The following is a 286,835-nucleotide window of genomic DNA, read 5'->3' on the forward strand; positions in this document are numbered from 1 at the left end:
CTTCCGGCTAATTGCTCTGCCTATATGCTGCATAATTCAACAAAGCGCGCTCTAAATAAGTTATCGTTTGATCCTGAAGACTGTGCAACAAAACTTTCCAATCGCCTTTTCTCATCATCACAAGAATTTCACAATTACAGAGATGTCATTTTTTCAGCTTCGACCGCAGGGGAAGGCAGCGGCGCGCCCTGGCAAGCCAGTTAGCTTCGCGCTTTGCCCTCTGAGGTGAGCGTTGGATGTTTCCCGGCTCCAAGACATGTCCTCGCGCTATGCAAAGGCTGTCCGGCTGCGCCCATCGGGATCGAGCAGACAGGAACACAGCGGAGATTCGCCCCGGCCGGATGCTCAGCGCCGGTGCAGCGGGAGCGCCACCGGCTGCCACCATGGCCGGTACCACACTGCAGATGTGCGCGGGGCGCGAATTAAAGCACCCTTCAGTGACGCTCAGCCAAGGGACCCCACGCAGGGGCGGGAGGGGAACACAGACCTGAAGAAAAGAAGCCATACATGGTTTTCCACACTTTTGCTCACAGTGGCTCCTGCAGGGGCCTATCAGCATCTCCAGGTGACGTTACTGACTGTGCCAAAATCAGCTGGGCGTATCATTGCTTAAGCATTAGGCATGCCGCCATGGGAATTATCTGCCAATCCCAGAAATCACTAATTCATCATTTTCAGCCCGATTTATCATTTCAGCATAACTGCTGTCTCGTGTGCTGTCCCAGCTCTGGCCGTACCGGCGTCCCACGCCGAGCACGGCGGTGCTGCTCTCCGGGCAGGTGGGATTGCTGCCCCATGGCGCCGTGGCCTGTGTCCCTCACCCCTCCAGCCCCTGGCTTCGTGGCTGGGCCTGTGAGCACTTTCACGATGCACCATGCGGCTTTTCTGAGGCACGTTTAAAAACAACACAGTTTGATCCTCTGTAGGAGAAAGACTGTGACATCTGTTCTCCAAAGGGGAAATTAGGAAAAAGCAAATGGACTCAGCTCTGTACGGAAAGCACACTGCAGTGGGGCAGAGCGCTCTGGACTGTGATCTCTCTTAATAATATATCGGAGCTCTCAGATACCCAGCTCCAGCAGGGGATCGTGAGCACCATCGTGTCGGTGCACCTGCACCCTGCTCTCCGTCATGCTGGCCCCAGCACTGCTAACTGCCCAGGTGCCCACGCGGCCGGCAGCTGTGGAGCGGGCACCGCTCTGCAAATCCTCCCCGGGCAGGTGGAGGGCAGCCAAAAATGCCCTCTCGTTCAGCCTTCTCCCTGCTGCTGGCCTAAGCATGGATTTATCTTTGGTTTGACTCATGCATGCTCTTGCATCACCAAGAGGTCGTATTTCACTAGCAACTATACAGGGCTCAGAGGGTATCAATTATGGTTTTCAAACAACTGATCCACAAAGAGCAAAGTTATTTTGAGAAGGATAAATGTAGCCGAGACCATTATAATTCCTGTCCACCCACAGCATTCCTGCTCTGCTGATTCGGGAGCCCAAAGGCAGCTCAACGTCCCTGCGTGCTTCACCCTGTCCCCAAGCGACCCTGGGTTGGGGCTCTCCCTGCCACCCGCTCCCCAGGGGACCGCGGATGCAGGCAGCCCACAGAGCCCCGCGCGGCTGCCCGCCCGCCCGCACCCCCTGCCGCAGCTTTTCGCAAACCGCTCCCCATCTCTCTCCCCATCGCACGCTCTCTGGAGCCAGCCAGCTGCTTTAACGGCTCCAGAAGCACTGGGAAATGGTCTCTGGGCGGGGGGCTGGTTTTCTGCTTGCTGCATAATTAAACGATGGGCTGTTGGGCCAGGCAGCTGGGGAAAAGCAGCTCCGAAAGCCGTATTTGCACCGCAGCAGAGCGGACAGCTGGCTGCTCTGCCCTGCATCCCGTGGCTCTGCTGCCATGCTCGGCCGTGGCGCCCGGCCGGGCAGCTGCCGTGGGCACCAGGCATCAGGGCAACCTCCGTTGGGCGGCAGCAAAACTGCCCAGAAACAGATGCTAAAGAAAACTGTGTGCAGCAAAGCCCATGACGGACAAATGCAGGTTTGTCTGCTCTCTGCAAACTCCCAAGGGCCGCAAAGTCACGCCAAGGACGATGTCTCTCCCAGCTCGCATGTGATGCTACTGAAACATCTCCTCCCTCCAGAAGGGGTTGGCATCACTCATCCAGCGATGGATGTGACGACCAAAGCACAGAAGCGAGGCCACCCCAGTCACACCAGTTACTTGTTACTTGGGACCAGAGTAATTGGCAGGTCTGTGCACGACAGGAGAGCGTGCTGCAGGCCCGCGCTTGGCCCTGCCGAGTCTCCTGCCCCAGCGCAGCTGGCACCTTGACTCATGAGCAACCTGGTACTTAGTTTTTATGACAGGTGCATGACCGCCTTGGCCCTCCCTACTCCGCCCAACATTACTGAGATGTTTCCCGTATTATTATTTGATAATGCAGCCTATTACATGTAGCTCTGGAGGGAAGAAGGAGACATTCTGTGCGTTTTAAATTACCCTTGTTTCTTGCTGGAAAAAACTTCACCGGAGCAACGTCTGGCGAAAGAAATTTAGTGGCATCTGCTGGAAGATTTTTGAGGTTTAGAAGTGACTCATGAGGGTGTATTTCCTGATGCGTGGGGCTATAGTGCTGACTTCTTTTATTTCCTATTTGTACAAAGTCTGCTGCTCTGAAAATGCGAAACGCTCCTGTGTCAGCATGGGCACAGCAGCGCGGGCCTTGGGTTTCTGTTTCACTGTGTGGCATTTTCTTCCAGACCAGTTACTCCTCTGACACAGAAAGTGCTGCTGCTTGCCGCCGGCAGCCCCCGTCCACAGAAAGCCCAGGAATTTCCCACATTAGAGCCCATTTTCTCCCCGGCAGAGTCGACGCCGCAGCCAGGTGCGCCCCCAGCTCCTGTTTTTCTAGCAATTTTTCCTTTCCTGGTGTTTTCCCCGTCTCTCTGGCCACGGGGCCGGCGTTCGCAGAGCGCTCCCCGGCGGTGCTCCCACCGCCGCAGCCTCCGCCGCCCGCGCAGGGCGACGGCAGCCCCACGTGCGTCCCGCTGCCTCTGCCAACACTGAATTTTGCTCCCCTTTCGCCACCTAACCGCTCCATATGGTCAACACGTTCTGTGGTTCTCCACACCGGGGTCAGATCTCACCCTTCTAAATAAATGCCTTAGCATCAGCAGCAGATTCTGCCACATCCCCATCCTACCCCATTTTCCAGATGATTTTTGGCGGGTTTTGCCCTGGGACTGTAGGGACAGTGGGTCCAGCTGGGTTTCCTCTACCCAGACAGCCCGCTGCGCCCCCAGCCCCAGAGGCAAGGGACTCAGTCTTGGATGCCCCTGTGTTTTCCCATGGTGTTTCCAGTATTTTTAAGCCCTCCGAGAAAGACTTCCTTCTCTTTTAAGCATGGCAGATCTTCCTTGAAGGATATGTCTTTGCTGTGTCCCCCAGGTAGCCATAAAAGTTCTCCAGCATAGAAAAGAGATGAGATGTAATGCAAAAAGCACGCAGAAAAAGCCCCAGGTGTCAGCAGCCATCTGCAGGCATTTTCCTCCCTCGTCCAACACCGTCCATAACACTCCAAGTCTCTGTTTATCCTGGCCAGCCCCACAGAGGGGGGAGGCTATACCAAAGCCCAGACCTTGCTGTACCTGCAAAATGCACTTAAAGCAGCCGGTAGGGAATAAATGGAGAGAGTTCATGCAGTGCCTTTGGCGAATGCGGCTCTGCACACGGTCCCTGCCTGGCGCCGCTCGAGCATTGCCACCAGCGGGGTCACAAGTTAGCTTGGCGCTTCCAAATGGGTCTGCAGAGGCCGGCAGCCGGGCAAAGCGCCCCACGGGGGGGCCGCAGAGTGCAAAACGCGGTGGGGGCAAGCCAGGGGAGTGAGCGGGCCCCCAGGGCGGGATTTTCTGCCTCTCCCCGCTTGGGCACCTTGGGGGCTCCCTCCTCCAGGCGGAGGAAGACGCACGGCTGCCTGCAGCATGTTGGTGTTTCCTCCTACCTCCAACCTCCACGTCGTTGCAGTTCCCTTCAGACTAGGTTAACTTTGAAATTTTAGGTTCAGCACAGCTAATTCCTGTGAAACATGTCGGTACTGGGATTTGCTCAAGCTGCTTGCCTGGAGCAGCTGGTTAGCAGAATAACCAAGTTTTAGAGGCAGCGAGTTTCAGAGACTTAGACCCAACATTGCTGAGAACAGCAGGATGGGGCAGCAGCTTCTCCGCAATCGGGCATTAAGCCACACGGGCTCACGAAGGCTGATCGGAGATGCAGCTACCGAAATCCTCGCCAAAATACCTGCCCCCGAGAGGCCGGGCAGCGTGCCCCTCTGCAGCCTCGCACAGCTGAGGAGGAGCTCGCAAAGCACGGCAGAAACCTGACGACTACGTCTATTTTAAAAGGAAAAACTGGCAGCCTCCAGCCCGTATCCCATCTTTGTGCCCCAGATGGGCTCTTTCCCCCCTCTCTGCTTTCCCTCAGGGCAGATACAACGCTGCTGCCCTGAAGGCAGAGGGGCGGTTTGGGAACCTCCCGCTCTCTTGGGACGCCGTATTTCTTAAGAGAGAAGACGACGACGCTGCCTTTTTTTTTTGGTTTTCAGAGTCAGGAGCTACATCTGGACGCACAAGCATGGTGTGACTCCCGGCACACTGACCCCAGTGTGTCTCCTCTGGGAGCAAAGCCGACCAGGGAGGCTGGGGAGAGCGGTTGCTTGACATGCAGTGCGGCACTCAGGGCTGGCGCAGAAGCGGGGGCGAGGGTGGCCCCGGTGCTGCCGCCCCTGGCTGACTGCAGAGCCCCCCGGCACCCACCCAGCCGGTGTCTCTGCCATGCACTGCTGCAACCCGCCACCAGCCCTTTGCCTTCACACCATGACTCATCTCCAGCCTCGGGACCTCCAGAAATCCTCCCCCCACCCAGGCCAGCCCCCTATCCCAGCCCCAGCGCGCTCCCTGCTCCCCAAGCGGCAGCGGCTATGAACCAGCCGATGTGCCGAGTGCAGCCAGGGAAGTCCTTCAGCAGAGTGGCGGAGCAGCCGCCGCTGGGGCCCCCCCCAGGCTCCTGCAGCACCCCCAGGAGCGCAGCCCCAAGCCATGAGGGAAGTCCTCTGCCAGTCCCCAACTCGAGACACTCATCACACCCTGCCACAGGGCCCTTTGGCATGACCAGCACTGCAGCAGCCAGGCAGGAGCCTTGGACAGGGGACACGGGCAGCCCCATGCATGGCACCGCCTCCAGCTCAGCAGGACAGCCTGGGAAAGGTGGGCTGTGCAGCCAGCTCACAGAGCACCCTCTCCCCAGTGCCACAGGGGCCAATGCACTGCAGCTATCCACCACCTTGGTGAGCTTCATCTCGGCAGTTAATGAGAAGAGCAAAGCTTAATCAAATTGCATTCAGCTGGGCACCACCTGAACGAAAGCAGAGAGATGCCACAGCAAGAGGGAGCACTGGGAACTCAGTAATTCAGCAGGAGCGCCAGGCCTGCCTCCCCCCCAACCAGTGCATTTACGGAGGTGTTTCTTAAGGTGCAGCGAGGGGACAGCCGGTGCTGCCCCCAGCTCAGGGCGTGGCTGTGCACCACAGCTGTCGGCATTTCCAAGTCGGCAGCAGCCTCGCTGCAAACTACCGGGAGGTCCCAGCGGCTCCCACGTCCCTGGCCCCTTCCTTGTGCGCTTGAAGGGCCGTTGGCCGTGCGGGCAGCGGCCTGGGCTCATGTGCGAGGCGGGGGGAGGAGGAGGAGCAGCAAGCCCCTCTGGCACGTGCCACATCTGCCCCGCTCCCCACAACCACCCCGCGCCAGTGGCTCACCTGCCTGGCGGGGTCAGCAGTCCCTGAGCCCTGCTTCCGAGGCTGCAGGGAGATGCAAAACTGCGGCTATGGCAGGAGTCACTTCAAGAGAGAAGAACTACTTTTTAGGCAGCGGCGAGCCCCAAGCCCCTCTGTCTTGCAGCAATTTGTGGGGGTGGAGGAAGCTGGGCGCTTGCACAGGGCCAAGGAGGAGAGCGAGCGCCGTGCTCTTGCAGGGGTCGGGCGGTCGGGGCTGCCTCAGTGCGGGGGCTGGATGTGGCCTGTCCCAACTTCGGCGCGGAGGCTCAGCCCCGGCTCCGTCGGGCGAACACCTGGAGCAGCATCCCGCAGGGCTGGCACCGGGGCTCTGCTGCCTTGGATGAGCTCGTTAGTGCCTGCAATCAGCAGGGCACCGAGGGGAGATTGTTAGAGAAAAAACACTGCGAGTTTCCTGGTGGGATGCCATTTTGAACAAAAAGGCCTTTCCGTTGGAAAATACCTAGCCGAAGGGTTAGGCCAGGCTGTCAAGGGTGCAGACGGGCTCCTGGGGCCCCTGAGGCCAGCGCAGCTCCTCACTGCAGCGCTGGCTGGGCGCCCACTGCCCCGCCGTCTTCCCTGAGCGCCGGTCCCCAGCGGAGGCGTGCTCCCATGCTGCGCGGTGCCCCAGCCAGTCTCGCCTGCCCGAAACCGCCGCTGGGCGCACAGCTCTCCGGGGGACACCGCCCGGCGCAGGAAAGGGGCCGTCCCCAGGGAAGCTGCTCCAGTGAATCGCCCCAGCTCTAAAATCTGCCTCCTGTGCTGGTCCAAACCCGCCTGGCGCCAGATGCTGAGCAGGCTCATCCCGCCCGTCTGCTCCCCAGCAGCGCCTCTGTGCAGCCTCTCTGCTGCGCACCAAGGGTCCTGGCGCCGCTGCGAGGACTGGAAGTGGCAGCGTTGGGGGGACGTCACCCCTCAGCCCGGCCGGGGCAGTGATTCGCGCCCTGAGGCTTGGGCAGAGTTTGCAAGGGGGCAAACCTGGGGAGCAGCGGTGCAAGGCGACCTGGCAGCTGAACAGCGGGAGCAGGAGGGGATACGGTAACGGGGTGCGGGAACCGGGTGCTCCTGCTGCCTTCGGCTCTGTGCGCAGCAGTGGCGGCAGCTTCCCGGCACCCTGGCTCCTCACCTGGCACTGCACGCTGATGCACCATCACCTCTTTTCGCTGTTAAAATGTTGGTATTATAAAGCAGGCCATTGCTGGTTTCATTTGTTCTTAATCACTTCTTAGCAGTTTCTTCCCTGGGGACATGAAAAAACGTGAAGACGGGCTGGTGTGTCAATCGGAAATGGATCAATTCAGCAAATCAAATAAATCCAGCAAAGTCAGACGGCTAGAGCTGTGGCCTGCATCTCTGAGCCTTGTGTTCCTGTCAGGTCCATTAGAGAGCCCCTTCTTTAAAAATGAGCATTTATTCATTCATGGAAACCTGTGATGGAGCCCAGGAAACCCCTGCCACACACCGAGTATGCCTTCATTAGGTTAAGCCATAATTAAGTCCTTCTCTCTCTCTCGCACATGCACACCAAACATGCACACACATATATGCACGTGCACACACACACACGCACACACCAGCCTGACTTAAATAAAGCAGTTCAGAAAGTGGGTTAACGCACTTGTGCCATCCCCTCTTACAAAAACGCACGCAATAGTTTGCAACCTCCTATCAAGACAGCACAGAAGATTTTTTTTAAGGAGCAGAGATGCAGCATCCACGGCACAGATGGCTCCTTCTAAACAAGCCTCGACTATGGCGATAGATGATTTTCTTTTTAAATCCAGGTGCTACCTGAAAGTCTCTCACTTTGTGTTATGGGCCTGATTAGACTTCAAGGCCATCAGCATAAACAGTCCCACCAAGCTCCAGCTAAAGCTTTGTGCCAACACTCTGCTAAATGCAGAGTATAGCGAGGCAGCAAACACCTCTTAAACACAAAAGCGGTAGATACAGTGAGGATGAGTTATTGGCTGCATGGAGGTATAGGAGGCATGGTAAAATTGCACACATGTGCACACACCTGCACACTGAACGTGTCTGAACTGACTTGAATTGCTTGAGTGGCCTTGCCATAAAAACCCCAAGCCAATCAAAACCTTTCTCAACAGAACCAGGAGGAGAGGAGGGTCCTTCCTCCTCCTCCTCCTCATTGGAAACTACTGCCCTGGCTTACAGGATGCCAAGCCCATGAGATGGGAATTGATTTCTCTGAGCTGGTCCCGCAGGGGCCTCCCCGACACCATCCAAGCAAGAGAGCGCATGCAGCCTGCTCTCCTGGGCATGACCATCCCTCCAACACACAGACCAGGGGATCGACGTGTTTCCACCCAGACAAGGCTTGGACACACGCAGGTCTACGTGTGCAAAGGCACCGCACAGTCACCATCATCGCTGCCAGGAGCTATCCCTCTCTCACACGTGCAATACGTGAACTGAGTAATTTTATTGCATCACTCACAGACGTTTGATTAAACACAGTGGTAAGCTACGCAGGACACCATTTGCATCTGCCCAACAGATGTATATCAACTACTTTTTAATCATGATAAAAAGAACACAAAAACTTCTATGACACATGACTTTAGTTGTGCTGCAGAAAACCAGCCAAGTGTGTTTTACATCTGCAGCTTTATTACAGTACAAAAGGTTAAAGGCAAAGCTACAAAAATGAACCTATTTGTACACGCTCACCGAATGCTTTTAAGACAAGATACGGCAGTAAAGCTTTTATTGCTAAGAAGAACCAATGGAAGGCTTTAAAGCTCATCTAGCATTCAATTTTTGTTCGCAGGTAACCCAATTTAAAGCAGCTTTGTCAGTCTTTAAAACCCTTCTGCCTATCTGGAATGCTTCAAAAGGAAGATGACCTGAGGACAGTGTCTGCTCTTGAGACGGTCCAGACGGATGCTCTGCATGAGGTGCAGAAATGGGCCACCAAGGAATGCTAAAATGAAACCCCAACGGCCTAGCTGCAAACTCCTGTTAACCGTTAGATAACGCAGTGCTGCATAGCACCCACGGCGCCAGCACCCTCGGCAAGTGTGCAAAAGCAGCGACCACCTCAAAGCCCCTCAGCTGTCTCTAGCACTGCCATGTGCAGCCCCCAGGCCTGGGGGGGGGGGGGGGGGGGGAGTCAATGCTGGCAAGAGACTGTAGCAGAGATGGCACCACGGAACTGCCCAAAGTCACACGGTGAGCCAGTGTCAGAGTTAGGAATGGAGCCCAGGCAGGTCGACTGCAAGTGTCCCGCTCTAGCCACTAAACTGCACTTTCTCCTAGAGCGATGAGGCTATAGGTAGTGGGATAGTGAGCTCCTGGGGTCTCCAGGGATCAGGAATCCCTCTGAAATGCAGATCCCCCAGAGATGCAATGGATCAGGCTGGCCACCCTTCCAGAAGGACTGCTGGTGCAGCCACGATGGCTTTCTATGGCTCTTATACAGCTTTGTAGGAATTGTTGCAGTCACCAGCCAAAGGCAGGCAGATCTGCTTCCAGAGGAGGCAGGTGCCCTAGTCTTCAGGGATCGGGGTGTTGCAGTTCCCATGATAAATTTTGACCTCACCCTCACACTGGAAGTACTGGTCAAACACATCGCTGTAGCCATGGTCCTTCCACCATGTGCAAAGCTGCCGGTTCCATGTGCAGTCGAGCACGTGGAACAGTTCTGGGTGCTCCATCCCAATCATGGTGAAGAAATCCTGGTCCCCAAGGTGGCCCTTGAAATGGTACTTCTCTGTGAGCTTCTGCACCATGGCAGGCTCCAACAGCTGGTTGTAGAGCTTGGACTGCCTCATAGCTTCCAAGTTCAGGAGCAGGACACCGCTGTTGAAGCCAGGCAGCCCATCGGGAGGGGGCTCCCCCACTTTGGTTTGGGGGTTCTCACGGCGATACTGCCAGAACGTGTGCCTGGAGGAGGAAATAGAGTAACACTGGTGTCAGTGATCGCAGGGGAAAGAGCAGCCAGCTACAGTCTGTGCAGAGCTGGAAATTACTACCTAATGCACTCTGTGCACAACGCAGTCTCCTGCTCGTAGCATCCCCGAGAGCCCCCAAAACTAAAACCTCATGCTGGCACTTTAAATTTTTCACAACCAGGAAGGCATGCCAGGTACAAAACTGATGCCCATGAACCACTTCAAAAGGGGGGGCTGTTGGACCGTGTGGCTGCATCATACAGCCCAGACACCCTCAACCATGGCCTCGTGTGTCACGTGGGTCACATGGGAAGAGATATCTTGTCTTCTCTAAAACCCTCAGGTGACAGAAAGTTTTTCATTCCCAGGGCCATGACTCCATAGCCAGTTACCTTGCTCGCTAGAGCACTGAACTTACCATCCACCTGAGGGACCTCACAGTGCTCTCTTCTGCTAGCTGAAGTTATCTAATCTCCCAGTGCTCCACAGGCTGCTTTTTCTCTGTCTCCTTGCACAGGATATTGCCCAGACCTCAAATCATTCATGTTGCTGTCTTCTAAAGCCTCTTTTGTTTTTATCAACACCATTCTGATGAGTACACTGCACACAGGACCCTGTGACTGCTCACATGGCTGTGTAGAGAGATGAAACTGCATCCCTCATTCTTAAGTCAAATGACAAGACGTGCCTCTCAGCCAATAAATGCCAGGTCCTTACAGTCCTTTCCAGAGCCGTTGTCTTCCAGGATACATGCTACAAATGCAGGGCAAGGCACCCATTCGCTGGTCCTGGCAGTAGAAGCTAGCTTTTTGTTTTGCTGAAATGCACATTGTTTCAGTGAGCCTTATAAAGTAGGTCTAGTCTGTCTGCAGGACAGACTCATCCATTAGTGTGCAGCCTGCAAATGCTATTGGCACTTTTTGTTTCTCCCCAGATCACTGGTAAAAATATTGAGCAACAGTGGGCTGAACAGAATAAAAAAAAGTCTACCACACCAAGAAAGCTGTTCTTTTAACCACTAAACCTGTGATCTGCTTACAGTCCTTAGGACTTCTAGACAAGACCTGTTCTCCTTAGAGCCCTTGCTGACTCACATTGGCACTGCTGACCCCATGCCAGCCACATCGCCTGCCTTGTGATGGTCAGGTTAATGGACCGTGACTCTATGTCAGCCACGCACCCACGCAAGGATTTCCAAGCGCCTCACAAATGTCAAAGCAGTCCTGGTTCCTCAGCATCTCTCTTCAGTGAAACCAGCAGATGGAAAATGTCAGGGACAGAGCTAAGTTACTCTTAAAACCAAATATTAAGCCAAGGGTTTTCAGTGTCTGTTAGATACGGACACAGTACACATTTTCCAAATTCTCTGGCCCCTACACAGTACAGATCAGCCTTCCAACAACAGTCTTTCTTATCTTTGTTGCCCATTACGGACCCTTGGAAGGAGCCCATGAACAGGCTGAAACTCTGTTGGACAAGCTAATTGAAATGAAAATAGTAAAGGGGAACTGGCCACACTTTGCTCTCGGTACCTGCTGTCTCTCCGTGTCGCTCCAGCCTAGGACGCTGCCCCAAGCGAGACCCATGCTAAGGTGCTGGAATCTCTTCTGTTTGTTTAAGACGACAAGAAGTCATTAAAACTGACCCTCTAGCTCCAGCAGGAACTACAGCTATAGGAGCTCCCTCCAGAACAAGCTAAATCCCTTCTTGTTCCTGCCAAAAATTATCTCTGAGGCCCCACTAACACTGTTCCCATAGAGACCTTCAAAGCAGCATCCCATTAACGCAGCCAGTGGCCCTGTCGGCCCCAGCAGCCAGCTTTGAAGGTGGGCAGCGGCTCAGGGCCGCGATTAGCCCAGCCTGACTCCTGCGGCTTCCTGCAGGCACATTGTTTCACCCAGATACAATGCAGAGCTTTGCCGCGCGGCGATAGCACGGATTTGGTTAAACAAAGAGTCTGCTAAAGATAAACACTCGGCGAGCTCCAGCCGGAGAGGCGGGGGACAGCCAGCTCCCACTCAGCCGCAGCGCGCACGGGGACGCCACCCTGCGTGCCTGCACCGCCGGTCCCCTCCTGCCCGTGTGCCCCGCGGAGATAACCAGCGACGGAGCCATCCCGGAGGCCTCAGGGACCGCGCTCCTGCTTCAGCCACAGCGCGACCACTGCCCCGGCTGCCTGTGAGGGCCACGGCGTAATGCTGCCCGCAGCTCTCCGGGCAGGGGAAGGGACGGGAAGGAGGTCTGAAAGCAGGAGAAAAGATTAAATGACCGCTTTCCGCCCCGTGGCAGTCCTGCAATGGCACAAATCCAGCCGGAGCAGCTGAGGCAGTGCCAAAGCTTGCACATCCCATTTCCAGTGTGTGGGGCCGCCCGTCCCGCTGCCCGGCCGGCGGGCACTGCCCTCACCTCCCCTCCCGCGGCCAGGCGCCCGCAGCCCCACCAGCAGCGTGGGGCACGCATCCTGGCCCAGGACCTAGGACATGGCAGCCAGCAGGTCCCCTCCTAACAACGCGTGACTGCGGGACAGAGCATGGCATTTTCTTTGGACTCCATCTGGGACACCGCAGCTCTGGGGTTGCTTTTCGGGAGCCTTGGGTTAACCTGCTCTGCCACTCCACATTTTTATCAATGTTGTGCAGGAGCTATACGGCAGGGCAGCTGGGAAAACACGGCTTAGAAAATATCTTGCAGTGAACAGGATCTCAGCAGCACAGCGCACAGCATCGTTATCACTATTTGGTTACGGGGAAGTTCCAGCTCAAAGGTGGGCCCCAGTTCAAGGCTGTGCAAAAAGAAGCCTTGAAATAAATCTCTCAGATCAGCAGAAATATTTCTGAAAAATAATAAGAAAAAGGAATCCAGTGGCAACATTTCATTACCTAAATAAGCACTGCCTTCAGCATTTGCAGCCCTAGGAAGGCTTAGACGTAGCAGCTCTGGCAGACGCGATCCTGACTAGCTAATTTCCAGCTGCCAAGGAGAACAAAGTGGTGCAAGTCTAGAAATACACAAAAACTCAAGAAGGTGATTCAAATGGGAAAAATTCAGACTACCTAGGTAAGCAGCACAAAAATGTCTTTGGCTCCTTACTTCACCCTGGGGCAGCGAGCACACCCCACCATACCCACACAAGCCGTTCCCACTTGCAGAGACTGGGTTCACCCCATGCTCTTACCCAGGAGCTCTGGCTGGGGCCAAATCCACCCCCACAAATCATTTCTGTTCAGACGGAAAGCCTTCTGCCCCCGAGCAGCATCCTCTGCTAAAGGCCAGGCAGTCCGCAGAGCTTGCAATGCAGACGCCAGGCCAGAGGGTACCCGGAACCAGCCACGCCGACCTTGGAGGCAGCGCAGGGCTGCCAGCATCGCTCTCTCACCCCAGCCCAGACACTTAAGGCAAAGCTGTGCCATTTCTTTCTGCCTTGCTGTGAAAATGTCAGGGAGAGACAGTGCTTTGGTTAAAAAGAATAAACCAAGCATGTCTCTGGGTCTTGTCTGAATTTATCAGACACTGATCAAAGTCTATGTACGTACACGGAAACAGAGACTTGTTGGTGGATGTCTTCTATTTAACATACAAAGTTTTAATACAGTCGCATGTTTGAAAGGTGAAGCTGGAGTAATTCAGACATAAGAAGATGAAAAATTAGCCACTGGAACAACCTAGAGTCATATGGTGGATACTCCCCTGCTGGAAACTTTTAAATTAAAACTTTTCTTCTGAAAAGCTGTGTTCAATTCTAACAGGCATTAGCTCAGGGAGTCCGATGGCTTGTGCAGAGATCAGACAATTAAATCCAGCCCCCTGGTTTTTCCTCCAAATGCGCTGGGTCTTGAGAGGAGCCCTGCACCGGCGAGTCACCAGAGGGCTGCGTGACTGGCCAAGAGGAGAGCCAGGATCCAGCCACCACCAGGAGAACTACCCCAGCAGAGAACGGGGATCTATCAGTAACGCCCGTTGGGAGTACACTTCTTATTTCCTGATCAGGAGAACCAGAACCGTAACGCAGCATCACTTCCTTACAATTTTCCATTTAGATACTTTGGATTCGAAACTCTGAAATTCCTCATTTCCTTAAGGGTTTTATACTCCCCGCTTTTGTCTCATTCAGGATGGAAAGGGATTGTGAAAGTGCCAATTTCCCATGGAAGTAAGGCCCAATTTTGAACAGCTGCCTCCACGCCTGCCGGAGAAGGAAAGACGGAGGGCGGAGGAGCCACGGGCTCCCCACCTCCTCGAGCCTGAGGGCAGCAATGGTCACTTGATCTAAAGCACAGGGAAGAGATAAAAGGGCTCTGCCAGTGCAAAGAGCAGCTATGTCTTCAGGACAGACACCAGGGCACCACAAAGAAGACTTGTGGATGCCCACGGGAAACGGGAAACAAAGCCCGCCTAACGTGGCCTTAGACTGAAGCTCAACGTGCAAAGGCTGCATCCAGCCTCACACTCATCAGCCTCAGGGGCTGGTCCAGACACAGGGCTGAGCGCAACTGTGCAGCTCCAGCGGCTCAGCAGAGACTGGCTCAAGCCCATCTCTACATTTTCTGCTCTCTACATATTTCTAGCAATGCCGGAAAGCAATCCTTCTGCTCAAAAAATGATGAAAAAATCTGGCAGACGGGAGATGGTGAGAGCGGAGGGAGGTGCCTTTCAAACTCCAGAGCAGTGGGACTGACTATTTGTTTCACATTCCTATTTTCAAAAACATATGCTGTCCAAGCTGCTGCCAGGTTGCCTGGCAAGGGACTAAATTACAACTGCTGCAATCAGCTTGCTATAATAGGAAAAATGACACCGCCTCAGCTCTCGGCACCACCCAGCTGCTGGCCGTGTCTCCTGCCGCCAGCCGCAGGTCTCGGCCAGGCCTCCGAGAGGGCGAAAGCAGATCTGTATCGGATGACTCAATCAAGCTTTGAGCAGTGTCTCTTCCCAGCAGGTTATTCCATGACGGCTAATGCAGGTAAATACAGGAGCACTAACGAGGGGGAACAACATGCTGGGTTTTTGCAGGGAGAGGAGACAAACAAGCAGCAATTGTTTCGCAGCTTCCTCCCTGCCGGGCCAGGGCTGACACGAAGCCGTTCCCCACTTGCAGCGTTCTCTCCTTCTCCAGGACCCAGGGGAGAGCAGAGCTGGCCAAGCCTGCGCCCTCCGGGAAGGCAGAGTGGAAGAAGGAGTGGTGGTGCAAGAGCGTTTTCTCTAGAGGAGACGAGGCCCAGGGAAAGCAAACCAACTAGCCAAGCAATTATTCCGGCCTGTACCTCCCCTCCGCGCTGTCCTGCCTGGAATCTCCCCTCTGCTCCTGGTTCAAATTTTGACAAAATGTGGGAAGAAAATCCCAGGGGGCTGGTAAAGCTCTGCACGAGCTGCCAGGATCCAGGGAGTGGGCTGCCAGAAGCTATTGGGAACACGGCACACACGAGGCGACAGCTTTCCAAAAAGGAACTGAACCCCTGATTTGAGTCAATGGAAACGTCTCCCAGTCCCAAACTCCTGCAGGCCCCTAGCCACAGCAAGGAGACCTGAGAGGAGCTCTGGAGCAGCCTGGTCCCAGGTCAAGACAGTCCCTTAAGAGGGATGGTCAAGGTAGTGTCTGTGCTGCTAGCACGGAGGGGCAAAGGCCTCTGGGTACCTTCTGCCCTCCCCAGTGGATGTCACTGACCATTATAATCAACCTACCGACTGCTTTGGGGACAACCTGCTATTTTTCTTCTGTAATCGAACTGCCAAGTGCACAATTTTAGCCTGTGCTCTGTATCATGTTCTGCATGGGAAACAGAGCTTCAGGTGCTTTTCAATAGGGAAAGCACACATGGAAACATCTTGCAGTTCTGGAAAAATCACAGTTAGCAGGTGCTCCACAACAATGGGACAAGCCATGCAAAACACAGTTCCTCCAAACCACAGTAAAAGCAGAAATCAGTGACTCACGACATCCACACGGCAAGATGATTCCTCCATAGGCCAGATCTGGGCACTGCCTGAGAAGGGAGGATGATGCAGGAGGGACCGGACCTCTGTGCCCAGCACACGTGGGCTCTGCAGGCTGCACCCAGGGATGGAGGCTTCAGCATCCCAACTCTACCGGTGCTGTGCAGGCCGTCCCTCTGCACCGTGCTCCCTCCGGCTGCCACAGGGAGCTTCTGTCCAGAGCAGACAGCCCAGGAGGAATGGGAGATGCTGCCTTGGGACACTCTGGCAAGGGCCAGCAGCCTGCGTTTCTGCCCCCAGCACTCCAAAGCAAACCTGTTCGCCTGCAGGACTCAGTAGAGCACGCAGCACCCCTGGCCTGAACGGGAGAACAAGCAGCAGGCAGTACCCACGCTCCTGGGCTGCTGACACCAACGTCCCACGAAAAGCCTCCTCCTCCTCCACCCATCACCAGCTCGAAGCATGGCACAGGTTTGCCAGCTCAGCACCAAACCCGCCACAGAGGCTTTCAGGGCAGCGCTGCCTGCAGGGAGCCTGGCTGAGAACTGAACGCAGACCTGACTCACAACACCAGTAAGCTGCATTGCACAGTAAGGCTCAAGGGTAAGGTGGTTTCGAGCATCCTGTACCCGTGGAGGTGAGGCTTGTCCACGCAGATCAGCATGTCCACACAGGCCTCCGAGCGCCCGGGAGACGGGGGGCCATGGGTGCCGCAGCAGAGCACCGGCTAGCGCAAAGCTACGAGTGGGGCCACAGCAGCCCCGGCTGAGGCTCTGGGGGTCCTTTCCGCAAGGCCGCCAGCCCCAGCTGCAGAAAGCAGATCAGAAAGAGCCAGCTCCCGCTCGCCCGGCAGCGAAAGGCCTCCAGCAAAGGCAGGAAGGCGGCCGGAGATCCCTGCTATCGCAAGGACGAAAAGCAGCAGGAAACTGCTGGCTGGGAGGAGGGGAGAGAAAGGAAGAGAAGGCATTTCAGACCTTCGCTAAGCAGCACGCCAACTGTGGCCTCCCTTCAAGGGAAGGGAAAAAATGTTCCCAAATGTGACCCGGGGCCCCTGACACCGCGACAAAACACTGGGGAGTTTTGCCGGGCGGTCAGCGCGAGCGCCTGCCGGCAGCCTGACGTCCTGCAGTGGAGGGCTACCCCGCGCCGAGGGGCTTTGCTTTGAGGAGCTGTTTATAAACAGAGCCTGCATGTGCTAGGAAACATCTGGAGAGCAGCATTTCCAAGCATTCAAACGCAGGGTCCAGGCAGCCCAGATTAAAAAAAAAAAAGTATTCCACAAGGACTTCCCTTGCCGACCAAGCACACAGCCCTCCGGCCCGGCTTCCTCCCGCGCAGCCAGCGCCTGCCAAGCCATCGTCCCGCGCAGCCTCCATGCGCCGCGCCGCCCTCTCCGCCTCCGAAATACCCAGCCCCTTGCCGCCTTGCACGCTGGCAGCCACGAGGCCTGATGACACGGCGCTCAAAGCCAGGCTTCGAGGCAGAACTGTAATGCCGTGTTTTAAAATACCTTCTCGTAACGTCACTGAGAAGAGCTTCTGCGGAGAGACAAAATCGTTCCATGTATTACCCATTTTTGGCAGGTCTCTCTCCCCTTCTCGCACGGTGACGTGCAAAAGCCCGGCAAGGCTCCCGGGGAGCGCGGTGGGGCTGCTGGGAGCACCCCGCTCACCCACGGGATTAACTACGGCGCTAGGCACCTCCTGCCCTCGAGCCAACAGGAGGTTTGTTGTCAGCTACAAAAGGAGAAGCACCAGCGTTGAAGGGAAACCTGGTGGTGAAAAGGCCAGCAACGAGGCCTCCCAGGCTCTGTTCGGGTTGGGGGCACAGCCTCACTGGGAGATAGCAGCAAGCCCGTAAGCACGCTGGGCTCCAATCCCAGCAGAAACGTTAGCGTGGAAGAACTAGTGACCAGGAGGGCCAGTTACACGGGAACACCAGCTGCTGCAGGATCCCAACAGCAAGCACCCAGCACTGCTCTTGGGCAGAGCTAATGCAATCGTGCACCACGCATGTGCACCGCACACGCCTGACCAGTGCACACCGCTGATGCAATCCCTCTCCCCTTCAAAAGGAGGGAAGGGAAGGCCAGTAGCCATGCAATAAAATGATGAAAATTAAGAGACCTGGGCACAATAAACATTTATGGGCTACTAAACTTCTTGCTGGAGTTCACTGGTTTGACTAGAGCTCTTGCCTGTCCTGGCAGAGCTTGGGCCACCTGCAGACTGCCTGGCAGGGCAGGACACGTAGCAGCCGCAGCCCAGCGCCTCAAGGACATGCTTTGTCACTGGGGCCTCTCCTGTTGAGACCAGCGGCTCCAGGTCACGGGCTGCGGGTGCTTCGGGGACCAAGCCCTTCGCACGAGCCAGCCAAGCACGCTGTTCCTCACGCAGACGGGAAACGCGGGCTGTCTTCACTTTCTGTGCCCAGGTCAACAGCAGCCTTGCCAGCCTAAACAAACTAAAATAACAAGTGCACACTCTTGCTACTTCAAAATATGTTTTTAAATTACTGAGCCAGAAAATAAATGGATGGAGGCATTATCCCAACCTGTAGCTGCTGGCAAACATAGTCATTCCCATACAATGAGCAACGAAATACAAGTGCACCACACTCCTCTGCTCTGTGCCACTGCCAAAGCACCTCTGAAGCTGGTAGGAGGCTTCCCTGCAAGGCTGTGCTCACTCCGCACCTTGAACTTTTCCCAAGCAAGGTGCAAAGAGCTGAGCTGGCTTCTTGCTCCAGCCCTTCAGCCCCTCGCACCTGACTGCGGAGAGCAGCGTATCTCGGGGTGGCCAGGCTGCTCAAGGCCCCTGGAAAGCTGGCTGAGCATGCTACCGGGAGCCCTTAGCCCTAAGCTGACTCTGGGAACCACGTTCCTCTTTTCCCTTCCTCCATGGCCCATCACGCACAGCTTCCCCAAGCATGTTACAGCACAGGGAGGCTTGGGGCCAGGCAGCAGGTCGGACGCAGGAGTGCTCACGCCCTCACCGTAACAAGGGAACCACAGCCCACACTAACGCAGCACTGGGAGAAGGCTTGACCCACAAAGAGGTCAAAACTGGACAGAATCAGACAAAATTAAAGCATAAATGCTTCTGAGCTTAAGTGCTTAGTGGGGGCCTGTAAGCCAACTCAGGAGGATTACACGGATGGGGGGCAGCTCCAGCCAGTCTGCACCACTTTTCTGCTGATACTGGAGAGTTTTCAGGGGAACTGTAAAAAACATTCTTCTTCTCCCTGCTGTTAATAGAGTTGACATAAGGAGGGTGCATCCAGAAGGCTGTTTGCACCAGTTCAGGCAGGCTCGCATGGCTCTCGGGAGCTCTCATGAAGCAGGGAGGAGCGACAAGGACCCAGCTGCCATGTGCACCACAGCCTGGGGACCCGCGCCGAGCAGAGCTCTTTCCTCTCCCCATCCGTGAAAGAAGGACAATATAATCCTTTGTGAGTTTGACTCCTTCCAAGGTGGCCGGTGATGTCCTGGCAAGGCACATGCATGCCTCACATTGCTTTGATTCCTGACTCCGGACCCCAACAGCATCTAGTGGCAGCAAGATCGGCAGGTTCACTAGGCAGCGTGACAAAATTATTCTTTTTTTTCCTCTTTGAACATGCTGCCTTTTGCATTCACTGGTCTATGTCAGCAGGAGACATACCACTGCCGCAAGTGCAGGTGTAATGAGGTACAGCACTGCTCACAGCACGGCTATTTACTCTGCTCCTTCCTGGTCATACCAGCATGCTCCAGGGACCAGAGAGAGCTGTTGTGCTCCAGAGGTCCCCTATGGTGAGGGCAGCAGTTTGCCTGCTGATGCACTCATTAATTCAGCAGTACGGCTGCATCGTTCAAGTCATTTCCACCACCAGGCATCATTCTGCAAGCACCTGCATGTCCACTAGCTTCAGCTCTCCTTCCCTGGTCTCATCTCATGAAGGAGAATGCCATTAATGCGAATGCAGTCCTCACACCATGGGTTACAGTGGCCTGTACTGGCCACAATGGCTTTCATTCAAATGAGAGCCATAATCTGAAGTGGGTGCTGCCCTTATGGGGAAAGAAGATAAGTATTTTAAATGGAGAGGGAGACATAAAGATGCTGATCTGTGTATTAGAAATAGACACCAGAGGCACACAGCAAGGCTGGTGTGCTCAGCTGCTGGTTCTCATTTGCAAGAGACTGGTTTCGCAGTGAGCACAAGCACGGTGTCCTTGCCAAGCACTCTTTCTCTTCCATGGGGAGCAGCCCACATGCCTAAGAACATGAAATGTGGAAGAGTCTGAAGAGATGCAGAAGCCCCTGATTGGAATCAAACATGAAGTGCCTCAAAGCAAGATGGCTACACATACTGAATATCAAACTTTTTAAGCGGAGCCCAACACAGAAGTATTTTTGCCATTTCGCCTGCAAACTGGGCAATGCGATGTGCAAACATTCAAGCCTAGCTGGCCCTTTAAACCTGTTCGTATCCTAGCAGAAAGATGTGCATTTAACTCATCACTGCTTTCTGTAAAGAAATAAGTTCTCCCTTTTGGCTGGATAGACGTATAGGAGCTGTGACCATTCCTTGTTGCCAAACTGACGGTGGATTTCCCACCTTATCCTCAGTGAGATGTGAGAGTGTGGTCAAGAAACCTCCCTGGGGCCTTCTCCTCTCCTTTGCTAAATGCAGCTTGCAGCCAGCAGCTCCTGTCCCCTTACCTACACTTAGTTTCACTGACATTATCTCCTGGAAAATGGCCATTTCCCCTTCCTCTACCTCACCACCACTGAAAAGCAAATGCTGCAGCCAGAATAGGCTCTTCCAAGTTTCTACTGCAGAAGGACGGCACAGCTGACCTTCTCCAGTGCAGAGCACGGCCTCCGAGCCAGCGCTGGGCAGGCAGAGCTCTCGAACGGGGCACAGACGGTACCGGCACTCCACCTCCAGGAGCGGAGACCTGGCTTGGGTAATAAAAGCAAAACTCAGCCACGGGGAAAGGCCTGGGATGTCTGTCCATCTGGGCTAAGGAACGAGTCAAATGCAACTTTAAACATACGCTGGTGTAAGTGTGGCATGAACTCCTGGCACAACAGAGACTTGGTCTCCTGCAGATCTGCTCCAAAGTCCCTTGCGAAGACAAGATCTTCCCAGCTCTGCCTGCCAGGGCCTCTTCCAGCCTAATCCTGGCTGCAGGAAGGGCTGACAACAGGCGGGTATTTTGATTACAAGTAGGAACCCTCGGGGGCTGTGCACAGAGCAGTCACCGTAGCCATTACTGCCATCACACATACGCTTCCCCATCCCTCCAGGGCACCTGCCAGACCTAGGCCAGGCAAGAGCAGTCCTTATTCTGGAGAAGGAGCTTTTGTAACAAAGTCGCCCTTGTTGCTAACTGCTTATTTCCCTTGTGCAAATGTTAAACCCTTTAAGGAGCTGAGGGGGTAGGTTCAGTACCAGCCTGGTCCAGAGCGTCTTAGCCAAAGCTGAGCAGCTTGTGTAACCCAGGAAATCCTAGCTTCACTTTTCCAGGGAACATGATTCACCCAGGGATGTGCAACAGCCTCATCAACACAGTCGTACTCAGCCCCCCCTCTCCAGAAAGAAAAATGTCACCACGAGGCAAAGCAACCCTAATTCCCAGGTACCAGCAAGGGAAGGAAGAAATACAGTTAATCTGCACACTGTCATGGCCTCAATGTCTCTCTGACACATCGTTTTCTCACAGACGACAGGGTTTAGGATCGGGGGCCAATCCAGACGTGAAGGGTCCCCACCAACACCTTGCTCTTACCTGGGAACAGCTGAGAGATGGATCTGCTGGGGCTGGAGACAACACAGATCCCTGCTTTGGGATACCAACCTCTCTTGCCTTACTTGAGAGAGGGACAAAAGTCGGGGGATGTCGAAGAAGGCAGACAGGACAAGATTGTGGATTTGCAAGGATGCCTGGGGCATGCTCCCCGCCGCCCCAAGACTGAACTGAACATGTTTCTCGCTGAGCTTTGTGTGCCGCAGCCACAAAACTAGTATATATAGCTGCAATCTCCAAATGACACCCACCAACTGCACAGGAAAGCCCTTGCCTCAAGCCACTGAAGGTGCTTCAGAAGGCCATGCCGGGTAGTCAGGCTGCAAATCCAAAGCATCCCCAGGCTGACACTGCTCGCAGCAAGGCCAGTGACCAGCGGAGGAGGTGGCTCGGAGAGGTTTGGGGTGCAGCCGAACTGCAGGCAGCAAGCCTGCTGGGACACATGGCTCCACCAACACACACCATGCGCCTCCACGCCCCAGGCGCTGGAGCCCAGAGGTCAGTGTCCAAAGGAGTTTCGGAGAAGGGGTCAACGGCAGGAGGAGATGGCAGCTACACTCAAGCACCAAGCCAGCAGGCAAGGCAGCAGCCACAAACAGCACGCGGTAGCAAAGCAGTGGCAGGATACACCTGCCCCATGCTGGCAGGGCTGGGGTCAAGACACGTGAGCCCTGCTGCCCCAGAAGACCACAGCTCCGCACCAACACGCTCAGCACAACCCTGTTTTCAGCAGGGAGAGAACACAGGCATTTTGAGAAGGAAGGAGCAAAGGGCTCTCCAGTGAGCCTGGCTGAGTGAGCTCAGTGAACTGGCCTCCAGTGAGCCTGGCATGAGGCAAGCGCCAGGAGAGCTGCCCCAGCTTGGGCTTCCAGCCACACCCAGCAGCTTCCACCACACAGGCGTCCGCGCGGCACAGATGCCACTAGCCCAAGGGGCTGCAAGGCTCAACCACTGCCCTGCTGAACCAAATTGATTCTTCCAGCCTGGACAAACTCTCCCACCTCCAATCCGCTCCCGTGGAAAACACTAAGGAATTAAAGGATTAAGATACTCAATGAGACATCAATAACTCCCTGATAAATGCCTCATGTAATGCACAAATTATGTATGGCAATGGTCTCTACCAGAAGACAGTCAACATGCCAAACCTTTAAAAGGCCTGTACTTGTGAGTAGGAAATTGGCTCTTGGTGATTACATTTCTGCATGGACTTAACGATCCAAAAATGGACGCACTTTAATGGCTGATTAGTAACAACAAGTGCAGCTCATTATTCAGTGATTAATAAAACTGAGTGCAGTGTTCTCTTCTATCAAATATGCAAAGCACATGCTGTCCTGCTCAGGGTGGTGCTGGCTAGGAACGTGCTGTCCTCGCTCCTCTCCCCGACCCGGGAATAGCACACTCGGGCAGCTGTGCTGGAGGGCCTGCAGCCCCGTGCAAGGCCGGCCGACCCGTGCCCGCTCCTTAGCATGATCCCACTGTCCCTGTGCTGCATCTGCCGTTTGCCCTGGCCCCTTCGTGTCATGCTGTTCCAGCATTGGTCCCTGCAGTCAGGAGCCCTCACAGAAGGCATCTGGACAGCAGGGCATTTGCCATAGAGGAGAGGTTTTACAGTTCTGCGGTGCTCAGCAAAACCTGCCTCATTGCCGCGGGCACTGCCTAGGTGATGTGCAAGAGGAGCTGTGGTGTTTGCTGGAGGTGCTGGGATTGCTTCCACCAAAACAGCGTGCAGCGCAGTTGTGCCAACATGAGGCAAGGGCTCAGCTCTTCTGCCTCCCAAGCTCTCAGTCTCACCTAGGAAGGTAAAACCTTTGCTGTGGACACCAAGCTCTGCCAGTGCATGCCGCCCTGCGAGCACCGTGCCTGTGGCACCCAGCAGCAGCAAAGAGGATCTTCATGCTGAGTTTGGGAGCAGGTCAAGTCCCTACCCCACAGCAGGGCAGAGGCCTGGAGGAAACCGCTGGCAGCCTCGGGCCTGCTCTCTTGGAGAGCAGGGAGTGCCTCAGCCCAGCGGCAGGACGCACTGGAGCATCCCTGGAGCCTGAGCAGTCTCCAAATCCCAAACCCGACCTGGCTGCCATACCCCAGAGGCGGTCTGCCTCCATGGACAGGCAGAACCTGCAGCCTTCATGTGTGCAACTCCTCCGAGGCCACACGATGCCAACACAGAGGAGACCTATGCAAGAGACATAGGAGCTGTGTGATCTAAGGGATGATTCCTCAACAACCCTCAGGCAACCTGTTGGGTAAAATCTACCAGCTGCATAGACCCAAATTCTCCTTTAAGACTGCACAAGCTGAGCCAGCAAAGCCTTTTCTGAATCAGCCAGCTCCTGCAGAAGCCTGCTGCATGTGATGCTGGCCTGGCAGGACTGCGTCTGGGGGACACATGCCAACCTCTGAGAAAGGGGTAAAGCGTGTGCTGCCATGCAGCGCTGGCTGGTGGCCCTCCGTGAGAAGGGGGGGATTCAGCAGTGCAGAGCCATCACACGGCAGGCAGCAAAGGAGGCTTTAAGGAAGTGGCGGCAGCAGCAGCAACGATGCTGTCATGGCTCGGGGTGGAGGCTCACCCATGCTCATGTTCAGCATGAGGCACCTGCCTGGCTGGGACCTACAGTCGCAGAGACACAGGTGCTCACAACAGGCAGTCACAACCAGCTTCTCGTTTTTTGTACACAGACTGAAACACAGGCTCTTCCCCGCAACCTTTTAGTGCTCAGTTACAAATTGAATCCACTCACAAGGCAGAAACAATTCACCACTGGATTTAACAGCTGCAGTGCACCAAAGTATGAAAACCTTTCCTTGGGACCCAATATGGGTCTTCGAGGCCAGTGACCCTTATCACCCTCAACGTTTGCATCCCACTCCTGTGCTAAAATCACCCTAATAGGCCTGGGACCATAAATCACACTGTCTGGGTTAAATTGGTTTCCTTCCTTTTTTAGATCAAATGCCATTGGAACAAACGGCAGCGCAGCGAGCTCAGCCACGTGAGTCAGACTGTCCGCTCATCCGGCACTGCAGAAGGATGGAGTGCTGCTCATTCACCGGGGCACTCTAAAATACTGCAGGCCTAATTATTTTCAAAATGACAGATTTCTGTAACAACATGGAAAGGACACTGCTCAGGGAGTGCTATCCTGCCTGCCTAGTGACTTGGGAGCATTAGCAGCCTCTGTGTCAGGAGGGATCTCCTGGGCCCACCTGTGCCTGCAAGCAGGATTCACAGGAACAGGGGAGATATTCGCACTTCGGAGATGCTCAATGGTTGCTGCAGGAAAGGCCTCCATCCCGGCAGGAGGCCCTTGCTCCAGAGCACAGCTGTCTTTGCTCACACAGCAGGCCACGTCCTGAAGCCTGGCTGCAAAAGCAGGCGGCAGAACCTACTCCCATACCGCGTTTTCAGCCTCAGCCCAGCAAGGCTGTGCTATGAACCTTGTGTGGTGCCTCTCAGCCCAGTCTTGCTCAGCCAGCAAGGGCCCTGGCCACACTCCCATGCCAGGAAGGGGCCCTGCCTGTACCGCTCAGCATAGCCTACCGCAAAGTACAAAAGGAGGCGTCTCACCAGCTGGTTCTGCTTGTGGACAGGTCACCGGACCAGAGCTCGGGAGCTGCTGTAGTGGAGCCTCACCACCGAGAAGAGCTGCCACAGAGCTTCAGAGAGCAGACACGTGTTCAGGGAATCTCTGGAAATGGTGCTGCCATGGCAGCATTGCCTGGAGCTTCCCCTTTAAGAGCTGAGCACACCAATGCACGGCTTCAGAAAACATCCCAACTATGCAGCAAAGCCTATTTCCTGCTGTTTGTTTGTTTGTTCCTCCATCAAAGGGTTTCAGCTCTTGGAAATTACTTCTCCACCAACCGCTGGTGAGGAAGCCTTTGCTGTGAGCAGCAGTCAGCTGCCCTTCGGCATCAGGTCCTGCCAGCCAGAGCATCCCCATCTCCTCCATGAGAAATGCCTGAGGAGCAAATGGAGTTTGGTTGCAAAGGGCAGGCCAGAGGCTATTCGAGGCTGCCCCAAGATCCCTCACACAACTCCTTTGTCTTCTGGGCCAGCCATGGCTCTGGGGGGCTCTGGGTGTGGCCCAAACAGAAATTAGGGTTAGGGTTAGGAGAGAGAGAAATCCTTGAGGGGCAAGCAGAGTGGGGTTGCAAAGGGCATGTCAAAGGAGATGCAAGGCTGCACCAAGATCCCTCCCATGACTCCTTTTTCTTCTGGGCCAGCCATGGCTCTGGTGGGCTCTGGGTGTGGCCCCAATAAAAATTAGGGTTAGGGTTAGGGTTAGGGTTAGGATTAGGAGAGAGAGAAATCCTTGAGGGGCAAGCAGAGTGGGGTTGCAAAGGGCATGCCAAAGGAGATGCGAGGCTGCATCAAGATCCCTCCCACGACTCCTGTTTCTTCTGGGCCAGCCATGGCTCTGGTGGGCTCCGGGTGTGGCCATGCCAGATATTAGGCCTAGGGCTGGGCTCAGGGTTACAACATAGAGAAATCCTTGAGGGGTAAGCAGAGTGGGGTTGCAAGGGACATGCCAAAGGGGATTCGAGGCTGCACCAAGATGCCTCCCACAACTCCTTTGTCTTCTGGGCCAGCCATGGCTCTGGGGGGCTCTGGGTGTGGCCAGCCATATATTAGGATTAGGGGTAGGGGTAGGGGTAGGGGTAGGGGTAGGGGTAGGAGAGAGAGAAATCCTTGAGGGGCAAGCAGAGTGGGGTTGCAAAGGGCATGCCAAAGGAGATGCGAGGCTGCACCAATATGCCTCCCATGAGGCACGTCTGGATGCAGATGCCAACTGCGTGACACCATCCTCTAGGCACTGGAATTGAGAAGTTCAGAAGGTCAGGACAAGCTGTATTGGTAAAGTAACAGATAGGTGCTCACCTGACATGCACTGGACTTGCATGGTATGATCAACAATAAAAACCCACAGCAAAACCTTGCAGGATCTTGCAAAGGAGGACCACCATCCCATGAATGCTCTTTGCAGAATAGTGTCTGAGTCCTTAGATGGAAAGCTTGAACCCTATCTTGGAGAATCCCAATTGCCTTACCCAAACACACAAGAGAGTCTTGACTGTTGAAAAAATCATGTTTGTAATGCCCAAAATCTCAAAAGGGACAGTAATAGTATTAATATCATTAATAGTACTAATGCTAATCAGTATGCATTTGTGGGTATTAGATCTTGTCAAATTTATCCATTGCTTTTAAGATATATTCCAAGTTTGGTTGGTAATGGGAATATAAGCACAACAGATCCTATATTAGTGATGTACATGGATGTAGACAACGAAACAGCTTTACCTTCCAAGATAATTTTTTCTCAGAAAGTAATGCTAACTTTCTGAAATTGATTCTGCTGCCAATTCCTAAAGGTTCGGCTTGTTCTGTAATTTTGGCTTTTTCTCGGTAGCAATTGCCAAAGATTCCTTAGACCCATCCTCTCCCTCACATCAAGCAGGAGCACTCACTGCAAATCAACTCAAAGACTCAAAATGACTTATAACCTGGTGTGCAAAGGCGATGTGCTCGGCTCTGGCTTGCCAGGATGGTGTGCGGGCTGCTGCGAAACATCACTGCTCAGGGCAGCAGCAGCATCACCACACCTGGTGGGACACAGCAAAGGCCAATTCTCCTGCAGAGAGTCTTGAGAGAGACAGAGCCCATCATGGCAGGCAGCTTCCTGCTCTTCCAGGATAAAAGCAGTTGGAAAAGAACAAAGCTGTCAAATCAGGGCAACCTGCCTGTGTAAGGACTCCATAAAAACAGAGGAGACACGGGGTAGGAGGACAGGTCCTCTGAGGATGGTTATCTCTACCTTCAGAGCTTGATCCCAGACAAGCAGTCTGCTAAAGCTTATCTGCTGCTTCTCTCTAGTTTTACTCAGTGACTGTTTTCAGGCAACTGTCACAAAATGTGTAAATCTTAAAAACACCACCACTGTCTTAACTGAGACCCGGGGAATTCAGCAACTCCACCTTGCTGGCAGCTCTCTCGATTTTTTTTTTTCATCTAGAGAGAAGGTACAGGATGTACTGTGTTGGCCCAGACAGGCTAAAAGCCCAGTCTGGCTGAGGATTCAGCAATAGTCTGCTCCGTGCCCAAACTAATTCTTTCCCTCGTTTAAATGTCTGACAAACTGACTTAATACAGTTGCCACTTAGCTTCCAGCAAACATTAAACACTCAAAGTGACAGGCCTCAAGGTAAGAAGGTTGTACAAAGTTGCTTCCCTTCACTAATGGACTGCTGCGAGGTATTTTACCAGCTCTCATGGCTTCTGTCTGAGTCCTGGTCAGGCTTCTGGCTTATCGCAGGAGCCCTAAACCCAGCTCTTCCTCCTCAACGTGTCAAAATATCCAAGTTCCAGCAGGTCAACACAGACTTAACCAGCTCCAAATAAAAAGAGCAGACACCCACAAACTACTTTGCAGAGCAGGAGTGCCAGTAGCAGTGACGGATCTGCCTCACCCCAGGGGCAGCTGGGCTGGGGAGGAAGGGGGGCTGCAGCCCAAGCCCTGGTACGGGTGAGCACAGGCAGAAGGGCATGAACAAAACCCGTATCACTCGGTACACAACACACCTACTGCATCTCCTAGACAATCACTGCTTAAAACAAAGCTTCTACTCCTTTCCCTTTCCATGAGAAAATGTCCTATTCAAGCTCTTCCTAGATTTCAGTTTAGGCAGAAGCAAAGACCAACTGCTTTGTAGCCATAAAAGGATCCAAGTGTTGGTCCTTTGTAGTCTGTAGCTGTCCCTTTGATGTAGCTATCCCTTCCTGCAGGACAGACTGTTATAATTTCCAGCACTGTGGATTTCCAAGATGCCTCAGGCTTTAATTAGTTTCTTCTCATCAGGTACAGCAGTAACAATCTCACCTGACAGCAGAAACGAAGACAGCAACCACCTGCGCAGGCCCAGCTATGGCCCGGGACTGGAGGAGGACTGAGACCACTGGTGGGGTCCACCACCACGGGAAGCCTGCAGGTACCAGTCAGGCAGCTCTCCTGGGGCACCTGACCATGCTAGCTTGAGCCTGGGAGCAAAAGCACCTCTGCGAGGTCCTGCGGGTTAGGGTGGGCAGAGCATTAAGTTCCTAATCCCACAGCTCAGAGCAGAGCCAGAAGCCAAGAGCCCTGAGGACCCAGCTGCAACCCCATGTCACTGTGCACCCCAGTGCTCCTCGGCCCGTGCCACTTAGATGCAGAGAGGATCTACCAGCTCCCCTTTGCCAGCAGGACACTCTTCTCTAATGAGACCACCAAAGTGAGAGAGGTGTGGGGCAACACTCATGGGTCCCAAGCGGTGAAGGTGCAGGCTGCCAGACTGCACAGCCCAGCCCAGGTGCCTCTGGGCTGAATAGCCACTGTCTTTTCCCGGCGTTCTCCTGCTGCCTTCCCCTCCAGCCCCTCCAACAGGCTCTTTGCTGCAGCCTGGCCAGGCTGTGCAGGCAGCAGTACCAGCTTCTCCTGCAAAGAGCCTCTGAACAGGATCAGATGCTTCTGCAGAGGCTTCAGGAGACACTGCCTCTGCTAGCCCCCAGGAAACCCTGTTGTCTGCACCAAGTGCATGAACAATATAGGCTGATATGGTCAAACTCATCAGTCAAGGCTAACACAACACACGCTACTGTCCAGAAGAAGTGAGTTACTCTGGGACACATCCTGCCGCAGGCACAACACGCTTGTAGCCAGATCTGAGCTTCCTTACACCGTCTTTTGCAAACCACCAGCACAACCAGCAAACTTCACTCCTAGGCAAAGAGATGGCTATAGGATCGGCTTCCAGGTCCCTCCCCTGCAATCTCCCCATGGCACATTGTGCTCTGTACAGCAGTGCAGCACTCCACGCAGCCCTGGGATGTCCTCCCCAGCTGTGGAAGACGGTGCGCTTCCCCCAAGGCTCCACTGAAGGATACCTCTGTTCCTCCCAGTGCCAACGGCAGCATGGCAATGTCAGCAACGACACAGAAACCACATCTCTGCTGGATGAAGCAAAGAGGCTGGGTAGCTGTCAGGATGGGAGGGGGGAATGTAGTGCAGCACGCTAATGTGATGTCAGTCTGTGGCTGCTGAGAGCAGCTGTGTAATCAATACCACCCCCCTGCCCAGCCTCACACGCCATCAGTGTGACCAGAGGGATCTTTTACCAGGAAAGTTGCTAAGAATCAGGTTTAAGCTCTGCCTTCTGTAATCAGAGTTTTCAGAACATTTTTGGGAGCGCTGCAATGTTTCCCCATTCCATCCATCTGCAGCTCTCAGCTATGGGGCTGCTTCAAAACTGGGAGGTTTCTCGCTTTGGCTCCTGCTAGTGCTCAGCTGCGGTGCCTGGGGACAAGCACTCCCCAGAGGAGAGCTGGCAAGGATCCCCTCAGGGCAGGCCTAAGCAGCAGGTTCTTCACGTGGATGTCCTCTCCATGTCTTGATGGAGACCAGTGGCGTGCCTGTATTCATGTGAAGTGCACCCAGTCCTAGCCTCATGTATGATCACGACTGGCAGCAGGCTGATCCACATAAGCCATGGTTTACCTTGGTCCCATTCGATCCCACCCAGGCAAGCACAGCAGCTTTGCTCTTGGCACTGGAGCTCAGAAGGGAGCATGGTCCCTTCTGGCCCTCAGCACTGGCTGTCGTGCCCATGCACTTCCTTGCATGGAAAGCTGTTTGGATTTGGAAATCAGAATTGCTCCCACTGAAGCATGAATACCTGGCCTTGGCTTTGATCCCAGGCAGCAAGTCCTGCTGCTCCTAGACCAAGCAGTACCAGGAATACCAGCCTTGTCCTGGCCACTCAGTGCCTAGCTACACCTTAAGAGAGATGTCATTTTGGTTACCCCTGAGTATGTGTTCCTTCTTCCACAGAGCAGTCACAGTTATGTCAAGTATCCATGGAGACTCTGACACCGACAGACAGTCAAAGCTCCTTGGGGGTCTAATGTGCCCTGCTAAGCTGCTCCCCAGACCAAACCTACATCAAGTGCACTCCCTGGAGACAGTGAGTTTACCTGGCCCTCTGATAACCTGCTTTGAATCTGCATTTGCGACATTTGCCTGCATGTTTCTTAGCTGGCTTGCTGTCTCCAGAGCACAGGAGGATCTGGATTTCTGAATTTGTTCAGGATCTGGCACAGAAGCCCTGGTGCAACATAAATATTTATTAAGAGCATCATCATCAGCCCTTTGTAGTCTGGTGAACAGGACACTGGCAGCACCTTTGACTAGCTGAAATGCTACAGGAAAGTCACTGAAGGGGACAAAAGGATTTTTAATTAAGATTATGACTTTGCAGAAGCACTTCCTCGCATGGAAAGCTTTTTGGATCTAACAAACTTCAGATGCAGATTTTAATCTTTCCATCAGAATTGCTCCCATTGAAGCACGAGTACCTGGCCTTGGCCTTGATCCTACGCAGGCAGACATATGAGCAGACATATGTCAGTGCTGTGAAGAAGCTCTGTCTGCAGGCCAGCATGCACACTTCATCCTGGCAAGAGGCACTCTGTGAGGGAGCAAAGGTTTGCAATATGAGGTGGTAGTGCTGCCACAGAAAGCCCACAAGCGTGTAAGAGCCTAGGGCACAACCCTGGGTGTCCTCAACTCTCTTGGAAGTGGAGGGCAATGGAGGGTGCTCAGCCCCTTGCAGGATGAAGCTCTGCCTGTTGCCTGTTCCACCAAGATGTTGACAATCCTGTATCACCCGTAACACGTATCACCCGTAACACGTATCACCCGTAACACGTATCACCCGTAACACGTTTGACCCATGGACTGAATACCAGTTTGTCTGCTGCAGCTGGAAGAAAAACAAACATGACACAAACAGCTTCGGATCTTAGTCTGATGTCCACACGAGATGTGGACTCCAGCAACCTCTCCCTCAGCACCCAGGATCACTGCATCTTGGCCTCTGCCAGCCGGTCCACAGCCAAATGCTGTCTGTGAGGGCAAGGCTGAAGGATGATCGACGTGCAGCTTCAACACATCACCAGCTACAGGCTTTTAGCCCCTATGTGGAAGCTACCACTATATAAAGGCCACTCAAACCGATCCTAACAGACCTGAAGAAACAGACCAGCCCCAGACTGTGCAACAATTAAGCCCCAGCATTTGTGTTGCAAGAGGGTCAGGAGACCTTTTTACTCACAGAAATACATTCATCCAAGAAAAACAGCACCCGGGCATTGTTTCAGCATGAGTCAATGAATGGAAACAGTCCAGTGCCATCCTGTTTTGCTGTCCGGAGGTTTCCCCCTACCTTCAGGATGTGCAAGCAGGCTCTGGGACATTTCCTATTTGCTGTTCTTTTACTATTCCATTTCCCGAAAGCATTTGTACCCAGTGCTGTTCAGCGCACCAGCCCAGAAGCTGAGCATTATCCAGTCCCAGCCTATGCCTGAAAAGTATAGCCTACAAAAAAACAGCAAAAAGGCAGCTGGTGGGAACAGAACTGCCTTCTAGAAAACGGTGTAACACTTATAAAATACGCCTGCGTGCACACATACACTTCCTCTGACGGGCCACGTAGGTAACAAGCATTAAGACTGAGCATCTAACACAGGGAACTGGGTTGATCTAGATCCATCATCCCCATCACTGTGGAGACAACGGAAAAAGGCACATAGACCTTTCACAGGTAGTGACCAGCCTGCCTTGCCCACTGAGGATGCCAGTCCAGAGCTCTGTAAGCACAAAGGCCCAGGAAAGCTCTGAGCTTCTTCCTGATTTGCTCTGCACTTTGCCCCACATTGGCCAGTCTGCTTTTAAGGCCTCTGTGTTAAATGTGCTCCAGTACAGCCCTGGTTCACAGCCACAAGACTGCTAGCAAGAGTGCACCTCCCTTTCCGCAGAGTAAAAACATTAGGGCACAACCCTGGTCACAATTTACTGCTTGGGAAACACCTCCTGATTTTTTTGGGGGAGCAGATTCCAGGACACTGGCATCTCTTAAAACTGCAAATCTGACCACATCATACTGCTGGCTCTGCTGGAAACTTTTTCACCCCAGTGAAGATGCAAACACTGGGATAAAATTCCCCTGGGCAGAGTTGGTATCTGAAGGCACTGCGCAAAGTGGGAAGGAAAGCACAAGTGGCAATCAAGGGACCCACAAGCCACCCCGCAGCCCACCAGTGCGCCGCAAACCTGTAACACTCCTCCACCCCCACAATCACTTTTTCCAATTGAGGCTTCAAACCTGTGTATGTGGTGAAACACATGGCTGGAGCTGGCACCTCTACTTCACACATAAAACACATTTTTATGTTGCTTAGGGTATAAAAATAGCAAAGATTTTTACAAAGACACTCACGCTTTGTCAGCTTGTGTTTTTGTCTTGAAACCTTGTTAAAAGAGAGGTGCAAGTCTAACAACATGGAAGGTTCTGCAGGAGGGAGAAGCTGCGCTCTCACAAGGCTCCTTCCACACTGGGTGATTTGATGACAAGAAACAGTAGGCATTTGCTTTTAAATAAAGATAAAAAACAGCACAACAAGATAACACAACATAGCCCAAACTGACTGAGAAAATCAAAACTGCAACAACAAAAAGTTCAACCAAGAAACGAAGCATGTAAGGACTGTTATTACTCGGCTTGTTTGTACCCACCATCTGCAGCAGGAGGTTGGGGAGGACGGGTTCAGTTCAGGTTACAGATATTCACTGGACGACAATGTTCAGCCCTGCGATCCCATGCCTTGGCCCCTGGCAGGCTGGAGATCTCTTCCTTTAACTGAACACCCCAAAGCTTATTTCACTAACCTCCAGCCATGCCCTGTTCCACTAACCACATCCAGAGAGCTGGCCACCGTCTCCCCTCTCTAGCTATGCACAGAAGTAATGCAAAGCTGATCCCTTCAGAGACAGAAACATGGAGCCAGTCCACCTTGGACTAATTTAGGCAACCAGACGTTTAATTTATCCTGCTCACTTAACTCTTGCAGGCTGCACTGCTAACAAAAGGGATCTGCCTTGTTGGGCAACACTGATTTAACCTCACATTTGGACCCAGCCAGGCCACTGTGCTTAGAAGTAGCCATTCCCTGTATTTCGCTTTAAGCTCTAACAATTGGACATGATTAAGTGGGGCTGGATTTACCATTCTGGGCACTGAAATCCTGCCAGGACACCCAAAGCGGATATATCAGCACTTCATGCTCTGAACACAGTGTCAACCTACAGAGAAGAGAAGTCAGCATCTTTGCTCCTTTGATGCTAGCTCATCCTGCCAAGACCAAAAATCAGGAGGAGAGAATGACACTTTTACCACAGCCACAGAGATGTCTCTTTCCAGCCCAGGAACAGAGGTGATTTCTGCAGTATGCACAACCAGAAATGCTCTCGTGAGCATGGTCGCATTTGGCTCAGGCTTCTAGGAAATAATCAGTGGTGATTAATGACAGCATGGGACGCAGCAGCTGAGCTAAGCTCTCAGACTAGAGACGCTAGGACGAGGCTCATATTCAAAAAACAGTGCTATATGATTTGCTCTAAAGCCACAGCTCTAAAAGGAGAGATGCCATGCAAACTTGAGCTCCATTTATAAATCGCATAAAAAACAGTCATATTTGTGAGTGAACCTGTTATCACCGAAATATCACTGAAACCTTGATGGAGGGTGAAGAAAAAGACATGATCTGGCAAGTTTTGTCCTCCTCCATTGACAATTTGTGTTTTTGTATGTGTAACTATAAAGAAAAGCGGAAATTCCAAAATCCTTTTCTCTGGGAAGTATGATTCATTATCCCTCATCCTGCCTGGGATGTGACACTGCTGGAGGTCAGCCCCATGTCACTGCTGTGACTGGCAGGGCTAACTTCCTTCCTGGGGCAGCAGTGTGCTGACCGTGCAGGCAGGCCTGCTCGGTTTGGATTAAGGATCAGCCCTACCAGGGTATTCAGGGCACTGCCAGCCAGGCGAAGCAGAGCACAGCCTGGCCAAAACACAGAACAAAGATGCATGGGGCATGGGGATGAGGTGCTGCCGCACATCAAGACCAGTAGGGACCATGGACGCCCTGGGGCCAGGGCAGGACATAGGTGCCATTGGAGCATTGACCATGCACCTTTGCTACCTCAGACTACACTGCAGACACCTCTGTGCTCTGCTCTGGTAACCGCTAACAGCTTCCCGTGCGAAGGCTGTCTGTGCTGAACCAAGACCACTCGGGTTCTAACGTGGCATTCATGATTTCAAGGTCACTACCGAAATAGTGCTCAAAATCAGGGATGGTGAAGCCATGGCACACTTACAAAGCAGTGACAGCCTCCCACTGAAAGGGCAGCCTCCCAGAGGGTCTGCCAATAAGCCACGACACACTCACCCACCCAAACTCTCCCAGCAGCTCTGGGTCCTACCCTACAAACAGACCCAATGCAACAAGTCTCTGGAGGGGTAGAAGGAACTGATTCTCCATGGCTGCAGCCAGAGCCAAAACAAAACCAATACCACGCTGACCCAGAGAGGACAAACAGGAGGATGCGTACTTGCTCAAATTTCAAGACAGACATGTTGTCTAGAATTTAGCAACTCATCTTGGCAGTTTAGACAGGTTATTTCTGGCCTGTATCCAGACACCAGGAACAAATATCCACAGGAGGCAGCTGGAGAACAGCTCACATAGGATGGGACAAGCCTTCAGAGTGCCACCACTGCCCGCCCATGGCAGGGAGGAGGGGGCACCTTGCTCACGTAGCCATGCATGCATGGAAGACATTACTGATGCTTCCCCACACTTGCTCTCGTGGCTAAGTGAGGAGTGAGAATTAGCCAGCATCAATTTCCCTGCTGTGTTAGTGGTCCCTGTAACACCCTGATGACCTGGTCTCCCAGAGGTGCTGCCTTCTGCAGGTAGCACAGAATGGTGTCGCTTGTGTGCCTGTCACAGCCGTGTTCTCCAGGTGTGCGGGACGCATGCCCTTCCCTGCAAGGACCTGTGTGACTAGCTGCACTGGGTCCCTGCCTCACCCCACTCTCCACAGGTCAGCCCAGAGCTGATCATCCTCCCTGCTCTCTGCCTCTTCATTCCTGGCTTCTAGTCAACTCTGCTGGTTGCAGACAACCCTCTGGAGAGCTGCCTGTATGGCTGCTTTTCTACCAACGCTCTGCTGGAGAACTCCCCTCGGCGACCACCCTCACATCATGTGGGCACTCACAGCAGAAACGGGCACTCCCCGTCCCCGCAGGCAGGCTGCCCTACAGCAGGCGTACGCTGCACTCACTGTGCTCTGCTAAATCACATTTGCTCCAAGCTCAGCCTTTGCCCAACGGTACTGCTGGACTGGGGCTCCAGCATGCACCAGCCTGTGGCACCAGTCAGCACTGCACTTGCACTGACTGGGTACGTATTAGGAGGTCCAGCTATCGATACCATTACTAAAGCTTCCAGGAGGAAAAGACAAGACCTATAGAGTTATTAAGCTTTTTTAATCTTTCCCTGAGAACATTTCCACCAGGATTAGCAAATCTACCCAAGCTATTTCAGACGCTCAAACCCAGCTCAGCTGAGAACTCCTTAGGGCCTGAGTTGGTGATCTGACTCACCAATAATTAAAACGAAAATTGAGGTTCATCCTTTATACAAGACAGGATAAATTAAATCAGTTTCTGTAAGTACTGATCTGGAAATATCTGATCCCACTCAACACAGCACCTGCTCAAATATGAACCTATTCCCAGTCCACTGGCCAAGGGGCTAGAACCTCTTGTGGTATCTGGACTCTGCATTCACCCACTCCTCTAATTTAGTCCAACTGTGTTGCACACAGGCATGTGGCACGTGGGGAACAAAAAGGGGGACAGGAGATAGGGTTAATGAGAACCCCCTTTGTAGACCAGTGGAGCACTGGGCCTATTACCATCACTCAGGGCAGAAAGCTCTGGCTGACTTTTATTGGAGACACGTGTGCTGCTGCTGAATGCAGAGCTGAGTTATGGCTCCCCAGCAGAACAGCACGCATGCATGCAGTCAGACAGCCCCCACCTCCTGTCACCCACACGCCTGCCCCAGCCACAAAGACACCCATCTCCTGCACCTTGCGGCTGGCCTGGTACCTGATCTGCAGCCTTTGCTCTGCAAGAGGGAAATGGCCTCCTCCCATCCTTGCAGAACCTAGGAATGGTGCCAAAGCCAGGCACCACCCAGCCTCATCACCAGAAACCCACCAACCTGCGACTCCAGACTACTGAGACTGTGCTGCTGTCAGGAACTGACACAACTCACATCTGAATCAAAGGGGATGGTGGATTTTCCCAAATGGCATCACCAGCTTGGCAAAGCTCCAGAGCAGTAACATGAAACAAGCCTTGTTTTCATTACCAAAGAGTGCATTAAAACAATGTTTGGGAGTGAAGCTGTTTGGCTATTGCAGCTACAGAGTGAGTGGTGCCCCACTTCTGGAGAAGAACTGGAGAAACAACAACTTCTCACTGACCACCTCTGTTTTTCCTTTGGGCATGAGAGCTCCAGACACAGCTCAGCCTAGTGACATTACCTGGGCTGAAGTCACTGCTAGTCCCAACACAGCATGCCAAACACCCAGTCCTGGCTGCCCTTGTTGCTAAGCAGGAACACAGTGGCTCTGCTATGCTTTACTTCATCTTGTCCCTGACCCACAACCCAGGAGGCCAGCAAGACCTTTTCCATAGTCAGGACTATGCTTCCTGAATGCAAAGCTCTGGCTGCCAGGCTTGGTCAGCCTGTATCACTTTATTTTGCAGGGCTCCACATGAACAAGTGCACACCTTCGAAAGACTGGTGCAGCAACTACACAGAGGGACGTCCTTGGGCTGCCTCCTTTGGACCCAGCTTAGACCTGAGGAACCTGGAGCTGCTCCTCCCTGAAGCCCACTGGTGGCCTGTGAGTGGGAAGAGCTTGGCAAGCCCTCCCTGTGTGGCTCCCATCGCTAGCTACTACCACAGTCAGTGCTGGCTGATGAACCAAGGGTTCAAAGAGCAAGTTACAGTGGAGTTATCTTGTCTTCTCCACTGTTTGGCCAAATCAGAGCCGGAGCCCACTTCACAGCTACCTCTAACACTGAGATTGGTCCTGTGGCAGAACGCTACACAAGAAATAGGGAGCCACATGGGTCCATGCAGGATATCAGTGGTACCAGAAGCCGTAAGAGAGACCCTTTACCTCTCACTGACTCTGCCAAAAGTCTTTGACCATGAACAGAAAATTTCCCTCTAGACTGCCCAGCTGGCATTTTCTCTAGAGCACGTTTCACACCAGACATAGAAAGCACTAAATAAACCCTTAAGCACAGCTGGAATGAATCCACTGTGAGCACATTCAAAAATGTCAGTCAGCCCTGCTTCTGCCAGACAGTTATAGCACGACTCGCGAATGACAGAGCAGCACTTTGCAGCTTCAGAGCACTAGGAACCCTGGAAATAACTCTGCCAGATTTGGCTGCTGCTTCTGAGAGGCTGAGGCTCTTCTCTGCAAGTGATGAAGTCTCAAAGCCTCCATCAGCTTTGGAAGAGATCAGAACATCTGCACAGCAGATCATGGGACTATCTGCATGCTTGCAAGCCCAGGTCATCAAGAGTTTTACCCATTTAGACTTCTCTGTATAAGTACCTCTTCAGCAAAGGGTCCATTGCAACTGAAAACAGCATCCACTCATTAGTAACCTGCTGACAGAAGCAGGGAATCAAATACTGAAGGACCTAGAGCACCACCGGCCCACCTGTGTGAGGGGACACCCTAAGTGCACACTCCATGCTTCTGTGAGATGCCTCCAGGGATCCAGAACCTCATTATCACCCAAACTCAACACGTATTCTCTGCTTAATGGAAACAGAGAAACCACCAAATGCCACCAACAAAAGAGCTTCTCTCTTTCAATCGTGGCATTCCCCAAAAGATCTTGCATTAGCACAGGATGTGGTTCAAACTCCCTGCAAATAAGCTAATGACTGGAGAAAGCAGACTGATCTGCTTAAATCTCTTGACAGTGGGATTCCCCAATACTGAGTCAGTTCTTCTCTGGAAAACACAGAGGAAAGCAAAACAAAGAGAAAAGCTAAATAGCAGGATGTAAGGCGACTGCACTGCTCAGAGCTAGTCCTCAGGCTGCGACTGCTGCCTGTCTGCACTTTGATCTCTGTCAGTCTAACAGAATGCACAAGCACATCTGAAATGCACTGGTCCCAGGTTCACCTGGAATGAGGAAATATTGCCACATGTTGGACAGAGCAGCAATATTCATGGCCAAAAAATCTAGACCTTGATGTACAAAGTAGCAGTCCAAAATTCACTTAGAGCATCTAAACAGAAATGGCTGGGGAAACACTCCTCTAACAGGTATTCTGTGAGCCTAAATGGATTTAGGCACTGATTATCAGGAACTCAGTTCTGAAAGCCTTGACATGATGTGTGAAATCAAGGAAATGATGGTGATACTGTACACTTTGTTCATATCTGCCTGGGAGTTTCCAATTAAATTCTTCTGCTGGGATTAAAACGGGGAGACTCTTTCTCCATAGATTTTGCTCCAAAGACTGAATTGAGTTTGACAGAAAACATAAAAGCCAACTACTGCCCATCCTCTTTTCTCCACGCTCATGCTCTGGGCATGCTGCTGTACCTGTATACTGGTTGCATTTCCCTGGCAATCCCAATGACAGCTCCTTCCTGGAAGTTGTCAAACTCCTCAAACAGGTCTCGGATGTTGGTCTTGTATTTCAGGTCCAAGTCTACCTGGATGATTCGCGTTATTTCTGAAAGCACAAAGAGGAAAAATCAGCTACAAAAGAAAAAAACCTTAACTCAGTGAATACCAACAGAGATGTGATGACTTACACCCAATGAGGATTTGGTCCAACCAGCCCAGTGGTCAAGATTCTGAGCCAATCTAGGGCAAAAACATTCCTGTTGCAACCCCTACATAAAGCTACCACCCTTCAACCATCATGACAGCATTTATCACTCTACATTTTAGGCATGATTTACATCAGAAACCATTTCTGGTGACCTTTTGGTTCTATCAAACCCCTCTACCACTCAGAAGACTGGCTTTCTATACCACTGCAAAAAGCAAGAAATAGCTCCAGCTCAGCTCCACAACAGGTATTTTTCCCCCTTCTGCAGCAAGAGCTATACAAAATCCCACATTCATCTTCTGCTATGCACTTCTTGGAAAAGCTACTTACTCAACAAGTGCTTCCCAGCTCCAGCCCATGCTACCATCGCTGGATCTAAGTATCAAATAAAGTAATTCAAATTGCAGACAACAGTAATTCAGTAAGCCACATTACACCCTCAGTAACACCTGCACAAGCTCATTAGCTTCCAGTGGCCTGATGCAGGCTTCCCCGAGGGCAGAGATTACAGCACTGCATGCACAAAACTGCTGGCAGTCTAGGGCAGCCTGAAAACTTTATTATTACTGACAATATTCTGTTGGAGACAAGCAGGGTCGTGCAGACATGGAAGCATCTTCCACTTGCAGTGGGAAAATCAGAGTGCGAAGAGGCTGCAGGATGCCATTTTTAAGGCCAGCCCTGCGCTCCTGTGCAGGCTCAGGACCGTTGCACAGCATGCTCCTCCAGAAATAACACTCATATCCTGTGCTTGGGCAGTGCCTCTAGCAACACACGCTGTGAACCCGTTAGACCCGCGGAGTGACATCACTGCTGGTAAGGGAACCAAGCCGCCAGCTGGGCAGTGCTCTGCCCCTCTGTTCAGCTACAAAATGAGGCAAGACACGTGTCTTCCTCCCGGTCTTGGGAGTCAGGAAGAAGTGCAACTCCATGGCCTTTCCGGCCCTAGCTCCCTCTGCCAGTGTCGCCACTCAAAGCCCTGTGGAACTGGTACGAGCGTGCCTAATTCCTCCCCCTTCCTCACCGCTGACATGGCCCCCTGGTCAGAAGCACAGTGACGGTGAACGAGAGCGGCTCCCTAATCTGTCTGCGACTGCAAAACAGCCAGCTCCTTCTCACATCAAGGAGAAAAGGAGACTGGCAACTCTTTATAGCAGGAGAAAGCAGAGCAAGAGCCGGCCACGGCCATACAGCCCCTGCCGGCTTTTGTCATAGTCTCCTCTGCAGCACGAGACCAATTTATGGAGATACTGTTTGGTAAAAGCTGCGAGAGACATGCCTTTCCAAGACTGCTTGTCTTGGGTGGATTCAGGAATGCTGTACAGATTGCAGCAGGCTAAGTGAAACGCAGCAAACACAAATACCGAGCCTGAGAGAGATCAGACTGTCTGCTTGGTTCCCTCAGCCTGGGCAGAGCCGTGGCCACCATCTGATCAGCAAAACTCAGCCCTGCTCAGGAGCCACGAACAGGTGTGCTCACGCACTAGCAGCTAAGTCAGGCGGCCTCCAGTGGCCACTGCCTTATGTAATGCCAGAGCTATTTGTGTGTGTTATAAAAGCCAAGAGCAAATTGGCTGGGATGCTTAGCACTTGGCACTAATTGGATTAAAAAGACTGTGTTGACCTGTTTCAGTCCCCACTTACCACGTACAGGTGCCGTTACAGCTTTCTGCAGGCTAGATGTGCATTTTAGTGTCCCTCTACCACTGTTTTCATAGTTATTAGCAAATAAGGCTCTCATCTGTCCTACCGCCAGGTATTTCCAGATAGGGGGACGAATCCATCCTCCCGTCACCCTGTGTTGCATGCATCCTCCCCCAGCCAGAGGGGACTTCACAGGGGGACTAGTTTTCATATCACCACGTGTTCTGCGCCTCCTGGCCTCATGGTGTTTGGCATATGCTGCTTGCTATCACCGTTATGCTGAAAGCAGGAAAAAGTGGGGGTTTTTTGTTTTTTTGTTTTTTTCCGAACTCAAAAGCAACTGTCAGGACTAGGGACCCAGAGATGATGAGAGCAACCAGGCACACACAGCTCTCTTTCAGCACAGGAATGTAACTTTTCCATTTCAAATGCATTTATCACTTCAAGTTTGTGTTTCAGCCAAACACAGGGCTGCACAGCAGCTCTGAATTTTTTGCAAATCCTGCACTAATCCAGGGCTCTCAGCAATTGGTCATATCTAATATATTGTCCTCATTTAAGACGGAAAAAAGCCCTATGAGGTTTAGCAAGAAATACACCGCTTAGCCTGTGAAGTTTCTAAGCAGAAATACAAATCAAGGAGAAATATTATCTGAGCTATAACCCAAGCTATATCTCAATTTATTTTTTTAGCATCCATCATTCTCTATCTACTAAAGGGAAAGCTGTATTCACTCCATCCTGCAGTAAGGCAATCCTCAGGCCTACCTAGTATTTACCACCACCATAATCCTCTGTTTGCAAAGATTTAAAACTCAGGCGTAGTAATTCACTACAGGCTAAAGCAGGTCTTGACCTGAAAGCAATTTCCCTCAGCCTTCCTAACTGCCTTAGAAATTGCTAGCACAATTCAAGCAGATGAATAGGCAGAGCAAAGGATTTCTGCAACGGGGAATGAGACAGGCATCCCAAATACCCCAAATCTAATTCCCCCTTGAAGCTATTCCTCAGCTAACCCCAGACTTCCCGCGTGGTCCATGGTCCAGCATGGTTTCACGGTGTGAAGCACCAAATCCTTTACCCTACTGCCTAGGGACTATTCAGGCCCGGTCACAAAACCACCTTCTGCAGCTTGGTCCCCAGGCCAGGGGGGCATCTGCACACGCTGTCCTCCTGCCATGCACTGCCCCATGCCAGGTCTGCCCAGGGGAGCACCCATCTGTGGGCACGGGCACACACGGCAGCGGTGGCCTTCACCGCGTGGACGTGGAGCCGGGGCAGCCCAGAGCACAGCAGCCCACCCTGCGCCCCTCTGTTAAGCACTAACATTTCCATTCGGCAGCTAGTGGCTTCGCGGCCATTGCGGCGAGGCACATCGCAGCGAGGCACTTTGCGGCAGTGGCAGACACAGCTGCTGGCCACTCCTGCTCCCATAAAGCCCCAGCCACCGACCTGCCTCATGGGTCCCCCCAGGAGGAGCCCAGCCCCAGGATCCCCCGTGGCAACAGGCAGTTTCTGCTGGCGCCTCCATGGCAAGCCAAGGCTTTTTTTCTCTCTTTTTTTTTTTTTTTTGACTCTGCTACAAACTGCATTTTGGACCCACCAAACCTGTGGTAAAGGACCAGGATGGTCTTCCAAAGGAGGAAGGAAATCTGTCTCCAGCATGAGGAGACGCAGTAAAGTGTCCTCCAGCACAACCTCCGCCAGGGAGAAACAGGGAGGGGGCCTGAAACGCCCCACGCGCTGGAAAGCAGGGGGAAGGAGGTGGCTTCCCCACACGGGCTCCGGGAAGCGTTCCCAGCCCTTGCAACAGCAGGGGACAACTCCAGCACAGTTCACCCTAGTGCAAAGCAGGCTTGAGACGGCTCATCGGGTTTCAATTAAATCAACCACAAGGCACGTCATCTGATTGTTCTCTAAAATTACAGATGAGCACTAGCTGCAATTAATTACAACTGAGAACGAAGGCTAAGCTTGGGGGGAAACTCTAATCCCCTGCCTCCTCCATTCTTCCCATCCCTGGCTGCTCTGGCACCATCGCCCTGTGCTGGTCTCTGTGCTGTGCTGGCAGAAAAGCCCCAGGAAAATGTAGCCAACAAATCAGACAAGAAAAAAAAATCTTTTTCTTCTTCTTTCCTTTTTTTTAAGCAAGCATTAACTGTGACACCGAGACAAAAATGAGTGTGGGTAACACTAAATGCTGTTTTGCCAGATGTTCCTTGCATAGATAGATTAATGGCTAAGATGATTTCTCTGTGATCACTGTCTGTGACTGGCAAAGGAGTCAGGCACTAATATTTATGATTTATCATGGTATTTTGTCCTTTTATCACGCACTTTGCCCGGACTACTATGTGGGGGTGGAACTATCACATGATCTCCTCGCAGGCACAAACTGCTTGGAGGGGTCCAGCTGGAAATGTGGGAAAACACGGAGTGTTTTGCTCAGAAAGAGAGTTTTCTAACTTTGCCATAATATATTTTATGCTCTTCTCCATTCAGCTCTGGCTCTTCCAGCCATTGTGCGTAGAGGGGAGCTAAGCTGCTCAAACCAGAGATCTCCATTAGCAGTGACAGTTTTATGACAGGCTGGCCCCACTTGAAGCTCGTAATTTTTTACTGCAGCCTCCTAACAGCAGCCATGGGGGGGATGCTATCTGGGCTCGGCTCTGCTAACGGCTCACTCAGGCTCACCCCAAGCGATGGCCGCGCAGACTCGGACACGTCCTCACCACAAAGCAGGGACCGACGCAGTGCCGACCGCGGCATCCAACACCTGGAGCCCGGCTTCACCACGCTGCCTCAAATCTTCCCTCCGGCTGTTATAGCCCTGCTGCGATCCCGAGGTGAAAAACTGGCTGAAAGAACACGTGATCCAAACAAACCCAGAGCAGGATCTGCCATGCTGGAAACTGTGGGCGAGAAAGCCAGCGCCAGCGCCCAGGCCATCTTGTCCTGGGGCTTGGTGGCCAGAAGAGGGGGGAACCAATCTGCTATCCCAAGGCAGGATGCAGAAGTCGCTGGCACAGACCGTCTCTCCTGCAGGCCCTCTCTCTTCCCCCATGAGACTCAGCTCAGCAAGGGCTGCTGGCAGATGGAGGTCGCTTCCATGCCTCCTGGCACCCAGGGCCCTCTCCTGGGGTCTGGCCGAGCTGGACAGGCCGGAGAACAGGCACTCCGGAGGGGAGTGTGCCGAGGGGCCCAGTGAGCTGTTCGGCTGCTGAGGCAGAGCCAGAGCCCATCACTGAACAGCGCACAGCCACGCCTCCGGCAGGGGGCTGCTGGCCCTTCACGGAAGGAGCTGGATGCACGCTCTGCCCTCACAGCACAGCAGAGGCTGTGCGCTTCGAGCGCAGCCGCTGAGGAACAGGAGCAGGCTGACCTGCAGCGAGTCAGACCATCCTACCGATAACAATTTGTGGACACGCAACGTGACCTTTCCGAGCAAATTACTCTCCTCAAGAAAAGGTGACTTACCCTGAATAACTGAGTGAGTGTGACTTGCAGAAGGGGTGCGCAGAGGAGGCACGCCGCCTTGGCCAAACCAACCAGAGCACGAAGGATGCTCAGCAGCTGCCCAAGAGGCAGCTACAGAGCTGGTGAGAGGAAGCAGGTCCAGGACCTTGAAGCGAGGGCAGACATCTGCTGGCTTTGAGAGCTGGTTCTGCCAGCCCAGCAACACACACTACACCCCATTCAAGCTTCCCGCCCAGCTCCACAGAGCAATTCCGTAGCAGCTTTTACTAACTGAGCCTTTCTTGACCACTGCACATGCCTTCACTGTTCAGAGCACAAATACGCACAGCCCAGGAGCTGACAGCAGCCTTGGGCTCCATGGCCCTGTGTTTGCCCTTAGGCTAGAGGACGGCCTAGCAAGAGACAGCCAATAGTGGACGTAATAAGAGAAAAGGGGATGGAAGATCAGGACAACAGGAGGAGATGCAGAAGCAGGAGCCTGCACAGAGCTTGGGGGCAGCTGCTACGTGCATAAGCCTGGGGGCACAATTCCCTCAGCTGCTCTGGGAACTCCAGCTACAAGCTGCAAACCTGACGGGTACAAAGGACATCCCCTTCAGTGGCTATCACCTTTCCCTGCTCTGGCTCCTTGGCTCTCAGTGAGTCACTGCCTCCCCCAGGCTGCAGGCAGACAGGTCAGATCCAGGCCGAAATACTGTGTGTACCAAGAGTACTGTGGGTAACTTTCCCCCTCTACACGAGGTCAAGGTGTCTGCTCCCAGGTGCATGGAGGTCATCTGGTTGGGGCCACAACTATTATCTGGATTATGACATGCAATTTGAGAGCTTCCTATCCAAACTAAAAACCTCCTGGACACCCGGCACCTCTGGATGTAGGTGTGGGGAGCCCAAGAAGTTGCATCAGTGGTGCATCTGACTCTAATATTTAGACAAGGCACAGAAGCAAGAACATGCTAGTGATGAGAAGCACTATACCCAAGCATCCCAGCCTTTCTAGGTAGCAGAGATGTATTTCTATCATGTAGGCAAATTCTTTTAAACCAGTCCTGATAACCTTCTGTATGAGAGCTGTACCCAAGCCCTGGCAAAAAGAAAGCCCAGACCACAGGCGTAGGAGTGGGGGCACAAACACTAACCTCTACTCCAAACCCTCTTCTTCCATATAAAATAAGCTAAATCTCGGTCAAAAGCATACCGCCACCTGCAGTCATGCTAATCATGTCAATCTGCAAAGACGGGAAATGAGTAAAAATAATAACAACTTGTGTCAAACAACAAATAATGAAATGGAAAGTTGCCATCAACAATGCACAGCCCAAAAGCTGTCCAGTGAACGCCATGGTCTTAACTACTGTTAATTTAGTAGTGGTTTAAACACCTTTAGACTGGAAGAAACCAGAAGAATTGTAACATCTTCGAGATTGGTGGGCTCTTGCTTGCACAAGCTCAGCTCCCAGGTCAGAGGGGGAAATCGTGCCTGCAGCAGGCCTGACTCCAGAGCTGCTGCTCCTGCTGCTGCTCTGACCAAGCTGCCCCAGGAAGGCACCGGAGCCGTTCACAGAGCAAAGCCACTGGGACACAAGCCCTGCAGACAACTGCCACTCTTCCGCCAGCACCGCACCCCTCCTGTGCTACAGACCCTCCCAGGGTCTTCCTCTCCTCTGTCCAGTGGGGCTGTACTGGGGAAGATGCTGAGAGGGCAGCAGGGGTACAGCCCATTGCCCCACGACGGTTATGCGGTGCCCAAGTCTCGCACGCACTGTTTGGTAGGTGTCTGTCACTGAAGCTGGCAGTGATTTGGTTCTGCTCCCACCACCTTGCACAGCAGGGTCTCCACCTCTCTGAACAAGCTTGTTCTTAGGACACTGGACCTAACTGCTCCAGTCCACCATGCCAACAAGGAGAAATTCCTCCTGCATGTATCAGAGGGGGTCCTGCTCCTCCCAGGGGCAAACACTCTCTGTACGCAGTTGGAGCTGAGTGCCTGAGCAGGACCTGATCTCTAAAGAGCCTATTTTCCCTGAAAAATCTGTTTGGGCTTGACTTGGGTATTATTATTCCTAACCCAATCTGCTCACAGACAAGACCTGTTCCACCAGACTGCTGGTGGTGATTTTCAGTGATTCACTGGCCAGGCTCATAAGGGGGCTACCCCTTACCTTATTTCCGTGCAGTCATGGCATGGTGAGATGTCTCATGGTGATGATGCAGGTACAGGACTCACTGTGCGAGGAGAGGGCGCTCCCCAGAACACACCAGTCACCACCAGCACTGAGTGTACAATCAGATTTGGGGGCTTCCCATGGAGAGCCTGGACCACAGGCTTGTTCTTGATAAACCTAATCAGAGCTCCCCAAGTCTGTCCAAGCCTCCATATGCAGGGAGCCTGCCAGCATCTTTCAACCTCCCTTTTGACACCTCCAGCATCCCTGATAGCATACTGCACTGTCTGGCAGCCCCAGTTGGTCTCAGCTAACCCCTTGCCAGATCGTGGGGATGGAGACCTCTCCCTGCCTACATACATACACTCTTCACATTAAGATGCTGCAGGACCTAAGACTTGCTAACCACAGAAACACAATTCAGGGTTAAGTGCGCAGCTAGGGACATGCAGCAGGATAGCTGCCTTGCTACAGACAAGCACAGCATGCAGTTCTCTAGGGCACCCCAACCTCTCCACACCTTTTTTTGCAACGTGGCAGCAGCGTATGCGGCCAGACACTGGTGCCCTTGGCCCACTGCCAGGCATGACCTTTGAGGAAGAACAGTAGAGCTGAGATCAAGGAGGACACCACTGGGATTCCTGTCAATGCCTTGCTGATAAGCCCTGACTTGGTGCATAACCCAGGCCTGCTGCTTCGCCCTTCCGTGTAGAGCCAGCAGGAGCGATTCCTGCAATACAGGATTCGGTAGTTCCCTCTCCCCTCTCAGGCCCTGCACCTTTCCGGAGCCCACGCAGTGGGGAAACGGATAAGGGCATGGTGATGGGCAAGGACATACAGCTGCTGGATTCAAAGCGGCTCAGACCCTTCTGCAGGGACTGCAAGCAGCTGCAGCCAGCATGAGTGACACTGCACAGAAGGGACAGGAGTGTCCCCTGCTGGCTGCATGGGCTCTGTGGTAAGCGCCTGCAGAGCTGCCTTCAGGGGTCTCAGGAAACAGCACAGAACAAATGTGGGTTTTGCCACTTAATTTGAACCATCAGGAGGAGTAAGTCCAAGCCAAACCAACCTCTGCACAGGTTAGTGAGGCTGGAGGGCTCAGATCTGCTTTTCTGCGAATGCTGGGCACATCTGGACAGCTTCCCCTGCCACCTCTGTCCATTGCTTGGAGTTTGGCTCTGACTCCTCTGATGATTTTTGTCACCCAGAAGTCACTCTTGCAACAGCTGAGAGCTCTCTACTTCTGTGCTGCTGCCCCAAGGCCCAGCGTGCTAGGCATCACCAGCAGGCATGAGACCGTGTCTGCATGCTTGATCCAGGCACCACATCCCTCAGACACGGAGAGGTGAGACCTGGCTCTGCATGGGGTGGATGATCCTGTCACCCGAGGAAGGCCCAACCCAGGCCTCTGGCACGACCAAGCACAAGTACTGACCCAGTCCTGCCCCATACTGCTGCCTGCAGTCAGCCTCCTCTGCCAGCTGTGTCTTGGGACAGAAAGGCTCTTGTGCTTTCAGGAGTCACCACTCCTCGCATACCTGCCTGCCGCATACTTGGGGCACCTGACCAGCCTACCCTGGCCTGTACGTCCACAGCCTCCTCTCCATAACTACTGACAGTGTTCACACAATAAAAAGGATTCTCACATCTTATGGAAATCAGCAGCGGTGGAAGACCAGCAGCAGCTTTCAGATTGCTGCCTGAGGCAATAAACCGCCTGGGCCAGCACTGAGCAGCCTCTGCTCCAACGGGCAGCATGCCGCCGACAGAAACACGTGAGGCTTTGACCTCACGTGCACCGCAGGGCTTGCAAAGCTGCTCACGCTGGCTGTGAAACCAGCATCCTGTGCTCTTGGTGGCTTAGAGAGACGTGCGGCCAAAAAATATATCACACCAGTGACCAGTGCCAAGGCCGGGCACAGGCGTGGTGTAGGTGTCACGCTCTCGAGGGGAATATGCAATGTCGAGGGTGCTACCTACTGCACTACCAGCATCAGCCAACCGTTTCTTAAAGCCTCCTGCTGCGGCTGCAGCAGGGAGCAGAGCACGAGCGCTGCCACAGTGCCAGGCAGAGATGCCAGAGCCACGATAAGCCAAACATGGATACGCACAGTTTATTTATACAAACATACTCTGTTCTTTTGTCTGTCCTTTGTTAGAGGCTTCCTTTGTTTTGCTAACCCCAGTGTTCCTGGCTGCTCCCCGGCAGTTTTCCCTTCTGCTGTCATGAGAGTTGTGAGCAGCTTCCTGTTTTGTTGTGTGTTCCCCTTTTCAGGTCTTATTTTCTCGACAGATAGTCTCCCTTTCTGCTTCCAGGATTAATCACTCCTGCCCGCCCGCCTGCCTGCCGCAGGGCTGACCCTGACGAAACGGGCGAGCCTCACCCCGAGGAAGCCGGCGGGCTGCAGCCGGCGGCGGGAGCGCGCGCTGCAAACGTGACACGCTCCACACAGCCCGCTGCCAGCCAGCAGGCGCGAGCGGGGCGGCCCGCCATCCCGGGGGAGGCCAGCACACGCACGCGGCCCAGGAGGCAGATCCGCCTCGAGCAGAGATGTCGACGCCTCCCTTCCGCTGCAGAGCTTGTGCTTTGGAAAAACGGTTCCTCTCCCATGGAAGCGGGTCAGGAGATGTTTTGTAAGCCCCCTCCCCACAAACAGCCACACGGCAGCTGCACCAACGCTACACGGTATGGCCTCTGGCAAAGCGGCTCGGCTGGGAGAGGCTGTAAGGAGGGAGCTCTCTCCCAGGACCTGATACTGCTCTGGAGCTCATCTTCCCTGGAGAAGAAAAAATCCTTTAAAACCATACCTCAGAGGGGCTTATCAAGGTGTGATAGCTTAACCTCCAAGCCTGCAGTTAAATGCAGCTCCTCAATCCCTGCTGAGGATCACCTCTATTCCTGTGGCCATCCTAACGGGCAGCTCGGCCCTCTTTGTCATCGGAGGTCTCTGCTGCCGCCTAGACTGAGGTGGCACCTCTGCAGAAAGCACTGGTTAGAGCAGTACAGCAGTCACCTCCCCTCTTCGTATTCCTGCCACTGAGAGGCCTGGAAATCAGTGTTCTGGCCGTTTGTCCATGTGTCCCTTTCCCCCTTACCATGCTCAGAACAAGAGCGTCAAGACAGAAATTACATAAAACACTGGAGCAACTCTGACTGGGGATGAGGACCACACTCCCCACTCTGAGTTTGGCTGGTAGTCCAAGTGCCTCTTTGCCAGCCACAGAAAGATCCTGGAAAGAGATGAGCCCCATGAGATGTCCCCTAGAGTGCTGGTCATGGGGTTACACCATGACCCAACCTCTCCAGCCACATCCTGTGGTTCCCTTTAGAGCTCCTGTATTTGACTTCTCTTGGCAGCTAGGATACGGTACTAGCAAAACTCCCAGCTCTCACCCCTGCACAACAGCAGGGAGGCCCAGGCTTTTCCCACAAGCTGCCTGGGATTAAACTGAAAAAAAGTGGCTACGTTGCCTGACTGTTCTGCACCCACGGCCTGAACCAGCTGGAGAAAAAGGGCTGACCAGTGAACCCACCTCCCAGCTGGCTGGCTTCCTGAGGAATGCTCTCCTCATGAAGTCAGCCAGCCCTACCAAAGGCATCCATCACTCCCAGAGAGGCTGCCTACCTGCGAATGTGAAGTCAAGAGGGTGTCCAGGATGGAGAAGGACATACCCAAGAAACCAGAGCAGCCCTGGCTGGCTAACAATGTCATTAAGCAGATTTCTACACCTCCATGGACCCAGTGGAGAAGAAAAGCAGCTTCTTCATAGCAATTCCAGCCTATCAGCTAGTTAAAAAATTAAGCTGTCTTCCAGGTACCGATGACAAATCATTGCAACAACCCATGCACAGCAGCTCCTGCACAGCACCATTACTTATCAGTTCCACAATGCAGCTCTGCCACCATCTGCCCCAGCTGCCCTGGGGCAGACCCAGACACACACAGACAGCACTCTCTGGAGGGCACAATGCACAAGGGGTGCAGCCACACTGCTCGGTAGGCCACTCTTTCTGCAGAGCCCCTGTACTCCCCCAGTTGCTTGCAGGCCCTGGAGAATTAGACCCTGGAGAACGTGGAGTGTCACCTTTGAGCACACTGACACGGGGGAAGGAGAGTTTTCAACATCAGCTCTGGAGACTAAGTGGTTTGGCTCAGAGAGGCTTTCAGCACATCTGTAAAAGCCCTGGAGGAACTATCTACACAAGCTAAAGGATCTGGAACAACTTTGGGGACCCCCAGTGTGTTTGCTGCAGCAGCCTGACTGTTGCCTAGTCCAGGCATCTCTGTCTCCACTCCTATTTCCATGCCCTGCTCCTGACTCAAGAGATACCCTATGAACAAGGGGAAGGGCCTGTTTCATCCCATCTCCTGCTGCCTCTGCACTGGCCTAGCCACAAGCAAATGGGGTATTTGTGTCTCACTACCTCCTGCGAGCAGTAGGGTTGCTCCATACTATGCAGTCACTATGAGGAAGAGGGAAAGAGAAAACTTAGGAAAAGAATACAATTTGTCCCAGAGAATTAATTTTCCCTGTACATCTGATTGTCTCCTCATAATCCATTAAGGTCCAAAACATCAATATTTAATGGTGCTAAGGCCCCTGGACCTTGCCGGGACTCTGTACCACAGACAATGTTGAGCACTCAGCAGCTTTCAGGATGAAGCTGTAAGTGCTGCTTGCTACGTATTTCATATGCAGTGTCACTGGGGGAGGAGGAGTGTGAAGACACTTTTTGTAGCTGGAGTTAGAGCAGCAGGAAACCTTACCATCAGACAAAGTAAAGTTTAATTCCAGGCTGTCATAAATTACAAAGCAGTGAGGATGGAAAACTGTAAAGCAATGAACAGGTGAGATGGAAAGGGAAACCAAAAAGAGATCCAGGAAAATAAATGCATTAAGGTAAATGATCTCATGTCTTGATTAACTACAAACTGTGCAGCGGAAGAGGCAGCAGGGCTGCAGGCACATGTTGTTCCTGTTTCATCTTGCTAAACTCTAAAAAGCTAAGGCAGAGCTGCCAGCAAGACCTTGGGGGACAGCAGTCCCCGCAAACCCAGCTGGGCCAGGCTTTGAGCAGGCCCAGGATTTTAATGCAGAATGACTTGAAGTAGCTTCCGTGCTGCTAACCTTTACACGAAGGGAGAGAGGGGCTAGCTACAAAAGAAAAAGGTATCCCCTCCCTTAAAAACAATGTATGTTACTAGGAGGACTAGCAGAAAGCTTCCTGCTGCCCAACACCACCAGGGTGTTTATTTAAACAACTGCCCCAGCAGGGCAAATGCCAAGACCCTGTCACTCTGCAGGAGGTGAAATAACAGCACACGCCTGCCTCAGTCTGACAGATCTAGGACATCCAAAATAATCGACGCCGGCACTACAGCGAGGGGCAGCCAATGGAAATAATGAAAAGTGACACCACCCCAAGGGGCTGCGGGTCACGTTGGACCAAAACGGTGATCCTGCTGTGGGAAACAGGCCTCCTCGGTGATGGAGCATCCAGGGGACTGTCCTGAACCCGACTCTCCTGTTAAACAGCAACTACATCACTGGCACCAAAGCAGCCTGCCTGCGCACACGCCGCACAGCACAGTGGGGCCCGGCTGCTCACAAGCTCGCAGCGGGCGTGGACTGGGGACACAGTGCACGCCGGCAGCATGGGTACGCCAGTGTGCTCAGGAAAGCGGCCAGGCTGAGAGCCCAGGAGGGTAACATCTGGGCTGACCCCTGGAACAGCTGGGGCAGCTCAAGCAGTGAAAAACGCCCAATGCACCTTGGGGCAGAGAGGCTCCCTCTGCCAGGAGCCACATGCAGACTGGGTGAACGCTTTACTTCTGGTAGGAAGCCTCCTACAAAGCCACAGCCTCCTGCGTTTATCTGCGAGGAGGTTTATTTGGAGGCACTCTGTTGCCTGCTCTCCAAAACGACACAATAGCTTTACCCCCTCGAGGAACAATGGCTGGCACTGCTGTCCCTTTGCTGGCAAACCTATTATTTCAGCCTGCCTTCTGTTCTCCTCACTGGCTTTAACATGTGTAAGCTCAGCCCAGAAACAGGCTGGGGAAGGAATCTGGCTCTTTTTCACATGGATAAGACATGAAGCAGAGAGCGCGGTTATGAGAGCCCATCAGAAACTATTAATACTCCCTCCATCCTTGTAAAAATGGGAACATCCTGCCAGAAAAGAAAGCCTTCTGATTCTGCAACATCTCATGGAAACTGCATTTGCAAGCATGTGGCTCTGGGGGCATCTCCCATGACCGCACCACTGACCCAGACTGTCTGTCCCTTCTCACAACATCCCCACTTTGAGGAAGCGGAGCCAGGCCTGGAACGTCTGGGACACAGGCGCTCTCTTCCCAGCGCTCTCCAAACTCGCTTCATCTCCGCTACCCCGACATGCTGTAGCTCAGTGAAGGTGGCAATGCTCAGCCAGCAGTAAAGCGTCAGGATGGCACACTTTGAAAATGCTCACTTCAAATTTAATATTCACCAAATTATATGGCTAACTTCACTGTGTACAAGGAATTACCCAGCAACTGAAAAAAAGGAAGAAAAGGGGGCCATGCTTGCTCGTGTCACTCTGCAGGGTGCCACATAAACCTCGGATGCACGTTTCTGCCTTCAGCGTGTGACACGGGATTAGCACATCGCAGGAGCAATGCACCAGTGCAGACTGGTGCCACAGAGAGGAAACAGCACACGCGTGAAGTGCTGACCCCAGAAGCCATCCTGGGAAGGGCAGAGAGGACTAGAGGCCTGTCTCCAGCAGGCACTGTGCCTGGCAGCTCTCCAGCCTCCCTGGGAGCAATGGTGCTCAGGACATCCAGACAGACAGCCCAACTTCAGGCTCTCAGGACAGAAAATCTTGGCCTGTGTTTCCCTACGATGAAACCGCATAATACACAGGCCAATGGCAGCACAGGTATCTGGCTCTGGCAACTCTTAGGCAAACAGAGATTTCTAGAACAAGCTGGGCAATCTTGCACAAAGAATTCAAATGTTCCAGCTGCAACAGCAAACTCTCACACAGCGGCATACACAAACTCATGCTTTTTAACAGCAATCTATAATGTTTTCAGCATATTGCATGCCTGCTTTTACAGAAGCACATCAGCAGAAGACAGTCTGCTTGTGACGATGCTGTTCCAGCTAACAGACTACTTTCCTGATACCTCTACTCAAAACATTCCTTCTAGCTCCTACGTTTTCCATGGTTGGAACTAAATGTAAAGCTTGCTTGAAGCATAGACTAACACCTCATGCAAACCACAGGGAGTGCTCTCAGTGTCAGGCCAGGCTTGCGCGTTACCTCTAGGAACTGAAACACAACCCGAGGGACCACTCAAACGTGGAAATCTTGTTACCGGCCCATCCTTTCCTATAGGAACCGGCAGGTCACCCTCTGCTGTCAGAAGGCAGAGCTGCTCCGTGTGCGCGGTGGAAGGGAAGATGCTGTGAAAAGACGCAGGGCAGCTCAGAGCTCTGCAGCATTTCTCCAGCCTGGCCTTTGCCCTCCCTGTGGCTTGGCTTTGTGGGAAAAGCACAAGTCATTGCTCACAAAGGCTGTTTGCTGTGTCCAGGCTGAGACTCCCAGAGCACTTGCAATGCAGATATCAATTTCATGAGAGATCATCTCCTAAATCAAGTTGTAGCCAGCAGCTGGAGCCAATTTCAAGCAGTATTAATTCCCAAGCAGCCTGCGGCTTTGTGATTAACAGGCAGCTCAGACAAACATCCCTACACACTGGTCAACACTTAATAACCAGCACAGTCACAGATAATGAGCCAGAGAAGTCGCCAAGCTCAGAGTTTGAGGCCAGGGAGACTACTGGATCATCCAGTTTGATCCCACTGTGTCATGGGCCACTATCCTGGACATCTGTTGTGAAGCCAATGGCACAGCTCTCTGCTGGTGGCCTTTTCCCCATACACGGTGTTGCCTGTTCTGTTGCAACAGCCTTTGCCTCTCCACTGAATTACCCAGTCATACAGCCCTACTGCACGCTCCCACACAGCCTGCAGCTCGAGCAGGTCCTGAGACAGAAGTGGCATCTATCACATTACAGCTTTCAATAACTTTCTCTTTTGTGAGCTAGTCCGGCGTCTCCTCGAGCCTGGATAAATTTTAGCATCTACAAAATCCTGTGGATCAATTACATAAAATCCATGGATCAGTTACATCTATATGAATAACACCTTGTTTTGTCTGTTTTGAATCTGCCTCTAGCTGAATTTATTTGACACCCCCGAGTTTTAGTACAAGCAGAGGTGGTGAAATAATGCCTGCCTCATAAACTGTGGCTTTCCAGACTCAGTTGTAACCCCCTCACCCAGCTCTTTTCCAGGCTGGAGAGCCCCAGTCAGTCAGGTTCTTCTTGTATGAAAGCCATTGCCCTTCTCTGAATGTTTTCCAGGTTTCTTCCTAACACACCATGATGGTATACCAGAAATTAAACAGTACATAATGCACTTTGTTCTCCTTTCCTATTGTTTCCTAATGTTTATCTAGCCATATGAAAACTTATCCACTTATCCCACTGCTGCTTAGTTCCCTTAAAAACGTTTGATTAACAACCTTGTCAAATGCATCTGGAAATCAAGTTTCTCAGTTATCAGTCAACAAGTCTCTAGCTGCGTCTTTGCTGTAGAGCAGCACCCAGCTTCCACCTCTCTTATCCACCATGTTTCTTAAGTAAGCACTGCAGACAGTGATTTTAATAATTTAGTATATATATCATCCCACCAATTTCAGTAGTGATAATTATGTCAAGCATTTTCTCACCAGTGAAGTTTCCCAATTGATCCAGTTTCTTTCCCAGATTCCTAGCACTGAAATAAACCAGTTGAGGAATTTGCTCTCTTCCCATTTTTGGTCCCATGCTTTCAAAGTATTTAAAACAGGCTCAGTGTGAGAGTTCAACTGCATTTGCCTCTTTCCTGTGTTGTTAGCTAGATACCCTTCTGATGCCTCTTACCGTCTGCCCTTAAAGCCTTCCGCACGTCCACACAGTCATATCTAGGATGCAGCAGGAGGCACCGAAAGCAGCAGAGAGGCTGGGCACAAAGAACAGGGAACTATCCTGTTAAGCATGTTTCCTGGGGGTTGCCAAGCCTGATTCTGTAGAGATCCTGCTAACTGAATCAAACCTGGCATTTGTATTTATTCTGCTCTGCCCCCTTGCAGACACTGAACGGCCTCGATAGCGTGAGAAGGGATCCAGTCCCTACGCACCCTCCCTCACCGACCAGAAACACCACGTTCTCCCGACCTAGCTCTGCTCCGCTGCATCCTGCCGGGTTCGGAGAGGCAGTACTGTATTCCTCTCCCTGGCTACCCGGAATGACGTCAGGATTAATTAGTTAGCGTTTCACCAGTGCCTGCGAGGTGCAGCATGCCACACAACAGCTAACCGCTCGCACTGCAGGAATCGTAAGGCCCAGGGGCCCTCTGCGCTCATCTCTCACCCTTTGGCAGGGCTTCTGCCTTCATGGTGGATTGTTCAATGGGAGAGAAACCCTGTGCGCTTCCCCACGCACTGCCAGGAGAGGGGAGGAGGAGAAGTACATTCAGGGATGATGGAAAGCCCCTCAGGAAGACTGCCAACTGCTCTTACCGCCAAGAAAACCCTGCTGTCCACAATTTGTCAAATGCCACTTTCAATCAAGTTCTACTAGCACCCTAACTCCACATGACACACACTTCCTCCGAGCAAAGTTTCAGAGATTCCCTTGCAGCTCATAAACTCATCTCCTCTGGCTCAGTCAGCAGAGATGAGCCATGAAGCAGTTTCGTTGAGAATATCTGTGTCAGACGGCTACAGAATTTTCAGACAAAAGTCACCTGAATTTTGAGTTTCCGGTCCATCTTGTTTCTCAAGGCCTTTCCCTCTGTCCCATCTCCCCTTGTCCGACACCATGGTCCTGCTGCAGCATACAGTCAGCATAACCAATAGAGTCAAACACAAAAAGGGAGTTTTCAAAGCTTTGCACAAGCTCTTGGATGATGAAGATGATGATGTCTTTCCCTGGGCTACCCAGCAGCTGCTCATGACACCCAGTTGAGCCTTTCTGGCTCTGGCCAAGCTGGAGATAACCATAAAGCATTACCTTCTATTTAACTAAGTCTGGTGCTTCAACCAGCTCCTGCTGCACAAGCACTGCACAGCCAAAATTAGTACCCACTGGCACCAGCCATGACAGTGGTAAAGAATGAACGGGACTGGGCTGGGAAACGTCCCAGCGCTGCCCCTCTCTCTGCCCCCACAGTACTCGTCCCTCTTCTCATATCGGGGGTGTTCTGCGTGGTGCCCATGGAGAGATGAGGACAGCCCTGGGAGGGAGGATGCCTCTTCAGTAAAGAGACAGCCTGACAGACCACAGCCATCCTGAATAATTAAAATTACAGACAGAAGACAAGAGGCAGCGCCACAAGCATCTCTCCACCTGAACAAACACCTTTCTACTAGACAGTCACCTAACCCCACACACAGCTGAAACCCCACAGTAAGAAATGAGACCAGACCTAACACGCTAGAAAACTGATGGCACCTGTAGCAGGATGCCTTCTGTGCCCAGAAACAACTGCCTACCACTATTCACCATTATCCTTTCTTGCTGAACCACTTTTCAACCTCACGTTGCAGTCACAGCTGCAGACTCTGAACACAGATACCTGCATACTTGTTTGCTCTTTGTGGTTACCTGCTTGGTGCCATTTTGTTTCTCTGATGTAGAGGCTACAAAGATAGCCCAGCTTGTCCCTGGGGAACCAGGACATCTCTAGCAATGTACCAAGTAGTATCAGATACATAAGGCTCATTCTTCTTTCCAGCCCTCCACAGCAGGTAATTATGGGCACTACACAGCATTTGGTTCAGAAAGGTATTCTCTATCTTGACTTAATGCTGTGAGCTAAAATAAAGGCAACAAGTAGAAAGCTAGGACATTGTGGTGGTCCTTGGTTCCCCATGGATTCCTCTCTACAGTGTGCAGACTGCCCTGGAATGGCTCCATCTCCCAAACTAGCAATACACTCTCTCTTGCCAGAGGAACACAGCTGCTGCCCGCAGTCCCCAACTCCTACTTGGACATCCTAGTCACGTGGTGGAGTGCTTGCAGCACCATGAAGAAGGCCTTGAATAGGATCAATATTCTGTGGGAAAACCGTTTGGGGACCAGCATTTACTGCGCTAGTAATGGCCAGTTCTGCCATGGAGAAACACTGCATTTTTTTGAGGTGGCGTGGTATCAAGCACCTGTGCCTGAAAACAGCCACGAGGCATTGCTATAGCCAAGGCAAGAGGTAACGGCCCTGAAAAGCAGGCCCTAGGCAACCATCCAGGAAGGAAAGCCTCTTCCTTCCAATAGGAGAGAAAGGAGAGGAAGACTCCTGGATGCCACTATGAAAGAATGAAACAAAGACAAAGAATCCAGTACCAAAGGAAAGCATCTTCCAGTGGCTGTGTGCCTACAAGAACTGCAGAGCACACAGGTTGCACACGCTCTGAATGCTTTCCCTAGGCACTATGAGGCATCACCCCCACAACTGTGGTGTCTCCTTAAGCCATATGGCCCTTATCCACGGAATGATCTAATCCAACACCATAAAAAACTTGCAGTGGAAATGCAGTGAAACAGAGCAAAATGGAAGGAGCAATGTCTGTTTCGCAGGCTGCTGGGATGTGATGCCACCTAAACATGGCCAAGCTGGAGAGGGGCTGCAAAGGGGCTAACAAAGGAAGCTGCAGGCTGCTAAAATAATTCTCCTTTGAGAAACTCGTCACTGGGGCCAAGGATGGGGGCTTGGTCTAAGGATCAGCAAAGACCAAGCCCTAAGTTTATGAACAGAGATGGGGTTAAGGCAGAGACAAAGCCTAGAGTCCCTGATGGAACAGGGCTGCAAAGCGGCTGCCAGAATTAACCTCTAGTGACTTTCTCACCTGTGCCATGGTTGGGGCAGTCTAAGGCTCCACCACAACCAAATACTCAGGTTAAGGTCAGGATAGAAACCAACCCTAGATCTTCAGCTTCAGTGGGGCTACAAAGGGGCTGTTAAAGGAAGCTGGGAACCACTAAAATAATTCTCCCCAAGAACTACCTTAGCTAGGCCAAGCCCTAGCGTCAGGGTTGAGAGATGAAGCCTAGAGCTTAAGCTTCAGTGGGGCTGCCAAAGGAAGCTGTGAGCTGCCATAATAATTCTTCATGGTAAAATTAGACCAGGACACCAAGAGGAGTAAATTCTCACAGGAAAAAAAAAAAAAAAAAAAGCTTTTGACAGCCCTGACTTTCCTTTGGCAGCCCCTTCTCAGCCCTGGTCCAACTGAAGCTATAGGCTTTCTCACTCCTCACCCAATACGTTACCTGAACCCTAGCCCAGGGTTGCCACCACCCCAGGGTGAGCCTTAGCCCAGCACCCCCTGCCTTGGCCCAGGTGAGCAAGTTCTCAGGGGAGAACTCTTTCAGCAGCCCACAGCTTCCCTTGGCTGCCCCTCTGCCACCCCCTCTCACAGGGAGCACTACCCTTTTTCTCCTCTCTTAACCCTAACCTTAGACATCAGGAGTCTGTCTTGTGTGCTTTGACGTGGCCATGTTATTTCTGCCATCTGCTCAGTGTGGTCTTGCCTTCCAGACAGACCAGCCAAAACATTTGTGTGTCCATAAGAAAGGTTATAAAAAGTTTGCCAGATCCTCTAAGTTATGATACTAAAATGACAAGTGATTAGCAGGATTAAAGCTATCAGCAAGTGAAAAGCCACCTCTGAACGTGGATATTGAAAAGGAAAATAGAAAGTTCTGAGTCTCTGTCCTCCTAACTCCTTTTGGCCTGAATCTCTGCAGATCTCAAGATCATTTCATTCTGGTATCATTTTCATTTTGGCAACTCCTTCCAAGTCTGAACTCTGCTTGTCTGCTCTCTGTCTGTGTAACTTTCTCATCACTTCTCCCTTGCAAAATCATTGAAATGCATCAACTCCTCCTCTAGCTTGTCAGGCCTGGTCATACCACATTAAAACAGGATTTATAGGTCTCAAGCACAAACAACACCTATGTAGTCTCCACTTCTGCACACTGCATACCAACTCCCCAGCTGGTTTAAATCAGATTAACTCCACTGATGTAAGACATTTAAGACAAGAGAGTTACATGATTTACACCAGCTGAGGAGCTGTTATATTATAGTTTGGCAGCTCCAGGTTTTGGCTTCAAAGTTTTTTTGGACAAAGATTCCAAGCAGCAGTGAAAAATCAGAACAGCTGAGTGGCAAAAAGTACATATTCTCAGGGCAATATGCACACAGGCATGCACATGTTCCACAAAAATCTTTTTCTAAACAGTGCTGTTCAGGTTTCAGTGCCATCAGTCTGCAAAGTTAGTGCACACCATCACAACCCCAAAACTATTCTTCAAGGAAATCATTAAGTCATGATACTATGAATATGCCAGAGCTCTTCAAAAATCGATAGATTTGGAAAACTAAAGCCATACAACCTTAGCACAAAGGTCTAGCCCTCAAAAAAAGTACAGACAGACTGATACACACGTATACAAACACACGAGAGGGAACTTAATGTTCAAATCATGGCCTTCATTTGTGCTGGAGCATTTTTAAACCTGCAATTAAATCCAGCTGCCACATAAAACAGGTACTAAAACTATGGAGCCAGACAGGACTACAAAGATGCACAACCGCAGAGTTCATGGCAGGTGAAATGGCACAGAAATACACTAGGAAGAATGCTGGTGCTCTGGGAAAATCAAGCTTTAATACTTTCTCCTCCAATTTAGTAAAGAGGCTTTTTCAAGCCAACAGAGATTGGGTTCTCAGAGAAATAGAGGCACAGTCAAGAAAGAGAAAAGGAGCATGGTTTGATGCCTGTACCATCCACAGATTTGCAGGGGGACAGAGAAGAATAGTTTGTAGTCCTCGATTTCCCCAAGGAGAAAGATCTTTCATTTGCACTTAAAAACTAGGTGAGCAAAAACACAGATCACACAGCGGAGAAGTCAGAAACACCAACCTTCACGCACTTCATGTCCAAGGCAGTTGAGCTACAAAGGGAACCAAGAACCAAGTGTGATGGAGAATTAGTATCACAGACTAGCAGGAGCAGCCATCCTTGGTCGGAGGGCATGCCATGTCCCCACTGCAGAAGCTGATTATGCTATTTGATGCTCAAGCCTGTGGCTTTGCATCAGGTCCTGGCTGTGCAACTGGAAAGCAGTGAAGAGGCCTGGAAGCCTTGCCAGACCCATAAATCACCACAGACACTGCAGGCACCCGGCACAGTAAATCTGGCCTCACTTGCAAGGGAAGTATAAAACCAGCTTTACTAGCAGCTTCTGAAACAAAAACTAAACTCACAAAACCATAAAATGACTCTTAAATATCCCATGCAGCCAACAGGCCATTGCAAGCCCCTGTCGGACTGACAGACAACAAGCAAGCTTTTCAAGAGACAGGACTACCCACAGGCTGATAAACTGAAAAAAGACATTTCAGACTGAACATCTTCTTGCTGGCAAGCAATACAATATGGATATCTTCAGTACACAGTAAAGATATGGTAGAGAAACACGGACAAGGGAATTAGCATTAATACTGCCATTTGTATTCAGCATACTCCAAAGTATGCTGCATTCACAATGCAGACATCAATGGACAAAAAAAAAAAAAATTACCAAAGTCTAATAAAGACCTAACTACAGCACACTCACCGAGAATCACGGAATAGTTGAGGTTGCACGGCACCTCTGGAGATCATCCAGTCCAAATCTCTGCTCAAAGCAGGGTCCACTAGAGTAGGGCTTTGAGTATCACCAAGGTTGGAGACTCCCAAAGCTCTCTGGGCAGCCTGTCACAGTGTTTGATCACCCTTACAGTAAAAAAGCTTTTTCTTATGTATAAGCGGAATTTCCTGTGTTTACAATTTGTGCCCATTGCATCTTCTCCTTTCACTGGATACCACAAGTCTGGCTCCATCTTTTATACTCCCTACCACCAGACATCTGTAAACATTGATAAGATTCCCCCCCACCAAACCTTCTCTTCTCCAGGCTAAATAATCGTAGCTCTCTCAGCCTCTCCTCATACATCCGCACTCACACCAGTATGTCCACATCTCTCTTGTACTGGGCAGCCCAGCACCAACCCTGCACCCTCAAACAGTGTCCCTGCATTCCTCCTGGGTCACTTCCTCCCACTTCCACCTCCTGTAGGCTTCCTTTTTATATCTGAGTTTTGTCAGGAGCTCCCCGTTCATCCATGCAGGCCTTTGGCCACCTTGATTTTATGCTCATCGGGATGGACCAATCTTGAGTGTGGAGGGGGTGATCCTTGAAAACCAACCAGTTCTCCGGGACCCCTCTTCCTTCTAAGGCCCTATCCCATGGGATTCTTCCAAGAAGGTCCCTGAAGAGCCCAAAGCTTGCTGTCCTGAAGACGAGGGATGTGATCCTACTTTTTGCCCTGCTTCTTCCTCGTAAGATCCCGAACTCCACCATCTTATGACCACTGTAGCCAAAGCTGCTCCCAACCTTCATACCCTAGACCAATCCTTCCTTGTTCATAAGTATGAGGTCCCAGCAGAGTACCTCTCCTCATCAGATGCTCAATCACCAGTGTCAGGAAGTTACCATCAATGCACTCCAGAAGCCTTCTGGATTGCCCTGCTGTGTTGTCCCTCCAGCAAATATCCATGTGGTTAAAGTCCTCCATGAGGACCAGAGCCTGCAAATGTGAGGCTTCTTCATGTTGTCTGAAGAAGGCCTCATCTACTACTTCTTCCTGATCAGGCAGTCTGTAGGAGGCACCCACAAAAGCTCTCAGCTGGCTCATAATCTGTCCCCAGACATAGCTCCATGCCTTCCCACAGTGCTCGCACAAAAGGGCAATTCTCCCTCCTCGCTGGCCCAGCCTGTCCTTCCTAAAGGACCTGCATCCATCCATTGCAACACACTAGTCATGTGAGGTATCCCACCACATCTCCATGATCCCAGTGAGATCACAGCTCTGCAACTGCATGCACATCTCTAATTCCTCCTGCTCATTCCCCATGCTGTGTGCATTACTGTACAAACACTTCAAAGAAGCATCCCGTCATGCTGATTTCCCAGGAAAGGCATGAAAGCTTTCCCCATAATGCTGTCCTGTAGGCACTTCCTTACCTTATGCATATATGCTTGAAGTAGGCCCACTTCCCTGCCTGTTCTTCACAGACAACTCATCCATTCCAGTCACTTGCCAACGTAAGTTAAATGATACTCCTCCACTGCTTTACAAATGTATGCACACCAGCGTTACAGTCACAATGCATAAATGCCATCTACCATGGGAAGAGCTGTGCCAGGCAGGACAGGACCATGCCCCAGAGGAAGCCTCATGAACCAGTATATTGAACTAATTGTTGATGTGAACTTGAGGCCTACTTCCTTTTTTAGGCCTGATGGTGGCAGGAATTGCTGGGCAGAGCAGGGAATTCCAAACTCTGTGACTGGGGGTTAGCAGTAACACAACGGTGAGGGGATTCCCTGTTTAATGAGCCCCATTCTCATATGCTCCCCAGTGCTCTTTGCTTCCAGACCTACTACTTATTTCAGTCCTGCTCTTTGATCCCAGGCACATTACTTATTTCAGTCTCTTTCCTCTTCACTTCTGATAGCACAAGATTAGATCTGGCCATGGTCCACAAGCTCCTCATGCCTCTCCGCCATTCCTGTTCCTGCCCCTTCACACACTCACCCTTGCACAGTCCCCTTCAGCTCATCAGGGTATCTCTCAGGCTGTGACTCCTGACAGTTCAGCTTCCTGTACGGGATATGTTATGCTGTGTGCCTCTTTCTGCCTTGGCGTCTATCTGACAAAAATGTGCTATTAAGATAAACAGTGATGTTGTTAGGTTTTACAGTACCATCTCCTCAGGACTTCCTGGCACAGCGGGGGCAGGCAAGCCTTATAGGAAAAGCAGACATTCTCTATGCACTCCGTAAGACATGAGGTGCATCCCCTACTTAAAGACTCCTGCCTTTCTCTATCATGCACTGTTCTTCGCTCTCACTTTCTGTGCAACAACCTTGCACTTCAGATCCCAAAGCTGAGACAAACTTTAAGCCAGCATCTTCAGACGCAGCTTCTAAGGCCATGGCTTTCCACCAGTCTGGACTTCCTTTTTCTTTTTATCCAGAGCATGTGACAAGTCTACCACTGGCTGCACCAAAGTCTGCAGGAAGGAGGCTCAGGCTCCAGGAATGTGATGACTGACTGACATGTGGCCACAAAGTCGATGCCCTCTGCATTTAGCTCACATCTCAGCAGAACAAGACTGTACCTGAAATTTGCGGCAGAAAAATTTCAGGAAATATTATGACTGAGCAGGGGCCAGCATAAGCTTCTACTCCAGCTGAAGAGGAAGTTAGTGATGCCAGCTGTGTTAGCCAAGGGAACAGCTACATCAGCAACACACATCAGCAGGAGCAGGCCACTGCCACATGCCCTGCTGCACTGAGTGCCCCGTTCACAAGTAGTTTGAAGAGCCTACAATGTAACATAGCAAACACAGTGAGGGCCTGGGGTAAAGAACATCCTGGTGACTGTAACTGCAGGGCTCATCCCCAGAGAGTAAGGCATAGGATGAGGAGTTTGCCATGCCGCTACTCTGCACCAGGAAAACTCCTGGCAAGCATCCCGGGCTCTGCGAGAGGCATGGAGCCAGGTCAGCTGTGAGAGAACATAGACTTGGTAAGTCAGCCAGACAAGATCTGCTGACTTCAACAAATGCTCAGCAGCTGTTTGCTTCCAGATCCTGAAGAAATAGGACACAGCTGCTCAGAGGGAATCCTTCCTGGCCTTCTAGGTCTCCAGCAGAGAAGGGCAGCTGTGCACTCCTTGGATGGTGGGCAATACAATTTGGGAGGGAAGGTGATGAAGGAGGAGTACAACAGCAGAAAAGAAAGAGAACTTTACTTCCCTTCTTCCATAACATTTACCACCAACAAACTTCTGAATTCAGCAGCTATCCCATTCCTAAATGGTATCACTGCGGTGTCTTTATCTGAGCAGTGAACAGGCCAATGCAGTTGCTTTAACAGCTGGGAGTCCTGGAGAGTTTAGATAACAAAAAATCTACCTGCAAATACACTCTCCCTGCCTGTTTCTCCCAGCTGATCTTTCCCCAGGCAACAGAAATACTTATGGGCTGGGTATTTCATAGCAGGACCAATCCAGACCTCTGCTAGCATGTCTGAAGTTCACTCCGTGTGCGGCACTGTGACCTTCCCCAGAAGGATGGCCTGGGAACGCAGGAAGGAAAGCAGTGTCTGCTTCACTTCCTCCTTGTCTGGCAAGCAAACACGGTGAAACCACTGTGGCTACAGGACGCGCCCGGGCCCCAAACAGGCCGCTATGTTTTTAACTCTCTTTGCAGGGTTTCACACATCTCCCCATCTCAGACAAGACCTTGCCCACAGGCCTCTCGGGGCACCTGCTGAGAGTTCAAGTACAGTCAGCCCAAGTCAAGTGACCTGCAGAGCAGAGCAGCCCCACAGCCATCCCTGGCATGAGGTTGCCAGGACAAATTCCAGCCTTGTAAGTCATTGCTGCCTGCCCCTCCATGCAAGACACAGCCAATAGACCAGTGCTTTCCTCCCAGAGAAGGTGTGTGGCCAAGCAGTCTGATCTCAAGCCTGAAAACCAGGACACTGGGGCCCACTGCTATCTGCCACCACTGTCTGGAAAAGCGGCAATGAGAGGGACACATGGCTGCTGAGATGAGAGAGGAGAATAGGGTCACTACTGATGCTACTGTTACGGCTGAGTCCGGCCAACAGAACAGAACTGGCAGGGGAGTCCACAAACCTCCACTAGGATGAGAATTGCTCCTAACAGGCAGGATTGGGCAAGATCTAGGAGAGGGGTTTGGAGCCCAGGTGTGCAACAACCTCCTGTCAAGCATGGGAGACAGAGAGAGCCTCTGCCCATACCTCATGCTGTATCCCAGAGAATCTGGTGGTCTTATTTGCAGCACCTGTTGGACTGATACGTGGACTCAAGGACCAGTGCAGCTGTCCACCTCAAAAGAGCCTGGTGACAGCAGGAGCTTTCTGAGGACAGCCCTCTCACTGTCCAGTGCCCGTTATCAGAGACCCTGCAACGGGCTGTACCAGGAACCAGAAACAACATCCCTGCAGGTGGGAGCCTCAGGAGCTCCAGGTCTCCTCACTTGCTAAGCTGCAGCATGACCTCTAAGGCAGATTGAAGAGCGCAAGCACCTGTGACTGGTGACCCTCTGTGTCCATGCACACATCTGACTGCACAGCCTCCATACTAGCGCTGCAGCTCTGCACACGCTATGTGGGACCAGGCACTTAAAACCCTGCAGCAGCTTTGGAACAAGACTTCTCCTGCACGGATGTGACATTACAGGCTGGAATGAGAGAAAACACCCTGTCCTGCAGAGAGATGTAGGACTGACTACAGACAGTCAACACACCCTTTCCATCACAGAGAAACCCCTGCATCATCTCGCACCAGCCTACTATTCTCCCCTCCACCATGTAAACAGCAGCCCAGCTCCACCAGTTTAAAGAACACTTTGGGCTGGCAGGAAATAAATAACTCCAGAAAATGAGATGCTGTTGCTCCCATTTTACCCTTTATTTATAAGGGACTAAACACCACCACCAAGAGTAATGTGATCCATGGCCATCAGCCTTACGGAAATGCCTCCAACCTTTCTGCCAGCCCTGACCTCAGTGCAAGATAAGCAAGCCTGACCTAAAGAATTCAGGGACGGAGAGCACAGCAGGGACTACTGACTGTGGTCCAAGGCTACAGAGCACGCAAGCCCTAAGAGAAATACCAACACACAGCTGGGGAAGGAAAACATGGCATCAGCTGAGCCAAGTCCCTTTTACCAGCTGCCTTTGTTTTCTTGTAGATTTACTGTTGTTCCCTCACTTCATAAAAGCAGAGCAAAGGCACAACAGAGTGATCAGTGGCTGCTAATAACCAAAGCTTTCCAAGAGCTCAGAGCCAAAAGGAAAGGAAGGTGTGATCAATAACCACACTGCTGACACCTGCTAGCATACCCATAGGGGACACCCTCAGTTACTGTGCTGCAAATATGTTGCATCTCTTTCTGCTGACACACTAAGGGAAAGGGAAGTTGTAAAAACACATGACAAGTAAACAGCAGCTGAATTTGGGGCACTGTTAGAAGGAAAACAGGTCTGAACCTCAGATGACCAGACCAGCTTCACTCTTGTCTTTCCCAGGAGCTCAGAGTGCGAGAGCAGAACCAGCTTGCGGCGTAGATACCTTCTCAGTCACTCATGCCAGCAGACTTGGACATGAGCACCACCACATCCTAACAGTGTGAACTGAGCCTAGGGACAAGCCAGGGCTGACAAACTCTCGAGCTCAGCCAGCCTGCAGGCTGCTCAGAGCTCTGCTGAGAACAGCTTTCTCTCTATACTTCTTTTCAAACCCAGCTTTTCAGCTGACTGCAGAAATCCCCACTGGTCTGTCCCACCCTGGAGCTTGTCTGAAACCACTGCAGTTGAAGGAAAGACTTGCATTTGGGGTCAGACCCATTAAAAGCAGGCTCCACTGCTATTGGATGGGAAAGACAAGCCACAGTTTCTAGGAGCTCACGTGGCCCTTGCCCACACTGTCACCTCAAGCTCCATGGAAAGGTCTGTCATTCTGCAGGGATGAGCAGAAACCAGGCTTTGCCCAAGAAGCTCATTCCAAGTCCTAAAGAGAGGACACATCATGTAACAATGCACCAGGATAGTCCTACAGTTGATCAGTCTCTGCCATCTCCCAGAACCATCAAGAAATGGCAGACACAACATCAGTGCTAGAAGCTTTGGCTCTGTCCAAGCATGCCACTGCCACTGCCTCTGCTCTGCAGTACTCCAACACTGGCAGCTGTGATCATGCCAGTGATGGGAAATGGGCTACCAGTATTCTGCCTCTCACCAGAGAGAGGGAGAGAGAGCACGTGTGCTCCGTAGTCAGAGTGCAACAGATCACATCCCATCAAGATCAACTCACTTTGTCAAGTTAATGAGCCCCCTGCTTCAATTACAGCAACTTTTTTGTTAACTTTCTTTGCGTTTCAAATAGCAGTGGATAATATTTGCATGCCTAAGACAAAGAACACCTGTGTTCCCGGAGGCAGCTGCTGCCACAGCTCGAGCGGAGGGCTTACCTTTGGGCATGATACGATGCATCGCAACCGACAAGAAGAAGATTGAATCACTGTAGTAGGTCCCCGATCCAGCACTGAAGTGTTTTTGCATGGCTTCGACTATCGGAAACAGCTTTTCGGTCAATACATTCACATCGTGGAATATTACCTAGGAGAGACACCAGAAACAACTACTGAGCCACTACGTCCAACAGACTTCCCCAGCTTTAGCAGCCTTTTCTCAGCCCGTACCGACACGCAGGAATGAGGTTATTAAACTGTAGATATCGCTTGCTGGCATTCCCACTGCGCAGAGGGATCCAACAGTCCTAGGCCCCACACACCTCCATGCTGTGGGAGGCAGTTAAGTGTAGTAGGGAAAGGAGGAAAGTATTTTTATGCGTGTTCCATAAATGAGAGACAGGTGCATAGAGACACTGGAATCCACTTATACAATCAAGTTTGTTCAATGCATGCTTTCTGCAGGTCTCTGGGCCCTGCTGTTCCCACTGCCTATACATAATCACATACCTGGTCTCCAATACAGAGTGATCAGAAGAGGTGACTGTTCACTCCAGGTTCTGCATCCTGCAGACAGTTTTGAGGCAAGCCACTCCACATCATTTAGTATGAGCCCCAAGACTTGCTCCCTGCTATAAAGGCAGGCTGTGATGGGGCTAGGAACTGAGCCCAAATCTCAGCCCAGCACATAAGCAAGGTCTTCAGCATGCCCCCACCAGAGCTGCAACAGGAAAGGCAGGACACAGCAAGCCAATGAAAATCCAAACATCGGCAGTTACAACAGGGCTGAGCATCTTTTCTAGCTGGAGTTCAGCCCTTCTGCACTGGAGCTTTCCAACACTGTCGCAGCAGGGAGACCATGCCAAGGCCTCTGGCCTGGGCTTGCTCTCACTCGGCAGCGCAATGCTGTGTGCCCGACCCACCACCGCCAGGGCCAAGGGGCAGCACTGCCGGCTTGCCCTCTCTTACAGCCTTTCCTAAGTAACCGATACTGGACAGAAATAGGATCCCAGGAAAGACTGATCTTTGACACAAACAGGTACAGCCCTTTTCATGTTCTTACTCTTTAACAAAATAAATTAAAAAAATTTAAAAACAAAACAAAGAACCCCATTTGCTCAGGCTACAAATTACCAAACAAAAACACTCACCAGCCTACCTACTGTACCTAGTTTTCACGAGCGACTTGAAAATTGAGCAATGAGGCAAACCACAGCTGTTCCAAAAAACAGGAGCCACCACAAACATACCTTGTCAGCCACTGAAATTTTACAAGCTCATAATTCATTTCAGTCAAAGTCCAAACAAGGGGAACTTTCATGCAGCCTGATGCTCATTAGACACACAGAATGATGTAGGTCACTGAATTGAGCCAGATATCTGAAGGAACTGTCAGTGTAATTAACAGGCACAAGGGACACAACCCCAGTGCAGATAAGGGAGAGCTCAAGAACTCCAGGTTTGGGGACTCACGGTCATGCTGCTTTTCCGTGCAAGAGAAAGCACGACAGATTGCAGTAGGAACCCAACACTGGTGAGGACACGACCTAGCAGCAGCACTTGAGTCGCAGAAAGGAAAGCCTCTGCTGCTGCTTTGAGGAATACTGTGATACTGCTCTAAGCTGGCCCTGCTTTGAGCAGGGGACTGGACCACGTGATCTCTATAGGTCCCTTTCAAACTGAATTATTCACTTCTTTCCCCTACTAAAACTTCATCTACTTAAGAGCCACACTATACACCTAAACACACAGGACAGCAGTAAATCTTTTTTTTTTTTTTTTTTTTTAGATAAGCTGAACAAAGTCAAATATTTAAGAGGAAAGAACTCCTGTGGTGCCTGAGCTAGTGCAATGCACCAGGGGATGCTTTAACACCAAGTGAGGCTGGCAAAACATGTCAGAGACACAGAAGCAGTGAGTGGTCTGGAGCTTTTTCCACACTTCCTCGCTGAAGACCTTGCCCAGATCAAAGATCCCTCATGTCGAGAGCAGGCAGGAGCCAGGAGGCTGCTCGTGAGGCCAGCGGGACGCCAGGCAAGGCACGGCGTGAAGCGACACGTCCATCCTGGCAGGAAGCACTGACAACCCCAGCCGTGCACGGCAACCGAGCCGCCGCGGGCGCCGCTGGCCCCTGCCCGCCCAGCCCCCCCGGCCGCAGGCAGCCACGCTCCCCACCAGCACAGGAGCACGGCACCTCCCAGCAGCTCCCCGCCGGCATGGGAGCACGGCAGCTCTCCGCGCAGCCTCTCAGGGTCCTGCTGGCTGCCAAGGGACGAGAGTAAAAGCTTTTTGCACCACGGCAGCCCAACAGCATTTTGCAGGTGGACGGGCTCCCAGGAGCCAAGGCCAGCACGGTCAGCCCTGCTGGCACCACGTGCCACAGACGGGAACCAGCACCTCGAGGGCTGGCTGAGGACCACGGGCATCTCAGCACTGGCGCAACATGGTGTGCCGGTACATGGCTGTCCTGTCGTGAGAGGGAGGCGGCACAGGCAGGGGCGGCATGGCCGGGCAGGCCTGTCCTCCCGACCCCTCTGCTGCGCGAGGGCAGCTCCCTCTCACAGCAGCACTGCCATACAGGTAACTCACAGCAGAGTCAGCATCAACCCCCCCCCCCCCCCCGATACCTGGACTGAGCTCAGGGCTGGGGCAGCAAGAGGCCCACAGAGCCCAGCTGTGCACCACAGCACCGCTAGCGAGGCACCAGCACCGCTGCTTTCCAAGAAGCACGTCCCCTCGGGCCAGACGAGAGGGCAGGAGGAGGCAGGATATTCCCTCTGCAAAGCAGAAGGGACGTTTGGCACATGGCAAAACCCAAGGTTCTGAAGGGATCCAGGTCAGGGCATTTACATGTATTATACGACAGATCTAATGCGCATTCACTTGACACTTACGGACTGTCTGTCACATTAACCTGACTGTGCTGAGAAGACCTTAAAATAGCTTGAAGCTGTTCACAGGCACAAACCATTGTACAGAATGTGCAGAAATACAGAAGAAAACCCAGGAGCCTTGAGACCTAGTAAAGACACTGTATGTCTTGGAGGCTTTTAAAAATTCATCTTATTTTAAGATTAAACAGCAGTATTCTGGCATCCGACTGATCCAAAGTCACCCATAGCCTGGACTGATTTGACCCCCTTAGGTTTCAAAGGCAACACTAGACAGTGTTGAAGCCACAACAGTCCTACCTTGCCTCTCGCTCAGAGCAGAAGGCTGGGAAGGAGGAGTCAGGATGCTCTGTGAATTACACTGTGAACAGCAACAGATTAATCAGGGCGGCCAAAGACTCAAGTCATTTGGGAGAGGAGCCCAGGAACAACCAGCAGCTGCACCTCAATAGCAAGGAGAGGGAAGCGAGCACAGCTGAACCACGCACAACACCTCTTTCCACCTACTTTCCGCAGAGCAGCACATGAACAACAGCTCTGCTCAGTCCAAAAGTGCCAGTGTGCATACGTGCACGGGTGCCACAACCCCCTGACTTTGACTCTACCTGCGCTTAGTTTTCCAGCACCAAGCCTTGCCCCAACGCACAGAGCTCTCCTGCCGTTTGCTTTCTCTCCTAGCCCTCTGGAGCTCACAAAGACCATGAGCAAAACCAGAAAAACACTCAAGAGCCTGCAGAGGGGTCTGAGAGAAAGGAACAACCCCCCCAGTGCCTATGCTCTGTCCCTGTAGTCTGCATGTGCCCAGACTTCCCCCATGAGCTGCAGGGCAGCTCAGCCTCCTCCTGCCAAGCAGGGGGATCGTGGAGTGGTCAGCACAGAGACTTCAGTGCGAGCTGGGGACAGGGGGAGGCCACCCTCACCCACACAGGCTGCCAGGTCACCAGTGCAGCTCAGCAGGAGGCACCAAGTCAGCTCAGCTCCTGGCACAGACAGGGCTCCTCATGGGTCCTGCCTGCAGTCTAGCCCTTTCCTCCCCTCTGGCAGCTGCTGGCCTGTCTCCAGAGCAGGGTAAAACTCCTGCTTTTCTGGACAGCAGAGCAGATCTGGATGCCAAGCACACCCTCTGTGCCTCTTCTCCATACCTGAGCGGAGAACCCAGCCATGAAGTCAAGAAGGCAGCAAGCAGTTGACCTCACCAACATGGTCAGGTCCATGAGTGCAAGGAAACCGCCTACAGCCCACCAGCCCTGGTGCAGCCCCAGGCAGGGATCTGGCACCCCGATCTCCTGGCTCTGCCGCTCCAGGCATCCCTACTTCCCTGCAAGCCCTCCTCCCCAGGGATCGGGGTGAGATGGTGACCCCGGCAGGCATCTCCGTGGTGGCTGCGTCTCCTTTCTGACCCCAGCTAACAAGGAAGTGCAAACAGGCAGGATTTGGAGCAAGGCCAACGACCTCAGCCCTTTTCTATAGCGAAGGACCGCACGTGCTAAGGTGAAGAGACCAAGGCATGCACAGCGAACGCAAACTGCCAGGCCAAAACTCCACCATTTACCAGCTTTCCCACACAGGGACAAGACACCCTCCCTGTGAGCTGCTGCCATCCACCCAAAGAGCACCCGGGGCAGAACAGCACAGCACCCTCACGGGGAAGGAAGAGAGGTTTCCATCAGGGCTGCAACTGCAGGGCAGGTGCCCGAAACATCTGCTCTTGGCCAAGGATGTGGCCCAAGAGCGCGATGCTTTGCCTTGCTGGCAGATGTAGAGCTGCAGGAGAGCCCTCACACGGCGTGCTCAGAGCCCCCGGGACCTGCCTGCGAAGGCCCAGCAGCCAGTGCGTTTCCTTCAGCGGAGGGGACAGCGCAGCTCACTTCACCGCAGTTGGGCTCAACGCCAAGCATCTTCCAGAGGAAGGCAGGAAAAACGCACGGAACAGACCATACCAGGAAAGTATATTGAGAGAGCTCATCATGAGCCACACGTGGTTTGGGATAAGACAACATGCATAAAAATGCTTCCCCGAGACGCTGCAGGGGAGGGAACGCTATCCGAATGTCATGACCCCAGCTCTATAAAACATACGGAGGATGCACCGACGCGGGACAGCCACATGAAGCTGCATGCTCACCCCAGAGCTCTGCACAGAGCGCTCTACGAGACCTGCTCTGCCCGCGCTGGGCACCAGGACGGCTGCAGAGGTACGCGGGAGAGGGAGCAGAGCTGTAGCGCCAAGAACGCTGGTGCCAGCCGGGATCCCAGCTGATAAAACACAGAACAAAACACTGCTGTCTAGGTGCAAAAGGCACGGATCATCTGTGAGCATGGAGCCAAGCCCCACCAGCAGCACCAACCCTCCCCACGTGGTCCCGGTAATGCAGGGCCAAGACACCACCGCTGCAGAGACTCACAGCGCTCTGCTCGGGGCCGCGGTGCCCACCAGCAGGCTCAACTTCTAGACTTCTCCTGCTCACTCCTGGGGTGGCCAGAAGCCACATAAAGGCAGGCCGAGGTGGTCGTCTGTCTGCTGGGAGTTGGACAGCTGGCATCTAGAGCTGCCACTGGAGAGACCAGGTTCAGACAGGAACAAGAAAGCAGGACAGAAAAAGCAAGTGAAAGAGTAACTAGGGGTGCTGACACAAGGCTGGAGGGCAGCTCCCAGCCACCCCACCACGAGCACAATCCCTGCTGTCTCCTGCCTGGACACCAACGCAGTGTGACTCCTGCAGGTGCCTCCCCCTGGAAAATCCCTGCCCTGCCATAGCTTTGGTGGGAGCAGGTCCCCTGTGGGAAGCAGCCAGGCTTAGATCTCCTCCTAATTTAGGAGATGGTGAGCAGCACAGCAAGGAAAAGGGAAAAGGAAAAAAAATCAATTCCAGCCACCTGTAAAAGGAGCAGAGGAGTGCAGTGTTTGCCAAGCACCAATGGTCGAAAATCATGGGAAAAATACTGCTGAAACTCCAGACACAGTATCAGCTGTCTTCCCTCCCCTTCCAAAAAGAAACCAGAGGAAAATTTTATCTTTTGCCCATCCTTTGGTCAGGCACTTCTGCAAAGCAAACTCCTGACAAGAGGAATCTTTTTTCCGTGACCACAGCATAGATATCCTCTCCAGTACTGCAGGAGCTTTTCTTCTCCCCAGTACAGACTTCAGCAGAGCATGTTTATCTGCTGCTAATTTTGTACTGCATTATTTATTTGTGTAGCAGCTTTCAGTAAATCCCTGGAGCTAAATCTGACCAAGTTCACTGAGGACTTAAGAAAAGTAAATTCTAGGGGTTTCCTGTGCAAGCACATTTTGTAAACACATATCCCACACTGAGTAAAGACCCTTTCAATGGATTCACTAAAAAAAACAACCCACACTGTTTCTCTTTTACTTTCCCTCCTTTTCTTGCCAGATAGCAAGTACACGGTCGCAGCAGCCCGGTCATATTCGCTCCAACACGTCCTCATGACACTATCGGATTCGCAGGGCAGAACAAGGATAGCTCGGCCTTTGCTCGTGACTTCGCTGCGGTTCCCGAAGCACCTCACTCCGACGGCTGTTAATCACTTTTTACAGAGGGAGGAGTCGAGATTTGCAAGTAGCTGAACTGCCCAAGTGAGCAGCACTGATTTCCAGAAGCCCAGCTGGGGTTTTCTGAAAGCTATAGCCCTTCGGACAACACTGCTCAGGCGCAAGTGCTCAAGCCCCTGGGTGGAGGAAAGCATCTCCTGACTCCAGGATGTGGTTGCCCTGACGGCAAAATCACAGGCAACAACAAACACTGTGGCAGGCACGTCTGCCCCACTGGGGAGGGGAGGCGCAAACACACGCTGCTACAGCTTTTGCTTCAGCTCTTTGCCACCGAATCGCCCCTGCCTGGGCAGAAAAAGCCAGCAATGCCGAGGGAGGCGCAGACAACGGCTCCCAGGAGTGACCAAAAAGAATGAAATGACCAGAAATATTTTTAAGTCAGCATCTGGCATTATCAGTGGAATGACCTATCTAGGCAAACCAACAGGAAAAGCAACGGACAGAGGATGGGATCAATTTTATTCCAGAAGGGGAACAAAATAAATGAGTGACATTAATCACTACAAAGAACCAGGACTGTGCAGCGCACAGTCGTAGGAACTTGGGCAAGCAGGGCCTCTGCGCAAGCACAACGTCGGCCACCAAGATGGGTCCAGCCTGCTCCCAGGGCACCTGCCCCTCACGCAGCGACGCGGAGAGGCTGCGCTGCAACACAGAGGGACGGGACACCTGCTCTCAGCAACTTCCAGTATACAAGCCTGAGTAAAAGCCAGCACAACCTGCGTGCACAGGCACTGATGCGGGGTAGGAGGATAAAGCAGGGTCAGGAAGGCTTGGCCCCACCAGTGAGTCCTGTGAGGCCGGATCTGGGCACGCTGTGAGTCCTCCCCTCCGCCAGCCCCTCGCAGGGTGCTTCCCTACAAGCTTCCTCCTGGGCCGTCCCTCTCCACGCACGCCACGCGAAGCTGTGCAGCAGCGCGGTGCAGTGCAGCAGCTCCATCTGCCGCTCGCCGTCCGCACGGCACGCGCCCAGCCCCGCGGCCTGTCCCTGTCCAGGCGCGGTCACACAGGCGAGGTGCCACAGCACCCAGGCGCTGGGGTGCCCAGCTCAGCCCGGGCACCGGGGCAAATCCACACCTCCTGCACGGTGACCTCCAGCCCTCAGTGCTGCAGGTGTGCACAGGGACACCCGGGACCGAGCATCACCCCGGCTGGTGACTGCACGTCACGGCTGTCCCCTGCCTCGGGACAGCCAAACTCTGCCCTGCTCCACACAGCACCCGGTGAAGGGTCCTGTGCCGAGGCTGCTGTCCCACATGCTGCTGCCATGCCTCCACGAGCACCCCGCTCTCAGCTGGCATGCTGCCTTTGGTCTCTAAAGGGAGGTTTTGGAAGCACCTGAATTTGTAAGTATGCTTAGGGAGAGACCAGAGGCGGCCCATCACCTTCTCCAAGGGTCAGGACCCAGATGTTTTCATTCCCTGGCTGCACTCTGGCAGAGGACCCTTCTGATCACAGCTCTGCTGGGAAGGCAAGGACAGCTCTACAAACAGAGCCTGAATCGTATCCTCATGGAAAAAGAGAAAAGTATAGGGTTATCATCGGTTCTGCCCCAGCAGCTCACACTGGCTTCTAGGCACTTCATCAGGCTTTGTCTCTGCGCCTGCCCTGGGGAAATGGCGTAAGGACCGGAGTGGTGTGCTATGAAGAAGAGACACCAGGAAAGGAGAGGTCTACCAGTCTACCATACCTGGGGACCGGGGTGAGGATCAACCGTCTTCAAAATGTTAACAGCACACAAATTCCAAATTCTGACATTTTCTGCTGATAAAGAGGAGGAATGAGACAGTCTACAGCAAAAATGAAGACACGCTGTCACCTGCTAGCATACAAGAAACTCTCACAGTATTAAAGAAAAGGTTATACAAAAGCTTCTACTCTATCCTAGGAATTCTCTACCGAAAACCAGGGTAACTGGCAAAGTCTGAAGCATACTGCCACTCACAGGCTGACAAAAACAAAAACCACCAGGGTGTTATCAGGCTCTTCTGGGAGAGAGAGAGAGAGAGAGAAGAAATCGCCCCACTGAAATCTCACTTCAACCCTCCAAGCGATGCTGCTTGCTCTTGCCCCAGAGAGATGAGTTCTGGTGAAAGAGCTGCTCCCCAGGATGCAAGCCGTGTTTCACTACAAGTCTGTGACCACCTACGAACACACAGTCAGGGATTCGCCGTTCAACAGCAGCTCCACTGTACGCCCCAGCCTCACGCAACACCTAACTCAGCAAGCTCCTCAAGCCCATGCCCTCCTGGTGGAGCAACGCTAGAAAGTGTATTTGCAGAGGAGCTTGGTTTCTGAGAGCAGCACCCGTAAGAAGACGGCTGCTTGCAGGCAGGGGGGTCCATGGGGGATCGAGACCTCCTGGTGGCCCAGCAGCTGAAGAGCGCCCAGGTTACACTAATACCACACACCCGAGCTAGGCTGCTGCACCACACATTTGACACCAGCCTTACTCCGATGCTGAGAAGAAACCACGCACCCACTGCTACCTGGTGGCATGGTCGTGGGGAGGGCAGACCGCAGTGTCCCACACGACGCTGACCCACACAGCCACCGCAGAAAGGAAACCATCTGCAGTGCTCACTACATATGCCGCGTCCAGCGAGCTGAGAACGGTCTGGCGCAGGACAGCTGATCCACCGCGGGATGCAACCAAGCGCCAGCACCAGTGAAGCCAGCAGCAAGGTGAAAGCTGGGGTTATTTACCAACAAATACTTGTGCGCACAACGGGCAGCTACGTCTCAGCTCTGCCAGCGGGGTTCAGCTAACACCGGTATCTCAAACGAGAGGGGTTTCGGGTGAAGGAAGCCCAACCGCGCGCTCACGTGCTGGCTGATCGCGCCTTGGCGGCGGGGCTGTTGCCCCAGCAGGTGAGCCCCCAGGCGCGGCGGCTCCCCCGCCCCTGCAGCCCCCCGCCCCCCCGCACCTCGTGGCGGAAGGCGGCGCCGCGCAGCAGCTCCCGCAGCAGGCCCTCGCCGATGTCCCTGCTGGCGCCCTCGGTGACGAGGTGGAGGCGCAGCGCGTCGCCGCGCCGGAGGCGGCCGTGGCGCAGCAGGGAGCGCAGCGCCGCCTGGCCCTTGGCGCGCAGCGCGGGGCTCCGCTCCGCCTTGGTGAACATCATGAGCAGGTGCAGGTCGCGGGCCGCGACGGGGACAGGGACGGCGCCCGGGCCCGGCGGCGTGGCGGGCGGCGTGGCGGCGCGCGTGGCCCGCAGGCGGCGCGTGGCGCTGGAGAAGGTCTCGCGGCCGGCGCCCAGGTAGTAGAAGGCGCAGACAGCGAGCGCGGCCGCCAGCGCCAGCGCGCAGGGCTGCGAGCGCACCCAGCCCGCCCGCGCCATGGGCCGCGCCGCTGCCGCCGCTACCGCCACCGCCCGCCGCCGGCCGCCATGCTGCGGGCGGGGCACGGCCAGGCCCCGCCCCCGCCCCTCCGCCGGCCACGGCCCCGCCCGCGACCGCCCCTTCCCCCGCCTCGGCCCCGCCCCCCGCGCAGAAGCGCCCCTCCCGGCCCCGCCCCCTCCATTGGCCCCGCCCCGCCCCTGCTCCTACTACCCCCGCGCGTCCCTTGCGCCTGAGGAGGAGCTTTAACAGAAGCACGCGGCGCGCAGCCCTGTCACAGCATACAAAGTTTTAATCAAGTAGAGTATTTACAGTCCTTACAGAATGTACATTGAGTAACTACAAAGATAATTTTTTTTTCCTCATTTACAATAACAAACTACAGAAAGCTACATTCAAGTTGTAGGTACAAAGTCTACAGACCCATTAAATGCAAACTAGGGCTGGTTATATGTTCTTTACAGGTACGCCTTAAGGGGGGGAATTCACAAGAACATAAGCATTTAGCGAGGGAATGTTTAAAAAACAGCAAGTATAGATGGACAGATAGGTAAGTAAAAAAAAGTTTATTTTTCAAACAGACTAACGCTCCAGCTTGAGGAAACAATGTCGTCTCAGTGATTTCTATCACAACATGGGAAATTGGGGATTTTAACAGAAAAGTGAGCAGGCTTTTTCCTCCTCTATCATCTCCTTCCATGGGAAGAGAAACAAGTAAACACTGTCTATAGAAAGATAAGGGAAGCACGAGAAAGGGCATATCCCAAAGTGGTAATTTCATCCTTTTCCCCAGTTTTACCCTTGTGGAGCCGTCTGCCCCCATTTTAAAAAAGTGCATTTTGCAAGCTCACAGGGAGCGCGACGGTGGGCTGTACAAACAAGGGGTACAAACCAAAGCACACTTTAGTTTAGGAAAAAAAAGTGTCCATCTGTAGGAGCAGACAGAAGGGTAGTTTTCAAAACTGACTTTTAAAATATTCAGTATATTTAAGAATTAGTGTAATCATTTTAACAGTGTAAAAAAATATTACTCCCTTTGGTTCTTAGAGTGTTTACATGTTATTTTAAATTCTATCAGATGGCCCTTTTATACTTATTGTGCCCTTTAGAGATTTTTTATTATTATTAAAATGCAGAGTTAACATGCATTCTTTAAAACGGGATTTTGCTGCTTCTCCGCAGCCATCTGAAACAGCCAGTCTTCTGCTGACCCTCGTTTCTCACTTTTTTTCCCTTAGTGCTGCAAAACTTTTGCTCTATCAAAGAACTCTAATAATTGGGACAACATGCTGTGTACTGACAGCCCAATGCAAAACAGGAGAAACTGCCTTTTATATGCGGGTGGGGGGGATTTGCTGACAGCAGCTGGAAAGTCTGGTTCCTTTTCTAAAGCTATTTCAGCTCTGAACACAAACAGGTTAAATACAGAACCCCAGGGAGTGAAAAATGCAATATCAGCACAGGATCCTTTAACACACTACGGTTATAAGCCAGTAAGGGGACAATCCAAAGCCTCAGGAACCAGCGGAAAGGCTGCCACTGATTTCAGTGAGTTGCTGGATTTTGTCCCAATTGGTAAAGAATAGGTAAAGAGGCTAAGGTCTACAACATACTAATGAACAACAGAAACGTATGTTCAAGCTGCAGTATGTGCAGCTTGCGGAAGCACAGTGAGACTCTTACCCGCTGCTGTGTCACCCAAACGCAGAGTGGGAACTAGCTTCCATACGTCGAATACAATGCAGTGGCATTACTCAGTGAGATAGTTCAGAAATACCTAAGTTTATATGCACAGTACCGATACAAAGTAGGAAAACGTTCCATAAAATAGGAAACCTAATCGAACGATCAAAACTGTACAGACCACTGTAATGAGACAACACAGCTGCCATCTTAATCAACATGCAACATAAGTAAAATATACCTCTGAAATCAGGATGTTAAAATATATGTTGAGCTTTTACACATTTGTCTTTCTAAGACACTTTTGGAACACGTGATCTAACCCTGACGAGGAGGAATACAATAAAATCCTTTTGTGGCTTATATAGTAAGTTACTGAAAATCCCTATGAATGCTCATTATTTTAAGTTCTGTTAAGAATATACTGCTTTGTACCCCACCGACTGTGACCTATTGTATTTCACACCTACAGACAAACCTGAACTGGAACTGAAGCTTCCCATTATCTGGTACATGGTACGAGATGTTGCTAACACACAGCAGAGCCTTACTACCTAGAATTCAAGTTATATTCAGATTCATACTGTAATAAAACCAGAAGTTTCCTAATACTGCTCAGCAGAACAGTAGTACTTGATCCAGAACTTGACAGGCAAATCCCAGTCTTCAACGCATTGGACTCGGACATGCTCTGTATTACTGAGGGCTGAATCCTGCAGAGCACAGAGGCCCTGGAGCACCGAACCTGCCAGTGTCTGACAGGAGTAAACCCTCAATACATTTCACACAACTTAATGGCATATTTGTATTTGCTGATGAGTAACATCATAACACATGCATTACACCTGATCTGAAAAATGCTTTATCCAGATGCATTTTATACTGGATATCTCAGCATACCTAAAAGGATCAGGGAATGAGGCTGCAGGCTCAAAGGTGTCACACCTGCTGCTTGAATCATTGCAACTCCAAAGCTCCTGAAAAGAGTAATACAACCCGCAGCTCAAGTGTTAGTCATTTAGCATTAACGGACCAACGCTGCTTCCCACACACACGAGAGCTGGGAACGATCTGCAGAGCTACAACAGAGACATTTTTAAGCTGCAGGAAGCCATCGTGCAAAAATTTTCAAGGGGATCCGAGGGGCTAGGACAGCAAACACTGCCCGTGGTCTCTGACATGAAAGTCGGAAATAAATGTCTCAGATGTTTTCCCATGAGCATGGAGAGAGAAAATGATTATGCCATTGAAGCTTTACATTACGGCCAATTGCATTATACATTGCCTGTCACATAGGCTGCAAAAGACACAAATCTTTAGAAAATATATCTAAAGTGTATACTATACATAGCCATATCTTACATTGTCCCATCTGTACACTGGGAATTTTGTTTTCTAAGATCTACTGACTAAAGATCTACTGCTGTTAAGTACTACAGATCAGGAACTACTCTATCATTTCATAGACAGCTATTTAAGAAAACAGCTTATTAGAAGTTACTGCTTGCAGATGAGATTAAGTTTTTTACTATTCAGAATAAATGCATTTTCTAAATGGGCAGAAACTGCTTTTCTTAGCATCATTAGACCATAGACAAAGCAAAGACTGTTTTGTAAGATTCTTCTACTTGGATAAAGGATTTATCAAAATACTTCTAAAATGCTATTAACTCAGCATCAAGAATCATCCATATTTGATGCGTTATTACACATTTGCTGCAAAATGATAAATATTTAAAATACTGTTAAAAATTAACATGCCAGAAAGTTTAATTTTACCATAATTTACAGAAATTCTTTACCCATTTTTGCTTAGCCAGCTTGAAAAAAAAGCTAACTCATTTCCCAAATACACTTAAACAGCAGGCTAGCATACTGCCGTGGTTAATAAGATTATAAAAAAAATTCACATTGATTTTACATTACCCAAAATTTTCCTTAATTTCTCAAAACAAATAGAGCATAAGGAGTTGCATCTGCTGGCATGTAGCTTCAGGAGATTGTTATCTAGATACTAAGTGTTCTCATGCATGAACATGTATCTACAGACATCATTTATGCACGCACATCTGCAGAGTGGAGCTTACTGAGAAAAGCTTAGGTTGCTGCCCTGAGCGTACCGCTGGGGACTATGCTCATCTGTTACTTTGCAAAAAGCGTAGAGTGAAATTCCCAGATTTTCTTCTGCACGCCTTAGTTCAGAGAACATGTATCTATATACAGCTTTGCACATTATATTACAGCATGCTGTGATGTAAAGGACTGGCCTAAATTTAAGATGACTGCATTACATGTGTGCTTTTATACGTAGCTGGCTTTGGGCTAATACCGAGAACAGCAAAGGGAAAAGGTGACACACAGCCGTCACACGACAATTCTAGACTAAACCCCTTTGGGCTCAATATTTACTTTTATGTCTCAAGTTTCAAATGTTGGTGTCAAGATACTGGAGGAGGAGGGGGGAAAAAAAAAAAAGAAAGAAAACCCCCACATCATAGCCAGTAGGATCAAATTTATTTTTTTCATGAAAGGCTCCACATGCTCATCTAAAAGAAAACTTTCTTCACAGCAAGAAATTAAAAAAGGAAGATAGACTGCTCTTAGAAATTTGGTCCTTCCAGATATATACCTATTGTGACTGACCCGCAGTCACTAGCGTAAAGGCCAGCCTGGTGTCAAAGGTTCCACTAAAAAAAAGAGCTTGCAAAAGAGCTTAAGTTACTATGTCCTGTTATTAACAGCCTACTCCTAACCAGAATCAGTGTAGGAACAAGAGGATCTTATAAGTAACGGGCTCACAAATCAAAGGACGATTCAGTAAGTTATCCAATTTCCCTTTCAAACAGACTGAGAAAAAACAAGCTAGACTTTCTGGTCAGAAGCATGTTTTTTATGGCAACAGGGAGACTGATGATGGTAGCAGATACTCATTAGCAAAGCTGACCTGATCATTCTGTCATGCAGGGCCTGCAACCCATACAGTTATGTTCTGCTAACTTCATGTATGAGCCACAGACCAACTTACTAGCATGTATTCCTTTTTTTTTAAGCATTTTCAACTGCTGAGGTATATGTACTGTAGAACAACCTTTATACATTTCCCCAGCTACCACAGTCTAAAGCTACATCAGAGTGGTCAATTTATCCAAACTATTAAATATCTAGCAAAATGCATATAATTCATTCTGTTAAAGTTTAAAAAAAAAACCTTGCACTATAAGAGAAGGATCAGGTTTGGTTCTTTTCCTTCTTGACACTTAGGACTTCGGTGAATCTGACTGCTGGAAACGGTTTAGCTTCTCTGGATTATTTGATGCCATTTGAGAAAAGTCACGAAAAATGTCCTGATAAATTTCATCTCCTAGGTAGAAAGAAAAAGGGAAACAGTTTCAAACATCTCTGATCATTAACAATCACACATCATTGCACAAATGCCCTAATGAGCTACCAATTACTTAATAACATTTGTATTCAAATATAAAGATTTCTTATAGATGGAATGATGCTGATGTGAACTCTGAGACTGTTTAATTGCATGCACGTTCTGTAGAAGCAAATTAAACGAAGCCAAACTATACCTGACCCAGTACCTCAAAGGCAGCCACACAGAGGAAAGTTCAAAGTTAGAAAGGAAAATGCAAGCATTTTAAAGCAATGTAAAAGAAAAATGTTTATTAGCTATTAAAGAATAAAATATTTGTTTTTGAAAGGAAGTGCTGACCAGGGTTCTCTTCATGAAAGTAGAATTACGGCATAAATAAAGATTTACTTGGGGCATGGGGCAGAAGTCTTACAACACAGCTCTCCACAAAAGGAACATTTAGCAAACAATAGCATAAAAAAAGCAATCCTATGTAACTGGGGAAATTAATGTTCATAAATGCTTTTTGTCTACTACTTTAGCAAGTATAAGTTATTTTTTACACACATTCCTGGACATTCATTACCTCTCCTAGGTTTCTCTATAACACAGTGACAATCTTTTCCTTAAACATTTTCATGTTTCTTGTCTTCACCCTTCACTTGGTGTTTAAACACAGTCTGACCACTAGTATGGATCTATCCCAAAATGAGAGAAAGCAACACATTCCCCTGGGTCTCCTTCCCTCCCTCTGACCTTTCTACACAGAGAAACATTCAAGAATGATTAGTTTTTGAATCATTGTCAAGGCATTCTTCTACCACTCTAAAAGGGACACTAGCATCTGATTCAACTCAGCTGCACTTTTTCTTTTCTTTTCTTTTTTTTTTTTTTTAAATCTGCATTTTGAGCCTTGAGTTCAAGTTTCATTTTAAAACATTAATTATACTGTACTGACTTCAAGGGGAATTAAATACATATTTTGTCCAATTAGGAAAAATGCAGCTGTCCAAATTTGAATGTCTTGTTCCCAACAAGACTAAAGTTGCACAGGACACAGGAGCCCAGCACTCCTGCTCTTTGCTGACAGCTTGATTAATGCCATGACAAAGCAACCAACACCAAGATCTCTCCCATCACATATGTTGAGCATGATAAAGGATGTTAGAGAAACTAAAAGTAATATTGCACTGCTTATTTCCAGTGAACATTTTTTAAAAAGGACTTTATAAAATAATTTAAAAAACTGTACTGCAATGAAAAGCTGTTGTTTTGTTTTTCCAAAACACTATTTCATTTTTCCAGCTTTTTTAGTGTACATTTCCAGTACCAGAACCATTATCTTTTTAAGGTATTTGAGATAAGACTGCATTCATCTGAAAACACTTTCAGAAATGATAACTGACCTTCCAAAAGTATTTAATGTAGCATCATGTTTTATATAAAAATGTAACAACACAGAATTCTTCCCAGTCATTAAAGGATAAACAAATTCAATACTACACTACTCGGAAGTTTGCTCTACTGAAATTCCCTTTTGGTTCTCAGGTTCAGCTTCAAGTACGTTCTTGAGATGAAACAGGCACACACAACACTTTTTATCATTACAGCTTCTGATAATTGCTTGCGCTGGGAGATAAGCACAGAATGAAAAGTTGTGAATGTTCACCAAAGTAGCTATGTAAAGCACAAACCAGAATCAAACCTGTATAATGCAAGCAATTATGCTTTTAATACAGAAATGGGTTCCATTGGTGAACTAATACTGTAGTTCAAGTTGCCATATTTGGCTCTTTCAAATAAACTTGATAGAAAAAAAAAAAGCTATTTTTGCAAGATACATTTGAGGCTCATTTTTGGCTATATAGATGACAACAAAAATATTACATACAAAAATATTAAATAAAGTGCCCCTTGCCTGTAATGCTGTCTTAAAATATTTAATACTGTAAACGTTATTTTAAAATCTTATTTTAAAGTTTAATTCTGGAAATTTGCTTTCCAAGCAAGATTTTCCCTAAAGTGCAGTTTTTATATACAAAAATACTATAGCACTACTTTACCATTTAACACCAGAGTAACTTAAAAGGCACACGTTATACATTCAAGAAAAGATAGGAAGAAAGAGTAGCAATAGTAATATCAAAGTTAGCAGACATACTGTAGCACCAGAAGGTGAGCACTCAAGTTTTACACAAAAAAATAGTACCATGGTGCATATGGCTTCTACCACCAGAAATGCACATCTTGTGGAACAAGCTAGTTTCAGCTAATTCCCATTTTTCTGAGAATATGTTGGAAGACACACTGTAGCTGGCAAAGCAATATATACAATCCCTCAATAGCTCCAACCAACAGGGTATCTTTAAACCAGAAATGTTAATGCCATTAACTACACTAGTAATTGTTCATCAACAGCATACTGAAGTAGGTAAGTATGCAGGTCACTTTACTCCAATGACAGCAAACTTGCATCAATATTTACCCTTATACAACTTCCACCTAGCATATAATTGTCTTCAAAAATCCTTATTTTCTTCTAAAATTGTAATTTCGGAAAAGGAGAGTGATAAATAAGGGTAGTGCAGATATTTTGACAGGTATCTGCAGTGAAAAAGACCTGCCTCCTCTATGACCAACTAAAGATATTATATGTTATGACAGCAAAGAGGTTTTGTGCTTACACTTGCAAGTTTAAACAACTATTCTAGCAGCCTCGCAAACATTAACACACAAACTTCTAAAGAAACTTCAAGTCAAGAATCGAGGAGAGCAGATACAGACCACCAGAAGATGCAGCAAGATCTCCTGGCTGGAGCACTGTGTTACACTTTGTGGTTTAATAATTATTCTAATGATACCCTCCCTTTGATTTGGGGAAGCTCTGTCCCTTGAGGAGGCTCTGCTCTCTGTCGACTCTCGCCCATTAAAATGGACCAGAGATTCTCTCAGTGTATGTCTGTATAATATCCAGAATAATCAGATCCTCGTGTCAATTACAGTCTCTAGAGTCTAACGTACTACAAACACACCAAGATATTTTAAAATTAAAGCCTTAGCTAGCTTTTTTTTTTTTTTTTTTTTTTTTTTTTAAATCTACCTATCTGAAAAATCTGTCTAAAAATCTTTTAAACAAGATGTCAGGGAAAATATTCTTCCCTCCACATCCGAACAACTCCAGTTTAAACAGACATTTGTGTTTTCATGTATATAAGTGCCTGTATTGTTATGAATGAAAACTAAGGTAAGACTTGTAATATTCAATAACAAATTTAGGCTTTTTGTACATATTATACAAACAATTTCTGGTTTCAAATACTTTTATATTTGTGACATGTCAATTAAATGATCCAAGATACTCATTTATGATTTTAGCACAGAGCTTTTGAATTAAAATACCTCCCTCCCTCAAAACAAATGCATTTTACTATTTGAAACTGATAGTTATCTTTTTAAAATGAAAGTGAGGAGAAGCAAATAATACATTGATATTTGTAACCTTTAGCCTGTCAGTGATGCAGAATGCATTATAATCAGGTAACAGCCTTACATTCAAAATGGTCATTCAAATAGGCAATAGACATTAAGATCTGTGGCGTGCAGCATTTTCTGAGGAGGGAATTCTTCTTTTAAGCTCATAACCCAGTGTTTACTTGTAAGTTATCTGTTGCTTCTCCAGAGAAATTACTCAAATGGTTGAGTGTCTACAGTACTTTTGTTTTAATTTGAATCTCCTAAGAGTTTTGTCTAAAGATCAATTTGAAGATCTCTCCTTGGGGAGAATCTTTGACATGCATAAATTGGGTTTATTTTATAGACTTCATCTGGGATATTGGTATGAGACTCAACCTTGCTGCTTGTGGACATCCCAGTTCCAACCTGGTAAAAGATGTAAGCGCAAACAGTCTTTATGAATCAATGGCAAACACGTAAGGGCTTCACAGGAGTGACCTAAGAGTACTCAGCACCATAAAATATTAAGCCTTGAAAATGGAAGGTTTTACTTTCACTACTGTCAGTTATTACATGCTTTTAGCTGACACTAACTTAACAATCAATTGTCTTCATTATTGATATCTGCATGAGTTGAAATCAGTCCTATGGAAGTATATCATAATAGAAGAAATGGCTTGCATAAATACCACATCAGAACACAATGTAAGTTCATACCAAGTGCCCGAGAATAAGTTGTACTTATATTCATTAAATGTAATTTGTTACTTTCTTGTAACAGTTGGGTCAAGTGTCTGCCAACTTTTTTCATCAAATGTTAAAGTATTTTATGTACAAAAATATGTACTTGAGTATTTTGTTTGATGTTCTTTGTATCACAAATAAAATATTTAAAAATAAATAATCCACTTCTATTTCTGCCTGGAGTTATTTTTAAATAGATGCACATTTTTACATCAGTGTGCAAGTTTGGGGGTTGTTTGATTAAAAAAAGTCCACAGGAAAAAGAATGATACCCTGTAATAAGAAACTCCTTGAGTGTTGCTGAGCAACCCAGGTTAAAAGGCTGCTATCAAACAACATCAGGTAAATCCTAACACTGCATGAATTTCAGGGGAATGTCAATAGAAGAAAACTGTAAAGAGCTAACAGCAGAACAGATCGGTAATGGATGCACTAACATACACAATTAAAATTATATATTTTAAACACTCCTTTTAGGTACTCTGAATAATCAGAGACAGTATAACAGTGAATTTCAATGATGCTTTAACATGTACATGTTGTTTATAAAAAACACTTTGTATGAAGCTACTTTAAATTTTGCTCAAAAACTAAGAATCTAATTGTAAACTGATAAATTCCTGAATACATTTCCTATACTGCATCTCAGTATGGTTATTAGTAGAGTATTGACCTGGCTGTCCATACAGTCCTTCTGATTCACGCATTTCTTCATTCATCCTTGCTAAACGCAACCTGTGGTTTAGAAAACAAAAGAAGAATGTCATCTTTAAAGCACAGGAAAAGACTGAAATCCTAGAACTACAGTTTGTTTCTGAATCTCCTCAGTGATGTTATCTATTGAAACGGCACCCTCTCTTCAATTATTTCTTTTTGCTCTCCCCATTTCTGTGCAAAGGAATTTTGACAGTCTTACATATTAAACTTCAAAGCAGAGTAGGAAAACCTACTACCTAGTTAAAAACAAAACAAGCGACTTACAATGTTACAATATCTGCATTTGCAGCTTCTACAGCTATACTCAATGGATCTTTCCCATCTTCATCAGTAGCATGCTGGTTTGCTCCTCGTTTTAGGAATAAACACACTTGTCTGTTTAGAAAAAGCATTTAAGAATAATTTCCACAACAACAAAAGATAAAAGCAAGTGAACAAATAGGCTGGATCCAATACGTTTGGCTTAAACCACTGAAAGTCTCTTGAACATGTCAGAACATCACTATTTTTTTTAAAATGATTCTAGGATGTTAGCACAGTATTAAGAAAAACCTTTAGATATTTAATCCACACTAAAGAATAGGTCAGTTGTCAAATCATGCCAGGGCAGCAAGGAGTTGAACCATTTAACAGCAGGTCTCTACTTTTCTGTGTCATCTTAGGTTGCAGAACCAGAAGACCTCATCCATTTTACCCATTACGGAAGAGAACCACTGAGCAGGATAAATCAATGCAGTAAAGACTCCTGAGACACAGATGCCTCTACCCAATGGAGACTGATTTCATATTTTTCTATGCTACTGTCATTCTTCATCTACATGAAGAGGGCATACTAACAGAGCTTACTTCTTCACAACTCTCAAGCTGTCAACTAGCACCCTTGAGAATCCATGTATGCAAAGAGCCTTGGCACCACAAATCATTATTACATCCTCATTTGTATTAAGTTGGCACACAAGAGTTTCAGTTAGAATTCACAATTCCAGTAGTCAAAATGTGATACAGTACAATTTGAAATGAGATACATTATCTGGGCAAGAGACAGGAGGGGTAAACCAGAAACAGCCCTGGCTCTCATTCACCATATATTTCTCCTACCTGCTTCTTGTTTTTTAAGAACTAGAATGCATGCCACAGATCTTCACTAGAAGTTCATCATATTTCAAAGCATTATTAAATACATGTTTTTACAAAATGGACCTAAGTGTTTATAGGAGTGTTTTGATAAAGCTACTAACTTAAAATGTTATTTCCTTGTTCAACACAAAAGGTTAAGAAAAATCTAGATTATCTGAAATATATTAGGGTGCCAGAGTATCTGGGGATTTGAAGAAACTTCAAATTAACCAACAGAACAAAGGGTGACCATTTACAAGTTCTGGAACAGTGAATTACCCAGTGTGCCCCAGAACCGTGGCATGGTGCAGGGGTCCTCTTCCTTTCACATCTCTGTTGTTCACATTGGCACCATTCTGCAGTAAGAATTCACAAGTAACCAACGAGCCCTATGGAGTAAAAGCAGAGAAACAACTCAGCACCAAATCTCTAGTATTAGAGCCAAATCCTGTTCTACCTTCTCACCACAGAGCCATGTGGTGAGGGAAACAAGAGGGATTTGCCTCTATGCTAAATTTAAACACTACTAGGTTATATAACCCTGAACAAAACATGAACAAGAAAAAGTAGTTCAGGAACAATTTTGAGAGCGCTTTGTAAAGATAGCTTCACTATCCTATGAACATTCACTAGCAGGGCAAGTTCAAAAGGAACAACAGAAATATCCCTATTATTCCCCTTCCCCTCTCCCTGCATTCATCAAGATGCTGTAGATCACGTACCCCCCGTACAGCCTGAATGAGTGGTGTTGCTTTGTTTTCTTCTGTATTAACCCAGTTTACTTCAGCTCCATGGGCCAATGCTTCTGCCATATCGGGAAGATTCTTCTCAAAGGCAGCTCGATAAAGCTGTAATCCTGGATTAAACTGTTTGGAGTCACAGAACACAGAAGACTCTTGCTTGTCTCCCTCTGAAAGAAAAAAACAAACAAACATACATACATACATATCTATATATGTATATACACACACATACAGCTTATCTAATTCTTGCTTTTGTTAAGTATCCTCCTAGAATTCCGACTGAGATTATCACACCTCTGGCATAAGGTAGCTCAGACTCTGCAGAACGCAACGTTCTGCACTGCTGCCCTGGCCTGCCAAAAGAAGTCAAAGATGCCTTCAGCTGTATTCCAGCAATCAGGCACGCATACTTCACAAAATTATTACTGCCCAACAAGGCCACCCTCTTCATGTTACTGCTACCCATGAATATCCTTCACCTAAGCTCTAATCACTTCTCAGAAATGATATAGGTAAGTAGTATGTTTTATCCTATACCATAAGCTATGAAGAAAACTCATTACCCACCAAGATAGCCATACAAATGTATCTTTATCTGCAACAGCTTCAAACACCTGAATATAATTAAGCTAATAGTGTTCTGAAATGCCATTTTCGTTAAATGATACTATCATCCCAACGATTATATTCCTAAGAAGTAATCAGTATGTGACCAAAACATGATCTTTCTTTTCAGCGCAACAAGTTATATAGAGTGAAGTCTGAGAGGTAAAGACTTTTTTATATAAGCTTTCCTGAATTGCAGCATCCTAAAAGTGTTTCTATAACACACTCAAAGGATCTGGGCCACATGCTACTTGCCTAGAAACCACAGCTGCGAACTACTGGATTTAAGATGTACCTCAGAAGAGGTATAAAAGAATATGTTTGCTTTATAAATTAGTGTTTTGGATATTTTGATAGCAGTGAACAAGCCATGCTTAATACATCCATCAGCCCAGGATGTCAACACTAGATATCAAATTATTCCATCAGTTTGTAGGAATTTGGGTGAAAATGAATAATGTTTAAAGATGTGGTCAATTGCACATATACGTAGAAATGAGAAAAAAATTAAGCAAGATTGCTCAAGTATCACAAAGCCTATTATCTGTAACTTAACAGGAATCCCATCTCCAAGGAATCAACTATTCATAAAGGGTTATGTATTTCTATGGAGACTTGTCTGTGTCAAAATGCAGCATTGCTCTAAAAAATAAAGTTATAGCTCAGTACCATCTGACAGGAAAAAAAATATATTCTTTGGACTTATTTAGTTCAATCATTTATTCAACATTCTATCAAGCTTGAAAAAGCTTGCTCAAGCAACTATCACGCTTGTTAAAATGATGTTTCAGCTGGCCAGGATGAGATGAGACATGAGTTGTACCACCAAGTTGTAATCTATTTGCTAGCAAAAAGAAGTGATTAAACCTTCACGTTAAGTGAAGGCAAAGCCTAACACACCTGGTTCATACAAACTGTTAGCTGATATAGTAGAGGCAAGGTGTTCTCTGCTGTCATCAGCACTCTGATGGATCCCACTGTCACTGCTTCTTACTGTTTGAGGGAGAAATGGCAATTACTATGCAGACTAAGTTATCTGCCCTTCACAGACACCATGATAATAAAGCAAGCTCTTATACTTGGTCCTGAATTTATCATAGTTTATTTTTCAATGACTAGTAATTACTCAATATTCTTAACTTATTCATAGAAGATCTGAAACCACACATTCAGCCATAACATTTATAACAACAATAAATGTTACAAAGATTATTAAAAAGGTAAGAGATCAGGATAAGTAGAAAAGCTTAAGTTATTTCATGAAAACGCTAAGCAATGCAGTAGCCTGGAGACAATGGATTAAAAGCAGGGAGATGGCCACAACACACGATGGATCACCAGTGCAAACACTGAACACGCCATAGCTGTAGTACTTACTACTACGTAGTTTTGAAGAAGTATCAAAGTAGGAGAAGAGTGAATCTAGTTCATCAGGACAGAACAGAGACTCCCGCCTCGCCTCGTCGCTACTTACAGCAACCGCTGGGACATGCAAGTTAGCAAAGCACAAAGCAGGCAGTAAGGAAGGGATAGGGCAGGAAAGAACGTTATTGGAAAAATTAAAAGGATGAAAATACGGAGGAAAGAAGGTGGTTAATATGTTTCTGAATGATAAGCATCCCCACTACACAAACTCTTCCCACCTTAAATAATACATATCCCTGAACAAGTCAAAAACTGCTATTTTTTCCCCCTACACTTCTGAACTAGGCTATGACCCAGTAAGAAAGGGCTTTTGGTTTATCTACATGAGGCAGCAAATCAGTAAATACAAAAAGTCATTTTAAAGAGAACATGCTTAATAAATCTAACAAGAGAAGTGTGTAAATACCTTTTTGGGATGTCGAACCTTGTTCACCTGCCAAAAGGGATTTTTCAGGGCTACTGTGCCTTTTCTCTTCCTGACTTTGAGGTAAAACTTTTGTTCCAGATTCAAGCACAGGTACTGCTGCAAGCTGCTTCTCTACAAACTTTCTTTCCACATATTTTGCTCTGATGTACGCCTCTTTCTCCTGCCTGTCGTACACAAAATCCCTGGAGTTAGTAAGCTAGTATTTTATTATATTCACTATTACAAGCACAGCCATTTCATACTAAAGCCAGTAACCAAAACTCCGTAGTTTGGCATTGCACATAAGACACTCTTACAGCACATTTTCAGAAAAATGAAGAGTACGTTGTCTGACTTCTTGGATTCTTGATCAAGTTTTGCATAAGCCTCAAAAGAAGATTATTTTGTTAAGTTTATATGCAGTATATTCCCTCTCAACTGGAGAACTTCTGAAAGTAATGTGAAAGAAATATGCATTAGTTATTGTCAATCACTGTAAACACAATCACCACAGTCACAGGCTCCTCCCAGGAACACCTCATAGACCAGGCAGAGCTGGGTGAGATGGTACAAAGCAGATGGGAAAGTAGAAATCAGCATGTCCCCATTGAGGAGACACAGCAGGATGCCATAGAAAGGAGTATCTTTTCATTGAAAGGAGGGAATGAGATCTGAAAAAGAAGGAGTGAATGAGAGAAGCAGAAAGGGACAGAGGTAATACGAACCCAATAAAAGTTAACAAGAGAAGACAGAGAGAGAGACTGGTGATCAGGGGCACAGAAGAATAAATCAAAGGAGTGTTAAACATAGTTGAGTGGCAGCACCTTTTAAAGCTGGAGGCTGAAGGAGGCAACAAGAAAAAGGTAGTATGAATTATGGCTAGATTACTATTAAAATTGAAATCACTCAGATTAAGAGTCATGGTCTGAAACTGCCACAATCAAAATCCAAGGATATGGTAGATTGTGGACCCTGGTATGTGTCAAGAGGGAACCTGGAAAGCAAAAGAAGTTAGTGTGGAACGCACTGATAGAGCCACGTTCTTGGCATCAGATAACAATGCAGAGAGAGAACTCACACAGGCTTTGCTCAAGGGACCAGATACACTTCAGCAAGAGTAAGAGAAAGGAGAAGAGAGACAAGAGGTAATAGGAGCACTGGCAGAAAACAAGTGAAATTTCAGAATCGGAAAGAAAAAAAACGGATGGACATGGGAAAACAGCAAGTGAAAAAGGCTAGTGGGAGATGTGACGTAAGCCAAGGGAGGACAGTTATAAACGATACCACCAGCTGGAGAGCACTGGAGAGATGAAGCTGGAGTGAAAAAATTACATATATGTGAATACGTCAAGGTAAAGCTAAAGTGGACTACAAAAAATATGTGAGAAGAAAGGCACATTTTAGAGAAACAGATAAGGTAAGGATAAAGCTGGAACAGAAGGAGACAGAGTCAGATCACACAGGCTGCCATAAGAACAGTGCTGGCTTATATGAGCAAAGAGCTTTTAATCACCAGATGAATGCATTGGTCCACAAGATAATCATACAGTATTTGAAAGTCATGAGATATATAACCCAGAAGGATAGTGGTACAGAACAAGAGAACGATCAGTTATTAAAAAGGGACAAATTCAGTTGTATTTGTATTAAATTATGATGTAAACTGCTTAAATTAATATTTTTAACTTAATGAAAAGTTGAACAAATGAAATCAAAGTAAATTCTACCTTTGGCTTCCAGATTGCGGCTTCTTTACTCCCACTTTTTCCAACTTCGCTTCATATATTCTATTTATAACATCATTTCCCAATTCACACATAAGCTATGAAACAAAAATAAATAAATAAATAAATAAATAAATTCAAATAATTATAAACAGTTGTTTGTTTATACCTCACTCAGCCTATTTTTACACTTCAGTATTTTTCGCTGGTAAGAGTTCACTGACAAAAATCAAGCATGGGTTTATTGCATGATAATAAAACAAATAGTGAATAAAGGGAACAAATTCTGAATAAGATAGAAAAACCACCCACAGGCACAGTTTTAAAGTAGTGTTATTGCCTTCTGAAAAAGGATTGCAATTATGATGACCTGTGACTCAAGAACGTCGTGCAATCAGAATGACATTTGCAGACCTCATTAACAAGCATATGCTTTTCCACTAGGCTTTGCTAATAGTGGTTCTTATCCCATCTAGCAAGTGACAGTTCACTGAATTCTATCCCCATCTTGTCAAACAGCAGATTTGTTTGCTAAACCACGACCTGTTCTGTCTATAAAAAATGATCAGAAGGAAACACAGTCTGTGTATACTACTTTAAGGGGAATTCAGCCCAAGTAGTCCAATTTACTGCTGGTAATGAACGGAGTTCCTGCTTCTAATATCCAGGTATAATGTTTAGCCCTAGTGTTTGCATAAGCTAGACAGGGCAGGTTTTTATTTGCAACATGCGCACATTGATATAAAAATAATTTAAGCTCAAAGCCACAAGAAATAAACACCCCTACTTACATCATCTTTTTATTGTTCAAAATAGAGAAGTAATGCATAATCACTGGAACACAGCTAGAAACAAATGCTTTGCATGAACTATTCAATTGCACAAATGCACATAGGCACAAGTTCCTATTTCTGTATTTCACAGTATCACGTGATTTTCATAACCATGTTTCCAGCTAACATTTTTGCAAGTAGCACACAACAGCAATTGCAAAAAAAAAAAAAAAAAAAAAAAAAAAAAAGCCAATAGGCCTGCAAGATCAAGATCCCACTCTAAGACTTGTCATCCAAATTTTCAAGTATGATCATTATTTACTTTGACATAGCGCTTTCAAGTTTTTTCAGCCTACTACATTTTTGGTCTATAAACAAGATTTCCCTTTTTAAATGTTAAAAATATCAGCTGAAACTTACTGCTTCAGGTTCACAAACACACTTTAAATGTCATAAATAGTTCCAACAACTTCACATTAAGAAACACTACTGCTGCTTCAATAACCACAGCATGGTTGTGTAAGAGTATGAATTAAAAAAAATAAATAAACAAACATTTTCTACTCACAAGTGCTAAACATACACTAGGTACGATACAAGTTTTTCTGCACTGAGGTTTCTGATGCCCTTGCTGTAGACCAACAATATAAATACCAAATAAACTCCTGTTTCAAAAGGTATTATCATACCTTTAGAAGTTCAGGTTCCCATGAATCCAGCGTTAAAGATCTTACTTTTGAAAAGTGGACTCCTAGGCTCCTAAACAGCATAAGAAGAAATATTAGTTCATAACTGCATGCGATGTCATACTTCAGACAGCTTTATTATTAGTTTATGCAAATAGAGCATTTACCTTAATTCTGCTTACAAACAGGTGTCTCTAATCTTGCTTCTATGTACATTTAAAGAGGCAAACAATGCACTTCCTAATTAAGGCAATGCATAAATCATACATTTCTGAAGAGTTCACCAACCTGTGTATACCAGAGCACTCAATGCACAGCGTGATTCCTAGGTTGATACTGGCCCAGCGAGGATCTGCCAAACCACAATCACAGCAGGCAGCATTACCAGGAATACACTGAACCCGTTGTAGAGCACTTTCTCCCTTTAACAACTTCTCTTTTGTCTCACTGCCAGATTCTAGGCTTCCAGTAGAAGGGGATGATTTCTTTTCCTGTTTCTAAACAAAAAATACAAAGAGAGAGAGCGCGCGCGCAAGATTGACTAAATTAAAGAAGCAAATATCCAACAGATACTGACTGTGCACTAGAACCCTAGAAAAGAAACTTTTGCTTTAAAGTCTAGGAAAACCCTAGAACTGGAAAATCTTTAGCTTTCTGTTAGAACTGAACATAAGAGTATCCACTGATCTTATGAATTTTAACTGCACTGCAGAAAAATCACATCAAATCATACAGGCTAAAGTAAAATGAAGTGAGAAAAAGATAAAAATCATAGCCTTTAAGATTTCACTGCATTTACAACAGAAGACATGCAATGGATTCTTTTTTCACCCCCACCTCATAAAATAGGAGTTCTCTATTTTTTCTTTCCAGGATTTTTTGTTTGTTTGTTTTAAACTTACCTCAGATTCATCCCCTTTCTCTCTATATGCTGTAGCAATACTGGTCTGAACAGCCTTAATCCATGCCTGCCGCAGCTTTTCTGAGTCAGCCTGAAGCATGCAGCTTCTGTGACAAATCATACATGTACTCAGATTCAGAGAAACTGACCAACGAGCTCACATCCAAATATACATTGTTCACTAAAATTCAGACTCTTGAGAAAGTTTCTACCTATCAACTTCATTATATTATCTGGTAAACGTTACGTAATAGTTAAATCCATTTATTTTGAGATAACAATACAGCTGACCCTTTATAAAAAAAAATTCCTTGTTTCGAAACTATTTACAGGTAACACAAACATATAGATAAGACGAGTAACCCAGAGAATGGTTTAACTATTTCTTTTATTATCCTGAATTTTTCATTTTTATATCCTTACCTGCAATTTACCTCCATGACTATCTATATAAGATGTAGATATCAGTCCTTGAGAACACAGTTAATTCATCAATTTCAAAAGAAGTGATTTTGCAGCTTTCCATTAAGAGAAAGAACTACTTTGTACACCAACAGTCAAAGGAAGTCATGAAGTATATAACTGTTCCAACACTTATGGGCTTAATAAGCACAGGCAGGCAGGAACAAAATGCATGTTAAAATGAACCACAGATGGGGATGCAAACACTAAGACAGCTATCTACTAAGAGGAAAATAAATAAGTAAGAGCAGGGAGTGTAGATAACATCCTAACCTAGAAGGAGGTTGACCTTATATCAAAAAGTTAAATATGGCTGATGTCATAAATCATTAATGCGAAATCAGTGTCCCACTCTCTCTGTCAGGGCTGCCATATTTCTCCAAATACAACCAATAGACTGTGCTGACAGAGCTGAAACAACTATTTTTATTTGGTAGTTTCATTTACTGTGTTCTGAAGTGTACTTTAACACTACTGAAACGTTGCCTTGTTCTATGTTTGTATCTCATTGTGCCAATTACAAATTATCTGGAGTAACTGAGAGCTATTTTCTATATTACTAAGCAGCTTGATAGTGTCAGCTACTACTAAGCTGTAGCACCTCAACAACCACCAAATATACATAAAGCACAAGAATGCATATTTATTTCTATGTCAAAAGTACACTAAATACTAGGAACACTTCTCACAGCATCACTTACTCTTGACCCAAAGTTTCAGAGAACAAAATTGTTCACATATTTTTCCTGTTTTGATCTATCCCAAGAGACACATTCATCTTGTATTTCAAGACGGCTGAATGTAACTTTTTTTTTTTTTTTTTTTTTTTTTAAAAACGAGCAAACTCCCTCACTTCTCCTTACTTTGTTGGTGAAACCACCTCAAAACAGAAACGTCTTTCTATGTCTTCACAGTGTTTAACTGTGCAAAGCCGCAAATCTTCAACAACTACCGTGGGATTGTCCTGAAGAAAAAAAAAAAAAAAGACAAAATGACTAAAATAAGTCACATATAGAAGGAAAAGAAAAAAAGAGTTGCTCATCGTCTCAAATTACTTCACAGTTAATTTTATTTCTGTAGAAAAACTTGTCCTAAGTTAATAAGTAAACAGATAAGATGAAATTAAGTAAATAGTATCAGATATACTTAGTAAGAAATATTTAGTTATGTTTTCTTGTTTAGTTATATTTTATGAAAATTTAAATAGAGCCTTTGGAGAATGCCTTTTTACCGCCAATCAAATTGACTAAATAATCAACAGCTTAAATGTAACCAGCAGTATTCAAAGGAATTCCAAGATCATGTCTGAAAAGAGATGCAGCTAACTTGCAAATCAATCAGAAAGATCACAGCTGACTTCACAACATTGCAAGCACCACATACAAAAAACAGAAGCTGGGATGTGTGGGCTTTGAAAATTTGATTCAAAACATTTATTATGGGCTAACAGCATTTTTAGAAGAATAGTATTTCTAAAAGTGGCTTCTGTCATATAATATTAAGAAAAAATGCAACTGGAACTCACAAACACATAACCTGCCTGATTCAAATGTGCTAATGCAGACTTAACAGTTTGCTTTTCTTTACAACCAGAAAGGCCATAGCCCATGATCTGATCATGCCAGACAACAATCAGTAGATTCTGAACCTGGTCCGTTAGTATTGAAAAGAAATGAATTGTCACAAAATTGTCTTTATCAGCCTTCTGCATACAGTTTTATACTCTTTTTTCCAGCACTACAAACAGTTATGGCTATTCAGTGCAAAAGCTGCTTCTAGACCAGCAAAATAAAGGAACTCCCGCCCAAACGCTGATTAAAAAGTTGGCTTCTTTTGTTTGGGGGTAGAGCTGCATTTGCAGCTGTACTAAACAGCAGCTGTGATCATAAGATCTGTACTCTTCCACTGACAAAAACACTGACATCTACCACTGAATTGCCATACATTTGCAGTATCAGATACATGTATGTATTATCCATAACTGTTTCACAACAAAGATTTGTCATGCATTCATTTCCTGGATACATATATATTTTAAAGCGTTTATATTGGGTGAGGGAGTTTGGTAATCGGAGAGTGCAAGTCTTTAAGGAGTTAAACACAACTATTCAAAGAACAGCACAGAATATTTAGCCTGCCAGCAAGCGTGTACAAGCCTTTTGGGACCAACAGCTTGTAACAACTCTTCATACCTCTTCTCTGCAAGAAGGTAAAAAACAGTAAGAAATAAAGGATGTGCTTACAGGTCACCATGCAGGAATTTCAAAATCTGTAGGTATCGCTCTCGTTTTAAAAAAGGAAAAACTAATTTAGAAAAGGAAGTGGGTTGCTCAAGAGCACCCAAGACATCAGTGTGAGGACTCGTTGCTGCCCCTCAACTGCTGAGGGAACCATCACCTCCCCCCCCCCCCCCCCCCCCAAACCAGCCCAAGCCCCTTCTACATACCCACCTTAAATTTCTTCTGGTACACAAGTTGGTTATTTTGTATTGAAAACCAGCGCCTATTTAAATAAAAAGACATCCAAACAACACATAATTGATTTTACAGTGCTTATTTGACAGCAACATGCTAACATAGAGTCTACAGAGAAACGCTGCAGGAAAGGATTCACACGTGTAACGCCGCGACCAGTGTGGACAAGGATTCCATGAGAATAATGAAACAAGGAGAAAGCGAAGACAAAACAGAAAAGATAAAGCCAGGTTTAAATAATTTGAGTCCTAAACAAATACATTCGTGTTATCACAATATTAGTTAAGCTATCAAACAAAATGTTTTCATCTCAAAAGAACATACAATTAAGTATTTTAACAGCAAGCTAAAGTTTTAAATGATTATTTGATTTACAATTCAAATACTTTGACAAACAAGAATACTTAAACTATGTAAACTGCGCACTCACTCCTGAAATATTTTCAAGAGTAGAACTAGAAAATAATTTACTAAGGCACAATGTTGCCATCCCATATGAGTATTTAACATTTCACTGTATTCGACATTTCTTAAAATTTCAGATGATGAAATAAAAAGATTGTGCAAAAAAAAAAAAAAAGCAGACGAAAAGTGTTATAAGTAAGATCCTAATTTAAGCCTCAACTTCATGGAGAACTACTTCAAAGAGATTAAATTAAGGCATCCTATAAAAATCAAGAAAAAGATAACACGTAAAAACCCTGAATCGTATCTCTCATTATCAAACTCAGTGTTCAAATAGGATGCAATTCATGGTGTTGCCACACTTGAGAACCAAAAGTTACTCATATTCAGGAAAAATTACGAGTATTTCAGACCTTCAACAACTATGTTCAACAGGCCATCAAATATTTAAAAAGCACAACACTACCATATACAACCAACCCTTTCTAGCTCTTCTGGGGAGGCACAAAATAAGAAAACCTAACTGATCACCTGTTTTTGAACTGGAAAAAGTCAGAGAATGTAAAAAACAATTCAGTATCGCAGCAAAACTTAGACTTACTTGCTTTGTTCAGGCTTATAATATGACCCTATGTTTATCGTGTCATATTAAAGCCATCACCTCCAATACCTCGCTCATACAGCGCACCTGTATGCTACCTGCACTGCTAATTGGCTTGAATGCTAACAGTACATAAAAGATGCTATTGAAACTTATCTTGTAATTCTCCATAAATTGTTGAATATCAAGCTATAGCTCACTAGGTTAGTAACAAGAGGGCTCCATATATCCCAACCACCACAAGGCATTCAGGAAAAGCAGCACAAAAAATTGTTAAGGGCAAAAACAACAGTGAAAGATAAACAAGAGATACAAAAAAGTTAGATCCATATCAGAAAATCTAGTATTTGTTAAACTCTGTTAAAGTTAGTACTTAGTAGACAGATGAGATTCTACCTTTTATCAATTATTCTTTTCAAATGTTGTGCAGATATATTCAATTAAAAAAAGTAACAATAGGATCTCCTTTAATACCGGATTTCAAATGTAATAATGGTCATCTCTTTAGGCTAATTAAATAGTATAATAAAAAAGTTAACTACTTTTTCAATTTATTCACAAGAGTTGTTTTGGTCACTACTATTTAAAAGGTATCACCTTTACCATCTATTTAAAAAAAAAAAAAAAAAAAAAAAAAAAAAAAAAAAAAAAAGGAAAGAAAACAACCAGATGCAACAACTAAGCCTCTAATCCAAGCATAAGGGAGGTTATTGCTAATATTTAAACAGATAGTTCAGCTAAAAAGCAGACCAGAAAGGGAAAATAAACCCAGGCTTATTCTTTGCTTTTGAACATACACCAATTTGAAACATGAAAAGCAGTGCCTAAAGAGACAAAGGAAAAATGCAGCACTGCCCCAAGATAACATGCAATGGAGCAAATCCCTAATAATAACCACTGAGTAGTATGACTAACTTCATTAATACAACGCTTCATTTGTTGTACATTTACATATTTAGCGAGTCATTAGAGTAAGTAAGTTCCAATCTGATAAACTGGATACAAATGAGTATACAAGTCGTACAACAAAATTGTGTCATCTTCAAAGTCTAGTCTAAAAGTTTTCAAAGTATCCCACGATCTCCCCCACCCAGTAGACAAGTGAAATCGGTTTAAGGAAAATTTTTCAGCCCAGCCCCCCAAAAACAGTTTAAAGAAACATTGGGAGGAGTGGGAGAAGGAGAAATAAACAGCCGTTTAGAGTACAGTAAAACTTGTTGTTGGCACTTGTCAACTGGCCTCAGTTAAGGTTTTGTCGATGGAAAAAAAAATTTACTTCATTATATGCTTTGAAATCTAAATGATCTCATCAATAAACATCACTCACTACTGTACAAAACAGACTGGTAGCGCACTGCCACAGGCAGTGACAACCAGGAACTTTCGAGGCATAATATATATGGACTGAAGGTGTTGTAAGGATATACCTTATCTACTCCCTCTGAAGAATTAAAACTTTATGGCAACATGTGCTGTAAGTACTGAGTGTTATCAAAGTTTCTTTAAATGTGTCATTTTGTCACTGAAACAGTAGGAGAAGAGCATGGTGAAGGAGGAAACATACTTAGGGAAGTCTTAAAGCAATTCATGTTGACCCGCTGTATTTATGCTGGTACTTAAATGAAGCTGTTTGGGTTTAGAAACTTAACTGTTTTCTTCTTATGCATACCTACACATTTAAAATAAAATGAATCAATTCATTAAATAGAAAAGATATAAAAACCAATGAACAGTATTTCAAATTTCTGAGAATGGAGAATTAAGACCAGGAAGAAAAAATGACTCAAATTTTATATAAAATTTGAATAATTTTTATTGTTTTTCAAAGGGGAATAATTTTGTTTGCAATCAGCATGCAAATAAAACAGAATGATTAAGAGTGCACAACATTTAAAAGTGCCATTTCTAATTTCAATGCAGTTGATGAGAAAATTCTCACCAACTTAAGTTAGAAAAAGGCAAAACACTGAGTTACTTTTAGCTATAAAGGAATTAAAGTGATCATAAACTTAGTTTCTGCAATCAAGGTTCTGAGCACGTGATCAACCTTTCTAATTCTTTTAAAGGTGTTGAGCAGCAGGTGCACTGTCATCCCAGGCAGAATCCTTCTGTTATTTTTCTTAGACTAAGCCACTTTACATCCATTGCAAGTAATCAAAATTAAATGCAGGGTTAATTAAGAGCTTTTTTGCGTGCCAAAGAAACATTGGGAAGGTATAAAAGAAGCTGGTTGGTACCTGATGTGATCTGGCTTTTTCCTGTCATGTGAAAAAATGGGGTAGGATTAAAACATAAGGGAAAGGAGGAAAAGGAATGAAAATGCAAAATGAGCAAAATAAGCAAAGAATTAGCATGATCTGAAAATACAGAATTAAAGGAAAATGTTTAATGCATCCAACCTAAAAAAAATTACTCAGAATATACTAGTATTTGCTAAAGGCTTTTCTCCCCACACACATTTATTCACACATACCTTTATCCATAACACGGACTTGTTTATTTATTTTTAAATATGGGACAAAACAGTTTTCCACCTACCGCTCCACACTAATAAATGCAACTGATTTTAGTTCCTGACCCTTGTACTATGAGATATATATACACATCATTTACTAAAAGATAAACATACATTCAAACAGTAGGTCTCCAAACCTGCTGCTGTGAGACTCTCCATTAGAAATATATCATTTTGTTTCCACTAAACTATTATCTGAAACACCCAAATACATTATAAACAATCCATTTAGCCACGCTATAAAGAGCTTCCAAAATCTTCAGCTCTTACAGACAGCCATGAACAGAAGCCAAAAAAGCAGCAGTGTCACACCGTAAGTAGTTCCCATGGCAGCCTGCTCACAAACTATTTGTTTCTTAAAGCAGCGTCATACAGAGCTACCCCAAGACTAGGGAATTAACTAAGTCTTCGGACAACTGTACCCAAGCTGCCAGCTGCCCCAGGCAGAAACTACATTGTACTAGGAAGAAGTTAGCTTGGATTAAAATAAAACGAGTTTTCCCCCACTGGAACAGATTTGTCACTCTTCAAATTTTTTTGCAGCAACTGGACTTTCCCCAGGGTAATCCGCTCTTGTGCCCATGCATTCATATACCAAGACATGCACAGGGAAGCATCACAGAATGATCTCTATTTTGTTAGCTAGAATCACACTGATGTGTCTCACATCCAGTCAAAATTCATAGTATCATCTCCTTTCCTCTTATGCTTTTAATGCTGTGAAGTATAAACTAGTACTTGTAACTGCAATGATTTTTTTTTTTTTTAACTTGATTGCTTTAAGGAGTACTTTAAAATATCTGGAGACATCAAAATACCAACCAATACTAACAGAGTGGAAAGAGGAACTACCATACTAAATACAAATTACAACTAGCATTGCAACCAGCAGTTGGCAAGGAAGGTCAGCGCTCTTGCCTGAGGTTCAGCGTATCAGGAAATTCCAGTGCTCCTTTCCAGGCAAACTCTTCCGCTTTTGTCTCAGTTGGTTGATTCCACCACCCACCGCTAAAGTAAGAAAAAGCAGTCTACCTACCTAAGAACAACTTTGAAAATATCTTGTCCTTCTTGGGTTCTCTGATTTCAGCCCTAAATTTCCTCAAACAACATGTTCTCTAAATGTTTCCTGCTTCAGGATTTCATTATATATTTTCATGCACAAAAACCATTTAAAGCAATGATACAGTCTTTTGTATTTATCTAGGCATTGGAAATACCCTGTAGCTCTTAATACATGGTGAACTTCAAAAATTCTCTGTGTAGGTGAAACTACATCACTATGTCAATAAAGCATCCCACCATCAGTCTTAGGCAATGAAAACAGGCAGTCACCACTGCAGTATCTAACAGATAGCAATCTGAGTTACGAATGTATTTGGAGATAAAAATGTTAAAAATACCTCTCCATTTCAGTAAAAAACAAAGGAAGTGGGGCTAGATTCAGAAGCTAATTAAAAGCTATCTTCATTAAGAAGAACTTTTAATGTTTTTTCTATGTAGGATATTTCAGTAGAGTTTCACAACAATTAGTAATGGTTTGTAAACACATTAAGAACAAAGCTAACATATGATTGATTCCATTTCTAAACACCGATGGTTTATATCTATCGTGTCCAATGTTACTCACTGTGTAATTCTGCAACATCCAACAAGCCTATCACTAACGCCAAGAAAAATTATAGAGAATCTAAGATAAAAAGGCTGAAGGGTTAGATTTATTGTACACTCATGATAGAAGAAAAAAACATAAGCAAATATAAAGTATATCTTAAAAGTAGGTACCCCTGGCTCATTCATGAGTTATCTTGGCTCTCTTACTTTTTTTCCTCTGTTTTGATAGCATATGTTCAAATCTATAAGCTTATTCCCAAAAAATGTCATTGTATATCCTGATTAAATTAAGACTTCCCTAAATTTATTTCATCTCAGTCTTAAATTTTCAAGAGACTGAAATTAGCTTTAATCCAATCCTACTCTTTATCATCTTAAGGAAAGATATGCATATCGTATTAATAGGTATGAAGCCAAGTGGAAAGAGAGTATTTCTCAGCTATCTTCCAACACTAAAAGTGCTGCCCTGCTTCCTTCTGTTCCCTCCCCACAGATCGAGGTCTTTATGACACCCAGAAGACGACCCAAAGAGGGAGTCTCAGGTTTGTCTTCAGACATCGTCAAGAGACTACAGTCAACCCTACACAAGACCTTGCAAAAAGGACTCTTCCAGCCTGCTGAGGATTTGGCTAAGGACAATCTCCTACCCTGCTACTGTGGAGATTTCTAAAAGCATGCTTACACTAGTATCTGAGTTCAAATTGGGATGTGCTGTTGAAACACACCTCCCAACTTTCTCCCTTTACAATTTTTTTGGAGTTGTCTTGAAGAACTCTGAATTCTATTTGGATAAAACTTAGATATTATTACAATTGCAAGTGCATATTCGGACTACAGGATCAGACTAGAGATAGTCCAGAGCAAACAGTCCCTCAGAAACACATGCAAATGTGGACACTGGGACTGCAGCACCAAACGTGTGTTCTACAAACGTACTTTCATAGTTCCACACTGCTTACTAATATAGATACAGGCTTATCGACTCCAGTAGCCCTTGTATCAGTCTGTAGAGGTCTAAGTGAGGTAATCCCTATTTGCTATAGCTTGCGATGTTCCAAGATGTAAGACATCAGGGTCCTCTACCAGGTTCAGAGAATCACAGAATAATTAAGTCTGGAAAGGATCCAAGGGCGTCTCTAGTCCACCTTCCTTCTCAAAGCAGGGTGACTTGTGAGATCAGACCAGGTTGAAAACCCACCTCCAAGGATGGAGGCTGTGCAACTACTCTCAGAAGCTTCTTCCAATGCTTAACTGTCCTCAAGGTGAAAAGATTTTTCTTATTACCAGTTAGGTCCTCCCATTTCAATTTATGCCCACTGTCTCTTGTCCCATGCACTTCTGTGAAGAACCTGGCTCCATCTTACTGATGACCACCTCATAGATGTTGGACAGCTGCTACTACGTTTCCCCGAGCCTCCTCTTCTCCGAGCTACACAACCCCAGTTCCCTCTGCCTCTCCTCAAAGGGCAAGTACTCCAGCCCTGACCCTCTTGGTGGCCCTCTGCTAAACCTGCTTCAGTTTGTCCATGTGCTTCTTGTACTACGGGGTGAAAAGCTGGACGTGGTGTTTTAGATGCAGCCTGGCAACGGCCAAGTAAAGGGGAATATATTCACTTCCCTCGATCTAACGACTGGGGGTCCTGTTAACCCACAAAGCTGCCAGCCACTTCGCTGCCAGGCCCCACTGCTGAGTGTTGCTCAGTTTGCTGCCTCTGAGACCCACAGGTCCCCCTTCAGCAGAGCTGCTCCTCAGTCCACTAGCCAGACCCTGGCTTTATTCAGAGTGGAACGAAGCCAAGCCCTTCTTAGAAGTTTACTGTTTCAAATTAACATGATTTGAATTAATAGATCTAGGAAACATTAGGTCTTAACAAATCTGTTACCAACTTTGTGGTCAAGGCTGCAGCAGACTATATCTACTTCAAAATATATTTTACAGGAGAAATAATAATAATTGTTATTCTTCAGGCCCAAGACAAGAAGCACCATGAATTAGCTATGGCAGGACTAGTTATAAGAGGCCCTGCTACAATAAATGCTCTTCCAAATACAGAGAAAATGTTAAGTAATGTTTAACTTCTTAAATACTTGAAGAAAAAAGTTCTACCAACTCCAGTCTTATGTGTCAGTAAAATGACCTCTCTGCAGCAACAACAGATGCATCTATTAGTATTACTGACAGAGTGTATCAGCAACACCAAAAATGCAGGCTGACCAGAAACTGTCCATTTGATTGACAAAGATATATTTTTTTAATGAAAGTCTTTTTTTTTGTTCAGCTTAATATTTTCATAATAAAGCACCTTGCCAACAACCCAGCATATGTAAAAGAAATCCAGCTAATGCTATTTAATGCTTATAAGTGCTTCTGTATTAACAAAAGGTTCACTAGCAAGCCACTGAAAAACAGATGAAATACACATTTCCAACAACATATCCAAATACACATTCTGGCCTTTGAAACACAAAAATACTTTAATAAAAGCGTTACTGCAAATAGGGGAGTATGAGATGGTAAGAGCAGCACTATATCAAAACAAATTTACTTCAGAATTCAAGAACTGCATCCATCTATAGAGTAAGTGCTCCAGCATACATAATGTTTCCTTACAGAAATGTATACCATTGAAAAGTCAAAAGAAATCCTGTTCAATGAGGAAAAACCTTTAAATAATCATAAAATATACACTGTTGAAGAGATAAGACTCAGAGTATATTTTAAATTGCCAACAGGACCACCAAAACTACTAAGAGGAATTCATTGCACAGCACAGGAACTGTAAAGGTTAACAACTACTCGTTTATTTTTCAGGAAAAATAATAGTGCTTGAGTCCTTCACTGTGTTTCCCTGCTTCCACTGGCTACAGGACTTTCATTTAATTTTGAGTCTTCTAACACTTATTTTCCCAGTGCTTGCGTTTATGATTGTATACAATACGTGATACAAAAATTGCTCTGTGTCAACCTGAAAGCAAGGCAAAAATGCAATTACAGAGTCAGATTGTGGCCACAAAGTGAGCCTTCCACACACAGGACTTCTCTAGACTTTAAGACACATTCTTAGAGAAAGGCTTGCAAACAACTAGACACAGAACAAAATAACAGGAAATAAGGAGCAATAGCTTTCAAGTGTGTGTCATCTCTACTGTAATTAACAGAGCAATCTAAATGTTTTGACAAAACTCAACATCTTGGGCAAATCTGTGGAATCGGTGGGTTACATGGGTTGCAAGTCAGACCAGAATTTAGCTTAATAAATAGTATCATTATAAACTATTAAAGAGAGGTTCTGAAGAATTACCTGTTCCAAGTCTTGAAGGCATTGCTGGCTCGCTTAAATAGATAACCTTCCATAACAATACCATTGGCTGCATCTACATTGTATTCTAATTTAGTATCATCACTGGAGTAATCCTAGTACAGAGAAACAAAACAAGAAAGATGCATTGTAGTCTCAAATGAAGCTTCAAACATTAGCAGCATTAGTGTCAAAAAGAGTAAACATTTAGGAATAATGTTTTGCTTGCAACATTCACTAGTCTCTGCTTCTGCCACTTTGTAAAATACTATTTTTAGAAGATCAAGATGCTGAAGACTATTTTTACTTTATAAGATCCAGAACAGTAAGACTGCATTATTTATTTTACCAAACATCTTTTCAAAGACTGCAGGGGAAGAGGAGGAGGGAAGACAGAAAAAGTCTCTGGATCAGAAAAGCTGCATTCCAGAACTAGGAAAGGTACAAGGAAAAAAAAAAAAAAAGAAAAAACCAAGAAACTGGATATCATATAATGAAGAAGGAAATGCAGAACTGCTATGATTTCATAAAGAGAGCATTCAGGCGTCTACACCGTGAAGAGGGGTACAGTATTATCTAAAATCTAGAGATTAAGTTTAAAATATTTTCTAGGAGAAACTGCAAAAAAAAAAAAAAGTGTTAATAGATTAGCACATACCATATATTAACATATAAAAAGGCTGACCGTTATTAAAAATTATGCCATCTGCTTTATAGTTAATTCCCACATTAAAAATACTAAACCCTTTTCCTTGTATCTTTCCTGAGCTTTGAACATGAGTGGCATTTCTCTAACATGGTGAGATTTTTCAAAGAGGTCTAAGCCATCTGGTCATCTCATTCCTATTAGGACAGAGAGTAAGCGGACATTCAAATGCATTAATCCTTCATAATCTACCTAAGTCACATGTTAACAGAAGTTATTAAATACATTTATGGGAGAAGGAACAGGGATCAGTGCTGACCAAAGATGCACAGTATGAGACTATCGAGTCCACTAGAACCTTTTTACTTCCCAGAAATATATATTTAAAAAAAAAGAAGAGCCTTTGAATCCAAGGTCTCTCATATATTCCAAAGAAAAAGGAGAGGGGGGGGGGGGGGGGGGAGATGAAGTGACAGGAGTCAAAGCCGCACAGAAGCGGCAGCAGCCCGTGGCTGAGGACTGTACGGAGCCAGCAGGGCTGCCACCTTCAGCTCTGTCGTCCAGACAAGGGAGCTGGGTCAGAGCTTGGAGGACAGGCAGCAGGAAAGATGATGCTATCAATTAGCAATCAAAATGCTAGTAAAGATGATGAGAACTTAGTAGTAATTTTTTTCTTTGTAATCTTGGACAAGAATATGAAGCTAAGAGTAGGACAAGATAATATTGGTTGGGGGGGGTTGTTTTTTGCTTTTTTTAGTCTAATAACAGCTCTTTTCAAGTACACCACTATGTTTTTTAGAAAGGTTAGCTGCTTCATGTTTCTAGAGAAGGTAGAGCAGACTAAGTAGTAATGCAGGTGGTGATCATCTGCTTTTGTATCCTGTTTTAAACAGCATGGACAATAGATAGGGGTTCAGGTATTCAATAAGCGGGAGGCTAACAGCTACTAGAGACGCATGAAAAAGTGCACACGAAGTGACATAATTTAATATCATAAGCCATTTCCAGAGAACAAAATAACATGCAACTAGCTCAAATTTCAGTTGACTAGCAACACATGGAGATTTCTTCCTCCCCTTAACAAAGGCAGAAGAAACTCATCACTGGAAATTAAGTTTCATAATGGAGGGGAGACCTAAATTTCAATAACTAAGAGACAGGACAGTGCATAAGACTGTCACTCTTGCATACCATCAGAAGATACTTCTGACGAAGAACAAAAACACCCTCCCCCCAAACAAATCCCAAAACACAAACAAAATAAGACCTGATATTTGCAGTTCATAAAGAGTACTTCTGTAAATCTCTGGTTTGCACTATGCTCCTTTTCTATATTGGGAGGGGGAAGGCTATACAAAAAACTAAATCAGTTTCAAAGAAGTACTATCAATCCTATGTAATATTCCAGCCTTCACACAGTTTTTTTGGTGTACAACTTATTTATTCTTATATAGGCAACTACTTAAGCTACAAAGGATGAGGCACCTTTAAATCCAGCATAGTTATATCCAAGCTAAACAACTTTATCCTATAGTTATTTTAGTCTAGGGAAAAATATATAAATAAATGAAATCCCATCCTAACTGAACATTAAGAAGTCAAAAAGAAGCATAACCAGAACCGACTGAAAGGAAAAAGTAGATAGAGTCTGTATAATTTTTTTCTCACTGGTAAGTCTTCTCTGCGTAGCATTAACAGGTTACTGAAAAGACTGAAGAGACAACACTGTTCTGCCATACACTAAGGGTGTGGGAAAAAAGCAGTTATGGCTCAATCAAGGGTTAGTTTATCAAGACAGTGAAGTGGTTACAAATGTCAAAAAGGGCCTTTCATGCCCCCGGCCAGCAGAGCACCAAACTCTGTAAGATGACCTACACTTCCAGCTATTACCAATCTTCATAGATTAAAAATTATGTCCAAAATGTTAGCCTAGACTTTCTTCACTAGCAGATAATCATTGCAAAAGTGAGAATTTCAAGAATTTTATCACTATCATATAGTCTTCTGAATATAGTTAATTACAAATAAAAGCTTCTTAAAAATCCCAAATTCAGTCATTTACTATTCAAAATTTCATAACCTTAATATTCTGCCTGTTTTCATAATTCAAAACATACTGAACATTAAAGGCCTCAAATAAGCACAAACATTCAAATATCAGTGTAGTTTTAACAGTGTTAGACAGCTTTATTACACAGCCATTCTCAAAAAGCGTTGAGTAGTCTCCAGTTTATCTTATCATGCCACCCAAAAAAAACACCACACCTATACAAGTGCAGTCTTACACATGCTGAGCTCACCTTTTTGTCCAAAAAACTTGATAAATTACTCTAACTTACCAGCTCCCAAACATAATGAAACCTGCTAAAGATTTGCATCTTCCTGCCTCAGCGATGCCTGCAGCTCCTTGCCTAAGGGAAGGCCGGCACACAGTTCCTCAGCCCTCTGCCCAGACTACCCAGCAGTCACATTTTCCTCCCAGATCAGACAGCTGGTTCAGATACTGCGGTTGTGTTTTTCCAGTGAAACTAGATTTAAGCTGCTTTTGTAGACATACAAACATAAACAACCCAAAGTGTCATCGTGCTGTTGTGAAACTGTTATCTTGCTGTTACTCTCAGCCCAAGTTGCCTAAAATACTGTCTACCTCATGAAGTGCATAGTGTCATTTTAATGGATTTCATGAGATGACTTGCACGCTTATAGGGCAGATTAAGGCACAAGAGCACACGGAAGAAGTTTAATGTTTACCTAGCTATGCATAGAAGACTACTAATTGAAATTAAAAGATTTTAAAAAAGTAAAGCTTCTATATGCTTTTATCCAAAAAGCTTCACTGCTAAAGCTGTGGTCAGGAAAAAAAAAAAAACAACCCTTTATTTCCACTAAAAGGGTAACAGTGGAAAAAGAACTAGATAGCTGTGTCTGACTTGATAGTCTATTTTTTTTTCAGGATTAAAGAATTAGGGGGAAAGCAGTCCCATTATAACTTTTTTTTATCATGGCTCACGGAAAAGTTTAACATATTATGAAAAAATAATCGGGGGTGGGGAGAAATACATCCATATCTTTCCAGCATCCTGCATAAGAGAATCACATGTTAACAAATCCAGTCACTTCATGTGATTCAGAATTTTACATTCCTTAAGCAAACATACAGTTGGAAAAGCCTGCACTGGCTTAAACAGCATTTATTTGCTAATTAGGTGTCAGCTACGACTGTAGCACAAAAGAAAATTAAACCAGCATTATGAAAGTCACACTGAAGTGCTACATTACATGTTTTGTTCAGTTTTAAAGTAGTGGCTTCTATTCTAATACTCATTTTTAAATGTTTGCCAGCTACTGGAAAAAAAACATGTAGGTGAAGCAGCCTATGTAGGTGAGATGCACAATGTGCTCTTCTTCCCTTTTTTAATCTGTAAGTGACAGAAAACCAGTAGGTAACGGCATGACAACTTTCATTTCTGCATTCAATACTAATTTAGTGGGTCACAGAATACTTATCTTGACACGTTTCAGTGACTGCATTCATATGTGAATTTATCAGTTTATCACACAGACTGGATTTATTTCATAGTTCGCATGTTTTTTGTCATTTCCCCTACATAATTTTCTTGGGATCAAAGCAAAAGAATCCTATTCTTCAGCAGCAGAGTTTTTAGATTTATTTCCAATACAAAGATCACTAAAAGGTCAAAAGCTTGAATTCAAGCCATTTTACCAGTCCATCACAGGGAGTGTGAGTATCAGCACTCTAACACTGAATTTGTATTTAAAGACAATGTTTATCCCTATTTTAAAGCAGCAGAATTTTAAAGGCTGTTTAAGAGGGAGTAAATGGGGAAGACTGCGTGAAGAATCAGGCACAGACAACCCCCCTCCCAAAAGAATAAACCAAGAAGTTACTGCAGTACATATCATGAAGAAAAAATGCATTTTGCAACCCCTCTGCATTTTAGGAACTTGCTTCCATTCCCATCTCATAGCATGGGCAAAGCCAAAGAGATGTTTGTTATACTGCAGTTTAAACTTTCCTGAGGAAAAGCTCAAAACGACAACAACAAACCCACAAGAAGAAACAAAGTCTACAGTCCAAGGCAAAGTGCAAGAAGTCAGATAGTTACTACACACAGAAGTCATTTGAAATACTGGCACATCTTTATTTTTGTGACAGGAATTAGTTTGCATTACTTCCCAACAGCAGTTCTGGTTTACGCCCGCTTCGTGACTGTGGTAGCATCTGGTTTCCTATCAGCTCATTTAGTCAAGACGTTACAATTTGCAAATCATTCTCACTCCAGCTGTTTCCTGAACAGTTGTTTAGAAACAGATTTTTTTTCCTCTATTTTTTTGCAAGAAAGAAGTGTTTGAATACAATGAAAACTGTACTTTAAATATAATAAAATGTTTTTTTCCCATATCATTTCCCTGCGTTTATTAGCTAGGTCACAAAACCAACAAAACCATTAGGCTGTTGACAGGTCTAAGTGATTTTCAAGTTATTTCATAATTCAACTCATTACTACAATGATGGGCTGCACAAAACCGCTCAGGGGAGAAGAGTTACAAACAGCCCCCCATGACACTGACAACACTGTTCCACCATCCTTCTGATGTGCATCTTTCCCTACAAAAAATACATTGTAGATGTTTCCAGGTTAATCCATAGTGTGTGTTGCTCCAGAGTAATGAGTAAAAATCCGTATTTTACAAACTGTTTCTTGCAGAGTAGGTACGTAAATAGAGCACAGCCACAAGTTAAAACAAAAACCAGACACCAGCTCTCTTAAGAGAAATCAAAGATGCCATCAGCCAAGCCCTGCCAGGACTTTTACATCAGCCTCTCTGACAATAGCCCAATTAAAGGGGATGCTGATGACAAGGAAAAAGAAGTCTGATGGGTTATTTAATTAGTGCAATTATTCCACATGAATATATAAACACATATGCAAACACAGGTAGAGGAGTAGTACAGAGGCAATAGGTGTATGCACATACACACTTCTACCTATAAATTTCAGAACAGGGACTGCTCTTTATCTACACAATGAGGAAAAGAAAAGGCATCATTCCAAGGCATCAGACTAAAACTTTTAGGTATATTATTAAGCACACACATACTTCATGGAATATACAACTCCAGAAGCAGAAGTTTCAGTAGTTGCAAGAACTGGAAGGATTGGGCACTGGAAGATTTGGGAACATATGTCTAAGAGGCAGCATAGTACAAAGCAGTATGATGGGACACAAGAAGAAAAGAATGGAAAGCTGGACTGCCATCCTGGTGAGGTTGACTGGATGATGAACAACACTCTAAGGAACAAGATCCAAGGTCTAAGCCAGTTGAAGATTATGAAGTCCTGATGAGCTGGAAACATACTCAGGTGCAAAATTTGGGAAAAGCATGGAGGTGCTGTCAAAAACGGACAACATGATTTGAACGAGAAACCAGGAAGATGATTTTAGCAGGTACAGCTAAGAAGAGGACTTTCTGCTAAAGCGGGTCTTCTTCCAAATGCTAGACACAAATCTAGGCATTATCATCACAAAAATACATGGATGATTTGACTAAGGGCAGGAGACACCCCAAACATGTTTGACCTGAAACACAGAAATTGAGGACAATATACAACACCATCCAAATGTTCTGATTTTATTTTGGAGGTGGTGTAAAGTTATCATTCAGTTAAAATAAGATTATGAATTGATCCGTTTGTTCTTTCTTTGCATCAGAAACAATAAAAAATGTTTATATATACAGGCATAGTTGATCAAGTTTCAAGTTTTACTAGAGTTTCAATAACTGTTGGTATTATTAGAAATAGTTTACCTGCAAAGCAGCCTTAAGCAGCATTAAAGAGAAAAACAAAACAAAAAAAACCAAATGTAAACATCATTGGCAACAGCAATGACCATAAATCATGGTAACAAGTTATTATCTCTATGGCCAATTAGAGATACATTGCCCATAACCTACATCTTTCACCAAGCACTACTTTTCTCCAACAGCAACCCACAACTACTACCCACACCTAAAACTGAATTTATTTGGGCTCAGTAAGACTAAATTTGAACATATAAATTTAATTCTTAATTCTGTCTTTTTCCCCATACCCCCTTCTTTGTCTATAGTTATCTTCTATCTGCCGCCACATGCAGCACAACAGCACTGCCCTGAAACCAACTGTCATGTCTGCCCAATTACACTGTTAAGGCAATCCTAATACTTCCGACCAACTACTGGAGAGATGAAATGAGAAAAGTATCTGGCAAACAACAGTGGCAGCCAGAAGTGTTACCTTTTTCCACTAAAATAAATATCGACTCCTACTAAGGTTACCTAAATCACTCTATTCTTAGCACGTTCTCACTACTGAATTTATTTATTCATCAGATTTCAGCTACATTACAGTTTTTTTGAGTTTGTGACACCTGAACAGATCACATAAAAACGTATTTGAATGAGAGTAAGAAGTGTTGCATTACCTTTAAACTGGTATCTAATCCCTTTCAAAAGTACCTGAAGTATTAGCTCACTATCGGAGAGTTCAGTGGAAATATTTTTAACTTCTAGCATTATACCTGCAAAATTAATACTGATCTAGAGCTTCTGAAATATCCAAGCAACAGAAGTCATTCCCCTCCCACCAACAGTCTGAAGTATCTACATTTTTCCCCCAACAAAAAAAAGAATTACCGCACATATGAATCTGCCCAAAATAGCAATTTAATGTTATCACTTAGCTTTCACATTCGCATACAATTGAACATTACATATTAGACAGTCTTTACAGAAGTTTACTTCTGCTCTTTATACACAATAGCAGCTGCCACTTTCTACATCAAAGCACCATACTCTTTTTTGGCATAGTCTAGGAAGAAAGTAATACATATGCCCGTAGGACTATGCAGCATATATACCTCTTCTACAGATATATAGGAGGAAATGATGACAACTTTTACAACTACACTGAATCCAAGATGTCACTGAAATTAGAGTTCTAATGAAATGTTTAGATGTCCCAGCTTTCAAGTAAAACTGAACATAAGTAGTAGAACGGCAGAATTTGACAGAAGCACAGTATTTTGTTCTGTAACACAAAAGGAGTATCTGCAATCCAGCCCTATGCTTAATGATCTATAAGGCTATTTCTCTGCACTTCAAAGGTACTATCCCTTGCAGTTCCAATGCAGAGATAAACTGTTGAAGAGAGATGCCAAAAAGATATATGCAAATGTGTGTGCACTCTGTTTTACATTCTGTCAAGTACCTTTTGTTGAATAGTGGAGTGTTTTTGCTCCATATCTCTCTTCTCCTTTGCAGCATCTACAGCCAACTGATCCAGCTGTAAAGAGAAACAGAAAATTGGATCTTTAGATTTCAAGAGAAATTTGGCTCTGTAGATTTCATAATGCTGACAAAAAGAACACATTATGTCTAGACACTGCATGACTTTTGTTTTATTTGCATTCTAAAAAAATCACTTCTGCAATCACAAAGCTTTTACCTTTAATAACCACTGACGCCCCGTTTAAAGCACTGCACTACCATCCTGAATTAACCTCTACGAAAGGTGTACATTGCTTGTAAGCCTTAGGAGAAATGTTTCAAAGAACAGCATGGTGCCAAGCATATGCGACTGGTATACCGCATTGGTGCTCAGTCTCCGAAGAGAATGACTCATGCTTTAGCACTTCTTGCTGGCTGACTGGCCTATGCAGCAGCACTGGCACTAGCAGCAAAAACTAGAAAGAGTAGATGCTAGTGATGTTATCCTCCTCGGAGCAGGGAATTGCCCCAATTAGGCTTTTATATCGATAATTCCCAAGAGCTCCCTAGCTGTATTTGAGCAAGATTCCTTAGACTCTTAGACAGAACCATTCAAACTATTTCTAGTTTCAGAAATACAACACCAATTTTGCAAAGAGTAAAGGACAGACTGTTACAACTGAGATTTGATTAAATTATACATCCTTAAGAAGTCCGTGACAGTAAGATGAACACTGCCAAACACTTCCTACAAATGTGTCTAAAAAAAAATACCATTTAATTTTTTTTCCCTTGTGAGACTGGAGGGGACAAGGAGGGTAAAAAAATTCATGATATCCTGTAACACAGTAAATTCTTTTGTACAGACTTTGATGTAAGAGCATGTCTAAACAAACAGCAAAGCAGAGGAGCAGAAGCTGCCTGAAAGGCTAGCTAGTTTGGTAGTTATGTGACAAGGTATGCTAGAAAAACTGGTGAATTCTTCCCTTATCCAAACTGTAATACACAACTTCCATTAAGCCCAGTCCTGGCATCTTGCTGAGTAATAATGCAGATGCAGCAGAGATGATTACTTGACTGAACCTAAGGGCACAGCCCACAGCTTTACACCTGTGGGGCAGACCTTGCTCTACTCCAGAGCTAGAGCTGGGAGGCTATAAACAGTGCGTGACTCCAGTTTTCCAGCGTCAGTCAGTCATGTGGCAAAGGGCACAACATGACTAATAGAATCCACAATTTATACACAAAAAGGAGAGCCTCCACCCACTCTCCTAACCACAAGTGAGAAGCTCTGCCAACTCTGTTCATTTTCCCCAATGTCACATTTTCCCTGTTTGCAATGATGCCAATGAGAGAAAACAGGGACAGTAAGTAGCTCTTACACTGTCATGTTGGACAGACCAATAATTAAGGAACTATCAGACAGTTGGGACATCTGGATCCAATTCCATGCTCTGCTTATTTTGCTAAGTCTCCTCTCTCTGTTTTGTTGTCTGGCTTAAACAACTACGTTACCATATTCATGTCTTACAGGTATTTTGTGAGCATGAACATGTGAAAGACTGAGATGTCCAGACATCATACATGCAGAGCTACATGAAGTCGGAAAAAGATAAGATCCTCTGAAACAGAGATAGGGCTGTCATGGCGCTCAAGAACCCCGAGAATCCTGTTGTTTTACGACTAAGATGAAAACCAGCCCAAGGTCTGCACAAGACGTTCTAGGAATCAAGATTCTCACTGAACCAACCTCAGATTCAGAAACCCAGACATGGCCTCAGATTTCATGGCCTCCTCCTACCCTGCTAGATGCAACAGAAGGCTATATTCAGATTAGGGCTATCAGCTCTAATTTATCTTGGCATAAAAGTATTTGAGGATGTATTTACCAGTAATAGCCATAAGTACAATAATTAGATATGAAAGCACAACAGTACAACAGACACATGTATTCTTCAAAAATGAGATTTATTTTTCAAAACACTGCATTTAGTGGTAAATGTATTGTATATACATTTGGCGTTCTATAAACAGTATTCTATACGCAACTAAACTGGACTAAAATGTGTGGCTTTTTGAATCTACATTGCGGAATGAAAAAAGCCTACTTGAATTCAAGTAATATCATATTTCATGTGAAAGGCAAATCCCAAAATCTCCATGCAAAAGCAGATTTTACACTTCTATGTCATTAAAGATTCCCCTGCAGCGAATGATCTGATTCACGACTAATCCTAAACAAGCCTGTGACATCCAGAAAGTGAAACTGCTCAAACCTATTCCAGCATATAAACCAAACAGTATTTTGAAAGTGCAGAACAAAAGAATTCAAGATTATACAATCATATCACTTCAGAATGCTTTGATTTTAATACTTCAGGTGCTATTAAACCTTGTATTTAAGGTCATATACAAATCAGTTTAGTTGGGAATGAAAATTCACTTGCCAACAGAAAGAATCTGATAGTATTTTCAGAAAATAAATAAATAATAAAACTCTATTTTGTTATGTCAAGACATATCTTCTCTCTTTTAAAGGCAGAAACTTGAATCAATACAAATTGTAAAAATAGGTTAACTTAATTTTTCATTATATATTTACAAGTCTGCTTCTCCAGTGAAAAATATCCACTACTTAAATGCTAAGGGAAAATCATAAGGAAAAAACTCAGCAAGTTGTACAACTTTAGGGTCTTCTCTCTAAGTTTGCTCCATTTGCAATGTGTTTTAAACATTCTCAGCTTGGGATTTTCTAAATTTAACTCCTTTGGTTGCTATGATACCAGCACCAAACTGAAAACGTTACGCAACACTCCTTTACAGATCAAGCAAAAGGATGACCAGCCATTCAAAAACAACCTTACATTCCTAACTCGAGTCTCACAGAAATGGAAACATTAAAGCCTAGCTGGTAGCATACACCACCACTAATGACATAGTTTTAGTCTTCTTTTCCCACTACCTCTTCTAAATAGGAAGTAAAGAACACACATTCCATATCAAAACACTGCAGTTCAACAGTTACAGTTTAAAATGGAAGGATGTGGAAAAAAATTAAAAGAAACAACATCAACTAAGGAAAGGGTCATGTGTACCTGAAGCTAAGTGCTACTATTACACAAAACTCTGGGGGCTCTAGGTGCACAGGTACTTCTTGATAACAACAGCAGCTCCCACACATGTGCGCGCGCGCGCGCACACACACACACACACACACACACACACACACACACACACACACACCCCCACCCCCACCCTGACACGTGGCTCCACAAGTATTTATGAAGACACACTGTGAACCAGATTAGGGAGCTAACCTAGCAGAAAAATAACCCACAAAATTAGATGGCTAAACAGGTATTTTCTGCAGTTCCCAATCTGTGTCACTGCACAGCCACACAAACACGTTGAGGAGCACAGGTGACAACAGCCCAGCAGCAGGATCCAGCAGCCAGGAGCAGGAACCATTTAAAATCAGCTCCAAATAAACAAGGTAATTTCACAGATGTTGAGACACATCTGAGGCAAATACAAGTACATGTTTGCTGTCACCTATTTGCTTCTGCATACAGACATTTAGGATTTGTGAGGAGTGACTTTGCTTAGTAGCTTAGGTGGGGAAGTGGGAAGAACAAAGGGTTTTGTATCAGTGCAGCTGTTCCAAATCCTTGGATAGAGGCAAAAAACATTTGTACAAGTATTTCTGGACCCATTCAACTTCTGTAGAAAACAAGTCAAGTTACACTGCTTTAACTCTTTTTCCTGCACCACAGACAAATCTTCAGTTGCATACCATATGCTCTTAATCCATTTTGTACAACTATTTTCCATACTTAAGTGCAGTTGGCTGTGGTCAGTCTAACCTTTTCATGAGCCTCTCATCAAGGACCCAAAAGTTACAATTTTGTGTTCTTAAACTTGAAAAGGAAAGCTGAGCAAGAAGGATTCAATATACAAAGTCAGTTCTGCACTACTTATTAAACTTCAGTTTTATTGTCTCACTAAGTTGCTAAGACTAGTTTTAGTTCTGGCACACTGCATAATTTATATAGTATACAACATTTTCAAAAGAACTGGCAACTTTTAATTTCCAACAGTTTTATATCAAAATGTTTAAAATGTATTTTTATGCTTTGCCTCTACCTTTGTCATGCTGTAGAGTTCCCTCTTTTGTCAAATAAGTCTATAGTGTACCTGATATGTACATACACATCAAGTTTTCTTTCATTCCAGTGTATATTTATGAGCTTATAAAATAACTCGTTACCTGTGCACCAAGATCTTTCATGTAGGGCCCAAGCTCACTGAAGAGATCATAGCCTTGATGGAAAAAAGCCAGATGAGCATACATAAATGATAACATCTAGAAGGAAGAAAAAAAGTATTTATATAAAAGTTTAAATATTTATCAGATATCACATAAGTATCTCCCTTAACTAATTCACATGCTCAAACTTAAAAAAAAAAAAAAAAAAACAGAGTAAGATTTCTACTTTATCTGCCCTTGCAACTTTACATCAGTTCCTTGTACAGCTCCCAGTGGAATAAATAAGTATGCAAGTTTAAGGCAGCAAAAAGCAGAGTCAAAAATCTCAGAAGTTAGTTAATAGGATTAACCCTATCAACTGAAATAAAATTTTATTAAGGGAAGAAAATAGCTTCTAATTCCTGTTATTTGAAACTTTTATTAACTCCTGTTTAACTAGGACAGGTAAAATAGAGAGGGTACAGAATTTGTTTACTAATGACTCAAAACCATGACCTCTGTGGACACAGCCAAGACATAAGAATTGACAGTCTTAGAAAACAAAACAAGTTGGGATGGTACAGAGCACAAAGGTAAACAGCTGTGATCCAAAGTTTTTACTATTTAAAGGAATTAAGGAAATTATGGAAGCAGAACTAGCCCTTTTAAAGAGAGGCATCATTTAATTTGGCAGTCTCTACATCAGTAAACCTTCTACAGAAATGATATGAAGAAGCAGAAAGAGGAATATGATCAGAAGAAAATAAGCATGCAGCTGTAGCTGTATATTAATTCAGCACATACAGCTAAAAGCATACTGCATATTAGCCAACTCTAAGCTGTTTACATAAAATAAGAATACCATTTTTTGAAGAAAGGGCTGAATCCATCTTAGAAATAGATTGTAAGAAGTGCTCATTGTTTATAAATTAATATAGCAGTCCCAAAGAAAAGATTATTTAGTGAACAAAGTCTTCAGTTTTAATCACAAAACACATACCAAAGAGGCAACAGCAATGAAAGCCTTAGCAAAGCATTCACATTCGAACCAAAAGGATTGCTAAAAATAGTTTAGTATATATGCCCAGTTATCATAAATGCCAAGGTGACCATCAGCAAGGTGCCAATTGTCCTGGTAATACTATGATGAAGAAAAGGACAAATTCATTTTGCGTATATTGCTTTGCAGTCACATTTTTAAATTTTGTTTCAGATTTAATAAGTTGTCTATATAGAAATTAAAATATACCTTACCGATTTTAAGATTTCTGATCTCCTTTTAGACTGAAGAACATTGATCTAGAAAAAAAAAAAAAAGCAACTTATTTTATTCACTTAGCAAATTTTCCCTCAGAGGTAAACTGCGGATTACTTCCAAATAAGCATATCAAAGCTTAAAACGCCAGAAGAACATAACTCAGTGTCTGACTACAAAAAGCTTTTTTTTACAATAGCACAAAACACATGCTAAATCTGTCATTGAGACAAGTGATTCATTTCAGAAAAAAAGCTTGCAAAGGTTTAATTTTACAGTGACAGTCACGAAGTTTTATAATAGAGGGGAAAACAATTAAAGATACAACATGTCATCCAGAAGTAACATAATACACGTAGGTTCCAGATTTTCTTGCTTGCCATCTTCAGGAAAGCAAATTCAATGCTTATTTCAAATACTCTTTTTGACCATGTGGGGCCAACCCAGCCCCCCCAGCTTCCCCTTAAAGGAGCTGCAAGCAGCACCCTGCCTCCCCCCCTAGGAAAGGGGATAAGACTGTTATATATGGTCCCCCACCAGGTTGATACTGTCCAAAAAGTCCCAGAACTGGGATATAGCCCCAGCCATAAAATGAACAAGATCGCAGTATCTTCAATGAGGAGCATTTCACATACACTTGCTCTTTTAAGCTGGCTGAGGTCACTGACCCTAAAACTTGAAACCTTTCACATTAAATAGGATAGAAGAATTAGGTGAATGTGAAAAGTCAGCTATGTTCCTTTTTCTGTCTTCACTATCATCCTCCTATCTCTAGTCTGTAATTTAAAGCTGTCATGCAGAACTAGAGCTTTTACTTAAAAGCCCCATTTAACAGAAATACCCATAATTCCAGAATTTAATGCCTCCGTATGTCTGTTTAAGGAGTCCAGCAAATGAAAACCAGATTGTAGTTCGCTATCTAAGTAGTCAGTATTTTGGAAAACCTTCTGTAACAAAAATAATTAAGATTTCTTTATATAGAGCACACACTCAACTTGTGAGGAAAACAAAAGGGGGGGAAGCAAAGGTATTGAAATACAGTTTAAAGCCAGTATGGCTACAAAGAGACTATAGTTGTGAAGTCACTTTTCCAGCAGAAGGGAGTCACCCAAGTCTCCTACAGCTTCACTTTTTTACCTGTATTAAGTTAAGCAGCGTTGAAACTTTTTCTTTGTCATTATTAATGTACCTTTATTATGGGAATTGTTAACATTTTAAAACATACAAGTTCCCAACAGCAAGCGAGCTGCAGTTCAATAAATGCACAACAAACTGGCGTGCAGCCGCGATTTCCAACCTTTCCTCCCCTGTCCAAGACAGGCCTCACTGTCACCATTTTCCCTTAAACAGCACAGATTTTTCCATCTTTCCCCAACGAGGGCTCCAAGAGCCGCTGGGCTCTCCCAGCACCACGGGGACACCAAAAAGCCACACACAGGGCCCAGGGGCACACACGGGGCAGCAGCAGCCCCCAGCTCTGTGCCCGGTACAGGCTCTGCCGCCGGCCGGTCCCACAGAGCAGCCCGGCACCGGCCTCACAGGACGCGCTGCAGGAGCCGAGCGCTAGTGATGGGGGCACCAAGAGCAAAAACGCTCCCTCGCAGGGTAATAAAAGCCGAGTGTCTTCCGCCAGCTCAGGTGAGAGGCGCTAACTTCAGATTTCAGTCGAGTCCATCTCCAGTGTACCACTCAAACCCGCTTGGTTTCAAAATTTAACTACGAGCAGAGGATTTGGAGGAAAGGCAATGGTGCACTAGGTCAAATCCAACCTCTTCCGACCACACTCATCCAAATCACATCACGGTTTTAGGCAGCTGGCGCGCTGTGACTAGCTCCCTGTAAACACACTAACAAACAGGGAAAGTCACATGCTGCAGTGATCTGCTCTCCCAAAACTTGAGCTGGGATTGTAGGAGTGGGCACGATAACGTTCGGCTGTGTAGCATGACAGATCCCCGATTAGGCCCACGGAAACAACATTAGTACAAATAATGAAGTGGTACGTAAGTCACATGACTTGCTAAACAGAGAAACACATTTTGTGCCTAGTGCTTACAAGATGAAACTCAGTACTGACCACAACATCTGCGTGCATGCCTTGGTTGACCAGAGCTATGATAGCTCTAGTACAAGTTTTGCAATTTCCATTTGATTTTGCAAGTAATGCATGCAATTTAAAGAACAGTTATGTTAGCTAAGCTTCAGATAATCTACTGGACTGTCATAATCAAGATAAGAATTTCTCATATAAAAATGATATAATTTTAAAGGGCTGTTTTGTGTTTGTATGAACACATGAGAACCCTAGGCACGCTAAAAAATAGTAGGAGGTACAGGAAGTTACCTGTAACTCAGGCATTAGAAGGTAACTACAGCAAGACAGAATTATGCAACCATGAAACACATGCATTAAAAGAGTCCACAGAAAATTTATTTCACAGGCTTCAAAATAGTAGAACACAAAACACCTCAACACCCTATAGCAGTTCTGCATTATAAAGCAAAACCGTAACTACATGCCATGGGAGAATTCAGTAACAGTGCCAAACTCCCAGCCTCCTAGACAAGTAGGATATTTGTTAAACAAAACACGAATCAGAAAACTGAAGTCATAGTAGTGGTAAGCATCCTAGATCCAAGTATTCAGGTTATTTGTAATTGCTAGGCTACATACAGTTTATTTCAAATACATAATGAACTACAGCATAGCTAACAAAATACATTTAAATGTGTATTAGATCAATGTATTTTGAAAAAAAACAGTATTAGTAGTGTTTAAATTGAAAATTAATCTGTGCTATTGCAGGAAAAGCACAGAATAGCATAGCATTAAGCAATAAGGATGCATCAAGTAAATTAACTGCTCAGATTTCATTTAAAGAAAAAAAACCCCCCACAAACACACCACCTGCAGACTTCTAAACCATTTCTTATACATTGGTAATTTCCACAGCTTCTGAGAACCTTACAGTAAGAACATCTGAAAGACCTTTCCCTAATTATATGTAAAAGATGGTTTTGAAAGACAGCGTTTATTGCTGCACTTACCTGAAGAACATAATCCAGAGCTATGTGCCGAAAACATTTCCGTGTTGCAGTCAAAATATTGGTCGCCTCCTCTACCTCGTGCTGCTTATTTCTTTGCACTTGGGCATTTTTCACTAGAGCATTCTCTTTTTCTTCACTAACTTTCTCAAACTGTTTCTTTGCATCTTTAAATTTCCTAATATCTCTAAAGACAATAAAAAAAGGGATGACAAATGAATTCCAAAGTGTGGGAGAAAAAGATGTACTGAACAGAATACTTATGACTGTTATAGCTAGCTTCATTGTTTTTTCTTTAATAAATGTTCAGATGAGATGCAAATCACAAGCAGCAGGATGGAAGCCTCACTTTCCTCTTCTTCTGAGGAAAGGTAAAACTCATATTTAGAAAAGCATATCTCATGACACTAGGAAAAACTTCAGTAAGCACTTTATTTCTTTTTTTCACTTGGACAAAGACAACATGCAATTTAAGATCAATAACATATACTGTTTCAATTTTAGCATGTCTTCAGCTGGATCTAAAGCCTCCCTGGTGTGGGGTGATTTTTATTTATTTATTTATTTTTTTTTACAAGGCTTTAATACACACCTTTCAGTTTATGGCTGATGATTTTCAAAAGTGTTTCACCAATCCACTCAGAAATTAGATTTTTTTTTAAACCAATTTTAGCAGTAATTTTTCTAAGTAAATAACTTACTCTTTAACAAAACTCTGAAGTTGTGCTTTAATTGATCTTTGGGTTTGGTCAAACAGGATCTGAAAAAAAGCATTAAGATTTAGTTCAATAACTTGGTGTTACTCATAGCTTTTCATTTTCAACATATGCATAGATAGTAATTAGGAGCCACCAAATGCTTTATGTCTTTCTAAACCTTTCCCTCACCTTTTTGAAAGCTCTTGACCTCACACAGTAGTTTCTGAATTTATTCTGTGTGTTGGACTGAATACTTTTTTCACATTAAATGTCACTTCTGGGATTAAAAACATCTTGCTTGAAAAATCTTTGCCAGAAATCCACTGTGCAGCAAAACAAAAAACAAAAGAGAACTAAGAGTAGCCTTGGACTAAAACCAGGCTGGTAATCTTGCTCCATGTTCACATAGATACGTATACAAGAAAGCATGAAGTAGAAAAATGAGGAAAGCATGATACAAGTTATTTTACTTGATCCTGTACCAAAAATAACAGTTATCTGAGTTCACCTGAGAGAGAGGCAGCACTCTCCACAACAGTGTGTTTTGAGGAATAGGGCAACACACTTCCAGCACTAAATCACTGGAGAAAGTCCTTTGCAGAACATCTTTGAGAAGGACAGGTTTGCACCAGTGTGCTGAAACCAATGTTGTCGCAGGTCTATTTCCAGCACCACACTGCTGGCACAGCACAGGCTGCATGCTGCCATATATGCTGAAGACTCTCAACACAAAGTCACAAAAAAGTAGCCTGGACCCTCCTTCACCAAAGTAACTCTGAACTGAGCAAGTGATGTTGGACAGAGTCGTGTTCTAGCCTGTTCTACTGACCCCTGGAAATGAGGGCAGCACTATCTGACATTGCAAATTATTTGTTCAGCTTCACTAAGAGAACCTAACTTTGACCTAAATTATCCCTCAGTTACAGGTCATGTCTTCCAAACGAGACAGGCTGTCTCTGTTTAGGTGATATGTTGAACTACATGCTTGATGGCAAGATCTAGATATATGCCAATTAAGGTTTAATCGAAGATCAGGAAACTAATTTAAATACTTAAATGTCAAGAAGATTTGTTTTTTTGGTTCATAGGTCAAAACCATAGCAACTTGAGGTACAGTTCTTGTAAACACACATATGCTTATTACACAGGATTAGCAGAAAAACAATGCTTCTCCAATATCAAAATACACAATCCTTCTAAGTGCATCACTTTGTAGAAGACTAGCTAGAGCACAGTAAAAGCTACATATAACTTATATGGGAAGACAAGAAATATAGAAACAACCCAAATCGAATACTTCACACAGGTCTTCTCTTAAAAACTGTGGTTATAAGGAAAGACAAGAGTTTCTGGTATCCAGTGCTCTCATCCGATAATATGACATGCTTTCTTTCATAGTTCATGTTTATTCTGATGATCATTAAACACTTAAGAACACTGCTCTTCAAACAACCTTGAAGTGATTTTGAATCTTAAGTAACCATGAAGTTTTTTTTTCCCTTTTTTTTAATACATATGAACTTTCACAGCTGAACCAACAACTAATGAAAGGCAAATGAAACTGTAGAAAGAACATGCCCATGATTTTGTACAAAAAGCTATAGGCTGAAATTAATGAAGTGTAATATACATGAACAATTAGTACCACCTCCCTTACTTAAATTCATAAAAAAATCCACTGTGTCAAGCTGCTATAAAGAACAGTTGCTTCTTTTTGTGAGATTTAAAGTGTTTTTAAGCCATGCTTATTTCTACTTTTTCTTACAAGATGGGGTGAGGGAGGCAGGAAAGGGGAATAATCATCCATACAACAGTTTTCCTCAAGCTTTGCTAAGTTTCCGAGGCCAAAGCATACCTGACTGTTAAACAGCTTCCGTTTTTTCTTATGTCCCCAGAAATTCTAACTGGCAAATGAAACTACACATTCCTTAAGCTTTACTCTGCCCTCTGAGGCTCTTTTCTACACCTCCCAGTCTGTATTACAGAAACGAAAGGCATGACCAGGAGAAAGGGGAAAAAAAGATGAAAGAATATAAAGAAGTAGTAGTTGGCCCAATTGAACAGAATCTCCTCCAAAAGGTGAAGATCCAAGTGGTACATAACCTTACGGAGAAAGCAAGTCAACAGTCCGTTTCAGCTCTGATAACACACCTTCTTTAGACAGGTATCTCTGTTCTCTGCCTCTTTGCAAAATGTGGGAGCAAAAAAGCACACAGTGCCAAGTACTGACAGCAAAGCCCTTCCCAGTTTAGTGTTCCTTTTTTCCAGAAACATTGAAGAGAGGAAAGCATGACTGAGTTCAAGTCCCCAGTTACCAGCAGAACTGTATCTCCATCCAGTCTCTATCTTTGGAGGCTTTTAAGACCAAAGCAGATAAAGGCCTGAGCAACCAGCTCTGACCTCAGAGCCAAAGCTGTTTATGTCGGGCAGTTGGGCCAGACATCACCTGAGGCCTCTTCCAATCTGAGTTATCCTATATCCAACAGTAACACATGGAAGATCCCCAAGACGCTGTTTGCATTCCCACTTTGGAAAACCAGAAAAAACAGATGACTAGAATAGATAAAGAAAACACTTGACAAGGTGGAAATCATGCAGAGACTACACCCACTACTGACATTTAAGCTTGCCAGTGCCTGAGGAGTGCACCAATCAAGATTCAAAACAGAGAGTGTAACCAGATGGGAACTCTGCAGATTCGTGGACACCTAGAAATGTAAGCCTTGCAATTCTACTAAGTAAAGAGGAAAAAACTGCTAGGCAGAAAAATACCTATATCCATTTTTCCTAAAAGGACAGAAAAACTGTCCAGACCACACTCTGACTAGATTTATAGCCTTCACAGCACATTACCTTCAAAACCCTTCAAGGTAAGTCTGAGAGAGGTGCTATTTGCTATAAGCTGTAAAAGCTACTCCCTCATTGCTGAGCCAGTACAGATGTTCTGTTCATGTGGTTCCTAACCTTCTTTTTGCAGTCTAGTCTCATTTGCGGAAAAATTGACAATAATCCAGGTCTCAATGGAGGTGCCATCTCTTGCCCCTCCCCCCCTTCATCTGGACTATGCCTGCCTTCTTCTGTTTTCCCCTCTAGCTTCTCCCCACTGGCTCTCCTGTCAACTTGGTCAACAACAGAGCCAAGATGGAGCTAGTAGATCCTACTGGACTAAGCAGATTGATAGAGAGCAGCATGGGGCCACAGCATAAGCCTGACAGAGCTCTACGTTAGAGCCCCATACCACGCCTCGCTTCTTAGAATGTCTGTGCCTTTCGGCAAGAGCCACCGTTCTAGTCAATAAGCTCAAGTATGTTAAGGAAGTGGAAAAAAAAACAAACAAAAACAAAACCCCCAAAACAGAAGCAGGACAGAACTCAGGAGACCCATCCTCTCTACTTCAATCTGCAAATAAATCTTCTTTTCGTACGCCTTACTGTTTGCTTTCTGCCTTCAAACTGGCTCAGTTGGACCATGCCACATTTCTGCCAAAGCACTGCAAGCCACAATCGCGTAAAACAGAAATATACTAACAGCAAGAACATAACACCTAGGTCAGGCATGTCAGAAGGACTATACCATACAGCACAGAAAACAGGTAAAGCAACCAGTAACAGCATGATAAGCATAATACAGAGGGCCTAAAAAGCCAACAAGGGCCAACTGGATTCACCTGCTCTATCCAATCTACAGAAATTGCCAACACAAAAAGAATGCTTTCTCCCACTACTCACTCACTGCCCCCTTCATAATCTTCATTTGTCTTTGCACTTCAATCCTATTCAACAGCATCAACACACTGTTCCTCATTTAAACCTCTTCTAAAAGCACACATTTTCAAAAGAAAGAAAAAAGCCATGTGAGACAATTTTAGGAAGCGAAGTTGATGCTAACAAACATTTCAACTTGCTTTGAATGCTTTGAAAAGCATTCTCTATCTCATTAGATTTTAAACTCCTACTGGTACAAAAACCTAGATGCCCTGCATTAGTCCAGCATATCTTCAGCACTTCAGAGAAGCTTCAGTTCCTTTCCAGCAAAGGACTAGAAAAATGGAAAAAAGAGCAGTAGGGTCCAAGGGAAGAGGAGGGGAGTAAAAGAGAGAATACATTCTTTTGGCTGTCAGGATACAAGACTGAACACTTTAGTCAGAAGAGAGGGGGGAAAAAAAGAGGAAGCCTGACATGGTTAAGGCTCAACCCTACCATTTTCTTATTTCTCTGCACTTCTCTGCACCTGTCATACTTCTGAAAAAGAAAACTATACCAAAAAAAAAAAAAAAAAAAAAGTCAGGTGCTTCATTTTGTGCATTACAAAGGACAGTGGAAAAAAAAGCAGAACATTTGGAAAAAGAAACTATTTCAGTCCAGTAAATAAATATGCTCATAGATCACTGCTGCCCAATTTGATTTTAAAAAGTGAAAATCCAGAATTTGCTGTCTTACAGTAGAGCACTGGATTTCAGCAGGGCGTACAAATTCTAAACACAAAAATAAGTTAAAAAGTCTTCAGAAAAAGGGATATTTATAGATATTTCTATAAACAAAATATAAATAAAATATTTACAAGTATAAATTAAAAAGTATTTAAAACCACTTAAAGTGTGTCCTTCTGAATAATATCAACATGAAAAACTTTAGTATTATTCTATTATCAATCATAACTTGTGAGTTGACATAAGTTATCAGAGTCCTGTCTTAGCTAAAATATTACTTACATTGTGATAATTGATCATTTCCTGTAAGGTATCAGAAAACTTTGTCAAGCTAGTCTGCAAAGAAAGAAGAACAAAATTGTTTTGGAGTTAAACTTTAAAGTACAGAGCACAAAAGCAATGCTTCAGGGGTTTACAGCTTTTCAGTAAAGAACTTGGAGTTGATTCTTAGCATGATTATTAAATCTAAAACTAAACTAAATCCATTATCCATTATACTAGAAGGAGAATATGGGAATAATATCAACTGAAGCTATTACTAAAATGACAAGCAACAGAAATAGGTTATTGCTACCCTACCTATACATGAAGGACCAAACTGAAGCAAAGCAGGAAAAACTCAACCCAAGTTTGCTAAATTATTCACATGACTTAAAAACACTGACTTACACTATTTAATATTTTATTTAATACTATAACTCCAGTTACTGTGATAATTGCTGCCTCACAGCTGAAGCACTTAGTAACGTCAGAATTAATCTGTCGAATCTCTACAATGTCTCAATTAGAAACATTTATGAAATAACAATCCCTAATATATCTGGATAATGATTTATCTGACATTTAAGTGTAACAAAAATCTGCCTGGAATAAAATAACTTTGTATCTGGTTACAAGTTAAGCTTGGCTTAGCCAGTACATTTCCAAAAAATGACCAATGTCATTGTTGCATGCAAACACCACACTGAGTTTCACAAAGATACATTTTTCAACTAGTTTGTGAAGACATATATATGCAATAGATGTTCTATTACATAACATGCATTAAACATGCATGGCATACACAATTATAACATCTGCATATTTATTAAATACAATTTCACAGCTCAATTCAAATTATCATACATATCAAATACTGAGTGTGATCACACAATAGTTATAAAAAAAATCACAGAGAACAAAGTGTGAGCGTTGCATAACTAGCTATTCCAAATTAGCCTAATGACATCAACCTGATGTATACTGCCATCAAAGTGGGCACAGTACAGTTTAAATTTAGATTTCTATATACTAGATCCCTCAGATGGGATCTAGTTGCATTTGCAGTGGTATATTCCCAAAGCTCAGAGAACAGGCTCTTAGGTTATCCTGACTGGAACCCTTTTATTTAACAAAGTACACAGGGGCACCTCTACACAGCATCACCCTGACTTTCCCCAACCATCCCAAGATGACAATTCCTGTCCCAAGACATTTTCCATGCTTTGGGAAAAGCTCTTGCAATTGCAGATTACAGCCTTGATCTAAATGACGGTTGTTTGCAGTGCACGACAGTCCAAAACACTCATTGCTAAAATGTATACCAAAGAAAACAGAGCAACAAGAACAAATAATAGTACAAACAGCTTCAACTACGTCTCTTGGCGAGTGCTACATTTCACTTTTTATTCATGCTTTTCTCTATTTTCACTCTTCAAGAACATACCTCAACCAACGCATCTTTAATCGAATATTGTGCAAGGTCTCGAATTCCATTCATGAACTGCTTGTTGGCTGTACAGAATGCTTTCCCAGTATCAATCATTGCAATACAAAGCTTCACCAGCTTAAACAAAAAAAAAAAAGAGAGGAAAAAAATATATATCACAATAAAAGGTTTTATGTCCCTTTACCCATCATATACACATGAAACATACTGAGCTTAGCTAAGTCTTAAGAAACTCCTGAAAGTGATTTCAAAAGTTAAGTTCTGGCCAATAAACAGAACCCCACATTCTATGAAGAGCTTTCTACTGCATGGTAGTGCAGCATGCCATCCATACCACGTTAAGAATTAACTAATCTTTTTATAAAAGCATACTGATCTTTTATTGGTAACTGAGATCTTGCACACATTGCAGAAGAGAGAAGGCTAGACAAGAGTAAAAAAGCAATCTTTCATCATCACCTAACACATAACTAGTTAGAACACAACCAAATTAGAAGTGTTTTGTGTTCTTCCTAGCCAAAAGAGGGGGGAAAAAAAACAAAACAAAAAAAAAACAAAAAAAAAAACCATTGCTTCATCTTGGGACAGTCATAATAAAGGCACAGGAAGGCAAGAGGCTATCTGCACAGTGCACAGCTAAAAAAAAAAAAAAAAAAAAAAAAAAAAAAAAAAAAAAAAGAGGTGTTCACACCCTAGAAGGCCCAGTAAATCATATCCTCACTCACGCAGACTCCAGTCCTTTCTCCGATGGGTTTCCTTCCCTACCACTCCCTGCTTAAGGCAACACTTTCACTACGATAATATTGGATAGCCTGGTATGGAGGCCTTCAGTATCTTCTGATGGATCTTCTCCACTTTGTAGTCTATTTATACACTGAGTTCTTAATGAAAGAAAGAATGACTCGTGTGATGACTAAGATGCTCTCTTGAGAGAAGGCATATTATAGTTCAATTCCGTGACTGAACCTTTATCACTGAAGGATTTTTCAAGAACACATTACACAAGCGCTGATCAGGAATGATGTAGCAGTACCTGAATCTTCAGTGGGGCAAGGAAATCAGCTGATTGGCCTTCCTCCATTATCTGCCTGAAAATTTTTTATGACGACTCATATTTATGGTTCATGATCCTGACCCCAGTGTCTCTTCTTCTGGGGTGAAAAAAATCCCTATGGTTTAGTTCGAAGTCGCATACAATTTTGGGACAATTGCAAAAACAAAACTAAATTTTGTATGAATCACCTAGGAAAAAAACTTGCCATCCAAGTCTAGACAAATCATCCTCTGGTCACAGTGACTTCTGCTTACACACAAAAAGCTTGGCTTTAGACCCCAGTGTTATACTACACCATTTATAGTCCATGTTTCAAATAAATTGTTTAAATTGGTATCTTGTATACTTGCTCTCTTGCTAGGTGGTCTTTTTGGTTTTAAAAGAGTACTAGGACATTGTCTCAGGATAAAAACAGTAAGAGGACAGTTAAAGATTTTGTATGGTATCATAGGCTGCACTTGGCACTGGATTCTTGCCACAGGCTGGAGGGAGGGAGGGCAAGGCCCTGAAAAACACCCTGAAGAAGTCTGAGAGTTCTTTTCCCCAAAAATGACTTTTAGATTGGTGGGGAAAATAAACAAACTTCCAAGGCAGATATACAGATCCTTGAAGCACTCACATTGGTTTGTCTACCACAGCAGACTCATCACATTGACAGTTATGAAACATTGTTACCGCAGGAAAAATTCACGCTAAATTTCAAAGTGAAATATCTTAAATGTATTTTGACAAAGCAAACAGTTACACTATTAACTACAAAACCTGGAACTACTGTTACAAGAAGTAATGGGGGGGGGGGGAAGCCTTTCAGACTTAAAACTGTATTTTACATTGAAATTCTGTTTTACTAGTCTCAAGATCTTTCTGCAGCCACCTCAGCTGCAGGAACAAAGGTTAAAATTCAAAATGCAGCTTAGGAGGTTAGCTGATGATGTACACCTATGACATTAAAAAACAGGCAAAAAACCTAACTTTAGAAACTTTCCATAAAATGCAGAGATAGGAAAGGAGACTTTCTACAGATTTAAAACAAAAACAAACCACACAGAAAACACCAAAGAAAAAAAAGCCTCCAAATACTACTGGTTAGGAAACAGACAAGCAGATTGCAAGGAACTGAAAAGATGCTACATACAATGTATCTTCCTATCTATGTACAAAGCATGGCAAAAAGCAGGATGAATTTTACAGCAGTTAAATCTTCCAGACTGAGGTAAAGGATATCTATACCTATCATGCTGGGATCGTGCCTGCAGACTACCAAAGACAGAAAGCATTAAGTCTTTAAGTCAATGTGCTCATGCAGAACACATTTCTCATAAACCATAAGCTCTCAGGGCAGCAACAGCCAGCCCCTGGCTTTTAACTCGCATGCAAGCTTGATCAGTTCGCATGTGGCTCCCATTGCAGGACTGAGTCACATGGCTGCAAAGGGGCCATGCTGGCAGGGGGGATCGCACAAAACAAGCTCTCAGCTGGGAGAGAAAACAAGCTCATGCTGGCTGCCACTGCTGTTACTCAAGCTTGTCTCCAGAGCCCAACTGCGTGCTCAGCCCAAATCCATCCTGTTTGCAACAGCAGAACACTTGGGCAGCCACTGCCATTTCCCATCAGTGAACTTTAATTAAACAAAGCTAAATAATATCTTTTTCTGTTTTTCAGAACAGACATCAGTGCATTGAGACGTTTACCTTGTCAAGCTTCAGTTCCAATTCCGTCACATCTCCTTCTACTTCTTCTAAAGCAGCCCTGTATTGTTAAAAAAATAAAGTTTTCCTGTAAGTTTTCATACAAAATACTCTTGAACTTGGGGCTGAAAGGGAGAAGATACACATTTAATCCATTTATTGCCATCTCAGTTTCAACTATAAAACACTACAGATTTTAGAGGACCAGGAAGACTGCCTGCTAGACACCCGACTGTCAAAACCAACCAACCCACCCCACCCCGCAAACCTGGTACATTAAATAGCTTAGTAATAAGGACTTCAGATGAAATTTTATTATACCTTAATGTGTTTCACAGTAGCTATATGATAATAAAGGAAACATATTTCAATAACCTATATGCTTGAAGGTATTAATATCAAAGGAAAGAGGAATTGTGTCTAACTGAAATTTTACAATTCTTCCAGTGATGCTCAGAGCTCAGACAGTCCTCTCCTCCCTCTCCCTGCAATCCTACAGTTATTTAATAACAACCTTGCAATAAGATTATGAAAAATATAGCATTTGCCACAAGCCAAGTGACTTGGCAACAATGCTGAGCACATGCGAGAGTGAGCTGAGAAAGGAAGACACTTCACAAGGTTCATGAACGTGGTTTGATCAGGCTATTGCCTTGAGGACTTAAATGTACTAATTTCTGGCAATGACCGCTGCATTACAAAAAAAAAAAAGACTATTTCACTGCAAATGGGATCTGACATTATAAAGAGGTTGGTAGGAACAGTAGTTTTTCCCACCCTTTGCTCCCATTACCAGGGCACCTCATCTTTTCAGCTATTCCTGCGTAACTGCTTGTGGAGCCAAACTGCTCACCAGAAGTGCTCTGCTTTTAAAAAAAACAACTGGAAGTTTTCTGCAGTGCTTTATGGAAAACTGGATGAGATACACTTCACATCTCAGTCCCACAAAAGTCTCAAAAAATAAATAAATAAAATAAAAAAGGTTGGACAGGGAACTGCAACTTGGGAATTTCTTAAGCCAGCTTTACCACTGAGACGAGAGCACGTGGAACCACAGCCTTACTGTCTCTTGCTAATTCTTTTCCAGTTCACACAAGTTCAAGCCAAGAACAAAAAAATAAGCCTGGATCAGGCCCCAAACTCAAGAAAAGCAGTTTTTGGAGAACAGTTCTGCAGCATGCTGCCAGCTGCCTACAGTTCTGAAACACTCAGGATTAAAATCCTAGCTTTTTGCAGATTTGGCTAATAAAGCCCAGTGTAACTGTGTACATACTTAAAGACATTCCCGCACAGTTACATTCCAGCCTTTATATCTAAACACATTCCCGCACAGTTGCATTTTGACTTCTGTGTGTTCTGCAGCATCGGACCATGAATGATTTCAGGCAAAGTTAATTCCTCTTTTCCGTTTTGTCTGTAAGTGATTAACTTTCATTTAAATCTCTTGAATTAAAACTTGTTTTCAAGAGTATTATAGAAGGAAAAAAAACACCCATACACAAAAGGAGGAAAGGATAAATATCTCAATATTTAGACTGCTATTTTGTATTAGTTTGTTTATAAACACAATGCAACTGATTTTTATTTGTTCCTTTGGCATTAACATAAAAAGCATGATTAAGTAGTTTGTTTAAAGAATTGCACCAATATCTGATAAATGCATTAAAAAAATAATTTTTGTTAACTAGCAAAGAGTTCTAAGCTCCAGGGGGGTTTATGAGCTTAAAAAAAAATCTAAACCAGATACAAGATGGAGAAGAGAGATATAGACAGCAGAGCAAGCAGGCAGAGCGAAGACAACGTACTTCCTCAACAATTGTAAGGGAGTTGTAAGGGAGGGGTGGGGGAAAGGCAGCAGAGAATACGCTAAACTGAAAGAAAAGAGAAGAGAACAGAAGACTGAAAAAGATGAAGGACAAGTCAAGAAAGAAGCATAGAGCAAAGCAGAGAAGGCCATAGTGGAAGAAAGGAAACTGGAACACACACACCCCCCCAGCCTGGCTCACAGCAAGAGACTTTCGAGCAAGCAAGTCACCGCTCCAGCTGGCTCCTCAGTGCTGCATCTCACAACCACCACAATGGCCCTGACGGAAGGAAGGCACAACCGGGCCCTGCAGTGGGCTACGGGCTAAGGGCTGCCAGGTTCCAAACCAAAGCCGATGTTGACTCCTTATTCCTTTGTGTAGGATGGGCTGCTTTCACTATTCCCATCACTTAAAGACTAGTAGAAGAGTTATTTTCATGCACATGTGTTCACAGTAACAGACCCACACAGGATTATTTGCGTAAGAACAACGGAGAGGATGCCCTGGCAGGACCAAAATAGAGGGAGAAATCTAACAATGCAGTAACACAGAAGTATCCATCTATTCAGAATTAGTTTTCATACCATGTCAGGCAACATACTAAGAACAGCTGATCTAAGCTGTGCTGTATTAATGCTATTCTTGTTTTTCCTTAATTTAATACCTTTTAGAAGCCATTAAATATAAAGGTGCATTTTTCTCTAAAACATCTGTGTCAGGGATTACTTAAAGTTCACAAAAAATTATCCCAATCCTGAGTAAATCCCATGTCCTCAGCCAAGACAAAAAACTCCAACTATAAACACAGGAAGCAGTCATAAAACACTGAGACCCAAGTGCCAGATCTGACATGTACCAAGAATGTTGCTCCTTAGCAAGCTGCGAGCTGGGAACAGGCTTTGTGTCAGGGCCATCTTAGCCAAAAGGCTCTGACATTAGGGATAAGCCCTTCAAATCTGTCTCACTACATGAATCAAAGTCAAACAGCTGAGACTTCCCGAGCTGTTCAAACCCTCAATGGCAAAGCATAAAACCAGAACAGCTGCTTAAGGGTGGAGGACAGCTTTTATAAATGAGTGGCCTCCCATGTTCTTCATGCTCTGTAATGAGGACTCCCAGGAATGTGTTCCTCTCCTCTGCTGCTTCTCCTCCTCTCTGTTCTCCTCCTAAGGCACAGCTCAGATCGCTAAAATATAGCTTCCCGTGCAGCCACAGCTACGGCGCAGGGAGAATATAGGAGAGGATGGAAGAGAACTCAAGATCTGACTTAGCAATCTTTTTTTTCCTCCTCTCTTTTCTTTTCCTTCTTTTTTTCTCTCCCCACAAGAGGGTAACGTGACCTAACCCAGCATATGAGGAAGGAAAGCTGACCCTCTCTGGTGTGCATCCTGGCTCCTCTTCCTAAGTGACCAGTGAAAGACCTACTTCCAAGTTAAGGTAGTAGGGGACTCCATGAATCCCCAAACCAAAGATCACAATTAAACTCTGTTCTAGGAAGATAATCAGTCACTCCTAGGCCATGAGGTACAGGCAAATGCTAGGGAAATAACTTCATCTGGACTAGATCGTTACACAGAGCTGCCCACAACTCCAAACACACTACGGTCATAGACAAGCATCTGTTTGGCCCCTATCACTCCTGTTTACTCTTACAAAGTAAGAGTCAGCAATGGTCGCTGCTTTTAAAGATGGCTATTCTTCAAGTGATAGCTAACTGGCCACTGAATCCACATCCTGCCTAGAGTCTTTCACTCATTCATCTCACCCATTTATTCTATCCTGTATTTTTAATCTGCATTCTTAATAGTAAGGAGGCTGGTATCATCCATCACTACAAATGAGATGCTGAACACACACAATGAATTGGAGCAACCAAAGCTGTGATTGATAATTAATGCTTAATTCCTGTTAATTCTACCATGAATATATTCCAATATTAAAACCCACCAATAAAAAAAGCAACAGGAAATACTGTAATTAAGAAAAGTTGAAAACCTAAATCTCAAGATTCACCTCCTGAATACACTTTCAGAAGAGTACAAACAAGTACATAAAATCAAATGCTACTCAAACCGGTATTTCTGAATACCTTCATGTATTTTTTGAGTTTGTAAAATTGAATTAACCGATTCTCATCATCACAATTCCAAATCATAGTACTGCTAAAGTGATTCCTTCAAGTATTGGAAAGTGAAATCTCCTACTTGCCCATATTCAGTACGGAATAGTCTCTAAATGCATGACTTTGACTTTACCACAGCCCACATGCCCTTTCAATATCCATACGTTACAGTTCAATAGCACAAAATTGACCTCTAAAACTAGCCACAAGCTATCAATAGCTAACTCAGAGCATTTTTGAGTACACATAATCAAGCATCACTATATTCACTTTTCTTTCATTTACTGCAGTAAAATTGCATGAAACTGGCTGTATATCAGGGGAGTCAATAAAGGAGCATTAGCATGCCCCACTGCCAAGAAAGAACAATTCAGCTTTGGAAAGAGAACATTTAACAAGAATCAACAGGCAAATTGTACTGAGATTAACTCCCCTTTGTCCTCTTCATCTGTATTTCATTCTAATCTATAAGAACCTTAGGAAAATTGAAAGGCGCACAGAAACAGATATATACAGCTCGCTCATTACAAAGGCTAAAACTGGAGAAAGCTGGTTCACAACTGGCTAAAGTAAAGACAATTGATCGTTTTAACTTTCATTTTAAATCCAAACCAAATACAGACACTACTAGGGATCAGCAGCAAGCAATCTGCAGATCCCACAATAGTATGACAATTCTAGATGTATGTAAAAGTCAAGCTACACCAAAATTACCGAGCATTACCAAATTACCATGTTATAGCTTCATATGATACCAGACTGTTTCAACCTGTGCCACCCAGATCTTCAATGTCCTGGGAGATTCAGACGAAAATGCCAGCAAGATATTATGACCTCTATTCCTTCCCATCCCAATTTTCAAACTAGAACTAAAAACAGCAGTGGAGTTACTTATGGACCACTCTTCCCAGTGATCACATCCAGCAGTCTTAGTGACAGAGGAAAACAGGAGTAAATAAATCAGTAAGTTTCTCATAATGATAAGAGACACTTTAAGCTAAAGAAATTAATAACATCTTATAGAAGGTTTAAGGAAAAAAAAAAAAAAAGAAAATTCCCGAATGTGAGAAACTAGAACTAGGATGAGATACAGAGGGCAAGACAAGGTTATGCACTTGACAGGAGTGCTGCCTCCTCTACAGCAGATGCCACCGGGTGACAGGCAGCAGAAAGAGCAGTCACAGTATGCAGAGGATGAACTACAAGCTGCAAAGGCAAACTCAATCCCAGATATATCATGCAAGATACTATACTTGCTCACATAACCTGCCTGCTGGGTAGCAGTGGCACTTTGGAATCATACCCCAGGTAGTAAGCAGTCGCTTACAAATTGTTTTAGAAATAGCCACGCAATTGCTACACACTAATTGCTGAGGGTAAAATGGGGGGGAAGGCAGAAACAATGGAGGGAGAAAACCACTACCAAGGCCACTGTACAGAGAAATCCAATGTTGATAGCAAAGACCTCTAAAGACAAATCTATTGTGAAGGTCACAGAAAAAGACAAAACAGCTATACTGTACCAAGCGAGTAAGCAACTAATTCAACAGGAGACATGCTTCAAAGCCCTCAAAGCCCCAAGAAGCAACGTATGTTCCACCTATGAGAAGCGGCAGCATAACACAGCTCAGGCAAAAGCACTAGAGGGGGAATCATTCAACAATACTGTTCCACTCAAGACAGGCCGTAACTGCTCCTTAAGCAACACCCCTGCTCCTCCCCACTCTACAGCAGGAGGTTTTGAGCATTTCTAGAACAAAGTGTCTCACGTCTCACTCACTGTCTGTTTCCTAGCCAGCATTGCAGGTATGAAATCTAAGGGGTTTTTTTATTTATATAAGAATCTAGGTCCAGAGTAAGAAATATTACTAGTGGTCATTGAACTCACAAGCTGAAGAGGTGGTCAGGATCATTACAAGAGCCCCTTTTCATAATTCTCTTGAAGTCTTTTATGTAAGAAGGATAAACTAGGTTTTACATCTGCCTCTGGCCTCACCCTGTTCTGGAACAAAACTTGTCTTATCATCATCATCATGCTTGTCATCTATCCTCACCTAAAAGACCTCTTGCTTCAGATGAGAAATAGGAATGTTACACATGCCTGACTCACATATCACAGCCCCCAGATACGATGCCAGCCTATTATATGGCCTAACAGCACTGGAGGCATACAGCATACTGCCTTGCTCTTTGTCAATATAAATAAAAATATCATAGCGTACTTTGGAATGGAAGGGACCTTTGGAGGTCTTCAACAACTCCCTACTCAAAGAAGGGCTTAGCTTAGGTTGCTCAGAGCCTTGTCAAGACAAGCTCTGAAACGGCCAAGGATGGAGGCGGTAACCTTCCTGGACAATCCGTTCCAGTTCTTAACCCTCAGGACTCAGTGTCCTTGGCTGCAACTTTCACCCACCTCCTCTCTCCTTTTGCCGTGCACAAGAAGTTTGGCTCTGTCTTCTCTGTAACTTCCAACTAGGTAGTTCAAGACAGCAATTAGGTTCTCCATTAGCCTTCTCTGACTGAATCCACAGCCCTCATCCTCTCCTTGAGCATCGTGTACTTCAACCTCTGGCCATTCCAGCTGCCTTCCACTGCACGTGCTTCATCTTGGCAACGTCTTTCTTGTACCAGCAAGGCCCAGAACTAGTCAAAGTATTCCAGCTTTAGCCTCACAAGTGCTAAGGAGAGGGGAAGAATCTTTGCCAGCTGTGCTTTTGCTAACACAGCCCTATACACAGTTAGCTTTCACTGCCGTGTGGGCACTCCACTGACTGATGGTCCATTTGTTTCTCACCAGAACCAAGGCTCTTCTCACCTGTCAACCTGCTCCCCAGGCAGACAGTCCCCAGCCTGTGCCGCAGGGGCTGCTCCATCCAAGACGCAAGTCTTCACATTTGTCTTGGATAAACTTCATGAAATTCCTGTCAGCCCATTCCTGTATCCTTCAGCTTGTTGAGGTCCCTCCAAACGGCAGTCCTACCCTCCAGCATATCAACTGCTCCCTCCAATCATTTCCTGCTTCATTTGATTTCTTCTATCTATTAATTACAGTTAGATATAAAAAGCTATCTAGAGGAATCTTAACGAGGGATACATTTGGGATATGTGTAATGGTACTGAACAACCACAAATAAAAAGAAGCATGACATACTGTGCTACAAAGGAGTCATGCACTGCGCAATGCGAGCTAACCACCCCAGATAACAGCAAGGATGTGGACAAGAGCAGCTTTATAACTTATCCGAGATGAGCCACAACCATTAATCTGGTCTGAGGAAAGAGCACTGTTGCAGTCTGTCACAGAGCCCATTGAAGTCCTCTGGTTTGGCACTGCAGAGATTTTTCCTTGCTGGCCCTGAGCCCCTCCATGCTGAGGAACAGATGATGAATGCTCCCTGACGTGCAGAGATGAAGTTCCTCAGAAGTGCTAGTACTCCCTGCATTCTTAATTCTGTGTTCATTACCACAAAACATTCTGGGAAGCTTTTTCAAGCTACTGATAACCTAAACAGCAGGATTTTTGCATTAGAAGTGTGACTCCCTTCAAGGCCTGCCCCAGATTTCCTAGGAACTTTCTACGGGCTGGACTGAAATATGGAAATGTATTTCCCATCACTCCTCTGGATGCAAGGCAAAGACTACTGAAGTGCAGATTATCATTTTGGAGTAGCCAAATGAATAAACTAAATTTTTCCAGGTCCATAACAACCTATATCCATATTTTAAATTTCTCCGGAGAAAAGCAACAAAAGTCCTTAACATTAAAAGAAACATGGTTCCATTCTTCCCAAGTCAGACTTCTCCTCTTATAAAAGACATGAATGAAAGAGAAAAAGGGTACTTATCTTTTGAATTCATTTAATCATTAAACCAAAAGTTTGCTTGTAGATACAGGTCTTTAAGGCCTTCATCTGCAAAACTTTTTACATCATCAGTAATTCATAGTCTTTGATACCACAAGCAAATGAGGTAATTCACTCAGACACATGTGCAGAACTAAGCATAGCTCAGAAGATAATGCATGTGATAAACAAATGAGAGTCTTCAAAAAGGAAGAAACTCTTGCAACAACGATAAATTGCTGAAAGTCAAACTGGTTGCCACTGAACTTGCTGCAGCTTTTAATGCATCAAATGCAGCTTATAAGGATATCTATGCTACCAGCTGACTCTAAATTCTCAACAAGCTTTATTTCTCACTACATTTTTGCAGTAATTTACCAGAAATGCCCAGTAGTTCTCTTTTTCTAATAGTTCTGCCTAATACTTTTTCCTCAAGCTTTTTCACCTCAGAAGGAGAGCCTGACAGTTGATAATTGTAAATAGGAAATGAGCAACTCTCTCCTTCCAAAGGGACCCTAATATCTTGATTTTTCTTTACCTTTAAATTTAAATGATTTCATCCCTGATCATCTTTTAGCAATTAAGCTGATTAACAAAATAAGAACACAAAACATCATTATACTTATCCGGCACAACTTTGACTGGTAATTCCAACCTCTCCAGCACGAGTTAAAAGCTTCTTAGGAGGCCTTAAATTAGAGGATAAGGAAGCAGGACCGTAGTATCAGGACACTGCAGCAGAAAAGGGCAGCAGAAACAAGCTTAAGAAACCAATGGGGCTGAGCATCAGAAACTTGTCTCTGCTGACAATAAGCAAACACTACAGGGCTGCTCTCGTCTTTTAAATCTCAGCAGCTATGCAGGAATTTTAACACAGAAAAGAGAGGGGATGAAGGATTCCTACATTTGAAAACTCAGATATGTAGTACGATCGGGAGGTGAAACAATATAACCATCAGGCAACCAACAGTAAAGGATATAAAATAGGATGTCCCTCCCTCTAAACACTATGCCTTAAGATCTGGAATTCTGTTAGATGCTAAGGAGTCACAACAGGTTTTCTTTTAGAAGTGAAATGCAATAATAGTCTAGTGGAAGAACAAAGGAATTTTAATCCTGAATTTGGAAAGATACTCCTTATGTACCTCACACGCAACCAACATAAAAGACAGGGTAGCAGTGTCTCAAAAAACTGAAGTAGTAATTACCAGTAGATCCCCTCAGCATGGGATTCTCAGTATCAACATGTTTACAACTTAGAGAACAAGACTTAACAGTCTGTACAGAAAATGTCATATAAAGTAACGCAGAGGCAACTACGGAACAGAGAGTAGTAGCTGTACTCCGTAATTAATCGAAGAGCATTCTTTACAGATATCATATAATCTTAACATGGGTCTTGTGTTATCTTTGATTTTGGAAGAATGACACTTTTTCCCTTCCTTTTCGTTATTTCCTTAGTTGCTAGCTTATGCTGACTACAGTTAGAAAAGTTTTGTCCAAATGACCACAAGATACCAACACCTTTATAACAAGATGTTACAAAGCTCACGATGTTTCAAAGAGCTGAGGTCCATTAGCTCTTCAGAGAACTCTAACTAGGTCTGGTGGATCTTCTTTACTGAAAGGACAGGGAGAGCTTCAGATTTCTGCTAAAGACAGTCTTCAGCAAATACTTACCTTATCTGTCCATTTCAAAAACCGAGCATTTTTGCAACATATTTTCACAAAGTCAGAATGCCCTATTGGACAGTTAGAGGGGAGGTTGCAGCTATGTCGCAGCAGAAAAGCTCTGAAATTGAAACTTTTGTTTATCTGTTAGTTGTAGCTGTATGTATATGCACACGCAAAGTATATTTTATATACTCATGAATAGTTTTACAGCATCATTTTATTTTTCTCTCTTACTACATGGTAAGTCGTTCTTGGTTTGCCCTTTGTGCCTCTGCATTTGCACTACAGATGACAGTCAAATCCAGGCTCAAGAAAACAGAGTGCACAAGCATCAGGAGCAGGAGAATACAGACATACAGCCTATCGGTGTTTTCTCAGATTCACTGTTCTCACATTTGCAAAAGTCAGCCTTCTTTCCTCTTCATTCCTCTCACAAGTAATAATTGGTGATCTATTCAAAAATAAGCAGTTGGAATATAATAAAATAAACCCCACAAAATGCATATGGCACACCCACAGCCCTGGAAAAGGTTTAAATTTTCTTAGGGTACATTTAGTATATTTTCTCCCACTACTTTTAGTCATCAGGAGATTTTAAAGACCCTGGGCTTTCACTTATGCAAAGTTAATTACAGGCAAGCTATTTCTCAACCAAACAAATTTACATTTTCTTTATTACATACTAAGCTTCAGGGTTTTGCCTCTCAAACAAACTGCAAATATTTTTAAGAAAAATCTAGTGAGACTGATACTTATAATACAGCGGATATCTTGCAATACTAGACAGAGTGAATGCTTTACCTTCTCTCTTTTCTTTTCCATTCATTTTGGGATAAATTGAGTAGGAGAGGACAAATAGACATACTTATTTACAAAAATAACTCCTTCAAAATCTGACACTTGGAAAGCACCTCAGGAATTTGAATCACTTTAAAATTATTCTGCCCACATACAGAGGTTCATCTAGTAAAGAGTCCTGCAGAGAGGGGGCGTGGGGGTGTACTTTTTAAATGGACACCCGCTACCAACACAGAAATTCAGCCAGAAGTTGCACTGTCAGTGAAACAGATTCCTCTGTCATCGAGGATAAAACTGTTCAAGATAATAACTATCTCAGCAAAATCCAATACTTGTCTCATTTCTATGATGTGGCTTATCTTGATCAAATATCAAAATCTACGTATAGATACTTGAGCTAGTCATCTAAGTCACCTTGGGAAGCAATAGAGTAAAACAGACCCTTCCAGGGTGCAGTTCACCTCATCCTGACGTACATGGCTAAAAACAGATTACAGGCCTTTTACTCTTCCTATTTAATTCCTATTACTCTTCATCAGTATCAAAGGAGCCTCGGCCTTAGAAGAGAGATGGCTATCCCAGTATAAGAGATTAATTCCACTTATCCTGTTTGAGGAAGTTAAGAATGAAGGGACTTATTTCATCAATTACCAAATTCTTTATATTGACAGCAACTCCAACAAACTTACATGAATGCTACAGTTCTAGAAAAGACATGATATTACCTATATTTGAAGAGGAGCGCAGTGAGTCTTTTTAGTGCCTTTTGCTGGTTCTGGTTAAGATCACAAGGCCCAACACACTGCTCCACCTACAACTCACTACTGTACTTCTAGGCACACCCAGCTCTTACTTGGCTCTTAAGTCTAAAGTATATTAGCAATGGTATATTACATAAAACCAATGACACTGTAATACTTAGACAACATGTTCCCTACATTAAAGTTTATCAGAAGAATCCAGCCAAATGCAGAGGCTGACACGGAGCACTCCAAACAAGCTAAAAAACAACCCCACTCCACCACCACAGACACACCTCTATCTTCATAAAAAATGATATTCACTGCCCCCCATTACTGCCTACTGGAGGACAGCAACGGCAGCAGGGGAGCCCTGGGAGAGAGGAAGACTGACAAGGCCTCATAGAGCAAGCACCAGCCACTACTGCCATGCAAGGACACCAAGGGAGCCGTCAACCAGCCCCGACTGCTGCTGCAGTGAGAGAGGACATCCGCTCTACAACATACAGCAGTACATATTTTTAAAAATAGGCATCACTAAACAACTGAAGACTAGGATATTTCAAGTTGTACAGAAATGTTCACTGTATTTGACACACACGTATTTCTACTGAAGTTCACATCTGGCGTACACACAGATGGAAATCTGGAATTCTCTTGTATTCTCTTGTTTTTTTAAATTTGGACAGATGGAATACATTTCACTACATATGGCTTCTCAAATTCCTCTTTGTATTATATCCAGCTTAAAATACAAAAGTACGTTTTGGAAATTTCAGAATTACACCATGCAAACTGATCACTGCTCTGCTTATGTTTATTCATACAAAACTAAATGTCAGTACAGGCTTTCTTTTAATGACCGTTACTGAAGGCATATTATAAATTCATGGAAAACAAAGTAATATAACGGTATCTAGCATACACACACAAATTATATATATGTAAAATCATCCAAAAACCACAGAAGACCAATTTAAATTCCATTACTGTTGACATGGACTCTAAAAAGATATTCAAGAGTTCCAAGCCTGCAAGTTGTAGAGGCCAGTCATTAGAATTTCAGTCAGAAAGCCTGATCCACCAAAGATTCATGCCACATAAGCAAGTTTCCCAATCGCCTCTTTGACAGGCATTTTCTCTGCTCAAAAACTCCTCATTATTAGAACGCTTGAACAGACTATTTTGCAGCAATTTTTTTTTTTTTTTTTAGTTTATCCTTTTATCTTGCCAAATTGAGTACCTGGAAAATGTGCACATGACATACCTCCATAAATAAGATTACTCTTCTACATCAGCATAACATATTTACAGTGCACCAAAATAAGCCAACTGATTTATCTTTGGTGTGAGGCTTGGCTACTTTCAATATTTGCAAACTTATGTTAAGTGTAAAATAGTTATTTTGCTGAATATGCAAGGATTCCTCTTAAAGAAATCATTAGGAAGGTAAGACAACATTTTAGTTTAAACAATTTTCGATAGTCCCACACAGCAATTTGAGCAGAATGACAGTATCTACTCTTTGTGATGCTCTCGAACAAATCTTTTAGCTATATAAAAGAGTGGCAACAGAAACATGATTCATATAGTCACACAGAGATGTAACGTTCCTTCAGATATTAAAATAAATGTTACATTCCATATGTTAATCTTTATTTCCTCATAATGAGATTTGATGTTATTTGTTATACAATGTCATTATCAAGAAGAAATCTAAAGCATTACCTAAACTCACAAGGATCTCTACCTCTCAAACAGCATACTATTTGCTTGAAAACGTCATATGCGTATTTACATAGTTTATACTTCTATAAGTGCTTTTAAACTGAATTCTGCATGTATGAGTGAGAGTAAAGAACATAAAAATTCTAAGTAAATTAGAGTTCACATGGGCAGGAAGCAGAAGAGTAAATGTAAGGCGCTTTAAGAGATAATATTAAGTAATCACATGTTTTTTGCACTCCATCATGATACTTCTGCATTTGCATCTCCTTGAGACGCTAAACTAATTGATCTAACCAAAAAGGCCTGTATCAAGAACCAAGCAAAAGGTTCATAGTTCAGTAAACAGTAACTTCAGCAGGATTTTTTTTTCCTGTACTCAATGAAAATTAGATATTTTCCCTTGCTGGCCGATACCCAAAAGACAATATGATACCACTTTTGTCCTAAAACAGGTTGGCAGGATGGAGTTTGCCTGGGGACTTTAAGAATGATTCACTATAGCAAAATTTGCCAATAACCAAAACAAAAAACAAGAAAGGAAAAACACACACTCTAAATATCATAACAGACTTCCAAATATGAATATTGTTAAGAAGCGAAGCCTGATAGCGTCACAGGACACTGCTAACACAGCTAAATTGGCAAATTTGCTATTCAGTGGCCAAGGATTCAAGAGATGCATTCAGGAAAGACTAGAGTTATCCAAACCTCATTCAGCCCCAGGCAGACAGGACTTCTGTTTTCTAGTTGCCATCTTCCTGCTGAACACTCCACTTACTACCCCTGCTTTCCAAACATTTTAGCACTGATAGCTTTTTCCACCCTCTCTAGAAAAATACCAAAAACATATCCTCTCCGCAACTTTAGTTCTTAATTTAATTACATAAAATGTGCATAGCCAACATAAATGAGACCTTAAAACTCAAATGACTGTAACTGAAGTAAGAGCTCATAATTATGGCAATTACACACACACAGTTACACCTTCCTTCTAATTCTGCAGCTTCTCATTAATGGTCAATTGCGCAAGTTTGACAACAATTCTCAACAATTGCTCCTGCTGCTAATCTACAGTGACGTTATGACATCTAGCAGATTTTGTTACTACTTCCATTGTAAACTCACTTCTGAGTGATTTTATAACACTCCCTAATAAGAACTAAGTGTAAATTGTATTTTGAAGTTCCTATCTGCAGTTTGAGATGATAGCTAAGATGTTTCAGTTTCTTTTTACTTAATACGTATTATATCAAGATCAACAACTGAGAAACAGAACTGGAATTACAGTAAGAAAAAAATCTTACAGTTGCAGTACATGAGTCAGCCTTTTTTTTTTTTTCTTTTAATTCCATTTAGTGCACTAACCTGACCAGGGCAAACTGATTTCAAGACAGAGATTTCTCTTCTCTATTCTCAATTAGGAATGATCGCAACAGGTTGCTATTAAATTTGAAAAGGTTTTGCAAGATTTCAATGCAACAAATCTTAATGAATGTTATTTGAAAGGGAAGTTTTAATCAAACTTCATTACTCTATTATGACTATCCTAGAAGAAAATGCTCTAACACTGTGTTTTATCTTCCAAGAAATAATTAAAATATCTCTCTTTAGTTCAACTATTTTAATATATGTTTGAAAGATAGTCACAGGCTTAAAAAAAAAAAAAAAAAAAACAAAAAACCACACACTGCCTAAAGGCTAAGTGGAACAGCACACTGACTGTCGTCTCCATAAAACCAAAGAGTTAGAAATCCAGAACCACTCTAATTTCAATAGACTACAAGCAGCATGGACAGAGGTTTTCTAAAACTGCACCTTATTACCGTTCTACTAAGATTTTCCTACACCTCATTACATTTCAGCTACAAAATGTGCTGGTCTACAATTATGCTGGAAATTCTGACTATAAAATGACTGCCTAAGCATGAAAAAAGGTAAATGCAAACTTGCAACAAATGTTTGGCAGCCTTCTCTTTCAAGTTACCATATCTTTTTTATTCTGTTCTACCGTGATATTTTCCAGGCAGCCTGGCCAGATGAATTACAAACTTGCTTTTCAGTCCCAGAAACCCAAGGCCAAAAGCCCCAATCCAAAGATTTTTTTTTGAGAATTCCTCCTAGAAGAGCTATGTAAATCTGAATAATAACAAACAGATTCGCCACGCAGACACACAGTTCTTACTCATATTCCTCTTAGGATCTTAATGTGACTGAAATTACCCACATGAACAGTCTCATTGACCTCAACAGTACTATAAACACACATAAGTTACCCATACCATAAACGCACACAGAATAAGAGTGATTTATGGTTTACAGTATTATAATACATGTTAATAAGGACACTGCACTGTAGCAATAAACTGACTGGAAGTTAAGCAGAGAAGGTAAAATTTTAACTGATATTTGGATTTCCATCCTCCCCCCCACCAAAAGTATTAAGCTGATCAAGGTATATAGGTTAGGCATATATGCTTGAATTTCTCCAAAGATTGAGCAGTTTGAACACAATTTAGTAAATTTTAAAAAGCCACAGTAAGTTCTACTAGGGTAAGATGAACTGACAGCAGCAATCTCCAAACACAAGATAACTGAAAACAAAAATATTGTTTCACTCTACACAATTATTTCTTTGCATCAATGAAAGATTGAGACCAATATTTACACATTCTTTACATACACAGGCCAGTTATTTAAGTGGAGCAGAGAAAGTTAAATGCGTCAGTTTCCTCTTAACACAACTGTGATCCATATCTAAACATCTGTTTCAAATATAACCAATAGAAAACATATTGGGTTCCCCCGCACACACTTAGCCACAACGAACAGCTTATATTCATTTGTTATGTTATCTATGAGCTTTCCCCTTAAAACCAGGCATGCAAGATAAATATCAGTCTCTCTATACTTCTGTCATATTCTCAGTTCCACTCCAAAAAAATCTATGACTTTTTAAGAGAATGCAACATAACATTTTCTATATTTATAACATCTCTAAGATATACAATCATTTTTAGGGCACCTTATGCAGTGATGCTTTAACCGAACAAATTCCAGTCAGGTTTCTCCAGGGAAATTATGACTTTAGGACTAGACACATTCCAAATAAGTCATTTTCTTATATTACTTCAGTTTTAAAGTGACAGAACACACTTGTTATCTGGGAAACAGATAATAAACTGTGCATCTACAGTACAGAAAGGAAAAAAAATCATAAACCCAGAAAACCATGGAGTGGAATGTGCACCCTATTTAGACAGTCATTCTAAATAAACCTTTTGAAATAGGAAATACAGTAAACTAATCCCTTATTGAAAGTATTACTGATTATTTCACGCAAAAATGAATGCTACATATCATTTTTTCAAGCCATCATCTTCTGGGAATTATAAATTCATACCTAAAAGAACTAGTAAATTCTTTTATCTGATGGCAGAAGGAATCAACTAGCCACCTATAAAATAACAGCTCACAAAACAGATTTATGAAAGATATTTATTTCCTGGTAGTTTGGAAGAAAAATTCAGTTAGCTTTATAGGTCTGTTTTACTGTATCTTATGTTAGTAAGTGCGGCATGCTCTTATGCTGTACTCTATTGTGAACTTTAAATATAGTCTTCAATCTACAGAGCATTAAAGAAACTTTATGATCAACATATTTCATTCTTTTTGTACTATGTGCAAGCAAAGTGATTCACTCTTTCCTAAAAGCCAGTAAAATGCATCAAATGCTGTCGGGAGGCAAAAATAAATCGTTATTTATTTATGCAACAGGAGTAAACAGAGCCATCCAACATTTCTGCACCCTGCGTTTCACTTAAGTGAGGCACAATCCCTGGTCATAAGTCACTCACAAAGATGCAAGAAGAATTTTGCCTAGACACACTCAAACTGCAGAGTGTGCCAAAACTCCCACCAGGAGATTAGCAATCTGTGTCCCCTTCCTATTTTAATAGGGTATTTAAATATTCAAGTATTTGCTATAGTTGACCATGGAGGCTTGCCCAGCGGTTAGTTCTATCTGTGTATTGCCATTCAAACACATTAGGTTATGCAAAGAAGTACCAGTCTTTCACAAATATTACAATCTTGCAGACTGCAAGCTGGTCCAGAATTGAACTAATAATTTTAAGTATGCAACTGTTTATACAAACTTGAGTTTTGTCCTGAAAAACCTAATTTAACACATTGGCTATCAAAAGCCTTGTTTTTCTTCAAAATGAGAGAGCAGAGACCAAGTATTAAAACAGCTACAACTTGCACTAACATCCACATCAACACCAGACAAAACAGAGGTAGGTACTCAGCAATACAACAGAAAGTGCACTTCTTAAAGAAGCCTGAGGTGCATCTCAGTCGCCCCCATTTAGATAAGCCAGAAATAGTTCAGGGCACACGCACAAGAATAAACAAACAACCCCCACACACCCTCACAGCATACTGGAAAACTTAAGTGACAAGCCAGTCTTACACTTCAGGCTTGCCTACACAGAACAGTGCCTTAATGAAACTTAAAATGAAAGAATACTCAGACTAGTCCCTTTGAAGAGGATATGCTGTAACCCCAAATTCTACTCAGAGACTACCCATTACATATTTTTACTAAGAATAGTAATCGGCAACAATTTCATTTATCTTTGTCTACCTCATTCACCCATCATCTGTGCCATAGTCAAGGTCTCAGGAAGCAAACACTCTCTTGAACACAATAATGTTAAACTTCAGCAACAGAGACAGACAAGGAAAAAGAAAGGATCTCAAAAATAAATAGCTTTTTACTGATGTATTTTAAAGACTGAAAGAGACTAAAGTTTTCTAAATAGACCTTAAAGTTGCATGCAATGCAATTAATGGAATTTTGCTGTTTGTATTATTAAAATAATCTCTGTGGCTGCTACAGTGCATACTTCATTTATTAAAAGGGAAATCATTCTTAGTTACAAGAAAAAAAAAGTGAAACATCAATATAAAAGCCTGTTCCATTACCCTATTAATGACAATTTCAGTTTTGAGATAAGCAGAAACTATTATTTCACAGTACTATTCGTCTATTAAGAGGCCCTCTAAGAATCCTTGATTACACACACAGAACCTGCCAACACAGTTCCGCTCTTGCTCCTTAAGGACTGCTCCCAGGCCCCTCCCTAGGCGACTTCTCCTATGCAAGGTAAAGTCATCCACACACTGCAGAACTGCGAACACACTTCCTTGTTAGACCTTTAGTCTGTCCATATTTTAAAAATGGAAGTCATGCAAGACAAGCACGTGACTTCTGTAAGATTATTTTATACGGAACCCTGGCAGCTGTGTAAAAGCTTTATTTGAAGGGGTTTTTTTTTGGGGGGGGGGGTTGGTTTTTTTTAAAACATGACTGGAAATTGCTAATATTCTTACTAAGTTTCATTCCCACCTCTCTTTCGCATATTCTCTGCAAAACAGCACCTGAATCCATAACCTTTTCCATTATCCTTTTCAAAGCATCAAATTCTAAACTCAATTTTCCAACCTCAAACTGATCCAACAAGTCATAAATACACAAACCTAAAAGATGCAACAGGCCACCATTGCTTTACGTTTTCCAATTCAAAGATTTTCTCATCTACTGGGGAAAAAAAAGCATATCTTACCATGAAACAATATACTATACTTTTGATGTGACTCACTATAGCCATTATCACCAAACCACGTATCAGCAACGCAACAGCAACAACCCATCACATGCTCCCATCACATGCGTTCTGAGCAAACTAACGAACCTTTGTTCCTTCGATTCAGGTAACCGTGATATTCCCAATCACATCTCAAAGCCAGAAAGATGAACATGAACTTGATGAGAATCAGATAAGCCACAAAGCAATGTGTGTTTGTAGTAGTGTGTTTTAAAAGACTTAAATAGCTCCCTGTGAAAACAGCATAAGAACATCTGTGAAAGAGGAGCTAAAACATTAGCACTGAACAATTCTTGGAGCAAGATTTTGGTGACTCAGGAACTCTGATTCACCCACTTCCTCTCAGCTCACTCCACTGCCGTAAGAAGTATACTATGACATTTCTATACACTATAGGCCTCCCAACAGGTTTATTTAACCGCTCCAGCGGGTGAACCCATGGGAAGGAGTGTGACCACACCCACCTGTTCGGGAGGTCAGGAGGAAGCTGCAGCCCTGCTTCCTGCTGTCACCAAAAGGAAAACAGCACCAGAAGCTGCCGTGCATCCACGCTACTCCCCGCAAACACTGGGCAATGACCTTGCTCTACGTTATGCTGTACAGCCCCCTAATAAAACCTGCTGCAGTAAGTGTCATTTAGAAGGCTTCTTACTACTTGGGTTAGGTAACTTGTATGAGTAGTAAGAATGACCAAAGTTACAACACTAACGAATAACACTGAATCACATAAACATTTTTTTCCAGAAATACTACAAGATTTTTGCTTCAGAGTTTTAACTATTTCCTAATAATTGAAGGCTGGAAGAATGTTTTGTTGGGATTACATCACTTCACCACAAGATTTTTTTCGATTTCTTCAAAGGCAGTAGTATCAGAACCTGTCAAAAAGGCTACATGGGGCTAGATGACCCCTGACCAAGTGTTTTCCACAGTTTCTCTCCTAAAGGAAAAAGCAGCTTTCATAAGCTACATTTAATAGTACAGTTCTATTGCTACATTAAGCCATTCCAAGACTGCATTGCCACCAAATGGAAGGGACCCACATGAAATACAGCTCTGCCAAAAATACATATATTGGCAAGCACGTCCAACTTAGCTGTTCCGTGAGATTTCACCCAAAGTCAATCTAAAAGCTCACTGTTGCCCTAGGGGAGATCTCACTCCCCACTGCACTCTTCCAGCCTTGCTCCTGGCAGTGAAATTCCTCCTCCCCTCTATACATTTTAGTATGCTTCGCACCCCTCGCTATGCTGATGCAACTCACTAACTCAGCAGAAAACTATCCACTCTTTCCTGCCAGGGCAGTGAGTTCATACAAGCATCCAACACACGCCAAAGCCACCCAAAAAATGACAGGATCATGCAGCCACGGCCAAGCTGACAGCAGAGACAAGACAAAAGAGGAGGAGAACAGGAACTCCAACTTTTGGCAGAGGTAAGCCATTCAAACCATCTTCTCCAACTTCACCCACATCCCACAACCGCATGCTTGCCAGAGCTGACACAAAAAGGAGGCACATGTCCAGAGAGCAGGGGAAGAGCAGGACTCTCTCTTCTAACGGCCAGACTATGAAATTGGCCCATGCTGACCACAGAGCCACAAACCAGAACTCCAAACATGGGCTGAACAAGGGACAGGAGGGGCACAGCAGTGACACATCAGCTCAAGTCTCAGAGCTGCTTGCCTCACCACCAGCAGCAATAAGCAGGATTATACCAGGCTCATGAAGTGGATCCAGCCACACATCCAACAGAGACAGGCAGGATTGCGTTGAGTGGATACGAGGTTGCATAGCACACACAGAACGGATAACACGTGTGGAAAGATGAATGGGAAAGTGCCCCAACCTAAGTATAGGTAAGCCTACAGCAGTGACAGACAAGTGGTCACTCAAGAAAGAGCAGGAAAAACAAAAAGAGTACATGCTTTGGTTTCACAAAGGAAAGTAGGAGTATATTGAGCTTGTTTGGTACTGGTACCCCAGCAATGATCAGATTGAGTACAGACACACACACAGCAGTGACAGGAGGGTGAAACTGGGGGCATAAGTTTGAGTACAGCACTAAAGAACAAGAGACAGATCAGCTGAAACTTCACGCTCTCAAGGCTGAGAAGGCACTGCTAAGGCTGCTGAATGCTTCCTGCACCAGCTGCCTGCCTTGCTTCACCCCCACCACAGCTGCTAAGGACTGGGTGACCCCGGCAGCATGCACAGCAGGCTGTCCTGCCTCCCCATGAACCCCCAAACCCTACCATGTGGCACCCCCAGCCCCCCATATCACACACACTACCCCATTTCCTTGCACTTCTGCCTCTCGCATCCCCTTTCTCCTGAGGGCCCTTGCTCACACCCAAACAGCCCCGCTCCCCACACAGAGCTCCCCAACAGCCCCTTCCTCACACACACACTGGCCCCCAGACTGCCACCCTACACCGTCCCCAAGCCTCATCCCCACCTACCACCCTTCATGGTCCCCACAACCAGCAGCCCCCAGCAGCCTTGGCCCCACACCCCAGGTCCAACCCCTCACCCCACCCAGTCCCTGCCACCCACACCCTGTCCCGACCTGTACCCCTACAGGGCCCCCATAACGTCTGTGCCCCACTCCCCAGCCCAGCCTGGCGGCCCGCACAGCCCGCTTCCTCCTCTACAGGGGCCCCACAACCTCTACTCTCCATCCCCGAACTGCCACCCCACACGGTCCCCAGCCCTTGTCCCCTGACTTGTCACCCCATACGGTCCCCGCACAGCGCCGTCCCCGCCCACGGCCCCCAAGCCTGGGCCACCGCTCGCTGATCCCCGGGCAGCCCCCGGCCCTGCCCCCGCAGCTGCCTCTCCGGCGGCACCTGAAGCGCGGCGAGTCCTTCAGACACTCCTCGAAGTCCACGGTCACCTTCATCCTCGCCGGCCGGCCGCGGGGCGCGGCGCTGCTGCTGCTGCTGGCGTGCGGCGGGGCGAGCCGGAGCCCGAGCTGGAGTCCGAGCGGGAGCCGGAGCAGAGGGCGGCCGCCGGGCGGGGCTAGGCAGGGGCGGAGCTCATGGCGGCGGCGCGGAGGGGCGACCGGGCCCGACCGCGGGACAGGGACAGCAGCTGTCGGGACTGCTACACCGTGCCGAGGGCCCCTCTGCCCTCCTCCCGCGCCCAGCGCCGACTGACGGCTTAGCTGGCCAATGGGGAACAGGGCACAGCGGAATCGGCCAACAAGGCGGGGCCATAGGCGGGGCTTCCACAAATCGCATGGGAGGAGGAAGAGTGACAACGAGTCCATCCAGACACAGGAGAAAGTGAGCACCTTGGCCAATCGCGAAGCGCGAGAGGAGGGCGTCGCAGTAAGACCGCCCAATAACCGGGCCACTCGGAGGAGATAGCCAACCGCCGAGCGCGCAGGGATGGCTTCCGCACCGTGCGTCCGAAAGAGTGACACCCGGGCAGACCAACGCAGCAACGGCAGCTGGCAACGCGCCCATCGGCAAGCTCTGTCGCCACGGCTACCCGGAAGACCAATCCCAGCGCTCATAAACAAGGAGGGGGCCGCCCCTCGCTGCCATAGGCTGACCCGCCTGTCGCTCGCGGCGCCGGCAGGAGACGAGGCGGCCCGGACGCTCGCGTCTGGATGACGTTGCTCCTGGGTGGGCGGGGCGGGGCGAGGCGAGGCGCTCAGCTGTCCGGATAAGCGGCTTTGTCGCGATAGGCGACCGTGTCGTGATAGGCTGGCGGTGCTGGTGCTTGTACATCCATAGTTGGGCTCTTTTGAGCTTGCCTCTTTTCTAGCTCAATAGGGAACAGTCAACCAGTAACTTAAAAAAAAAAAAAAGCTTTTTCAGCGTGGTGCCATGATGCGATTTATTTAACGGCAGCTGGATGCACGGCGTGAGGAGGTTTTAGGGGACACTTGTTGTTGCTTTGCTTAGTGGTGTTCCTATTCCTGATGCACCACAGAAAATAAAACAGTCTTTCTAGGTGGAAAACTTAATGTTTTTTATTTCTGCCACTGCTAAGGCAAAAGCAAACAGATGACAGCTCTGCACGTGCGAATGATGCACCAACAACTTTTAAATCCACCTTGGAGAAGTTAGGGCTCCACTCTCCACCGTATTTATTTTGAAGTTCTAGGCACTGGATATAGTTCTTACACTTTTTAAATGTGTATTACTTACCGGAGATTCAAAGTTGTTTTTGAAGGAGAAACTTCGACAGCAGATTTTTTTTTCTATGGAATGAATATCAAGTATGCCTTTTGGGGGGTTGCACGCAACTTCTGCCTCAGAGTATTTTCTCAAGACTTTTCAGACAGCAGAACAGCTGCATCACGGATACAGCGGAAAGGACCCAGCTGGTCCCCTCCCCCTCTTTGTAATGAAGGGCTGCAGATCTTTATTCCTGATCCCTGGTCCTTTAAGAGAAAACAGTGAGAAAAACGGCTTTAACAAGTTTTGGCACTACTTACTGTTCCCAGCTGTAAAAATCACAAAGAAGAAGTTGCATCAGCCCTTACTGCACATTATCAAAGGCAGAGACAGAGTATAAACTGCTAACTCAAGTTAATTGTGGCAAAGACAACGTGACATCATGCCAAGTCAGGGCCAAATCCTGCAGTTGTGGTGCTGAGAGCAGGCTGTGGCTGACGCCGTTCACTCGCCACCCCTCGCACCCCAGGGCTCCCCAACTCCGCACAGACCCGTGCTCCCACTGCCGAGCAGCCCAGGACAGGCGCACACTGCAGCACAGGCGCTCTTCACACCATCAGCCGCCCCATGTTTCACCTATTTGTTTTTTATCACCTTCCGTTTTTCTTGTCCTAGTCCTTCTTTCTCCCCTGACTTCCCTTTGGTCTCACGAGGAGAGACAGCACATAAGGCTTCTCTCCTGTAAAACAGCTCAAACGCCTGCTGTAACTATATTATCCTAACTTTTGTTATAGAGTCCTTTCACAGAAACCAACTGAAGCTTTTTGATTTAGTTGTCTGTGGTTTAGGAGTTTTTTCTTTTTTTATGAAATGTCAGATCCAAACCAACATGAAATGACTGTATGTTTTCATGAGCTGTCTCTTCACATACAAAAAGTGGCAGGTTAAGAAATCTTTGTATCATCCAGGCTGCATTTACATTGTGAAATCCACTTTTCAATTTAAATGTGCAATTTAGAGAGCCCAGTTCTTTTGGAATACAATATTGCTTCCTCAGGAGCAGTTGGTGTTAGTCACTTTTTATTACTCAATTCAAGTGAGTGATTGCTTAATGTTGACCATGCAGACAAAAGACCAGAGCCATGCTTTAATCCTACAACACACACAGAAATTACCATGAAAAACCCAACCTTTTTTTATGGGACTATTATCTTAAATTCTTAATTGAGGTTCTTAGATCTATCCTCATGTTTCAGTGGTCTGCCAATACGCAAAATTTGAAAATACATACAAATTAAAGTACACCAAAACTACACTGAAATATTCAAGAGACCTTCCTCCATTGTAGTGATGAGGAAACTGCAACATTGGTTTAAATACTCATTTATAAGCCCACTTGCAAACATCGTAAGAGCTGCCTTTAAAAAAAAAAAAAAACTGTTAAAGTCAATCCAGTACGTCTATTAGTGCCATAAGGCAGTAATGAAAGGAACAGTTTTGTAACGAAGTTGTATAATCTTCCCAGAGCAGTTTCCGTTATATGCTTTTTGTGGTATTTATTATGATACAGTCTCACAAATGTGCTTATTTTGTTTGAAATCAGTATTAAGTGTCACAAAGTAAATAAAACTGTTCCCTTCATTACTGCCTTATGGCACTAATAGATGTATTAGAGGGCTAGAGAGCTGTAAAAAATGCATCCAATTTCTATGAACTGGGTACCATTCAGTGTGATGAGGTTAACAAAAAATAAATGACAGCTAACACTGTTATTTGTGAGTGATTATCCAATTGGGAGCATGTTCAAAATATTTCCTCTAAATAGGATGCTTCCTAAGGACTAAAATAAACCTGTGTGAGAAGCCTCACAATTACGATGTTGTGGGGCTCAATTTCCACATTATCGGGACAAGGGAGGAAGGGAGTATTCTGTTTCCTCTTTACACCATTCATTGCCGTATGACTGAACCTTTACCAAATGCACCACAATATCAAAAAACCTCCATGCAAGTTGAATCCCTACCCAAAATAGAGGAAAGGCATTTCTTCTTTTTTGCCCCCATTCACCATGGAGCTATAATTAGTATTTCCAAAATACAAGGAAGTCAGATACCCCTCTGTAATAAAAGCTATACAGAGTAGCTAAATTTACTTTGCAGTGACTACAGATATTTTAGCCTTTAAAACGCAAGAAGGTGTAAAAGGCTGGATAAAGTCAAGTAATTAGCCTCTCAGTTAAATGAAGCATCAGGTACACCAGGTTGCATTCCAGATGAGAGAGATGAAGCAGAAATATGAACAGTATTTTTGTTTTCACTGGAAAAAGTGAAAAAGGCTATAAAAGCTTTAATAAAGCCCATAACTAAAATCAACGTAAGTTATAACAAAATGGCATCTAATTAAAACTTGGGGCTTGGTGACATACAGAAGGGGACATCACCCAAACAGCTTAAAATCATCTGAATGATGAAGGGACAAATGATCTGAATGAATCTGAACCATGATGTTGAGTCTCATTCAAAACTAGCTTCATGCATTTGCACGTACTGTACCTCCCCCGGAGCTACATCCTCATTTCATCTAGGATTTTGGAAACCATTACAGGAAGGGTCTTAACTGAAACGTAGCAAAGGTTTTGCTTGCTAAACACAATGCTTCCCAGGCATCGTAGGGTGCAAAGTACCCTCACTAAGCACTAAATGAAAATGAGGTCCTGGACAATCATAAAAAGGAAGTAGAGGGGGAAGGAGGATGTTTGCTCAGGTAAGAGCTGCTTCTGATGGTTTCTGCCCCAATTTTGGGTACAGCCACTGCTTGACCTTGTCACTAAGAGCAAGTAGTCTGTCTTGTGGCATCAGAGAAGACATCTGCATTACTCATCCACATCAGTCAAAATCTTGACCCATTTGTACTCCAATCTGAAAGTCACACAGCATTGCTAAGTGACACTAATCGCTCAGCACAACTTACTGCTTTGGCTGAAGCAGAGCAGGCCATCATCCAGCCAGTCTGAGAAATGAATCAGTCTGCACAGAGCCATGCAGACATACCAGCAGTCTGAGCACTGCAAACTCACATATACAGAATGTAAACTTTAGATTTTGAAATCCTGTATCTGTGAGCCAAAGCTACAATAAATGACTTTGGAAGTCAGAAGCATTAAAATAGTCACTCTTTGGCCCTGCTTATTCTATAGTAATTACCATTTTTGATACAGTAAGAAACAGCACTCACTATTACTGAAAAGGTAGCATCACCTCAATCACACTGGATTGAATCAAGAGTTCAACTCTTTGTTGTGAAAAGATGCTCTTAGTTCTGATTCAGGTCTTTAGAAGCTAGACTAAATATCCCACAGCTGGCAATCCTGTTACCTGCTAAGGAGAAAAGAGATTTAGGAAAGGCACACACCACTACACCCACTTATCACGGCTCACCCACATCTTTGGCAATATATCCATTCTAATGAATTATTCCTGCATAATATCAATGACTGCATCCCACTGCTTTATTCATTCTCAGCGTGTTCTGGGATTTCACGAAAGCTCACACTTGAGAACACAGATAACTGTAAAATAACTTTCATTCCTTTATTCAAACTTCACATATACAGTGGACAAAAAGACATTTTAAAATAGTTCCATATAATTATATGGATTTTTGCAACATATCAAATTCAGATCAAAATTAAGATATACAATGTATTCCATAACCAAGCTAAAGCTTAAGTGTATACTTCATTTGTGTAATAAAAACCAAGAACTAATTTTGAATACTATAACATTCACCAGTCAAAATCCATTGAGTGGGAAGTTGTTTACAGTAATTTGGAGGTTCAAAAATCCCTCTTTACAGGGGCTATCCAACTACATTGTAAACAGCATTTGAATTAGGCAGTCTTCTATCCTTCCAAACAGCCTTCATTTGGAAAAGCAGCTACTGCAAGTTACATTGGATCCAGAGAGATTGAGACCAGTGGTTTTCAGTATAGAGGGTACAAACCCCAAGAGGGTATGAGATCATCAGCAGTTATCTTTATATAAAGAGCAGACAGAGCCTAAATCCATCCCGTCTCCGCAGTCCTGACGTGGATTTCCTCCTAAATGGGTGTTTTACTTCAGGTAAATACTTAATCTTCATGCAACTGGAAAAGTCCAAAAATTTGAGACAAGAGCAAGAAGAGTGACAGTTGATGTGGTTTTAAAAAGAAAAGTTGGAGGGAACTTCCGTGTTCTCAAGATAAACCAAGACAGCTCCAAAAAAATCCAGTCCCAATGGAAAAGACAGATGACAGTTAAACGCAAAGTTCAAGTTAGCACATTTCCAGTGTAAAAACATCCCTCCACCAGAAGTTAGTACTGCCTTAGTCAGAAACTAGTAATGGATTCCAAACACAGCTCTTAAAAATAATACAACTCTTCTTCTAGAGACTGGGAAAATACAGGTAATAACATACTGAAATCTAGATTAACAGGTCAAAATTCTACAAAAAAGTTGTAAAACTTAAATAATCCCTTTTTCAACTGCTTAACACATCTGATAAATAGCCTGCATGTCAATCCAATGTATGCTGTACCGTTTGGCTCTTGAATTCCAAACCCTTTCATAGGAGATACCACACCTAGAACACTGTCAAATAAATAGTGAAAAAAAGATACTGTCTTTGTTTCAAAGCATGAAGAGTAACAGTACATCACGCAAGATAATCAGCGTTATACATACAGAGAATGCCATTCTGGTTGAACAGATTATGAAGCAGTATTCTCCATGAAATACTAGGCACAAGAATAAATCAATTAGACAGTTTTTTCTGCCTAATGGACAAGTCTAAAATTAACATTCTTGGCAATACAACATTGTAAGTGATATGCTTCTTGATATTTAAGAGCCATAATTGCAAAAATCATGAAGCAGTGTTTATATTTGTCTTTGACAAGCAGTTACAGTTCCGGACAGATTTCTTCTATGCTGTGCGCTCTACTTCCCAGCTGGTCACTAGTAGCATGTGCTGCATAAGAAAGAGATTACAAGAATAGATAACTATTCATGCTCACTGAGTATTTTCAAAAAAAAAAAAAAAATCTGCTGAAATCATCTTTGTTTCCCCACAGGTAATGCCTGTCAGCCCAGAAGTATGTCCCATCTTCACAGCCCACATATGCTTTTAGTCCAAGAGTGCAGAAACCTCCAAAATAGTTATTTCACCCTCACATTCTGAAAAAGTGGCCAACACTATTGTTCTGCATGCCACAGCAGCATCGAATGCTGGCCACCCCTGGATTTGGGAGCAATTAGCCCAAGAGTTAAGAGATACCAATGTGCAAAACTAACATACAAAGTTCCTGAAATACAAGCTCTTCAGGTCAAATTTCAATTCCAGTTGAGACACTTTAAACCAAAACAAGCTAATAAATGGAGCAGTCTGTTGTGTTGTTCAAGAAGTTATTGAAGTCACGGTTTTGAACCAAAGATCTCATGTACTACAGGGCAGAAGGCAATAAATGGAAGGTTCATTCTCAGAGCTTTTGTTATGAAAAAGCCAACTCTAATTCTGCTTTAAAAGAGAAAAATATTCAGTGGCATAAAGCAAAGACCAGAGAAAGCCAAGTCCAGATGATCTTCCTTTCTTAAAAAAAAAAGGCCAGTTAGGCTTGTGCATGAGTTAGACTTAGTCACACATGCAGTTTAACAAGTAAATAGTATAGCTGACAAGCAAAACTAATTTGTGTGTGCTCCTGGCCTTCTCACTTAAGTCATCTTTATGATGATGCTGACTATGGTTTAAAAAAAACACAATGCATTCTGCATCTACCACAGGCCAAAAGAGCACACCCAGTCAGCTGACAGCTAAGCTGATCACAGTATCTGAGTAGGGTTATCATAGCAATGAATAGCTAAACGCACCATAAGCGGAGGAAAGTAGCTTTACTGCTTGTCAATTGAATTGCTACAGATCACACCCTTAAATAAGCTTTTGTACAGCAGAAGTAAAATCAAGTCTGCATTGAAGCCCTCATGCTTAAATCAACCTGTATCAGGAATCTTTCTTTGACTGATCTCAAAGAGAATTTTTAAAGGAAAAATGTTTGTGGAAAGGGCTGAAGGTTACTATTTTGCTGGCAAAGTCTACCACATTGTTCATGGAGCCATAAATTGGGTGTAGCCAGAGAAATTCCAAAGAAGCTGAAGTAAGCAATCCCAATGCAGTCTATCGCAACTTTAACATGGTTCTTTTCCTCCAGAAAGCTTCACTGGTAGTATCAGTATGCACAGATAAGGCACAGCTACTTGAGGCAAGAAAGGAATGACCCATCCACTGAAAACACTTGCTAGCCGAGGATGAAAAGAGGGGCAAAAACACGCGAACAGTTCTCACCATTACTGACTGGACTGGCCATCTTCATTTCAATCAGCAAGAAATTTCAGTCTGTAACCAAGAAGGGCAACTTGTATTAGCGGTCTTGGTGGTACCTGACAGAAGCCTTCTTAAAAACCTGTCCTAACACATAAGCCCCTTTCTCAGCATAGACATAACAAAAAGGATTTGTAGAAATCAGGAGTACTACTAGTTTTAGTCAGACAGACAAACAAAAAAACCAGGCAGGATTAGAGGGTAGAAAGGAGCATCTGGTAAGAGAAGCACAGAATCTTTACGGTATCTTCATGGACAGACAAATTCCAAATGACAAGAGGCTCTCAAGTTGCCTGAATAACAATCCAGGAGCCAGTGGAACCCCAAATTCACAACAGACTACCAAGAAACCACTCTTAGGTCACATCTTTACCTGGAATGATCGTCAGTACTATAAAAAAAGCACAATATTCCAGTGGAAGAAATAGACCCTGCATGCCAGTTCTTACTCATAAATTTACACACATTCTGAGACCTAATATGTGAGTGATAGCCACATCTCCAGATGATTTCCACAACTTCAAAAGAATTTAAGTCAAATGAAGGAAATAATCAAAATGTAGCTACAAAACAGCATACAGAAAAAGACAGACATTTCCATTGTTGTTAAAAAGAAAACATCAGAGCTGTTAGTTTAATAGACTGAAGCCAAAATAAGCCCTCACAAGTGTGATCTCCTGCATCGCCAGATAACTTCACCCAGTACAATGAGCAAAGAAAACTCTCCTTCTCTACTCTAAAAAAAGCACATTAAAATAGAATGTTTTGCAGCTGAAGAGCTCTTTGAATGATATCCAGATGAGCAATCTTTCCACATAGTTTCAGAATGATCAAAAAGCATCTTGATATGCTCACAGTCCTAAAGGGAGAAGCTTAGGAACAAGAATATTAATAGTATTTTGATCCACTTCCATAAAGGAAGAAACCAGATTGAAGTACTGATTAAATCCAATTGCCTAGCATGGCCAAAAACACGGATTAGCAAAGAATCCAAGAAAGTTTTAAAACAACTATTCAAAAAAAGCTCTGTGGCTCACGAAAATATTTAATTAATATTTTTAAGAAAGGAGCCCTCAGAGTAAAGATGAGAGAATGATCAAGAGAGATCATCTCCAGAAAGGTTATTTCAATAAAACCTTGACAGTACTTAGCAAGGCTATGTTTCTGAACATTTATCAGTCTCAATGTAGGAAGTTTTTAAAGTGTGGACAGTGATGAAAGACATGGAGATGCTGTTTATTAACACAGTTTTGACTGGATTCCATCATCCTTTCACCAACCCTACTGTTGCACACAATCAGTTGGAAGCCATTTAATTCACGATCCATTACAAAAGTAAGACCAGTACTTAACCTCTGAAGAACTGATCAAGTACACAGACCAAAAATTAAGATGGCTTACGTAAAGATTAGGAGATAGTGAAACACCAAGTTTTGTTAAGCAGAGTGATACAAAACAAAAATGGAAAATTGAGAAACACGTGAAGTTAATGGAAAATGTTTCTGTAAGCCATGGAGTCAAGGTGAACCAGTTAGAGTTAATGGGTTGATAATCTGGCAGTTACATTTATGGAGCCTATCAGCCATAAGCAGTCTAAAATTGATAATTACCATTGGTGGCTCAGAAGCTGGGTTATGAAGCAAGGTGGAATGGACTTCAACAATACAGATGGAAAAATGCTGCAAAGGTGTGCCTTCTTTCCACTGGAGAATGCAGCTGGGGAACGGAGTTGCCTCCCTGTTTTACAGCAGAGTGCAGAAAGATGGCAGCTTCAAGCCATGGAGAAAGGTCATAAGGATGCCTACTGGAGCCCTCCTTTCCCCTGGAGAGTGAAGTTCTAGTAAATAGCCATTATAAGGCATATTATAAATTACTGTAGGAAGTCAATCAATTAATGGGTCTCAGACATATACCAAATGACGCTCCAGCAATTGAGAGCATTAGCCATCTTATAATAAATAGTGGAACTAAAATGTGCAATCCACAGAAACATTTAAAAAAATCCAACTTTGCAAGTCACCTTCTTATTGTGCAGAATTTAAATTCATTTTAGAACAGTTCTTAGTTCACATTGTTGCGAAAAGCAAATGTGAACCCATTTAAACCCATGCAGCATCTTCCCAAGTCTGCAGACTGTGCTGTCTCACAACTTTGCCAAGCAACAGATGAATGAGGCTTACAGACTTCAGATTCATTGCCACTAGTCTCATGAGCAGAGATGTCCATTTCTTAATGCCAAAAGCTTGTTCAAAGTGCTGTTCCACATAGAGGCGGGAACTAAAAAGCCATGGTTATTCACCAGAAGGCCACCACAAAATCAGAGACTGCTTTTATTTCATAGTCTACAATTTTCACTCAGAGAGAAGCTTAGAGATGGAAGAAAAGGTGTCAACCTGTAGCGATCAGATTAACATCAAGAGACAGCCCTGAAGCAGGTTCCAGAAACAGTTCCCAGCTACAAGTCCCAGACTTTCTTACAGCAGCTAAGAGGGAGGCCAAGCTGCTTATCCCATACTATAGAAGTGAATGTTACCGCTTAAGGACAAGCGCATACTGAAGTCTTAACGGCATAGTTTTAAGTCACAGTAGGACAGACAGAAGTTCTTACTTAGGAAGACAAGGATCCTATTCTCAACAGGGAGGAAGCAGTCATGCTAGTTTCCCACTGCTGACTACAGGATGGTTCAGGAGCAGAATGGGAAGTGAACCCATCAGGCTCTCCCATGAGGCCACAGCTTGAAGAATTCTGTACAGGATGCTCTTCCTCTAAAAATGATGCTGGCAGCTTCACTACCAAGAGTCAGTTATGCTGTGGAAATAGTACTGGCCTCAAGCAGAGGTGCCTGCTTTTCTGCTGTGCCACAACAGGGAAAAAAAAAACCCTCACCCTTAAATTAATGTTTTTAGTAGCATTCTGCAAATCTGTCAAGACAGCACACAGTAATACACATTAAGCATTACATACATACTTCCCCTTTTCTTACACTTGAGTCTATTGATTTTCCAATAGCTGAAAGGACTACCAATACTTAAACATGCTTTTGGATTAATCAGCAGCTCACCATGTTCAGTTGCTTCTGTACTCATTGTTTCTACATCTGCAGCATCATGCATCTCTTCGTCCTCATCCTCATCATCTTCACCATGTAGTTCTTTTGCAATGAGCTGTCTTGCCAGTTTGATGTTTCGCCCTTCATTGTAGTGCATCTTTCTCTTCATTTCAAACTGTTTCTTCTTTTCTGTGGACAAAAGAATCTAAATACTGAACCGATATTTTAATAAGCTTATTTTCTCTTCAGAGACACATGAGCATGAACTACTTCCTTGGTCAGTTTCACTCCCACTTTAAAAATACATTCTTTACATCATCAAGCAACACTTGAATTCACGGTGTGTTCTTCAAGCAGTGAAATGTTCTATCAAACAAGTCTGACTTAAACGGGCTAATAGATAATGGACTGGAATGGCTGGAGTGATATTAAAAGAACCTGTCTGCAAGCGAGAGCAAGTCTGACCAAGAGAAGCATCTAGGAACGATGTGAGAAATTCCAAAGTTTCTTGTTTTAAGCAAACTCATGGGCAAACTGAGACATCACTGGTAGGCTAGAAAATGAACTTCTGCGGATGTCTGACTTGACTCCTAGCTAACTACCAAAGGCCAATTATCAGAGATGCACTTACCAAGCGTAGAAGAAAATATTTTCCACTTTCCCCATGGCTTGAAGCCTAACTTTGCTCTATATATCCAACATTCACATAACAGGTCTAGCAGTAACTCATTTTAAGCAAATTAAACTCTGCTCCTTGGCAACCCCAACACTGCTTTTGTCTTCCCCACCAGAATTGTAAGGTTACACGCTCAAAGTTGATGAATGGGGCTAGGAAAGATGAGAAGTAACAGCTAGGTAACACAAGCTTGAAACCTTAGAAGTGCTATTGTTCGACTGTATCCTCAAAATGTCCTAGCTCAAGCTAAGGCAGAATAGCATCGCTGTTGAAGATGCATGAGGCAATTTACTTTGGAATATTTATAGTTTTCTTCCTACATCCATCTACCAGATGATTTGAAACTAACATAAAAACAAAAAGCATCTATATATTTCTAAGCAATTAGTAGTGCTTTAATTGCAGCAGTACTCATTAAATTGTTAATGCTACCTGAAATGTGTCCCTACTAAGGAATACTCCCTCATCCCCAAAACAAAAGCCTCTCATATGAGAAGCCCAGGTTTCTTTAAAAGAATTTACACACCTTCAGCCTGTATACAAGGGGTCATCCAGTAGCAGCAAGCTTCCTCTTTATATGTGGATCCCAAACCAAACAGCCCTGACTGAACACCTGATATTTATTTCTAATCTTTTACTTACCTTTGAAAGGCTATATATCTCCACTTTCAAATGACACTACCTTTCTACTAGATGTTACCTTTCCTTCCCAAGTATTTCTTACCAAAAAGCTAAAACTACTTGCAGTAAGGGGGGAAAAAAAAACAAACGAAAAAACCTTATGCCTACCTCGTTCTTCAGGTGTTAATTCTTCATCCTCCTCCTCCTCCTCACTGCTTTCCTCCTGCTTTGCTAAGATCTTAGGCCCCTTACCTTCAGCTGCAGCTGCTAGTCTACATAAAATATATAATAGAAAATGCTGAAGCAGCAAGTTTTCACAATCTGAAATACATTAAGTTTCAGAACACTCGTATGAACTGCTTTGTCCAATGTTTTTGCCACATTTATGTGTACTAACACCCTGCAAGAGATTATTTTCATTCCAGTGGCACTACTAGCACAGAAAACTACTTTGTTTAACTGCAGGTAGCAAAAATCTGACTTCTAAGAACAGCAACATCTTCCCAAAAAGCAACTACTTCTACAAAGATAAAATGCTCTTAACATTCAGTCAGTTTTCTACGACGATACTTACTTTTTAGTCAGCACATCTGCTTTTAAGGGCTCATTTGATTCTGAATCACTCACTGCATCCTCATCATCTTCTCCTACCATGCTTCAAAGGCAAACAAAGAGAGTAGCCTTAATCAATAACTTGCTGCTCAAAATGTAATTGATAGGACAATCAAAACCTTACAACACTCAATTAAATTAAAAGACTCCTTTATTACTTTAGAGTTTTCTAAATCTAATTTAAATATTTATATGAATGACAGCTTTATATATATTATGTAAATGACAGATGTCAACTGAAAACCAATGCAATTCAGACTTATTTATTGCATTAATAATCTAAAGCTTAATACACACAGACCTTATAAAATTCACTTATCCTTTTTGGCAGTACTGCTCAATAACTATAAGCCTTTATTTAGCAGCTTTCTAAACTCAAATATGTTGCATATATCCAGTAGGACTGCACGGTCTGTCAGGTAATCAGCTATAGTTTTAGTAAATATTGCATCATCCAAAAGGCCATGTTGGCTGCAAAACTACTACTATATTGCCTAGCATCAATGATTAAAGTTATTTAGGACAGCTCTTTGGCAAACCTACCTGTGATAAGGAGTACTTGGCTCATCTATTTTCATCAAACCATAATCTTTGCCTGCTGGATGGTATGTAGCTATGATGTTCATTTCATCCCACTTCTGTGATTTTTTACTGAAATCAGAAAGCCAAGTTAATTGTCTCATACTCTAAAAATGATTTCTTCTGTTTGACCATAGGAAAGCAACATTTAGAGCACCTTTTGCCCCCTACTACATTCTATGCAAAAAGAATATTGTTACGACAGACAGGCATGTTCAAAGTATAAATGTGATCATTAAACACTGAGTCATGACAAACTATGAATGCAACTTTACAACTCTTTCCCTACCAACTCACAATAGCTAAGTGAATTTAGCGCTTTATAAATATATTCATATACAAACACACACACACATATATATATATATTTCCCCCCCACCCCAAGAGACTACCAGTCCTGTTCAATCACTGTCCCATTAACTGTCTGCTCTTGTTACAGGTCACTGGCAAATTATTCTTCCTCTTACTGCAACCCACAACACTTCAGCAAAACCAAGTAACTTCTCCCGACCTCTACTCAGTCAGCTGCTAGGATTAATAGTGAAACTGCTGCATGAACAATACCAACTAACAAATAACTTCCTGCAGTAAAACAAGTACCACTGAACTGCTAGTTTTTAATGCTGCTTTTGTCACCCTAATCTGGAATCATAAAATGAGACCAACTGCTGTAATTAAGCCACAGGAGTTTCATACCTTACACAGACACCCACCAGTGATTATGCATTATTTAGAATTTCTTTAATTAGAGAATGTACCATTTTATGTATATATGTATACATCTTATGTATATATGCAGAAACAAAAACATCCAGAGCAACAAAATATGCAAGCCACAAAGCAAGCAATTGCCATGCTCCTTCCCTTAGACTAATCCACAAAATCTAACTTTAGAATATTAAACTAATTCCACCATTTACTATTAGCTTATCTATTAACATATGCCTGAAATGTTGTAAATTATGATTTAAGGAAGAAAATGTTACATGGTTTTAGGTTTGGTGGGTTTTTTTGGTTAAACAAATTTAACTTAACTACTCTTAAACACACACTGTTTTAACAAGTTACCAGTTTTGAAAAGGTATTCAATCTCAATAACACAGATGCTTATGAGCAGAACACTATCTGTAAAACAGAGACACTGATCAAACAGAACTCTCAGTATAAACGAAATTCTATATTTATGGAGAGCACCATGTATAATACAACAGAAAAAAAAAATTTAAAGAAAAAAATATAGAAGTGGAGTTTACTCTGAATTCTATATACTACAAACCTGTAATCTATAAATGCAGACAAATAAGTGAGCACAATCACCTTACCATATACTAACCCATGCCAAAACCTCATGTTTGAAGTTCACATCTATTTAACCATTTTGTTCAATTTGTGACACAAGGATTACAATCTGAATGGACAAAACATCAGCCGGATTGTCTGTTCTGATATGTTTGGCAGGATGGAGAGTCACAAGCTTGATGATGACAAAGCAAGAACTCTAGGTCTAGAAATGCCAGTTATTTATATCACCTACTTGGGAGTCTAAATTCACAAATTAAACATCAGCCAAACATCTGCTTGAAGTTCATCTATGACTAACACGAGATGATAATACGGTTCTGTATTGAGTACCTGAGACTTTTTACCAGTCGCAGCAGTAGGACAATGGTAAGCAGTCCCTATAAAGAGACAGATCTTAGATTAAGAGGAAATAAGACAGATGGGAGAAACTCCTAACGCGTGCCTTTGTGCTCATTGCCCTTGCCTCAGAGCACAGCTTCGCAGCAGCACTCAGTATAAAGTCAAGGCTTCTGCCTGGCCATGCGATCTCATTGCCTCCTTTGCACCGGCACACACACACTAATTCAACAGGAAGCTAAACTTTTTTTTTTTTTTTTTAAGGTTGTTTTCTGCTCAGCTGAGCTCCCTGAACTTGTTCACTGTCTGGCTGCACAAGCACAGGCAAAAAAGTAAGAGAAACACTGTACCAAGTAGCCTCCCCCGCCACTCCCCCCAAAAAGTAATTTTTTGTAAGACTGATTTTTGCCAGTTTTAGATTCCTGAACTGGCTCACAGCAGAATGTGACAAGCAGCAGCGCCTGTGCTAGGGAAGTAGCAGGAACAGAGAGCAGACATGGGCTAACTGTTTGTGCCTCCACATAAAAACACGCAATCCTCAAATAGAGGAAAGGCTAGAGTTTCTAGCCTAGTCTAGAGGAGAGTATCAGACAATGGTAACTGGGAATTGAGAGTCAAATGATCTAAATGAGGGAATGGGAAAGAGAATGAGGACCTAAAAAAATCCCCTGACAAGGAGGGTCAGGAAACAGCTGTGAACTCAATCTCATTTGATGTGTTGCTCCAAGCTCTGAGACTGAACTTGGAGTGCACCTGACTCGCAAAGCCCAAAAATCAGTCTTCATTCTTGCAGTTCCAACTAAAACTTGACCTTGCAGGAGATGCTGACCTATCTGCTTCTTCTACAGCTAATGCTTGGGCTACAGTGCAAGGGAAGTCTTCCCACACTCTACATGCTCTACTAGGCATGGCTGGAAAGCTGTGATAATGGGACCCATGCCACAAGATCAAGAGGCACAAAATTACCAGAAATAGATCAGCAGCTGGATTGCTAAAGGCAGGACAAAGACTCATGAAGCATCCCAATTACAGGCAAACTGACTACACTTACTCACGGAAAGGAGCCACATGAAGTGACATCACGAGACTCAAACACATATTCAGTAAAAAACAAGACCAGGGACTACAAAAGCAAAAAGGCTCTGGTGAGGGTTCCTGTTTTTTTCCACAACTCATTTGCTGCATTTGTACTTGTTTTTTGCCTTGTTTGTTCAAGCAGCCTAAACTGCACCCTGAAAAAAAGATTCCCAAGAAAATCTGCGCATATGTTTTCCTGGGCTTGGAACCGGGCCACCGGGGTGTATGGGATGAACAACGGCAGATAATTCCACTGGTTTGGTTGTCCAAGAGGGACAATTCATTGCTACCCTGCGGCAAAGGGGCAGAAAAACAAAGTCTGCTGGAGAACAGGCCTGAGCACTTTCTCTAGGGCAAAGGGAAAGAGCAAGATCAGTTCTTGCTGCTGTAGACCAGGAACAGTTCCCAGGCACCTCAGTGCTGGGAAAAGCACCCTAGACAGCAACAGCCCAGATGAGAAATGTGTATTTTAGGTGCCTAGAACTAGTAGCGACATTGAAATATATCTGTATGAGGCATCAGTATCTTGCTTCTTTTCTCCCTTTGTACTTCAGTAACTTCACATGCTGCCTTCATTGTCACAGAATTAGCACAAACCTAGACAGCTCTAACAACCCTAATACTAGAATTTGTAAAAGCAAGGACAGATAGAGAAGGTAACTACTTCAGCCACTGAAGTTTAAACTGTCTGTGTTCACAACTCGATACTTAGCAACAATACTGGCATCCTTAGAAAATCTTTTTGGCGTACACTGGGCTTGAAATTAGACAGTCTACAGACTGTAATTGAGGAATTTATAAATACAAGATGGAAGAAGATCTAAGTGATTTGGTTTTTAGCACTCATTTCTTTTAACTTCCATACCAACATTAAAAGCCTTGGCTGCAGAATACCCCTCAAAGAGCAAATTTAAAATTCAGCTATGAAAAAAGTAGCATTAGTGATAAACAGAGAAACCTGTCATTTCACCCCTCGATGTTAAAAGTCTTCACATGAGGGTGACTAAGTGCTCTAAAAAACCCACACCTTCCTTGATTGTCTCTAATTTAGCATGCTTAGGCATGCCAAAGTCACATAAAATTAACGATACAAGCTTAGAATCATCACAGGAAAATGCTTCCTGATATCGCTTCAGATACAGAAATACGAACTCTAATCTTCCGTAGTAAAATCAGATTTGAAAAATGAAAAATGCCAGAAGTGCTCATCTGTACTCTTTCCATTTTAAGTATTTAAATAAGCATGTATTTTGAGATCACACCTTGATAGGTCAGAGGCCCCTGCAGCAATACTACTCTAAGGAACACCTCTCACACCTCACTTGCTCCTACCACAGCAGACCTTTCTCTTGTTTTTCCCAGCACAGCCCCTTGCAGGACTGCACTGCAATACAGAGCAAGGAACTGGATTCAGCTAAATATGCACACAGACACACACTTAGTTACTTCATAAAATGCCAGACCAGAGCCTTCACAGGCTCCTACTAGAGCCTTAAGGCAAATAATGCCATACACCAATACCACCATGAACATATCTGCCATTAAACTATGACGTTAGCTCTTAGGGTGCTGTTCTAGTGGTGTCCCAGTTCCACAAGCTTTGCTCTTGCATCATGCCTCCATTAAGGAAGTTTTCCAAAGACTTTAACCACCGCTAGCAACAGCGCAGGTCAACAATGATGTAAACACGAGAGCTCTACTGAACATAGTGTTTTAAAAGACAGCTGACACAATGAGTTCCTTCATCTGCAGCTATGATTTTCAATATTAGGACTAAGCAGAGGCTGCTAATCAAAGTGCACCTAGTAAACAGATGCCTTAGTTTATAAACTAATCTTAAAAGAAGATCACAGCTGTACCATTTGTCATTCTTTTAAATAAAAATAACAATTTTGCTACAGTCAGAAATAACACAGATTTAATCAAGCTTCCAGAGTTGGCAACCAAAAATAACATCTGCACACAAGCTAGCTTTAAAAACCCTGTACTGATCTTTCCAGGAAAGCTTCCAATGCAATCTGCCAGGTTTAGCCAATATCCTTTAACTTGCAAGGCAATTTCTGGATTAATCTAATAACGCATTTACTGACTTGCATTCGTAGACAAGAAACAGGAACTGGATTCCTGCCCATTTAACTGCATCACAAGAAATTACTGTGTACTATACCTGGCTATCCTATATACACAGCTCATTAGTTTGTACTCTGATTTATGATCACTCTGTAAGATGGTACAAAGACACTATAGAATATTAGGCTACTAACAACCAGTTTAACTTGAGATTAGGTGTGGTAGTAAACACCTCATGTGTTACATCATATTAAAAGTAGAAAACAGAAAGATAATAACATCCGTGCCACTATCATTCACCTCGTTCAAAAACATCATCTCATTCCTTCAGTTGCGTTAACTTCTCCCTGGAAAGCAGGAGCATTCAATACAGGCAATATCACAAATGAAAAAACCTTTAGTCTTAACTCTGCAAGGTAGGAACTATATTCATGACTTAACTAAGCCAAGAGGAAAAGGAACACTACAATAATAAACAAAATTTGCATGTTTATTTATTATACCTCTTCTTACAACACTGAGTGCGGTCCCAAATGAAGAACACTGTCAAGAGCAGTTTTATAAACAGGGAGTTCAGGTGTAACCCTGGTCATCACAACACTATGGGATCCCAGAGCTACACTAGGCAGCAGGTACTCGGTGATAATATCAGAACTAATGCAGGAATTTTTACTGGTCAAGGACAGCTACTCTCTTGCTAGCTGGCAAAAGACCACATCTTCTATATTTGGACTAACTCTAAGCTTTACAATTAAACCAAGATTTTCTCCTCACTACAAATACAAGTCACTTCACCAGTGCATATTTGCAAGTACTAGATCTTTGGAGACGAATCTTGGAGAACCAAGAACAGATCTTACTTATGTTTCAGTACAGCAGAAGTCTTCTCCTCACAGACTACCTTTGAGGAGATGGCTAAGTCTCCCATAGCAAAGTATATTTTCCCAAAATGTACTTTATTTTTCTAGCAATTGTAAAACCTTCCCACTTGTCAACTGTCTTTTTGGAAAAACTTTTAAAGGTAATTTTACTTCTGTTAGCGTTCCATAAACAGCAAAGAACCACATTAGCTCTTTCAGCTGCCACACTGTGCAGCCAGATCACGCTCTCGGTAACACAGTCATGACCAGAATAATTCTGTCCTCCTTCCTGCAGCCCTCTCTCTCTCTCACATGCACAACCCTTATCATCCTCTACCTTCTTACCACAGATCCGTGTTTCAAACCATGCCTCATCCTCCCACACCCAGAAGCCAGGGCCTCACCATGATGTTTCCGCTTTCTGACCTCCTACACATGGAATCTTTTCCAGGGGAGCTTCTAGCACCAGACACACGCAGCACTGCCGAAACACAGAGCACAGGCTCGCTGGCAGCTTACTGAACAGAACAACCCAGATGCAACCTCTTGCTCAGGCCATCTCTAAAACACCCGATGCCCAGAGCACACGGCTGAAGGGGAGCCCGCCCCCATCTCACCCCCCTTTCTGGCACTTTTTCCCCAAGCATCTTCCGGGGCAAGTGTGGGGCAGCAGTGCAGGCCTCAGCAGGGCACGCTGTACCGCCCAGGTGCCCCCCAGGGAATGACCCGCTCACTCGCCCGCACGCTGCCACCTGCCAGCGCAAGGCCACCGCCGAGAAGCGGAGCAGCCCAGAAACTCCCCGCCCGAGACCCCGCCGCTCCGGCCGCTGCCCAGACACGACCCCCGAGCGGCCAGAGCCCCCCGCGGCCTCCCGCAGCCCGCCCGCCCTCCACGGAGGAGGCCCGGGCGCGCCGCCGCCCCGCCGACAGGGACCGGGGCCGGCCGCGGCCCTCACCCGTGCTCGTCCTCGTCGCGGGCCGGGCTGGCCCGCCGCGCCCCGGGGGCCGCGCCCGCCGCCGACAGCGCGCCGCCGCTCTTCTTCAGGATGCCCTTGATGGGCCCGCGCCCCCCCGCGCCCGACGTGGAGGCGGCCGGCACCGAGGGCGCCTCCATGGCCGCGCCGCGCCGCTCGCCCGGCTGCGGGACGGGAGCGGCTCCGGCTCCGGCTCCGGCTCCGGCACCGGCACCAGGTCCTCCGCCGCCGCCTCAGCCCGCCCCGTGCGTCACAACCGCCCGACGCAGCGCTCTGCCCACCACTGCCACCGCGCGCCCTGGCGGCCGGCGGAGCGCGCTGCCGCCCCGCCCGCCCCCGCCTGCTGTGCGCCTGCGCGGCGCCCGCCTCGCCTCGCCTTGCCCCGCCCCGCGTGGTCTTGCGCGCGCGGCCGCGCGGGGCTCGTGCGCGTTCCCCAAGGCTTTGCGCGCGCGCGCGCGGTGTGTGCGCGCCCGTGGGGCTGCTGCGCGCGCACGGGTTCGCCCGTGTGTGCTGGGTTCGCGCCCACGCACGGGGGGTTTTCACGCGCAGGAGGGTCACGTGCAGCTGCGGGGCTCTTGCACGTGTGCGAGGCTCCTGTACACACAGGGGTTTCGTGCTGTTCCGCTGCAGAGGTGCACGAAGGCCTTCGGTGGTGCGTGCTTTCTCCCCGGGAAAGGCCGCTGCTGCACCACGCGGGCCCCTGCGTGATGTCCCCAAAGGCCCCTGCGCGTGGGGTGACGCAGAGACATCACGGCCGCCACGGTGTTTGCCAGGACGGCCTGGGCTTTCCTTGCGGCTCCATGGCGCGAGGAGGGGGCTGGGTGGCGCGGGGGGCCGGGGCGTCGTGGGTGCCCCGTTAGGGGAAGCACCCGGGTTTCCCAGCGGGCCCTGCAGCCCCCAGGGCCGAGGGTCTGGCTGTGATGTTTCCCCCGCGAGCCTGCCCATTCCCCTCCGGCATGCACGGCCTTGCGGGGATTTCTGTCGCAGCAAAGTGCTATCAGCGGCAGGGGGGGTTTTCATGGGGCTGGCATGTGCCTGGGCCTTGGCTCGGCCCTTGGCGCGCACCGGGCAGCCTGGTGCGCAGGGCGGGATGAAGGTGCGGGAACGGCGTTTCGAGGTCCTGGTGTGCAGAGAAGGGGACGGAGCTGCCGTGCTGCCGGGGTGCAGCAGAGGGAGACGCTGCCATGGGAATCGCCTGCCTTCGCTGAGGTGTGATGCCCAAAGCCGGAGCAAACGCGGCAGCACGGCCCCAGGGTGAAACACCCTGCCTGGAAAGCTCAGCACGCCTGGGAGCTCCGCTGTGCTCCTGGCCGTCTGCCTCGTTACACCCACCTCTGCCCTGTAGAGCTGGCTGGGGAGGAGAAGTCACCCCTGGGCAGGGCTGTTCTGAGAAAAGCAGCTCAGTTTTCCCCAATGCAATGAAATTCAGGTAGGCGCAAAGGCCGTGTTACTGGGTGTGTTGACCCAGTGCTCCCCCCAGTCCGGTGCAAGGTGTTTTTCCCATCGGACCTGCGGACTGGCCCAGCCCCAGCCTCGTCTTTCTCCGCGCTGGCAGGCCGGGCTGGGCTGACCCTGCTCTCCCGCTACCGTATGCTCCGAGGAAGGGCAGATACAGCACGTCGTGCCCCAGGCCAGCTTGGGAAAGCCGTGCAGCTGGGAAGGTACAAAAGCCCAGAAGCAGATCTTTTGATTTCATTTTTAATGAGTTGCATCAATGCTATTTAAGCAGAGTCATAGCAGCGCCTTGCGAACATCTGCCAGGGCAGATGCAGTGCCATCAGGGCACTCGGACACGTGCGAAAACGGTGAGCAGCATCCGAGGCAGAGCCTGCCAGCTGGAGGGGTGCAGGGGAAAGCCTCTGGCGCCCAATGCATTACACAGGCAGGATGAGAGCTGCGTTTGCCCCTCGCCCGTCCTGCGCATGGACAAGCAAACGGACCCTTCTCTTTGGGCCTGGTTGCAGGCACCCTCAGAGCTGAGCCTTTGGTGGTGCAGAACCAGCCTTGCCAGAGGCAAGAGAAGACACATGCAGGCAGTGGGGGGATGGAGCAGCGTTGAATTTCTGGACATTTTTAGGCTTCTCAGACTTTAAATGCAAAGGGCCAGATCTGAATTTTAGTGAGAAGGTTTGCTGACTTGGCAGGAACATATTCCTACACCCCTGTACCAGAGAACATGTTCAAACACCCCAGTGGCAATTCCTAGGGAGGCAGTGCCTGTGGGGTAGCTCAGCCATTGCGTATGCCTAACAGGCCCGGAAACATCAGAACAAAAATAGCAGACAAACCTATGGGTGCATGGTGACAGGCTTTCCCACAGGACTAACATTTGTACCTCACAGCTCATACCCTTTTGCATCCACACACTTGAGGATTCGCAGCAACAGCAAAACTTCACGTCTGGGCTTCAGCATTTCTTTTCTTCACCCCTTAGCTTTGAATCAGTCAGCTACTCTGCAAAAGTAAGTCAGCATGAGACAGAAGAGGAGGAATAGCAACAGAGAGAACAACCACAAGGAGTAATGGTCAGGGCTGGCAAACTACCGTTAGCAGAGGGATTATGACTCTAGGTAAAGAAGTCCTAATGGATGCTAAGGGAAGCAACAGAGTTCATAGCTGGTGTGGTGCCGTCGGAGTTACATCTCAGGAGGGCAGTTGAGCTGGTCCGTGGGCACCATTTTCTCGGTGTCAATCTTGTAGGATTGGAGAAGGCTCTTCAGGCTGTCCACGGTTTCCGGGTGCATATCGGGAGCTCTTGAAAAAATCCAGGCATAGTTGACGTGGAAGAGCCAGATGATGTTAGTGCAGGAGTAAACCAGCGAGTAGTTCTCGTAGTCGGTGGAGATGACCCAGTAAGGGGTAGAAGGTGTGACTAGGAGAAAGAAGGGCATCGTTAAACACCGTGGGCAGCCAGCTCTGGACCGCTCTGCAGCAGACTGCCGGAGCCACATCTCCTGGGGGCTGTGCCCCATCCTGCTGCAGCTGGGCCATGCCATCGTGGCCAGAGCAGGGAGCTGTGATTTAGGAAAATATATCAGAACTCCTTGTTCTGAGCAGAGTGACTCGAGAAAGCCGCAAAGCCCCGAATGTGTCACGCTGTGACCTGAGCAGCTAGCCCAGCCCTCCGAAACCCATCCTGCTCGTACACGTGGGGGGGGACTTGCTGGCACGGGTGAGCTGCAAGCAGAGGAGCACGAAGCACCACCTGCCTCCCAGCACGCGTTGCCCCGCGGCAGGGCCCTGCAGAGCCACACGGAGCCGGGGCAGCGGAAAGCAGCAGTGCTGGCCGATCCCACCAGTACCAGCCACCTGGGCAAATCCCCTTCCCAGTCAGGCTGCTATGTCTGACGCATCTGCTCCCATGAGTGGCAGCTACTCCAGCTTCCAGCCATGAGGCGGAAGGTAGAAGCTGGTCCAGCAGGCCGGAGTAAGCATGCAGGGATTTGCTGCTGGTGCATTTGGAGATGCCAGGCGTGGGTCCCCAGGGCCCGCGAGGACGCTGGCCCTGCGCGCTCTGCAGGTGCGACAGATGCCGGCAGGGCGTTACTGGCACATAGCCAGGTCTGTGTTCAGCTATGGACAGTAGCTGTCTGTGCATGGCCCCTGCTCCACCCGCTTCTCCAAACAACTCCTCTGGTAGTGCCCCAAACAGCCAAGGAAGAGGTGTGAGAAAGTACAAAAGAAAAGGGGCGCAAAGGAGAGACTAGTTTTCGCTTTCCAACACGTTGCTGTGGATGGAGGAAAGTGCTGTGTAACATGAACAAAATGCACCGTACCTCAGCAGGCTCTGTGGCATGTCACATTAGCAAGCGAAACAAAAGCAAACAAAAACACGTTATTAAAGCTTAATAGAAGCAGCTTGTAAGCAAAGGCAGTATGCACTGTGCTGGGTTCAGAAAAATGAGCCTGTTCTCGGCTTGGGCAGTGGCTGCTGGGCCGCCTGCCCCCACCTCCAGCCCCTGCTTCCCCATCTGTAACATGGCACGTAGTGACGGTAGTGCTGCTAATCTTCCTTGCTTTGGGATCAGCTGGTGAAACGTACTCTGCCACTGCTAAAGGCTATTGCTGTATGTAATGGCTAAATAGCATCAAACCTCTGCCTGCTGGTCCCAGCGTTGGTCCTAACCCTTTCCCTAGGCCGCAGTCCCCACTGTGCTGACGTGAAGCCCCTGGGGCAGGTTTACCTCTTGCTCTGCAAGTCTTACATTTTCAATAACATTACAGTTACTTGCTTTATGCCCCTGCACACAGCCGGGCTCGCGGCGCTGCGGCAGCCAGTGGCCCACGCCGGAATCCGGCGCCGGCTGTGCACAGCTCCGGGCGACACACTTACACCAGTTAAAGCTGATGCCCAACTTGGCTGGCTCCTTCACGTCTGCATGTGTGATTTCTCCTTCGAGTTCTTTAACTTTGCCATTAGACCTAAGGAGAGAATGACAAGGTGAGGAATAAAATTAGGTGAGTTTGAAATCACGTTTAAGGTTTTATTTCCAGGAACTTATCCCTCCTGATTCATCCATCTACCAAGGGGTGGTGGAAACATGTCCCAGCTAACCACAGCTTCCCCAGAAGAGCAGGCCAGCCGTGTCAGTGGCTGGCAGGACACGCCAGGTCCTGTGACATGCTCAGCGGGGTAGTGGGGACATAGGAATGCTGTTGCAGGTTAAGCTACCCCAGACCCCCAAGGTGCCTCTCTCCAGGGCTTTACAGCATGGCACATTTCCCAGCCAGCACTAACAAAAATGCCTGGCAGCACACATTCAAACCAGTAAAGGCCAGTTAATGAATGAAGGATCCCCAGAGCCACTCGAGAGAGAAAGCAGCAGGACCGATGCGTGGCCAATGCAAGCCCTCATTTGATGCTCCTGCTGCCCAAACGCGCTTCAATTCCCCAGGGACAATGATGGAGCAGAAGAAGAGGAAGAGCTGGTGAACATGGGCAGGGACAGCGTTCCTGGGACAGTCTGCAGTGTCCAGCACAGTCAGACACACGACTGCCTGCAAGCACCGGCGGTAACTGCAGGGAGGCCGGGCACCGCTGCGGGCCCAGCTCTCCTCCCGCTCTGCCTCGCACAGATGGGCTGGACTGGCCCGGCTCAGCCCTGCAGCGAGCATCTTTTCCTAATTGCCTTTTTCTCTTGAAATCAAAATCCTGACGCCCCCAAGTGTGCATGGTCCTGCTCAGGACCAAGACGTAGCACTGCACAGTCTGGAAATCGCTTCTCTGCTGTCCTCCGCCACTAGAGGAGCTTCCCCTTGGCAAAACTGGCCTGAAGGGCTCAGCGATGGCAAGCTCAGCTCAGTGGCATTTCTCACCACTGCATGAGCTCAGTGGCCGCAAAGGGAGCCCCAGGCCCAAGGCAGGACGGACAGACACCTCCGTGGAGTGCAGGAAAACCCCAGCACTCCTCCCAGATGTGCCAAGGACTTGCTCTGCTTCTGCTAGCTCTGAAGGGCATGCAATTGCCCACGCCTCTACCAGGTCGGAGCACATCCTTCCCCATACAAGTTACCTGCCCCTGCTGGATGAGCTCAGGTTTGTTTCGCTGCCGATTCAGAGCACTGTCCCGCTGGCAGCAGGCTCTACAGCTCAAGCTGCCTATTTTATAATTGTATTTTCCCCTGGATGCCTCAAGATTGAGAGACTGCCTGTGCGGCTTTGAAATAGGAGCATCCAAGGAGACAGGAGCTAATCTGTCTCACCAGCAACTCCCTGTGTGGCTATGGCCAAGTCACTTTGCATTTCCGTCTCATTTTCCCTGTCTGTAAAACAAGAGGGGATGTATGCCTGCGCGTGTCTACAGTCCCTACCTTCCTCTTACCAGGAGTGCTGCAAGAAGTTCATCAGTGCTTGTTTGCTGCCTTGGACATGAGAGCTGGCAGACCCTGCAGGTGCGCCTGGTGCAGCGAGCCATGAACACCGCTGCCTTGCTCTGCGAATGCAGAGCGGCTGCAGGGCATAGGTACCGCAAGGCAGACACCGCGCCTGCGGGTCTGCCGGCAGCAAAGCTCGAGGGGCTGCTGCCGGAGCCATGCACAGCTCGCATGGCGGCCAGCATTTTTTACCAAGATATTCCTGATGTTTGAGGATGCTGAGCTGCTGCAATCCTGACACCAACAGTCAGTCCCATTGAGACATCGCCCTCCTGCAGAGTCCCAGCTCCTGCAGCTTAATACAGGGCAGCTGTTTGTCAGGCGCTCCCGTGGCGCGGGAGCTGCGGAGACAAGGCCGAGCAGTCGCGGAGCGGCATGGATGTTGCTCTCCGCCCGGCACAGCGAATGTGTTGCAGCGTTGTTGTTGCGAGGCAGAACAATGTCGCAGGTCATGCCAGCAAGTGCGGGGAACAGCGGCTCCCTCAGTGCTCGCTCCCTCATTCATTCTGCCGCGTGCAGCACCACCCCACGAAAGGCAGAGCTATTGATAGACCCAAATAAAATAATATCCACAGCAGCCCATGCAAAAGGCCAGGGGGCTCAGTGTGACTGCTGACTACCAAGTCTAAGGAAGAGAACAATTGGCACATTCATTTAAACTGGCAGCAGTTTCTGATACCCTTACGCAGCAGCTACTACCAGAACAAGGTAAATGCTTCAAAGAACAGATCGTCAGATATTTGCTCAAGTAAAAATGGCCCATGTGCCTCACATCATCAGGTGCTTTGGGCGCTTTTACTCTGGAGAAGAGAGCAGTGCAGGGCATGTGCACCTCTCAGCACCAAGTGGCACACAGGGGTGGCTGCCGCCCGGTGAGCAGCCCATAGCCCCATGTGACAGGACCTGGGACATCTAGCTTCTCATCCACCAAAGGTCGTGGTGTGTTTAAAGCACTGAGGACTGCAAAACAGTGAGCGAGACCCAGATTATTTTACACTTACTGCAGCTCCTTGCTGATCACTTTGACCCTCCCATTGTCCTGCAGCAAGTAATGTGCCTGGATGCATCTTCCTTTTTCAAAATTTGACGGCAGCTTTTCTATCTCGTACCATTTTCCAACGTACTGATAAAAGAAAGTCCAGAGAGAAGCCTTTAGTGCGAGGGGACTCGGTGAGTCTGCAGAGCAGCCTGGCTCGTTTGGTGACATGGTTTGACCTGCTCGGTTCACAGGAGCCTCAGTGGCCAGCGACCATCTCCACCTGAGCCCGCGAGACTGCAGAGGGGTCTGTGAGGCAGCGCAGACACTGGGAGCTCAGACCCCCAACCTCGCCGGCCAGGCCACAGGCAGCCAGAGCCACACAGGCTGCGGTAGCACTGGGCCATGCGTAAGGTGCTCAACACACAGCCACTGCCATTAGGTCTCAAGACCCATCAGACCCACCCCGTGCCCCGGCAGGGTTTGCCACTGCGCCTGTATCACCATAGCCTGGCTTGCTACCCGATAGGAGGTTTTAGAAAGCTCTTCACACCTTGGCGATATCGAAGCCTTCTTGGACTGGTGGGTCTGGACATGGTCCCATGTGAAACGTCTGCCCTTTTCCAAAGCCAACGAGACCGAGCAGGACTGAGAACAGTGCTGCCGTCCTCAGCATGGTTGTGCCTGGACGCAAACAATAAAATAGACTTGGAAAGGAAGCAAACATTAGAATTTGGGGCCTGCCTGGAGCAAACCTTGGTGTGAAATATGGCAAGAAAACCATATCTTCTGCTGCTCCTGCCCATCAAGGGGCACAGGAGGGAGGAAAGGAACATGGGAACAGCTGCATTACCCCCTCTGCTGAAGGCACTGCCCCAAATACGCCCCTAGCCCAGCAACTGGCCGGCACCGCTGGCAGCCCAGAGAACACAAGCCAAAGCCTCATGAGGCCTCGGCAGCACCGCAGACAGCCCGCCTGGTCAGCACCCAGACCTGGACCTAGCAAGACGTGGGGCATTTCAGACACCTCAGAAACACCTGCACTTCCACCAAGCTGAGGCAAGGGGCATGGTAGAGTCACGTGCTGTAAAAAGCTAGAGGAAATTAGAAACTAAAGCTAAAAGGGCTCTGCCCAAAAAGCAGAAGGAACAAGGTGCAGCCGGCAGGCTGCCACGTGCCGCTGGACCTCCCTGGGTCAGGACGGGGCGCAGACCCCTTCGCGCTGAGCTGCCCCGTGACCCTCTGCCGGAAGTGCCTCCACACGAGCGGAAGCCGCGTTTGCCCCACGCTCGATAGAAAAGCCCCATCTCCCTCTCCCACCATGGGACACGGGTTCCTCTGAAAACAAAAGACAGCGCCCGTTTTGTACCGAAACCTCTTAACTCAGGAACGTACCTGAGGTGACGAGGGGGCCTGACGCGCTGGGGCTTGGTCGCGAAGGCGCAGGGCTGCAGGGAACAGCTGTCCGCGAGTTCACCGCCTCTGGGTTTTATAAGCGCATCGGGATGCTCGTTATGCAGCGCCCGCCCAAGCCACTCCCTGCACTGGGACACGTGCTGGGCTCTGCAGGGGGCCGGGCGGCTGCCCGAGCTCTGCAGCTGGTGCGAAGCCGGAGACGGGCTGCGGCTTGGCTGCTCACCCAGGCGGACAAAGCGCCGCGGGCGTCCGCGCGTAGCTTCTGCGGCTGCTCAGCTCTGCCCTTCCGTGCCCACAAAAGCCTAGTGTTCCCGCAGCCGGCCTTTGTATAGTTATTGCAAAAGTTGGTGGGGACAGCAGTGGCCCCCATCCCACTCCCTCAGCCCAGGAGCCGCCACGCTCCCAGGGACGACACGCAGCCTCCCCGGCTGCGCAGAGCCCGCCCGGGCCCAGGTGCCACCCAAGCAGCTGTGAGACCCTCAGGGCACAGCGCAGGGCTCACGGGCACCGGCCAGCATCACCGGCCAGCAGTCACGGCCTGCGCTGGGGGACACCACGGCCGCGAGGGCCTGGTGGGGCAGCCCGCAGCGGGAGCTGGTGAGCACAGAGGAACCGTGGTGCCCATGTGGGCTTGCTCCCCTCCTGGCCTGGATGGGCAGGGAACACTTACAAGGCAAGAATTTTTATTTGTTTTTTAGGGGACATTTGGACTAGTTACAATGGTGGCCAGTAGCATCTGCATGGTGCTTCTTCAAGGCATGCCCCGAACCACCGATTCATCCACGTTACAGGCAGCTGGAGTACACAGGGAGGATTAAGTAGCAGGAGGCATCACAGGCTTCTCTTAGGAGCTGCAAGAACTTTTTGCACTTTTTCTTCTAGATTTTTAAATCTCATTACAAGTGAAAGGTGCCTGTGCAATTAATTTTGAGCTGATCTGACAGTTCTTCCAACAGGTGCCCAGCAAACAAATTTGACAGCGGTGCAGTCATCTGTGAAAACAGCCGGTCCCGTGAGTTATGCAAGGAGAGTTGAGTAACAGACAGGATGCTCTGTGCATTTAATTACATTTTCTTTTAATCTAATCTCTGTTCAGGCTTTTGCTCTTTCTATGCTTTTATACGCTGCGCCCCATGGCTTACTTGTTCGTGCACAAACATGCTCTGAGCCCCTGACTGTGCAAACAGCCTCCTGAGAGCCATGAAAGGCTCTGCTTCTCCCCCTCTTACAGAGCACTCACCAGGTCCTAGGGACGATGCTGCAGCGATGGCCCCTCAAACACGGCCCAGCTGAGGTGCTCCTATGAACCCTATGGCCAGCACTGCTCATCCAACCCATGCAGCAACAGCAGCCAGGGGTGAGGAGCCTGGGGGAGCCCCTCGCACCGCAGCCCAGCTTCCCTGCCTGCCAGGGCCCTGCATCCCCTTGCACATGGTGGCCCTGACACAGAGCAGGGCACCACGCAGAGGCTCTCTCCAGCCCGCACGCAGCTCCCACAGCAGTTTGGCTGCCACCACGCGTGCATCTATCAAGCTTTAAGAGCCTGGCTTTAGACTGGCTGCCCACATTAACATCAGAGGAGGCTGCAGACCCTCTGTGAAGTCCCGCATTCATCTGAACCTCTTGCAATATAAACAAGTTAGAAATCAGAACTCTTGATGCGTGCCCTGACCTGAACTGTACAAATGGCCTCATACCATCCTCTGCAGATGTGAGATCCCCACACACACAGCAGTCCAGCGAGCTCAGTTCTCCTGCTGACCTAGGCTGTAAGTACCTGAAGGCGTGCCTGTTAGATGTGGACACACACACAACCATCTACACTCAAAGCACTCGCCTAGGAGATGGAGCAAGGACTCCCTGACTGCGGTGGCAGCATTTTGCCTTTGAATGGAGTGGCCCCTTTTCACTCCACTGGGAGAGGAGCCAACAAGAGGTGACACTCCTTGAGCCACAGCAAGAGTGGCATGTGGGGTGGGCTTTGCTGTAGCTGTCAACTCCCTCACAGCTAGCACCAACACCAGTGGAAGCAAACTAATAGCAATTTATTATGTCCTGGTAGGAGCCATAGTGGTTCCCTCTAACCCAAGGCAGGATCCCTTCAGAAGCCAAGGGGATGGGCTGTGTAGACCCCCTTGTTCTGCACCACCGCATGTGATATGAGCTTCATGTTACTGCAGGACTGATTCCACGCAGATGACTTCACTGCTCTCAAATTTGCCTTCACTCGCTCATATGCCTGCATTGGACAAAAACATGCCGTTACCTATTAGTTATGAAACCACTGACCCCCTAGTCCTCGTATAGTCAGCTAAGGAGGAAACTTTATAGGACCAGGGAAGGAGGCAGTGTTCAGCCTTCAGCGGTGGCACCTAAAATCACAGACTATGGCTGCAGCAACTGTGCAGACAGCCCCAGCCTCTGGGTCAAAGTGGCCACTCTGCTTGGCTACTGCCAGCATGACCCCCCAGCCCTCACCCCAGACACTGCTCACTAATACATTGTCCCATTCTACTGCCAACACCACTTGGAGGGCCTGCCCCAGGGAACAGCACTGCTTCCAGAGGGGTCTGAGGGACCCCAATGGGCCTATGTCACCCCAGGGCTGCACAGCCCAAGCTGTACTCGATGCAGTTTTATGGCTGCAAAGGATGACTGCTGCAGGGCCCAGCACCCTGGGAAAGAAACTGCCAAAAAGCCCATCCCAGGGCCTGCCTGGAGCAGGGTGGGGGGCTAGGGGACCGCATGAGTGCTGAGGTACTGCATGCATTGAAGCACAAACAACCAGAGCTGACAGCCGAGCTCACTGCTGGGACCTGTTCCCAAGCTAGGGCTGGTTACACCCTCTCCAGGGGCACATTTCTGGGCTCTGTCTGACCACGACGGGAAGTACCGAGGTATCTGTACCGAGGTATCTGCTGCTTGCAGATTAGAGGGGAGAAGACTCAGACACCTACAGCTAAGTCCCTGCTCAGGGCCATGAGGCCAGGACAGGTTCACCAGCCACCCCTTCTCCAGCACTGCCAAGACTCTCCCGCCTGTCATCCTAGCTCAGCCCCTGCACAGACCAGGGCTCTGCTCAATGTCCTGCCTGTCATTAGCCAGGATCAGTACTCTGCTTGTGAGCCAACCCACCTTTAGCACACACTGGAGCAAGGGTTCAGTGAAAGGAATAACCCTTATAATTGCACCTAATTGTGGGGTGGGGAGAATTCATCTCCATCTGCTAAGCAGATCATGCCCTGGAGCAAAGGAGTGGAGGCACATCAAAGGGCAGGAAATTGGAGCACGAATGGAAGTGCAGAGAGGAGGAGAGCCAGGGTGAAACCGAGGCAAGGTTGGGGCACGAGACATGCTGTGAATACTTCATGCAAGGATGAAGCCTCCACATTTCTGGATGAGGCAGTTGCAGTGCAAGAGTACAGGGTATATCACCCTCTGTGTGCGGTGCAAGTGGTGCAGGGGTATGGAGGGACAGGGCAGCACTGTCTACAAGGCACATATGAAGTGTATATGGAGAGAGACAGCCTGGACACATTGTGAGGTGGCACTGGGGGCAAAGCATATATGGGGTGAGGCAGTACTTGCTACCCAGAGTATCTTGTGGGGGTTGTAGGAGAGGCAGCACTGGGTACAAGGAACAAGGGTACAGGGTGTGTATGAGTTGCGGCAGTGCTGGACATATAATAGGTATAAGCAGCACTGGATGAAGGTCACATATGGTGCCTGTGCATGGTGAGGGAGTGCTGGGTGCATGACATATGCGGGTGCATGGAAAGGTGTCTGAAGCCAATGGGTCAAACACAGGCACTGGTTCCGCCAGGACCAGTCAGTGCAGGCATGGACCAGCTGCCCAGTGACAAAGCCACCAACAGGCCATAGCAAATGGAGCAGCCCAACCCACTCAGCTCCATGCCCACCTCATGGCACCATGTCCGGCACAGGAGTTTCTCATGTTCTGCAGACGCCTGTTGCAGAGACAAGGCTCGGCTGGCCCTAAGGAGAGGAGAAAACTGCAGTGAGTGCTGCTAGCAAAGAAAACTCCCTTGTCAGAAAAAGCTGGAGCTGCAGATAAAATCCAGTCAGCTGAGGGCTGGGACAAGGCAGTGCCACTCTGTCCCTGAAGATCTATATGCTATCTATTTGGCACAGAAGTGAGATTCTCCCATCACACACCCCAAGCCACCCTGAAGCCAGCTGCTGGGACCTGTGTAAAAGAGGAGCTCTAGCTGGCTGGGCGTGGGTAGGACCTGGCTTCCAAGGGAAATGCTGTCTCATCACACTGTATCCTCCAGCATCCTGACCCCAGCACTGCTGCCCTGCTCTCTGCTACCGATTACATCTGGCTGCACCCCCTGGGGGCTCCTGCCTGGGTCAGGGAGCAGCCTGCAATGGCAGAAGGCCCCAGAAGCTCTCCTTGCCATGAGACCATCAAGGCAGCAGCCTGGCAGGGAGGTCCTTCCTCCCTCAAAATACCTTCTCCCCCCTCCACCACCCTTGCGCACCTGGAGAGCACCACGGCCATGGCGTACATATCTATCGCAGCATCGGCCACACGCTTCAGGTGGAACTGCTTATCTGGGAAGAGAGAGCGTGGTGAGCTGGGGCGGACGCTGGCTGCTCTGGCAGTCGCTGCAGGGGAGGTACATGGCCACAGCTGCTGTGGGGCGAGAGGGGGCCGAGCGCTCCTGGGAGCAGGGTCTGCTGTCACTGCCTGCGCCTGCCACTCAGTGCCAGCAGGGCACAGAGACATCAAACCTGGGCTCAACATGCTGGGTGCTGCACAGGCGGGCAGGGAGGCAGATCCTGCTGAGGCCTGCCCTGCCGAGCCTCGCAGACTCCAAGCCAGCATAAGGTGCAGTGTCCTATGAAGCCAAAACAGCATGAAGCTAATACTGTCCTCCAAGAGTCATATCTGCATCCCTGAGGGTCAGCATTCAGAGCCAGGCCAGCGGAGGAGCACAAGCCAAGCTATGGAAGCAGCAAAGGAAACCAGTGGGGAAAGCAGGGTGAGAGGCGGCAGCACAAGGTCTCGGGAGCGCTGCCACTTGGGGAGGTCAGCCCTTCTGACACGGCGCCTGGCTGCAGGCCCACAGCTCGCAGCCTGATGGTGGAGCAGAGGTGGGATGTCAACAGCTGCAGAAAGGCACCCACCTGTCAGCCTGGTGCCGAACTTCAGCAGGAGGCTCTCCACAGCTTCCCCCAGCAGGTCCACAGCCTTTGCTAGCTTTAAAGGAAAGAGAGGGGTAACAGCCTGTGAAAGAAAGCTGTGACAGGGCAGCAGCCAAGGCGAGCAGGCTGCGCACTGGCTGCAGGGAGGGATATCCAGCAGCTGGACCCCGGGCCCCAGCAGTTCTGCACCTCCCACGGGGTGGGAAGGCAGCCGGAGGCAGCCTTCATCTCAACCCAGTGATGAGATCAGGTCCAGGCCTTGACATTACACCTAGGACAACCTAGAAACTGCCCAAACTCTCCTCAGCGGGAGATGCCTCCAGCCCCAAGGCACCGCAGGATGGCCAGTGCCCTGGGCACACTCTTTGCTTGTGGGACACCACTAACTTCAGCATGTGTCCAGCTCCCTTGGATCCACGTGCCCAGGGCTCCCTGCCTGTCCCCGTGAGGATGTTTTCATCTCTGGACAACTGTTTTGCCAGATTAGGGCACTGACACACTAACTCTGACAAGCTCTGCAGGTAGGTCCGCCCTGAGCATGCCTGCACCCCTTCCGACATGTGGGAAAGATCCCGGTAGTGGTTACGCTTGGCAGCTTTCCTAATCACTTCAGTTAGCTCAGGGAGCTTTTTAAGTAAATTTGCCCAAAGTGTAACGTATTTGCTCATTATTGCCAGTGTTCGGTTACCTGAACATTGTGTTCTCGGGGGATACACAAGATGCAGGGATACCAGACTGCACTGTGTCTGCCCAGGCAGTTACGGGGGGAAGGAGCTCTTGTTTTCAGAGGGGAGCAGCGCTCGAGCTTTGGGGTGCAAGTTTAAAGCGAGCTGAACAGAAGGTGTATGGAGGCATCCTCTGCATCAGGAAAGGCTGCCCATGCAAACAGTGCCTTTGACTATTCATCTCTGCGTTAGGACCATCAGCCTGGGTCCTGGGGAAAGGCACCCCTGACTCTGTGGGTCCTCTAGGGAGACTCCCAACACCAGGACCTAAAAGGCAGCAGGCCCAAAAACAGGATCACTCAGGCCTGGCAGCACTGAGGGTCTCAGGCACAGCAGCACAAGCAGCTTGTTCCAGCACAAGTTGCAGCTTGTGTGATCTACCCAAAGTCCTGTTTCCTTTAAAGGAGAGAGGAAAACAACAAAAACGAACTTGCAGGAGAAGAGCCAGAGAAAGGGAGGGAAGGGGGGGGGGGAATTTCATCCATTTCTAGGAGTGGCAGAAAGTGCTTTGAGACCTGTTCATGCCAAATGGTGTAAAATTACATTTATGACACCCAAGGAAATAAACAAACCCTGGAAGCATGAAATGGCCTTTGGGATATGGGAACTCTGTCTGAGGCAAATGCACAGAAGATGTTGTGATTCATATATATACAATTAGTGAGTAGCTCTCCACCCTGGAAATTATCCAATTATATATACAAAATGTAAGAAACTAAAGAGAGAGATTTAAGAAGCTGTAAAACTAAAAAAAAGGTATTATTATTATTATTATTTCAGGGATGAGCCCTGTATAGTGCAGGAACAGCCATTCTGGCTCAGCTCTGAGGAAGGCTCTCCTACCTGGACTGTGCTGCTGTCGAGGTCTGAATGAACAAGTCCCTGGAGAGAGAAGCCAGAAGAGATCCCTACTTTTCTGAAAGGAGAAAAAGGAAATAGAGAAAAGAAAAACAAAGACAAAGAGGTGCAAAACAGAGAGCAGAACAAGTTTCTATAGACAGAACTACACTGCAGAGCCACATCTGAACCAGCAACAAAACTTTGGCCCTGGAGCATTTCAGCCCTGTGGACATGCTCACCATAAAAACTAGAGTTCAAACAGCAAACTTAATCCTGGCTTTTGGGGATGTCCTAGAGGTGTCCCACACCAAGGTCAGCCTTGTGCTACAAAGGTCAAACTTTTTTTTCATTTTGCTGCCCCATTATCACACGTCGCACACAAGGTGCCGAGCACGGCATGCATGCAGCCTGATCTTGCTCTTGCTGATAACAGTGACAAAGCATGCAGCAGGAGGAGGCAGGGCTGGATTTCTCCAACATTTACAGGAGCAGATCCTATGCTCTAATACCACGCTCTTGCAGACTACCGAAGGCCGCGTGTCTGCAAACGTTAAACTATTCAAGTGCTTCCAGAGGCAGCACCTCTGGCAGAGCAGCTCCCTCTGGCGCTGCACACTGGTGTGCTCCAGCTCTGCTCTCCAGGATGCTTCTCACCTCTCACGCAGCTATTTCTGCACCCCCAGCTGAGCCAGACCCACAGGGACAGCAGGGCACACAGGCATCCCCAGCGCTTACCGCTTCGCTCTCCATCCAATTTCTCTGAGGATACCACACACATTCCCTAGTGGGCTCATGATACTTTTTTGCAGGTTCTTCAAGCAGCCTCCAGCGTACTGAAATATATTTCAAATGCTTTAAAGAACGTCATTTAGCATGCTTTGACAGCTCCTTCTGCACAGGGACTTTCTGTTCTCCTGGAGGAGGCGCAATGATCAGTTCACAGCATTACCAGATCTGTCAAACGGCTGCCCAAGTAAGACTATTTAAAACCTACTTTCTGCAACTAAAACAAATGTCAGCACTTTAGTGCAGAAGTGCATTAGTGCAGTTACACTGTTATTTGCTATTGCTATGCATAGCACATTTGCTATGACCTACATACAACCTATATATTCCTCATGATACGTATTTATAATGTGCTGGTAACAATAGCTTGACTCACTGAAGAAGAAAACAGAATCTATTGCATTAAGAAATGAGGGAACATCTCTTACAGATTAGGCCATTGCCACTGTACAAGCGGAACAATTTATATTCACAAAAGCCCATGCAAATTTTTTTGCTTTCACACTGGTGATCTGGGATTCAGAAGACATGGAAAAAGGTAGGACAGCAGACATCAGAGTCAGCATTCAAACCTGCCTATCAAATCAGGTCTGCCCGTGGCACCGTGTGCTGCTGTGCAGACGTGGTACCCAGGAGGCTGGCCTCCTTCACGCGAGCACAGCATATTCACATTAACACTTCTCTGCTTTCATGGGCAACAGGCATCACTATGTTGTAACACAGACAGTCAGGGCCCGACGCTGCAAAGGCATAGGTGAGTATCAGTGAGTCGGTAATAATCCTGGGCTTTTATACAGCACCTAATGCTAAGCGTAGTCTGTGAGCTGAACCCAAAGCCCTTCAGGAAGGGAAATCGGCTCTCTGTAGTCCTCAGCAGGGAAATAGAGAGGAGCACGTGAGCATGAGCACGTGAGATGGCCGGCAAAGTGAACTCAGGTCCTGTTCCCAAACCCCTGCTGCATGAGCAGTCCAGAGTTGACTTTCAAGTTATCAAAGTCACATCAGCCACAAGTCAGCAAGTTCAGAAGTGGCTTCAGACCCTCAGATATCCCCCCAACCCTCACTCATCCTCCTCCTCAGACCACTACAACACAAGGGAGTAGGCTCAGACCCCTTTATGTATGAGCCAGAAAGTCTGGCTCTCGATCTGGATCTGAGGGTGCCACTTTGGTCCCCAGAGCATCTAATGCAAACTGTTCCTCACAGAGGTTGCGTGAATGGACTTGGGGCCATCCTTCAGGCTCTGCTCCAGCTGCAAGGGTGGTAGGGACTCCAGCAGGACACTTCTTTCTGGTGCCAGGCTGGCTTAGGGCACCCACGGACTGCTGGCCACCATGCCAGTGCCAGTCACAGTGAGACCTAGAGTGTTCAGCCCTCCCAGGAACACCCTCCCCACCGTGGCTGGAGCACCTGCAGCCTTTTGGGAGGGAAACTCCCCCCCTCAGAGGTCACTTCTGGGTCTTTACCTGAATGCCTGTCAGTGCCACAAACAGCCGGAGGATGTCGTTGGTGCCCTCAAAGATGCGGAAAATCCTCAAGTCCCTCATGATCTTCTCAACACCTGCTTCCTGCAAAAAGGGAGATGTTCCAGCAAAGCAGGATCTGCTGGCTGCCCTGGCCGTGGCAAGGCAGGGACACAAAGCACCAGCTACTACTGACCACAGAGCTTCATGCAGTGCTCTTCAGTCTCCCCTCCCCTGGCTGACAGCCCATGTTCCTTTACCTGCATGTATCCCATTCCTCCAAGGACCTGGATGACCTCATCCGTGACATGCCAGGCTGCTTCCTAGAGATAAAAACATCACAAAGCAACATGGGAACATATCCCACTTGGATGCAGCCACTGGGAGCCTTCACCACCATAATTCTGCTCTTGCTCCCTCTTTACACCTCTGTCTGCCAATAACACTGCCTGGCAAATGTGTCAGGCGATACTCGCCTAGTATTATGTTACTAGTGCCAAGCAATCCTCCTGGGACACTCAAAGGAAGCCTCTGGGCTGCATTTCCACCTAAGCTGGGCCATGTCAGCACAAAGAGAAGCAGGGCTGGAGCTCAGGGCTGCAGGACATCCCAGGGCTGAGCTCCATGGAGAGGCAGCATGCTGGGAGCAGTGAGCTGAGCAGTGAGCCAACCGGTCAAGGAAGGAGCTGCCCTTGGCCTTCAGAGTCACAGCTCCAGCCAAGGCTCGGGCTGGTGGGACCCTGTAGACCATGCACACTCAGAAAGGAGGCATGCAGAGATGCTGAGCCCATGGCATGACCCCTCCCAGGAGGAAGCAGGCCACTGCCAGACCCTGGAGCTTGTCTCCCCAGCGAGAGGCTGCAGCAGAAGGCAGTGCTCAGGTCCTATCAGTGCAGATGCAAAGTGCTGTCATTAAAAGCACTTACCGAAGCAAAAATCTTGCTGATAGCAGCTTCCAGCTTGTAATCAGTCACCTTCATGTCCATGTTGGCGCTCAGCACATAGGCCATTGACTGCAGAGGTCAGAGCTGCTGGTAATGCCTGTGACAAGGACACCTCTCCACCCCTCGCCCTCTCCACCTGGTGACACAGCCCAGACTCCTGTGGCACTGCCACCCCCACACAGCCCCTGCAGCCTGGCCCAGACAGATCCTGCCCCTGTCTCCAGCACTTCTAGGCATGCAGCAGGCAGCACGGCCCTCCAGGGGAGCACCAGCCACAGCCTGGAGACTTTTCATCCTGCCCTGGTCTGGGTGGGAGCCCTGGCTCCACGCTGGGTGGCAGATGCTTTGGCACACAGTCCCCACCTTCCCTTAGTGCAGGAAGGAAACAGCCAAGCTCAGAAGATGGAGCACTTGCATGTGATTAGGAGACACAGCCTGAAGGCCTCGAATCCGCACACTGAGCTGGGCCAGGCTTGCTTAGGTGCAGGAGATAATGACACTTGCATAAGCACCGTGGCAGCAGGTAAAAGGAGTCTGAGCATCTACAACCTTTTATCCACCCTTGTCCCTGCATGGTCTGATATGTCTCATCACCCATCAGACCTTCAGCTAATTTCTGCCTCTGGGGATTGCCTGTTTTCTCAGGCTCCCAGATGAAAACTGCATGTGCAGGGATGTTTGGTTTGGGGAGAGCAGTTTGTTGCATTTAGGTCAGATGAAGGGGGTTTATTCTGATCTCAGACTACCTCCAAGATGACTCAGCCTCCCACACCAAGGTTTGCCCTCACTGGGGAAGGCACTGCTGTGCACAGCAGAGCAGTGTTGCTAATCCGGGGGGGCTGGAGAATTTCTCACCTCTGTGACATAGTGCAGCATGGCCATCCGGGCAATTTTCTCCTGAATAGCCCCATAGTTGCTTATCTTGTCTCCAAACTGTGTGCGGTTAGCAGCATGGTCTGCCTAGTGTTACACGAGAGTATGTTATCACAGCGAGAAAGGAAGAGGGAGAAGATGCAGGGCTCACAGAAAGAGGAATTTTGTCAGGAGACAGAGCCACATGATCTGAACATGTATTTCCATCTGAACCAAAGCTGTGCTGTTCACATTAAGAGGGCTTGGAGGCAACCTGGCCTTTCCCTCCTGGAGTGTGCAAATTCCCCCTTGCTTCTTTTTCTGATTTCTGCCAGAATTCTTAGAGTTCTGTCTTTTGGTTCAAGTCACCAAAGGTGGTGTTTTAGAATGGATCAGGTGCGAGGTCCCAAGCTAGCAAGCTAAACTGAGGCAGGGAAATGTGCTGACAGACTTTTCCATTAGGCCAGCCCATTACTTCCAGCTCCCATGCCTGAACCCCCAACGCCACACCATATATGAGAGAGAATTTTAAGAATCTGTGTTCTGAAGGACCAAGTCACACCACTCAACACAGGCTGCAGATGATAAAGACACAGGCATATGTGTTTGGCTTTGCCTGTGAATAGCTGCACTGAGGCCACTGAGTCTGAGCGCACATGCCTCACATTGAAACACAGGCTTGAGTGTTTTCTAGACTGGAGTTTACGTTTTACAGAAAATAAATAACAAATTCAGTGGTCAATGCTCTGACTTTGTTTCAATACACAGTTGCACTCTGAGATGGCACAGAGATACCATTCATATGAGTTTGAATCAAACAAGCTGGAAGATTTTAGGAAGTATTAGTTTAGACTAATGTTAACTACTGTTAAAGATGCTTTTATCTATGCTTCACTCTCTAGGGATACTAGCCAGGCATGTATTTCAGGGTAAAGAGACTTGGGGTAAAGCGACAGACGCTTTATTCTATTACTTTGAATGTTTCTGAAAATACATTTGTGACTGTCATGCCTTGCATGGCCAGCCATAATTATTCTTGCACAATATTTGTTACCCATGCAATAGAGCAAAAGTTTCCTGAGCCAGGTAGATGCACAGAAGAACTTCCAGTTCCAACAGCGTCATGGGAACTTCCTCAGGATGGGAGCCTGGGACTGATTCGGGGTCTGTAAGTGCCCATGTGCAGACAGAGCTGGAAGCCAGCTCCTGGCCCCTGAAAGTGCCTGCAGGCAGGGAGAGCCTGCCAGAACCAGGAGCAGGACTCAGGATGTGCTAAGGTGCCTTACCTTCCTCCTGCAGCATCACAAGCTGGTTTCCTGCTCCGATTGGCACCTGCAGGTAGTTAGTGGCAGCCTGGTACAGCTGTCCCCAAAGCTTGAAGGAACCAGGCAGCTCACATGTGGGTGTGGAAAAGTGCCAGAGCAGTGAAAACTGGGTTAAGATGGGCTTTATAGGGCACGGACACCGTCTTAGGGCCTCGCTTGTCAATAAAGATATGCAGCAAGAGAATACGTGTAGAAAAGGCATAAGGTTGAGACTTCGTGTAGAGGCTGAGAGTATGTGAGGAAGAAGAGGATGAAGAAATGCTTCCTGTGTGTGTACAGGATCTGGCAGTAAATCCCCACGCAAGTTGAAGCACCTGCCAGCACCATCTCCACACCAGCGCTGGCCCCAAGAAAACTCAGTCCTGGAGTCCCTGGATGGGACTGACAGACCACTGTCCCCACCTGATGACACATTCACACACCTCCTCTAAGTCACCTTGTACCACAGGGCCAAGCCACTGCACTACATAATCTTCTTTAAATAAGAGTAACTTACGGCTTTGACGATCACTCCTCGCATGGTCCCAGCCAGGGCAGATGCCATCCCAAAACGGCCATTATTCAGTATGTTCATTGCCACCTTGAAGCCTTTCCCGAGTCCCCCCAGCAGATTTTCTGCAGGCACTTTCACGTTATCAAAGTGAACCCCAGCTGTATTGGAACACTTGATCCCCATCTTCTTCTCTGGAGGGCCACTAACAAAACAAAAAGGAAGAACACAGAGGAGGGTCTGGAAGGCCACAAAACAAAAGCCATTAGTTAGCTTCAGTTTGGCAGTTTTCCTTGAACATGTGCATTTTGTGCATGGCTTTTTGCATGTACAGTTTTGGCATTTGTACAGGTATACTGGGGTCCCCAGTAAGGATGGGAGGGAGTGGGACAGAGACATTTGCAGTTGCACAGCAACAATTGCGTCAGCTGGCCTTGGAGGCAGCCTCAGGGCACATCCGGATGTGGGAGTGCGGGGCTGTGGGGGACAAGAACCTCTTTCACCTCCCAGTAAACTTGCACCAGCCGCTGCCCACAGTCAGGCAGTGGCGGAGTGGGAGGTGGCCTCTTGTCCTCTTTTAGGCTAGGAGGAATGAAAGGGCTCTGCTCCCTGCAGGTCCCATGTGCAGGGCCTGGATGCCTGCCAGGGCGAGCACACAACTGCTAGAGGTAAGCGCATGTGCAAACAGAAGAGTTACTGCATGGCTTTCCATAGAGAAAGCAGCAGTATAGCCTTACTCCAAACACCCACTGGAGGTCTCCAACAGGACACTGGGACTGCCACATTCCTCCCTGCAGTAAGTGACAGAGATGCGTGGCCTTAGCATTGTGCATTCCCTATGCCTATTGCCTCCCTTATTAGTGATGCTTCTTGGAGCAAACAGCTGCAGCCTGCAAGGGCTGGGGGTTACATGTCATCAGGAGTGGAAAGGGAACGTGCTTTGCTGTGCACAGAACAGTTGAGCACCTCTGAGCAGCTGGAAATCAGGCAGGAAATGCAAGGACACGAGGTGCTGGCAGTCTGCTGACTGATTGTCATAGTAACTCTGGTTAAAGGCTCACCAGGAAAACAACTTCTTATACAGCACTTGACCCCCTAAGGCGACAAGTACCACCCGCACCCCATGAAAGCATGATCACTCTGTCAGGAAGGCCCTAAAGATATGCAGTAAAAGATGACGTAGAGCTTCCTACAAGCCACAGTTCAAGGTCACTGGGCATGTGTTTGGTGATGGTTAACTTCAGTGCAGCCAGTGTAAAAGCAACACAACAGTGTTAATGTCTGCCCTTGACGCTGGCATCTCCCTCCCCAAGGCTACAGAAGTTCAGAGAACTTCGTAAGTCAGTTTTAGCAGCTTTCACAGAGAAGACTAGAGACTGACACCATTTTTTGTTCTACCACAAAAAAATAATTCAGCCTATGGAAATGCAAAGAGCTAATGGCTTTTCTGACATCATTTACAAGAACAAAACGAGTCAAACAGCATTGCATCGTGATGCTTACTTTTTTTCTAATACACTCTCCAACATGGACAGGACAGTGACAGAGATGGCTTGGCTGGTAAGGGAGCTTAGCACAGGCAGAGTGATTTGTTCAGGACATTTAGCAAGCCAGTATCAGTGACAAGATCAGAACTGCTGAATCTCAGTCCTTGGTCTTTACATCATGCCACTAAAATAGACCAGCTCTTACCTGGTTACTCCCCCAAATGCTCGCTCTACGATGAAAGCGGAAATCCTTTCTTTCATTTCACCTGTTTCTACTTTTATTGGTGTCTTGGCAAACACAGTGAAGATCTCAGCTATCCCTCCATTACTGCAACACAAAGTAGACGGCAAAGCAGTGAACACTTTCTCTGCGTAGCCTACATATCATCGCATTGGTTCTCTTCTTTCTTTTCCTCTGATTTTGTGATTCTGTGGCCTACCTGTGAATCATGCAAAATTTGTTTTATGAAGGATAACAGCAACAAAACCAACTAGCCTGCGTATAGCTGACTACAGCCCATCAAACTGGGCTACCGGAGAAACAGAAGCTGTCTGGCCTAGGCTCTGAGTTAGGACAATTAGCTGAGGATGGGGATATGCCTGAGAAATCCTGTCCCAGGCCTCACCTGATCCAGATCTTCTCTCCATTGAGGGTGTAGAACTTGCCACAGGGGCTGAGGTCAGCCACTGTCCGGATGGAGGCTGCATCCGAGCCGGTAGCGGGCTCCGTCAGGCAGAAGGCAGCTGTGATCTCCCCTGCAAAAGGTGCAGGGAGCTGGGTGCAGGCTGCAGGGCACCCAGCTGTGGCAGAGCACAGCACACCCAGAGCACCCCTGGACCCAGCCTTTGGGCTGTACTGCAGCGTGCTGGCACAGCAGGCACCCAGGAATGACCCAGTGCATGTGACAGAGACTGGGTGGACGAGAGGACAGCACAGCACCTGGCCAGCACAGCACCATAGACCTTTTAGCAGGCATTTCTCAGGGTGCCTGCCTGCCTGCACAGCCCAATTCAAGGCCTGATTCAAAGCAGGCCCAGAAGGCAGGTCCCCCCATGTTCACCGCAATCTTCAGCAACCCCTGGGCCACCTCAGCTAGGGTAGCAGGACAGCCCATGGTGCAAGCCAGTGTCACCTACAGCCTCTGGGCCAATGGCTCCCCTGACGGTGCTGGGCATGGTCACAGCACATCCCCACCCGCAGGAGATGCAAGCCCAGCTTGTTTGTTGCAAGCCCTCTGCCTGGCAGCCCCCAGCAGCGAATGACTGATCATGCCCGCTGTGCGCCCTACCGGAGGCGAGCTTGGGCAGGTACTTCTCCTTCTGGCTTGGGGTCCCAAAGAGCAGGATGCCCTTGAAGCCAATGGACTGATGTGCACCGAGGATGATGCCCACACCGAGGTCATGCAGTCCCACCACCTCCACTATGCGAGCGTACTGCAGAGAGAGGTGGGGGCAGCCATTAGCCTGGTCAGGGAGGGGCTGTGCGGCATGGCTGTGTGCTCCGCTAGCGGCACTTGTCCGCCTCTGCGCAGCAGAAGGGCTGGCAGGGTGCAGCACACTGCAGGGACAGCAGGGATGGCAGGAGAGCGTGGGCTTGGGTGGGTCAGGAGGTTACACGCTCCCTGCAGACAAGCACGCAGAGTACAGGGTTGTGGCAGCAGCAGTGTGATGGTGCCATGTCACCACACAGAAGCCTCCATCACACAGCATTACCATGCTCCTGACTGTCCTCACACCCTGTCTATCAGCACACCAAGGGCTGCAGGCCAGAAGAAGAGAGCGCAAAGGTGAGAAGAGCTCACCCAGCACTGTCTGGTCAGGGAAAGGTGCCCCCAACCCCTACGCTGTAGACCTGGACTGCAGTGCTGTCATTGAAGACCTGCAACTGGCCTGCTGTCCCGTCGACCCCCAAAATGCAGATCCCACCCGCACTGGGCCCCGGCCAGCAGGCTCTTTACCTGGCTGTTCTTCAGTCCAGTGCCTCCCAGCTCCTCGGGCACCTGCAGCCCAAAGGCTCCCAGGTCTTTCAGCCCCGTCAAGGTGGCCTCCTCAATGGACTCCAGCTTCTCATTTGTAGCAGGATTGTTAACCTCCTTCAAGTAACCAGAGAGGATGAGTGAGGGGCTGATACCCCCGTTCCTCAGGAGGATGTGTCGGGGGGGATTACCAGTTCTGGCAGAAAGGGAGGCTCTGCCAGCAGTGGTGCCAGCATACTGCAGCCAGTCCCACACACTGTGTAGCAAGGAGGGGCTGCAGGGGCAAGTGTAAGTGTCACCGAGTGTCTGTGTTCTCCCTTCGCAATCCCTCCCTTCTCCTCACGTTCCCTTCTGGCTCAGGAGACAACTTATGCAAAGCCCTCCACTGCTACCTTCTGCTCACACACAGGCCACAAGGACTCAAGGACTCCACAGCCTGGCTCAAACCATGGGGACAGGCTAAAATAAATGCTATGGTTATCTGAGACACTTAGCAAAACAGCAACAGTAAGGAAGCTCTTATATGTGTGCACATGTGCACATACATGTAAAATTATATGGGAATGTGTGCATGTAATGTGCGCAAGCATGCTCATGTGTATAAGGGCATGCATGTTTGTGCCTACTTGCATGTAGGTGTGCTCACCAGTGTGCGCAAGTGCATACTTCCATCTGTAGATATGCATGTATATAGGTGCAGTTACGTATGTACATACGTGTATGTGAATGTGTGCACACATGCGCATGTACATATTTGTGCACACACACAACTGTGTATGTATATGTGTGCAGGTGTGTCTGAGTGTTGGGACATTTTCAGATCCCTGCGTAGATGGGGGATGCCACTGACCTCAAAGAAGCGGGTGCAGGGATCTAGCAGGGCTCGCAGGGATTGCGTTTCCTCCTCTGTGAGAGCTGAAGGAGGAGAATGGCCTGATTACCAAGATATCCTCTAGTCTCATTACTTTATCTAGCACTTGACTTTGCTGAGTGAGGAGGGAGAACGCTGATGTGCTTGATGGTGAGTCAGCGGCGTGGCGAGAGCAGTGAGCAAGTGCCTTAGGCCTTGGCTGCTGCCTTAAGGGCCCCCTGACAATAGCCGTTTGCATCGTCCCATTCATTTCCTAGGGGACAGCTGCTCTCATCACCAGCGCATGAACTCCTCCTGGCAGCCCAGCAGCACACCCACATCCAGATGCCAGTCCTGCACCCTGCCCTCTGCACAAGTGCTTGAGTCAGTGATACCTGGTGGCTCTGAATGCATGAATATAACCCACCTGAGGGGAAAGGGAAAACATTGTCAGGTACAAGCTGCCCATTGAAGATATTTCTGACAAAGGAGGTGGATTCCTAGAAGAGAAAACAGGTGGTGACAAGGCAGTGGCAAAACCCTGCCCTTACAGAGGGGATGATTGAAGCCAGGAGACAGCCGTGCAAAGCAGGAGACTTGGGGGCATGTGACTGCACAGGGAGCTCTGCTAGGGAGCAGCTGCGGAGCCCTGGCTCGCTGCCTCGGGTCCCAACAGCACGCGGCGAGGCAGGGTACCTGGCCAGGCTGCTGCTGTCCCCTGGCCCCATGGAAAGGTTCTGCATGTCCCCAAGCGCCACCTCCTGTTCCCAGAATCGCCCGTCAGCTGCTCTGACGACATCCTGCTTCCAGTGTGTCCAGCGCCAAGGACACGCTGGAAACCTTCTGGACAAGGCCCGAGAGGGAGAGAGGTGGACTCCTCTCCACCATATGACACAGCATACGGGACAGCCCTGCAGCTGCTCCTCAGAGCATTCCCAGCAGACAGATGCTGCACCCTGACTTACCATCTGCACATCACTGGAATATCCTGCCCTTTGGTGCGTTACACAGCACGGCAGCGACGGCAGCCTGCGGAGAGAGCAAGCCACGGTGATTTGTGCAACAGTCCTTCCCCAGGAGCTGTGTCAGCCTCCCAGGGCTACCTGTGCCGTGCTGGAGTGTGCGTGCCTGCGGCCGGCCGGGCACCCCACACCCTGCAGGCATGCCAAAGGCTCCCGGGGAGCACTGACAGCACCCTGTTCCACGTCATTTCCCATCTGTGTCTCTGGGAGAGGGTGCACAAAACCAGGCTCCTCAGTACTTTCACCACGTGATATTTTACAGTAAAAAACATATAGAAAGGGCTGAAAATTTAACAGCCATTCATGAACCCTGTCTGTGCCAATAGGAATATCATTAATTAGTGCCAGACTGGTCACTGAAGATAACTTTTTTGTTGCAGTGGGGACTTTGGCGACCACATTAAAATACTTCACTGCTACAAATAGTAAAGCTGCAAGTAACTACCATTAAGACGTCCTGCCCCTCTCCTTCATTTTAGCTTGTAAAATAGGTGTTGTACCAGAGAATTGCTAAATATACTGCAATGTCAAGAAAACTGTTTCTGCAACATCTAAGGAAAATCTGCCAGACTATTTCTGAGTTACAGGTGACCAGGCGTGCTCTCACTTGGCTGGAGCTGGTCAGGACCAGGAAACTGCTAGGCATTTGGTGCAATCCCATCTGCCAGGTCCTGCTCAAGAAAGAGCTCCTGTACAAGCAGCCAAAGCCCCTGATATGACATGCTTGGGGAGCAGATAACCTTGTGCCACGCTGGCTTGGAAGAGGCAGGCACAGGGGAAGGCAAGAATGAGGAACTGGTAAGGCAGGTCAACCGTCACAATGTGATCTTTAAAGCAAACTGATAAAACTTAGGGTTTTGGGGACCATTTCATGATGCAAGGGCTATCAATCCACAAAGTGGGCAATGTCATAACAGTACCATCATGGCTTTTAAATGCTCATCCTTAAAAAAAAAATGCAGATTTTTTCCAAAAAGCAGGAAAACTTCAGATTCTTTCTCCATGTTGATTCCTTGGGGCTGGAGCCTGCCTGGCGGCAGGGGTTCCTGCGTTAGGGATCACCTGATAATGATCTGCACTGTCAGAAAAGAGACCAGAAAAATGCTTCCCTGACCATATCTGCTGGACCAAAACACAAACAGCTTCTCTATTAAGGACAGAGAAAAGCAATACTGCAAATCCAGAGCAAATGAAGTGGACAGAGACCCGCTGCTGCGGGCACTAAGCGCTGTGAGGCAAATGGCCCTGAGGGAAGTGAATTGCCACACGTTCACTGTATCACGTAGGTGGTAACAGTACCTGAACGCTGGCTTGGCCAGGTACTGTGCCCAGAGTTGCCTTCTGCAGCCAAGGTGCAATCTAGATCTGATCAGGTGAAGCATTTTGCCTCAAAGACGATGCTCAGCTCACATCCTTGGTGGGGAGAGAAAGACAATGAAGGTAAGAAAACACATATTGAGTGACTACAGTGAAATCACTCTGTTCTCCCCAGAACCCACGTACACCTGAACAACTCCTCCTCCAGTCCCCATCTTCCCTCTGCCAAAACCCTGAATCACCTCTCTTTGAACTGCTCCCTTCCGTATTTTCCAGCATTTACAGACAACAAAGCTTTTTTTAGCAAGGTAGCAACCCAATGCACAGAGCAGCTGGGGTGTCCGAGCAGCCGCTCACGCTGGGAGGGCAGCGGAGGCGCTGGCAGCAGGTGCTGGAACCTCACGGTGCCGCCAGCAGCACTGTGATGCCACAGGCCACATTATTGCCAGCCCTGCTGCGGCGGCTGAGAGGGGCCACGGGGGTGCGGGGCAGAAGCCAGAGGTGCTGGTAAGGGAGAACAAAGCAGAAGTGGAGCAAGGAAGCAGCTGTGATAAACACCCAATCCAGCCTGCTGCCTGCCCAGATCCTCGTAACTGGCAGCACCACAGACAAACCAGTTTCAAGAAGTTCATATTCAAGACACCTGGTTAACAGGCATTCAAGCATGACTGACGCCAGTTGCTGATGCCTAAATCCCCTGACCTTTCCTGTCAATGAAAGACAAACCCACACAATGTAAGTGTCCCATAAGCTGTGCTGCTTGCTCTGTCAGGCCAGAGCAAGAAATAAGAACAAGGTACACACGCTACTTACTGCGTTATTTGGCTTGCTCTCGCAGCTCAGGACGCAGACAGATGGTCTGTCTTGTGGCACTGTTCATACTTGCTCCACAGGTCTGACACTGCTCATACAAGGGGAGACCAGGAAGCCATTCTGCATGGGATGGCCAGCACGAGGCAGGTGCTGGGCAGGATGACACCAAAGACAAAGTGAGCGCTGAGCACAGTGATGGGTTTGGACTCCAAACTCGCTCGAGACTGAGGGAACCAAAAGTTCACATAGAGGGGCACATTTTTACTGCATTTCATGCAGTGCCAGAGTGGGTTTGCACTGAAAAAGTGTGTTTCACTTCCTAAAAAAGGTTCTGCTTCCTTCCTAATAAAAGGAAGAGACAGAAGTGCCAGTGTGGAGTGCCTGAGTCCCACTCAAGTGTGCAGTAGTAGCTTACAGAGGGGCTGCAGGCATTAATGTGCAACAGCATGAGGAGCTGGTGGGAGGTTCCTGGCCGAAGGGGGAACTGAGGCCGTTTTGGCTGCCCCAGCTCTCAGAAGCGGCTGCATGATTCCCGGTGCACCAAAGAGCTGATACTGTCAGCCAGCACCACTGCATGCATTCCTGCAGCAGGGGTTGTGCTCACAAATTAGCGTGTGTCCGTCTCTACATCCTGAATAACCATTTGAAGAGCTGGTTTATTATCAAGACCCTGCAAGAGAAGGCACTGCATACTGATGGGAGCATGAAGGAGACCTGCATACAAGCTTGTACAGCAGTTTTGTGCCTCCTGATATGCTTCCAACAGGGCAAAACTATTATTTCACATCACTGTTTTTAGGTAGACACAGCTCTTACCTCCTGAACAAGTGGCGGGGAAAGAACACAAAATGGCTGTATCAGTAGCATCCCTGTGGCTTTTCCAGCACTGCTGAGAACAAATCAACTGTATCTGGCTCCAGGCCAAACCCTGGAGGTGGAGCTGGCTCTGTTACAAATTCTCATGCTATTTGCAGGTCTCTTCAATCCCCAGTGCTCAGGTTGCCAGCTGAGAAACTTGCTGGTATTGGTTTGGGTTTGTTTCTAGCGCACTTCTCAGCTTTGTTGTTGCAGAACAGCAGCCAGAAGCACAGGTCACACTGCTATTTACACATCATGGTGTTCAGGGTAGGGTCTCCTAGCCGGAGAAATAAAACTATCCTATATTTCCGAGGTCTTAAAGCTTCTAAAACATTAAATGAGACTCATATTTCAAGGTACACTGGATGGCACCATTGTAGAGCTGGGTCACAGAGCTGGTGCACTCACCTGGGATGATCAGGCCCCCAGGAGAGTTCCCCGCAGAAGCAGAGAGCTTGTGAAAATACCCTGCTCCCATACGCTCCCCTTGCTACCAGCAGAGCTGCTGGGCCAGCATCTCTCTGTACAAGGCAGAGCCTCAGCAGCATTTTTGGCTTCCCATGAATGTCACAGAGATTTTTAGTACAGCTTTCTAATCTTCATTTGACACGTTTAACACTTAATTAAAACTTTTTTTTGCAATTGATAGTGATGATGTTTCTCTGATATCTTCTCAGAGGGCAACAGCCAACTGAATTGGTGTGTGGTAGGAGCAGGAGAGCTTTTCTCTTTTAAACGAACGGTCCCAGCTAGCAGGAGAGGCAGGCAGGACGGCACATGCATTTCCAACTTCTCCATGTGAAACCCTGAGCCATGTTTCACTGTTCAGTGCCAGGTATTGTCAGATCACATTAATACCTTTGTCTAATCAACTAAGTCTCTCGAACTGAAGGTTGCATTCCCCCCACCATGTGCCAGGCTGCACACACAGGAAGCCAGGCAGACCTCAGCAGCACTTCTGCCCTGGCTGGGATCAGTGAGGCAGCAGAGTGCTGTGTCCAGCCTGCACAGTGCTGGGTTTGAGCACTCAAAAACACAACTGAAGTGGAAAGATTGAGAACTGGGGGTCTTCAGTCAGGACTGAGAATGGTCTTCAGGTATGTAAAAAGCACCTACAAAGTGAAAGAACAGGCTCCTGCCTGTATTCCTGCTGGTGGACAAGGTGCAAGAGATGGGAAGACAAGGAGTCAGGGGGGAGGGGAGCATGCAGCTAGCCTGAGAGGTGCCAGAGTCCCCACACAGAGATCTTCGGGAGCTGGGAACCCACCGCGGAGGTAGCAGAGGTAAGGCTGATGCTGACTTGGGACTGAGGAGAGCTGTCCCACACGATCTCTTGTGGTCCTTCCTATGCCATTTTTTGCAACTGCTGCTATATATGAAGCCATTGCTATCATTGGCCTCCTTTTCTTGTAACACATCTGGCACAGTACCTCAGCTACCAGGTCAAGGCTAGACATGCACTAAGTTTTCCCAAGAAGTTGAACGAACCTTTGGACAGAAGAAGCTTGAACTCATGTTCTCAAATCTTAGACTAGCACCTAACTTCTCCATTTCTGGTGTCAAAGCAACAGGTTAGTAGACAGTACCAGCACACCATGAGTCAGTCACTTATCATTTGGCCAGAAAAAGGATTATCAATTAGCTTAGGCCCTCTAGGCAGAGAAGCCCAGCTGCTTTGCTGATATGCTGCTACCCCTTGCTCTGTTTTTTTGCCAGCACTTGGTAACCAGTCAGCACATACAGGGCCATCACTTGGAAGCATATGGAAATATTCTGACTGGCAACATTATCTAAGAGAAATCGCATCCTACTGCCTGCAAACACTTCTCCAAGTGCTGATTCTTCCTTGTAAGCAGACTGCATAGCAGTAGTTCCCAATAATATTACACAGTTCATATTTGGTATAGTATGCTTACTGACCAGCAACTGCTTAAGCTCTTCAGTTTCATGAGAGCAACAGTCCTAGAATTTCAGCCATTCATGACAATGGTAAAGTCTTTCAAAGCCCAGAGGAGGAAGCATACATCCTCATTGTCTGTGCAGTTCATTGTACAGATAAATACTTGTAAGACTATCAATGAGGGATCTCCATAGCAACATCTTTCTTCCTGTCTCTACATATATCACCTGCCTGCCATTAACCACTTCCTCTGCAGCTCCTGCCACTTAGAAAAAGCCTTCTGGTTTCTCTTAGCTTTTAGAGATGATCTTTATTCCCTTCACCTGCAATAAATATCTTGCCTTCTAAATTCACCCACCCTTTGTTGTCAGTGGTGTTTTCGTGTTGAGACTAAGCCAAGAACCACAGGTGCCATGAAGTAGAGACACATACTGGGACTTGTCAGGACAGAGAGAACCTGAAGCTATTTGCAGTACCCAGACAGACTCACAGTGCTCGCTTGGGTGTCCCCTTGTTGTGTGAAATTGAACCAGAGCAAACTCTACATATAGAGGACCACTTCCCACTTCCCAGAGCCATCATACAGACTCCTCCTGACCTGAAAGGGAAAACAGTCACTTTACAAACACTAAAGGATGTACCAAGCAGCTGTACCACAGCTGTCTGCCAAGGCATTAGAGGAACATGCAGAAAAAAGGTAGGGCACTCTTGTGGCCTCTGCAGCTGGCCCTTGAAAGGAAAGCCAGAATTGCCTCTGGCAGCCCACCTTCTCCCAGGATACCACAGCAAGAGTGAGCAAAGGCCCTTTGGTGGACTTCCTTGGGATGTGATTTAGCTTCCTTCTGTCTCCCCCGTCTTTGAAGGTCACTCTCAAATAGAATTGAGTTTTCTTCCCACTGTTACTCATCAGCAAGACATGGTCTGCCCTCAACACTTGCATTAACGCTACTTTATAGCGTGGGAAAAAGCGCACATCTGCCTTAGGGAACAGATTTCAAAGCTGCACTGACACTACTGGCTATTAAGCAATCCCAGAAGGAGGTCTGTTCAAAGCCTACATGCAGTTGTAGCACAACCAAGCAGATTCAAGCCCCTTCAACTCAATTAACTTTTGGACTGACCACAGTCCTGCTGCAGAGTCTTCCCTGACATCAGGGCCAAATTCAATACAGACACTTGCAGCTAACACAACCACCACGGGAACATTCCCATGAAGGTTACTGAAGGTGTGAGTGGTGGGAAGACACCCACTCACTAGCAGAGGTCAGATTGGTCTCCTCCATGCACAGGCAGTTTGGTCACACAAATTAATGAGCATCTAATGAGGTCAAAAGACCTAGGAGTGGCATGCTCTGAAGGAAGCAATTCTTGGCATAAAGCTTGTTTTTTTCTTTTTATGGTTCAATGCCACGGCACTTGCAGAAGCTGAATGTTCAGCAGGAGACAGAAATTACCCACTGGAATCCTATGGATACTGGGCTTTCCAAGAAGTACTGTGGGATCTCTAATGAGAAAAACCTTTTTCTCCCACACATTTCAGTTCTTCCTCATGCATAGAGCAGATTTCCAAGATGATTGCTTTGTCTACAACCATTTCTTCAGAAAGACAAACATGAGTTATTAAGTTCTCACAATTCTTTTAGCCTACTACTCTGAATTCAGTTATTAAAGACTTAACAGGAAAGTAACCAATTATTTTTACAGAGGAAAACAAAGTAACCAAGTTATTTAGAGGTCAAAGTATGCATGGAATAAAAGAAAAAAGGGATCTGCTCTTGCATAGGGCTCTCCCCCATGTCTCACCTGCAGCCCCACAACAAGACCAAAACTGTTTTCACAGAACACTGAACAGCTGCTGGAAGTTCAAGATAGGAATGGACCTGCTCAGTCATCTTGACTTTCCTTTTCTGCCCAAAATTTGTGACCACCTATACTGTGCAGAAACATTTGATACTTGCTCTTCTAGCACCAGTCTGCACCTCTCACCCCCGAACATCCTCCTAGAGCTACCCATCCGGGCAGAAATCAAACCTGGCACTGTCAGCTCACCTGAGCCCTTCTCAAAGGGGCAGAGGAAGGGACCGGGACTTGCACACTCTGAAATCCTAACCCTGGCTTGGACAACAGGTTCTCTCATGGCCTCAGACACTCTTCCTGGCTTGCAAGTCTCAGTTCCAGCTGAAAGAAGAGCTAACCCTTATTACCAGACAGCTGTAGCATTTGGTTTAGTTACACAGAGAATGCTGAACCAATGAATGATGTGCATTAACTGTGCAGCACCACTCTCTCAATAGTGTCAATTTGAGGAAAACCACATGAAATACAAACACTGTTGATGCATGTGTTTGGAAAGTGTCTTCTCTGTAGCCGCCTTTTGCTGGGGAAATGCAGGATCTGTGGGACTGCAAATACACTATTGTTCTGGAAATGGCATTTGCAACTCAGGCAGTGCATCACGCATGTGCACACTCACACATACAGAGCTTTCACTAACTGGATAGCTGAGAAGATCTCAGCAGAGACAGGGGCCTTTTGCTTAACATCACAAAGACCGAACGCAGACAAGAGTGAACGATTCCCAAACAGAGCCCCAAAACAGGTGAGAAAACAGGCCTGTGAGAAACCTTTTCTGGGGAACTTCTTTTGTTAAAGACCTTGCTCCCTTCCACCCATTCCTGCCAGCAGCCCACACTGGGAGCATGTGGGGGAAGGATCTTGTGCTTGTTACTTCTGCCATACAGAGCAACCTTGCAGAGAAGAGCTGGACTGATGAATTAAGCACTCACCTTGGACATCAGCTTCAATATCCTTTGCCCTTACCTCCATGTGAACACCTGAGCAACTCTCTTGCTCTCTCTCTTCCTCAGTTCGTGTCCTAAAAATGGGAATAATATCCCCTCCTTTCTCAATCAAAACTATCTGCGCTCATTAGTGCCCCAAAAGAGCCAACACAAAACTCAGGTCACTCTGATATTAGTGGTGCTAAGCACAGTGGGTTAAACTGGCTGGCACACACATGGACCACCTCCCACTTCAGGGCCCACAAGAAGCTTTGGCACTTGTGAGTGTGTGGCAGACAGCAGCTGTGCTACCTCTGCAGAGCCTGGGTCATGCTGTCCATTCTGCTTTAGGCTGTTCTCACTGAACTTCCACAATCCCACCACATGCAGAGCCCACCGCCACACTCCTTAATCACCACACTCAATTAATTCTGAAGTCAGATTCAGAGGGAGGAAAAAAAAAACCAATGTAGAAATGAGCACTGGAAACATGGACATGTGCTTGACAAATCTCAGTTTATTTTTCTCTCTGTACAAATCAGTGCTACTTAACTTCACTCACATTTCATGGTGCACAGGACAGAAGTGATTACAACATTGTTCAAACAAGCTGCAGTTCAGTAGGAAAGTGGGATTGTTCTAAGTCCTGGATCCCGGACAGTCTCCAGGTTTTGATGACCTGCAATAAGAAAGAACTGCACAGCCAGCATTTCCAGTAGTTATTTGTAATACGTTATCTCCACAACATCTCCAAGGGAAGCCTGCTTTCCTCCCCAGGCATCACAGCATTCACAGCTGCATCCAGATGCCAAGCAGTCACAGTCAGTGGCATACAAAAAGTTTATAAGACATAATTCCAAGTTAGAGCTAGCTGAGATAGACAAGAAAAGAGCAAATGACAAGCTCTTTTAAGTCACTTAATCTCACATAGGACAAGTTCTAAACAAAGCTTGGCAGTAGTGTGGGAAGCTGATCCTAGAGTTCACGTGTCCTAGAGCGAGACGTTAGATTCCTGGACTGGTCAGCAGTGCCTGGAGTCAGTTTGCTACCACACTAGCAATCACCACTTGGAAAGAGGAAACAGGATGTGAAGCCAGGCAGTCTCAGCACAAAATGATTGAAAATCCTGGTTATGGCCAACAGGGGGGTTTGGCCCTTGGGGATACTGTGCAGAAGCAGCTCATATCAGTTGCCATACCTGTCAGGAAACTCCGTAAGGAGACAGTCATGCATGGCATGGAAATTGCATTGTATGATATTAAGAAAAGGAAAGGCAGTCACTTAAAGCATCCACCCAGAGCACATAGTCACACCACCCTGGCTGCACAGTGCCCATCACTGTTCAAAAGCAGAACAGATGAAACGAAAAATATGGTTTCAGAATGCAAAAGCAGCTCCCTCACCAACCAGTGGGAGTCTAACAGCAGGCACCAATTTGGGAGCAGTTGGGGGGCTGCTGTACAGTGTCTGTACCACTGCTGAATGGTTCAGGAACTGGTCCCTAATGTAGCAAAGGAGTCAAATTTCCATTTGCTACATCAGATTCCAGTCTGCCCCACAAAGCTCATCCACAGGGGATGGAGAGAGGCTGCAAGTACAGCATCCACAGGGAATGACAGAAGGAAAGTTCAGACTCACTATTAGAAGGGCTCTTCCCTGCCCAGTCTGTCTGCAGTTGCTGACTCTGGCTGCTCCTGGTCACAGTGCTGGGATCCCTTCCTTGCAGGGATCCTGAACCCCCAAGAGCTAGATAATGAGGCTGTTTAGAGGCAGTGTTGCTGGTTTTTTTTTTTAGAAAGAGCAGACAGTCAAAGAGCAGCCAAACTTCCTAGCAGCATCATGAAAACAAAGGAAGGCTGTGACTGACCTATTTTCAATCAAATGAAAAACTCTGCTTTTGTTTCCCATTTTAGCTTCTCTCTTTGAGACATCTCTTAGCAACTGCTTTGCCTTGTCATCACGAGCCTGTCCTTGTAAGGAAAAGCAAGAGCCCATTAATGAGCCAAATTTATCACTGGGGAAACTCTGCTGACCCAACTACACTAGTCACATATTTGACCCATTATGTTAACCTTCCTCTGCTTCCTCCACAGTTAGAAGGAAAACACCTTTCAACTTCAATCAGAGCAGCAAGAAATACAAGGAGCAAGAATTAAGGAGCCAGAAACTCCATGCCTTTACCTATATCCCACAATACAAGACTTGAAGCCATAACCCAAGGTGAAAACACATGCACCTACGGGGGAGATGTATCAGCACCAGGTGCAGAGCAGACCTAAGTCAGCTCTAATCCACGCGTATGAGCACTGGAAGGATGCTTGAAGGACACCCATTTACAGTGTGGCTCCGGGAATGTAAAGCCAGTCAGCAATGGCAGTGGGCAAGTGCGTCATGGCTTGCAGCCTCACCCACCAGTAGGTCTCCATGGGATTGTAGCGGTTGCTTGGGTGCATGGAAGTGAGAGCATCAGTGATGTCATTCAAGACCAGAGACATGTCCTTCAGGCCACTGTTAACAAAGGACTTCATCAGGGCCACGTGGCGAGTGAAATATGCCCTCCCATAGTCCTCCCGCACAGTGTCACTGGCCCCGTTCCATAGCACCTCAGCCTCCGCATCGATGCCATCTGCTGTCAGGATGCCCGTCGCTGCCACAAAGTTACTGGGCTCAATGACGATGACTCTGACACCCCAGCGGTACATCTCCTGCCGGAGGCAGTCGGAGAAGGCCTCTACCCCGAACTTGGAAATACAATAGCAGGAACGAGACGGACTCACCATTCGCCCTAACATGCTTGTGATGTTCACCACACGGCCTGGAGTGGGAAGAGCAGGGAGAGAAGATCAGCTGGCTGCTTTCAGCTAGGAGGCCAGGACTGGCTGCAGGGGAGCCAGCCAAAATATCCCAATAAAAGCTGTTTTGTTGGATGATGCTGATTTGTAAAATCTGAATCTTCTGAGGGGTGCCCAAATCCCCTCTCAAGGAGCTCTTATGTCCTGATTCAAGCAAGCCTAGCTCCTGCTCTGACCTCCTACATGGATGGCACACATGCCTGCCTCCATGTCAAAAAGGATTTACAAAGCATACAAGACATCCCCATCTTCCTAACTTCCAAGTAGGGCAGTACCCAGATCTTCCAGTGCTATTAGCTGTGTGCTTTTATCTCACTGTGCCCCACTCCTCCATCTCACTGGGGAAGGGTTCAAGTTCACAACCAGCAGGGTTACAAGCTGGAAAGCACATGACAGCGTGATGCCATGCAAGCTTCTCAACCGTTTCTGTAAGCATGACAGCTCAGCTGCAGCCACTCTGCCTAACATAGCTACACTGCTTCTTGACCCAAGCTGGATGGCAGAGAGCCAGCAGAGGTTTCCCTGAACCTGCAGCATCAGCAGTGCAGTTCGTTCACCCATCTGGCCAGCCAGGAGTGCCTACAGAGTTATGTGGCTGGGACAAAAGGAGAGGAGATGTAACGTGCTGCTGTCTATGGGACAGCAAAAAGCAAGGTGTCCTGACTCCTGACAGCAGCCCATGTCAGCCCAAATGCAGAGCTCTGGCAGCTCATGACAGATCATGCCCTGTCCAGGAGCAGTGACAGTAGCGGTCACTCCTCTGTGGGCATTCTGCCCTTCCCAAGACCAAGATACCTGCAATTATGGTTCCAGCTGCATTTACAAACAGGCCCTTGAAATCCCATCAGCTATTTTTGCAGAGAGGATTTTCACAGCCATGGAGTATACCACTCTCCTAGAGCTTGAAATTTTAGCTGAGAAACAAGTGGGCAGCTCTGCTCTCTCATTCCAGACCTCCTAAATGCAGCTCAGAGGGACTGTAAGAACCACATATTGATCTGATGGGTAAATTGCCTTTTGTTCAACTTACCTCTGGGGCTTATTTAACAGGTACTTATTTTCTGGAAATAGTATCTGAGAAATTCTCTCAGTGTAACCCCTTTTTGTCCTCACAGAACACACAGCTGTGCCAGCATTCTCCCACACATGCTAAATAAAGAAGCCCTTCAGAGTTCTGCTCATACATGTCACATTTTTTATAAAACAAAGACTTGATAATACTGTCTTTCTGTAAGACAGCTAAAATGGCTCTGTTATTGACTCTCATTTATTCCACAGCTACAGCTTGGCAATCAACCGCAAAACAAGTAACATGAGGGGAGCTGTCCAAATATAAGCACCTGGTGCCACTTCGGAGGGCAAAGGTATCATATACCTGGCCTCCAATTACTGTTCCTAAAGGTCTAGGTGTCCCACAGGTCCCATGTCATAGCTGCCAGCACTGCACAAACATTTCTAAGACCCTGGGATGTTTAACACACCACCTGCTGTGTAGGTGCCTGGACTGCCCCCAAGGTGACCAATAGCTCCAACCGAATCCTTACACGGCATGTCAAACCTTGCTGTCTGCTTTGCTTGCCTGCCTCACATACCAAACCCTCCCCCACTGGACTGCACAGGCATTTCCCAAAGTAGAATTTGATCCATAATATTTAACTACTTGTCTTTGTTGCGCTGCAAAAGCTCTCTGGCTCTTGTCAAACTGCCCAACATGTACCTTTAGCTCTGCGAATAAGGGGCAGGAAAGCCTTCGTCACTCTCACGGTGCCCCACAGGTTGATCTCTGCCACTTCTTTGTACTTGTCTAGACTTGTGAATTCCACCTCTCCAAAGGCTGAGACGCCAGCATTGTTCACCAGGCCCCAGAGTCCTGCCAACAAACACATGGTTAAAGAGTGGAACAAGGAATAAGAGTGTCAGAGAGAAGCAGCTTTCCTAGTCGCTCTGAGTAACCCAACTCCTTGCAAAGAACTGGGCACTTCTGTAAAAAAGAGTAGAGGAGGAAAAAACAGCAAGGAGAGGAAATGAGCTCTGGGACACCAGAAGTGAAGCCAGCAGGGCTCGTTTGCAGCTCCAATGGTAGTAAGGGGGTCACATTAGCATTGCCTCCAAGAATGCCTCTGACCTTCAGGAAAAGGAAAACAGTTTTAAAATATCTTGAATTTTTAAGTCCATTTCATGACTCTGGAGAGTGCATGAGGTTGATCTGTAGGTTCATGGTCCAGTGAAGCCATTGTATGTCTCATCATTCACTTTCCAAATAGCCCCACAGGCATTTGCAGAGTCAAAGGAGCAGTAACAAGGCACCTGCACACCCTGGGACTAACCTTACCAACGGTCCCAGCTTGAGGCCAGTCATGCCAGAGACTAGGCCTCCTAGCATCAATCCCTTTAACAAACAGCAGAGATGGAAGAAAGGCACTCCTCTTGGGATGCCCATCAAGCTGAGGTAAGCTGTCCTCCTTAAAAATAGAAAATGTAAGAATAGTATTTTTTGGAAAGGCTTTCAACCTGGAAGTCTAACCTCAAACACCACTGAAAATACCTCTGAAGTAGCAAGTCAAGTCACGTCCTGATTTAACAGCACCAAGTTAGGGAATTGGTCACCTCAGCAGCTCCTGGCTTAGCCCAGATAATCAGCTTCTCTCAGCCCTAACTACAGAAGAACACAGCAAACATACCAACCCTTAAAACTACTAGAATTTAAAAACAAACCTCTATTGTGCATGCAGTCCTGTCAAGATTAAAATGGCTGTACTCAGCAAGAGCTTCTGCACTGAGCCCTTTACATGTCTAGAACTCAGCAGGCCACTGACAATTTGACCATTAAAAGTGATTACTGCATGAGTCCCAGCAGCAAACACTTGTAGGACTGAGTCCATACTTTGTGAGTTTGTTGAAGCAGAGGACTATACAACCATAAACAGCAGTAGGACCAAACAACAGAAGAACCAGAACAAGGTATCAGAGTTGCTCATCAGATGTCCAACCATACACCTCTGCTGTTCTCACTGTGCAAGTATCCAGGCAGAATCAGGCCCCTTTCTACTCTGTGACCTTTTTCTTACCACTGAGAACATGAGAACACAGGACTGGGAAGGAGTCTCCAGGGAGTTCTGACATTGCTGTCACAAGTACCCACGTCATGCCACCCTGCTGATAAACTTATCAAGCTCTCTCTCGAAATTTTTTGGGTTGTTTGCCCTGCCTCTGCTCCATAGCCTCCCTGCTCTGATGTCTGGAAACCTTTTAATAACTTCCAGCCTAAATTTATTTGTGATCAAATAATAACCATATAGTGTACTGAACACAGACCTCTAGGCAAATTGCAGGTTTCCACAATGGCCAAATAAATGCCAATGGAATTTACCTTCCTGGTGCATTTAAAAACACCAGTGTGCCCTTGCTAGACTGGCTGTCCACTCTCATGATGGCCCTAGTAACCCTCCCCTGCACTGTTCCCAGATTAGTTCATTTTCCCAGAATGCTGGTAGTAAGCAGTGTATAATGGTCTGGAGAAGGTCATGCCCTATCCAGTGACAACAGTCAATTAACCATTCCTTCCTGGTCTATCTCAGAATGGATTTTCCTGTTCACCTCTCCTAGCTGCCACCATGCCAGCTTTTTCCAGCTATTATGTGGTTGACCTAGCCCCACTTTTTCCCTGCATTTCTGTCTCTGGCAGTCAGTGGTGAATACTACTTCCCCAGCTCAGTTCATTGGCCTGCAGCTCTATTCTCCTCCAGATCCATTGCTTCTCAATCTCAGCCAGGCCATGATGGCCCCAGAGGCTGTTTAGGATAACAGCTAAGTGGCCACCTGCAGCAAAAGCCAGGAAAGCATTTTGCTCACCTACCCTTACTTCTGTTTCTATTAATTACAGTTTCTAAATGCTGCAGTTGGGTGCTGCTGCTTCTGTCCAACATCCCCTGCCTGTCACTGCTGTACTTACTGAAACTCCCGACTTTAAGGGGTCAGGATCACTCTGAAATCCATGCTTTAGTAGCCAGCACAGCATCTCAGCCTGAATTGGGTCCCCTGTACTGCCTCAAAGCAGGCTCTCATCTCTAGCGTGATCACGGAAACAGACATCTGATGGTGTAATTTCACTGGCAACAAGAAGCTATGCAGAGCAAATTTGGCAGGGATTTACCAAAGACCACAAAGATACCAATACCGATAGTCCCAAACTGAATCTGCAGACTAGTTCCTGGTTCCAAGTTTTTCTACAACCATTTCTTGGATAATCAGGTTAGATTTAGGAACCCTTAATTGATTTAAATTGATTTAAAATGCTTCATTCTTCTTGGGATTTCATTACTAGCTGATCAGGTCATGTTACATACAGTACAAAGTGCTGAAAGTTACCTGGTCACTGGACTGTTTGCAGGACAATGATGTGTTTATAGAGCAGAGCCTTATCATTATTATTTCTTTACTGTGAACAATACAGTAGAAACTGGATAAGATCAAAAGCAAACAGTGGCACTCCCATCGAAGTGAGTTTAGACTCTAAGGGTGTACGCACATAGCAAAGCAAAAAGAGGTACGAATGTACAACACGAGACCTGTTCTGCACTAGCTCCCCCGGGGCCACGCTTGGTGTGCACAAGCGCCTCTGTGCAAGGCACTTCACTCTGCAGGGTACTTTCCTGCACCTATTTATTGGGCACTGCCTATTGGCAAGCCCCAAACATCAGTCACACTTACATTCCTGAAAAGAAGTGTTTGCTGTATTGCACATGGTGCTGCAGCAAATAACGAGAAGATAAGGCTCTCAGAGGAGGAGAGACCGGCTCAGCTTGCTGATCAAGGATGCAAAATTTCTCTGTCCCTGCTAGGCACAAGATTTCGCAAACACTGCTGCATTTATAGAGGCACCAGAGCTGCTCCCTTGTGAGCTATCAGTCAGTGGAAACAGCTCCGTGCTACTGCTGTTGCTGGGCTCTTCAGGAAAACCTTGAGAAGCTACCAAACGTATGATGAGGGCCATAGAGATTGAGCATGTGTGGGAAACAGAGCCTTGGCTACACTTCATATGCTTGCTTTAGGAGGAAGGGTGTGCTCACATACTTAGCATGAAGGTAAGAGCTACTGTTACTCACTAGCTTTCGCTTGCTGTGAACAAGGACAGGCCCACAGCAGCCTTGCCCGTGCCTTAAGAGGAGCAACCACACCCCCAACCACACAACCTGTAAGTCCCGCAGCCACAGACGTGAAGTTCAAGTCCACCCTCAGGCAGGGTCTGCAGCCACTGTTCACTGCTACTTGTACACAGGCTGCAGAGAAACCCAAACAGCCTCACAAACTCAGCACATGGGAAGGGCTGAGGAAGCACGCTAGGCTCTGACTATAAGCTCACATGCCACTGCTTGGCCACGCACAGGAGGAGCTGCCTTAAGCCCAACACAGCAGCTAAGCCATGCTGCAGCGGGTAAAGCATCAGCCACCCCTTACTAGGCACCTCCGCACCCTTCATGCATGAAAGTCAGCAGAGGGGTGGACATGGGACACACAGCATGATACTCCCCTGCCCTCCCAGCCCCATACACATTGCCAAAAAGGAAGAAAGCAGGCAGAAGAGACTCCTGCCTTCTTTACATGTTCCTAGGACCCTTGGGCAGGGCTTACCCCTAAGGTGGCATGTGTTTTAAGGTGGTCTAGGCTGAGTCCATCCTGGCTGCTGCCTCACATCACCACTGGACAGTTGCATGGCAAACTGAAAACAGGGATTGACCTGGCTGAAGAATGATCCAGGTTTGGGGGCAGATAAGGTTTCTAGTCCAGCTCATCACTCAGTTACACAAACAGGTTTTACCAGCACACCAGAAGGGACAGTGGTGAGCAACCAGGGCCTGTGACTTCATTAGCCAGCAGGGTCATCACAGAAAGGTCTGTGGGATCCAGACCCCAAAAGGAGCATCAGAAGGGGATCAGGCTCTAGCCACCACATGCCTTTCACAGATACTCAAAGACAGACACATGCTCTTGTGGGCTTGCTGCCACTTATCACTTTTTTTTGTGGGAAGTAGGGTTAAGGTATAGTGAGTTCCAGTCTCTTCCCACACAGCTGGCATGTCAATGGTAAGCCAGTTCTCCCCCGACCTGAGTACTGCACTGCCTAATAGCCAGTCACACACTGTCCCAGGCCTCCAGGCTTGTTAGTCATGTTCTGGCAGTGCAGAGAAGGAATGGCCTGGCCAGAGCAAGGCCTGCTCCAGAGGAAGGCTTCTGTGAGCATACCAAAGAGCCAGCTGGCTCAGGGAGACAGAGATACCCACAGACCTTTCTCTGGCTCCTTCAGGTTCCTCTTCACAAAATCCACAGCTTGAGCCACTTCCTGGTCACTGCACACATTGATCTGCAGCACCTTCATGCGATCTGACTTCATGCTCTTCAGCTCCACAGCTCCATCTCCGTTCTTGTCCTGATCACCGAAAACAATAGAGGTCCTGGTAAGAGGGATTAGTAGCAATAATGCACCTCGGTGCCAAGCATATTCGCATGGATAAGAAATAGGGCTATTAAAATTGTACTTGGAGGTATGCAAAGAGGCAAACAAACAGGCCCAAGGGCCACATGAAGCAGTGCACAGCCCATGGTTAACTTCCTATTCCCTCCAGCACAATTCCTACATCTCTATTGCTGACCTGCTGCATTGAAATGGCAGCAGAACTCCTCCTGTTTGCTCCCCATGTGTAGGATTACACAGTTGTAACAGTGCCAGGTACTGTGCCAGCCTGAGACAACCCTGGGGGACTCTCCACTGCCCCCATCCCCATGCTCTGCAGGTAACGCAAACACTTTTACACGAATCAGTCAGATTTTTCTAGGCTTAAAAGCAAAAGGCTGAGTACCTTGCTTATCTCATTCCAAAATATTTCTTGGTTTCTGATGAAATACTATTGTCAGACCACTTTGAAAGTAAGACATTAGGGACACCTTTGGCATGACTGACAGCAAACAGTCTGATGCTACAGGATACAACAGAAAACATTTACAGCTGAACCTGGGAAACAATATTTTGCACAATGCACAGGAATGCACACACAGTGGAGAGCAACCACATAAGGACAAGGTGACAGACAAGTGACATGAAAGGAGGAGCCTCTGGATGAGGAAGCAAAGACACATCCTTTCCCCCCACCAAAGGTAACGAGAACGTGATGTCTCCTCTATCAGGTCCTCTGCTGTCAGGATTTCATGTTGTAAGATAGATGTGCAAATGTTTAGGTTTTGGGAAAGGAAATAAAAATCAAAAAATTTCAGGCATTAGTTTAAATTAGAATAGTGAAGAACAGAGCAGAGATTAGCCATGTGGTTCCGCCAAAGGCTCAAGATTTAATTCACCAAATTACTCCCTGCATCACAGGCTCTGTTTTACTAAGGAGGAGGAAGTTATGAATTGGTGAGTCACTGTGCCTGGCTGCCACTCTTCCTTTAACACTTGATACTACCTCTCACAGAGTAAGGGCAAACAAGGCAAGCAACACTCCCACAATCACCTGCGCAGCTGCCTCTACAGCAAGGCTGATGTAAAAACTGTGTAACTGCTTAGCTTTTCTACATCTATCTTCAGTTGTCTAGCTAATGAATATGGTATACAAGTTCTTCCCTCCGTCTTCACTCCAGTAAACAATGATTTGTGATGAAGGAAGAGAGCCAAAATTCCTATCTCAACCTTAAGCAAAACAGGGTAATATCAATATATAACTAATCCAGAGTTATTACAATAGGAATGAATTTCTGTCCCTCAGCTGCATATCATTTCACAACTGAACTATTTCTAAATATCGCAAAAACAGAAAATAAAGATCTGAAGCTTTCTAATGCACATCAGAGACAGTTCTCATCTAGCCATGAAATAAACCTCTAAAATTAGCATTACAAGTAGTGAATGATGTAGCCATCAAAATAATATATTCCTTTTGAAATGGGTGAGGGTTGTAATGATGCCTCCCTCAACATATTTCTGGAGGATGTTCCTGCAGCTTAGCTGCGAGCTACTTAACAGCGAATGAAGTGGAGCAATCCAGCTTGTAAAGAGAGATTTACTGTATCTATATGGTGGAGGTGGGGGAAACTGTCTGCACTCAAATATTGCTTCTCATTTCAGAGCCCTGAAACCACCTTTCCTTACTTATTGTTTCCTCTTTCATAATCCTCAAAACAAACATTTCCACTATTTTTTGTGAAACAAAGCCATAGACCAGTAACTTAAAAATCTAGTATAAACTGTTAGTATTATTCATATCAAAGCTAATTTTCCCCTTTGACCAATGCGACCCAATCTGCGAAGTTACTTTCCCAGCTATGAATGATTGTTGACAGAACACATTGATTTTTGGAAGACCGACTTCAACACAAAATATTAACTGGAAACATTTTTTACGATCACAGAAACCACCTCAGCCACTTCTTAAGAGGTTTTTTTTGACATAGAGTTAAACAATTTGTTTCATAACTAACAGATGAAGCAGCCATATATTTCATGGAAAGAAGTCAACACCTTTTGATTTTCTGGGGGCTTCAGGGGCTATAAGTACATTCACTGCTCAGACATCCATGTGGTACTTCCTCCTTGTTTTTTAAATGGTAGTTTTACTGGCTGGGAAATACCTGGAGCAGTTTCCCTGAGAAGAGCAGGACACAAGATTGTGACCAGACACTATTATTACATTTCTTCCTCACACATGGGCTAGCTCCTCTGCCCTTACCCTTGCAAGCAATCCCATACAAGCTGCCACTAGAATAAGGTAGCAAGATTTTGGGCCCACTCTGTTTGCGGTTTTCTCTCCGCGACCTTGTAGCACTATACGATGGATGGGACTGCAAGAACCAGACAAATCTGAGTGGAAACTCAGAAAATGGTTAGCATAAGAAAGAGCCAGCCTTGCAGGAAGGAGGAAGGCTGGCATTTGGGCCACCCTAGTGACACCGCCATTTAAACTCTCCTGGAGTCAAGTTGGACTATGGCATATGGCCCCTAGCATCAAATGGAGAATAGTGTGTAGCACACCCTTTTCATAAAAGCACTTTGTGCCTGAGGTCTGTGTTGAGACTAATCCAACTGTTAGATCCCAAGGGTAGACTCTTGCCAGCCCTGGGCCAGGGAATCACCTGTTAGGACTCTTCCAACTCTTCAGGCTTTGCTTCAGCATGGCAGCACTCAGACCTTCATTTGTCCTTAGGCACAACCATTTCTGCTACGCTTATTACAGCAGAGCATGCGAACAGCCCAGCTCCCCACTGAATTGCTGCCTGCCCACTCCACAGATGCCTACTGCATGAGGGCACAGCTGGCTTGTGGCCTTGGGTCTTTGCCATCTCATTGGGAAGAGGAACATCTCAAGAGAAGACAGCTTGGGGATGCTTCTGGCACAGAAGCAGGTGTCCCAGGGAGCCAAGTCTGCAGCAGTATTTCCCCCTCAGGGCTCTGCAGGCAGGGAGGCTGCACAGCTTCCAGCCCAACACACCCGCAGACCTGAGCCAGGCTTGGTGTTTGCATCCCACCGCCCATCTGTGTGCAGAAGGGAAACGTGCTGGGGATCCATTGCTTCTGCTGGCAAATCCCAAACAACATCCCATGGGTCGCCAGTCATGCAACAGAGTGAGCCAAGTGAGATCCCAGCAGCACTGGCCCTATTGCTCTGGCAAAAAGTCTCTCCCCATCCTTTTGTTGTGACCTTTATCTTCTGGTTTTGCTCTCTCCGAGCAACTCCCAGCAACTTTTTGCTCTCTAGAGAGTAGAAAGCTGTCCTGCTCCACTCCAGCCTACTGCCACTCTCCAGAGACACCCTTAGTGGAACTTCACCATTTCCTGTCCAGTTATCTCATTTCCCTCTGTTATCCTGCCCTTGCAGCCCTGTAACAGGCTCTGGCTGGTCAAACCCAGCCTGTATAGCCTAGTAGAGCCTGCTTCTTGGCTTGGAGGCTAGCGGCAAAACAAGTCCTCTCCACTCAGCAGAGAAGTGTCACTCAGGCTTTCTGCTGCCTTCCTTTCCATTCACTTGTTTTCTCCCGTGCTGATTCCAAGGATCCTGATGCAGCTTGTGCTAAGGGACAGGCAGACCACACAGACCTGTAACGCCCTGAGCTGCGGGTTTTTTCCAGGAAAGCTTGTGGGATTCAGCAGTAGATCTCAGCAAGATTTTGGGCACCTGCAGTAAGATATCAGTGGGAATCAAGAAGCCATAAATACAATGCTGAAAAACCTCACTGAGCAGCTGCTTATCCTGAAGGCAACCCCATAGGCACCTTGTCATTGTGCTCAGACTTTTCCTTTTGGTTGTGCCTCAGCCCATCTGGAGCTGGCCCAGCACCTCATACCCATGCCCACATCCACTCCTGAAAATGGCATCCCTCCATCCAAGATTTCGGAGGAGCTCAGCCTTGTGGACTCGCACAGACCAAGATCAGGCTCAGCATATTTCAGGGTGATGCTCCCATTTGGAGGAAGAGCCCATCATTACAGGCTCCTAGCCTTAACTGATCACACCACCCTCAGCCAGAGGGAGTGCTCTGGCAGGGGCAGGTACACTCTCAGCCTCTGCTGAGGAGTCACACTGCTAGGCAGCAAACACTTCAGAACAGCAGGGCCACAAAGACTGCAAAAGAATGCAAGACTGTCCAGCCTAGTGGTTAGGGCACTCACTGAAACCCAACCTGTATCTTTTCTGCTGCAAATTAATCTGATTTCTGCATGCCCTTCCTGTTGACGCCAGAGTGAATGATTAACCATCCTTCTTTTGATAACTTTCTCCCCTCCTTACTCCATCTTCTCTTTTTTAGTTTAAATAACCTCATTTTCTTTCAATGTTTCCTTACAGGTCTTATTTTCTAAACCTCTCATCATTCATCTTATTTGAGTTTACACATATTTTTCCTAAAACAGTGTCCAGAACTAGACACAGTGTGCCAGCTGAGGTCTTACCAGTGTTGCACGGTGACTTAGACACAACTTTCCTGTGACTCCTTCCCAGGGTGAGATCTGCCCTGTTTTGCCTGTCTCAGATTGACTCATTCAGTTTGTGTTCCCCTGTCAGCACCAGTTTCCTCTCAGTCTTGCTGCTGCCTAACCACCTGTTCCCATTTTGCATTTCCTAAGCAGAGCACTTCACACTTGTCATTACTAGATTCCATCCAGTTTTATTTTGGACTTTATCCGATCTGTAAAGATCATTTTGAATCCTAACCTGTTCCCCAAAAGGCCTGCAATCCTCCCTACTTGGCACCATGCCCTTTTTTTTTTTTTTTTTGCAAGTAATTTTTCTATTCTGGGGCACTTCCAGGGAAGTTTGACTACTTTTTAGTGCAGGGACTGGACAGTAGTTCCAGCCCCCCTCACAAAGCCCTTGGTAGTGGCTCAAAGTCCTGGGTGGGCCCAAAAGGAGCAGTGTCACTAATTTCAGAACAGATTGGGGACTACTTCAGTCTAGTTCATTAATGAGTACTGGACTGCCAGGGCCAGGGCTGAGCCTTCCAGACTTCCCCCTTCAAACACCCTCCAAGCAGAAGCACAACTTTTCAAGCACCTATTGGTGCCTAAGTATATCTGTCATTACACCATAAGTTTGCTCATGAGAATATCATGAGCTACTGTGTCAAAGCCCTTATTCGAGATACACATTTACTCCTTCCCCTTTAATCCCTCTGCTGCTTAGCTTACCACAGAATGAAATTAGACTGATATGGCACGGTCTGTTCCTGGTAAACCTAGGGAGGCAGTTAGTATCACGCTATGATCTAGCTATGTATAAAAATTACTGTTCAATGTGCTGCAACGTCATCCAGAGAAATGAAGGTGAGTTGCCTCACTGGTAATTCTAGAGGTCTGTCTCCCTTTGAAAGGGAGGTATAATATCTGCCCTCTTCCAGTCTTCTGGGAAAGATTCCTGAAGATATCACTGTAGCACAGAGATCACTTTGGCTCACCCTTTAAATGCTCTCCAGCACATTTAATCAGGTTCGGTAGCTTGAACATGTCTATTCATGTACACATCCTCTTCTCCTTTTCCATCCTGTAGAACAGGAAAACCTGCCTCTCTATGAAAACCACTAGCATTAAACATCTGAACACAGTTTACTCTTTTTTTTCAGTAAGATTAAAAAAACCCAAAACACTGACTATTTCAGATTTTTCTACACTTCATATTCTTCAGTTTATTTTATAATCCATCTATGTGCTTCTCCCCCTTTAAAATTCTAATACATTAATAGAAACTACCCTTTAGGCTCACTTGTTCTTGCTAAATGAAATACTGTTTGCAGTCGACCCTCTCTAGTTCTGTTTCTGCCTGCTTGCAATATTCTTGTTATTCCTGTGACTTTGTTTTTTATTTGATGGACATTAAGAAGCTTCTGATGCACTTGACAGGGTACCAGCTTGCATTCAGTGTAGGAGCTTTCTATGACTGCTAGTACTCCAGGGATCCTTCAGTTCTCAGCATAAAAGCATGCAAGTAAGCGATGACAGAGTAACTGTGTCTGAACTTACAGCCTGGCATCTGCTCTATGACAACCAGTTTCATACCTGCTCTGACCCTGCAGTGAAACTACAGCAGCTCATTCCTCTTTCGTGACAGGGTAAGTTCCCTTGCATTTGCCATGAGCAGTTATATGCTGCATCTGTAGCTACACAGCATGTGCACACCTTCATTCATCAGCAATAATCACTCAGGTGCTCCTAACTTATTCTTTGCAGTAAGAGCTCCCAGACTTTACTGTTGTTTCCTGGTTCCTTTGGAGCCCATTAGTCTTTTCTGCAGTTACCGTATGCTTCCTTTTCTTGCAACAGACAGTTCCAGATTTGAAACAGTTTATCTGAAGTGCATTCTACTGTTGGGCTTTTAGTAAGTTCCTCCTCAAAAAAAAATTAAAGTTTTCTTGCAAGTATCTCCCTCAACCACCTAAAACATAAGGCTGTTCCATGGGGACACTGGCTGTTCCAAGAACCATGGACAGCATTCTGCTGTATCACTTTTACACTGTGTTACCACCAGATCCCATCCCCCAGATGCACCTAACAGCAACTGAAAAAAACATTAACAACCCCAGAGGAAACCAGGCCTGCAAGTGAAATCCTGGGACACTGAGTCCAGGTCTCCTGTTCAAGACCAAGCAAGCCCACAGGAAGTTGTGAAAGGCAATACAGATGGGGAACAGTGCAGGCAGAGAGGTATATTTGATATCTGCCAGGTAGCACAGCACAGAACAAGAAGAGTCATATCCTCCCACTCTCTACCCCTTCAGGATACAGTAGTTAGTCAATCTCCTGAAAGCTACCTGTGAATCAACTTTGACTGCTGATATATTTTCCACTTCAACACAGAATTTAAGTAGGGATCACAAAATCTTTGGCTCTGAATTAAGATGCCACCAGACCAGATGGGAGGATGCTAAGGGCTGCAACGGCATTCTGGGACAGGTAATCCTACAATGAAGAGGTCATCTGTTTCTTTGATAAAATGAGCAAATGAGGGCCATTTAGGGTACACTTAGTTCCTTTATGTGGCTTTAAACGGAGTCTGGCCCTCTCTGCTCAGTACTAGTGTGCTGCCTTCTGAAACAGCACTCTCAGAATCACTCCATCCCCTTTTCTTTCTATCCCTTACACCTGCTGCTCTTCAATGTCAGTGTCTGACTTGCTATCACCATAGATACAGACATCCCAATGCAGTGTATGATGTGATTACAGAAGGATTTACAGAGCGTCCATATGGAAATTTCCAAAGAGTGGCAACTTTCCAACAGGAGTCTTTTGCTCTCAAGTTACACAATATGTCAGCTGACAATAATTTTCCCTGCTGGTATGGCAGAGGAATGTAACCTCTGCTGAGGTCAGGCAGGCAAGGAGTGTTACCCTTCACATACTTTCATTGTTCTTCCCTGCTACACTACTCTAAAAATCCGTAGTAGTCATTGCTCCCTGAGCACCTGTGCTAGAATAGCCATCTTCGAATAGCTTCTATTCCATTTTAAAAGTAAAAAAAGTAAAGCAAAAAGATTCAAAATACATTTTTTCTTGTCATTTGTTAGCCCTAAAACCCATGATTATTATGCTGCCAACTGAATTCACTTCTTAATCTTCATTTATTTTCCCTTTATCTTGGCTTAGGGAAATAAGTTACTTTCCCTCCCTAGCTCTCCTGTGTTTGTGCTGCTGCTGCCTTAGGTCCTTTACAAGCTTAAGTCAGAGCAGAAAGCAGTATTCAACTGCAGGGGCAGATAATCTACATCCCAGAGTTCGGGAAGAACTGGCATATCAAAACACAAGCTTAAGATATTTTAAATAAAATCTAGCAGATGGGTGCACAATCCCTGCAGAATTGCAAAAGCAGCACCTGCACTGAAAGAGAAGAAAAAAGATCTGAGAAACAAAACGCCAGTTAGTCTGACATTGATAACGTGCACAGCTCTGGAACCAGTGTTGAAGAAAAGAATAATGAAAGATACAGGGAATGTAGGCAAGCTGGATTACTCTGAAGTATATAATGAGCAGGGCAATTAGGATGAGAACAAGGATGTTAAGTCTCCAGCAAGACAGATGGCAACTGGTAGTCCTGGAAAGGAAATATTCTTGCTGGTGTAAAGTCACTACTGAACTTCCTTAAAGGACCAATCTCATTCAGTATTTTATTTATATTACTTCCCTCCCTAAGATGGGAGTGTTGATGAAATCCACAGGTGAAAATCTTGGAGGCAAGGAGGAGTACTGGCACATTATGGAAAAAGAATTGGATGGTCATGAAGACTGGACTAACATAACAGGATTAAAATTAGTACCACAGAGTGTGAAGTAATCTAACTGTGATGATGAGAAAAAAAAATCAGCTATGAGCTTGACAGTCATTTAGATGGGAGTGACTAAGGAAAAGGAGGACCTGGACAAAAATGATTAGGGAAACTTGTTTAGGCTAGTAGAGTAAATGCTGAGAGAAAATGTGAACACTCTGCCACTATATCACAGGGACAGGCACCAGAAGAGCACTGAAAAATTTAAGGTCATTTGATAGAGGAAGAAATGGGTATGAAGAGACTTTGAACAATTCAGGTTGGAAATGTACATGAGTTTTGACTATCAAAACAGTGGGGGGGGGGAAAGCATATTAAGGGTAAAACTCCAGCTGAGATAAAAATGGATTTTGCCCAAATTAGAGGCTCACACAGCATGGTTACCTGCAAAAGCAGAGACTGTGATGACGGGCCAGCAAGCCTCTTCTGCTTTAGTGAACCTACACTAATCTCTCCCAACAAGCAAATGCCACCTGCCAAATGCAGGTGGTAAGAGTGACACACACAGATATCAGAGAGGTACAGTTAATTCCTTCATTCAGCTGTTTCCTATAGAAGTACAGCTGGAAGAAGACACATTGGAGACAGAACCTGACCCAGGCAGGAGAGAGGGCTTTGAGATCAGTTTGAGGAGAAGGTCCCCAAAGGCAAGTGACAGAATGGAAGATAGCAATAGAGATGCCTGAGGAGCCCACAGTGTTGCAGCAATCTTGCACTACTGGATTTATCAAGTGTGTTGCAGAGAGGCCTCAAACAGCAAACAGTGCCCTACTGCATGAGCTATTGTACAGACATGTAGCTGACAGTCTCTGCTCCAAAGAGCTCAGAATTACAGCAATGACAAGATGTAACAGGCAGATGAAGCAATGGAAAATACAAAGAACCCTGCTCACTGCACCTCCCACAGGTCTGTGGGAGAGGGAAGCTGCAGATGAAGTGGTTGTTACTTGAGAAGCACTTTTCTCCAATCATAGAAGATTTCTGATCAGTATTACTACTCACCGCTAGCAAGCATCCAGCAAAAACAGTGAATCCCTTTGTGTGAAGCTGTTTTGCCAAGGCATGTCCGAAACCTTTGTCACAGCCTGTGATTAGCACTGCCTTCCCTTCAGCCTGTGTGGGGAAAGACAGAAATATATCATCAGATACTGCAATGTTGCAGGCACCAGCATGCAGTGGAGCAACTTGCAGTCCTGCAGTCAGGTCCAGGCAGTATTAAGAAGGTACCATTAATGACTAAGTGGTGAGACAGCTGATACCTGGGCTCTCCATAGGACTGAGCTCACCTGACCTGAGTTATCTGAACGATGGCTGTTTAATCCAGGTTCCCTGTAAAATCTGCAGAGAGTGAAAGGCACCTCCTAAAAACAGGAATTATCCTACACAGATGGATGTCTAGAGAAAGCAAAGACAGCTAGCTCAGACCTAATGCATAATTTTGGACAAGCATCGCTCTGTATGCAGCAAAATCCTAAATGCAACAAAGCCAGCTCATAAAAGTCTCCTAACTGCAATGGAGCCAGGTCATAATCCTCTCTAGCTCAGCTCCCTGCCCCATTTGTTGGGACGGGTACAGGCATAAATGACAATTCCAGGTGCAAGCCACAATGGGCATGTACCTGTTTGCATGCTAACTTCATTGCAATCTAAACCTAGCAACTTCAGTGGTGCTACTGCTGGTTCGACCAATGTAAACAAGATGACAAGAATCCTGTGTAAAAATGCAACCAGCTCACAACTATTGTGAAATCTGAAATTCAGCTAATTGCTGATTTGTAACAATTTGCATTGCCTTGATACAGTAGCTAGAACAGAACCTCTTCCTTCCAAGTATCAGTGGCCAAAACTGAACAGAAGCATTTCAAAAGTCAGTGATCTACCAGCTTCGAGGCATTGTAAGAGTAGCATAGAAAACATCAGAATGACAGTATGCTGTTTGTTTGAACTGCACAGCAGATCTTTTAACTACAGAGTTACTCTCTATTGTCTGTTCTGTATCTACTCCCACTCTAGGCAGTATTTTCCAATCTATATCTTAGTGATTCAATAGAGCATGCAGGAATGTGACTATAGATTAGAGTTCTTCTGAAAATACTGCAGTCTAACAGGAAAAAATGTACCTAATCCTACAGTTCTCTCCTACATTAGTATCTTTTGAGTGATGGATAAATTGAGAGACAACTTGATACCACATCTGGTATGACACAATAGGGCTTGTGATAGCTCTAGGAACAGAATCCAAAATCCTGAAGGGAATCCAGTACTGCAAACCACCGCACATTCACCCTCTTTCTTTGCTTGAGAGCCCTCTCTCACCTGCTCTGCTCACCACAGCTGTGAGGCAATAAACTTGTAATGCTTAACCGAGCTAGCAGACAGCCACCTGCAGGGCTCTAGACCTCTCCAAACTGAAACCATTATCTGTCAGACGACAACACACAACAGTAATGAAGATTCTGAGAATGCAATAAGGAAGCGAGGTCACTTCCTTCTCTGTGCAGACATCTGCAGCTAACATTCTCTTTTACTGCACTAACAATGTCTGGAACATGAACATTCATATTTTATACTACTCACGCATGGACTGCCCCATTTTTATCTGAAAAGGTGGCTGGACAAGCAGCTGCAATCTCCAGTGCTCTAATTTCTTGTTTTGCTGACATAGACAGTGGTGAAAGGGCAATAAGGAATAATTGCAGGGTGATAGTGATCAGAACAATTACTGCACAAACACATGATGAGTTTAAGCAGACAGCAATAAGCAAATAAGCTACACCCTGTTCTGTCCTCCATCTCATGCTGAAGTTACTGCTTTCACAGGAGAGTCATGATTTGAAATTGAAACTGAGCTTACCAAAACTATACCCTGAATTTAGCTTATGATCACCCATATAAATTCTGATTCCTACGTTCAGACAAAAAACATGCATCTACAGGCTAATTCTACCAACACTGTAAAGATACATACAGGCACTAAGGGATCTAAGATAAGTGAGAATTAAATATACACTGCTCAGTACTAATCTAGTTTACAGTGACACCTCCAAGAGTTGAGGATCAAGCATGAACCAGACCACAGAATTTACCAAGGTTACCTCCTCCCACATCAATTCAGCAACCTGACCCCTTAGAGATGAAAGGGCTTGACTTATTCTCTGCCTCCTCTCCCTTATACCTTCTGGTTCTGAAGCCTGATGACAGCTGATTTCCAGAAAGTACAGAAACTGAGCAGAAGATAACAAGCTGTGATTATTTCCAAAGACCAAGACAGGCAAATGGAAAAGATGCACCACCATCACCATAGTCAGCTCCCTCATCAGCCAGGCTGATCAGGACAGAGCTCAGCTGTAAGAAATAAAGGATGATCTATTTACAAATGGCTGAGCTGTGTTCTCATGTGCACCTAATTTTAGATCTCAGCAGCTGGTTTGCTGTCTCTGACTGGAAACCCCCCCCCCCCCCCACACACACACACAATAGCAAAACAAACAAAAAGGAGGTGCTTGGAAAATCCCTTCAGGTGTCTAAAATGGGCAGAAAACTGAGCAACAATTTACAGTATGAGAACATTCCCAAGATTACTTGCTATTATCCTAATTACTGGTAATGAAATATTTGAGTGCAATGGCACACTTCATAACAACAGACTGAAGTCCCAGCAGCAGTAACACGCATACAAAGAAAACTCAGGGATGTAACAGACCTCAGATCACTAGCTGTCTTTATCTTAGTGACATGCTTCGTGGGGAGAGAACATCCTAGGGTGACAGCAGGGAGTGATCCCACTTCCGGAATATGCATCAGCAGAGATCCTATCCTAAAAGTCTGTAAACATGGAGAAATCTGATCCTCCTCACTTTTTGAAAATGCCCAAGAAGAGGTCTCACAGGTCTTATTCCTAGAATTTTGTAAGGGTCACTCCCCTACAGCTTACAGTTTGACACTGCAGTGAGACAGACACAAAAGGCTGCCTATGCAGGCAGAGGGGACCAGATGTCTTTATTTATTAGTGATACTAATCAACTTTTGGGGGAGAGCTGCAAGGGCTTCACTTGTTACTGGTCAAACAGTGCCCTCAGACAAGAAATACTACAGGGGAAACTGTACATACATACAGTGTGGCCAGGGCGCCTGAGACGCGATGACAGTGCAGAATAAGTTCTTGCACTGGAGGTGCTGGTATGATATCTCAGTAGGGTAATACAGTCTGTGTTACTGCTATGTGATCCATGGCACCTGAACAGCAATACATGCTCCATATAGATCCAGTAGTTCAATAGCTCCAACGAGATCAATTAATTTTAACTTGCAAACAGCTCAGATGTATAAATGTCACTAATTTTCTTATACATGATTACCTTGATGAACTGTAGAATTTATTTTACTCATGCAGATGCTCCATCAAAATTATACACTTCAGTTGCAAAAGAGGCTAAGTTAAGCAAAGCTACTTTGATTGCGTCTTTGCCAGCCTTTCTGGGCAATTTGGGAACCCACCATGCTTGCCTGAATTCCATGTTCTTCCACTCTGTGTCACTTGTTTTCAAGATCCTGTTTCCTTTGATACACTCCCCGACCACCATCTTATCAAGTAGATGAATTTTAAAGCAAGTGCAAGCAGTTACATAGTACACTTTGTTGCTTCCTTATTTCCACAGTCAGGTACTTGAAGTTTTCAGTCCCAGGAAAAGGAACTGAAAATATACACTAAAGAGAGGGTAATTTCCTACCTATAAAATCTCCCATCTATACAGCATCCTCTAGATACAAGATTCCCTTTTTAAATTTTGGACCACCTCTGAATCACCAACTTTTCTGTAATTCTGGACAGTGCAGATTGCCTGGCTATAAGCAGTGTGGCTCTGGAAGTGCACCGCCTCCGTTTCAGTCTGATACATACTCACAGGAAAACACAGCAGAGAAAAGTTGAAGCATAAAAAAAAAGGCACCAAACTACTCCTGAAAAGCTGAGCCATCACAGCTGAATGGTTTCCTAAACCAGAGGCTAGCAGCCAGATACTGCACTTCTCCTTCAAGAGGCTGAGGCCACAGGTGACTGCTCCTTGAATCTCTGGAGAAGTCAGTAATGCTACACTTGCTGAGGTAGCCCCCTCTCCAGCCATCTCCCCTGGCACCAAAGGCAGACCGCCCTTGGGAAGCACCAGGTGTGACAGAGACAGGAAACACTGCAGGAGCAGAAAGGATGTGGGAGCAGCAAAGCAGGAGACTGCAAACAGTACAAAACCGATGCAGCCATTTCAGAGGGGTCTGGAATGAGCTGGGCCCTGTAACAAGAACGTGCTCATTTGCAAATTCCTTCCAGGGCCTGCAGAAGTGTCTGGAGTGTGAGCAAGAACTAAGTTTGCTCCAACCCTGTGAAAGAACCCCAGACATTTCATTTTCAAGAAACTTATGAAAGGAAACTGGTTATGCAATTCCTTTCTGTTCACATGGGTTTTCTTCTCCCTTATACTCATTTCCAAGTTTAAAAGTCTGGAACAAAACCCATGTGTCCATTATTTCATGAATCTTGTGAAGAAAAACCATGGGTTTCACAGTAGCAGGGAGGTCAACGTGGCAGCAGTGCAGCCTCGCTCCAAATCCCTCAAGAAGAGCTGACAGGCTTCCGAAAGCTGTTTCAAATGCCAGCATTGCGTCTCCCCCAGTAGCTTCACTCTCTGCCCCAGCAGTGTTCATATCAAACCTTCGTTAGTCCAGCCGCGACACAGGAGCGCAGCCGTTTGCATGTGTTGTCCGTATGTACCTGTCGCCGGTACGTGGGCAGGCAGGTGCCAGGGCTGAAACACCACCAGCGTCCCCGCGAGGCACCCATTTAACGGCCGCACAGTTGAACCCCAACGGCCGCCGCGCCGGGCGCCATTTTGTGCCCCCGGACGCTGCTGTCGCCCGGGAGCGCCTCGCCCACTAACCCCAGGCGGGGGGGGCACCGGGCGGCGGCGCGCCGGCCGAGCCCGGCCCGCGGGGCCCGCTCCGAGCCCCCAGCGCTGGGGAGGTCTGTGCCCGCCGGGTCGCGCCGGGCGCCTCTCAGCGGGTGCTCAGCGGGGCGAGGTCGGCCGCCCGCTGCCGCAGCCCCCCCATGCCACGCCGCGGCGAGGCTGCGTCGGCGCCCCGCGCCCTCCCCGGCTCTTCGCCGGGGTACTCACAGGCAGGGCGCGGCGGAGCCGCAGCACGAGGCGGCGGGCCAGGCGCCGCCCGCCATCCGCCAGCAGCGCGGCGCCCAGCGCCAGCAGCAGAGCGACGCCGTCCATGGCCGCGGCCTATCGCCGCCGCCGCCCGCACACGCCCCCCTCCCGGCCCCCGGCCCTCCCCCCGCCCGCCCTCCGCCGCGCCCAGCCGCCGGGGCACCGGCCCAGCCCCATTCAAACCGCAGGCAGCGCCCAGTGCCCGGGACGCCCGCCGGCTCCAGGTAAAGCGCGGGCGGCCGCGCCGGGCCACGCTGGCGGCGGGGCAGGGGCGGGAGCGCGAGCGCAGCGGCCGGGCCCGCGATGGCGGGCGGCGGCGCGGGGCCGCTGCGGGAGCCGCGGGGGAGGCGGCCCGCGGGAAGAGCCGGCCCCGGCGGGACCCCCCCTCGCTGCCGGCCCCGGGGCCCCCGCCGCGCCCGCCCGCCGAGCCGGCCCTGCCGTGGGGTGGCGCCGAGCCGCGCCTGTCCCCGGGGCGCGCCTCCCGCGCGAGGCGGCGGGGGCCGCGGTGAGGGCCGCGGACGTCTTCCTCGGCCTCCTTCCGCCGCCTGCGCCCGCTTCGCCACCCCGGCGCGGAGCCCGCGGTACCGCGCTGCCGCCGGCCGCGCCGCCGCGGCCACGGGCTTTTATGATGGGTCATAAAACGTTCACAGCTTCTTCGGGAATGCGAACCATGGCTGCTGCACACCCTCAGCTGATGGGGGCCTGTGCGTGGCGGTTTCAGCCAGCGGCCCTTTAAAAAAAGAAAAAAGAGTTATTCAGTTTGACCAGCAACACTAAATTTCAAGTAATTACTGGCACTGGCTGGTCTTCTGAGTTGATTAAATGGGGCTAACAAGGTGCACCTTTCTTCAAGTTTTCTAGACCTTTCTCTTCTGAGCCCGACAACAGCTCCTCTCATGGTAATTTTGCATTTCTTAATGTAGGCCTGTTTCTAGGCCAGCCCCCAAAATGCATTGACAATATAGAATTCAATGGAGATATAACTAAACCTTAACAATTAGATACCATTTTTCTGCCTTAGTGAAAGAGACTGTACTTCAAGCTCATTTTTGTGTTGGATCTGTTTTAGTCAAAATGAGTACTACTGAATCAGACTGCCTGTTCTTAACTCCTGTTTTTGAGCCATTGTCTTCCCATAATGACTCTAACAGTGATACCCTGTGCATAGTCCAGTATTGCCAGCTACTTAATTTCAAAGAGCTATATATATTTTTAACCACATGGCTGTACTAGCAGTAAAACCGAAGGATTGCTTTGGAAACATGTAACAGAATATCATCCTTGGCTTGAACTTACGTTTTATTTGCAAAATATTTCATGTAACCTACTTAAAGGAGTACATTCCATACATAAGTAACCTAATTTTTAGCTGTTTCAGAGAATACTATTTAAGGTGTAGTAAATGAAGGGGAATGAGGATTTTCTTTAAATGACTCCCTGCTTACCAGTTTACTTATAATCTTCTTCTGTATTTAAAAGCAGTTTGAGGTAGTTGAAGGTTGAGCTGTTTATCTCCATGTGAGGGACTACAAGGGGAGAAGATGAGTTCCTTTGGACTTGATTTGCTTGTTAAAATACAAGGAGTCAGCATGACTTACAAAGTAACTGAACAAATAAAAGAGAGGTGCTATCTTGTATTGCAGAGCTAAGGAAGAGCAGTCTTGCTGTTGGTAGAGTGAGTTAATTGAAAGGATGTTGGCAACCAGGCTGTCCCGGCCTCTCCTGAACGTCTCTGTGAAAGCCCTGAATGTTAAGGACCCAGGGAATGGCATCAGGTAAGAAACTTGATGGAGAAGAAAAAAGAGTGAGATCTTGAGTAAAGCACATATTGAAGGCTCATTTGATTTCAGTGGGACTGTTTATTTGTAGGAGGTGGTTTCTATATGCAAGTAGGGTTTGGCAGCATGTTTTTTAACACCTGTGCAGTCATCTGCAGTCAAAGGGTTGAGTAGAGTGTTAATTCAATGTCTAGCAAGGATTTATTCCTCAATATCAGCAGGTAGGCCTTGCTGCACTGCAAGGAACAGTCATATATTTTTATGACTCCATTAAAGAGATAATGAACCATGTAAAATGAAGAGAGAAAGCTGAGAGAGAGGGTTTTTGTGAGAAAGGGAGGTGGGTTGAGTAATGAAGCTGATTTTTTTTCTGAACTTGAACAGAAAATTACCCACTTGATTCTAATTCCTAGCTCTGAAAAAAATACCCTTTGTACTAGTATTTGAAGGGAATCCTACTAGTCCTAATTCAGTGAAAGCACTCAGCTTACTCTGGCTTTGTTTCAGAGCAGGGTTCCCAAACAGTACTGCATGCACCACTAATTATACAGAAGCCATTTAAAAATCGCTCATGGCTTGCTGAGCGAGAACCGCCACCATAGGTGTGGTTCCATTTCTGCTGATGGTAGTGTCCAGCACCATCAAGGATAACTCCTGTAACAGAGAGTTGTAAAGATCAAAGATAGAAAAGGCTAAGCTGTTAGAGATTTCTCATGAAAACAGGTTGACCCTTTTATCTGCTACACCAACAAAGCTGTACCAGAGGGAAACTTCTGTGTCCTTAAAAATACAAATGAATATTTTATAAACTCAAGAAAAGAATTTTCAGCATATTCTTTTCTTTGCTTACTATGCACTTCTGCTTCTGGTACTCAGGTCTTGACACAATGTTTTACATTTTTTGACATACCCTCTGACTGTTAAATCTGAAGTGGAAATCCAGCTGTTCATCTGAAAGGCAGTGCTGTCACTATACCAGTATCTTAAAGCAGTGAGGTTACATTTCTATACTTGATTGCTCAAGCTGAGAATTGCCTTTATTGGTATAACTGAATCAAAAGCAAATGCTTGGTTACAAGGACAGATTCAATTCCCATGACCATCTGTGCATTTTAAAGGTCTCAGTGATGGTATCTAGAATTAAATCACGTGGAATGACAAAAAATGGTTCATGCTACATTAATGTACTGTGTGGGGGCTACCAGCATGCACATATCTTAGAAGATTCCTCTGATGACATTTCTGCTGATCAGTAGCCATTGTCTGTTTTGTTCCCTTATCTTCAGGTCAAGGTAGACAGAATGTCAAGTAGTTATTCTCTACGGGTTGCTGTGATTAGAGAACAGCAATTCAGTGTGCTATAGTGAAATAACAGGACCTGAGATGTCACTGAAAAATAAAAATTAACTTAATGCAACTAAAATGTATGTTATGAACATTTCTAGACACTTTGAGACACACAAAGGAATTTAGTGTTGAGATGAAAGTTCAAAGCCAGGATAGCAGGTCAGTAATGTTATATACAGCCAGGGGATTGACCTCTGCAGCAATTACCTTGGCCATTGCTATTTCAAGAGTAGATAAGGCTTGTGACACTCAAAATTAGGTAGAAGAAGAGATGGACTGATGCAGGATATAGGGGAGTGGACTGCGTTGACTGAATGTAAATCATCTCCTTTCGACAAGGAGGGCGCTTGTATCTTTCCCACCTGGTTCAAAGCTTCTGCCCTATTAGACCCTTTCAGCCTTGTTGTCCCAAGATGCAGCTCAGAGGCCAGAGTGCCTTCAGATTGCTATCCAGTGTGGCTCAGGTCACCTTGGGAGCGCCTCTGATGTCTGAGCAGGAGATAAGTGTGAGTGATAAAGAAAGTTCACTCACGAGGCAGAAGAGCAGCCTGGAACTTAAGCTCTGCTAAAGGATAGATGTCAGGGCAGCTGAAATACAGCAAGTCTAGTGGAAAGTCAGAAGGCTGTAGGGGAGTGATGGCAGTGGTCAAAGGAAAACACAAAAAAGCTGATACAATTCAGACAGGTGGCTGGCAAGGACAGATGATAGAGTCATTCTGATGTGTCATCTTGGCCCAGTTTTGATGAGTGCTGGCAAGACCTGAGAGAGTGCGATGCCACTGGTAGCATAGCTTTTCTGAATAGGTGCTCATTTTCTGCAAAGCACTGTCGCTTTACTCTGGTCTGCGTTTGCAAACACAATATATTTTCCTGCGAGTCAGATATCCTGTACAGAGGAGTTTCAGATCTGCATGGCAGGTATTACTCAAAGCCATGGTGACTCTTAGTTTAAACAGTTACAGAGAGGAGATAAAAGATCTGAGTAGTTGCTGGGTACAGACCTGCAGAGAAAGAAATGTCATCCAAGCTGATGCAAGGGTGCAGCTGCATGTAAAGGCGATGAGATGGATCCAAGCAAAGTAAACCTGAGGCTGGGTATCAGAAACAATGCCGTATGCTTTCATCAGAAAAATGAATAATTTGCACTAAGCCAGCTTTGTGTCACTCTAAATGAAAGTATTGTTGCTGTTGGGAAAAGAAAACATTGTATACTGCCCATTTCACAGATGGGAACAGCCCAGTGCCTTCAGACCTTCAGGAGCTATTTTAGAATTCTCGGTAGTATCTAGACAGCTTCCACAGCCGGAAGTAGCATTGAGGTCTTTTGAGAAAGAAATATTTCATAAGGTAGGAAACACACAGGCTCAAACCAAGGAGAACTCTAGACCAGATCCTGTCTTCTCAAATGACAGCCTACACTGTGCATATCAGCAACACCCTTCTTATGTGCATGCTGCTGCACAAGACTGCAGACAAGATGTTCCCTGTCTGATTGTCCTATATTTTCTCACAGGCCTGTGCAAAGATTTTGCTTCCCTCTCTTGTCCCCATGTGGCAGCCGCTCTTATGCAAGTGAAGTTGATCAGGTGAGTGTGGTTGTGATTTCTTGGAACCAGTTCTGCTGGGCTGGGTCTTTTAACTCCCTAAAGCCTGATGACCAAAATATTTTTCTGATCTGCCAGAAGGATTCTGAGCTGGACCTTTTCAACATACTCCACATTCTTTCCTAGTACAGAGCTTCCATTGACGTAGCATAGTACATGCTACTAAGGATGGAAATAAACAATCAGACTAATGGCAGAGGGGGTTCTAAATTTGGAACTCACTCGGGATGAAATCTTCCACCTTAGAGTGGAGGGAATTAGCATGACAAGTTCTTAATAAAGCATTCCTTCCTGAGAATGGTGGTGTAAAGAGATGTAAATAAACTGGTGTATTCTCACCTCTGAGTATGGAAAGTGGCCCTCTTCCTTCATAGCTTTCCTTCATGTCACTAGTCTGCCAGGAACAGTGCCAGGCAAGAGAAGGGGGGATTTTTTGCCATTTGCCTGTCTTGTGACACATGACTGAGTACTGAAGAAATGCTAGAGCATATACGTCTCCCTCTCTAAGCCTGGGACAAAGTCTTGGAGGATTCAGGTGTGGCACTTGTGGCACTCTGAGTCCCACTGTATTCTGGAGAAAGCCAAATTTCTGGTTTTAAACAGTGGCAAGTTGACCAACTGGTCTTAATTCGAAATACTAAACCCACTTGATTTTGCCTATCTTTTAAAACCCAGCACTAGAGGGTTTATATGCTAGAGGGACAAAGATGGGTGAGCAGTCGGCTAGATTAACCCTTATTCCTTGTTCAGTCAAGCTGATCTTCCCCACCACCTAGAGGCTGTATGGCACAGGAGAGTAGACTGATGGATTCCTGGTGCTCTGCTTACCCCTGTACATATTGGAACAGTTCCTCCTGAAGAGGAAACATTTCTTGGGAACTGTCTGCTGTATTTTCAGATTTTGAAATGCATATGAGCTGCCAGGGATTGGTGGTTTGCTTGGCCTCTTGGCTATGGGAGCCTGTTGCCAGAGATGCTGAGCTTCTCTTTGTGTTGGGAGGTCAGTAATCCTGCCTCACTGGAGTGCTTCCAAAAGTAAAGGTTTCTCGTCTTCAGGAGGCACTGGGTGACAGTAGCTGGCAATGAGTGTAGAGAATGTCCCTGGAACAGACTGCTCCTGGCCAAGGACGTAGTTTTGTTCTGTGTGCTGCAAATCATTCACTCCAAGCACTCAATTCCAGTGGGTTTTTTTATTTGTTTGTTTTGTTTTGCAGATTGGCAGCAGAGCTGTGCTTATAACAGGTTGTGATTCAGGGTTTGGATTTGCCTTGGCCAAGCACCTGCACACCAAAGGCTTCATTGTTTATGCTGGCTGCCTGCAAAAGGTAAGGAAAGCAAAAGCTTTATTCTTCACCTGTGGCACGTGCACAGACACATAACAAATTCAGTCTTTCAAAGCTACTCTGCACAGCTTTCTGCTGAGGAGAGGGAGGGTGATTGGTATCCCAAGGGGAAAAACACAAGTGTTTGATTTTCATGGAGCATAAACTGGTCTGGACCAGAACCAGCTCTGCACAGTGTTTGAGGAAGTTCTCATTTGAATCTCAACATTGTGATCTGGCCAAAGCCAATGGGCTAGAAACCCAAATCTAAGTTTATAGGCTTGTCCATAAGCAAACTGTAGAGTCAAGTTGAGTCTGGACCTTTGGACCTGCTCTGAAATAATACATATTTATGCAGAGCTTAATTTGATTAATTGTGACAGCCACCAAACCACCAAAGATTTTGTGACGTGTAGTATGACTGTATCTCTCTATATCCTTGAGTGCGGCCATGCTCTAGTGTGCACTGAGAGTCTCTTGAAATTGCTGTGAAGGCAACAGAGTTCCACTAGTGCAAATGAGAGCAGAATCAGGCCACAGATAGCTTAGTGACACCATCTTCATACATTCTCCAGGGGAGCTTTCTATGGCAGTCAAAGCTGCCTGGTAATGGAGAATAAGACAGAGCTTTAGCCTCTCTGTCTGTATGAAGCAGTTTCACTTTTTCAGCTGCATGGCCATTTCCCGAGAGAAACAAACTTAATTCTCAGGATATCCTGGGGTGGGTCAGCTATTTTGATCCTAATCTTTTAGCTCACTGATCGCTGTAAGTGTATCCTCATTATAGTCTTTGAAGAGACATTGCCAGGTATTTTTTTAATGTTATTAATACTCTTTCTGCCATTAATCTTTCCATTATTAGGAAGTATTGCTTAAATTATTAGTTTTCTTACTGCTGCATTTTTTCAAATGAGAAGTTTGTTTCGATAGCTCTGCCCCTTGTGGTCTCTCAGCTTTAGATCAAGGGTTTATTTATTAACCTGGGCTCCCTCTACAGGCTTTACAGCAGAACAGGACGCTTTTGTCTATGTAAATTGCTGCTTTTCAAGAGATTTCAAGGGCGGGGGAGAGAACACTTCTTTGCAAATAGCTCTGCTCAGCTTTTGTAATTTAAGATCAATGTTACAGAATACAGTAAAGTTGCAGACTTAAAAAAAACACTATTTAGAATAATAGTCTACTCAGATGTTGACAGTAGCCAAAAATTTCAGAGCAACAAAGTTGCTTCTGAGTTTCATTTCCTCTATCTGAGATGTCAGAAAGAGCTGATTTTCAGTAAGCATCTGAATAACTGTCTCTGAAACCTCCCTTTGTTATAGTGATTTCAGTACACGTGATACTGAATGCATGTGACCGGAAAATCTTGGCCTCTGACAATTTCAGCATAAGTTGACGTGAAGCAGCATGCCAAAACTCTTTTAGGCTTTGATCAGCTGTTAGTTATTTCTTCATCAAAATCAGCAGAATCCTTTGCTGTATCACTGTGTAATTAAATGTTGCATTTGTAGCTGGACTCACATCTCATGTTCCAAAATTTGTGCAACCATGGCAAGATTGCTAACAGCAGTTGTCATCAGAAAAACACTGTAAAAATGACAAAGCTGTTTAATCATGTCTCTCCTATGTGTCTTCAAGTCATGTACTTTATGGAGAAAATCAAACTCTTAGCCCTATAGAATCAAAACAACTCCAGGAGAATGAGCTCATTTCTATTTGTGTCACAGGCTTGATTAGCAAAACCATAAGCAGAATCTCATCAAAATGTTATTATAGCTAGTGCTCACCTTAAGGACAGAAGAAAAGCACAGCATGTTTTTAGATTCTAGACAGAAGTGCAGCTGGAAATAAGAAGCATCATCTTTCTCTTGTAAACTGAGTATATCTGATCTAGCCCTGACTGAGAGGAAACAACTATTTCGTGTGGCTTTTTCAGTGTACAGCTACATGTCAGAGGCCGGCTTGTGGAGCCATTGTGTCCTCAGGGTGTGCACTCTGTAGTGTGCACTACTTGCAGATACAAAGTTTGTGCCAGCAGTGCTGGCTCTTCCTTAGGAAAAGTTTGCTAATATGGGCAGATCTTGAGCACCTCTGAAGGAAACCTGAGCAGAGAGATACCTTTAGAGTCATGACTGAGTAGAGCCCAAGGATGCATCTGTGCTTCTGGCTCCTTTTATCTTCAGATGTGTATATTTCACATACTGATTCTTCCTAACATTTCCACTGACAAATATATGCACAAGAGAGTTGTGTTGATGCTTCATTGCTGAAGACAGTGACAAACTGGATCCAATGAACTATCACACTGCAGCTCTCTTACTTTTCCTCTTTGGTTAATAGCCGTAGGAGCCAGCTTACACAAGATGAAAAAGGTATTTTTCCATCAGTATCTGTTGCAAGTGGACATATGTGGTGTTTGTCTTGGCTGTCAGGATTGTCATGGAATTCCTGTTTGCTTTGCTTTGTGTGCTCAGGCCTGTTAGAGCTTGCAGGGGGATGAGAAGATAGAGGTTATCTGAGCAAGCCAGGATGCAGGCAAGTTACTACAGGGCTCAGCAAGCACGCTTGCAGCCACCAGTTAGCACTTCAGGGACACTGAGACAAAGATCCAACCTGGGCTCCAAGCTGGGCTCCAGAGGGTGACCAAAGAAAGAGGAAGATGAGGCAGCAGTATGTATTTTAAATATGCAAGACCTGGGCTGTCTTGCTTCGGGGTCAGTGGAGATGCACTGGTCTCTTCACATAGCATGAGAAGGTCTTTGTGCTGCTGCTGAAGGGTGCAAGATTTGTGGGGTGGGCTCTGTCCTGTGCCAGGCGAGCATGGCCTGATGGCAGAGTACCTTACTTAAACATCACCCTTCTGCCCTTTCCAAAGAGGGAAGGGAATGATCCTGTGGGTCCGGGTCAATGCCTAAAGTCCAACCCAAGGGATTGCAGCTGCAGGGGGTCCCTGTCCAAGCACCTGGCAGCATGTGACTGGGACGGTAGGAGGGATGTTGGCTTGCTTAGCCAGCTCTGTGAGAGAGGAAGAGAAGGCTGTGAAGTTTCCAGTAGAGCTCAGGAGGCCTCTGAGGTTGCTGTGGTCCAGAGGCCTGGTCATGCAAGGAGAGCTGGATACTTCAGAATCGAGCCCTCTGCTACGCGCCTTTTGCCAAAATTTCTAACATGTCAAGCCATGTGCCTGTTCCGCTCTGCCTTCCCATGGTGGCTTCTGGAGTTTTCTTCTAAGCAAGGTAATTTCACAGCACCTTGCAGACTTGGGATTGGGGAAGAAGCACCTTGGCCTTGCTGTCCTCTATCTTCCCTTAAGCCATATCTGCTGATTCCAAGGGACTTGCACGTTTGCATTCGCTGATTCTCTCTTGGCATTCCCATGTATGCCATTTGTACGCTCTTTAATCCTTTGCCATATGCACTGGCTTCAGCACCAAAGTGGGTTTGAGTGAATAACAAACGTAGCATGAAACACTTCTTTCAGTCACCGTAAAACCAAACACCACTAAGCTATGCATGGAACCTTTAACTGCTCCATTTTGTATACAGTATGCTTCTGTGTGAGGAGAGTGCGGTAGATGCCTTCTGTTAAGGACAAATACTAACCAGTATTAACAGTCTGCAGCAGAATGGGAAAGGATGGAGAAGAGCATAGAGGACACATCAAGTACTTAAGTAAGTTATTGAATATCAGGGTACTGTCTGTGAGCCAAGTGGATAAGCCCAGGAAGAAAAGGAGCTAGGAGAAGACACAGAAGTGGCACAGAGGCAGTGGGATGTATAGCCACCCTTGCACGGACAGAGTGAGGTATCTAAAGTGGACTCTCACCTTGCTGGGGCAAATGGGCACTCCAGGTTCAGACTGCAGAGACAGGCACCATGTCATTGACAACTGACTGCTGACAGGCTCACAAAGGGAGTAATGGGAGTCTTTGCTACTTGAGATATTTAGAACTAATCAATGCCATTCCACAGTCTGGAAACAGGCACACCGTGAAGAGCTGACCCTTTCCAGGTCAGTGGAACAAAGCTTTACCTCCTCTATCACACCTGCTTTGTAAAAGCTCAGGCACGAAGAGCACTCCAATGCATATGTACTAATGCTAACTAAATAAGTAGAGCTACCCGGAACGGATGAGGACTGGAGGAAGGAGAGTCCAGCAGCCATCAGACGATCCTGTGGGGCGTGCGCCATGCCTAGCCTATTAATGGAGAGTAAAAGGCTTCTCCTTGTGAGGCATTATGTTGAGGGGACAGAGGGAGTTTTTTACAGTAAAGACAGGGATGTTTCAAAGAAGTGGTTATTTTCAGAGCCAGACATTCACTAGCCCCTACAAAGAAGCCCTGCAAAGGCCAGCACAGTCCAGTAGCTTATAACCATGAAAGCAATCCAGGGATATTCCCAAACTCAGTAATCTTCTGTGTCTGTGTCCTGGTAGCACTGTAGCTGGGCTAAGCTGCAGGTCCACTGGAGTGGCTGGCTCTGTGCATGACAGCCTTGTTGCTAGCAGCACCAGGCCCATGTGAAAGGTAGCTCAAGGGTTAGCTGCAGTTACATGGCTGAACTGTGGTTGGAGAGAGAGAGAGATGTGTGTCTGTGTGTATATATGTATGTATGTATGTATACGTATTATGCATTTGTATATATATACCTATATATATTGGGGGATTCTGTTGCTCTCAGCTAAGAATAAAGGGGTGGAGATAAGAACTGGGAAGGAGAAAGAGCTCATGGAGGAAGAGGGGAAGAAGAGCAAGACACTGGAAAAGACCAGTTTTCCTGGGGGAATTACTAACAGGCAAGCTGGCCAGGCACCTGTCAACTGGACTCTGTAGGAGTCAGTTGGCGGCCTTAGATTCACTTCCAGGCAGTGGGGGCTGCAGGCACAGATCAGCAGCAGGAAGAGAGCAGTGGGCAGGCAGTCCCCCTTATGGAACTGTCATTGCCAGCACCGGCAACATGACTGAGAAGTACATGCAGGGTGCGTGTGCAACTACTCACCAGCTATTCTATACCATACCCCTACCACACTATTTGTTGTGCCCCATATGCAAGGCAAAAGTGAGCATGGCACCACATTCCTTCTGCTGTGGTAGTAGGGCTTGGCTTGATCTCAGAAACTCGTACTGGGCAGGAGTTACCTTGCAGGGCAGGTTCTGCTCTTAGTTGCATTTTTGCTGGTCAAATCTATACCAGCTGGCTCAGTGACAGAGCTGGTGGTCGTATGGAGATGCAGAGGAATGACGTTCTTCTGCAGGAGCAGCCCTATCTGTTCCCCTTCCTCCTCGAGCTGCAGGCCTGCCCTGGGTATTCTGCAACTGCCCTGTGCACTCTACTGTGCTTGATTTGGTGGCTGCTATGCATTTTTCCTCTTTTACACAAGGTCTCTTGTGCAGATTCAAACCAGCCCTCTTCTGTCATCTAGGACAAGGGAGATGGTGGCTCCAAGGATCTGGACAACATGAACAGTGATCGAATGAGAACTGTCCAGCTCAATGTCTGTGACAGCAAAGAAGTGGACCGAGCAGTGGAGCAAGTGAACAGCAGCCTGGAGGATCCCGAGAAAGGTAGGTACTTTCAGTAGACTCTGATGTCACATGAAATTTGGTGGCAAGAGCTCCCTCAGCTGGGCCTTAAAGCATTTTCAGAGATATTTTAAAAGTTTGCCAAGTGAATGAAGGGCACAAAGCTTTGAGGAGCAGCAGTGCAGAGCATGTAGCCTGTTTACATGCTGTGCTGTATCAGAAAGCAGCTTCCCCCTTGCCACTTAAGAGAGCACCTACGAAAAAGCTCTGTTATTTTCTCTGCTAGCTCCTATGGGGACATTAGCAGAAATCAGGTTGCTGTTTCAGAGCCCTGGGATTGATGCTCTCTTATATGACTAGAAGTTTATTATGACTCCCTTCACTTCATAAAACCTGGGTCATCTCTGCTGGGTGGAAATGAATTCTACAGTGTTGACACCTGTTCAAGTTTTGCCAGTGCTTCGGTGCTTTTGGGTTCTCAGTACACATACATTAGCCCTTTTTCAGGAACTGCAGCACATTGGTCTGTACCAGCCAGAGACCTGGCTCTGGAGAGTTACGGCAAATTGTGAGAAGGCAAAGCCTCCTCCTTGTGATTCCTGCTGCTGCTCAGGCCAGGGCCTGCTGGGTGGTTGTCTCGCCTGGGCTGTGTGCCAGATGGTGCTGTCGCAGAGCCCAGCTCTGCCTGGTGCTGCAGCAGGGGCAGCTGGCAGAGCCATGGAGGGCAGGGTGAGTGCCAGGCTATCCCTAACTTTGTGAAACAAGGGGTCCAGATTAGTCCAGATTAGGATGGAAAAATGTCTGCATCACTAACACCACCATTATCTGCAGAGTCGCTGCTAGCACTGCTGGCAGAGACCAGGATGACCTGTTATACTGCTGAGTTGGAAGAGGAGCTGCTGGAGGGTTTGGTTCGCACTCCTGGAGCTTAGTGCTGGATCAGGAGCAGGGCACTGAGCACTTGGCAAGTTCAAACCTTTCATGACCAGAAGCTGTCAGTCCACGTGCCATTAGCTTTGCTGTGTTCACCTGGGGAATCTGAGTTTGTTGTCTGCAAAATGAAGTGATACTTTACTTTGGTGTGATATTGTAGAGCAGGCTCTGCTAGAGGAGGCTGGAGTTTTTTTAGTGTGAAACTGCTCTCTGGCACTGCTGGGAAGGTCATCATGCAGAGTGTGATCTCTGTTTCCGCTTCTACAAGTGCAGAGTTCAGCCTGTGCCTTTTTTTCCATACTTACATGAAAAAGAGCAAGTTGTTGGACCTGTCTCCACATTTTCTATGCATTCAGAACCCCTGTGGGGGCCTTCATCATTGGAGGTTCTGGCAATTCAAGGGATGTTCGTAAAGCTAGTCAAAGACATAGACTAAGGATCTGATTGTTTGTTAATTAATATCTTAGAGCTTGTCATGGGACTCTGGCATTAACAGCTCCATTTGAAGCAGCAGTAAGAGGCTCTTTAACACATATGCTGAGCAGTAGCAGCAAGAATGCAAAACTACAAACCCAAAAGAGTGGATGTAGTTATGAGAGGCCAGTGCTCAAAGACTGGGGATCAGCAACTGAAATGTGTCCCCAAATTATCAAAGGGCAAAGAAGATGGAAGGTCCCAACACAGGATTTCTCATGAAGAAAACTGAGTACAGTTAATGCTGTTTCAGATATTACCAGATGTTACAAATCTCAGAGTTCAAGGGGCAGCTGTAACTGACTTTCTTAGCCTGCCAACCTCATTGTGGGGAGGTAAGGATAACAATTTCTGCTCTAGTACTGTGAAAATCCCACTTGCTGATGCATTCTTGAAACCTTTCCACCCTTTGGTGAACAACAGTTTTTTCCTAAAGAATATCATTACTTCAGCACCTGAGGATAGGGCTACTATAGTCAAAAGCAGAACAGCTAGTAATGATTTATTTTGGATTTTGCATGATTTCTTTTACTTTTTATATATTTAACTTTTATACATGGATCTTATAAGTAAATAGTCTTCTAGCTCTGTATTCTCAAGCATAGGTCAAGATGAGTTTGCTTTCTCTGGGCTGCTTCTTAGAACACAGGCCTGGACACAGTCATTCAACAGATTACAGTAAGTTTTCCTAAACAGCGGAGAGAAGCCATCACAGGCTTTTCTTAGCCAGTTTCCTGTGCAATTAGGAAATTATCTGAAATGAGTTTGAATTATTCTAAGTTCCTTTCTAATCCTTCTTTTTATTGCCAAATGATTTGGTAGCTGCAGTTGTTGTCATTTTGGTTACAGCAGAATAAAAGGGAGAGGCCGTGGCATGCATGCCCACCCATGTCCACTCATGCCCGCATCACCCTTCTCAGCATTGCAGTCATTCTAGTTTTTATGATGACACAAAGGATTTTATTTCAAAAGAATTGATCTTTTATTTCTTACAAGGTCTTTTCTGTTCTTATTTGCATTCAGAAACTGTATTTTGCTTCTTTTAAAAAATCACTAGGTATAAAAAGAAAATGGCAAGGAGAACAGCTTAGACATGGTTGAAATTCTCTGTTGGCTCAGAACTCATTGGCAGCCTTATTCACAGTACTTTGTGACTGCAGTGTTGGACAGTACAGAAAAACCCCAATTGTGGTTGCATTTGCTCAGTCAGGAGATTGAGGTCTGCTCTGGATTCTCTCCTGTCTAGCTTTCATCATTACAGGTCTTAATGAAAAACTCTGTTATGTGGTTCAATACTCCATTAGCAAGGCCTTGCTTTCATCAGTCTCACAGACTTTTGTTTGATTTTATCTTCTAGGGCTCTGGGGGCTGGTTAACAATGCTGGGATCTCCACATTCGGGGAGGTAGAGTTCACCAGCATGGACACCTACATGGAAGTAGCTGAAGTGAACCTATGGGGGACAGTGCGAACTACCAAGGCTTTCCTTCCACTCATCCGGAGATCGAAAGGTGAGTAGCTTCTGGAGAGGAAAGAGGCCCCAGCTCTGTGCCCCCAGCCCTTATCCAGCTGTCATGCAGAAGAGGATGCAGTGGACTTACACTGCTCTGCTCGTCTGTGTTGCAGGAGCAGCACACACCCTACTGAGAGGCAGACACTGTGGCCACCTTTGGGCTGCTGGATCGTATTGTGCCTCAGCCTTGCAAATGAACAAGCTCAGTGTTGGTGGCAGAGGTTTCCTTTGATGCTGCTTCCTCTTGTCTGGGCTCAGCCCTGATTGCTGCTGAGCAATCCTATTTCTCTCAGGCAGGTTTTATCCAGCCTCTTTGTATTTATTGTTCAGTGTTCCCTGTAGCACTGAGCTTTGTGCGTCACCATGTACCTGTGCCCTCAGATATAATGAGCCAGGGTGTGCCCTGCAGTGGACTTTTCTCCTGCCCGAAGGCTGTTGCACAGGACAGCAAAGCTCAGTTAGAGCCCTCAGCAGGTCTATCTGCCAGGCAGCTGTTAGGAATGTGCAGCTGGCGGTGGGTGCATGTTCAAGAATCTGTTGGGTGGTATGTATCGGGTGTCTGCCCTGATCAGGTATCATGGCTGTGGTTTACCTGACCTCTGCCTAGGTCGTGTAGTGAACATCAGTAGCATGATGGGTCGGATGGGCAGTCCTGCCCGGTCACCGTACTGCATCACTAAGTTTGGTGTGGAAGCCTTCTCTGACTGCCTGCGGTACGAGATGCAGCCCCAGGGGGTGATGGTCAGCATCGTGGAGCCTGGCAACTTCATAGCTGCCACGAACCTGTACAGCCCTGAGAGAATCAAAGCCATAGCGGACAAGATGTGGGACGAGCTCCCTGAGATAGTGCGCAAGGACTATGGCAGGAAGTACTTTGATGAGCAGGTCAGCAAGATGCAGACGTACTGCAACAGTGGCTCGACAGACACCTCACCTGTTATCGAAAGTGTTGCCCATGCACTCACCTCCACAGCCCCTTACACCCGTTACCACCCCATGGATTACTACTGGTGGCTGCGCATGCAGATCATGACACACATGCCTGCTGCCATTTCGGATCGGCTCTATGTCTACTGAGGCCTCACACTCCTAGGCTACCCGGGTGGGAAATTTATTTTAAAGAGAACATTGTACACAGTTCCTATTAGCCATTTTTAAATTTTTTTAACCTCATTCAGAGTACTGTATTTTAGCTCTAAAGGGTTCATTTAAACATCTGACATAACCTAAAGGGCAGTAATTTGCAAGGGATGCTTCGTAGGCAGGAATATATTATGTTTGTGCAGGGACATTGTTTCTTTGCTATTTATTTCATGTCATCCTTTTTTTTCCACCTCAACTGTCAAGTTGAAATCATTATTTAAATTGCAATTGCTCCAAAGTGTCTTCAGAATAAGTTTTGCTGATGATTGTACAGTCTTTAGAATTCCTGCCTAGGATGCAGCCTTCACACCATAAAACAGAGGCCCTCTGCTCTGTAGCAGTGAACCACTGCCTCCTGATGCCTAAGAGTGTCCAGTAGACTTTTCCAGGACTGGTCACAGAAGCCCAAGGTAGAGCAGAGGCTGCTTTAATTCGAGGATTAGAACTCAAAGCATTCAAAGTGCTGAAATGGAGCAACTGACTCTGTCCTTTCCTCTCTTAGAGTTATACCAATGAAGCTTAAGTGAAAAGGAACTAGTCTGCTTCTCTTGCTTGCTTACTTGTAACAAATCAATGAACGAGGGACTCAATCCTGCAGACCTTTCTCACAAGAGTTTCTTATTCATATGAGCATTCCCATGAGTGTGAGAAGCTTTACTCACAGGACTGCAGGCATCAGGATTGGCCCATAGTAACATTTCTCTTCTCTTCAACAGTAGTTGAGCATCAACTCCAGAATTAGTTTGGAGTAGGGTTTCACTCGTTCCTATAATTTGTGAGGATCACAGTTGACCACAGGGAAGCAGAGTGTTACATCAGCGAATGCCATTTTGACCAGGGACCTCAGAGTTACACTGAAATATTTGTACAGCACCTTGCACAGAAGGGCCTTAATCCTAACCAGGGCCTCTAGACACTATTGCAGTGCAGGTGATAAAAACTTTCATTGAAGGAGTCATTGAGCCGAAATACGTATAATGTGATATAAATCTAACAGAATGTCCATAACACAATAAAATTAACCTCAAGAGCAGTTTAATTTCCATGATGGTTATGTTTACATGTCTGAGAAACATTTGTTTTGTACTGTAAGAAAAGAAAAAAAGAACCCACAAAAGAGCCTTTTGTGGGGGAATGTTGAAAGAGTTAAATTTTTTAAGCTTGAAAGGCAAAAAAACAAAAAAAGTAATTAAAATAACCATCATTAGCAAAGTTGAAGAGAAGGGATTTCATGTGCTCTAGTAGTGTACTATGACAAGTTGAGAGTACGTGAACAAAATCCTTTGGCTTAATAAACGTGTACATGAATGTTAAAATTCAGAGGCTTCCTCTTTAGTTTTTAATATTTAAAGTGAAAAACTCATATTCTTTGTTGGTTTTCTAAATTTGGTGAGCTTCATGCCTGTTATTACACATAAATGCTTTGTTCACAGGCTGATTTGCAGTCTTATGCATCCATGTTTGATTGTGCAAAGCTTTCGTGTAAATGTTGGATGAATCCTTCTGTATCTTGTGACAAGTATGTCTAACCCCTGGACTCTGTGTATTTGCAACTCTTAAGTCTGTATCTATACCAGACTCCCATGGATTACAAAGGATTATTATGGATTATTCCCACAGAGCAGGAAAAGAAATTGAGTTATGAAGAGGGGAGGGGAATGGCAGTGATTCAGCAGGGCAGGCACACAGCAGGTCACTGAAGGAACCTGAAATAAAACCTTGGGAGGGACTTTGCTTCCAGATCTTCTTGCTGTTCTCCAGAGTCCTCAAGTGACATGCATGCAGTAGCTGCATCTTGTGGTACAGGGACAGTTGCTTTGTTTTCCAATACCTGGTCTTCTTTCTAGGACAGGATATGAGAGTATGAACCACAAGAGACCTAGAAGGCACAGGGACTGATCTGCAAGGCAAAATGTCTAGATAACAAGGTTTGCTGCAGATTTTACAGCAGAAGAAGAAAAGCCGTTATAAGAAAAGTTCTTGTGATCTAAAAATTTAGTCCCTAGATGCTAAGTAACACAACAGATCATGTAAATCTGCCTGGGTTGCTAGTTTCCAATGTGTCTGCATATGCTGTCAGATTTTAATATGGACATCATTGAAATTAGATATGGAAAAGACGGAGTATGCAGCTGAGTTCCGTCCACCCAAATTTAGCTCAGACCCTGGAGAGCAAACGTATCAGACATTAAACAGTGCCACAGTCATTCCCAGCCAGAAAGATAAAGCAAAGCAATGATACTGCACTTACACATACAAAGCATCCCTTCTGGACGCATCTGAAGCCCTTTACAGGCTGCGCACGCTGGGAGTGCTGAAGCACAGCCACTGCTCCTGGGCAGGCGCTCCTGGGCTGGAGGAGATGTGGCAATACTGCTCAGAGGGGAGGGCAAGGCCAAATGCGATGGGCTGAGGGAGGCGAGGGCCAGGATGTTCCTGCACATCACGGCCATTCCTAGGTTCTTTATGCGAGTTTCCCTGATGCTGGGAGTGTGTGGTAGCTGATTTGTGGTCAGGAGGGCAGCAAGCTGCTTAGTTCTGCTAGAATCTGGGCAATCTTGCAATTTCAGGGTTTGTCATGAGAGTTGCACTAAAAGATAATCCCCTCTGGTTGCTTGACTGCCCTAGCAACGCAGTGCACTCTCGCCCCTGCATGCATGGTGCCTCAGGGGCTCCCAGAATAGCTTCAGCCCACCAAATTTATTTGAAAACTAAGAAGAACAGAAGTGTAGAAAAGGAGAATTCTGCTGGGCACCTGATCTTCTGCGTTCTCAAAGCTGCCTCAGTGGGGACTGCTCCATCTGAAAGCACAGGAGAGGCTGGGGGAGTCAGTTTGCGGCCATGCCCACTGCAGGGCTTTAGTCTGTGATCACAGACGGCTCGAGGAAGGTGTCTGTCTGAGACCTGCCAACTCTCACAAATCCCTTGCCAGGACCAAGGCTATTGGTGCGGATGCAACAGCTCTCACCATACAGCAGCCCTTGGGCAACCTGGAGTTGCCATTGTGCCTAGCATTTGGCTCCCTGACGCCAGCGCTAGAGGAAGTGGCATTTGTCCAGCCTTCACCTGAAGGTGCAGAGGGATGTTCAGAGCATGTTGGGATGAGACCACACTGACTGCAGTTGCAGGCTGCTGGCAGAATAACATCCCGCTGCTGGCTGTTTGTTAGAAATACAGGTAGATCTGCTGCGCTCCTTCCACTTAGCAAATCAAATGGGAAAATAATGACTCGCTGCATAAATGACTGAAGCCAGTGGCCAGTTTGCATCACAGCTCTCCATGCAGTAGCATGGCTGAGATCTGCTTCGGTTCCCTGGAAGATGAGCAGACTGTCACCAGTGCTTTCCATGGTAAGCCTATGTTAACCTAAAAATAACTCCCTGATGTGGTGGGAGGCAGCAAAGATGGGATAATTTTAACCACAGCTGTTACATCTTGTTCTAAGCCTTAATGAGGAAATCATGAAGTTCTACCCACTTCCAGAACTTTTTGTTCTTATTTTTAAGTGTAATGAATGTTACATTTGAGACAAGCATTTAGTGACCCGTTATTGCCACATTATCTCGATACAGTGCAGGGGTTTCCTAGTTACACAGAAAATGATGCTATAGCCAGGAGAACTGGTCCCAAGTCTGTGCCTCAGCTCCAGCATCCCAGCAGAGGTTTGACTCAGGCTCCCCTCATGTTCAGCTGTGTCAGCCCTGGGAGCTTGATTGAGACTCTGCTTTCCAGCCTCGCTGAAGAGACGTGCTGTCCTGGGCTGGCAGTACAGAAACAGGACTGCTCTGGAAAGACAAGAGTGAAGGGAGCCATGCCAGTTCAGGCAGTGTCAAATAGTTGAGCCCAGGATGCCTGGCCCAACTGAATTAAATGTAAGAATTAAATAGATATTGAATTAAATATAAAAATGGTTCAGCTGCTGAGCCACAATGTCAAATCCCTACCTGGACCGACATTTGACCAAAGCCAGGGGACCTTGCTCCAAAGCATATATGTAGCTGCTGGCACTTCAGGGACTGTGACTGAAAAGAGAGTGGCTTCCAGCTTGGTCCAAGGGAACAAGAAGGCTGGGAATCATATGCACAACTCAAAGAAGACCTGATAACACTTCCCCTGGTGAGATGCTGCTCAGGAACAGATTTATGGCTTGCTGTGCAGCCTTGTGATAGTGCAAGTTTAAAGTGGTACTTCCCCGCAAGAGATAACATGCTGGCCTGGTGTTACCAAAGCAGCCAACAGAATCTGGCTTTTGTGCCAACTGGGGCACAACCTCACAAAGCAGCACTGCAGCAGTAGGCGGCAGCAGCAGCTCTCGCAGGGGTGTTCCTTCCTCTCCTGCATGAATCCAGGAAGGGGGAGATGCCAGAGCATGGCAGGCATGTTCCTTTGTGAGGAAAAACCTTTGCTTCCCTGCTGGTCACCGGCTGTGTGATCTTCAGCAGGGGCTGTGCAGGGATGAAGTGAGCAGGAGCAAAGCACTCAAAGGACCATGAAGTGTGAACAGCGCTATTGTAAACAACAGAGAGGCTAGAGGAGCTTGGCCATAACACCTACTTCTCCTTTCCTGAGACAGGGCTTTCTTCAACCATGTTTCTAACTCAGTGCCACAAAGCACTTGCACTATGTTTTCTACAGAAAGACCATAAGACACATCAGGTGATTTAAAGAATTGACCCCGAATATCAGAGGTGTTAGCTGTGTACGTAGCTCGCAGCTTTAACGGCTGCTCCTCTGAGCTGTTTGCTCTCCCCAGCCCGGATGGCCAGGGCCAGGAGCAGGGCAACAACTGGCCAGCCCGTGCTCACTTCGCAGGGATGCCGCAGCATGGCTCTGAGGCCACAACACCCATGGCAGGCAGGGCTGACTGTGCACTGTTTGTCACCACGTGTCATCTGGGCATCGTCACCTTCACAGTGTGGTCAGTGAAAGAAGTACTGTGACTGTGCCCTGATTCACTTCTGGCAGTCAGCTGGGGCAGTGCCTGCTTTATCAGCCCATCAAACTGCCTGCCTGGAGCAGACGCTTACCCTAAGCCCCCTCCAGCAAAGCAGAGGAGGGGGCAATGGCAGACAGGGGTGTCCCGGACAACACGGCCTGTGTTATGGGGGTTTTCACCCCCAACCACACAGCGAGGGACATGCAGTGATGGATGCTCTTCTGCACCTTTGCAACCAGTGGAGGGACACGCTGAGATAGTTGTCTGCTACCTCTGCATTTCACCTCAGCAGGGCGCAGGGACTTCAGGACTGGCTAATGAATTTTAAATGAGGCTCCTCCGTTCCTGTTCTCCAGAAGGCAGCTCACTGCAGCCTGTGGGAAGCGTAGGGGTGTGGAGTCTCGATAAAACGTAGGTTGCTATTTTAAAGTAATTTTTGCTAACGCTGTGTTTTGTTTGCTACTGAGTGTGACTGTTCAAAGATGACTTCTTGTCAGTCTGTCCCTGATCACAAATGAGTCTCTGTCCTGCTGGGGCTCTACCACTTTGTAGAAATACTAAACTGGAGCAGGGACTGGGACCCATATCTGCTGTGCAACTGCCCTCACTGCAGGCTGAGCTAATCTTTCTCTCTCTTTCCCTCTCTAGCATAAAGTTATGTAATTATTTATGTGATGTGGGACAGCTTTAGCACAAAAGCTTGAGAGACCTGTCATCACCCACCACATAAGTCTTGGAGAAACAATGCTCTTCTGAGGTGGGGGAGGTCCGGTTTCACAGTGCTGCCCAAATCTGGCAGAGGGTGTCTGCTTTGCTTTTCTCTCCGTGGAGGAGATCACAGCTGAGGGTGCAGTTTCATAGTATGCTTTATCTGATTTACCTCTGACTCCATTGAGGGTCTGTTGCCTACTGTCCTCCCTGTCTGGCTGCTGTTCGCTCCACAGCGCTCGCCTCGAGGACTGTGCAGTCATGGGGTAAGTGGGTCATATCACCAGCTGCAAAACAGTTATAACTGTAGAGGGGTTGTTTTCAAGGCTGGGTAAATCTGACAGGGCAGGTGTAGAGCACAGGAATGTCTTCTTCAGCAACGCTTAGATCAGATTATGGTGGTGAGAAACTGCGTCCTGGGAACCATGGCCAGGCAGGGCTTCACTGCAGCCACTCAAGATGTTTGCTGCTTATGGCATGGATTTCAGCCAGTCCTACCTCTTCATTTCTGACCAACTGTTTTGGGGACCTACCTCCACCTTTAACATGCCTGGGGTTTCTGTTCCCCTCTCTGTTTACCGCCCCCATCAGTATATGGGGCCAGATACCCACCTAGAGGTCATGACTTCCCCCAGGAAAAAGAGGACATGGAAGCCAAAAAAGCCCAAATCCCACTCTTGGGTTTGCCACAACTGCTCATCCCTGAGCACAACCGTTTTTTCTAGCCAGAATGACAAGTTAGGAAGTAACAGGACCCTGATCTCAAGCTCCCTGAATACCTGCCCACCAAATCCCAGAAAAGCTCCTTGGTGGAGTCTGGGGTGAAAGTGTAAATATTCCTGTCATTATTTCTCACTCAGCCGTCAATGTCAGAGCAGCAGCCTAAAAATGTGGTAATATCTGGAGCGATCACTCTGGTGGTATTTCTAACTTTGCCTGGAGCAGGATGGACCATAAATCTTGTGAGATAACATGTTACCACAGAGACTTCCAGCCAGTTTTTCAGGCCTTGGAAGTTTGAATGCTACAAGTAAGCAGTTTGCGGAAGCTCATCTGAACCAATCAAGCCCGGTTTTGTGCACTGCTAACATAGGAAACAGCAGAAATCTGTTGTTCTGATGAATGCAGAATGATTATTTGCTACTTCTCATATGATGAGAACTAAGAGCTATTGTGTGAAGCCATTTTGGGCTGCAACACCTGGTTAAGCTGTGTAATTCATTGTCACGAGAGACTGAAAATACAGCTGGTCTGAAAGAAAGACTAGAAAAAAATTACAAAGATTGGTTCAATAGAGACAATGGGTTATTGTCATCTGTATGTCACCTCTGGATCTGCAGTTGGTTTAAAGACAATGAAGAAGATCTTATCCCCTGGGATCCAGCAAGACCCTGAGGGCAGTGACAGGCCTTGCTGCCTTGGGGAGCCCCCAGCCCGCACAGCGCCCTGACAAAGATCAGGGGACTTTTAACTGTAGAGGGAAACTAGCTCTGCTCTCAGTGTCTCTGCATAATTCATGTCAGGAAACGTTTTGGGGGTGGCCAGAGCTGCCGATCTCCCAGGATCCATGAACTGGACATGTGGGTCCCCAGGGGTCCCTGCACGGCCAGCTCCAGAGCAGGACGACTCACCTGGGAACAACCGTGGCGCTGGCAGGAAGGTGACCCCCTCCCTCCTCACCCTTCCCTGTGCTTCTTTCCCCTCCCTGCGCTCTCTGCTGCCGAGGGGTCCCTCCTGTCCCCGGCGGCTCATCCATCCAGCCGATCAATGTGCAGCCAGCTGAGCTCTGCCATTAAGCAGAAGGCGCTCGAGTTCATTAAGCAGAAGGGGCTCGGGGGAAACTCGCACTGATTAGCAGGAGCAGGCAGTGCCGTGGGAAGCCGCTTTCCTGCCTGCTGGCCAGCACTGTCTCCTGAGCTCCACTGGATGCCACCCTGCTCCCAGCGCGCGTCTCCGAGCACACTCCACAGTAATCAGCCACGCTTTGGCAGAGGCGTTTGCAGAGCAGCGAGGGGGCAATAGCACCCGGCTCCACAGAGACGAGAATTACGTTTGCTTTCGCTAAAGCTGTGGGCCAGCTCTGCCCCTAGATTTTTCTTAGAAGTTTTCTACAATAGCGAATGCCTCATTAGGGAGGAGCATGCCATCCCCCAGCGCACTCCGACAGGCACGGTGGAGCAGCACTTCTCGCTGCCACCACTACCAGTATGTCTGGAAAGAGGGCTCTATCAGGAGAGGGGGGAGCCAGGCACCCAGCACATCCCAGCTCTCCTTGTATTACTGCTTCCGGGCCATTTTTCCCCCAGGAATGCAACTCCTCCTCCTCCTCCTTCACAAGCTTCATTCTTCCTCTGTTTCTCAGCTACTGAGAGCTCCCTCCCGTCCCCTCGGGCTAAATGCTCAGCCTGATCAATGTGCTCCCGGCTGAGTTCTGGTGTTAATCAACGAGGCGCCTGGAGGTAAATGCCCCTGGGGAGAGACAGCAAGCGGCATTAGACGTTCCTGCTGGCAACAGTTGTGTCTCGGCGCTAGCTGTGCACGTGGCTCTGTGCCTGGCCAGTTCCCCGTTTCTCTGTGTCAGTGTGATTACTGGTGTAAAAAGATAATTGATACGTAGAAAGTCCCGGCTGGCACAGGGAGAGAAGCGACTTCCTTTAGAGGGAGGACACATTTAAGGCTAAGCATAAATGTGGCGAGGCCTGTGCTGTGTGTGCTGGCTCCGGTTGCCGTGGCCGCTCGGGAGATGGCCATCCTGCCTTTCTTGGCGAAAGAGGAGACAGAAACGCATAGGCGGATGCTGCATGCTCTCTGAACACACATATGCTCCTTCAAAAGGTTTTGCTTGATTATTTGCAGCCGGAAATTACAGCTGATTGCTGTGCTCCCGGGGGAACGGGGACCACCCCAGCTGTGCTGGCTGACCGCTCCGCACCAATGCCGGCGACATACCCACGGTAGCCTCTGCGCCTGGGAAGGTGAGCTGCTGGCACAGAAATACGTACAGCCCCTACGGACACTTGCAGATGATTTTTCTTCTGCTGTTCTTCAAAGCAAGTTTCCTCACAGGAGCAGTGAGGCTGGGAGCTACGGTTTCAATAGACGCGTGTGCAGGTCCCTGCTCGGCTGCTCTGCAGTAAATGGGGGAGCAAGAGTTGGGGTGGTTTGTGGGACACAGCTCAGCCGGCAATCACCAGCATGGCAGCCAGGTCAGACGGGAGGTGTCCTGGGGCGGTGTGAGGAGGAAGAGGGCCGTGCTGTGCTGGGGCAGCACGCATGCTCGGCTCTGCTGCACGGGAGGGAGGACGGGGCAGGCTGTGCCTTCCCGGGGGCTTGGGGCCCGCGGTTGCCCTGCCCGTGGCCCTGCCAGCCGTGGCAGGGAGCCGCTCGCCCCGGGAGGAGCTTCGCTGTGCAGAGCGGTTCCTCTCCCTAGCGCGGTGCAGAGATGCTCTGGGGGCCGCATCCCGCTGATGCCAGAGCCTCCCACCTCGGCACGTCAGCAGTCGCTTAGCGCTAGCCCGCTACCAAAAATAACAGCGTGGTGACCGAGCAGATTGGCTGCACTGCCCTCTGCCACCTCCCACGCTGGCAATCCCAGGAGGGCCGTGCCCGCGGGGCCGAGCGACGGCGGGTGGCCGCAAGGAGCGGGGCCATGCTCCAGCCCCGGCCCTCGGAGAGACTGGAGGGCACCGGCTCCTCCGCACAGTCCTGGATGCGTTTTGGCCTCTCTGCAAACCAAGGCAGCTGCTGGCACCCTCGGGACCGGGGTTTATCGCTCACGTTTCCCTGCTACCCCCCCACGGACGTGACACGGGTGTTGTTGCCGCCGGCGGCCGGGCACCCGGGACAGAGGCGAGCCGCCAGTGCCAGGCGCTGACAAGCTCCCTTTGAGCGTGGGAAGAGGGAGAACAAGGGCAGACACATCCGCAAGGGATGATGCAGCCGCCCACACAGAGAGCAGCCAGAGCCGAGCGGTGCTGCTGAGCGCGCGCCGGCTGGTACTGTGCCGCAGGGATGAGCCGTGGCGGCCTCCTGCCCGTCCGGTGCCGTCAACGGCCCTTTGTGGCCATGGACTCGGCCTTCTGGCAGTCGCGCTCGGGTTTGTATCCTAACTGAAACTCCTGCTAGATCTTCTAGAAATCTATTAGATTTCCTCTCTGAAGACCGGAGTGCTAGCGAGGTGATTTGTGATTTTCCTTTTTGGTCTGCTCCAGTTGCTGCAGAGCTCCCGGCAGGGCACGGGCTCCCTGGGGCCGCTCACAGGCCATACAAGGCCGAGGGCCGGCCCGGAAGGCTGTGACCATGCCCGGGGCAAGCAATGCTCTCCCAGGGCCCCACTGGCCCAGGTGGACTGCCTGCCATGTTTGCGTCTCGCCTGTCTACCACGCATGCCTGTGGCACCGAAGGTCGCTGGCTCTGTCCCCAAAGGACGACCTGTGCCAAAGCCACTTGTGCTGCCTTCAGCTGCCCTCAGCTCTCCAAGATCTGGGCTCACACGTGAACAGGCCCGGGCCCGTGCTGGCACACAGCTCTGCACCGGGGCATCAGGTCTCTGCTTTGCCGGTCTGGTTTTCCTCCATGGGACAGAGGGTTTGTCAGTAATGTTGCTACCTGTGAGTATAATGGGCCTTAAACTGCTCTAAACTGGGCTCAAGTGGTATCATATGACTGGTGTGATGGGGGACTGCATCCAGGAGGTGTAAGTGGAGCAGATGTCCTAGTATCTAAGAAAAGTGCTGCATATTTTTCTGTCCCACTTCAGGGAAATGCCGTGGCCTGAAAGATGTCATTTTCTGGCTGTTGTTTTCCCATCTTTCCTAATAATCCAGGTGTGCTACTTTTTTCTCAGAGAGGGAAAAAATGTGTACAAATCCCCAACCCATCTGATAGCCAAGTCTCCAAAGAGGCAGGATATACGATACAACCTTTGTGTTTGGCCTTCTCTAGGAGATGTTGGCGAGGCTGAGCTTGCACTGGAGCAGCACTCTGGGAAAATACAGCTCCAGCACTGCATCCAAGCCACGCTGCTCCCAGCCAGCAGAGACAAGGCTGAAAAGATCGTTAAGATCTTTGAAATATACTTTTCAGTATGATTCATCCCGGTTTGATACAGCAGATAGAAAGGAAATCCACAAGGAATTACCACGGGGCCTGTAAATGTCTGCTAAACTGCAGTGAGGATGAAAGCAGATGAGCTTTTTTTAGGGCTCAGCTGAAACGGTCCGCAATCCACTCTCAGCAGCGCTTCCAGCTAAGCTGCCCGGCTTTGATCTGAGATGCAGCGGGAGAATTCACAGCAGCTCTCGCAGCGTTTCAGCTGGCGGGGTGGTGACTGCAGTAGTGAGCAGTGGGCCGACACGAGATTTTAACCTAATACTAAGATCTGCAGCTGTTTGGGTGGACTTCTCTAAGGGAAGGCAGTAAATGGACAAGTCCCGATTTTTAGCTAATCATTGTAACCCCGTGCCAAGTGACTGATGGTGAACGTGTCTTTAGCTGTAATTACACCGGCACGCACCGCACGCCTCTCCAGTGCACGCTGATGGGAGCTACATAGAGACACACCCAAAGGAACCACTTTAACTGAACAGACAATTTAAAGCATCTGATTCCTTAAAATAATTTAACTTTGGAGCTCTTAGGAGTGGTGTCACTGGCAAAACCCACTAAGATTTCCTTGGTAGCAGCATCAGTCCCCAAGCAGGAGCCGTGGGTCCCTGGCTCAGGCTGTGACCCCTCTGACAGCAGGCTCCTGGTCGCCCTCCCACCCATAGGAGACCAGCCTTTCCAGCCTGATTACAGGCCTGGCTGGAAATGCAGACGACTCATGATTTCGGTGTGAGTCACAAAAGGTTTGGTGGCTTTCTTTCCTCCAGGCTCCAGCTTCTGGGGTCAAGTGGTTAGCCGGTAATGTCAGCCTTCTCCTTGCAGGGAAACGGATCTGCAGCCCTCGTACTTGTGCAGAGAAGTCTGGATGCGTCCAGAGGAGATTGCCTGACCCCGGAAATGAGGCAATTATTTGGAAGTCCTTTCGTTTCAAGACGGTCTTGGGGTGTCCAGCTCGGGTTGGGCTGGGGATGCTCGTGTGAGGGGACCCCCAACCTCCCCCTCTGCAGCTCTCGAACACACTCATGTGGGAAGCGCACGTTCAGACCAAGCGCGGGGAGCTGGCGGTTGCTCTGGGACTGAAGCAGACCCCCGCAAGGGCTTCGGGGAGCTGGAGAGCTCTTGCTCTAGAAAGGGGCTGGGGCAGCGCTGCGCAATGTGGCCGCTCTCGCCCTCCCCAGCACCCCGTTCCTGACAGGCGGGAGTTTGGAGGGCCTCGCCAGGGGCCGGCCGGTATCCTGCTCCCCCCAAAGGACCTCCCCACAGGCACCGATTTGTGAGTTGGGGGGAAGACAGCAGCAGGGATCCTAGTAGCTGCAAGGAGAAACTCTGGGGGATGAGACCCCCCGCAAGGCGCCGAGGCAGGCGGAGGCAGGCAGGGCTGGGAGCAGCCCCAGCCTCCGGGGCGCGCGGCAGCGGGACCCCAGGCGCGCAGTGCCTGCTCCTTGGACAGCCAGGGCTTTGCGCCTGTCCCACCGTGGAGCTGCCCTCCTCTCCCGAGGGGAGCAGAGGCCTCCAAAACTCCCTGCCCTCCACCCCAGCGAGCGCCCGCCTTGCCTCAAATGCGGTGCTGGGTTTACAGCGCGAGGCAGCCTGTTTAATGAGACCGACTGTTACAGCTGGGCACAAAGATGAGTTCCTGGGTGGTTCCTGCGTGAACCAAGTCGGCTGGCCTAGGCGAGGGTGCCAGCTCCCCCTGCGAGTGCCGCCTCGCCTCTGTGGCCACAAAAGCAGCAGCACCAGGGCTTCAGGGGCTCCTCCTGAGCCCACCTGCACCTGGGAGGCGAGAGGAAGGCTGACAGGATCATGGCTGCAAAGCACTTTAGAGAGGAAATGTCTTATCTGCCGGTTTTTAGCGCGCTCCTGGTTCAGGGAGAGCGCGGGGCTGTGTGCCACGGCTCCAGTCCTGGCTCACGCACAGGCGCTGCAGGCAAATCCTTCCCCTCTTAACCAAGTGCCCCAACTTCAAGCGCCGCCATGGTGCTGGGACGGACCCCGTGCTCGTGCAGATGAGCCACGCTGGACGGTGGCTCTGCAGCGTGGTTTGCTCCGGTGTGACCACAGCAGCTGCAGCTTCTCCCAGCTGTGCAGCAGGACGTGACCACACAGGCGTAGATGTTCCTCCATTCTTGTTTTTCCAACCCCTCCCCTCTTTCTCCTGCCCCTCACCCTGCTGCAAAACTTCTCCTGATGCTGAGACCAGCAGGAAATGGGTTCCCTCAGGCTTTAGCTCCGCCGGCACCCCTGCACTCCCCACTGTGACTCTGGTGACCTTCCCCACGACCTTCGCATCCTCCAGGACCAGCCTCATCTTCAAAATGCTGATAATGCCACTCAGCACTGCAACGCTTAGCGAGGCGTGCAGCGTCTGAAAACTGTGCGGCTGTCTTGTGTGTAAAACATTGTTATTTTATTCCATTTGTATTAAAAATAACCTGGGAATGCTGTCGATGAACAGCTGAGGAAATGCATGTGGAAGCCGTATGAGATATCTCAAGGTGAGCCTCTGCAGTTAGCGCCGTTTAAGACCTGCTTGACAGTCTGGTGACCCAGAGCCACTTTTCCAGCTTCAGCATCACAGTTTGCAATGTCAACATGACCCCTTGGTATAACAGCAACCTTATTATCTATGCTTACTTATTAGTCTATTTATAATCTCTCTGAGCAGGCCCATTATTCAATGGGATAAAGTCGCCCATCCACAGTGGTTTATTTAAGTCTGAAAAGGGTCAGAAGGAGCACGAATACCCATTTTTCTGATTTTGACACTAAAAAACTCTCAGATGGGAAGCTGTCAGTACTACTAGCAGATGTTACCGTGCAGCGGGAACACAACCGCCGCAAGGGAACCATTTCTCCTGGGCTTAATGATTCACCTGCACACGTGCGTGCCATCAGGCACCACAGCAGCGGGGGCAGATGGTCTCACAAGCGCTCCGTTCCCGTGCCGGGGTGTTGCGGCGTTATGGGAATGATGTCGGAAAGCTCTCTCCTTGCCTGGAGACCTCAGAAAATGCTCCGTGAGGGTGCAGGTCAGCTCCGCGGCTCACTGGGGGGCTGGCAGGCAGATGGACCATGATCGGGGCTTTTCCAGGGACATGTGCTGCGGAAGAGCCTTGCTTGCTGGGCAGGGTCTCTGCAGTTGTACCCGCGCTGTCCGGCGCCAGCCACAAGGCTCGGTGTGGTCCATCGCCTTCCAGATGTTCCCCGCTCCCTAAGGGAGCACCGAGGCCCAGGGGCACCACAGCTGGGCGCCCCAGAGGAGGTCTCTCAGGCAGGTCTCGGCCGGCAGCGCAGCCTCGGCTCGGTGTGCCGGCAGAGCAGCTAAGTGGCAAGGGCAAGCTGAGGGACATCCCACCTGGGGCCTCCAGTCAGACACCCCGGACCTCTCGCCTCAGGAGCGGCGTCGGAGGCCGGACCCGAGGCTGCAGGCGTGAGGGAGGGCCGGGCACCTGCAGGACGGGACCCCCCAGCGCAGGAGAAAGCTCTTGACGGGAGAGGACCAGAGGAGCCTGGCAGCACGCCTCGCCCCCTCCAGCAGAGCCCCCGGTCTGCGCTCAGCCTCGCAAACACCCCTGCCCCTCCGGAGCGAGCTCGAGAGCCCCGTTAGAGCCGCACGGGGTTTGGTCCTCCTGGCAGGCGCCTGTAGTGCTGGGACCTGCCCAAACCACAGGTCCACGGGGAGGAACGTCAGCTTCTCTCCGTGCTGCCTGCAGAAGCAGCTGGACCACGGCGCGCCTGGGACTGGCAGCAGCGGCTGCCTGCGCACCCGCATCGTGGCCCCGGGGGCCTCGCAGCACCCCTGGGCGCAGCGCCCGGCCCCCGGGGCACCTCTCCTGGCCCTGGCCCCTGCCCCGCCGTATCCCGCTTTCCGATGTCTCTTGTGGCACCTGCCTCCCCCTGCTCCCCGCTCCCCGCTCCCGAGTGAGTCACCCGGGAAGAGGGAGCTGAGCAGCAGGCGGAAGGACGACTTGACTTGCCATGTGACGGTGATTCAGCTGCCGTGGAGCAGTGACGGAGCGGCAGAGCCATTGTTCCTCCCGGCTTTCGATGACAGCAGAGTTTTGCCCCTCCTACGGCATGTCAATGCAGAAGGAGCAATACCAACGGAGCCGTACGTGGATAGCGATGCGTGGTGGCCCCACTCCGGGGAGCACCCTCTGCCTCCCTCGGCCTAACCACACCGCTGGGGTCAGTGGGACGCAGGAGCAGCCGGCCCGTCTCCCGCGTCGGGGTGCTCAGGAGCAGTGCAGCTGCGAGAGCCGGGGCCTGGCTCAGTGCGGGCCGATGGAGGAGGCCACCAATGAACCAGCTCAGCACGGTGGCAGCCACCTGTGCAGACCACCATCACCCCATTCCTCCAGCTGTGTTTCACCCAGCCGTCCAGCAGCTCAGGCGAGCAGTCTGCGAGGGCCGTGGCACAGACACTGAATTGCACTGATAAAGTGATGAGCGAGCGGCAGAGAGATTCTTCTAACTGCTAGAGATCCGCAGCACCTAAGATGGGAAAGGAAATCAGCATGTGCACAGTGACTTGCAAAGCCACCTGCACATTTGATTTCTGTTCAGCCCATCCATCTGCACTGAGCCTTTCCTCCGTTTCTAACCAGGGAGGCCACCAGGAGCGAGGACTGTCCTTGTTGCCCAGTCTATAGGCGGAGGCGCCAAGGCCGGTGTAGCGGTGCAGCCACCCCTGGCAGAGACGGGCGCGATGCTCCTCTGACATCCAGAATGACAAAATCCATATGAAACGGAAATGAGAAACTCGAAACTGGCATTTACTGACTTTAGCTGTTTCTTTTCCCCCACCCCCTTTTTTCTTACATTTTAAATATTTTACATTTACATTTTCGCTGAAGTCCTAGGAGCTGCATGTAAGATTAATGCACGACTGATAGCAGCTTCAGCATATTCAGGCAGCGGTGATAACTGCATTATTGACAGTGAGTCAGGTTCGCATTCATAGGGATAGATCAGCTTGCAGGATTAAAAGACACATCCTAGAGGGGTGGATGTAACAAAAATGGGGGCAATCAAGTAAATGAAGCAGAAAAGATGTTGCCTTATTGGCCCTTTACAGCCACTCTCTCTGAGTCTCATTCAGTTCATAATTACTGTTTCCAGAAGATAACAGCTTTTAGCAGCCGCTACAGGATCCCTGGGCTCTTTGAAGTCCTTAACAATAGGCCACGGGAGGTGCGAGGGAAGCTGCTTCATCTTCTCCCTGCTCTACCCCATCTCTGGGTCATGGGAACCACTGTCAGCTCTTCCCACCAGCAGCTTTCCCAGTTGTCTTTCATTGAAGCCGCCCTTACAACAGCTCCAAGGAACAGGCTTAATTTTGGTGGAATAAAAATCACACATTGCCAGATCATATCAAAACAACTGCAAGGAAGACGGTCTTGATATCTGCTTGGGCAGCAAAGAAAGATCAGTGGGTTTGCACAGGGCCGGGGCCCTCACCGTGTGCTCAAGCCTGCCGTGGGAGCTTCCTCCGCTCCAGAGCCTGCTTCACCAAGTGGCAGCAGAACCCGCGGCCCAAAGGGGGTTTGCCTTGGCCATGGCTGTGTACGAGTGTGCAACAAAGCATCACACCCGTCCTTGAGTCTAACAGTCCCAGTGATGGGCAAAGGGCACAGAAAGTCAGCACTTATCTCTCAGTTAAACCATCCATCTCATAAAATTTCAAAATAAAACTGACATGGCCCTTAAATTCCAGTATGTTTTTCTTAATTATTAGCAACTTACATAGAGAGTCATCCTGTATGTAACAAGAACCATAGCTGCATTTCAATTACTCCACAAGATAAAAACACTATTTAACTGTATACCATTTGGTTTTGCTCTAATTTCCTTGCATTAAGACGTGAGAACATTGCAGCACTGTTTTAGCATGCTGCAGGGGTACAAACAGATGTTTTTCCTGCCTGTCCACTGCCAGTTATTTCATCTGTTTCATCTAGGACTTTGCAGTGACAGTAATAAATGACTCAAACTGAGCATGGGGGTTTTATGCTTTCCATGTGCAGCAGGCAAAGGGAGGACGGAGCTCTTTCTTCCTATGTCCCCAGCGCCTGCCAGGTGCTAATCATGACTTTCTGCGACGTTTTTACCCTCTGCACCCTCGTTTGAGACTGGGAGCATGCATCACTGCCCCTGGGGACTCAGCGTTTGCTTTGGTCCCATTGCAGGTGTTATCCTAATTAGCCAGCTCTGAATGTGAAGACAAAACCTCCCATTCCCAGCAGGAAATCCCTGAATCCTCAAATTTGATCCCTTGTTATCTCAGGCAACCATATCATGTAATCCCTTTCATAAACAGTGGGGTTTTGCCTGCACTATTTCTGTATGGAAGCTACCACAGACACCCACAGTTCAGATGGATAGAAACCTCTTTTTTTAATTAAAAAAATAAAAAAATAAAAAAAGCCTGATTTTTAATTGTGGCCAGATGATACCAATTTGTTCCTGTGGCAACACTAACTTAAACAGCTCTGCTCACTCCTAGCTATTCATGTGCCCATTAGAAATAGCCCCGTCTCTTCCCCACCTTTGTTTCACAAGCAAAGGAGTGAGGCTGGCTTGGTCCTGCCTGGATCAGCAGTTTGCTGGTGGGGTGAGTAAGTGATGGGGGCAACAATAATATTGCACAGTGCTGTGACTACTGTGGGCTGTGTCAGGCGTTCCAGACAGCTAGGGGAGAGCTGCCCCATCTCTTCCTAATGGTGAGACAACAGAAGGTTTCTGACCTCTAAAACTGTGCTTTGCAAAGAGCAAAGTAGCTCTCTGGGCAGAGTGAACCCTCTTCTGTACAAGTGAATTGGTTTAAGACTTTGCTATGTGATTTATCTCCTCTCCATGTGTCCTGTGTCCCTTCCCTGCTGGTCCCCTGCTCCTCTGGTGCCCATCCTGGGGGGTGCTGGTGTGGCCTCTCTGCCCTAGCCTGCTGGGGAGTGGGGGCTTAGGGAGGGAGAAGAAAGACCCCCTAGCCATGTAGCCCCAAATCTTGAAAGCTGTGGGACATCACAACTTTTTGAGGGTATTGGAGGGCACTGATTCACCATAGGCTTGAGCCTACCTGTGTTCAGCCTGGGAAAGTGTGTGGAATCAGGGCTGTCCATTAGCCACATGCTCTAGTTTGACAGCTCTGCTGGAAATCCTTGCTGTCAGACTTGCTCTTTAATATGGTGGCGGTTATCTGCCCTCCCTCATTTCAGCATACTGAACTCCTGAGTTTTGCTTTTATCTCAAATGTGGTTGTTTCCTTGTCTAAATGTTCATTCCCTCCCCTGCCTTCTTCTTGTGGCCATCGCATATCTCATAGCATCAAGCTTCCCGAGGAACGTAATTAACTGTCTCATTGTTGTGGACCTGGATGATCTCTGGTTTTGCCCCAAGTGTCATTGCATGGCGGCCTTACTTCTTTCTGGTTCTGGTTTGTTTGTGTGGCCCAAAGTCCTTGCGTTATCTACTGATTAGCTCTTGCCTGCGAGCCCAGCGCTGCCCTCCTCTCCCCCTCTCCATCTGGCCCTGCTCCGTGGTGCTCAGAGCAGCTCCCTCCCCACCAGCTGAAGAAGGTGGCACAGATTTCTCTCGTGCTACCAGCAAGTCAATTTTCCTCTTTATTTTGTGTTTAGTTTCTCCTGGGCTGTACAGCAGAGCTGCTTGGCTCTGTCGGTGCTACAAACCAGCCCTGTGGTCGGGAGCTGCCTGTGAATCTGCTGTGTAAGAAATTTCTTCATGTCCACATTTCTCGGTTACTTTGCCCTGCTCCTGTTGCTTTGCCAAGAGCCTGCCTTGCTTGAGGAAGCAGCAACTCCCTCTTCGTCCCAGGAGGCAGGGCACGCTAGGGCCTTGGTGACCCTGCCTGGCTCTGTGCTGCATCCAGCTTGGGGAAGGGGCTGCCTGAGGCCTGCGAAGGTGTCCGAGTACGGCCAGGTCTGTGTGTGAATGTCCGCAGGGAGCGGATAGGTGTTGGAGCGGGGTCTGGGCTGTGATACGGTTTATTGCTGGGTAGCAGTCAGTCTGCCAGGCCTGTTCTGGCAGCTCCCTAGTAGAGGCAGGAGCTCTCCCCTTTGGCAGCCCACATTAGTTAGCATGTTTTTATTATTATTATTATTTTAATTCCACATGCATCAAGACTTCTAGGTCTTTCCTTAGATTTCTCTGCCATAGATCTGTACTCCAGTCTCATATGAGCAGTAGAAGACTTAGCTGAGGTGTTTGGAAGCTTTGAGATGCGGCAAATATTCCCACTGCACATGTGCAGTGGGATGACTCTATACCAGCAAGGGGGAAGAGCTGCCCCAGACCTGGACTGCCACTGTGGCTCCATCAGAAAGCCAGCTCATAGCAAAAGGTATTGATTGTGTGACAGCATGTGTGTTGGAGGGCAGAACTAGAGTTCAAAATAATCCTGACATATTGAAGAAAAGGCCTGAGAAATAGGGTCAAGTTCAGCAGAGAGAAATACAGAGTGGGAACGCTTTGCATGGCAGCGGTTCTTCAGGAGGGGACCATAAGCTAGCAGAAAAGGCCCATGACTCAGCAGGGGGCATGAACAGGAGTGCAGCCCCCAAGGTCTGTTCAGAAATCTTGCTGCTCCTCTCCACTTAGGGGGCTGCAGCCCTGCCCTGTCCTGGCTCAGGCCCTGCAAAGATGTGGACTGATTGGGGAACATCCACAGGAGACCAACTGTGTGGATCAGGGACCTAGAAATGGGGTCTGCAAGGAAAGAATAAAAGATGACAGCTGTGCAGAGCAGGAGATGCTGAGGCTGAAACTGCGGTTGATAGAGGGTCCAAGGGCAGAGAGTGACATGTTTGCTCGGCTTTCTTGCCTGTGGGCAGCTGAAGGTTATGGCCTATGAACCTAAAGGGCTGTTATGATTTTACAGATAACAGTTATCAGATGTGACCATCAGGGCAATTTTGGAATGAATGGTGTTCTTATCTGCATGCAGATCTACACTGTATTTCTGCAACTGACTGCTCTGAAGACAAACTTTACTTAGCGACTTTGCTGATGTTCACTGCTGGAAAATGCCTTTTTGTCCTCTCCTGCACACGTGTGTTGATTGAGATGCTGCCTGCAGGCAAACCTGTCCCTGAGGCCACCATGAGAACTGCCTGGGAGAGGGTGAGGTAGCAGGTTGCTTTTCCTGCAACCCCCGTGAGAGCTTTCTGCAGATGGTACAGGTTATACCTCCTGTGCAGCTTTTGATTTTGCTCTTTTCACTGCCCTAACAAAGATCCCTGCATTTCTTGACACAGTTATGGCTTTGCTATATTTCTCCAAAATGCTCTGTCTATCCATGTTGCCCATCACCTCCCAGCTGAGTGAATCAGGCCTTCATTGTCACCAAGATGACAAGCAAAGTACATTGAAGCAACAGCTAGATATGCTTAGGAAATAATGTTTTCCTTTTAAGCCTTTGGCAATTCTTTTCTTTCTGGTCACCCGCCCCCCAAACTACAGTTTATCTTAGTCTAGTTGTGAGGCTACAATCTTCCTTATATTGACTGCTAATATCCACTGCCAGAAACTTCTCCATTAAAGCCATTGGTGCTTATATCCTCCATTCTGCATAACTTAGGAATGTAATGGAAAAGAACATATATTCTGACTGCAGCGAAGCTGGTGGGAGAGTATTCCTGACACAGGACAATTGTGTACCATATAGACTGAACTCCTTAGCTACCCATCCACAGGTGTGCAGCCAGGAAACATGATGCTCTTGTCCTGTGGAGGCAGGGTGCTACAGGCCACAGGGTCACATGTGGTGTTGGTGACATACATCGAGTTGCCTTTACATTTTTTTGTTTCCATATGGTCTGGGAAAGAGTCTCTTGTGATCCTTCTGTCTTACATCCCTTTGACCACATGTCACTTCTGATAGTCCCCTGCAAGGCACCTGCTTGTTAGGTTGGTTTTGGACAGGAAAGTTAATGATATTGTTTTAGCTATAATAACAAATTTCCTCGCAGGGCCTGGGGTGGGTGCCTGAGCTTATCAATTTTTCTAGTGACTGGGAAAGCGAGGAATATCTGAGGTTAATGGCAGCTGGTGTGATAGGTGAGCTGAGCTTGCTCATTCTCCTGGATGCATTGGAGGGGCCCAAACCAACTACCCTCACCTTCAGAAAAGCCCTGATCCATATTAAATCTTCATAACCTCTCAGCTTTGAGTTTACCCTGAACCCCAGATCTAATGGCTTCCACATTTTACAGATGTGTTAGCATGCAGTTGTATATTGTTCAGAAAAATCCATTACAAAAATCAGCATGTGAATTGCTGGGCTCAGAAGCCTGGTCTCATTTGAAAGCTGTGTGCACTGATGGATGTCAACAGGCACACGGAGCGGAGCAGAGACCCAGGGAGCCCCATTTGCTGCAGATGGGGGCCTGGAGGCAGAAGAGGGCTAGTCCTCACCGGAGGGGAGCCTGAGTTAGGATCCTAAAACTGAGCAGCCTGGGGGAGGGAGGGGAAAATGAAACGCCATACTTAGACCTGGTGTACCAAATTCACATCTAGCTTTCATTTTTCATGTAGTCATTGATTTCTACTCAGTCACTTTGAATCTTAAAGGGTGTGGCAAAAGCAAGTTACTTGGAGTGCTGCTTTGCCTGCAGTATAATCCTAGGTACTGAGGTCATGCTGACAATTTTTTTTTCTTAAAAAAAAAAAAAAAAAAAAAAAATTCCTCCAGCATCTCCTTACATATGTTGGTCCAGAAATGTCCTTTATCACAGAGAGAATTCAGGGATAGTGCCTCTGCCATGTGGCTTCTTCCTACACATACCTTATTTTTGTGCTTTTGTGTTCTCATTCTCATCAATGTCTGATACATGAGGTAAGAGAGAAAGGGGAGAGACAAATAATTCAGAATAATGAAAAAAGTCTATACTATGTGCGTTCAGAGTTTTGAACGGCCTATATGGAAAAACCTTTTGATGAAACCCAGATTGCATGAGCACTAGTTGTCAGCAAGGAACAGTATTAATAGACAACTGCAAAATTTTCTTTCCACAGGAAAGGGCCTTGCAGCCTGAGGTAATATTTCCACAGTTTTCAGATGGCTCTGGTCACTTATAATGGGTTTTCTCTATTATGCAGCTGTGGTCTGGCATGCCATGTAACAGGGAAAAATTTTCAAGTTATGGTTTGCAGACACTGGGTTGTTAAATAAGTCTCGTACAGACAGAATAATAGCAGCCTGTGTCTTTTTTTTCTTTTGGACAATTTCCTTCTCAAAACAACAGACTTTGACTGTCTTTGATAGTTCTTCTAAATGTGGGATGATTCTGGCTTCTTTCTGACATGTGAAAACCTACGTCTGATCTTTTGACCTCTGGTCTTAGCACACAGGGCAAAATATAAGGCATCCTGGATTTTCTTCTTGGCTGTCTTCAGCAGAGTTTGCGTAGTCAGCTCTTTTCATCTTTGTGCCTGTCTGTGCCTGGGATACTTATCGACTTCCCAGATGGGACTTGGAACTGAAGTAAACACTGCAGGAACTGCAACTGAGGTGTGAGAAAGGACAAATAGCAGCTCCATTCCCGCTGTGCTGAGCAGGAGGGTGGGCTCGTGTGCAGAGCAAAGGGGCTCCAGTGCTGGTGACATGTACCATGCTCATGAAGCGCAGATGGTCATCATCAGGGTGATTCTGCTTCTTAACCCTGACATTTTATTTTGCAATTTGATTAACAGAACCAACTCTGTACTTAGCACTGTAGCTGCCTGACAACACCTGTGGACAGCCTGGTCACAGCCAGGTGACAGCTAAGCCCACAAGGAGCAGGCACAGCTTGCATAAGCTGTAGGCTGCACTGGTAATTCCTTAATAGGTGGGATATAACTACCTTCTTCAGAGTATGTCCCTTCCTAACAAGGCAAAACACCAGGCAGGAATGCAGGAATGAGATGCCCAAGGGGAAGTTCACCCGCTGGCAGGTGGTTTCCATCAGTGCTTTGTGATGGCAGCTATTAGCTCTGTTCCTTGCTAGCTTGTGCCAGGTTCTCTGATCACATCTGCAGAAGCCACCCAGGCATGGTAGCATGAGAGTTGCATGTAGAAGAAGGGACTCCAATGAATGGATTAAACTAACAGGAATTCCACTATGACTTGATACCAGCATTTTCCAGGGGATATCATTCATATTCTAGGGGCTTTTATTTAAAGTGACAGGACAACTCCTGCTGCTTTCAGTGGAGCTCACATCTCACTAGGACTGTCTTGAGCTGTTTTTCCTAGTTACTAGAAATCTAGGTCCTGTGCCTTTACCAGCAGGGCTGGGGTATGCAATGGAAGTAGCGCACACCATCCATCTGTAGTGCAGCATTAACATGCAGTGAATGACAAATAATGCACTGAACACTGAAAATCCCAAAGAAAACATCCTTGAGGGTGTATGGTTTCAGCTAGTCCCACAAAGGGCACTTCTAAGCCAACACCAGAGTTTGCACGTAGAAAAAGAGTTCATTATTCCCTGCATGACACAGAACTGGTTTTGCGTGATTTGCAGATTCTGATCCTTGTCTTCTTAATCTGCCTTTTTTCTTTCTCTCACCACCCACACACAGCTTCTCCTTCTACTTTCTGCTAGCTGCTGCCTGATGGCACTAGTCATTACCTCCATTCGCAGTGCCAGCCTCCAAACAGTCTCTGCTGACACGGGGCTCCTGGCGCAGGAAGGGAGGCAGCCTGGTCCTGCAGGCTACAGGAGCAGAGCAGCCTGCGACCCACTGCTTTCCCACCTGCCGTGTGTCTGTAGGCACCAGCAGCCTGTGAGGTCTGTCTGGCCAGCGGCGTTGCGTCCTGCGTGCTGCCCAATGTGCTTGGCACTTTCCTGGGATGGACAAGGCTCTCCAAGATAAGGCTTGCTGACTAGTGGCCTGAGAGCCCCATGCTGTGGACTCTGTTCAGACCTGATCCTGGACAACCCTGCAGACTCCCACTAAAGTCTTACTACTGTAAAACTCTTCTTTAAATGGCCCAGTGCATTGCTCCTCTGTGTATCGTTACCTTGAGGAGTGTGTTGGGATCTCTGCCCAAATATGCCCAGGTAAACAAATTTCAATGTGAATGAATGCATAAACTTGAGTGTACGTGAATTTTTGCTGACATTATTTTCCAGACAAAGGGTTTATACTCTAGGCCATGGCTTGTGCAGACCAGAAACAGAAAGCAGATCTCAACAGAAAGCCCTTACTGTGGGTTACATACAGGCATTTTCCCCCCAAAAGCGATGTTAGAGAAGAATATTTCTAAGCAGCAGATTGTTCTGCAGCCTCTTTCTGTGCTTACAACAGCTGAGTCAGTGTGTTTTATGTGCTACCTACAGCAATCCAGAAAATACATATCACCTGCAAAACAAAATCTTGAAAAGATGTGGGCTGGCCAGGCTGAATTCCAAAACAAAATGTGGATGGAGCTGTCAGAGTGTTTTGATGGAACAGCTGTGTCAATTGCTTTCTTCCCAGAGAAGAGGTCTGACATTTTTGAGCTTATGCTAAGGAATAGCCTGTTTCCAGACAGCCTTACATTAGGAGCCTCCTTAACCTGCAAGTGTTGGAAGGAAAGGAGGCAAGTGAAGTCCAGGTCTACAGTTCGTACTATTGCTGTTGGCTCCAAAGAGCCGTGTTTGGATGCGGGGGAGAAATCTTTTTGCACAGGAAGACTAGGTTAGATTGAGCTATGGAGTGAAGCCAGGTCTTGAAGTGTTGACTCGAATTTCTCCATTTTTAGAGGTGTCCAAATTGCAGAGGGTCTCCCTGCGCTGGGTCCCGAGGTGGTTCCTAAAGCCATCCATCAGTCTCTTGAATTAAAACATTGCTCTCCAGAGGCAATGAACTCCTTCAGCTCCTGTTAGCTTTAATGAACAGTGGTGGTGCGTGCAGGTTTTTTGTTTGTTTTTTTTAGAGCTTAGACACTGGTCCTCAATGTTTCAAATGTTATTACCGTGTGCTTAATGAAACAGACTTTCAATCACTTTTTAACTTTTTAATCACTTACTCCAGTGTGATCCTGCTTGATCTTTTAAAAGATCATTTGGTAGAAAAGCTTTTGTGTGTATTCATGAGCTTCTCACCATCTTAAATCTGTTTCTAGTAGGAAGTAAATCAGGAAGCTTTTTGGTGATCTGATTTAATACTGTGTTTCTACTGTTTACCTTCTCGTGTGTGCTAGAGACCAGAGCAGAGCCAGACTGATTTTTTCCCAAGGAACTGCTTCTACAGACAAAAATAAAAATGAAAATTGGGGCTAGGACTTGAAGTCACTTAAAAACAAGTTTTCATATGTAAATTCCCTTAACTTTCTACCTCACAAAAATTTCTCCCTAGAGAAATAGGTCAGTTGATGAAATCACCTATTTGAATACTTTTCTGGTTCTCCAGCAGACTTAATCTGACATTGTACAAATATTTTGATATTAATTGAAGTGTCACTGCAGTGAGTTGTAATTATTGTCAGAATAAGTGCACAAGAAGGGAAATAAAAACAGATGCCTTGATGAAATATGCTATTTTGTGAATAAAATTACCAAAGGAAAAACATAATATAAAACTAAGTAAACTTCCTTATAAAGTGAGTTGTTAGCACTTTGCAAGAGCGTTCCCTTAGAAGGAAGAAGATAGACACGATCAGTTCTTGTCCCCTGGCTGTTTCCAGAGGGCTGCTGCACGAGGTAATTCTTGCTGAATTGAGACAAGCTGCACAAGGAATTAATGGGCAGCAAAATGGATGAAAGCCACAACGCTCATAGGGTAATGTGGTTACCCTGCACAAGCAGTTGCTCTGCCCTAAATGCTGTGGGGCAGAAATGAGGCTTGCTAAGAGGTTGGGTATATTGGAGAGGTAGGGGAAGCATAAACCCAGCCCTGCCAGGAAATGAGGAGCAATGCAGCTTTTCAGTGCCCTACCTCTGGGTGAAGGAGGGAGGGGAACTGAGAAAAGCTGAGGAACTGGGGTTAAGAAGAAATGAGGCTTTTCAAGGCTTGAGCTAAGAATACCTGTGTCTGCTAGGGAGGGATGGAGCAGGCGTGCGATGTGGTGCTGCAAGTGCTTCGTTGCCTTGCAACCTCGATCCAAGCTCTCCCACATTGGTGCTGAGCCCTGCCCTGGCCCTAAGGTCCAGCCTTCCCTCTCCTTGGGGACTGCAGCCTGTTGGGTGGCAACGTGAGGGCTAGCTGGGAAAATAAACTGCCAACTAGTGAATCATGGGACTAAACCATTAAGAGACATGTACTGAAGGTATGAACAGTGAATATTGTACAGCCATTAAGTGCAAGTGGTTGGTGTGTAGGTAATTAGAAGGGCTGTAGACCCAAAAGATCCTCCCAGGAGGGAGCTGTGGAAATGGCCACTGACTCAGCCCTGAGCCTCCAGCAAACTATTTATGTGCCCTGGCTGCCCTTTGCTGCCGAAGTGGTTTTAATGCGGAGCACTTGCCATGACATAAGGGCAGGTGCATTGGGTATATGATGCTCCGGGACTGTTGGGGGCTGCGTGAGTGTGGGCAGCTCTCCGCAGGCAGACGACCACTGCACCAGGTGGCTGTTTGCCCATCTAGGGAACATGCCCATCTTCAAGGGCATGCCAACTGATGAGGCAGCTCCAGCGTGTGAGGCTTCAGGGGAATAGCTGGACTTAGCTGACAAATTATCCTTCAGCCCTGTTTGCTATGCCCTGTTTTCCTGTAAAAAGGAGCCTTGTCTAACCCCTTTGGGGAAAGGGCTTTACCACTTCCTTTGAGAGATGTTCTAAGCACTGAGAGCTTCTACTTAAAAACAAACAAAAAACCCTTTCCCTGGTAATGAGGCATTTTTATACTTGGCCTAAGGAGTTCAGAGCTATACAACAGGCACAGATCTGGTATTTCCAGCTGTGCCTGAAAGGGGGCTGGATTGCTCATAATTCATAAGACACCAGTCTCATGTTTCAGTAGTTGAGCTGGATGAATTTTCCCTTCTGCAATGGTATCTCAGTCTTTGTCCATTTGCTTGGCTGGGGCTTTTCATCCCCCTCCTGCCTTCCAGTGAAGTTGGGAGATGGGCTGCAGCTGGAGAGAGGCGATGGGGCAGGAGGAGCTGGTACTCCAAATGGGAACTTCTCAAAGGTGCTGTGTCCTGCTTGTGCTCACTGGGCTTGCCGTAGTCTGTGCCACAAGGGAGGACTTTCTTTTTTCTTTTTTCCCCTCAGGTCAGACCAGCAGAGAGTGTCTGAGCTTTTTACCTTCCTTTGTGGGTGAGACGCTTGGCTTCCTGACAGCACCTGGGAGTTTTGTTTAATAAAATTGTCTGCTATCACAGTGTCCAAGGGCATTCACAACACCCTCCGGTTCTCCTCTCTTCCCATGGCGCTTAGCGAAAGATCAAAAGCCAGAGCTATTTCAGGTCCAGCTAGTCCCAGGGCACTGGCGAATGTTTCGTAGCCCTTGGCTCGCTGTGGAAGCGGAGTGGCTTTCCGGAATTATGCACCTGTGTGGCTCCTATAACTGCAGAGGCTGGATCCAGTGGCCTACGTGTCTTCCTTTTCCGTCCCAGTTTTCTAAATTTTCATTGCCTTTTTTCATTCCACTGTGCCCTTAGTTATACTGTCCTGATGGAGCAGGTATCGCTTCTTGATTGGGCTGCTTCCATCTCTGAAAGGGACATAATTTGGAAAGGATCAGAGGCAAAGCGATGCTGAGAGCTGAACCATTTGAGCATACTACGGCTTCCTGAGGAGAAAGCAACAAAATATTAATGTCTCTTTGCTTAAGCTGTGAGGAAATGGGGGGGGGGGGGGGGAGGGAGGGAATTTTCTGTCTTTCCCTAACACAGCAGCATCAGGAAAGCAGTGGGAAGCTGTGCTTTCTCTCCTACCTGAGCTCCTTGGCTCATGGTGACTGTGAGGGATGGAGATAGTTAACCACCAGGAACTAAGGGCACTACGAGGGACAGCGGGCAAGTTAGGAAATGGAAAACTTGGACTAGTCCACTGGAAAGGCTTATAAATTGGGAGTAGGATTAATCTAAGGATTTCAGTGTTACTTTATCCTTCAACCTGGGAGGGTTAAACCTATGCATGGTACTGTGGGCACAGCCTGCTCCAGCAGATGTGGAAGGGCATGGGGGACAGCTTGGGGTTGACCTGAAGGGGTTTAAGATGGAGAACAATTGTGGTCCCAGTCCTACAGCCAGGCCCAGACCAGTGACCAGAGCTTCCCATGGCGACTGCAAAATCACTCCCTGCCTGGATTCTGCAGATACATAAACCCAGAGCAGCCTCTTCATCTCTGCCCTGTGCAAATGACACCTGAACAGACCTGTTGTGGGTGACACCAGAAAAGGCCAAGGAAAGCTCAGGTCCCCCTTCCTGAGCAGCGCAGTGGTGCTGCTGTTAGCAGAACTTCGCAGAGAGGTTGTTGAGCTCTGCAGCTTGGGATGCTGCTAGCTCTTAATTGCAGGAATAGTGCCAGATCCCTGTGCTGTCTTGACAAAAAAACAACCTGGTTGTCCTTGTAGCTGTCTGAATAATAAGCAGAGGTGCTGATTATTTAATTATTGTTATTATTTAGTGAAGCATTATAATGCTCAGCCTCCAGAAGCACTACTGCTGGTGGAGCCTGTGGAACAAAGCATGAAGGGGATGTTTCTGCTCTCACTACTGCCTTGGCACTAGGGAGATAGACTTGCAAGTCTATGTGGGGACACACAAAATGATCCCAATTTAGAGCAATCCTCTTTCAGGATATTAATGTCCTTTGAACTGAGGACTCTGCTTCTTAGGTTCAGTTCTGTATTTCTGAATTGTAAACACATATCCAAGACTGACTACTCTTCTGCATAGGGCTATATCAGAAAAACAGAAGGGGAAAGACAGAAAAAGGATTTTCAGTTATTAGCCTGTTGCAACACCTTGACACAAAACACTATACCACTAGCAGGCAGCAGCAGGTTTAAATGAGCTCTGCAGACTTGGTGAGACAAGAAGATGATTATCCGGGATAGAGAGGGCATACAGCTGTGGCATGAGGAGTGGACTGTCTATATGACCACATCAGTCAGGCAGCGGAGAGAAGCAATAGGCAGGTATCCATTGCAAGCCACATTTGGGGAGCTGCGGGGGGAGGACTTGGTGGGCCGAGCCCCTGTGGAGTTCGGTCTCTAAAGCAGATGTAGAGATGTCTGTAAAATGCAGGCCATGGGTCTTCTGCCCTCTGCAGAGAAAAGGCTGTGAATTTTCTAGCTACGTGATCAGTCTTGCTGTGAAGGCTCAGTGACAGATACTTTACTGTGTCCCTTGGGAACTGGTTCATTGCTTTAGAGTTTTAATTAAAATTGTGCTTAATTTCTTTGAACTGTACCGACTTCCCTAGAGCTGTGCCACTTTCTAGCAGAATAGGACACACCTGATGCTGACTGTAACCATTACAGTGTGTGTTCCCTAAGGAAAACCTGAGGGCCAAGGCACTTTTCATGTTTCCACTGCTCTGTTACTGGGAGTTGGTGACTGATATGCAGCTGTTGCCATCTCGTACGCCTAGCCTTGTCCCTCTGGGTCCTATCACTTCTTCCACCCTTGGAAAACAAGTTATTGAATTCTTCAGTGTTGAAAGACACTGAAAGTGTCTTTAACGGTAGATTAGAGATATAAGGGGCAGAATGACTGCGTGGTTTTGTGCAAGCCCACAGAGTGGTCCTCATCATGAAGATGGGAGAGAAAACGAACACACTGGTGAATAAGCCCCATATGCTTCAATTGGCAGTGCCTGGCTGATATCCAGCCACATCAGTTAAAAACTTTGCTGGAGATTAAAAGGAGAGTGCTGCTAAGTAATCTGCAGAGGCTGAACAATGCAGTTAACCTACGAGTGAGGAAAGGGCCTTTGCCAAGAGATTTTATCTTCTATGAATGAGCTGGGTAGTGAAGGGCTCCTGACTTTTATGAAAGGCAGGAAACTCCAGCTACTATTTTATGAGCCGAAAGATTTGACCACTGAAGCAACGCCTGTGTCGTTAGCTTGGCTAGATGGCCCCGATGTGTCAGGACGGCGGGCAGTGACGGGTGCTGCGAGAGATGCTCCCAGCTTCCTCCTCAGAGCCACCGTTGCCTGTGCACCCAAGGTCCCCAAAGGCCTTACCCAGGGAGCACCTCCACCTCATCCGCACAGCACCTCGGCAGGTTCTGAAGCCAAACCACGCCAAACGCAGGTGGGGAGAAACGGGTGCATGCGAGAGGAGCGGCATCTTTGCAGGAGCTTGGATGGCTTTGATAGCATGGGTGCCTCCGCACCATTGCAGCTGCTCCCCTGCCCCATCTCCCGTTCTTCACAAATTAATCATCTCAGTCTTGAAATGGGTTTGGCTTCTTGCTGCTGCTCAGTGGTGACAGAGCTGCAGGTTAGCAGCCAGGCCCACCCCGACCTGCCTGCACCCTTTGGCCTCCCAATGCTGCTGAAGTACTTGTCTGGGGGCGGAAATAGCTGTTTTCTCTCTTGTGCCTATTTTCTGGTCTATGTGAGAGAGGAAGTATGTCCCCACAGTTTGTTTTTTTTTCCTCTCCCGACTAAGCCATGTAGTCCTTCCTAAAGCAGGCTGTCTCTTTTGCTGGTGGTGCCCTCCTTTGCCTCTGTTCAGACGAGTCCAGCTGTCGTGAATGGAGGTGACGAGCACACTTCACTTCTTGTGCCAGGCTCGTGCATGAAACCATTAAACATGATGGCAGGTGTTTAAGGACCTGCGTTAGTAATTTCTCATCCTTCCTTTCTCAACACTTTTCCCTTGCCTCCTCTGTAGCCAGTTCCTTCCTCCTTTGAAACATGTCTCAGCAGAAGTGTCTTTGGTTTGCTAATCTTCCTTTGAGGCCGTGTCAGCTGCTTTTCTGAAGTCCAGAGATGAGCTGTGAGGGGCTTCCTCTGACTTTCAAAGGAAGAAAGAACAAAGTCTGACAAAATCTCTCTTTGTGAAGTCCAACATTTAATGTTATGGTAGTTTTCATTATCTTCTACTCTTTCAAAACATGTTTTAAAAGTTGCAGTTTACTGTAGTTGGGCTACTGGGCCTTTAGTTTTCCTCATCACTTTTCTTCTCTCAAGTATGGATTTTACTTTGCTTTTCCCTAGTTTTACAGTGTTGTCCCAGACTTGAACATCTTGCTTAAATACTGCTATTTCTGCAGCTTTCTGTGTCAGTCCACTTCCACTGAGTGAAACTGAGTTTTTTTCCTGTCTCTGTGCTGAAAAAATGTCCTGTTTTGATATTTATGTTCATATAATCCATCTTGCCTTTACCTCTTTTCCAACATTATTATTTTCTTATTGAAAGCTAAGGCAAAGAGTTCACTGAGCTTGGGGGCCATCCTGAAATTATTAGTATTTACCCTGTTTTCTCTGTAGAAGAGCCTCATTTCTGCTTTCTTTGATCTGGTCTTTCTCATATAGCTGACAAAACTTTTCCCATTTGTTTAATATCCACTGTGAGGTGTAGTTTGGGCTGAGAATTGCCAGAGGTAAAGGCCAAATGCTTTTTGACCCGTCACATACTGGTATCTTTGCTTTTATCCTCTACTCCATTGCGTTTGGAGTCTCTGCACGCTCCAAACACTCTTCTGAGGTGGTGCAGTGGGAACGTGGGCTTGCAGATCTGCTCCAGGACTTCTCTCTTTCACATGAGATGCAAGTCCTAGGGCAGTTTACGAGGTTTGCTTGAAAACTTGGCTTCTGCCTTTTAGTCCTCGAGCTCCTCAGCCTAGCTGACTTCTCATTTAGTAGAGTTTATCAATTTGCCTTTTAGAATTGGGAATTTAGAATCAGACCTATGTTTCTTATTTCTTTAATTTACACTAAACTTATGTGGGCTCAATTGATAAAAATTTCTTTTCTATAAGAGGTCCCCTATCATGTCTGTCTTCCTCACCAAAATCAAGTCCAGAGGCACTTTCCTTCATATTCATTCAGCAGTTTCTTTGTTAAGATAAAAAAAGTATATCTTGCACCTGAGAACTTCAGAGCCTACCAGGAAAAGTGTCCTTTGCTCTGTAATGCCTGGAATACTAAACTTTCTCATAATTGTTCAGTTCCCAACAGTGCTTCTCCCTGTGTGCTATTACAGACCCCTGGCTATGCCCAGTTCTGCTCCAAGTGTCTATTGTAGGCTATTAGTGTTATCTCAGTAGACAATATCCTAAAGCAATTTTGTCCAAATGAATTGAGTTCAGTTCAGTGCTATGTTCATCTCTTCAGACAGACGTACAGTCTTTTAGACAGCTCCGTGTGCGCAGACACCTGCGGTGCAGGCTCATCTTTCCATGCAGCTGTGCCTCTCTTGCCCTCCAGCCTCCTTTCACGAGCTCTGCTGCTGAGTCTTTCTATACACTGGAACAGCTTTTGCCATGTCTCCCTTTGGAGACTCAGGTGTATCTCACAGCACCGCAATTTCCTGCCTTTGCAGTTCTGAGCATTTCCTTCCTGCTGCTTTCACCACTGTCCTCGGTCTTTGTCCCTGCTTCTCAAGGCAAATAAACCCCTGTTTTTTCCTGTTCACTGCCCTTGGCTGATGACTGCTTGACACCTACAGTCTTGCCTCTGTCGGCACTGCCCTTTCATCTGTGCTTTGCAGTTCATGGCTCATAGGCTGAGACTGAAGCTTAAACAGGAAAAGGCTTATTCATGTGGATCAGGTGCTGAGGCACTCCCGCAAAGCCTGGCCTAGGGAACAAAGCATTTTGAGGGCTTGCCAGGTTGCCTCTGAGGATGAGAGCCATCTCCTGTGCAACTCCTTCCTGCAGCAGAGGGGACTCAAAGCCCCCCACACAGCTGGGGCACATGTGACTGTGGAGACCCAGCGCAATGTACGTGGTGGAGAGTCTCTTGGAGGAACTGGCAAGCAGACCCAGGGTTATTTTTAGCTTTCTTATCTATGACCTTTAGCCCACAAGCTTCCACTCTACCCTCAAACTTGGAGAGCCCAAACCTTCCCCTGTTGCACTTTACAGATATTCATGGTCTGGTTAGTTATATAATTGAGATGTTTTCAGTGATTTAAAGGACTTCTGATTAAGCTGTTGGCATAATGAGGGAATATTGAAAGCCAGAGTCAGGGGGAATCAAGAATTCAACAGAAGCCTTTGAACCAGCTTTTGATTTACATATGAATAATACTGATCTGCAAAGGGAATTGTGTCCAGCCTTCCCCAGCAGAGGCACCGGGCAGGAGCTGGTTTCTCCTTAGGAACGCCGCCCTGGCTTGTATTAGGATTATTTTCCCTATCATGCTTTCATGACCATGTTTTTCTGCCTAGTTACATAGGATCTAATCCAGACATGAACACTCCTGCTCTCAGGAACATCTGAACTGCACAGTCCGGAGTGACCATGGTGGGTAATACTCAGGACTAGGCAGCTGTCCCTGTGGCTGGGCTTTATTCCATGCTGACATAGAAGCAGGCGCTGACCACGTGCAGCACGGAGGACGCTGAGGTGCCTCAGCGACTGTGGTGGTGGTGGGACCGTCCTGCAGCAACGTGCCCATTGCGGCGTGGGGACGTGGCAGCACCCCTGCTCGGGGCACCTGGCTGCGGGCGCTCACCTCGCAGCTTGCGTCAGCTCTTCTCCGGCCTCGTTAGTGGTTCTGTTCCTCCCAAAGGTGTCGGAGATAAGGGATTTTGCAGGTTTTTATGTTGCTTAGAGGAGGCACTCGAGCATAACGTATAGCCTATAAACTGCTTAGGAGACTCTAAGCTTTACTTACCGTTCCTTCTGGGGTAACCAGCGTCATGTGCCTAGTCTGACTAATGCTGTTTTAAATGCAGTAGATTAAAGGTGAATGTGTTGTTTTGGATTTAGCAATGAAGTGACAGCATGTCTCATTGCTATTCACATACAGCTAGTCAGGAAAGATTTTACACTTCCTCTTCCTAAAACTGCGACTCATCCTTGAACGTAACAACTGCAGTTCAGTGACTGCATCTGCACCCTCTTCACGCATGTCTCAAACTCTTAAAACGCACCTGTGTGCTATAGCCCTGTGACCTAACTTCATGCTACTTGGTGATACGTTAGCAAGTCAACAGTTATTAATCTTCATTTATAGGAGTTTTTATTTTAAAGGCCTGGGTGATGGGGTTTTTAACCATGGTTTAGGAGGTGCAGTCGGAGTTCTCTGTTTGCATTGTTACATGACCCTGTGAGAGGGGGGAGTAGCCAAAGGTGTTTTATGGGCTTGTTTTTTTTAATACTCCTCAGATGCTCCATCTGCCCTCATAGATGAGTAATCCATCCCAGAAGGCGGCTCTGCAGCCATATGCTTTCGCTTCTGGTTGGAGAAATTTTAGCATAACTATAGCTATGAAATCTGACCTGTGTTTCAATTCCTGAATGGCCTGAGCAAACCTTGTTCTGACCTGGCCCCCAGTCCAGGCCACCCGGGCGCTGCAGGATCCTGGGTGCAGTGTTTGAGACTCACTGTGTCACTTGCCAGTGCTTGCAGACCCCGTTGGGAACCTGCAAACTCACTTGCTGTTTCCTCTGATTTCTCTCTCACTTGCCCTCTGCTGCTTCAAAACTTTTCTTTTTCACTTACCTGAAAAAATATTTTTGATGCTTATAGCTTTGAACCAAACTAGGTTTTGATTTGGCATTTCTTGCTGTGGCTGTGGGAAGAAAAGCAGGGAGATAACAACAGGCCTTATTTCTATGGATGAGCGCTCTGCTCTGTGCCGGCACCATGCTGTGGGACACCTCATCCCTGTCTCGCTGGAGCTAGTTAAACTAACCCTACGTTCATAAGTTATACTTAATCTGCTGTCCAGATCTAGCACTTTGGAGCCGTTTCAGTCTGCGTGCCTCCTTCTCTTGCCTATTTTGGGCTCTTGGGGGTGCTTTGATGCTTCTTCTATGTAGCTCAGACTTCCAAGCTTCAGCTTATGTGAAATCCCCCAGACAGTCAGCTTATGTCACTGTCATCCATCAGGGACAGCCACAGAGAAATCAGCAGCTTAGTAGAGCTGCTCTTGCTCCATCCCTTTGCGAGGGAGGAATACAAGCTGAGCGAGACAGCAGGCACGCCGCAGAGCTGCGTAAGCAACACTATGGCATTTGAACAAAAGGAAATAATGTAAAACGCAGGTTTATTACAATCCCTGCTCTTAAATATTTGTTATGAAAAGCAATTATTTGCTGCTGCATTAGAATAAAAATAAACCAAGCATCATGCACAGAAGCTGCTTTCCTTCTCATAGCAATAGGAAATGATTTTATTCAAGAGACAGCGTGGGACTGTCCAGTAAAGCTCCCCTCAGGCATACACCAGGGTATCAGCTGCAGACAAATTGCATCACCCGCCTCCTTCTTCAGCACCTACTACAGAGCATGGACTCATCCTGCTCCTTCTGCTTCCTCTGGCAGGGCCAAAGGAGGCTTTAGGTGAGACATCAGGTGGAATTGCAGCTCTTCCTCCTGTCCTGCCACAATATCTGGGGGGGGGGGGGGGGGGGGGTGTTACCTGCAGGGCTGTTCAGCAGTCCTGCGTTGCAGGAAGTCTAGCAGCTTCTATGTCCAGCAGCAAACACGCAGCCCCTGGCTGCCGCGGGGAGCTCGGGGCACCGTGCCCAGCCCGTGTTGCTCATCTCACTGAGGCCTTGCATGCGGCTTTGCCGCTGGCTCACTGCGTGACCTGGACCATGTCACTTCACCTCTCAGCTCTCCTCTTTCCTCACTTGCTCTCCGCCTTGGTGTACAGGGACAGCACTGCTCCTCATGTGCAAATGTGAGTCAGCCCAAGTGTGCAGCAAGCTCCATGGGCTGCCAGCAGACACCAGCAAGAGCTGAAAGAGAGGGCAAAAGCCAGCCCGTCCGCCCATGCTGCCTGGTCACCATGAGAGCAGGCTGCCAGCTGCTGCCCTAATGGAGGAGCTGGTGTTAACACCTTGTGTTAGTAATCAGGTAGCTATTATCTGCCTCTCGGTCGCTCTTGGCCCCTTCTCAGATCTACATGCTATTTGTTTGCTAAACAGCCTCGTACCATGCTGTTAAATAACGTGAGAATTTCATGCTCAAGGAGCTGGATGCAAAGGCATCTCGCTCTTAAATAACTGCTGTTGTTCTCTGTTGCAAATTAATAAGATCGAGCTGGGTTTGTAATCAACAGCAATTAACTTACCACAGAGGATGCAAAAGAAACCTTCAGCCCACATCATAGTCCCCTCTGATCCTTTGCACACAGAGAGAGCAGCAGAAAGCTGTTGCTGCCAACGCCTTGCACCGAGGGACACGTACACCCTGCTTTCTTCTGCACCGAACCGCTGCTGCGCTCCTCCCCTTGCTGTCTGCAGGGACGAGCGGCTTTGGGGCTGTTCCCAGGGCCAGCTGAGGTGCAGGTGAACCCCAGCTCCTGTGGGTCCCTGGGGGCCGGGGAGCTCCCGGCATGCGCGTTGCCTTTCGTCTCTCATCTCCTCGCGATGGAAGGAGCGCCTAGAAATGCCCCACTGAGCTGAGCCTCCATCCAGCGCCTGTTCTCCTAAAAGTTAACTCTGCTGCCCAACAGGGAAGTGACTTAGACTTACTAAATTTGCCTGAGTTTCCTCTTCAAAAGGCTTGATGTCCTTTCTCCTGCTCAGAGCGTGGCCTCTGTGGGCCTCGCTGCTGCAGCGAAGCCCCTCATGGCCCCCGTGTGGGATCAGGGAGGTCCCTGGCCCCAGACCCTGCCTCCCTGGGCCGGCTGCTGGGGGGCTCAGCGGTCCCCGGAGCGGGGCTGCGTACTGCCCCGGCTCTCCTGCGGGCAGGCACCCAGCTCCCCAGCCAGCTGCCTGGGGAGAAAACAGCAATATTAGTGAGATATGATTAGATCACATTTATTTCATGATCAGTTATGCTAGAGCTCTTACAAAGACATCCTTATTACTTTAAATCTAAATTAATTAATTAAATTGCCAATTTGTGGGAAAGATTAGCACTGTCTGAAAGCTGCACAGGACTCGCAGGGCTTGTCTATTTAGTGACATTTCCTAACAGGGGATTGCTTCTCTGTGAAGGTTTGATCTTGCTCGAGTCGAGGACAGGATGCGGAGGGCACCAGCTGCAAGCGAATGGGCTGTGGGACTTGCGCAGTGCTGGCAATGCATGGATTTATTCTTGCTTGCTTTATTTTTGCTGAGGTGCGTTTGGAGATGAATTGCCCCGCGCGGAGGTCCTGCGGCGTGCCTGAGAAAGGGCAGCCCAGGAGGGGCCGCGCTGCCCTGTTTGGGGGCACAAAACCCATGTCGGTACCCATGGCCAGGTGTGCCGGCACACGTGGAAATGGAGGCAGCTCTGGCCCCGCTCTCCTCCCACGTCAGGCCCTCCTGTCGATGGATGCTGCCTGGGCTGGGGAGCTGTGGGCCTCCCCCAAGTGGATCTGCCAGGTGAGCTAGATTTCCCCTTTTCTCTTAGTTACCCCTAGGTTTCAAGGCGTTGAGGTGCCGTGGTAGTTTGGGGAGCTCAAAGAGACTCTAATCCTTATCTACATCCTCCACATGCCCTAGCTGGGACCTTGGGGTACAGGGCTGCTAGGAAAACTGCCCCAGCTGTGTGTTTAAAAGCAGATAACGCTGTTCCTGCAGAGGCTGACAGGAGGCTGCTGACAAGCACTGTAATCAGCTGCGAACACACGAGTTACTGCTCAGTGTCCAAACTCCTTGAGTGGCTTGGGGAAGTAAACTTTCACCACTGATCACTGCTTTTGAACTCCTTTTGTGGCTTTCTATCCTCTGCTGCCTTCCTGCCTGCTCCCGTACCAGTAGATACGTTCTGACAGCTCAGAGACGGGTGTTTTATTCCTGTCATTCCATCTTTTTCTCACTTATTGTTGGATCGAGACAGTTGCCTCTCTTCTCCTTCACCAAATCAGTTTTAATGTAAGAGCAGCCCTGTCGGAAGGGTATTGCCCATCAGAAACTTTGGGGCAAAACTTTCACCCCAGAAGCAGAGCAACTCTACTGCTGTTCTTGGATGTCTCCGCCGTAGTGACAATGCTGTTTTCTAACACGGTACAAGCTGCAGATCACAGGCCTTGCCCAAAGTCAAATGTCCCAGAACAGTTTCCTCCCTAAGCACAGATCTCAAACAGAAATTTGCATCCCACTGGACAGACTTTCTCTGGGCCTCAGATGCTTTCAGGCAAAACAATCCCATTTTTTGGTGGAAATTTTATTTGGACAGGGGCTCCAGGTAACACTTGTACTGTGCAGAGGAAGTCTTATGCAGGAATTTGCTGCAGAAAAAATAATAGGGGGGGGGAAACATTTCTTTCTCCTCTGTTCTAATGGGATCTCCTAAGCAAGCATTTCCTTTTTTTCTTTTTTCTTTTCTTTCTTTCTTTTTTTTTTTTTTTAACTCTCTGCACGGCTGTGCTGTGAGATTCCTCTGTTCGGACAAGCATCTAGTGGTGGATTTCACTCTATAGGGTCCATTCACAGTCTAAAAACCAGGGACAAGTGGACAAGCCTCCCAGAACTGTCCAACAAATTCCCTGTGAGCCTGGTAACTGCCGAGCTTATGGTCAAAAAGAAATTTTCCCTCAGCCTCCATTTCTCCCTCAGGAAACATTACTGCTGCAGGAAACACGTGAGTGGCTGCGGCTGCCAAAGGCCAGAGCATCTGCCGCCTGCGGGCCACCACTGATAAGCGTCTGCCCGGTCTCGTGCTGCTCGTGGGAAGTGGCAGGATCCATGCTGCAGTTTCACTTTCCGGACGGCCAACGGCCTCATTAGCTCTTGGGGGCCCTCGGGCGGTGGTGCTGAACTGCTGGTGGTGAAATGGCTTTTGGTCCTTCTTCCCCCTCAGCTGACAGCAGGTCCAGGCACCTTCCTGGTGTCGGGAACTGACCGTGGCAGCAAGCCCCCTCTTTGACTAGAGAAGTTCAGCTGAACCTTAATTACGGTACTTCAGGATACACTCGGACCAAGCTAAGCACGTACAGCTCCTCAGGCCTCTATGGGGCAGACGTCTTGTTCTGCATCTGAGCTCGGCTGTCCACATTTAAACATTATTAGCGTTCAGACAAAATTGCTTCCAGCTGCTTTCACAAACCCCAGATATTGCCAGGGTCCCACGTGACGTCCCTGTTCTGCCAGGCTGTGGCCTCCTATAGAGTTCTTCAAAGACCAGTTTCAACAAAAGCAAATTATTTGGGAATATAATTGCCTCTCACCCCCTTAAATTTCACTGTGCTCCAAAGTTTCCAGTAAATAGATCCTGTGCGTTGGAAGCGCCGGGCGACTCTGCAGTGCTGATGGGATCCAGCCCTCGTGAGGCTCCGCTCCATCCCTATCCTTGGACGGGCAACGTTGAAGTAGCTCATTATGTGATAAAAAGTC

General features: G+C 46.8%; 7 protein-coding genes and 1 long non-coding RNA gene across 14 annotated transcripts; 1 reads left to right on the forward strand and 7 right to left on the reverse strand.

Moving 5' to 3' along the window:
* Nucleotides 1-8,337: 8,337 nt before the first annotated feature.
* Nucleotides 8,338-77,645, reverse strand: XXYLT1 (xyloside xylosyltransferase 1). Its single transcript, XM_064516817.1, has 4 exons — nucleotides 77,177-77,645; nucleotides 67,785-67,932; nucleotides 39,055-39,187; nucleotides 8,338-9,724 (listed from the first exon to the last, which is right to left on the reverse strand). The coding sequence occupies exons 1-4, from the start codon at nucleotides 77,585-77,587 to the stop codon at nucleotides 9,328-9,330; spliced, it is 1,089 nt and encodes a 362-aa protein (XP_064372887.1). The 5' UTR covers nucleotides 77,588-77,645; the 3' UTR covers nucleotides 8,338-9,327.
* Nucleotides 77,646-77,859: 214 nt separating this feature from the next.
* ACAP2 (ArfGAP with coiled-coil, ankyrin repeat and PH domains 2) lies at nucleotides 77,860-154,924 on the reverse strand. 2 transcript variants are annotated; one of them, XM_064516818.1, is made up of 24 exons: nucleotides 154,559-154,924; nucleotides 133,336-133,393; nucleotides 130,588-130,707; nucleotides 129,165-129,218; nucleotides 124,457-124,515; nucleotides 123,759-123,942; nucleotides 120,710-120,754; nucleotides 119,477-119,572; nucleotides 115,211-115,285; nucleotides 107,294-107,406; nucleotides 102,103-102,123; nucleotides 98,836-98,887; nucleotides 97,249-97,349; nucleotides 95,925-96,030; nucleotides 95,311-95,519; nucleotides 95,026-95,095; nucleotides 93,567-93,661; nucleotides 91,840-92,024; nucleotides 90,909-91,001; nucleotides 89,382-89,569; nucleotides 88,939-89,048; nucleotides 87,808-87,918; nucleotides 87,500-87,561; nucleotides 77,860-82,629 (listed from the first exon to the last, which is right to left on the reverse strand). In XM_064516818.1, exons 1-24 carry the CDS (start codon nucleotides 154,609-154,611, stop codon nucleotides 82,526-82,528), a joined length of 2,364 nt encoding a protein of 787 aa, XP_064372888.1. In that variant the 5' UTR covers nucleotides 154,612-154,924; the 3' UTR covers nucleotides 77,860-82,525. The 2 variants fall into 2 exon arrangements, with proteins under 2 accessions (XP_064372888.1, XP_064372889.1); XM_064516819.1 differs by lacking the exon at nucleotides 102,103-102,123 and having other exon boundaries at nucleotides 154,559-154,923.
* A 4,480-nt stretch (nucleotides 154,925-159,404) lies between these two features.
* PPP1R2 (protein phosphatase 1 regulatory inhibitor subunit 2) lies at nucleotides 159,405-174,729 on the reverse strand. Of its 4 annotated transcripts, XR_010390489.1 has the most exons (8): nucleotides 174,391-174,729; nucleotides 167,754-167,861; nucleotides 167,173-167,253; nucleotides 166,767-166,870; nucleotides 165,314-165,490; nucleotides 163,862-163,988; nucleotides 162,216-162,266; nucleotides 159,405-160,847 (listed from the first exon to the last, which is right to left on the reverse strand). XR_010390489.1 is itself a non-coding variant. In XM_064516823.1 (7 exons), the coding sequence occupies exons 1-6, from the start codon at nucleotides 174,546-174,548 to the stop codon at nucleotides 162,262-162,264; spliced, it is 633 nt and encodes a 210-aa protein (XP_064372893.1). In that variant the 5' UTR covers nucleotides 174,549-174,725; the 3' UTR covers nucleotides 159,405-160,847; nucleotides 162,216-162,261. The 4 variants fall into 4 exon arrangements, 3 of the variants coding, with proteins under 3 accessions (XP_064372893.1, XP_064372892.1, XP_064372890.1); XM_064516823.1 differs by lacking the exon at nucleotides 163,862-163,988 and having other exon boundaries at nucleotides 174,391-174,725; XM_064516822.1 differs by lacking the exons at nucleotides 162,216-162,266; nucleotides 163,862-163,988 and having other exon boundaries at nucleotides 174,391-174,726.
* A 1,363-nt stretch (nucleotides 174,730-176,092) lies between these two features.
* On the reverse strand, nucleotides 176,093-182,761 carry APOD (apolipoprotein D). The gene is made up of 5 exons (XM_026097502.2): nucleotides 182,654-182,761; nucleotides 181,812-181,942; nucleotides 181,284-181,405; nucleotides 178,742-178,830; nucleotides 176,093-177,280 (listed from the first exon to the last, which is right to left on the reverse strand). The coding sequence occupies exons 2-5, from the start codon at nucleotides 181,932-181,934 to the stop codon at nucleotides 177,045-177,047; spliced, it is 570 nt and encodes a 189-aa protein (XP_025953287.1). The 5' UTR covers nucleotides 181,935-181,942; nucleotides 182,654-182,761; the 3' UTR covers nucleotides 176,093-177,044.
* A 579-nt stretch (nucleotides 182,762-183,340) lies between these two features.
* On the reverse strand, nucleotides 183,341-199,998 carry ACADVL (acyl-CoA dehydrogenase very long chain). The gene is made up of 17 exons (XM_064517177.1): nucleotides 199,980-199,998; nucleotides 199,585-199,649; nucleotides 198,717-198,851; nucleotides 198,048-198,192; nucleotides 197,385-197,514; nucleotides 196,964-197,086; nucleotides 195,278-195,476; nucleotides 193,460-193,564; nucleotides 192,587-192,673; nucleotides 191,921-191,983; nucleotides 191,664-191,765; nucleotides 190,147-190,244; nucleotides 189,415-189,487; nucleotides 187,829-187,901; nucleotides 187,180-187,252; nucleotides 186,595-186,670; nucleotides 183,341-184,913 (listed from the first exon to the last, which is right to left on the reverse strand). Exons 1-17 carry the CDS (start codon nucleotides 199,996-199,998, stop codon nucleotides 184,776-184,778), a joined length of 1,704 nt encoding a protein of 567 aa, XP_064373247.1. The 3' UTR covers nucleotides 183,341-184,775.
* A 19-nt stretch (nucleotides 199,999-200,017) lies between these two features.
* Nucleotides 200,018-202,040, reverse strand: LOC135329165 (uncharacterized). Its single transcript, XR_010390490.1, has 3 exons — nucleotides 201,906-202,040; nucleotides 200,550-200,613; nucleotides 200,018-200,084 (listed from the first exon to the last, which is right to left on the reverse strand). It is a non-coding gene; the product is annotated as an uncharacterized LOC135329165 (long non-coding RNA).
* Nucleotides 202,041-208,771: 6,731 nt separating this feature from the next.
* On the reverse strand, nucleotides 208,772-232,222 carry LOC112981688 (D-beta-hydroxybutyrate dehydrogenase, mitochondrial-like). 3 transcript variants are annotated; one of them, XM_026097536.2, is made up of 5 exons: nucleotides 232,084-232,217; nucleotides 226,922-227,032; nucleotides 217,412-217,553; nucleotides 212,844-212,996; nucleotides 208,772-211,089 (listed from the first exon to the last, which is right to left on the reverse strand). In XM_026097536.2, exons 1-5 carry the CDS (start codon nucleotides 232,186-232,188, stop codon nucleotides 210,608-210,610), a joined length of 993 nt encoding a protein of 330 aa, XP_025953321.1. In that variant the 5' UTR covers nucleotides 232,189-232,217; the 3' UTR covers nucleotides 208,772-210,607. The 3 variants fall into 3 exon arrangements, with proteins under 3 accessions (XP_025953321.1, XP_064372895.1, XP_064372896.1); XM_064516825.1 differs by lacking the exon at nucleotides 232,084-232,217 and adding an exon at nucleotides 231,684-231,846; XM_064516826.1 differs by lacking the exon at nucleotides 226,922-227,032 and having other exon boundaries at nucleotides 232,084-232,222.
* Nucleotides 232,200-249,072, forward strand: BDH1 (3-hydroxybutyrate dehydrogenase 1). Its single transcript, XM_064516824.1, has 7 exons — nucleotides 232,200-232,346; nucleotides 233,766-233,897; nucleotides 236,761-236,833; nucleotides 238,066-238,176; nucleotides 243,591-243,732; nucleotides 246,455-246,607; nucleotides 247,217-249,072. The coding sequence occupies exons 2-7, from the start codon at nucleotides 233,815-233,817 to the stop codon at nucleotides 247,684-247,686; spliced, it is 1,032 nt and encodes a 343-aa protein (XP_064372894.1). The 5' UTR covers nucleotides 232,200-232,346; nucleotides 233,766-233,814; the 3' UTR covers nucleotides 247,687-249,072.
* Nucleotides 249,073-286,835: the final 37,763 nt, after the last annotated feature.

This window comes from Dromaius novaehollandiae, chromosome 9, assembly GCF_036370855.1.
Source record: "Dromaius novaehollandiae isolate bDroNov1 chromosome 9, bDroNov1.hap1, whole genome shotgun sequence".
Taxonomy (NCBI): Eukaryota; Metazoa; Chordata; class Aves; order Casuariiformes; family Dromaiidae; genus Dromaius; species Dromaius novaehollandiae.

Excerpts from the sequence above, each read along its gene's own strand:
- XXYLT1 (XM_064516817.1), bottom strand. The coding sequence starts at position 77,587 with ATGGCGCGGGCGGGCTGGGTGCGCTCGCAGCCCTGCGCGCTGGCGCTG. Across the intron at positions 67,933-77,176 it reads GCGCCGCCTTCCGCCACGAG|GTAATATTCCACGATGTGAA; the intron begins GTGCGGGGGGGC and ends TGTCTCTCCTAG. Across the intron at positions 9,725-39,054 it reads GAAATGCAACCAGTATACAG|GCACACGTTCTGGCAGTATC; the intron begins GTACAGCAGCAT and ends TTCCTCCTCCAG.
- PPP1R2 (XM_064516820.1), bottom strand. The coding sequence starts at position 174,548 with ATGGAGGCGCCCTCGGTGCCGGCCGCCTCCACGTCGGGCGCGGGGGGG. Across the intron at positions 166,871-167,172 it reads GCAGATGTGCTGACTAAAAA|ACTAGCAGCTGCAGCTGAAG; the intron begins GTAAGTATCGTC and ends TATTTTATGTAG. Across the intron at positions 164,074-165,313 it reads TACAGAAGCAACTGAACATG|GGGAAAGGAGGGCTCCAGTA; the intron begins GTGAGCTGCTGA and ends TTCACTCTCCAG.
- ACADVL (XM_064517177.1), bottom strand. Across the intron at positions 198,193-198,716 it reads CTGGACTGAAGAACAGCCAG|TACGCTCGCATAGTGGAGGT; the intron begins GTAAAGAGCCTG and ends CTCTCTCTGCAG. Across the intron at positions 189,488-190,146 it reads ATTGGATGGAGAGCGAAGCG|AAAAGTAGGGATCTCTTCTG; the intron begins GTAAGCGCTGGG and ends TTCTCCTTTCAG.
- ACAP2 (XM_064516818.1), bottom strand. The coding sequence starts at position 154,611 with ATGAAGGTGACCGTGGACTTCGAGGAGTGTCTGAAGGACTCGCCGCGC. Across the intron at positions 123,943-124,456 it reads CTTCAGAGTTTTGTTAAAGA|AGATATTAGGAAATTTAAAG; the intron begins GTAAGTTATTTA and ends TATTGTCTTTAG. Across the intron at positions 82,630-87,499 it reads AGGACTGTATGGACAGCCAG|GAGATGAAATTTATCAGGAC; the intron begins GTCAATACTCTA and ends CTTTCTACCTAG.
- BDH1 (XM_064516824.1), top strand. The coding sequence starts at position 233,815 with ATGTTGGCAACCAGGCTGTCCCGGCCTCTCCTGAACGTCTCTGTGAAA. Across the intron at positions 238,177-243,590 it reads ATGCTGGCTGCCTGCAAAAG|GACAAGGGAGATGGTGGCTC; the intron begins GTAAGGAAAGCA and ends TCTGTCATCTAG. Across the intron at positions 246,608-247,216 it reads ACTCATCCGGAGATCGAAAG|GTCGTGTAGTGAACATCAGT; the intron begins GTGAGTAGCTTC and ends ACCTCTGCCTAG.
- LOC112981688 (XM_026097536.2), bottom strand. The coding sequence starts at position 232,188 with ATGGACGGCGTCGCTCTGCTGCTGGCGCTGGGCGCCGCGCTGCTGGCG. Across the intron at positions 217,554-226,921 it reads TTGCTGGATGCTTGCTAGCG|GACAAGAACGGAGATGGAGC; the intron begins GTGAGTAGTAAT and ends TTCGGTGATCAG. Across the intron at positions 212,997-217,411 it reads CCTGAAGGAGCCAGAGAAAG|GACTCTGGGGCCTGGTGAAC; the intron begins GTCTGTGGGTAT and ends GTTTGTTGGCAG.
- APOD (XM_026097502.2), bottom strand. The coding sequence starts at position 181,934 with ATGCTGAGGACGGCAGCACTGTTCTCAGTCCTGCTCGGTCTCGTTGGC. Across the intron at positions 178,831-181,283 it reads GTGATCAGCAAGGAGCTGCA|GTCTAATGGCAAAGTTAAAG; the intron begins GTAAGTGTAAAA and ends TTCTCTCCTTAG. Across the intron at positions 177,281-178,741 it reads GGGCATCAGCTTTAACTGGT|TCACACCTTCTACCCCTTAC; the intron begins GTAAGTGTGTCG and ends TCTTTCTCCTAG.